Source organism: Kogia breviceps, chromosome 5, assembly GCF_026419965.1.
Source record: "Kogia breviceps isolate mKogBre1 chromosome 5, mKogBre1 haplotype 1, whole genome shotgun sequence".
In the NCBI taxonomy this organism is placed as follows: domain Eukaryota; kingdom Metazoa; phylum Chordata; class Mammalia; order Artiodactyla; family Physeteridae; genus Kogia; species Kogia breviceps.
Genome location: NC_081314.1, coordinates 12,957,686 through 13,246,043, shown reverse-complemented (window position 1 = coordinate 13,246,043; position 288,358 = coordinate 12,957,686). Strand labels below are relative to the sequence as shown.

Here is a 288,358-nt window from a genome sequence, read left to right as displayed (position 1 = left end):
GGGAAGCCCCAAGAATCTTAAACTTGGTGGTGCTGGTTTAGAAGTCATACGGTGTGTGCATTCTGTGTGGGTGGGCATTTATGCCATCATGGAAATTGTAGCTGTGCATCTTAGATTATATGCTCCTAGAATTAGGATTAGAGATAAAATGAGAGGAAAGAAATGGTTTCCATGTCCAAAGGCTGGTTGATATGTTTTCTGATTTAAAAAATAAAAGTGTCATTTAATTGGCAATAGTTATTATATTAGCAATAGTTTATGGCTCATTTGAACCTGATCTTAACCCATTAAGAGAACCCTGGCTCAACTGGCCAAGACTATGGCTCCAATTTAATCTGAGTGCCAACAGAGCTGCAGAGGTATACACATATATATTCATATTATACATAGACACATATATTTAACCTAAGGAATGTCCATACTATATATAATGCTATGTACATGTTGCTCGGGTCATGGGCCCATTGGTTTCAGATCCATTCCTTACCTTCCCTTGCTCTGCTCTGTGTCTCAGGGGGACTGGCCACTGCGGCTTTTCCAGGCTGCCAGGTCACCTGTGTTCCAGCTGGGCTCAGCCAATGAGAAGCACTGGGCTGGGGGAAGGGAAAGGCCAGGGTGTTACTCTCCCAGGAAGCCTCTGGCCCTTCTATGACATTTCTGACAGTAACTGTAGCAAGGCTCCAGCTCCTGCCAGGAGGGCTAGCTGTGCTTCCGGCCGACATCAGTGACCCCAGTCGCTGGGCTCTGGTAACAACACCTCCTCTGATTTTCCCTCTGGCCCAAGCTTGGCAGTGACTTCCACAGTCACTAATCTAAACTTCTCAGATTGTCCATCAACTGTGTCACCAATTACCTGCATTAAATTCCCTCTGTTATAAATATGTGTGGTAATTTCTGTTGTTCTGGGTAGACCCTGACTGATAACATATGTCACAGTTAAAAGATATTTTTAACACAACATTGTAAATCAACTATACTTCAATTTAAAAAAAGTATTTTTCTTTAACGTAAGTTAGCCACTAGCAAATTCTTTAAGTAGGGTTGTGGTTACCAATGTATTATTGTCTGTAATTATTTGTTTGAAGAGCAGTTCAGAATCTATTGACGTTATTATTGCCAGTAATAAGCATTTGCCAGTAATAAGCATTTTAAAATGCTTAAATAAATAAATGGTTGTGAATTCTACCCTCTTGAGCTTCAAAGCAGTGGCCTAGTTTTACTCAGTACATTCATAGGATAAATGTAATGGAAATAGTGCATCATGAGCCCACGAATGGTTGTTTTTCAAAATAGAACTACCACTGTTTTGTATTTTGCAAAAAGAGCTCACATTCATTCTTGAGCTAATGTACATACTGACTTCCAGCAATAATATCACAGAGGAATGATCTGGTAGTAGTTACAGTAAAAGAAATACTCATAATAACTACATTGAAACTGGGAAGTAATTTATATCTCCCTCTCTAAGTGATTTACGTTTATCATTACTTCCAATATCTTTCCTGAACCTTTGCCTAAAAACCTCTCTGCTGCTGACTGCAAATTCAGATCGACTGTCTCATTCCAGGAGGGGAACGCATTAGTAGACTATCTTCTAAGAGCCTTCAACTATAGCAAGTGACTTTGGCTACCACTTCCTGTCTTCCCTCCCTTCTGCGCCTTGCCCGAGTGATTTTTGTTTGTTTGGTTTTTATAAATTTATTTATTTATTTATATTCTATTTTTGGCTGTGTTGGATCTTCGTTGCTGTGCACGGGCTTCCTCTAGTTGCAGCGAGCGGGGACTACTCCCCGTTGTAGTGCGTGGGCTTCTCGTTGCAGTGGCTTCTCTTGTTGCGGAGCACGGGCTCTCGGCGCTCAGGCTTCAGCAGTTATGGCACACAGGCTCAGTAGGTGTGGCTCACAGGCTCTAGAGTGCAGGCCCAGTAGTTGTGGCGCACGGGCTTAGTTGCTCGGCGGCGTGTGGGACCTTCCAGGACCAGGGCTTGAGCCCTTGTCCCCTGCATTGGCAGACGGATTCTTAACCACTGCACCACCAGGGAAGTCCCTTGCCCAAGTTTAAAGGACCCTACAAGTGAAAGAAACGCATGTAAAAGAGCCCGGATTTCAAACACAGAAACTGGCACTGTATCTATCAAGAGAGTGTATGGATGTCTGGTTAAAGATGGCAGATGAAGCATGCTTGATTTTTTTTTTTTTGCGGTACGCGGGCCTCTCACTGCTGTGGCCTCTCCCGTTGTGGAGCACAGGCTCTGGATGCGCAGGCTCAGCGGCCATGGCTCACGGGCCCAGCCGCTCCGCGGCACGTGGGATCTTCCCAGACCGGGGCACGAACCCGTGTCCCCTGCATCGGCAGGCGGACTCTCAACCACTGCGCCACCAGGGAAGCCCAGCATGCTTGATTTTATCCTCACCAAAAACCCCACTAAAATGATAATAATGACATTTAAAAAGTGATAAATACTCAGTAATGGCAAAGGGACTCTCAGCAGATAAGAGATTTCAAAGAATTTCTGGAGGGTAGATAGTGGATAGAGGAGTGATGGCAGAAGAAAGAGAATAGAGGAAGCTAAGCTTATATTATGTGAGTGGGAATTTGAAGGCAGATAGAACAGAGAAGGAAATCTTTTGCGAGAGAACTTGGGATACTAGGCAATTCATAAACAGCAGCTGTGAGAGTGATGGGGCTGAAACTATGGTGACTGATAAAATGGCACAAAGGAGCAGTTGGCCTCTCACCCCACTTGGCAGCCAGATAGGCCGCCCCTGACACATTCCCCCTTCCAATAAAAAACAACAACCTTGTTCTTCTCTCTACAAAAATGTAATGGCCCCAAAGGTAAGACCCTGACATGCTGGGATTTAGGAGTTCCCTAGCTGGGTCTTTTCCAGGTAAGTAGAGCAAAAGTAAGAGAAGCAATAAATAGTTATATAACACTGTAATGAATACATTACATATTAATTCATTTAATGTTCACAACAACTCTAGGAGAAACTGAAGAACAGAGTGGTTAGATAACTTGCCTAAGGTCACACAGCAAGTAACTGGCAGAGCTAGATCACCATAATGTAAACGTGCAACTAATAAGCCCCATCCATGTGCAAAAAAAAAAAGTACCAATTAGCATTTTATTGCCTCATTCTGAAGTAAAGACAACTGAGGATGTTGTGAAGAAAGGTCACAACATGAAAGCTAGGTGGAAATAAACACAGGAGTGACCCAGAGGAAAGAGTAAAGAAACGAAACACAAAGGAAGAAAGAAACCTCCAATTAGTGTTCTCAGAGAAATCTGAAAAGATATTTCATCGTAAAAGAACAGGATACAATGAATGAGAAAGAAATAATCAGAGAAGTGTAAATAGCCCCTTCAAATTAAAAACCACATTTATATTTAAAAATTCAACAGAAGCATTAGAATATAAATTCAAAGAAATCTCCCAGAGAAAGGACAAAGGGATGGAAATCATAAGAGAAAAAAGTCTTAGAGGCTAATGCAGGATGTCCTACATCTGACCAACAGAAGTTACAGAAAGAAAAATTAGATAATGTGAAATATAAGATGTTTCCCAGAGGTGAAGGGCATCAGTCTTCTAGACATATAATCATAAATTTTACGCATCGAGGATGTAGAAGAGGTCCTTTATGATGTTTATAATCTGTCCTGAGACCAAAACTAAGTCTTTCATGCTCTCTCAACAGTCTAGAAGTTGAAAATCAGTAACAGGGTCTACATTACTATGACCGTGAAAATATTGTATGCCATTGGGCTAGTAATCACTCTGATTACATGTCTTTTCCTGTATAGCTTTTTGGTTTTTTTCCCTCCCTGGAGTTTGTATTTGGCTTTGTGAGAATCTTTGCCATTATTTAATTCTCAAGTCTACCTACTCTCCTTGTCTGATCAGGCATTCTTTCAAATCCCCTTCTTTGCTCCTGAGACACTCCTATTTGGACAGTTTGCTCTCCAATCTCCTGCACCAGAATCACTTGGTATCTTCCCTGGATTCAATTGCTTCCTGGACCCCACAACTTGTTGCTTATGGTCTTACTCCCTTGGTTTACTGAAGCAGATCCTCAGGTAACTTCTTTAGAAACGATGTGTAGGCAATCAATTTTCTTCCACCTTGTATTCAATTTTCACATTTAATCGATACCTTGGCTAGGAGGAGATTTTTACGTTGAAATCTTTTTTCTGGGAATGTTGAAAAATTGTTCCGGTGTCTTTTAGCATCCAGTGTTGCTAATGACAGGTCAGATATAATTCAAATTTTTGTTCTGTTGGTAAGCTCACTTCTCTCCTCTACTCTCACCCTCTTAAAATGGGTAGGTACATCATGCAATAGTAACATAAGCATATTGTTAAAAGGTATGGAGATGTCTACCAGAAGAAATGTCTTGCAAGGTAAGAAGTGGTTGCCTCTGCAGAGTGGGACTGGGAAAGACAGAAAACCATGGCTTTTATTTTTTTCTTAACAATGTGCATGATTATTTGGACAAAGCTTTAAAAATTATAAGACATGGGTTGCAAAACTATAAAGAAAAGCAGGTGAAAGATGATCACACAAGTCAGAATTGTGTTACCTTTGGGTCAGGGAGAGAGCTGTGCCCAGGACTCAGGAAGGGGATGCTGGGGGCTCCTGCAGAGCTGAACTCACTGCCATTTGACTTGGGGGGCGATTAACCAGTTGTTTGCCTTACACTTACACTTTATACGTATAAAGTCTTTGCTTTATATTACCCTTACATGTTTCATGAATTCTTCTGACAAATGAATCACACTATTTTTTTTTTTTTTTTTTTGTGGTACGCGGGCCTCTCACTGTTGCGGCCTCTCCCGTTGCGGAGCACAGGCTCTGGACGCGCAGGCTCAGCGGCCATGGCTCATGGGCTTACCCGCTCCGCGGCATGTGGGATCCTCCCGGACCGGGGCACGAACCCGCGTCCCCTGCATCGGCAGGCGGACTCTCAACCACTGCGCCACCAGGGAAGCCCTACACTTTTTTAAAAAAAGGCATATGACATACTTTCATTCCAAAGGCCAATTTAAATACACAGTCCAAGTCCAATAACCAAAACAAAACAATTAGAAAAAATTATAAATAACATCCATCTCCCCTTTTTGTTTCTCTCAGATTCAATATCATACACTGAACATATATTAAGTATTAAGTGTAATCGTCATCTCACAATGTAATATTTTTATCTGAGTTAAGCTGATATTTTTTGAGGGTTTTAAAATTCTCCCTGGAAAAGAAAGAGAAGAAGCAGTTTGAACCTCAGGTTGCTCAAGATTTCAACACAAAGTGAAAGCCTCGTTTTATGAGGTTATATTTCAAGTAGACTTCCAATTCTTTAATTCAGTTCCACATTGACTGTGTACCTGAAACTACCAGGAATTCATATACTCATAAGTATTTATGCCAGCCTGATTCTAGGCCTGAGGTACAGATGGGGTCCTTGCCCTCACAGAGCTTACATTCTAGGGGAGCAGGGAAGACAGATATTCAGCAATTTAATCAATCAATGTGTAATATATCAGGTGATAAAGCAAAACAAAGCGGGAAAATGAGCTGGGGAGTGGGCAGGAGGGCTGCTTTCCCCTGTAAGACCGGAAGGCAGAGAGGGAGGAGGCATGGGGTTATCTTGGGGAAGGAGAATCATCCCAGCACCTTGCCTGCTTCTGGGGCCACACAAACGTCTACGTTTCTGTCCTCGAGGTGTGTATAGGCTACGAAAGAACCAGGTGATCTTCTGACCTCTCAGAATCCAACTTTCATGGAATCCTAGGATTCAAAGTATGTTGTAGAGTGAAGAGATATAGATGAGGAGAAGGTCAGTGGAAGGGCTTCAAGTTGAAAGAAAGATGAGGAAGGAAACAGAACTGGTAGAAACATTCATCAAGGGATGGCTGGCTAGACTGAGCGGAGGGAAGGGATTTAAACAAAAAAAAATGGCAGAAACAACAGTCTCGGTGTGTGAGGAGCCTGGGGAAGCACTTCAAGTCGTGCCGTCGTCGTAAAGGTCACATCTGTAATCATTACAGGCCCGCAGGCCAATGGGCTCAGACATCAAACATGCACAGAGAAGGCGGAGGAAGCTGGACCACGTAACTGAAGCAGGAACCCCCCCCCCCAAATAAGACTAAGCTGCCTTCAGTCTTAGTACTGATTTGCAGCCCCCAAAAGTCCCCCAAACAATGGAAAAACCTTCCTCCCCACCCAAGAGCCTTGAAAAGTAGCCCAGTGCAGGCCACGGTGGGAGCGCAACACAGCATAATCAGCAAAGCTTCCTCCAAAGAGACAGCAGGACTACTCAGACCCTCTCTCTCTTCCTCTCCCCACCAAGCTCTCTGTCTCCATCACCCTCACTGTTCCTCTTCCTCCCCCTCTTTTACCCAACCCTAATCCTCTCTTCTTTCACGGAGACCGGACCCCATTCCCCCAAGGGTGATTCCCCCCTTCTCCAGCCTTTCCCATGTTGCATCCCTTACCTCAGCTCAGACAAACCAAAGACCCTTCCTCCAACCCACACCCCTTAGAAGGAACAGAGAAGGAAGGAATTCTAGAAACTTCTCGTTGAATGTCTTCACTTATGTTACTAGACAGAAAGCAAGAGTTGACATTGGAACTCATGGAAGAAAACTGGGAACCCATCACCCACCGATACAAGAGCAATTTCAGTTTTCCAGTGGGTGGGGGTGGTGAGGAAGGGAGAGGAGGAAGAAGGAAAGGGAGAGCAGCAGCTCTGAGCTACCACCACTCCTGTGCATGTCTGTCTCATTCTTGGAGTCTGCACCTTCCATAGCGCCTTAGCGCATATAAATACCTGAACGAAGGAGTGCATTTGAGTGAATGAGCAAAAGGTCACATGGCAAAATCAGACACTGAGTGCAGTGAGGGTGCTCCCAGGTGCCACTTACTCACCTTTAGCTGGGATGGTTTCTCGGAAGCTGTGCTGGACTCCAGCAGTTGTCTCCAGGGACACTGTCTTTATTCCTCCTTCAAGTGTGGTCTTGCAGAACAACACGGTCATGAGCCAACTTCCGCAGTTTCTCGTGACCACCTTATGAAGTTCACACTCGGGCACTTGGTCTTAGGCTAGTCCCCAGGTTTCTCCAGCCCAGACCCTCCTGATTGGACTTGTTGATTTCCTAAATCCACAGTCCCTTTACTCTCCTTTACTAATAGTACGGATTAAGTCACATTAAGTCACATCAAGGAATAAACCTCTTTAGAAGTTCTATGCACAACACACACAATGCTTGCGTCTCAAAGTCAACATTCTTTTTGAATACCATAGGCATCATTACAAAAAAAATCCATATTACTAACCCAGAGAACCTCTAACACTTGGCATCTCTCATGGGAGCTGCCTGCTAATCCACCTTAAACTCTGCTTTCATCATGTAATTCTCGTGCCGGAAACTTAACCACCTTATGTCTGAACTCTGCTGCCCAGCACTGAAAGCCATCCACGATCTGGTCCCACCCTCCAGATCGAACTCCCTGTGTTCCCCTGTTACCCCCAACATCACCATCTATCTCACAACCAAGCAGTGAGCCTTCTCACCTCTGTCCCTTTTTCAAGTCCCTGGAAACTTCTCCTTGCCTTCCACCTCTCTCTTCTCACAGCCAGCTGAAATCAGGAAACTGGATGGGACAAGGGTTTCCTCCCAGGATGCCTCCTCCAGGGAGACTTCCCAGACTATCCAGTCTTTGTGGCTCCCTGGGCTCCCTGTGTTTTACCTATCACCTCGGCCCCGTTCTGCATTTCATGGCCCAGAGTCTTATATCTCCAGTGAGCTGGTGCCTCCTTCCTGGAAGGACCATATCTTTTACTTCTCTGTATCTGCAGAGTGCGTACCACATTGCCTTTTTGTGCAGTGAGTGTTAATTTAAAACTCTGACTCAAAGGAACTCAATCCCTTTGTGTAGGGACTTGCAGTTCATCCAGTTGTGTTACTAGCGTCATCAAGATCTAGGTCTAGGCTGGTGTCCCCAATTCCAGACCCCATTTTCATGATTCTTCTTACTCTCTCTCTCTTTTTTTTTTTGACTGCACCACACAGCATGTGGGATTTTAGTTCCCGACCAGGGATAGCACCCAGGCCCCCTGCATTGGGAGCGTGGAGTCTTACCAAGTGGACCACCAGGGAAGTCCCCTGCATGTTGTTTAGACAAGAGAGAATTTCTAAGAGGTGAAGATTATGATCAGAGGAAGGAGTTAAGGAAGCTCTGGTCAAAATGTAGGCGCCCCTCTCATTCCAAGGGGAAATTCCATAGATTACATTATAGAGAGAAACGCGGGTGAGAGGTAAGAATTGCTCCACCATACCCAGGTGCAAAGGATGCTACATTTTTCTGTTTCTCTAAGATCAAATTAAACTTGGCTTCAAATTTCTTACTCACCAAGGTTGGGGAAGAGTCCAGTATCATGGTTATTGGGTCTCCCTGTCCCTGGCTCCCAGGCTCTCACAGGCCCAGGAGAGAGGGGATATCCTGATTCGCAGGCCATGCGGGGCGCCATGGTTACCACCTCTCCTTCTGCTACCCCATGTGCTGGCCTTTTCTGGCTTGGAGGACCGCGGAGAGGCTTCTTGTTGCTATGTTCCTCTTGCCACTGGCCACAGGTATCCATGGAAACCCCCATCCAGGCTCTCAAAGCAGGAGTGTGTGGTGTCCAGCCCCCACTGGCTTTCAGGTAGCCTCTCACCTGAGTTCCTGCAGGGATGGTGGGACACAGACCCTCCTCACCCTGGAAACCTGCACCCACTACCTCTACACATGCACGCACGCGCGCGCGCGCACACACACACACACACACAGAATTCTCCATCTCAGGGAAGCCACCAATAAGCCTGGGCCAAATATCCCTCCTTTCAAAACAGCAACTGTTGGGCTTTCCTGGTGGCGCAGTGGTTGAGAGTCCGCCTGCCGATGCAGGGCACGCGGGTTCGTGCCCCGGTCCGGGAGGATACCACGTGCCGCGGAGCGGCTGGGCCCGTGAGCCATGGCCGCTGAGCCTGTGCTCCGCAACGGGAGAGGCCACAATAGTGAGAGGCCCGCGTACCACACACACAAAAAAAAAAAAAACAAAAAAAACCCAGCAACTGTTTTTGCCATCCTGAAAAATTCTTCTTAATATGACTGGTTTCCAACTGAAGATCTCAGTGAAGAACCTTCACCTGGGACCTAGAAACGTCTCTGTTTAAGACTCCAAAGCACAAAGGACTATTTCTTTTCCCCTGAGGAAGACAAGCCCAGAACTTAAAACTGAAGGCCAAGATGAAAATTACCTTATCATTCTTTTTCACTGATAAGGGCACAACAGTAAAAAAGGATAAGACACCGATTGATTTCTCTGTCACTCTCTGTTTCGTGGGTGAACACTGAGGCTGTGGGGTGTGTGTTTGCGTGTGTGCTGGGGGGAGCGGTGAAGCGGCTAAAGGCATTAACGCAGGAGATTTGGACCCCTGATGAAATCTCAAAGGGCAGCTTAGCAGGAGCAGCTAGGAAAAAAACCCAAGCCACGTGTCTGCAGCATTAACTGTAGCAGGCGCCACTGTGCCCTGTGACCATTCGAAATGAGGAAACTGCAATTTGCAAAGATTTCCTGTGCAGCCCTTGGTCTAGGGCTGGTGTGAGGAACAGGGCTACTAGTATAGTGGCCCGGGGGTCAGGAGGGCCTGAAGACCCCCTGTGCTCCACTCACAGAGCCCTGCAGCCTGGCAGGGGGCTGTGCCTGAGTGGACACCATTTTCTAACTCATCAAATGTGTTACAGGACTGATACGGCCCTATTTAGGAAGCACAGTGGGATGAAGGAATATACCAGGCTCAGGAAAAGTCTGCGTATTCGGTCGACTGTAAAGATTACAAAACTCTGTACTGAGACCCAACCTTATATTAAAGCAGGGAAACCAACAGCAGGGAAATGAAAAGCATCCGTACAACTGACCCTTGATCAAGGGAAGCCAGGCAGAAGGAAATCGGGACACAGTAGCTACCCCATCCTCTCCTCCCTCTCCTCCCCGGTCCCTCCCCCATCCTTGCCCCTCCCCATAGAGTCAGTCAGTTGGTTGTGTACTATATTAAGCAGAAGCCAGGTAATATGGCTAATATCAGTTCAGGCAAACAAAGGAGAATTTTAAAATTAAATTCTCACTTAAAGAAATAGAGTAGGGCTCTTCAAGACGATGAATCCTGCCAGGGTTCCTTATTCAGTATTGTAAGCAACCTGAAAATTATCTTAAAAAGTGTACTCAGGGGCTTCCCTGGTGGCTCAGTGGTTAAGAATCCACCTGCCAATGCAGGAGACACGGGTTCGGGCCCTGGTCCGGGAAGATCCCACATGCCGCGGAGCAACCAACCCCATGAGCCACAACTACTGAGCCTGCGCTCTAGAGCCTTCGAGCCACAGCTACTGAAGCCCATGCTCTTAGAGCCCGTGCTCTGCAACAAGAGAAGCCACCGCAATGAGAAGCCCGTTCACCACAACGAAGAGTAGCCCCCCCCCCCCCCCGCCGCAACTAGAGAAAGCCTGCACACAGCAACAAAGACCCAACGCAGAAATAAAGAACGAAAGGGAGAAAGAAAAAACCGTACTCAGTATAAGCCTCTTAGAATGGGGAAATTGGGATAGGAAGGATTTGAGATTTCCTTCACTGACCATCAAGAGTGTTTTTTTAAAAGTTGATTTGGGAATTATGAATGTAATACCTGTTCATGGCAGAAAATAATTAGATCCTACGAAATTTCTCTTTAAAAATTATACATATTAAAATATATGTGCAACACTACTATATGTTTGATCTTTTCCCCATATGCTTGACAGTTATGGATAGTCTCAGTCTTTTCCATGGTGGTCCATCTGACAAGCAAAAGACCTTCGTTGCGTTGTCTCCATTTCCCTGATGCTAACGATATTGAGCATCTTTCATACACTATTTGTCATTTCTATTTTTTCTATGAATCACTTGTTCATATGCTTTGCCCTTGTTAATGTGTTGTTTTTTAGTTAGTACTGATATTCATCTTTTAATTATTATAACTCTTGAAAATATCTGTCTGTCATTTGTCCTTTAACTTTGTGTATGTTATCTTTTGCCATCCAGAAGGCAGGTTTTTATGGAGAGAAATCCATCACTGACTTCTTTTTTCAATATTTATTTATTTTTTATTTATTTATTTTATTTTTGACTGCGTCGGGTCTTAGTGGAGGGATCTTCGTGGAGGCGTGCGGGATCTTTCTTTGCGGCATGTGAGCTTCTCTCTAGTTGTGGCCCGCAGGCTCCAGGGCACATGGGTTCTGTAGTTGCGGCGTGCGGGTTCCAGAGTGCGTGAGCTCTGTAGTTTGTGGCACGCGGGCTCTAGTTGAGGCACGCGAGCTCAGTAGTTGTGGCACACGGGCTTAGCTGCCCCATGGCATGTGGGATCTTACTTCCCTGACCGGGGATTGAGCCCTTGTCCCCCACATTGTAAGGTGGATTCTTTACCACTGGACCACCAGGGAAACCCCCATCACTGACTTTCTTCATGGTACCTGGGATTTTGTGATTTATTTAGGAAGGTCTCCTCCATCATAGGATTATAAAAAATATTCCCTTTTATTTTTTTAAAGGCTTTAATAATCTTTAAAAATGTGTGTATAATCAACCTAGCTTTTACTTATGTGGCATATAACACAGGGGTTCATTAACCACCAGACTATTCATTAACACAAACCATTCATTAAAAGCACCTAAGCCCATTTTTCCATGCATCCTGGAGAAAAAGGGAAGTGAAGCTCTTACATCCACCTGAGAGACAGTAGTGAACACTGTGCAAGGGAGGAAAGGATATGTAGCACTAGTCTATGTCTGACAGAGATGGTCCGCTCTCGTGGGAAGACTATTATGGCAAACACATAACTTAAACTCTCTGAAATGGTCTTGATTTGCAATATTCTTTCTTCCTGACCCATTGTTACCACCCAACTTTTGTTTTGTTTTGTTTTTTTGTTTTGTTTTGTTTTTTTGCGGTATGCGGGCCTCTCACTGTTGTGGCCTCTCCCGCTGCGGAGCACAGGCTCCGGACGCTCAGGCTCAGCAGCTATGGCTCACGGGCTTAGTTGCTCCGCGGCATGTGGGGTCTTCCCGGACCCGGGCACGAACCCGTGTCCCCTGCATTGGCAGGCGGACTCTCAACCACTGAGCCACCAGGGAAGCCCACCACCCAACTTTTGATTTGGAAACTGTGGAGCTAATACAGTCAATGAGGTTGTGTGTCCATAAGCCTGTAAAAGGGACAGATAAACATCATGTGAAGTATGTTGAATTCTGTGAATTCAGAGGAGCAAGGGACAATTCTGCCTGGGAAGATGAGGGAGAACATTTGAACTGGACCTTGAAGGCAAGTTAAATTTTGAGAGACCAAGGTGGTGGGAGAGGTTCTAGGCCTCTAGGCCAAGAGAACATAGGAGCAAAGGCAGAGAAGCAGAAAAGCATGGGTTGTATTTCTGGGACCACTCATGATCTGTTTGATTGTCTGCCTTATAGGGAAGTAGAGAAGGATTAAGTTAGATGGTAGTTTGAGGCTGGAGGGTGGTAAGCCTTGAATACCAAGGTAATGAATTCATGCCTTATTCTCTAGGTAATGGATGATCTCCGAAGGTTTTATTTTTTTTAAATAGCTTTACTGAGATATAATTCATATACCATACACTTTACCCACTTAAAGTATACAGTTCAATGTTTTTTAGTGTATTCACAAATATGTACAACCATCATCACAGTCAATTTTAGAACATTTTCATCACCTCAGAAAGAAATCTTATGCCCTTTGTCTGTCGCCCCCTAACCCTCCATTCCCATCCGAGGCCTAAGAAACTACTAATCTATTTTCTGTCCCTATAGATTTCCCTGTTCTGGACATTTCAGATGAAAGGAATAGTATAATATGTGGTCTTCTGTGACTAGCTTCTTTTGCTTGGTATAATATTACCAGTGATGGTGTAAGCAACAGAATTCTCCAATCAAAGTGGCTCTAGAGAGAATGTTCTAGATGCAGGATGGTGGAAGGGGGCTGGAAGGCCAAGGAGAGCCATTATGAGGCCATAAAAGTAAGTAGCTGTTATGAGGTCATGTGAGTGCTCAATAAGGAAGCTTTGGGCTGCAAGTAAGAAGACACTGAACTATAAATGGCTTAAGTAACAGGGGCATATCATCTTGCTCACAGGAAATCTGGAGATGGGAGTCTCTAGATTTGATCCATGGCTTACCAGTGTTGCCAAGGACCCACATTCTTCCATCTTTCTCTCTATCATCTTAGTGTAGTGGCTTTTGTGCTCTGACTTTTCTCCTCATTGTTGCAAGATGCCTTTTTGCTCTTTAAGGTATCACCTCTTCATATAGTTGCTTATAAAATATGAATCTTTGTTTTATTAGAGAGCAAACTTTTTCCCTGTAGCCCACCCAACAGACTTTCCCTCATGGACCACTGGTCAGGACCACAGCATATATCTGTGCCTTAGCTTAGGTAGACCGAAAATGTGCCTATGTGACATTATCATCTTCTGTGATGGGTGGTGGTCTCTGCCAGCAAGAAGGAAGGGAGATGGAGGTGCTCTTGGGTAGGCAAACAGTGATGTTTGCTATAAGGGCCAAAGAAGAGTCTGGATAGACCAGCATCTTTAGTCCAACAAAGGACAGTGAAGATGGATGTGACCAGTAGGGTCAAATGGCACAGTGAGGGCAAGAAGGATTAAGACCAAGAAAAAGGTGATGGAATTGGTTAGTAGTTGGTTACTGGTAACCTTTAATTACTATCTTCCAGTAACAAGAAAGAAGAAGATAGTAAATTAGAGTTTTGAGAAGAGAGGAAATAGATGGCATAAAAGAATGGGACCTTTTAAAGAGAAAGCAGGAGAGAAATCAGCAACAGGATCAAATGAAAAGTGTTTTTTAAGATGGGAAGATTCCTGTGGATAACAAGATAACTTATTGAGACGCTAATTTGTGGTTTTTGTTCTCACTACCATAGGTCATGATCATGGAGATTTAAATAGTGGAGTAAAATAAATAATTAAAAATATATTTCCAGGGCTTCCCTGGTGGCGCAGTGGTTGAGAGTCCACCTGCTGATGCAGGGGACATGGGTTCGTGCCCCGGTCCGGGAGGATCCCACGTGCTGTGGAGCAACGGGAGAGGCCACAGCAGTGAGAGGTCCGCGTACCGCAAAAAAAAAAAAAAAGAAATATATATATATATATATATATATATATATTTCCAAATTAGGAGTACATTTGTTTAACATTAAAAGTAAAAGGGATCTTAGGCAAGACATGAAACACAGAAGCCATAAAGGAAAGTGTTTGACTACATACAGATTTAAATGTGTTGTATATGTAAATATATACAACACACAAAGTCAAAAGACCAATGATAGAGAAAAGTGCATATTTGCAACACACAGCTAATATTTGCCTAAAGATACCTATATTAGGTATCAAAGAGCACCTACAAATTGATAAGAAAATGACAAACAAATCAATCGAAAAATAGGCAAAGGATATGGAAAGGCAATTCACAAAAGAGACATAAAAATGGTCAGTAAACTTACTAAAAGTTATTCAAACTCACTGATAATACTAACCCCTATACAGTGCTCATTATAAGCCAGGCACTTTTCATAGAGCTTTACATATATTTACTCACTTAATCCTCATAGCAACCCTGTAAGGGGGTACTTTATCTCCATTTGACAGATGTGAAAAGTATCTCAAGACTCTTGATTAAGGAAATACAGCCATTAAGTGTCAGTATGTGGGCTTCAGACTCTGTGCTTTTAACCACTATACTTAGAGTCAGGGAAATGCAAATTAAAACAAAAGCAAGATGCCAATTTTTACCCAGCAGATTGGTAAAACTTAAAAGGAGTGATAATACACAGTGATGGCAAAGATGTGAGAGAATGTTCAGTCTCATATATTGCTGGTAGGAGTATGAGTTGCTTCAGCTTTTTTGAAAACCATCTGGAAATATCTATAAAATTTAAAATACACACAAAAAATTGAGTCAACAATCTCACTTTGGACAATCTATTCCACAGGAATAAAATATGAAAGTATAAGTGCAAGGATATTTATTGCAGCATTACTCTAATGGCAAAACAAACAAATGGACAAAAATATCTGGAAAAAAAACCCTCACTTGTCTATCAGAATGATTGAGCAACATATGATTGGCCAGACCAAGGGTTAGATCACCTTTCCCAAACTTGAATCAACCTTAGACCATTAAAACATTCGTATTTGAGTTGGCTTCAGAGTTCTCCAGAGGAACGGAACTAAAAGGAGTTATATTATCAGTATATATATATATATATATATATATATAGAGAGAGAGAGAGAGAGAGAGAGAGAGAGAATTTATTATAAGGAAGTGGTCACAGAATTATGGGGGCTGAGAAGTCCCATGTTCCACCATCTGCAAGGTGTAGCCCCAGGAAAGCCAGTGGTATAGTCCTGAGAATGAGGAAAGCCCATAGCATAGGTCTCAGTCCAAGGGCAGGAGAATGTCGATGACCCAGCTCAAGCAGAAAGGCAGAGAGAGGCCAAATTCCCCCTGCCTCCGCCTTTGTGTACTATTCAGGCCCTCAACAGACTGTCTGAGACTCACCCACACTGGGGAAGGCCATCTGCTTTACTCAGTCTACCAATTCAAATGCTAATGCTAATTTCATCCAGAAACATTCTCACAGACACACCCAGAAATAATGTTTAGCCAGATATCTGGGCACCCTGTGATCCAGTCAAGCCGACACATAAAATTGACCAGTACATGGGAATTTGTTATGAAATGAAGTCTTTATAGCACCATAGTCAATAAAAGCCAATATTACTTGCTGTAACCAGAAAGCATCTATAATAATTAATACGACAGCAACAAAAGGCCATTATTCATTTCTAGTTAGATGGCATGGCCTACAGAAGATCTTAATGCTGAGCCAAGCTCTCTACAAAAGAGTGAACTCTCAAGTGTAAGAAAGATATTAAAGACACACACCACGTGATGCAGTGTCACTTAGTGCCTTGTTATAGGCCATCTAATCTCCTTGGAGCCCACAGTACCAAGTATCCGCAACTTCTGGAAACATACAGGAGATCCTTACCTGAAGGATCTGAAGAGAGAGTCACAATTTAGTAAATTTTAAAAAAAAGCAAGTTGTTGTCAATTCCAGCTTTTGTACAAGCAAAGTAAAAAGAACCCTCCTTATATGGATTGAAGTTTGTCTTGGTAAGCACATGGAGAAGTGGATGAATATCTTTTTTTTAAATACGATTGTTTTACAGATCTTTTATTTATTTATTTATTTTGGCCTCTCAGCATGCGGGATCTTAGTTCCCTGACCAGGGATCGAACCAGCGTCCCCTGCAGTGGAGGCATGGAGTCTTAACCCCTGGACCACCAGGGAAGTCCCATGAATATCTTAAGTATTACCACAGGACATTGCCATTTTTGTAAGTCAAAAATGATCTCAAGTTGGCATTTTAATATAGTCCCACCTAATAAACCACTAAGGATGTTAACATTGATTAGGTGAAAGCGTGGTCCAATATCTTTTATTACATTGCTTTTAATTATAAGCATGTATTGCTTTGGAATTTTTCTCAATTCTAATAAAAACACTTTAAAAGGAATGAATGAGAGCACTTAGCCTGAGCTGTCAAAAGCTGTGAATAAGCTGCCAAGTCTTTGTTTATGTGTCAATTATATCTCAGTAAAGCTGGGGCGAGGGGCGGGGGTGGGGGAGGAAAAAAATGCAAGTTCTTGGGAGGGTCACACCATTTCTCTAATCCACCTCAGCACTGTTGACATTTGGGGCCGGATAAGTCTTTGTTGGGGGTATGGGGGAGCTTTCCTGTGTATTGTAGGGTGTTTAGCAGCATCCCTGGCTTCTACGTATCCCTGACAGTAACATCCCCCCAGCCCCAACCAAAAAACAGCCAATAATGTCTACAGACGTTGCCAAATGTCCCCTGGGGGCAGAATGACCCTGGATGAGAACCACTGCTCTAGTCCTCAATTTCTCATCAGTGACGGGAGACCTTGAACCAAGTGCTCTCCGCGCTCCCTTGAAGCACCAGCATTCCCTGATGGCATCAACATGGATGGAATCTGGAAATGTGCTTTCCAGAAGCTGTTTTCCTCCAGAGCCACTAGGGGGAGCACTCTGCAATACAAAGGCCAAAACAGAGCCCTGGGGGAACTTGTTTGCCCCTCCTCCTTGGACTTTGCCGTTGGTTCCCAACGCCCCAGCCTTTAATAAATAGCCTTTGATGTTGAGAGTGATAACCCTTAACCACGAGGCATGAAGAGCTATTTGTCTTGTGATTTGTGCCATAAAAGTCGTTGTTTTAGATATGGTGGAAGAGTGCAAAATGTTCTTTACTTTTTCAACATTCTTTGTAAGGCAGTTAGATGAATCATACCCCCAAAAAGAAGCTGTGCATCTCCACGAGGAGAGTCTGTGGAACAATGAGGCTAAAAGGTGAAAGATCTAGTTCTCTTCCTGGTCCTGCCACTTCCAGGCTGTGTGATGTTGGCCAAGTCTCTTAACCTTTCTGGTTATGTATAAGAGAGCTGAGGAGATAGGCTGAGAAGTTACTTACTTAAGGTTAAAGACTGAGTTAAATGGTCAAGCATAGATTTGGATCTGACCTGTCGACTTCATGGAATAGTTGTGAGAATCAAATGAGATGGAGTAGGTGAAAGAGTTCTGAAAAATAGAAACCACCACGCAAGTTCAGGGTGTGGATTTGCAGACACTGTGGGAGTGAGAAGAGGTGATAGCTAAGAGGTAGCCTGTCGGGGGTGGAGGATGGGGGGAGGGGACTGGGTGAGGGTAGGTCCAAACAAGGTTACAGAAGATATTCCTCCATCAAAAATGTTATAAATGACAGGAAAATGCCTCAATGTCCCCAAATCTTTTACTACTGACAGGACATAAGGTTTCAATCCCCATCAAAATGAACAGGCCTCTTGGAGGGGTGTTACTTTACGCTCTTATGAGATATTTAAACACCTTAGTGATAGTGAAAAATCTAGTCCAGGGTACTTCCCTGGTGGCACAGTGGTTAAGAATCCGCCTGCCAATGCAGGGGACACGGGTTCGAGCCCTGGTCCGGGAAGATCCCACGTGCCACGGAGCAACTAAGCCCACGTGCCATAGCTACTGAGCCCACGTGCCACAACTACTGAAGCCCGTGCGCCTAGAGCCCCATGCTCCACATCAAGAGAAGCCACCGCAATGAGAAGCCTGCGCGGTGCAGTGAAGAGTGGCCCCTGCTCCCCGCAACTAGGGAAAGCCCGCACGCAGCAACAAAGACCCAATGCAGCCAAAAATTACTGAATTAATTAATTTTAAAAAAATCTACTCCAACACTGATTTTTAAACTTTGTAAAAACCCTGAACCACAGTAAGAAATAGGTTTCACAGAGAGACCCAGCTCACACACGTTATAAAACTGAAACAGAAGTCTTTCATGTACTGCACTTGGAAATTTTCTATTCTGTTTCCTTTTATTCTATCACTGGAAACCAATGCTCGTTTTGACACAATAGACAGTGGGTCTTGACTTCCAGTTTTAAAAGCATTGTACCAGAAGTTTTCATGGGAGAAGAGGAGGAAAGATAGGGTCCTGGTGCTGGCTAAGGGAAGAAACAGAGATACGGCCCCCAAACATGACTCAGGGAGCCTCAAATATGAACTTTTTACATTTTTCTAGGGGCTGATTCTTTGAGGAGGAAGAAAAAAGAGCAAAAATCCCCAATTCACCTAAATGAGTGAGGATGGGCCACTGAGCAGTAGCCTCCAGGCTCGATTCTCAGATGACCTGATCTAAACCCCACACCATTAACGTAAAGTCTGGATGGGCGTGGTGTAATCACCACCACCACAAAAAATAAAACCCCTACCTTTATTGAGCCCTTCTTATACATCAGACATTGCACTAAACACTTTATATGAGTGGTGGGACAAAAATTAAGCTTGAGTGCTCCCTGATTTTCCTTTCTTCCTGCTCAATAAGAATAGTTCTGGCTTCGCCTGTTCAGTTTGTTTTCCTGCCCCATCAGAAGAACTGGACAGAAGTAGAGGGACTGGAAGAACACTGGTTAGGGCTGGAGAAAAAGCTTTGTAGGGAGCTTGGGAGAAAGAAGGGGAGGCTAAAGCTGTGGGGTATAAAGGGCTTGGATATGAGGGGGAAAAGGCTGTTAAGAAGAATTGCAGGGGACTCTGTATGATGTTTGAGAAATGCAAGTATTGAATATAAGTTAACTTGAAGTTACTTTTTGGTGACTGGGCTGGATTTCTCAGACTATAACATCATCCTGACACTGGCCCAGGTGTGTCATGGTCTTAATAGGGTTACATAAGCACTATCTTATTTAATCCACATTACAAACCCATGAGGTGGTGGTGTTTTTTGGTTTTGGGTTTTTTTTTTTTTTTTTCAGACTAGAAAAGGAGGCTGGTATAGGCTAAGTAACATTAAACTCATACAAGTAATAAATTTGGGAAAATACTCCCCGGGTTGATCTATAGGTAGAACACATTCTCCATCAAAATCCCAGCTGGATTTTTTGCAGAAATTGAAAAGATAATCCTGAAAATCGTATGGAAATGCAAGGGATCCAGGATAGCCAAAACAACTGTGAAAAAGAATAAAGTTGGTAGACTCATACTTCTGAATTTCCAAACTTTTTATGAAGCTACAGTAATCAAAACAGTGTGGTGCTTGTGTAAGAACAGACATCTAGATCAGTGGAACAGAATTAAGAGTCCAGAAATAAACTAATATTTGTGGTCAGTTGAGATTTGACAAAGGGGTCAAGACAATTCGTTGGGGGAAAGAATAGACTATATTTAAATAACTTTTAAAATTCTCGATCAGTTTTAGATATACAGAATTCTTGTGAGAATAGTCTTTTCAACAAACGTTTCTGGAACAACTGGATATCCATGTGCAAAGAATGAATTTGGATCCCTACCTTACATGAAAATTAACTTCAAGTGAATCATAGACCTAAACGTAAGAACTAAAACTATAAAACTCTTAGAAAACTCAGATGTAATCTTTTTTTTTTTTTTTTTGCGTTACGCGGGCTTCTCACTGTTGTGGTCTCTCCCGTTGCGGAGCGCAGGCTCCAGACGCGCAGGCGCAGCCGCCGTGGCTCATAGGCTCAGCCGCTCCGCGGCATGTGGGATCTTCCCGGACCGGGGCACGAACCCGTGTCCCCTGCATCGGCAGGCGGGTTCTCAACCACTGCACCATCAGGGAAGCCCAGATGTAAATCTTTATGACCTTGGGTTAGACAACAGTTTCTCAGATGTGACACCAAAAGCACAAATGATAAAAGAGAGGATAGATAAGTTGGATTTCATCAAAGTTAAAATTTTTTTCTCCTTCAAAGACTACCATAAAGAAAATGAAAAACCTACAGACGGGGAGATGTATTTGTAAAACATATAGCTGACAAAGGCTTTGTATCTAGAATATATAAAGAACCCCTACAAGTAAAAAATAAAAAGACAAATAATTTAATTAAAAAATTAATAAAGGATTTGAATTGTCTAATTCTCCAAGGAAGGTATACAAATGGCCAATAAGTTCATGAAAAGATACTCAACATCATTAGTCATTAGGGTAATGCAAATCGAAACCAGAATGAGATACTACATCACACCTAGTAGGATGGCTAGAATCTAAAACACAGACAATAAGATTGTTGGTGAGGATGTGAAGAAATCAGAGCTCTCACACATCACTGATGGGAATGTGAAATGGTACAGCTCTTTGGAAAACAGTTTGACAGTTTTTCAAAATGTTAAACATAGAGTTACCTTATGACCCAGCAATTCCACTCCTTGGTATCCACCCAAGAGACATGAAAACATATGTCCACACAAAAACTTGTACTCAAATGTTCATGGCAACACGATTTGTAACAGCCAAAAATGAAAACAATGTGTTCATCAGCTGATGTACGGGTAAACAAAATGTGGCTATAGCTACACAATGGAATATTATTTAGGCATAAAAAGGAATGAAGTAGTGATATACTCTACCACATGGGCAAACCTTAAGAACATTATGCTGAATGAAAGAAGCCAGACACAAAAGGCCACATATTGCATGATTCCATTTATATGAAGTGTCCAGAAGAGGCAAATCTACAGAGACAGAGAGATTAATGTTTGCCCAGGACTGCAGGGAGGTGGAGGCAAAATGAGGAATGACTGCTAGTGGGCACAAGGTTTCTTTTTGGGGTGATAAAAATGTTTCTAACGTGAGGTTATGGATCACACACTTCTATAAATAGACTAAAATCCATTGACTTGTACACTGTAAGTGGGTTAACTTTAGGGCATATAAATTATACCATAATAATAAATTGTTTTTTAAAAAGTGATTGAGATGAGAAAAATTGGAGGCAGCAAGTACAGACAAGTCTTCTAAGTCTTTTTTGTTGTTTTTTAAATTTCCAGTATATAACTGCATTTGTTGTACCAAAGAGGAGCGTTCTCCAGATGGCGTAGAGGTTAGGGGTGTCACTGTATTTACATCTCTGTGTCCTCATATAGATGTTTTGCCCAGTTCTCTGATTTTACCCTCACTGTTAGAATCAACCCCAGAGCATACAATGCAAGGAGCTGCGTCTCACTTAAGCTTATTCATCATTTCTCCTTCTTTGCTGTATCTTTCTCTTCACATTATCCTGGTCCCACAAGGTAGACTGAAAAAAAAATATCAGCCTCCGTTCCTCTAATTGGAGAAATAAATACCCGTGTATATGAAGCAAGCAAGGCCATGGAGCCTTTGGGGAAACAGCAGGGAGGTGCCCAGGGGCATTTTCTGCAGAGAGAAGAAAAGAATCAACAAGTCTTTGCCAGAAATGCTTGGAACTTAAAGCGCTCTCCTCAGCCCAAGGTCAGGCTCTGTGCGGACACTGACAGTGACCCGGGTTGCTGCTGCCTTGATCCAAAGCATGTGGCTTTCTCTCTTCTGAAACTCACCTCTGCTAATTCCTCCTGCCTGGGGAGTCAGACCCCACAGCACAAGTGTAAGTCCTCAGAGTGGCACCTGGCAGCCGTCCCAGGAGCAAAGTAACAACGTCCCCAACGATCAGAGGGATTGATTTCCTGAGCCCAGGAGAAGGATCCCGTGACCAGACACCCTGCCCCACAGTGGAAAGGAGAGCTGCGGAGTGCCATCATTGAGGAGGCCAGAACCTCTCTGCCCACTGCCACAAGGGGCTGGAAAGTCCTGACTTTTATCTTCCTCTTGGAATTATGGAAAAGTATTATAAACCACAGAATCATGAACCATAGTGGGAGAAGGTACCTCCAAGGTCATTCTTATCCAGGTCCCAGATACCCCCATAAATGGATGTTCTCCTCTTGCCAGCCCTCCTAGCCTTAGCTTGAGTACAGCCACGGACGGGACTCTCACTACGTCCCAGAAAGGCAGCTGATTCTTGGTAGGGCAGCGCTCAGGGCAGTGACTGCCGTTGTCAGGTCCAGCTCCGTTTCCTGTCACTTCCAGCCCCTCCTGGTGCTTTGAAACCACATGGCAGTTCCAGTTCTTTCTCCAAGTCTTGGGGTCTTTGAACAGCTCTCGTGTCATTCTTCCCCATCGTCTCACGTGTGCCGCAGGCTTGTGCCTTTAGCTGCACTCACCCTCCCACCCACACCCCTGAGGCCAGGGGGCAGTAAAGACAAGTCTGAGCCTGGCTCCTCTGAGCTGCCCTGTCCACTGTGCTCTCAGACACTGCAGCCACCACGCACCACCAGACCTCCCTAGCTTTGTCTTCTGGTTCTAGCTCTGCACCGCCACTTGAACCCCACCAGAATTGCCCGCCCCCTGCCCCATCCCCCTGGCCACTTTGAGTACCCAAGCTCAGACGTGGTGTGGACCCATCAAAAGAGCTTGAGGGCTACTACCCTAAACAGATCATCCCTAATTGCTCCACTATTTCCTCATGGGATTTGGTTTCAAGCCCCATCATTACCCTCATTTCCCCTCACCTGGACAGGCTACCCTTGGTCAATATTCATTCATTCGCTCAGCCACTCAGCATCATGGTTGAGAACACAGGATTTGAGATCAGATGATGCAGACTCCGCCGCTAACTAGCTATGAGACTTTAGAGAAGTGTCTTAATCTCTCTGAGCACCTCATCTGTAGAACTAGGAATAATCATAGTACCTACCTCATAGCTTTGCCATGATAAAAATAAACGAAATAATCTCTAAAACACTTAGCACAGAGGCTCCAACATTCACGGCAAGTATTCGCTACATGTTCTTTACTATTTTATTTTAAAATGATCACCCACTCATACATCATGCGTTTACTGTGCCCCGTGGCAGGCACTGAGATATAAATACCCTCTTAAAGAGAGGGGCCCCCTTCAATCCAGGATGTACAAGCTCACACTGGTACCCAGAGAGCAGAGAGCGGAGGCCCAGGGTCATGGTACGAAGGCAGAGACTAGACACTGAGCACTGCTTGCTGCCCAGGGTGGGTGACAAGAGCACTTGCCACCTTTCCAGATCTCTTTGAGTACCACGGCAACTCCCTGGGTAAGGTGGTACCACAGGGAAGCGGGGGGATGCCGGAGGGTAAGGTGAGAAATCCCCAGAGAAATACCCTCCCCTGCTTCTTCCTTGACAGAGAGCGGCCGTGCCTCTGCCATGCAGGAGGGCGATGTCCCTTGGGGAGGCCTTGCTGAATCTGCCTGGGATGGTTCCGGAAGTAGGAAGGGCAGCCGGGGGTGGGGAGGCGGCAGGAATGTTCTGGCCTGCTGCTCGTCCAGGCGAGTGTCCCGAGAGGAGGGCCTCTGGACATCAAAGATTCCTTTTGTCCCCTTCCGAGTGGCAGGGCAGACCGGCCACTGGCGATGACTCAGGCCTGGCCCTGACGTCACCCACGCCCGGCCACTGGCCTCCCTCTGCAGCCAGGAAACTGGCTGGGGAGTGACACTCGCAGGCTGCAGCAAACCTCAAAATAAGGAGGCAACTGCCTCTCTCCTCCTCCTCCTCTCCATCGCCCCACAGCACACCTTTCTTTTCTTTTCTGCTGCTGCTGCTGCTGCTTTTTTTTTTAAGCCTCACGGAAGGTTTTACTTATAGATCAACTTTCAAAATGTAGGAATTCAGAATGGGTGACATCATCAGAAAGATATGTGGAGCTGATCTCGACAAGAAGTGAAGAACCCAGAGCAAGAAGGCGGTTATAACTCCTGAGTCCAGGCAGTTGGCAGCGTCTGGGTTTCAGAGGAGCCAGCGCCTCCGAGTAAGTGAAGGCCACCCCCCAGACCCCCTCACTCAGCACCCTTCACTGTGGGGCGCCATCTTGTTCTCTGACATCTGTGCCTGGCAGGCCCCAGCCCGGAGGGAGGGAATGGGGGCTGCGTCTGGGACACCCTCCGAATACGGCACCAAAGGGATCTCTCTGATCTTTTTCTTTTCCACAGGACCAGACAAGAATGCGTTTCCACTCGGAAAAAAAAAAAAAAATATATATATATCTATCTATCTGTATGTGTGTATCTGTGTATACACACACACACACACACACACACACACACACTAAGGCTGAATTCTAGGGAAAATGGCCCACATCGTGCCTTCCACCCCGTCACTCCTCTTGTTTTGTTTCCTCTTCCTTCTTCTGCCGTAGTGCTCTGTTTTGGACGGCCAGAATGTTTGTTCAGTTCTAAACTATTTGCTTCCTGGATCTTATACTAAGTAATCAGACACAAAAATAAACCCTGTTCTAGGCAAATACGTGCCCTATGCCGTCAAATGGTATTTTCGCAACTAACCTGTTAAAAGATGGCAGCTCTGGTAAGAAAACGACCACAAGCAGCTGCCTTTACCCAGCATGTTTCAGGTTGCCTGTGGTGGTTCTGGTGTGTACACCTCCACTGCCTCACTGCCCTGTTTACAGAGAGCTTATTTTCATTCCTACATGTGCCATCCCATCTGGGATGATGTTAAACACAAAGACAGATTATAATGTATCTTTGGTGTCTGTTTTAATTTCACCTAAAGAAATCTTAAGTTTTTGCATAGCCTATAATTTTACGAGCTCTGGAAGCTTTCTACCCAAGAGAGTTAAATTCCCAAGAGAAAAGTTTTAACGTGTACATAAGAACTGCAGAGCACACAGATACAGAAATCATACCCAGTTCTCCTGGCTTCCAAAGTCATCTCCTGAGTCATTATCTAGTCTTTGTACAGCTTACTTAGCAAAGAATTGTTCTTTATAAATTCAGTTTTATAATGATGGGGTGGGAGGGTATTTAAAAATGTATCTTATGTTATGAATGCAATAGGGAAGCTTGTTGCTTACTGAAAAAGAGTGACGGATTTCTTTATAAACGGAAAACACCCTTTGGAAATTAACCGTGGCACACCAATATATCTGTCTTGTAGGTCTTACATTTTACTTTTTGTTTTATTTTCATATATCAGGCTGTCTTGAAGTGAGGCTCTGCTAAACCACTCTTCTTCTGGCTGTAAGAGCTGAATGCTGTGACCATTAATTTGGTGAGTGTCATTAGTCCCTAATGGCTGCTTAAATTTAGTTTACTAAATCTATTCTTTTGCTTTGCAGTAAGGTTTAAGGAAAGGAGAGAAGGCACAAGGACTTCTGCACACAATGATAACAGCTGTATCAGAGAGGGTAATAGGAATAGTTAAGATAGGCTAATTGCTGTAATAGACTGAAAAATGTATAATGACTCAAACATAATAGAAGTTTCTTTCTTGGTCTTGTAACAGTAGAGGTTGGTGGGGCAACTCTCTTTCATGCATTCATTCAGAGACATGGGTTGAGAGAGGCTCCGCCTTCTGCAGTATGTGGTTTCCAAGGTCACCTGGGATTGTTTCCACTTCCCAGTGGAGGAGGAAAAAAAGAGTGTGAAAATGTGCATGTGGAGACTTTCCTGGCCCCTGCCTGGAAGTGGTGCACAACACTTCTACTCATACTCTATTGGCTAAAATGCTGGTCACATGACCACATCTGACTGCAAAGAGGTCTGGGAAATGTAGTCCCTGGTGTGGGGAGCAGCCACTTGCCAGTGACAGCTCAGGAGAGCTTCTGGAGAAAAGAGGTAGTCCTCTCTGGCACAGCATAATAAGGAACTTAGAGATGCTCAAGGATAGGACAGCAGAATGAAGCAGTGGGAGAAATAAACAGTGATCAGATATTTAGAATTCTCTAACAGACACTCTTAGGTAAAGAGTGGGCAAGGAGCAGTGGGTGAGATTTTTCAAGATGCCTCGGTCCATTCTGACCCTAAGCATTTACACGAGCACCATCAAGCCACCAGTGGCCAGTGAACCACGAAGCACATTCTTCCCCCCCCCCCCCAAGGTCCTCTTAGTCTAGGACCATTCTGGCTAAGTTTCCTGGTCCTGGGTCTAGTCGTGGTTGTTTGGAATTGTCCAACAGAATTCTGTTCCACCAGTGGTCACTAGGAAAGCTCATGGTTTCTTTAACTCATGGTTCTATCTGCTCTTGGGGGTGTTGGGAAGCTACCCTCCTCCAGATCTTGGCATACTTTTTTAATATTGGGAGGTAGTGGAGGGAATTCCTGACAAGATGGGATCTTCAAATCAAGTTATTAGAGAAACATGCAGAAAGCAGACTAAAATGGCTCTGGCTGGGGAGATTAATGCTCCCCAAAGGATTTGATATATAATTCTAGCTTTTTCTTTTCAGGAGAAGTTGCAAAACATTTACTGAAATAATGAGTGGTAAGGTTATAAGCCCTGTCTGAAGAACCCTGAACTAATTTGATATTTTATGTAGCCTTTTCACCATTGTTGGTCTTAGTGCAGTATCCCCCTCACTGGTAAATATCAGAAACCATATGGTGGTGCCTTTATGATGGTCCCAAGGCATCATAAAGACCTCCAATAAAAATGGACTATATGTGCTCACTTCAACAGCACACACTATAAAAATGGACTCCAGTCCTTGCCTGAGCTGCCTGGTACCTACTTCTCTAGTTTTGTTGTCAATATCTGACTACACAGTCTGGTTTCTGATTATATTTTACCCCTGGACTTGACATTTCTGGCACTCACACCCACACCCCGAAGAATATACATTGTCCATTGTGAGGGAAGGCCAGTTACTGGCTGGTTTAACACAGCTCTCAGGCTCTCATGGAGCCTAACGTCTGGCCTCATCTCCTATTACTGCTGCCTCGCCTCTGCCCAGCCCCCTCACATCTGGAGTGGGCTAAGGAGGAGTGGAGTAGAAGAACAAGTTACTTATTGCAAAAGTGCTTCAACCTTTGAAAGTCCATTTTCTTGGTTTGGTGGGTCCCAGAAGTGTCTACTGAGCAGACAGAGCTGGCTGGGCCAACAGAGTAAACTAAAGATAAGACCAGCTTGAACGGGAGAGTACAGTGCCTGTAACAAGGGAGCAGCCAGGAGGAGTAAGTTGAGAACAAGTACCAAGTTTCAAAAGCTGGAGCCAAGTGGGGACGATCTGTTGCTGCATGTACAAGCCTAAAGGAGTCTGCCAGGAAGGGCAGGGCCAAAGGCCATGGTCAAGGAGGAAAAGGAGTCAGGGTCCATTCACTGGGGAGACTTCTTAGTCATAGCTTGTTCATTTCAACTGCCATGTGATAATGACTCCTCAAAGCACTAAGTATGCAGGAATTGACAAATGAGTGTGTGTAGAAGGGGTTAGCTGGGGTCAACCTGCTGATTTTTAATGTCTAGCTGCCTAGCATGGCAGAGAGAGGAGTGCAGCCGCCAAATCAAAATTTCACTGCCGCCAACACCAACCCTCCACAGGGAACTGGTACAGCACATTGGGTGACACCAGGGACCCACCAGCAAGGCAGGGGTAACAAATACACACTTTGTAAATACTTTGATCTTTGACATTTTCAAAAAAGGGTCAAAGTAGACATTATGGGGAAAGTTCGACTTTCTTGAGCTTCCTTAACTTATAATTTTATATTTTATTTTATTAAAATTTTTTTGTTGAAGTATAATTAATTTACAATGTTGGGGTAGTTTCTGGTGTATAGAAAAGTGATTCCGTTTTATATATATATAATTTTTTTTTCCGTTCTTAATTCCCTATGAGGGGTAGATTTCAAATCTGGGGCCTCATAGTCTTTTCAGAGCTTAGGTCATCCCTGTTGATTTGTGATACACAGATGTGGTCTGGGCACAACTGGCAGACATAGGCAGTGCCTGGACCAGTTGGTTATTTTTAACCCCAGAGGTTTTATACTTTTCATGGCACAGAAGTACAAGCTTCCCTCTTGCTCTGGGTCAGCATTATGAATGTCCTGTTACTCCCTTTGGAGGATTTTGCAATCAGGCCATGTCACAGACACCAAAGCTAAGAATTCACAGTAATGGGGCTTTGTAATTTCTCATGCTGAAATCCCCTGACTTCTTGTTAAGGACGCAGTTGGAAAACACCACACTGAAGACTTCAGGGTTTTGTTTTTAACTCAAGCCTCTGGTTTTCATCAGAATTTTACAGCTTCCTCTCGCTTCCAAAATGGTATTTTTAAAAAATGTAAAACTGAGATTCTGTCAGAATATTCTGTCAGAATAAGTAAGGTAATATATGTGAAATGGTTTGGGCCACTTAGGAAAAGTGTGGCAAGTCAAGATGTTGATGAAAACAAATTCCATAGTTATGGTCAGCATTGGCATTTGGCTTTTGACATTGCTACTAATATTGTAAGTAACATCATTTTTTTTAATTTATTTATTTATTTAGTCTCAATTGATTTTCATCTGAAATCCTTAGCACCACTTCCTTTATATATATATATATACATGCATATATATATATGCATATATATATGCATATATATATATGCATGTATATATATATATATATATAAATTATTTATTTATGTTTGGCTGTGTTGGGTCTTCGTTGCTGCGCGCGGGCTTTCTCTAGTTGCGGTGAGCGGGGGCTATTCTTTGTTGCGGTGCATGGGCTTCTCATTGCAGTGGCTTCTCTTGTTGTGGAGCACGGGCTCTAGGCGCGCAGGATTCAGTAGTTGTGGCACGCTGGCTCAGCAACTGTGGCTCACGGGCTCTAGAGCTCAGGCTCAGTAATTGTGGCGCATGGGCTTAGTTGCTCCGCGGCACGTGGGATCTTCCCGGACAGGGGACCAAACCCACGTCCCTGCACTGGCAGGCAGATTCGGATTCTTAACCACTGCGCCACCAGGCAAGTCCCTGTACCACTTCCTAACTAGCCAAAGCATGTTGTGTAAAAATTTCAAGGACATTTGAAAAGCTTTGACTCTAGGATAGGGGTCTAACCGTGAAGCTTCTAATCTTATTCAGAGACATTTGACCTGGGACTCACTACGATCCGTGAGGGAGGGTAGATTTGAGCCATCTCTCTGCCAAAGAAAGATGCTTCCTGGCATTCAGTAGGGCTCCCAGTGCATTGGCCAGAGGAGATTTTGAAAGCACTCCACAGAAGCACTGGCCCTGGGTGGCATCTCCCCGGCCGGAATAGAGCCCATCATCTGTCCAGAAGCCCCTAAGCAGAGTGCAGTCTCTCTGCTTGGTGTTCTGGGTAGGGGCCCGGGGGATTACACACAGAGGCAACAAGCATGAGATCAACCCAAGAGCAGTAAAGATGTTGTGGAAACTCTGAATTCCCTTCCACATTCCAGTTCCTATAGTCTGTTATCTTCACATGCAGCAGGAAAGTAGTATCCAGTGAAAAGGACTTTCTCATTGACCCAAATTCCTTGGCATCGACTATATCAAGATACTTTGCAAGAGAGAATGTAGCTTAAAATTCACCCCAGCACCAGATTCAGTCTATCTGTCTTCCAAGTCCTCTTGTAGCAGCGAGGCCATGGCTGGGCTGGGCTCCTAAGAGGTCTCTCTTCCCTCTCTTTTCACTCTACATGAGGCAAATTCCTTTACTTTACTTTTTAAAAATTTGTAAAAAGAGCCATAACTAGTCACTATACAAAATCTAAATCTGGAAAATACAGAAAAATATCAAGGAGAAACCAACAATCTCTAGTAATCCAACAACCAAGCAACAATTCAATATTAACATGTCAATGTATTTCTTTTCAATTTTTCATATATAGTCTTTTCTTCTTTTAAACATTACTGAAATGGTATTTTATATGCTTTTTTTTACCCCATTTAATGTTATGTTGTAAACATTTTTTCAAGTCACTAAATGATTTTGAAAATTTGATTTTTAATGGCTGTGTTTCCATTGCATGGATATATCTTAATTTATCCATTCTTTTTTTATGTACATTTTTATTGCCTCTAGTGTTCCGCTATTATAAACACAAAAACATTCTTTTTTTTTTTTGGTACGCGGGCCTCTCACTGTTGTGGCCTCTCCCGCCACGGAGCACAAGCTCCGGACGCGCAGGCCCAGCAGCCATGGCTCACGGGCCCAGCCGCTCCGCGGCACGTGGGATCTTCCTGAACCGGGGCACGAACCCGTGTCCCCTGCATTGGCACGCAGACTCTCAACCACTGCACCACCAGGGAAGCCCCCACAAAAACATTCTTGTAGATAAATCTTGGTGGACACCTTAGGCAAAATTCCTAGAATTGAATCAGTAGGTCAAACGACCTATTTTTAAAGTTCCTAATGCATATTGATAAATTAGCCTCTAAAAAATTACCAATGTCTATTTCAAAACCTAAGTCCCTTTCAGTTTCTCATGTTAAAATGCATGCTCCTAGGCCCCAGTGACATCAAAAGCTCTGTGGAGGGGGCCTAGGGATATGCATTTTAATATACTCTCCCAATCTTTATGCACATTAAGGCCTGAGAACTATTGTTAATGCTGCATTCAATTCAATAAACATTCATTTTCAGCAACACTTATTACACAGAAAATAGTTAACCCTAAGCTAATATATTTAAACCAGAATTTAACGTAAAGGCTCTTTTTGGCTTCTGAATTTTAATTTTAATTTCTCCTTAATCATGGTTTGGTATAGTTGAAAGATTATCAGCTAGGGAGTTAGGAAACCTTATTGTAAATATGAGGTAACTGAGCCCCAGAACGGTTAATTGACTCACTTATGGTTGTTACCCAAAGATTTAGTGGCAAAGGTAGAACTAGAACTTGAATAAGCAAAGGGCCTGGATCCACCAAGTCCAAGCTCAGTAGTAGTAGCAGTAGCTCGCCACACAACAGGCCAGTACATCGAGAGATGAGGTGTTGGGACAAAGGGATAGTGACTTTATTCAGAAAGCCAGCAGACTGAGAAGATGGTGGACTAGTGTCCCAAACAACCAGCCTATCAGGGTTAGAACTCAGGCATCTTTTACACTAAAAGGGGAGGAGGTGTGGCTAGTTGTTGCAAACTTCTTGGTGCGGGAATCCTTTGGTCCTGCAGCTGTCCACGTAGGTCTGGTCACAATGTTCCTATAAACCTCCAGCAAGACAAATGTTATTCTCTGTTCTGCAACTTTTTATCTCAATATTCCTATAAACCTCCAGCAAGACAAATGTTATTCTCTGTTCTGCAACTTTTTATCTCTATGTGAATGGAGAAGTATTATACCTTTAAAGGTCAGAGCCTTGGAATGGGCTATCAAGTATATTTCAGGCTATGGCAACATTGTTTTACAAAAGGTGCCGAGCCAGCATGATTAAGCACAGGCCACAGAGCACAAAGGTGAGAGCTAAAGGAATAGATCCACTATGGAGTCAGGTGTGTTCTTCTCTGTTACAATCGTAGAGACGAGGGGCGGAGAGAAGACTGAGTCCTGAAGTGAGCACCTGCTTCCAGCAGGGAATTTTTGTCTGCCTTCTGATAGGCAGAGCATACCCCAGGACGTGTGTGGGCAGCCCAGACCCTGCGAGGGTCACCTCATGAGACCGCTCTGGGCCCTGAACCCCAAGGTGGTAACACTTAGACCAAGGAGGACATAGAATAGCCACACGGATCTAGACCACAAGGGCTGAGTATGAGGTCGGGTCTCGAATCAGAAGCCAAGAGAACAGAGCAGGGGCAGGCAAGGGCAAGACTCATACTGTAGCAAAGGTTAGGGCACAGCAGTGTGAGTTGAAAAGACCAAGCCAGAGCTCGGGGGGAGCTGCCGTGCGTTCAGCCTGGAGGATGGAGTCTCATTACCCAACCTCACAGTCAGGCAAGGTACTGCCCCGGTCTGCACCTGCCTCATTATATCCGAAAGGTGCTGTGGGCTGGGCTGCCTTCTGACAGCAGATAAGTAGGAGCACCTGGCTGAACAAGGACGACGGGCCACAGAAGAGGCGCCCAGGAATGGAAACTTGGAAAATTCTCTGTTACACCAGAGAACGCAGTGAACAAACAACAACCAGATTTGAAAATTCTCACCACCTTCTAAGAGGAAGTGTGACTCTCCATCCTGTCTGTATAAGTCTGCTCAAAGCCGTCAGGCCAAACCCACTGGTCACCTGAGAGTATCTGGCTGCCCTCCCACTCGTTTTATCAATACTGCCTTAACTTCTGGAGGGCCACTATCATATCATCTGACTTTGGGGTTCAGCCTCCGCACACTGCTCACCCCCCAGCAGTCCCCAGTTCACGGTCAGGTTCTGTGTATCACCATCTAGGTTCCTCCATGCCCAAGTTCACGTCCATGTCCCGTGAATGCACCAGGTAAAGCACAAGGGCCAAAAGCCAAAGTCGCCCCTTCGTTCGCTGCACCCATCCTACACACAGAAGCATGAAGGAATTTGCCCAGGATCACAGAGCTTCCCTGCTTCTGTGCATGATCTCCATTACCTCTTGGCTGTCCCCATGCAGGATCACTGCCCTCCTGATTCCTGGCCTCCTGGTCCAAACCTGTGGAGCCAGGGTCATGATGGGTATGGATTCTGGGAAGGTCCACAGCCTCCCTTGAATCAGGGGTACAACAGGTGGAAGGTGACTTTCCAGACATGGCTGGGCCAACTCGAGTCATCACTATGAGGTTGGCCCTTTACAAAGCCCATTTCCCTGGTGTCCTGAACAAGTTCCTTGGCTGAGAGACCTTCTGCTATGCACATGGAATTCTAATTGCTGGCAGGACCTGGATCCCTAGGCTACGAAGATCCATGGGGTGGTGACAGCAGTGCCTCCAGATCTAACTCCCAGGAGGTAGAAGTCAGAGTTCTGTGACATCCAGACAAAGTGTCCACATGCTGCTGGAGAGTCTTGAGTGGTCAACAGAGTAGGAGGTCCAAGGGCAAGAAGTGTTCAGTGTGTCCTGTGACATCTGACAAGTGGCCTGGTGGTCCCATCCTTACCTGTCTGTGCTCACTCCATGCCCCCCCCGCCCCCGCTGGAACAAACACACATCCTGCTAATAAGTCACCGACTTTAGGAATACAAATCACTTATACAGTCTCTGGCCAAAGCTGCAGGAGGACGCCGGCCCAGGCAAAGTCCGTCACTGCCCCTTGACTGTCACATCATGGCCTTCATATTACCCCATGGGAGTGCGTATCACTGGTCTCAAGTCTCCCTGCTGGGCCAAGAGGTACCGCCTCAAAGAGGCCCAACATTCCCAGATGGCAATGTCCCACTACTGCTGTCAAGAGGAACCAGACAAACCTGAAAACCTCACCCCATATCAAGAACCCCATTTTCCATCATGGAAATGCCACACAGCCCACATTGCTGTGTAGACAAGTATTAGGAAAGCTGGAACAGTGAGAGAGATCTGAAGCCATGCCATTCAAGCCCCGAAGGCCCCACACTTGACTGCCATCTTGACTGGGGACCATCAAAAGGAGCCCCTATGCATCTGTCAGGATGGCTAAAATAAAAAATACTGATGCTACCAAATGCTGGCGAGGATGGAGAGAAACCGATTGCTCATACACTGCTGCTGGGAGTATAAACGGTTCAGCCACTCTGGAAAACAGTTTGAGAGTTTTTAATAAAGTTAAACATACACTTACCATACATTCCCACTCCTGGGTATTTACAGACGAGAAATGAAAACTTAGGTTCACACAAAAACCTGTACATGAATATTCATAGCAGTTTTATTTGTTATAGCTTAAAACTGGACACCTACCAAGTGTCCTTCAGTGGATAACGAACTGTGGTACCTCCATACCATGGATTACTATTCAGCAGTAAAAAGGCACATCTTCCCATCCAACATGAGTGGATCATAAGGGCATCCTGCTGGGTGAAAGAAAGCCGGTTCCAAAGGGTTACAGACGGCATGATTGTACTTACATAACATTCTTAAAGGGACAAAATTACAGTGTTGGAGAACAGATCAGTGGCAGGGCTTAGGGCTGGGGGAAGGTGTGACTGTGGTGGGGTAGCATAGGAGTTTCTTTGTGGTGATGGAATCGTTTTGTATCTTGATTGTGTTGATGGCTTCTCTAATCTCCACATGTGATAAAATTTCATAGAGCTCGAGACACACAGACACAGACACACACAGAATGCACGTAAAAACTGGTGAAATCTGAAGTAGTAGTCTGTACCTGAGTTAACTGTGTCGTACCAATATTACTCTCTTGGTTTAGAGAACGTACTACAGTAGCATAAGATAATACCATTCTGGGAAGACAGATGACATCATACAGTTACTGTACTATTTTTGCAACTTCTTGTGAACCTTAAACTCTTTCCCAAAAAATTATTAAAAGTGACTTTTTAAAAGTTTTATTTTAGGTTTAAATAAAGGGGGAGGTTGTTCCTCACCCCAAGGAAAGGGGATTCAGCCTCTCCACTAGCTTCTCTTTTATGAGCAACTCCTATTGTTTATCTTGCCGCTTTCTAATTTATGGTTAGCCTCTATGGTGCATCCTGGTGGCTTTGGCCTCACCCTCTGCTTCTCAGAGTCAATCAGAGTCAGCCCATCTCAGACCCAATAATCACAGCTCATCTTCCAGCACTGAGTGTGAATATTCTCCCCTCCTCCACCCTGAGACTGTAACTTCAAAGACTCAGATCTAAGAAATGGTCTCACGGTGAAAAATCTAGGACAAATCATCCTGCTCACCGCTGCACGGTAATTTCTTTTCTGGAATGGCTCTTTGTCTTCCCTGCTCTTCATACAGATTATTCTCTTCACCTTCACCAAATGGCCCCTCCTCTAATGGAAGGAGATTAACCCTTCTCTGCCCCCTCTCAATCTCATTCCGCTGAGGGCTTTCTCTCACCAGCTCTGCTCTCTCCGGGCCTTGTGCCGCAGCTGAACGCTCCAATGTGAGACGGCTGCCTTCCCTTTGAAGCATTTATGCCTCTGTCAAACACCTTTTTGCCAAACTTGGCCCTGGGAAGACAGTTTTGAAATTCAACTTATCGTGAGCCCCCTGGGTTTGCAGTATGGAATTGCACAAGGCCCTGGGCATTTAGGTCGAGGCGTACCCGCTGTGCTCACTACCTTCAAGGCCTCATCTTAGTGAAATTCTAGCATTACTTATGCCCTTGTTTTGTGGAGGGGTCCCCAGCACCACCTAAGATTGAGGCTGCTGTGCATATGGGGCTGATGTCTAAGTGGCATCCTGTCCGGATATGATAAGACACACACACACAAGCCACTGTCCCCCAGGACTGGCCTCAGTCCCTAACTTCCTGCCATGCCTCATTCATTAGGGGCAGCCATCACAAGAGACCACGGTGAGAGGGACATAGGTGTACGTGTCTTAGGCCAGGTTGTGAGCTGTAATCAGGTTGCTGTGTCAGAAAGGAGACTATTCGAATTGTTGATCTTCAGTGGGCGTTGGTGAATCTCCTGGTTTTGCACCTTCTGGTTTCAAAACCATACTGAACAACAGAAAATGAAACCTGCAACTTATTTTTAGCTGCTCATGCTAACTCATGAGATTTTTTCTTTGCAAACCAAATAGGATAAAAGCCTACTTCAGCTGGCTGAACTTAATCTGATGGACTTAATATAGCAATCAAGCCTATCACCTCTGATACTTCTCAAATAACACTTGGTCCCAGGTGATATTTTGCCTAATATTTACTATTTTGCTAAAAATTATATTTAGTTGAGCTTTAAAAAAATTAAGTATTCTATAACATTTTCTTCTGAGAGGAACTAGGAAAGAAGTTATAAACCCTCTATACTGGAATCTATTCATTAGTTCACTTATTCTGTAACCATTTCTCAGGCACCTATTTAGGTGAAAAGTAGATTTTTTTTTTTTTTTTTGTGGTACGCGGGCCTCTCACTGTTGTGGCCTCTCCCATTGCGGAGCACAGGCTCCGGACGCGCAGGCTCAGCGGCCATGGCTCACGGGCCCAGCCGCTCTGCGGCACGTGGGATCTTCCCGGACCGGGGCACGAACCCGTGTCTCCTGCATCGGCAGGCGGATTCTCAACCACTGCGCCACCAGGGAAGCCCGATTTTTTTTTTTTTTTTAATTGAGCCAGTGTGTTGAATTACAAAGAGCAGAATACTAGTAATTAAGGAATACAGCTTTTATCCTGGTTGCTGAGGTCTTCAGATATCGGACTCTCTTTGAATCTGATTTTCTCCTCCCTCAGAGAAAGGGTTCAGGGGCTTCCCTGGTGGCGCAGTGGTTAAGAATCTGCCTGCCAATTCAGGGGACACGGGTTCGAGCCCTGGTCCGGGAAGAAGATCCCACATGCCGCGGAGCAGCTAAGCCCGTGTGCCACAACTACTGAGCCTGTGCTCTAGAGCCTGCAAGCCACAACTACTGAAGCCCTCGCGCCTAGAGCCCGTGCTCTGCAACAAGAAAAGCCACCGCAATGAGAAGCCCGCGCACCGCAACGAAGAGTAGCCCCCGCTCCCTGTAACTAGAGGAAGCCTGTGCGCAGCAATGAAGACCCAACGCAGCCAAAAATAAATAAATGAAATTTATTTTAAAAAGAAGAAGAGGGCTTCCCTGGTGGTGCAGTGGTTGAGAGTCCGCCTGCGGATGCAGGGGACGCGGGTTCGTGCCCCGGTCCGGGAAGATCCCACGTGCCGCGGAGCGGCTGGGCCCGTGAGCCATGGCCGCTGAGCCTGCGCGTCCGGAGCCTGTGCTCCGCAACGGGAGAGGCCGCAACTGTGAGAGGACCGCGTACCGCAAAAAAAAAAAAAAAAAAAAAGAAGAAGAAGAAAGAAGGGGTTCAGATGACATCATCTGAAGTGCCTTTGCCTATCCTATAATTCTATGAAGTGCGCTATGCCATTGAGAGCCCGAGGAAACGTTGAGGCACATTTTGGAGGCAGTTGTGTGGTCGTCAAGCCACCCTTATTTCTGTGTCCCCTTTCCCTGTTCTAGGAGGGACAGATGTAAACGAAGCCTGTGGTCTGCTTGCCAGACAACTTGTCCCCCCACCCCCCACCCCCTCGACTTGGTAAACAAGTGATTAAGAACTTGAAAGACTTCCATAGGTATTTTTAGTCCTCAGATCAGTTCCTTAACTCATGGAACAAGTTCTCTAGTTTTAGGAAGTGGTTTCAAAGGACAAAGCTGAAGATTCCACTGGTAGTGGTGGGAGCAGAGAAAGGACCCCTAATTCGGTGTTGGTTAATCAAGATCCTACCCATATAAGCCCCTCCATTGCACCTGGCAAGGCTCTAGGTGCTGTGGGAGATACAGAGATCTCACAGGATGCCAGCCAGAGACGTGAGTAAAGGCAGGTAATTCAACACAACAAAAACATATTGTGCTTTTATCTTTAGTCCACAGGAAGTGAAGCTTCACTGAGATTTGTTAGGCTGCTCTGGTGAGAAGAGGTTCATGGTGGTGAGCTTTCCAAACTACAAACTCATTCATCTGAGAGAAGAGAGGGCAAATGAATTTGTTCCCAGGTTGTCTTGGAATATTTGCTGCCCAGGATTCAGACAGATATGAAGAGAGGATTATGTTCTCACGTGGGGTAGATTTGACCCATCTGTAAGAATTCTTCCTTCTCCACTTTCATGTACGTCACCGCCTTCCCTCTTCAACCTAGTTGCCTGCTAATCTCTCTAGAAAGAAGAAACTCAGCCTTCTTGCTGAATATCTTTTGCCAATTCAGGATCTAGAAGAGCCTGCTGTTTCATTTGCTCTCCATCTGGGGAGTGGCAAACAGAGATGGCTGCGGATGAATGTGTGACTAGAGATGCAGGAATGCCCTTGATCTCCATGGGCACGCAAGGTCCTTATTAGTGCCACATTTCCAATGCACTGCACGATGAAAGCAGGCTCTGTTCTGCTGCTAAAGCTGAGGTAGTGACGTCGAAAGTGGTGGTGAGCCATGCTGAGGATATTCCCACCGGAGAGTCTGCGCTGAATTAGCTTGGGGTGCGGTGCTGTCCACCACAGTCTCCCTGGCAACCCTAAGTCACATACCGCTTTTTCTCCGTTGAAAACCACATGGTTCACATTTCCCTTCTCCCTCCAACTCTTTCCTCGAGGGTAACCTCAGTTTGGTCCCCAAGGCTCGCTGCCCGGTCCTTGCCGTCAAGTGTGTACTCCTTGCCCTCATCTTACACAAGTGCTAACGGATGGAAGTGAGAAACCTCATGTCTAAGAATTGGAGCAGGCTTCCTGGAGCTCAGACTCCTCACGCATGTCCATTCACCCAAGCCTTTGTTCTACCGCCTCAGGACCACTGAGAGAGATAATCCTCCTCTCATATTCCGAGCAGGGCGGAGCTTGATGGAGTTGATTTGAAAGCCCCCTTTGCAAGCCATCTGGCTGGCATCTAAAATTACTGCCAATGAGCGAGACAGTCATCTGGTCACCCAGCCAGGAGGCAGGAGGCTTGGAGTCCAGCTCTTGGCCTAACCAACCCAGGAAGCAAGCAAGCGGGGCTGCATTTTTCAGAATCACAAACCTTCAGAGCTGGAAGGGATCTTAAATGGGGGCAGAATGTACAGATGTTCACATAGAGAGGCAATCAGTAAAATGGTGCATTTGAAACACTAAGCTTGGAAAATCTCTTACTCAAAAGTTAGGCTTTTCAAAAGTCCATTTTTTTTTTTTCTTTTTTTTTTTTTTTTCGGTACACGGGCCTCTCACTGTTGTGGCCTCTCCCGTTGTGGGGCACAGGCTCCGGACGCGCAGGCTCAGTGGCCACGGCTCACGGGCCCAGCCGCTCCTCGGCATGTGGGATCTTACCGGACCGGGGCACGAACCCGTGTCCCCTGCATCGGCAGGCGGACTCTCAACCACTGCGCCACCAGGGAAGCCCAAAAGTCCATTTTTTTAAAACATATTTATTGGAGTACAGTTGCTTTACAATGGTGTGTTAGTTTCTGCTTTGCAACAAAGCAAATCAGTTACACATATACATATATCCCCATATCTCTTCCCTCTTGCGTCTCCCTCCCTCCCACCCTCCCTATCCCACCCCTCTAGGTGGTCACAAAGCACGGAGCTGATCTCCCTGTGCTGTGCGGCTGCTTCCCACTAGCTATCTACTTTACGTTTGGTAGTGTATATATGTCCATGCCACTCTCTCACTTCATCCCAGCTTACCCTTCCCCCTCCCCGTGTCCTCAAGTCCATTCTCTACTAGGTCTGCGTCTTTATTCCCGTCCTGCCCCCAGTTTCCTCGTGACCTTTTTTTTTTTTTTTTTTTTTAGATTCCATATATATATATGTTAGCATACGGTACTTGAAACCAGGTCAGTCTTGATCGTTATACTGAGTTTTCTTTGATTATTTATTTATTGGCCGCATGGCATGCAGGATCTTAGTTCCCCGACCAGGTATCAAACCCGTGCCCCCTGAAATAGTAGCTCAGAGTCTTAACCACTGAACCACCACGGAAATCCCTCTTTGATAATATAGATTAGAATAATCTAACAACTGGATAACAAATTTACTCACAAATGCAGGCTTGTAGAAGAATTTTAATACAGCAAATGGATAAACTCACAAAGTGTGTGATCTGGGGCAAATGACCCGATCTCTCATAGTCTCAGTTTCCTCATCTGTACCATGAAAAGACTGGACTTCATTAGGTGAAGTAGTTTGCTCAAATGGATATGTAAGCTTTTCCACTTATTTCACCTGATAAAACATTTCCAAATTATGACAAATCTCTGACCAAAACTGTTATCCTGCTTTCTATCCTTAACTTTCCAACGAGGTCTAGTTAATTCCTCTTCTCTTATTCTTTTCCACCTGCTGGTCCAAACTGTCTCCAGTTGGTACCCACAATTCCCAGGGCTTGGAGAGTTGAGGCTGGTTCATCTAAACAGAGGTAGTCCTGGCCTCCAGGGAGCAGGGGTCCCCTCTACCAGGAGTCTGCACAATCAGAAGATTCCTATCGCTACATCAGGACAGAATGTGGATGGAGGAGGTTTTATCCTTTTAGGATTGGTGGAAAGACCCAGACTTTGGAATCAATTGGACTGGGTTTGAATCCTAGCTCTGCTATGTGTGACTGGTAATCTCAGTTAGTTCCTCACTTAAAGTTGATGATAACTAATACCCACCTTGCAGAATTATTGGGTTAGAATTAAATAATATGATAGAGCTAAAATATTGAGTACGTAGTAGGTTTTCAATAAATGGTAGCTACTATAGCCTTAGCTCTGATCAAAGTAGAAAGCAGAAGTCCCTGCCCAGATATCTAGGCAAAAAGTAGACGTTCAAAGTAGCATTGGACTTTCCTAAAAATTTAGGCTAAAATATCATCCGAAGGCATTTTTAGTCATTGATAAATTAAATCACCATATTGTTTCCATGAATATCCTACAAACAAATGTAATAACCAACCTCATAAAAATGTTTAAACTTTTTAAATTCTAAGAACTTAAACAAAAAAGTTACATCTGGTGAACATTTTATTTTTAAAAATCGAGATTAGGAAAAAAATATCAAGATTAGAGTAGGAGAACCTGATAACAAATTTTACCCACAAATGTTGAATATCTATATTAGGTATAAACGGAAACCAGCTGTACTTTTTAATGCAGTGAATGGAGCAAAGAAATGTACAAACCAATCCAAATGTTTATAAACCAAGGACTCCTCGGGGACCCAGTGCCCTGACTTTATGTTTTTTTTTAAACAGAGAGTCAAGCTTTGTTCATACTTGAATTATGTACTTTGCATAAGTCATGCAATTTAACTTTAACCCACAGGACTGAAAAGAAAATGAGCTCAGACTGCAGAAGGAGACTGTAAAAGCAAGTAAGGGCATTAATCAAAGTGAAAGAGGCAGCCCTTACTGCTAGCTCTGTCCTTCTCCCGCCTGCTCCTGCCGGATTATTTTGGGTTCCTTGTGCTTGACTCATCAAAGAGGCAAAAACAGGTTAAAATTTTCATCACGGAAAAGGGATTTGTCTGTTAAATGAACGTTTGTGCCTATGCCCTGAGGAGGTTGATGAGCACACAATTTTAAAAAAATCGTAAATGAGTGCATACCTTTGCCACTTGTAATCATGACAAAGCTTAAGTAATTCGGACATGAGCATTTTTTTTTTTTTTTTCAGTGCAAAACAGGATTTACTAGTCGACAATGTCTGTCTAAACAAGCTCATCCATCTAAATGCTTTCAACTACAGCTCAAATTTGTTTAATACAAGCAGGTTCGGTAAACAAGCCACATTTGCTCATTGAATGTTTTGGAACATCACAAAATAAACCGATACGTGGCTTTTAGGCTCGATTTGACAGACGGTAGACAGAGAACCCCACTGGGGGGTTTGGAAACCACTTGCCCTGGCATCCGGCTTACAAGCACCAGTAAGGGACCTGACCACATTCACCACCCTGCCCCTGTAAAGCGGACATAACACTATTCACTCATCTTGTGGGAGCCTGATCTGGATTACTGTCCTTGTCACTGTCATTTATTATCTCAGGCAGAGGAGGCAGCGACTTCATTCTATGTGGTCAGAGTAGATTCCGTATCGTGTATGTTTAGCTTGCATGATACTAATTTGTGAGTATTTTAATGTGAGTGTCTAGCTTTCAAGTGTTATTAATGAGGACTATCTGGACAAGACACCAAGGGCATCAAATGTCTAAGTGTTCACCTCAACCTCCTCCAACCCCACTTTAAGGACCCTGCTTTATAGATGACCATATATTAAATGGGTACCTTGCAACTGCGCGTTATAGGCTCACTAATTCTCAACCTCCATGGTGAAGGGGGAATTAGCTTAGGGATACTCCATCCTAATTTTCTGTCGCTGTCAATGCTAACCAGAGCTCATAGAGCAATGACGGTGGGGGCGGGGAAGATGGGTCCACCATCGGGGTTAGACCAGGAGCTACTGTTTCCGTTAAAGCCACGTTTATTTCTGGAATAGTTGTGGGAGAGAGATGTGCTCCACAGCGAAGACGACTCGGAGTGGTTCAGGTATGACCGACCATCTGGACAACCCAGCTCAGAGACTCTGAAGTGTCCGGGATAGAGGTGGGCTGGATACTTTCCACACATTGAGCTAAAAAATCACTTGGGGTTCGGTGGAACGAGACAGAATGAGAGCTAGAAACAAAAGATCCGGCTGTGAAACCTAGCACCTAAGTTCAGATGTTCAAATACATTTTCTCCTTTAAAAAAATTCTGGGCAACTTAAATGTTTTGCTAACCTGATTGTTTGCAGCCAGTTCTTATAGAAGAGAGAGGCAACCCCAGAAAAGATTAATTCATTTTTGCACGTGTTAAAATTAATTAACATTAGCATGTTTAGTGATGCAATAGGCAGTTAAAGACTTTTGGAGAAATAAGAAGAAGAAAAACGTACGTATTATAAATTCAAAATCAGTCTCATAACATTTTCTAAAAATGTTGGCTTATGTCCAGGATCTAAGGCTGGGGGTGGGTATGGTTTCTTTGTAGCTGAAGAAAGAGTAGCAAAGAATCTGTTCCATTTCCTTAAAAATAAAAGACTTCATGTTTTATACAGCATGGTAAATGAAATGCTTTTCTGATTTTTACCTGCCGGCAGGATCTGGAGGAAATTTTGCTAGCAAGCTATTCTGTTTTCCTCTCTTTGGGAACATGGTGACACTGGTTTTGTAGCAAAACAGTCTTTGCTTATTAGGCATTTCTTCAAAATCCTGAATAAGCAGCTCTTTCCACATTTTTTGTTCCCCATGTTAAACATTTCATTGCAATTTGAGCTTCGTCTGTGTGTGTGTGTGTGTGTGCGTGTGCGTGTGTGTGTGTGTTGATAGGAAAGATTGAAAGGGAATGTATAAGAATTCTTGAAGGGTTTTTGTTTAAAAAATTAATTTCTACGATTATGTATTGGAGTCTCTACAGAAGGTGATTCCAATTTATTACATACAGCCAAAGTAAAGCCCATCAATCTTGAGCAGCGGCAGTAAGGAGGGGATATTGAAGAAGACATGAAACTCGGGTGTTTGAGTAGATGAGATTTAATTTTCGGAAAACATTTCACTCATAAAACAGATAGCACCCCAGTGTCAGCCCTGACCTCCATGATGTCAATGTCATCGTGGGAGCGTAGCTAAGCCTCAAAGTAAAACAAAGAAACATTGCATGTCACCTCAACACCATCTCTTCCCTTACAGTATGTACAATATATATACACAAAGCCTTTTGGTATTCCTGTTAATGGCTTGTTACTTTACGTTCTAGCTTTTGGAGGGGGAGGAAGGAGAAAAATCATTTTGCATTTCCTAGGTTCTGAGCAAGTACAGTATGCTGTTGCAAGACTTAACATTATTTAGGTCAGTGTCCTAAGGACAGCTTTCATTTTATCGTTCGTGATGGTCAGCTATACATCGAAAGGAACTCAGCATCAGTTTATTTTTCTGTAAGTGCTTTTATTCTGCTTTTAAGTTTAAGCAAATTCATTCACATTTTAATACCATTCCGACTGGGGAGGTATCTGCCATTCTGTACTGCAGATACATTTAGCAGAATACATTTACACGGCTTGTGGTTAGAGGTTATAGCACGGATACAGACAGCTGATCATGCATTCTTCTACAAGCCTGCCGGCACCATTTAGGATTCTGAAAAATAATCTAGAAATGCTACACCCTTTATAATATTATTCTTTACTTTGCAGTAGCTTAAAAGGTTTGTGTTTGTCATTGTTGCTAGCCATTCTATGAAATTAACAGTCTATAAAATGCATCCCGAACCAGATACATACTGTATTGAAAGCTTTCTTCAAGAAGAAGATGTGACAGTATTCGTTCCAGCTTATTTTCTTCCTTAGCAAAAGGATTGTTTGATTCTCAGAAGCAGAAGGGCACATTCATTGTGCAGCAGCTCTGCTGAAGTGTATGAAATGCCTTCTACTGTCTGGTTGCAGAATTTGGAGTTTGCTAAACAGTGTTTAGTGATTGGGCTCATCTTGCATCACCAGTTGATGACATTTTTCTTTGTTCCCTCCTACCCAGTTGAACCAAGACTCTGAGGCTGATATGCAATGTCACTTACAACATTAATCAGACACTGCATTTAAGGTGAGCTGTCCTTTGCCTCCTCCTTCCCCAGTGCTCGTGTGCTGCCTGCAGTGCGTATCTTGCTCCTGCGAGCCTAAGATGGCAGGCAGGATTAGCCGTGCTTGTGCTGTGTGTGCATGCTGTGTATAGAATTCATTACACGTTGCCTAGTATTTCAGATGTGAGTATGTAAATGCTCGGGATGCCATATCATCTGGTAGCGAAGACTTGTTTTTGCCTCATTACAGCCTTAGCTATTTCAGCATCACCTTTCAGCTCCGATTCATTTGCTTCTGGATGTTTGCTTTTCATCACATTCAAAATAGAATTTTACCTTTTTTTTTTTTAACAAAGCCAAAAAAAAAAAAAAAAAAACCCTAAAAACAAAAACAACAACAAAACTCTGCTACCAGATGGTGTCTCCCCTTTCTTCTTGCATTTGCTGTCTTTTAAATAATGTATGTTGTATTGTTAATTAATGTGAATATCAAATTAAACACTTGAAACTTACATGTTTATTATGCGGGTAGGAGGCAAGGTGGAATCTATTTTTAACTCTTATGCACTCCATGGTGTACAAACAACTTGGTTCTCAAATTTGTATTTTCAGTGCTGGTATCAGTGGTTTGATTTTCAGCAGATGTGACAGTGGCCTTTGCAGTGGTCAGCTCCAGGCTTTGAACTCTCAGAGGAGGAAGGGAAAAAAATTCAACACGCTACTTCCTTGGTTGCAGCCTCAGAGAAACCTTGGATGAGAAACTTCTTTTTTCAAACCTGTTTTCCTGTTGATAAATTCAGTTCTCGTGATCACAGTACATTCAAGCTGTTCTGCGTATGGTTTTGTGTGTGTGTGACAATTGCATCTAAAACTTGAGAGCAAGAAGACGGAGAAATCAGTTGGTCTCCATCGCTTTACATAAAAATGGCTGAATGTCTTGTGATGCTAGCACTGCATTAAGTGATACACACAGGTAGGTTGAAATTTGCATGTTTTATAGATTTTTTTTGAGCCATGTAGCAAGAACATTGAATAGATTAAAATATGACTTTTAAAACAAATTAAATAAGACAGTTGTAATTGGGGGGGGAGGGTATTCAGTTGGATGGCCTTTCCTATTCAGATACTATATAAATATATAGCTTTTATAAACTTATAAAATGATTCTGCTATAAAAGTGAGATGATTCCTCCTAAAAAATCATATATATGATAGGTGTGGCGCCATTAGACCACAAAAGAATTTTTTGAAAAGTCTGTGGATTCAGCTCCATTTTAGCTTGAAACTAAAAATAAATGGGTTTCTGGAGATAATTTTGAACAGCGCAAATAAGCTTAATAAGAAACATTTAAAATATTTAAATTTTAAGAAGCGGTCTTTAAACGTGTTATATGAAAGATGAAAATAAAAACTTAGAGGCTTCCAAAATCAATTGTAGATAACGTACAAGAATAAATGCATTATTTGTTTATCTATTATTTGGGGAGATGAGGAATCACAATTTTAAAGGGGGAAATATTAAATATAGATGGCTCTGTTAGAAGAAAAATAGCCTCACTGAATGAAACAGAGTCCCTAGAATGGTTCATTGCAAACCATACAGCTGTGGTTCTGTAAGCACCAAGTTCTGGCACTTTTCAAAATAAATTCATGGGTTCTTTCCTTTGAGCTTAACTTCTCAAATATATTTTAGTTTCAAATTTACAATGGGCCAGAACCTGTTTCTTTAGTAAACACATCTCATTTTACAATGCAGTAACAGATATGCAAAAGATAGTCTCTAAAAAAAAATATTTCATGAAAATTTTGCAGTTCTTTTTCCTCTCATGTAGAGTCTGAACTGGTTTTAGACGTTTATAAATGCGGTCTTCAAGCCTTAAAAATTAAGCCATATTTCTATACATAGAAACCTTGCACAGTAAGAGCTTTTTCTTTTCCTCTTTGTGCTCAGCACTTTCAAAATTAAGGTTTTCTTTGTCATGTGCTCCAGAATGCTGGTCAAGGCTTGTGTGCAAAGGTGAAGTTTCATTATCACGAGTTCACCAGCGCCACTGAAACAATAGATATCTCAGAAATTCTGAGAATCAGAAAATGCTTATGCTCTTGTTTTGCCTGATCCCTCCACTGGTAACCTCCGAGCTCTCAGTAGAGAAGGACCCAAACCCAAGCCCACCCCAGCCCCAACTATAAGTGCACATGGAGCCTCTGTGCAACCATCTTTGTAGGTGTGTTAGGAGGGAGATGCTGCCAAACCCAAAACCTCCCTGAGGTTTGCTCCAGTATGTAGAACATTGAGCTGCCGAACCGTCTGTGTAGATAGTTGCTTTATCTTAGCAGTTTGTCTAATATTCCAAAGCACTGTCTATAAAATCAAACCTCTAATGGACTAAAGATTTGTTGTTGTTGTATTGTTGTTTTGAGGCCAACTTAAATATTTTGCTTGGGGTTTTTTCTCTGGTTCAATTATATTAGAACGTGATTCATCTCACAGTGATTTTGTTCTCTGGGCTTGCCATGAAATATCCTTCCTGCAATACCTTTTTTTTTTTTTTTTTTTTTGCTGTTTGGGAGCCATTTTCCTTCTTGCCTGTGACTTAAAAAGACTAAGTACATTTTGCACATAGCATCCATCAGAGGATCGTAAACTGAAGGGAAATGTCAGAACCCTGATTCAGCATTGCCTGTTTATTTTAGTATCAGTAGCATTAACAGTTGCAGTGGGATCAAGCTAATTGTCATTCGTTCTTGAGCAAATAATGAGCCCAGCATTTGTAATTAAAACACTATTGCTGTTCGGAAAGATTACAACTCAATGTCTTCTATTTTGATAGGCCGGTACAAATTAATCATTTTGAACCCATTTGAATCTTAATCACAAGATTAGATGGATTCAATGGAATTGTTTTACCCTACAGTTGAATGCCTGAGAGATTCAACAGTGTATTTCTTCTCTGTAAAATGTCGATCCTTTTGTCTTTAACTCAAGCATGGTTGTGTTACCTTGTAGATTTTCATACCTCATGCTTTTTCGTGGCATTATTCGTTTATGTTGCTCTTGGTCTCTCCTAAAAGAATTTTAAACACAAGTCAAAGGAGCTTGAAAGCCAAATAAGACTTGGGAAGCATACTGTACCACTGTCATTGTAATTAATAGACCGGTGAATGGAAGAATAATGATTATTTATTACTTTGTTGTGTTTCCCATTAATGCTTTGCCTTCATATTTCACCAGGCACAAAGATTTTCTAAATTTACCCATTTCCAATTATCATTGGATTTCCTGCCGATTGTAGAGGATGGCACTTATCCCTTCTCATTGTTGAAAAGGCAGTGCTTAAGCCATTTCTACTTTTTGGCTAAGGTGTTTACCCTGGGCAGGCCAGAGCAGGTGCGACAGGAAGAATGTGCAGACAACTGCCTTGTTCTCACCCAAACAAAATGGGCAAATCTGTGGTTTTCTGCCTGAATGATTTGTAGTCTAAAATTCTCAGCTCTTTTTTAGGAGAACAGGAATTGTTTTTCCAAACCTTACCTCAGTGAGATTACCAGGATGGCATCTCTTGCTACTAGAGGGATGTTGATCTACCTCAGCGATTTCCATGGCTCCCCAATAGACGAAATGGGTACCCAGACCACATCTTAGGGCCGGTTGATATGGGGAGATGGATCTAGAAAGACGATCTTCTCTTTAATACGCCAAGCCTTTGAGTTCCTTGGTACCATATGGTTCATTCTAGCAGCTCCCTTCCAAGGGAAATGCTGTTCTTAATGGCTTTCTTGGTAATTAAACATTCAACAAATATATTGAGTACGTACTACATACCAGGCATATTCCAGAGGCTAGAAATATAGTAATGAGCAAGAGAGACCAGGGCCTGCCTCGCATAGACCCACCCCTAGTGTGGTGGAGTGGTAGGGGCCAGGGGCACAAAATGAAGTATGTAAACAATTAATTGGAGAAGACAAGTGCAAAGGAGAAAGAGAAGATAAAATTTAAAAAAAAACAAGGGTGTGTTGTTGGGAGGCGAAGAGCCACTTTAGAGTGGTTGGCCAGGGAACGCCTTCTGGAGGAGTGGTATTGAGGTGGAGACCTGGATGGTGACATGGATCCAGACAGGGGAGGGGCTGATGGAGAGCATTACCAGGAAGAGGGGTGCTCATGTTCAGAGCACAGACTCCTTTCCACGAGTAACTGCCATTATATCAGAGCCAGCTCTGAGGACTTGGTGCGTTGAGCCTGACTTAGGTAAGCTGCCCCCAAAGCGAGACGGTGGGCCAGGCCCGCATGGCTGGTTTCAGTCAAATTCCCAGGACTCAGTGCCAGCAGAGTCATTGCCTTTGACCCAGACCCACCGCAACACGGCCTCAGAAGTCGCAGTGAAGTTCTGGACTTTGCAGTCCTAGGTGGTATGGAAATTTGGGCACAGATTCAGTGCTAGCCCAAGAAATCCACAGAAGAAAGGAATCCCGGAGCAAGGAAATTTCTGGGAAGGCTGTTGCTTTATTTTTCTTAAGAACTCCAGAACTTCAATTCGTGGCAAAACATTGAGAGAGCCACTTCCTTTCATTTTTGTTTTCAAAGGCAAGAGGTGGAAGGGTCTGTCCCATCTTGCCAGTAAATTATCTTTGACCTCTGACACCTCAAACACTTCAGTTTCTGCAGAACTCTTGTCTGTTGGTGGCTTTCTAAAGACCTCACTGCTTGGAGTGTTCTTTCTCTATCTGAACAAATAATACTAAGGAAACTCTTCAGAACCAGAACTCTTTCATACCTTTTAGGTTCGTCTGCTAATGAAGCTCCAAGAACAAAGGGATAGGTTTGCCCTACACCTTAGAAACTATAAGACCCTTCAAAGTCTTCTCAGTGTTAAAGAAGCACCTTCTAACACTGATTCACAATTTAGTGCGCTTTGCTTATCACAAGGTAGAAGTGGTCTGGCTGGCTCCTTACACTTGGCTTGGTCTTGACTAGCCACAAAACATTCCACTGCATGAAGAATGTTCTAGTTCTTTGTAGTAGAATATTGCCCATCAGTGGGGAGGGGCTTCACCCATTCCGTTCACTTCTTCAAATATTTGTTGAGCATCTACTGTGTGACAGGCACCACAGTCACCCAGGCAGCATGGAAATGTGACGCGAGTTCCCTGTGAGGCTCACGTCCGCTTTCACAAGGCTAGGGGCCTGTGTGGACAGGTGCAATTGTATATCCTCTCTGCTCCAGAAAGAAGTGAATGGCATGCTGCTCCCTTAGTGGCCTTTTATACTGTTTCCTGAAGGCTAGCCTTCAGTTTGGGGGCATCTCAACCAAATGGAAAAGACGGTTCTTCCCTGGGACTCTGTGTCTCATCCTCCATCACCTTCCCCAAATGTCTTGGTTTCCTAATAAGCCACCGTATGGCTGGCTGCCCTTCTCCGAGCTGGTCTGCCTGCCCTAGCAGGTGACCTCCATAACAGCTGCCACGCTTTTGCATTCACGAGCAGATGTTGAGTGGAGAAGGCCTTGAATGCAAACATTTGAATGCGTGATGCAGGCAAGACGCTTCTGCTTTTGTACCGTGCTGCTTCTGTGGGAAGCAGGTAAATCAAAGACCAATTGCCAAGCCCTTGTCTTTGTTCGGTGATCCCAGCATGGCACAGCCACGGCCCAAACATCTCATTGACCAGAAGATGGCTCTTTTGATCTTGTAATTCATTTTGCATCGTTTCCTTTAATGACTTTCTTGCTTCTGCAGCTATTCCTGTTCAGGGTTCGAGACTAGCATTCGTGTCTACAGTCACTATATTTGGCCTGCGGAGGAAGTTTGTCCTCTGGTTCGGTTTTGTTTTTAAAGTGCCAGTATAAATATTTTTTCTGCCTTCATAAAATGCTGTGAAGACTTTCATGATTTTTTAAATATGATTAAACAAACCTCTTCCTTACCCCGTGGTCATTGCTGCCAAATAGATATTTTGAAATTCCTTCTTTTTTTTTTTTTGCCTGCTCAAATCTCCTACCCTGTCTGAGGCCTTACTCTCACAGCACTGGCCATCTTCCCCAGCCCTGAGCATGACGTAGAGTCCCTTCCCCGAGGGCCTTACAAGTCAGTGAGATGAGAAAACAAAAGCCACCAGCTGAGAATGTGGTTAAATCCTAGAAGGGCAGTGCCCTTGTAATTTTTTCCCCCTTTTCTCTTGTTTCCTTGAGCTGTGGAAGGGAAGCAGGGGACCTTTAGTAGGGAAACAGAGGGGCATCCCTGAAAGATCAGAAAATGCAGGATATTGGGGAAACACCGTGGAAGGGCCATCTAGGAGGCAAAGTAGGGAGAGGGCAGCAAGGAGGCGGGGAAGGGTGTGTGGAAAATCAGAAAGAGGGAACAAAGCGGGCAGTCAGGAGGCAGGCTGCTGCGCTGCACCCTGAAGCTGGGGGCGTGGGGTACAAGGGAGAAGGAGTGGGAGGGGTTGCAACGAGTGAAAGGGGGCTGGGAGAGCCCCTGAGATGCGGGCTGCGGGCCTGCTGTGTAGGGACTGGGTGCTCTCATGTTCTGTCCGTCTTTGGCCGCAATGTTGGCCTTAGGGCTTAACTGTCCCACGTTGACTGTTATGAAAAGCCCACAGATTGGCATCCTTAAGGGTGATTTATCCCAGCAGCTTAGGAAGTCTCTATCCCAAGGCTCCTATTCTACATGCTGAGGATGCCGGAGACCACCCCCCAGCCCTGCTGCCGTCACTTGACTAGAGCTGGGTTAAACTTTAAATGAGCAAATTTTTTCACGGGTTGTGACCAAATGCTTTCGGTTTTCCACAAAGCTCAGCCTGGAGATAGACCCCAAAATACCCATTTTAAGCAGCAGACTTTAGAAAGTCTTTTGCCCAAAGTCATGTTGCCCTCACAGGTGTGCGGCTCTGCTTTTGGAGCCCCCAAAGCCTGTCTTCCTTGCTCTTCACCCACCTTTCCAGGCCCTGGTCTGAGTGCCCGGTAAACCATCCCCAGTGTATATTCTGATTATTTGAGTCCTTGGTCTCCAGGAACACTGCCCCTGCTGGCACACCAGCACGTAATGCTGCCCTCATCGGGTACTTCTTTTTTTTTTTTTTAACATCTTTATTGGAGTATAACTGCTTTACAATGGTGTGTTAGTTTCTGCTTTATAACAAAGTGAATCAGTTATACATCTACATGTGTCCCCATATCTCTTCCCTTTTGCGTCTCCCTCCCTCCCACCCTCCCTATCCCACCCCTCTATGTGGACACAAAGCACCGAGCTGATCTCCCTGTGCTATGCAGCTGCTTCCCACTAGCTATCTATTTTACATTTGGTAGCGTATATATGTCCATACCACTCTCTCACTTCATCACAACTTACCCTTCCCCCTCCCCATATCCTCAAGTCCATGCTCTAGTAGGTCTGTGTCTTTATTCCCATCTTACCCCTGGGTTCTTCATGACCTTTTTTTCTTTTTTTCTTAGATTCCATTATATATGTGTTAGCATACGGTATTTGTTTTTCTCTCTCTGTATGACAGACTCTAGGTCCATCCACCTCACTACAAATAACTCAATTTCGTTTCTTTTTATGGCTGAGTCACATATATACAATGGAATATTACTCAGCCGGTACTTCTTGGCTTAGCTCTTATGGGGACGTGAAACACAGACTTCAGTTGCTGTGTGAAACTTAGACTCACTTTATTCTGTCATTGCGGGAACTGTGGCCCGGAGAAGTTGTGATTTCTCCAGGTCACTCAGAGAGTTAAGTGGCCACGCCAAACTCCCAGGCCAGTGCACTTTCTGCTAAACCAAGCTGCTTTTAGGTCACATGGGAAGCCCAGTTCTAAGCCAGAGGTTGGCAGACTTTTTCCGTAAAGGGCCAGATAGTAAATATTTTAGGCTCTGTGGATCAAGGCAAAACTGAGGATGATATGTAGGTATTTATATAACAACAAAGAAAACAAATTTCTATGAACTCTTTATTTATGAAATTAAAAACATACTAATATATAATGTGAAGTATAGTAATAATTATATATATTTTATATATATACACACATAGTGCCATAGATACAGACATGATTGGCCGTGCCTGTGTCCCAATAAAATTTCACTTATGGACAATGAAATTTGAATTTCATGTAATTTTCATGTCATGAAATATTATTTTACTACTGATTTATTTTTTCAGTCATTTAAAGATGTCAAAACCATCCTCAGCTTGAAGGTTGTACAAAAACAGGTGGCAGGTGAAACTGGCCTGAAGGACGTAGTTTGTGGACCCATTTTCTAAGTCAAAAGATGCAAACTGGGGGCCCACTGGTCAGTCCAACCCATATATGTACTTTGTTTGACTTCTACCAAGAATTTTAATTGAATCCATTGCCAACTTTCTGTTTTCTATTTTTTACTTCTAATTATAAAAGTAATATATATCTACTTTGAAATAATTTGGAATGTTAACATTTTGGCGTGCATTCCTTCAGTCCTTTATCTATGCCTGGCAATTTTTTTAATAGTTGAGATAATATAGACAGTTTTGTATCTTCTTTTTATTTACTTAATATCATATCATAAGCATTTTATATCATTTTAAAGTCTTTCATTAACATAATCTTTTAAAACTTTATTATGAAAATCTTAAATACACGTACAATATGAAAAAGCTGGTTTAATGAACCCCTGTACAGTCCTCGCCCAGTGTCAACAGTTCTCAATGGCTGGCCAATCTTGTTTCACGTAAATCCTCTCCTGTATTATTTTAAAGCAAATCCCAGATCATATCGTTTTATTGCTAAATATTTTAGTATGATTCTCTAAAAGACAAGGATACTAGGAGAAGACGCTTTTTATTTTTGAGGAAATAAATGCTAAAGTATTTAGGTGTGGAAGAGAAGGTTTGCAACTTACAAATGATTCAAGAAAAAAAATAGCTAAAAAGATATGATTGGAGTGTATATAGTTTTTTGGTCCTATTCTTGCAACTCTTCTATAACTTTGAAATAGTTCTAAATAAAAAGTTTTAAAAATATGGAATCCTAAAAAAATACATTTAAAAAATGTCGATTAGTAAGAAAGAAAAATAACCACATGATATCGCTTTACAAATGAACTTATTGACAAAACAGAAACAGACTCACAGAGAACTTATGGTTACCAGGGAGGAAGGGCTGGGGTAGGGAGAGTTACAGAGTTTGGGATTGACATGTATACACTTGCTATATATTAAAAAAAAAAAAAAAAAAAAAAAAGGAAGAAAAAGAAAAAGAACCACAGCATCATTATCACACCAACAAATAACAATAATTCTTTAATAACTTCAAATATCATAGTCAGCATTCAGATTTGTCCAGTTAGGTCATTTAAAAAAAAAAAAAAAAACTTGTTCAAAGCACAATTCCAAATAAGGTCCATACAGTGCAATTAATATTCCCTTAAATTTCACTTAATCTATAGGTTTCCTTCCCTCTCTTTCTTTCACCCTTGCTATTGTCATAAAAACTTTGTTGAAGAAACAATTTGACTCATAGAGTTTCCCCAAATCGGAAATTTCAGATTACATTCCTTGGTGCTGGTTTTTTTTGTTGTTTTTAAATTTAATTTAATTAATTTATTTTTTATACAGCAGTATTATCTATTTTATACATATTAGTGTATATATGTCGATCCCAATCTCCCAGTTCATCCTGGCCCCCCAACTGCTTTACCTGTTCCTCTGTCTCAGAGACTTTCTGTAAACTGGTCATTACAGCTAGAGACCTGATCAAGATACAGAATATATTTTATATAAAAATCCTGATTTGGGCTTCATTGGAAAATTCTGCAGATCTGGCATTCCCACCTGGCAACAATTGGTCTGGGGCTGGGTAGTGACAACCCCATTCCCCATTTAGGTGGGACGTGAATGATCCTGTAGGCCCCAGTTCCTACTACCTCCTGCCTAGCTCCCGGGGCGGGAAGCTGCCCCCTGCATTCTACACACTGCCTCTGCAAGGCCCTTGGTAGACTTCTCAACGCGACATCACAGGAAGCTTTTCAGGAATGTGGTGGAGATTAGAGAAGATGATTTGGACAGGGACTTTCTTAAAATGCTGACAGGGAAAGAGAGAAGCAGCCATATAAGAGGAAGCCAGGCGACAGAACTTGGTGAGTACCCAGGATGAGGGGAAGAGAGAAGTAAAACAATAAATTAAATTAATAGTGTGTGAAGAATGGGAGGCAGAATGAGTTACAGATTCCTAACCCATGGTGGGAAACAAAGGAAGCAAGTGGGTTTCAAAGGGACACACTTTAGATTTTTTTTCTATATAATGATAACATTGAAACCTTAAGAAAGAGAAAGAAGCGGGGCAGTAAATAAATTGGCCAAGAGTCTTAAATCAGAAAGCTGAAACGGGCAGTTGTAACATAACAGAAATCATGTGGGGATTAAATGAAATGAGGTACAAATCAAGGACAGCTTCCTAGAAAAGGCCGCTAGAAAAAGATCAGGAACCATGCTGTGGAGATGCTGAAGAACTAGCAGAAATTTAAGAGAGGAGAGCATCTTAAAAGTCTTAGGTTATTTTTTTTTCTTATTTGCAAAGGCATCGAAATGAAAAATATTATAAGGATATAAAAATACATCACATTTAGTTTTGAAAGGAATAAATTTTTACAGAAAAGAATAAAATTACGACAAGTTGGGACATTCTTGGAAATTTCCAGATAATTCCCCGTACTAAGAAGAATGATTAAGAGAGAGAATCTGTGACCGGTTATGAGGAAGGGTGGAAAATTTTGAAGGACAGTCTGATTATGTAAGTTTTAGGCTGTGGGGTTTAAAACTGTTGCCGTGATATTTTAGTTATTAATAACAATTTAGGGGAAATCTACTCGCTTTTGGAGGAACATTTGGCCCTAGTGAGAAAGAAATGCCACTGTTTATGAATTCCCAAGTGGATGTAAGGAGCCATTCACTTGCTAAGCCTCTTAGGAAAGCCAGAGCCGATTTCACCCTTAACAAGCTGTTGACAGCGTCTGATCAAGGTACCACCTGAAACATGCTAGCGGCACAGAAAGTGGACTGTGAAGTCAGACCTATATTTAAAATCCCTTTATGTCACTCACCATGTGACCCTGGCAGCCTACCCATGGAAAATTTCCATGGTACAAAAGTTGCTTTACATATGGGAACCACAGTTCTTACTGCTTGGACGGTGGGAACTTAGAACTCTGAATACTTGACCTCGAGCACCGACAGCCGTATGCAGATGCTTCATGCGTGTTATACCATTGAACTGTCAAAAAGCCCTAAGAGGTAAGCGTAATATGAAAATCAGCCCCAGTTTACAGATGAGCAAGCCAAAGGCTCAGGGAGGTCAAGTGACTTGCCTAAAGTCACACAGTGAGTAGCCTTGTCATTGACAAAGCTGGGCTTTAAACCCAGGCAGGCAGAATCCAAAGGCCAAACTGCCTCACTCTACCACCTCCCACCTTCCGATCACTGGGCAGCACAGAGAACAGCACCTCATCCTGGCACTTCCCAACTAGAAGTTCCTAATCCCCACGTCTTAGTTTTCCCCAAAGCCTCAGTGGAAACACATAAACTTGCAATCAGACCACAGATTTGCTTAGTTTGGAATCCATGATTAACAGTGCGTTCCCTCAGGTTTTGTAGCTCTGATCGGCAATTACGTATACAAAACCATTGCAGGATTGTTGTGTTATTTTTAAGTACGAAGATGAATCATTAGTTAATAAATGCAGTTTAGTGGACTAGCTCTTTCTGAACGTGGCCCACGGAGAAAGAATAAAGGGCACTTGGCTTTGAGGAGGTTGCGACCTGCTAGTAGTGTACGTGTGTGTGCAGGTTGCCCAGTCTATCAACCTTCAAAACCCTGTCTCTATTTTAAAATTACATGATGCTTTAATTTGACTTTAAGTCAGTATATTTCTCTGAGATCATTAAAATGTTTTAACCGCTTTGTATACAATATTGGAATCTCCTTGATTCATCAGAATGATCACAATCTTAAAACATGATCAGGAACTAGGATGCAGAGTTGTGTATGCTGTATTCCAAGCTAAAAGGATGTAAGGCGTGCAAAGAACCTACTTCTTATCCTTTATAAACTGTAACCTGGGAATGAATCTTTTCAAAAGAAAATTTTAAAATAAGATTCATACTACCAAAACGCAGGCAACACGGATGGTTTTGTAGAAAACAAGCGAACAAAACCTGTACATTAGAGCACGAGGCTGTTAGCTCCTCCGCAAGGCGAGTTTGTGGCAAGCCTCAGTAAATACTTTCTCAATGAGCAGTCCCTGAATCTTGGACGAGAGATCCTAGCAGGCAGTCAGTGCGCTTTATTTAAGGAAGAGGCCCGGGTCTTTTGCGTGAACTAGCTTTTATAGCACGTTAGGAAAATCAATCTAGGCCTCTCCTGTCAGCCGTGGGAAAGCGCAGGTGACACTCGATTCCCGAGAATTTAAATTAAAACTGCAGTTGACTTCTCTGAAGCCTGCCTCTTTGAAATGTGCAAGGGTTGGATGTTCTCTGGGATCTGGGTGCAGAACCCAGGGACCCCTCTGCGGACTCAGACCTCGTTCTGATAGTGACTAGGCTCTGTGGCCGTAAACCCCCTAACTCGGCTGCTCTCGCGGCAGGTTCTGAATTGTGTTCTCTCCCGGTGAGAGGGAGGCGGAGGCCGCTGCTCCCTTCCTGGCGTCTGGGGCCGTCGTGGGTTCCCCCCACCCCGCCCCCGGTCGCACCCAGGTTGGGCCTGAGGCCTCGCGGGGCCGTGGTGCGTCCCTCCGCCGCGGCCCCGCCGTGTCCTCCCGAGGCCGTGGCCTGGGCGCGTTGATGCTCCGACATTCCGGCCCGCGGCTAAGGCCGGGGAGCCCTCTTCCCGGCCAGGCTGCGTCCCCAACGCCGCGCCGGGGGCGGGCCTGGCCGGCCGAGCCGAGCCGCCGGCGTCCATTTTCTGGGCGGTGCTGCGAGACGCCGCGGCCTGACTCGCGGGTCCGGAAGCTCCATGGACCCCCGGGGAACGCGCTCGCGGGGCAGCGGCCGAGCCGTGTAAGTGCCACCGCAGGGACCGTATGCGGGACGGGTGGGCGAGACGCGGCCGGCCCGACCCCTCTTCTCCCAGGAGGGAGCCTCGAAACCCGGCCGCGGAACGCTGGCGCGGGGCTGGGAGCTCCGCGGACGTCGGAGAGCCGAGCTGCTACGGCGACTCGGCGACCGCAGGTGCCGGGACGCCCGGGCCCGCGCCCTGGGGGAGGGGGTGCAGCCGCAGGGTCGGGCACGTTACGCCGCAGCGAGTGGCCCATCTGCGCGGCTGTGCTGGAAGGCGAGGGACTGGGGACAGATGCGCACCCAAGGGCTGGGGACGTGACGGGCGCCGGTCCAGCAGGCTCGGGAACTGCGCTAACAGCCGCATCTCCCCTCTCCGGGACTGCGACTCGGACCCCGACCCTGACCCATCGGGAACCTGAGCATTTCCTTGGTCGAACACCAGAGCCCCTGGAATTGAAGGGGACGTGCAAAGGCAGGGCCCTGCCCCCAGGGGCTTGCAATCTCAGCCTCCTACTTCGGCAGTAGTTGGGTCTCTTCTATTGGTACAACACGACCGCCCGCTGTTAGCCACTTCTTTGCAGGGTGTATTATAAATCACCTGAGATTTTAGTCTGTCCGCGGTGCCACTTTATAACTCCTCTGCTATAGGTAAGTGACTAATCCCATTCTGGACTTTGGCCCAAATTGAATATCTCTTCTAAGGATCCATTATGGATGATACGTATTACGGTACTTTATACATATTTTAAAGGTTAAAGAATTTTCTCCTAATTATGAAGCTCAACTGCTCGGTCAGGTTCTCATGGTTAAAAAGCATAGGAGGATTAAGTCTGCGGTTTCAGAGAAACTTCTGGTGAGGTACTATCTCTGAGTGTAGTGTTTTTCCAACAAGAGTAGAGACCCATTAGAAAATTGTGAAATCAGTTTATTGGGTTACTACCGGATTTTTATAGAATATATAATGCAATATAAAAATAATAGAATAGAGTAGAAAATATTAGAGTGCATTGCACATAATAAGAGTAAGCATTGTTTTTTAGGCTTTGGGGTTTCAGTTTATATAATATGATTTTTAAAAAAACGGTGGCTCACTGTCAAAAAGTTTCTAAACCCTGACTAACAGGTTAATAACCCAGGATTTGGAATCAGTTGAATCTGCATTTAAGTCCCAGGTCTAACATAAACTAGCTCCGTGACCTAGAACAGATTCCGTGACCTTTCGGAGCCTCTTTATGTAGCTGTAAAAATGGGGGAGTGTCTCCTGTGAGGACTATATGAAGTCGCATGTGTCAATCACTTTGCCTAGTGCTTTACTTACAGTAGGTGTTCAGTACACAGGCTAATTGCAATCACTTTTGTTGCTGATATATTCAGTCCTGGCACCCAGTTATGGGACACTGCTCTTTTTCTTCTTTTTAGATCTCGATGTGGTGGAGATGGAGGACTCAGAACCAAGGATTTCCAAGTGATTTCTTCCAGAGCACGAGAAACTAACTCTGTTAAGCCTGCTCTGTTCTAACTGAGGTAACTGAATTTGCATCTCTCCGTACTCTACATGAAATAGGAAATTTTTTTTCTGAGGGACTGAACCGCTCCCAAGGAGCTTATGGTTTGGTGCCAGCGATCCACTAGGTTTGGAGATTACAAAGTGACAAATGACATTTAGGCGAGCTGTTGTTAAGGAGACATGAAGGGGGAACTGAGGGCTTCTCATTCCATTTCTTGCAGTGACTGGCGTGGGAGCTTCTGTAGGTCTCTTCTTCAGGCCGGAAGGACCCACAGACGTCACTGAGGCCCAGAGAGGTTAAATGACTTTTCAGAGAGACCCAGTGGGCTGGGTGGGGACAGGCCTGGAGCTCACCTCTCGATTGCTCAGTCATACAGTCAGCTTCTGGGCCTGCTGCAGGGTAACCATCGTGCTAGGAGCTGAGGATACAAGCGTGAAGAGCCCGTCCCCGGGACACACACTGTTTGCACAGATGAGTATTGACAGCCCAGAGCACTAAACTTCACCTTTGAGGCATAGAGAGGGCCCCAGATAGTGATAATAACAACTACCATTTGTCAAGCACTCTTGTGTGTGAGTGCAAGGCGGTGTGTTAAGGGCTTTAAGTGCTGTGTTTTTACTCATTCCTCACAATACCCGTGTGAAGTAAGGAGGAAGAGATGTGAAGGACTGAAACGTGAAAATGCAGGCAGGTCCTAGAGGGCTTTGCATCTCAGACCACACTTAGGATGCACATTTGGGATGTAAAGCACAATGCTAGGACCATGAAGTTCAAGGGAAAGTGCTTGCCCTCCAGGAGCTTATAACCTTAACTCCAGAGAGGTGGAGTCAGGTGGGCAGTGCCTGACATTAGCTCCTCTCCCCTTCACCTGCTTCCCTGGCAGTCAGTTGGAGCGGATCCGGAAGAGACCAGAGTAGTTAATACATCATAGTTCTGGCCCTTCAATGCAAGTTTTCATTTTGTTCAAATTTAACATGCATTTCCATCCACCTGTGAATACATAACGCTTTCAATTTATAAACAATAGTAAGGGCTTCTCTGAATTCATTTGTTTATTTGTTCATTCAACAAATGTTTATTGAGCTCCTACAAGGCACTCACTTGGGTATTCAAGACCAAACATGATTGTATTTTTACAGTCATGATAACGGTCATGCGCATTCTCTTAGCAAGGAATTATCGTTCAACTATTAGAATTTTTCTGTTAACGTGCTAAAATATTGGCTGCAAGGATGTTGGAGATTAACCCATAAATAGGATTCCAACTGGATAAGTAGGAAAATCTTTCTTAAAATCTTCAGAAAGGAATTTCTTTTTATTTTTTGATTCTGCTGTTACTGTCACCTTTACATAGAGGCCTTTTCTTTGTCCCCTTAACCTGTCGGCAGAGGAAAAAGCAGTTTGGCAAGGGGGCTTTCTTTGACTTGAAATGCTCTCCTCTTTTAGCTTGTAGGCCACACCAAGACACAGAATGTTCAGAAGTGAAGCAGTTTAAGAGCTACTTTAATTTACAGGGTACAAAGTTAGAGGTAGCTCCAATGATTGCGTTAAGTAACAGAAATCAGGTTGTAAGCCTTGAATGCTACTCGTAATAAACTTAAGCTCCAAATGGAACAAAGGAGATGTTGAGTAGGAATGTGCTTTGCAAACTTCTATAAATGTTGCAGCAAATATTTATCGAGTACCTACTATGAGATCGGAAGGAAAGGCAGGGCAGAAACCAGAGACAGGGAGACCAGTTAAGACTAGTATCACAGTCCACCAAGGAAAAGGCAGGGTTGGGGGGGAACTCAGGGAAGATCGGAAATGGGTGATAGCAGTGAAACAGGAAAGGAACAGACGCGAAGGGAAAAACTGACACAATGTGACGTCTGATTTCCAATCTACTCAATTGGAAATCTGAGTAGAGAAGAAATAGCTAAAGTTGACACTGAGATTTCCAAAGCAGCGGTACCCATGAAGACACTTGGAAGGTGAGGGGCTGCATTTTAGAGGGGCTGAGTTTGAAGTGTTTTAAGTATGATGTCCCCCAGAGGATCAGCGACTTTGTACCCCAGAGGAAGGCCGGGGCTAGTTTGGGAGACACTGGGTGGTGAGAAGAAGTCGAGAGCTGAGAGAAGAGATTTTTCTTGGGGGAGACTGTAGGGCAGCAAAGCTTGAGGCTGGATCCTTATGAGAAAAGAAGGACCCAGGGAGGACCTAGAGAAAAGTCCGGCAAGAGAGTGAGGAAGAACAGGAGAACAGGGCTCCAGAAGCCAGAAGCAGGGTGTTGTTTCCCAGAGGAGGGAGCCTGGAGTGTTAGACGCAGGAGCGGGAGGGATGAGGCCCAGGAGGGCCGTTGGCGTGACACGTGCTAGATCACACATTTGTTGGTGTTCTGCTTTCCTTTGTTGGTGTTCTCCTTGCAGAATGAATATCAAGTTGTTTCATTTGTAAAAAACGTGTAGGTTGCGCAAATTAAGAGTTGCTGTTAAATTTGATCCTCGCAGGCCCCCAAACACACTTCTGGTCACTGACATCCAGGCTATTAAATGTGGTTTGAATGGTAGTCATCCACTTTACTCTGTTGTCAGCAGATCGACCTAAGATGATCCGTTGATAGAAAGCGCTTTAAAAACTACATTTCTGTTGACACAAAGGTTTCTAACAGTAATTAAATTTGTATTTTGCCTTTTACCATATGGCTGTTGTATGACATGAGAGAGAGAGAGAGAGAGAGAGAGAGAGTGTGTGTGTGTGTGTGTGAGTGTGTGAGTGTGTGTGTGTGAGTGTGTGTGTGTGTGTGTGTGTGTGTGTGTTTTCATGGGCATATGAGCTTAGTACAATGGAATGAGAAGGCTGGGGTCAGATAAATCTAGTTTCACAACCTAGCTGGGCCATTTTCCAGGGTTGTGACTTCAGAAAAGTTACTCTCTAAGCCTAACTTTTTCCATCCATAACTCAAATAGGATTATTTTGAAGATTGAGTAATATATAATTTGGTCAGGATCTATACCGTAGTAGGCAATTAATAAATGCTGATTCCCTTCCCCTTACAACTTTTTTTTTTAGGTGCATATATTTTTGCATAATATTCATCTATACCCAAAGCCTTGTCTTTATGATTTATTTTTAGTGTGTTAATTTTGTCATGGAAAGAGCATACCTCCCACGATAGCTAACCTATCCTGTGAGAGTGACGGGCAGTTTAGTACAGATAAGAATCCTCGGGCTTCCCTGGTGGCGCAGTGGTTGAGAGTCCGCCTGCTGTTGCAGGGGACACGGGTTCGTGCCCCGGTCCGGGAGGATCCCACATGCCGCGGAGCGGCTGGGTCTGTGAGCCACAACTAATGAGCCTACGCGTCCGGAGCCTGTGCTCTGCGGCGGGAGAGGCCACAGCGGTGAGACGCCCGCGTACCGCAAAAAAAGAAAAAAAGAAAAAAAAGAATCCTCTTGGGGAATTTATTAAAATGTAGATTCCCAGATCCCTAGAACAGAGATGCGAATTCAGTAAATTTCAGGTGGGACCCCTGAGAATCTTCATTTTAAACAAGCACTGTTGTGATGAAGGTTAACAAATGCGTTTCTAGGAAGCAGAGGAAGGGTGTAAACCTGAGATTTGATAGGCTGATTTCAATTCTGTAAAGATGTGCCTGTGCTCAAAATTCTTATATTTGTGTTATTCATGTTTACGGATTATATTTGCAATGAGACAAAAACACACGGATCCCGGGTGTGAAGGAATGGTGGTCTTATCGCACCCCAGTGTCGCCGTCCGCGGTATATCCACGGCAGTACTGGGTGACATACAGCCCCCAAATCATCTTCTTTTCCCTGCAGAGTAAGTGGTGACACCCTGTCGCTATGCCCAGGGTTTGCAAAACCAGTGTAACTTTAAATGTTGTTACCAATAATATAGTTGATGGCAGTGAAGTGCACAATCACGCCATGAAAATACTTCAATGCATTTGTCTATCTGACTCTGTGTCTTCTGGTTGATAAACATCTGTGTCATTATATACCCTTTGTTCTCCGCATCTTGGAATCATATAATTTTTAATTCACGTTGTTCCCAGCCTCATTTTATAGATGAGAGAATAATTTATCCTTTTTTCCCCTCCTAGTCCCAGCTCTATTCTTTGCTTATTCACAGGAAAAGGATTGAGACATATATACACGCTTGGTGTTAAGCTATGTATGGAGAATATAAAACATATTTGACTTGTGTATATGAAATTGCACTTTACGTTCCTTGTACCTAACTTACAAATCAGATGACTCAGTGGGGATTTGTTTATTAAAAAACTATACTGAGTCATTTTATAACTGTTGTTGGCATTCCGTTGATGGTTTGCTTCTTTTGGAGCAGGATGCCAATGTCCTGGAGCCTTGCCTAGAATCAGGGTTTCTCCGTCTATACCCATAGCCCTTGCAGAGAGAAGTCAGAACTGAATTTCATGAAGTCCATTCTGTACCTTATGAGCATTATCTCAGCCATCTTATTAGAATCTCCAAATAACCTGGTGTGGTAGAAATTGAGGCAAAGAGGTTCAGTAATGCGGCAGATGTTGTAGAGATGAGATTTTCACACCCTGGGCTCTTATCTGGCTCCAAAGTCCAGCCTCCTCTCTCCACACCAGTTTCCCCAGCCACATACCTGAGAGTATGAAATAGATCATTGTTCCTGATTGTGGCTTAGAGACCCTTGTCCCTGGTATTACAGTAACCTCAGAATTTTTGACAAGAAGCAAATGGACAAAGGTAATGTGCAAACTTGAGTTAGTTCAACAAATACGAACTGTGTGCCAGGTATCAGATCAGGACTCCACCCTCGTGGGCCCTCCCTATCTTGGTCACCTATTCTTATCTACCATCCAAGTGCTGCTGCAGGCTTTTCTTTTAGAGTGAAAACACCGATGGATTTCTGCACTGATAAGATCAAGATTTGTGTCTTGCTATAGCTATCCCTGTCCCTGTGTGAGGCCTGTAAGTGTTCCCAGAGTGGCTCTGTCACTTAGAAAGTTTAAAACAGTTCCTTAGGGGATTGCCCGGGGGTATGCAATAAGTGTTTGTTGATTACCCTCTGAGACCCTGAGGAAGTCTACAGGGGGCGAGGGAAGGAGCCCAGAGCCCTGCAGAGGGGGTCTGGGGAGAGGTCAAAAGACTGCCGTGTAGGAGACCGGACTGGAGGCTTGGCAGTTCTTCCCATGACCCACTGTGCAACCTTGGGAAAGAAAGTCATGTAACTTTGCTGGCTTGATTTCCTCAGCTGTAACTGGAGAAGGTTTGGCTCAATGATGGCGAAGGCCCCTAAGCAGAGGTGCTGAAGCGAGCATATGGCAGCTCCATGTCTGAGGCCTGCCAGGGGCCCCAGATTGCACAGCTTCCTCCGACTGTCCACGAAGGGATACTAGTACTGGCCAGACCTCAGGTTCTGCCTTTACCCCATACACCTTTGAGGGAAGTGCATGAATTTAAGAGTGAGAGAGATTGTCTGCTTTGGAGGAAATAAGGATTTTTACTGGCTGGGAATCAATCAAAAGGTGACAAAATGGGAGGTAGGGAAGCACGGTTTGAAATTTTATGGCTAGGAAGAACCTTAGAAATAAACTATCCCAACCTCTTTGCATTCCAGATGAGGGAACGGAAGTGCAGGGAAGTCGAAGTCATAGGATTTGCTCAGGGTCACACCGGTAGTGGCAAACTGTGAACTTAGAAGCCAGTGTCCCTTGCCCGTCCAATAGGCTGTCTGCAGAAACAGGTAGGTCCTGTTCTAAGGCAGATTATCAGGAGAGCAGGAGGTGGCAGTCAGTAGGCAAAGCCTAAGGAGACACTGGCACTCTACAACTATTCTGTTGGGGAGAGCAGCCTATCATGCCTGCTGGGCTTCTCACAGACGTTGCTAAAAGGACGCTACAGTGCACACTTTCCGTCCCATCGAAGCCCTTGGCTTCTTGTCAACTAAGATAATGGAGAACATTTCTTTTTAACATGGGAGAGGCAGAAGGCTGGCTCCAATTTTTTTTTTTTTTTTTTTGCGGTACACCGGCCTCTCACCGCTGTGGCCTCTCCCCTTGCGGGGCACAGGCTCCGGACGTGCAGGCCCAGCGGCCACGGCTCACGGGCCCAGCCGCTCCGCGGCACGTGGGATCCTCCCGGACCGGGGCACGAACCCGTGTCCCTTGCATCGGCAGGCGGGCTCCCAACCACTGTGCCACCAGGGAAGCCCTGTCTCCTATTTTAAAAATCATTTTCCCTCTCGTATTTAAATGAAAATTGCTAAGGTCTACAATAAGGTAGTTTCAAGAGGAATGAAACATTTTCTCGGGGAGTATGAAGAGGAAGACCCAGCTCGCACACCCCACGTTACTGGCCATGCCTGTGTGCGTGTTCGTCGCAGGGTGCCCCGTTGTCATGAGAAATCCAGTGGCTGTACAAATGCTACAGGGACATCCTGGGGTTATTTCAGTAACCCCTGAAGGCTGGCTTTGTGCCAGGTGAGATAGATAGGAGCTGCCACTTCCTGCTTTGTGAGTTGGATGTTGTTTCTAGGTCCCGTTTTGTTTGTGTTATTTTTCCTGTTCGTGTGTTAGAACAACTTCTGGTCATTTGCAGAGTTGATCACCACTAGATAATAAGACCAGCAATTCAGTAAAAACAAAGCTGAATTTATTATCTTACCAGGCAAGAGAGACTGGCGTTCAGAATCAGTCTCCCCAAACATATAAGCATTTTTCATGCAAGCATGGAGATTTCTGGTGAGTTCTGATAGAATGCTGATTCGCTTCTAGACCAAAGTGAGGATTTTCTGTTTTCAAAACCTACTCGGCATTCTGGTCTGTCCCTGCGTAGACCTATTTACTCTGGTCTTGTGGTCCTTGACCCGAACTCGGAGAGCAGGGGTGCCAAGGTCTGGGGTGGCCCTCGGTGCCCGTGGGGTTAGGCAGTAGCCTGTCATAGCTGCATCCCGGGTGCCTGCTGCAGATCCCTCCTGTTGCGTGTCCTGCCCTTTCCTTTGCATTAATGCACGTTCCACCTTTGCTTTAAAACGGGAAGGGGTGGGAGGACCACTTTGAGGAAGCAGAAGGCACTGGGATACATGGAAAAAGGGATGACGTGGCAGTGAAATGAAGCCCCGAATGGGGTTTTACTCAGATGTTAAGAGAACTGGCCTACCCCGGGTGCTGTGCTAAATCGGGTTAAAAAAAAAAAAAAAAAAAGAAAAAAAGCCTGACCTTTAAAGTTTTTCCTGTCAAGGTCTAGCAATTCTGGAGTTTCTTCAGCTCCTGTACCCTGCAAGTTGACTTTTTGCACAGAAAAAGAGTGAAATGTTCTCTCAGAAATTACCTGGGAGAACGTTTTTTTCTCTAAATGAATAATATGCACTACGAAGTGAGCTCTTCCCTTGTTCTCTTGTTTATTTAATATTCTTAATATTCATCTTTGTTTTTTGACTTTCTTCAGGAAATCACTCAGGAGCTTTGTACCACGTTCAAAAGATCTGTGTTAAGACTTTCTTTTCTACTTAATGATAGGCGTTTCCAATAAGATGATTTGCGTGTCTCTCTATTTTAGGAAGTACTTTTCGAGGCCTTTAATTTTTTCTCTTTTATGAAGCTTAAACGGGAGTCTTCACATCCAATCCTAGCAGCTACCTTCCATTAAAAATGACCTATTTTTCCCCCCATGAGGTTTCCTGACTCAGGGAGGAAAATAAAAGTCGGGTGATTAGTCATTGTGGCGTTCAGCAAACAGATACTTCGGAGGCCATGATTTATGTTGCTGGTTGGAAAAAGAGGTTATATCTGTCTCTAGACAATGACTCTTGTGAAAGGTAAGTGCCCTGTGTTCCCAGAAGGTCCCCAGAGTGCGCCCGTTTGTTGCGTTCAGGTTTCTGAAACCGGGTGGCCATTTTCTGTGAGTTTGAATCCCTGTGTTAAACTCCTCCCCCTGTGGAGTCTATGAGCATTTGTTTTCTAAAATGAAAGCACAGGCAGAAACTCGAGCTGTTCTACAGAACAGCCCGTTCTTTAGATGTTTTTTTTTTTTTTTTTTTTTTTAATCAGTGTATCTAAAGCATAATTTTTCTAAACAGTCTATTGTGGGTTTTTATCTACAGTGGGTTTGGGTTTGTTCGGGGAATTTTACTTTTTTAAAATGCTGACAGCATCTTTATTGATGTAATTGCTCCCTGTTTCCCCTCACCCCCACATAACTTCACTCTAAAACAGGTGAGCGGGGGAACTATTTGGATATCTACCGCCAGAAACCTTCATTTGGTTTTAATCAGATTTCTTTGGGGGTAAAATGGGCAAAAGCCCACTGGGACTTAGTTCCTGGCATGCTCTTGCCTTCCCCCCACCCCCCATCCCCGCCCCACAGTTTTCCCCAGTCCGTTTCTTTTGTCTAAACCATCGTGCGTCCATTTGTGTGTCTGGCCAGAGTTTTTGTAGCGTTTCCGCAGTCCAGAAAAGCTGCTTTGCCTCTGGTGGTGCGTCAGACCGGCCCGTGGGCCTGCTCGACAGCCCTGCCACTCACCTGCGTCTCCCGAATCCTAGTGTGAGGTGACTCGCACAATCCCGTGCCGCCTCAGAGATCTGTGCTGTTGCGCCTGGCCTCTTTCCAGAGATTGCGGTATTGCCAGCAGTGGCTTCAAACTGGAGAAATGGGAGGTGGAAGAGAAATGATGGAAAACACGGGAGGAGAGATTGTGGGGGACAGAAGAGAAGGAAATGTGTGTGCAGGGAAGGTACGCACGTGGACTCAACTAAATATCTGAGAGCCCAGGTCTATAGAAATGACCTCTGTGCATTGGCATCTTGTGTCTGGACCCAGGTGGGGAGCCACTGTGAATGTGGGGCTGTCTGTTGATGGTGGGGAAGAGGCATGGCAGAGCCGGGCAAGAGCACCCGCAGCTCGGGACTTCCCTGGCCGGCCGTCCCGTGGTTAGGACTCCTCGCTTCCACCGCAGGGGGCGCGGGTTGGATCTGAATCCTGCGTGCCGCATGGCGTGGCCAAGAAGGAAATAAAATTTAAAAATTAAGTATAGCTTTAAAAAAAAAGAGCATCGGCAGCTCTTCTCCAGGAGGTCCCCGCCCCCCAAGCATGACAGATGCTTAGACCGCTCTCCAGACCAAGTGGGTCGGCTCTGCACCAGCCCCCTCAACGTCTCTAAGAGCGGGATTTGTTTCCTTGGCTTGACCGCCATTGTTCCATTGAATACTTCTCTGAGATTCCCCGAGGACACTTATGATCTTGCTGGATATGCTTTATTGTGTTGACCCCATTATTTGACCTCCAGGCTTCATTTCTGTGATCTAGTTTCTAGAATTGTTGTTGTCTCTGTGACACTGTGATGGAGCATGATATCAATTCAGAATACTCTGACCCACTAAGCAGCTATGCATCCTCAGCAGTTATTGCTTCCCTTATTACATCACCTGCTTATGAATATGGAACCGAACGCTCCATTAAAGTGGAGAGCTGGGTGCCTCTGAGAGTGTGAGTCTGATTGTGTGGAGGGCTGATTAGGAGTTATCATCTCCTTCTCGAAGCTTGAGCCGACTGTATCATTAAAATGATTTTAGGGAGTTCCCTGGTGGTCCAGTGGTTAGGACTCGGTGCTTTTACTGCCAGGGCCCAGGTTCAATCCCCGGTCAGGAAGTAAGATCCTGCAAGCTGTGCGACACAGCCCAAAAAATAAATAAATAAAATTTAAAAAAAAAATTTGACCTTGAAGCAAAGTGGAGAGTTTGATACCTGCCCCTCTGTCTCCCAGGACGCAGTAGGAAATTTCCCACATGGGAGTGAACAAACGGGAGGGATCCTGAAGAAATATTACGTGACCCAAATATATTCCGTGTTAAGGCTTCTCACCACCTCTTCTTCACTAAGATGGAGTACTTTGGTAGTTTTGAAAACTTGAATACTGATATTTCACCATTTAAATTTTAGGAGGACTATGAATCACTGTATGGAGGTTGATATATTACAGGCTTAAGTGATCTATCCTTATGTTACAGATCAGGGTCTAAAATTCAGATACATCCAGGGACAGGAAGGTAATATGAATGTTCAACGTGGGCTGGGTATAGGAAGGTAGAATGGTTAGATCGTGGCAAACTGGAGGGCATTAAAACATTTTAAAATACCGTGGGGTTGAATGAAACGGGTCTGCAGGCCGAATTCAGCTTCTGGACTGCTGCTCTGCACGGCAGCTAGAGAGCTACACCATCTGACTCCATCCACCAGGCTGGGTTTCCTCAGTGGCAGCTTGCCCAGTCTTCCTGCAGAGCGTTGGGCGTGGAGCTCTCCAAGACCCAGCCCAAGAAAAATTCATGGCTGTTGAACCTTCTCCATGTCACAGGAGCTACTCTGGATATGAAGTGTGTCCATGTCATACAGGCAAAGTGATTTGCAGCAGCAGAACACACCTTGTGTGTCAGAGGACATCTGGAGAGGCATCAGACAGAGCAGCCTTGACTTAGGCGCTCAGTGTGCGCATTTCGGGATGGAACAGGAAGGCCCCACCAGCGGAAGCGCCGCCTTACCCGGCCATGTCACTCCCAGGGCAGCTGAATGGAGCCAGGCCTGCAGAGGCTAACCTGGATGGTATTGGGCCATGGGGTGACAGCAGAGGACAGCGGCCGTATCTTGATATACCTGGTCTCTGATATTGAACTGCTTGGCCCAAGGATGCTTTCTGAAATATCAGGCAGTTAGCAACTTCCTAATTCGTCCTAGGCTGGGACAATGTGAGAATTGTCCTCTCTCTCTGTTGACACTCTATTGACCTTCCACACATCCTGGAATTTATAATGTCTTCCCTTTTTTCTAAACATCTTTTAATCACTCTCATTTCCGTCAGCTCTCTTGGTGCTTAGGTGAGTCATAATGTGTGCAAAGCACTTAGTACAGGGCCTGGCATGTAGAACGTGCTCAGTAAATATTAGCTTTTATTGTCACTGGAATCATCATCACCGCCATTATAACCCTTGTCATTTCCCCAGTGGATACGGAAACTTGGTTTCCTTAAACCTTAAACTTGGTTGTGTACCTCTGCCGCCACCACCCTGACATAAAGGAAGATGGACCACACATACGTAACCCACTGTGTCAGAAAATGCGCTTCACACGATCCCCAGCTCACTCCTGCGCGCTCCTGTCTGATGAAGTGATGAAGTACAGAGACAGGCTTGCCTAGAGATTGGTCCTTTTGGACTTGCTAACTAGACGGTACTTGGGGACAGTCTTAGGGGTGGACGCTGGGGAGGGGTGTGCCTTTTACATTATACGGTAGGGATGTATGATGAGGTGGTTTTGGCCACACTAAGAATCTGATTCTCAAGGCTTCAGTCCCCTGGCTGTGTGACCTTAACCTCAACAAAGTACGTTATTCCTCCTCCCCCCCTATTGACCTTCTGGCCACGCAAACCGTGTTGCCAAGAAGGGAGATTCCGATATTAGAGGACAGACAACCTTTGTGCGTCAAGGAGCCGACACAGATAGTAAAAATGTAGAGCTTTAAAGGCAGAACATGTATCGGTGTAAAAATGAGGGGCAAGCCAGTCTCAGTGAAGATTTTGGGTCCCTGGTAGGTGATGAGAAGGGAGGTGTAGCTGAACGTTTCTTAACGTTGGCGACCAAGAGTATTGCCTGCTTCGAAGAAACATTTTGAAAAGTAGAAATAACCGATCCCATGCTGCCATGGTGGCTTACTGTTTGGACTGGAAGCTACTAAGGTGGTGAGGAGAAAAAGGCCACAGTACCTTAGAGATGAAATCCTAGCTTCGTATCAAATTCATTTAGTTTAGAAAGCGAATGAACTAAAAGCCTTTTCAGCCCCTCAAAGCTCTGGCCTGTCTTTTGAGGGTAATGTGGTCTAGCCTTTTGTTAATTTATGATTGTGGCGATTTTTTTCCTTTCTGTACTGTACTTTCAGATGGCCTGAGGCACTGGACACTTAGTGGCCTGGGGTTCTTAGGGCTACATGAGACTCGGAAGTGGAACTGTATACTTAGCAGTTCCTGAAATGGCGCTCTCTCTCTTTTTTTTTTTTTTTGGTGATATGCGGGCCTCTCACTGCTGTGGCCTCTCCCGTTGCGGAGCACAGGCTCCGGACGCGCAGGCTCAGCGGCCACGGCTCACGGGCCCAGCCGCTCCGCGGCACGTGGGATCCTCCCGGACCGGGGCACGAACCCGCGCCCCCCGCATGGGCAGGCGGACTCTCAACCACTGCGCCACCGGGGAAGCCCAGCGCTCTCTTTTTTTCTTCCACCTCTTCCTGCCACTGTTGGGGAACTTAGCTTGGAGATCTGGCCCCCAGTCCCCTCTCCCATCCACCCAGATGAGTTATTGCCGTGGTGTCTGGTAGCCTCCCGGGAGATATGTCTAAATCCCCAAAGCTGTGAATGTGACGTTTTTTGGCAAAAAAGGTCTTTGCAGATGGAAATTTTTTAAGGCTCTTGGGATGAGTTCATCCTGGGTTATCAGGTGGGCCCTGAATCCAATGACAAGTGTCCTTATAAGAGACGCACAGAAGAGGGACACGTAGAGAGGAGAGGGCCATGTGAAGATGAAGGTAGAGATTGCAGTTATGCAGCCACAAGCCAAGGAACCCTGGAACCATCATAAGCTGGAAGAGTGAAGGAGGGACTCTCCTGCCTGGAGCCTCAGAGAGAGCTCAGCCCTGCCAACACCTTGACTTTGGACCTCTGGCCTCCAGAACTGTGAGAGAAGAAATTTCTGTTGTGTTAAGTCCCCAAGTTTGTGGTGGTTTGTTATGGCAGTGTTTGGAGACGGACACAGTGTCAAGCCTAGCCTTGATTCAGAAGTGCCTGGGAACTTGTGAAAAATCAGTTCCTGGGGGTCTTACCCTGTGGCCGTTCTGATGCAGTCAGGCTCGGGTGGCACCAAGAAGCAACTTTCAGTAAGAGCCTCCAGGTGATTCGGATAGACCCGTTTACCCTCTCAGTATTGATAGTCCTCAAGTTCCTTCTTTCGCCCCTTTTCCTTTCTCTCTGCTTTCCTTGGGCATTATCCATGCTCGTGTGTGCGGCTGCCTCCCGTGCGTCAGTGCACCGTGCAGCTGAATCTTCAGCCCAGCTTCCTTTCAGCATCCAAGTCCATCGTGGAGGCCTGTTGCTGGAGAGTGCCAGCTGCGTCTTCCACAGGCTCCTCAGAGGGAACACAGACCTCCTCCTCCTCCTCCCAAACCAGCTCTTTGGTCTGGTCCCCTACCTGTTAATGGCGCACGCAGGCAACAGAACTGGTGTGTCAACCTTCATTCTTCCTCTTTCTTTCTCCTCCAGTGTCCAGCTAGTTGATGCTTCCATCCAAATAGCTTTCACTTCTTTCTCTCCTTGTCATTCCCACCTGTCTCCTCACCTTCCTTCTAGATCCCCTCCAGACATGCTTCTCATCAAACCGTTCCCAGAATGACGTGTCTGCAAATGTGTCAAATGATTCTTGCTTCACTCTCGTGACTGACTCACCATCGTCCAGGCTGCACGTTAGAATCACCTGGAGAGGTTTTTGTTTTTGTTTTTCTTTTTCTTTTTAATCCCAATACCTAGCATCCACCCAAGACCAAACAAATCAGAAGCCCGAGTTGGAGCCCGACTGTTGGTGTGTTTTCAGGTTCCCATAGGTGATTCCAATATGCAGGTAAGGGTTGAGAACTACTGGGCTAGAGGATCAAGTCCAAAGTCGATGCTTTCTTCACGACGGGGTCCCTGCCAGTCTCCCGCCCTCCATCTCCCACCCAGCCCTGCCCACACCCCGTGCCACAGACGTCCCACCTCCTTGCCCTTCCCCAAAGGCATCATCCTGTTTCCTGCTTCTTTGCCTTTGCTTGACCTTTCCCTAAAATAGAATGCCTTTTTCCCTCTTGGATTCCAAAAAAAATGCTCCATATCTCTCAGGGCTCGGTTCCACCTCACCCTCCCTGAACCGCCTTCCGCAAACCCAACTTAAGGCTGCCTGCTCCAAAACCCTGGGCCTGCTCACTAGAGAGCACTGCCATCATCGTGGAGGAGCTGTTTGTCTGCATGTCTTATCTCCTCCATTGGACTGTGGGCTCCAGGAGGCTGCTGAAAAGGGAGAGAAAGAAAGGATTAAACAAGGCCGAGGGGACAAAATCATTTTTCTGTTTCTCTGAATCATCGTATCCACGCTGCCTTATGGTTCATCAGGCACTTTTTAGAAAACAAAATGACTTGGTTTTAACGAACGTAATGAAGTTGTAGCAGTAGTGGTGGTAGTAGTAGTCTGTAATACCATTAAGTGAACACCTGCTAGCTGAGGTCCCTGTAGTCGTTGCCTCGTTTGACCATCACAGTAATCATCTCAGGTATCATTCCCACTTTACAGAATGAATTAAACAAGATGCTGTGTGGTCAGGTAATGCAAAATGGCAGAGAATATGAAGTAGAAGGTGTAGATGACCACTTGGTCAGCAGTATGTCTGGTACATCGACTGATCAGGAAAAACTGGTTTTATTGGTAAAAAAATAGCTAATGTGTAGTTTTTTGAGTGGCAAGTACGCATTCGATGCTGAATTTGGCATAAAAAATACACAACCACTAAACGTATCAATCATAAATGAGATGGTGCTTTCTATTTACTAACATTTGGAACCACATAAATACAGTCTTCCTTTTAAGTGTGCTAGAAGGAAGTTGTGACCCAGAGTCACAAGATCAGGGTTGAAAACCCAACCTTGCCAGTTACAAGCCGTGTGGTGTGGGGACTTTGGCGTAATTTTTCTGAGCTTTAGCATCTTCACCTTTGAAATGGAAATATTATTTCACAGCCCAGAGGGGTGTTATGAGAAAGGAGAGGAGATGGTGTGTATGAAAGTGATCTGTAAATGGCCACAGAGGGTGAACAGGACTCAGGCGAGGAGTTCTTTGTGCTGCGTTTGGGTCCAGAAAGTTGGCGTTTGGGAACAGTCAGGACGGGGAAGGCGGTGTTTGTCTGGGTGAGCGGATATGGGCACTGGAACAGCCGCAGGCTGGCTGAATTCCCCAGTGCGGCAGGGTCTGAGGATGCTGGGATGGGGAAAACACAAGTGGCCCAGGCTAGTGAGGGAGAACGTGGAAGGAGAAGGATGGTTGGAAATTAGAGTCTCGCTGTGCTTATTGATACAGTGGAGCTGAGAGAATGTAATGGTCAGGGTTTTGTGTTGGGTCACCCGTAACCAAGGACCAACCCAGGGACCACAGATCAGCTCCAGGGCCTTGATGTCTTGTTCTTTTACTCGTAGGTTATTCCCAGCAATTCCACCCCCAGCAGCTCTGAGGTTTTCTGGGTCTCAGAGCAAAAGCTCACCTACCCTGAGGTCCTAGCACCTCCACTCCAAACGTATGAATGTATTAAGACGCCAGAGTTTCTCTTCACAGGGTCAAGGTGACTTCGTGACTGTGTGGCTTCAGCCTCCTTCCTCTTTAAAGGTGAAGCCGAGCCTTTATCTTTTTTATTCTAATAGATTGAAGAATATTTTCTGAGTCGTCATCAGTATAACAGTTCTGGTCTTGAATCCCATTCTGCCACTTTCAAGAGGAGAGCATAGGAAACAGCTTTATTGTCACAGATGTCACCACCCTAAACTTACCTGAAAGCTTCTGGAGCAGGAGTCAGCGTATCATTTTTAAGGAATCAGTAGGTATATTTTGAGATGGAATTGTTGTTCTAAAATATTCCAAAAGATTAGAGATAATGGACCAAGTGAACACCATTACATTTGACCAGAATGAGTGAGTTTTTGAGTATCAGTTAAAAAAATTCAGTCTTGGAATTTGGGAAGCCAAAGAGGAAGAAGAACACGAGGGCAGAAAGAAGAACTCCATGCCAAAAAAAAAAAAAAAAAAAAAAAAAAATCAGTTATCACACCCATACTATTTGCTGTGCACTTTCACTGACTGGGTGTTCCTATACGCATTGAATCCCCCCAGCACCCCAGGAGGGGTGTATGATTTGCTCCATTTTGTATGTGAAGAGACTGAGGCTTAAGGAGGTCAGGTACTTTGTAAAGTCCTGCTGTCAGTGAGCGGGTCCCAGCAGCTGCCGGTTGAGGAGTACGGTGCATTGTAAGGTGTGCGTGCAGAGCCAGAAGTGTAGAAACCGGTTTGGGCCACACCATGAGGCCTTAGGCAATGCAATCTACTTCTCTGCCCCTCCATTTTCTCATATCTAAAATGAGAGGGTTGGACTAAACAATCTGAAGTTCCTCGTCTTATAAGATTCTCTTTGCTAGGGCATAGTTGAAGGAATGGGAGATGCTTAGCCCAGGAAAGGGACATGCAAACCTTCCAAGGGCTGTCGCGTGGCAGAGTTTACAGTTGAGGGCCCCCCGTGAGGACTGCTCCCCTAAGGAGGAAATTCCCACACTGGGTGGAGTGGTCCTCACCCCTGGTCTGCAGAATCTCTAGAATCCATCTGTGGCAAATTAAGAAGGAGTTAGAAGGCACGCTCCACTAAGGAGCTTTTTGCTCCCTTTGCTTTTTGTTATTTAGGACACCCAAGGTCAGTCTGTTTTGAAGGGAGGACCCTGCATCTGCCATTCTGAGAAAGGTTTGGGGGACTAGATTCCCAGTTACTCCAGACCCAGGAGCAACTCTCTGTGTGGACTCAGCACCATCTTGTGGACATAGTACTGTGAACTGGGAATGGACTCTGGTCCTCAAATGTGAAGGAACCTCCGGACATAGTCCTGAAGGAGCTGCTGCCTGGGAACGGCTCTGTCTAGGGACCATGTTTTGAAGAGGGGCTGCCTGCGTTCAGAGGCAGGATCTGCCTTGGGGAATTTACTAATATGACTCTATAACCCTATTACTATGCCCATGACACCTGGGAGAGCAGAGCGGACAGGCTCAGTGACACAGTTAAGCCGGACCTTCCCAGAGCTGTGGTACAGTACAGCCAGGGTCCTGTTTGCGGGCCGGGGGACAGGGGGCACCAGTACGGAGGCGTCCTCAGTAGGGAGCCCCGAGCCGCTTCCCCTCTGGCCTCCTTCCCCCTGTATCCTGCATCCGGCCTCACCTCTCCAGGTCTAGGACTCTGCCCTGCCCCCTCTCCTTCTTGCTGGTATTGATCGCCACTCAGAGCATAACTTAACCTTATGGCGCTTAAAGGCCCCCTTCGCCAAGAGGTGAGGATGGAACAGATTGAAGGTGTGAAGGGAACAGGGCACTCGGGCTGAAAAATGCTTCGCCTTCCCCCACCCTGTCTCCTAATACTGGTGAGGCTAGCCACATCCGTGTTCCTGCTATTTCTGTGTGGGAAGAAACTGAGTGATAATCCCAGCCGGGGCTAAGATGACAGTCGAGGGCAGTCTTGCTCAGTGCCTTTACCAGACTGGAAAGAGCAACCTGTGACCCTAGAGAGGCCACTCGAGGGTAGAAGCTCTCTCTGGATGTTCAGAACCCCAGCCTCTTCTTCTCTGCTTATCCTTCACAGGGGGGTTGGTAGGGGGTTGGGGGAATATGTGTAAAGGCATGCAGGGCTCCCCAAAATAAGAGTCACTGATTTTGCATTTGTTAATGCACAGTTATTGGCTCTACTGATATCATATTACATCGTGATGCATGTACCTGTTCTTTAAAAGTGAGTTATTTGTTCTTTCAATTACATTTCTGTCCCCACAGTAACATATTCTCCCGAGACCTTAGTACAGGAATGCTTAATGAATTACCCACGGTCCCTTATTTTGCTAAATATTTATTTTTGCACTTACCTTCCATAATTATGGTCTTCTAACTTCCCTTCTTTTGGGGTCAGCCTGGCCTGAGCCCCAGAGCTCCTGACCGTCCAGCCTGCCCAGAGCTAAGTTGCCCAGGCTCCCTGGAAGCCCTGGAAACTGGGGACTCTCCTCCAGGCCACTCATCTCTCCACTTTAGCCCCAGGGAAATCCCCACTTACAAAATGATCCCTGCTTCCAACACCCTTTCAACCAACAGGCCTTAAATTGGTTGCTATTATCATAATGAGGTGGGCCAGAGAAAAGGGTTGTAGGAATTGTTTTGTTTTCTGGAATTTTCATGGGAAATTATCAGAGTGGAAAAAGAGCAATAGAATGAGATACTACGTTTTATCCGGACTGTCTCTTCTAATCCTGTTAAGAATTAAGTTGCACTATTATATCCATTTTATAGATTAAAAAAAAACAAGTCTTGAGATGCTAATTAACTTGTTGAAATTCATAGAGCTACTAAGTGGCAGAACTGGAGTTTGAACCCAGGAGTATGTAAGCAGGGGCCCTGCTCTACCCTTTGAGGATAAAGATGTCTCTACAGGAGGAGAAAGGACAGCCCCCGGGGAACAGGAAGGGGAAGAAAGCTTGGAACAATTGACTACCTCTGACAATGGTCAAAAATTTTAATCAGGGACTTCAGTGGAAGCTTGAACCAGAATCCAAAATCAGCACATAAATGTGCAAAACCCCAGACTGAACCCAAATTAAAATTTTTTTTTTTTACTGAATAAGCCACAACCTAATGAATCCATTAAACTGAGACATAAACTAAAAAGACTTTTAAATCAAAAGACTGAAACATCAAAACATTCTCTAAAATAAATCATAACCCACTGACATATTATTAAATTTCTAGTTTAAAATAAGAGAGAGGAGGCCTCAAGACTTTATCCCCGCAAAACCTCCTTGGTGTGAGGGCAAAGGAGCAAATGTGGTCTGCCAGGAGTCTACAGAGACGGGAGAGGTGACAAAGCAGATCACAGGGGAGGCTTTCTTACGAAATAAAAGAATATCGCCATCTGAGATAGGAACGTGACCCCATAAACGGCCAGCACCTGGCCGTGTTTATATAGCCAGTGGTCATTTGAGTGACCTTCTGACTTAAAAGGACAAGTGCACAGACTGGAAATGTATAGATGATTTAAGTATTTGTTTTAAACATTATTTTAGTTTCCTTTCTATCAAGCTTTTTACTGGAATGGCTAATAAATTGCAAATAACCAACATGAATAATTTTTATTTAAAATTTTAACGCCTTCTTCCATAGGCTTAGAAGAAATGCTAACAAACGATGCAACTAAAAAAAGAAAATCATTTCAATGATACTTGTAACTAAATGCCCACATATGAAAGGCTCAGATGTAATAACTGCTCTCTGCATTAAAGCAGAATGATTAGTTCATGAGCCCCTCTGGGATATTAAACACTGGGGTGGGGACTAGGGGACCCTGGGTGCCCAGTGAAATAGAACACTTGTCCCTGCCATTAAGGAATTTCACGTTCTCTAGATTTGGGGCCTGGGGGCCAAGACTTGGTAGTATTTGCTCCTGCCGACATTTACCACTAATCATAATTACTTGGTAATAGTAATACTAATAATAGCTGACGTTTATTAAGCTTGATTTCGTGTCAGATATTAAGCCAAGCACTTTATAGGTATTATCATTTAACCCTCACGTTAACCTGGTAGATTCTATTATTAGCTCCATTTTGCAGATGAAGAAGCTGAGGTACAGAGTTGAAGAAACTTGCCCGAGGTCACAGCCAGAATGTGACGAGAGCCACTTGACACCAGAGCTCAGGCCAGGCTGGACGTGGGCGGCCTTGCCCCAGAATATCCTTCGGGAGAGCCCTGTTTCAGGAGTAGACGAACACAGTGCTCTGAGGTCCCTCAGCTCCCTTAGTCCGGCAGCTTTCATCTCCCCCCCTCCGCCCCTTCTGTGCCCACTTCTCGTGGTAGCCCCCACGTTACACTCAATAACTGGTGGGTGGTAAGGCATTCGATAAATATTACCTCGAAATGGAAGTGGATCAGAATGATAATATTTATGAGCGCCAGCAGTTACTTTGAAGTTTACTTTTCTTGAGAAACTAAAAGGAGAAATTTATGGAAAATTCTGAATTTCCCTGAAGTGTTCACCCCAGGGCCATCTGGTGGTCCATATGGATGGAGTCTTTGTGCATGTCGGGGAAATGGCTCCTCCTGGCAGGGGGATGCAGCCCTCACTCACCAGGGTACGTGCCTGGCCAAGCAGAGCGCGGACTGGCTCTCGGCCCCGCCCTTTACCCTCACTATGTACCACAGGGCAGGACCTGTCCCCCTGCACGTGGCAGCCCTGCTCAAGTCCAGGCTACCGATTGCCAGAGCACTCACACACCGGTCGGTAGGCTGGGGTCGTGAGCATAGGAGCCTTTGATACCGAGGAAGAGCTGGAAAAGCTAAGTGCTTGCTTTCCTGGTGCTCCTGAGTCTGCAGTGAAGAGTGTGGTTTGGGGGTCATCCTGCCCCAGCTCTACCGCTCACTGGCTAAATAACCTCGGTCGAGTTACAAGGTCCCTCTGAGTCTCAGTTTTCTCATCTGCAAAATAAGGTTGCTGTGAGGTTTCACCAGGATGGTGTATACGGTGTGTGTAGAACAGTACCAGGCACAGGAATGCTCTCGTCTGGTGTTGGGGGCATGGCACGTGGCTGGCCTATTGAGCTGAACTTCCTCCTTCACAGAATGAGTCGAGTTGGGGACGTTGGCGCATTTGTGGCGGGGTGTTGATGTCACTTTAAAGCAGCCCTCAGGAAGGCTGCCCAGAGGGGCTCCAACACAAGCAGGGGACACAGTGACCTGATTCTTCAAAGTGGACCGGCTCGTGTGCATAACATACCTGGGTCATGTTCAGCAGGAGGCAACAAGCCTGCCAGCCCAGACCCTGTTCCCGAAACTGATTCAGTGTCAACAGTGTCGCCTGGCGCATATTCTTCTCGAGGTTCCACAGGTGAGCCTGAGGTGCAGCTCCACTGAGACCCACCATTATAAGCTCACGTTACAATGTCTTTTCCATCTTAACTGTTGGTTGCCTGATGGGGGAAGAGGGCTTGTGTATGCCTTTGGAGTGGGTCACAGACTGGTGTACCAGGAAGCACAAGCATCCACAGTTTGGGGACCCAGAAGCAGACCACAAGCCCAGCTGTGCTTCACTTAGCCCAGAACCTTCTCCAGATCAGCTCCTCATGAGAGGAGGCTGAGTGAGGGAAGCCTTGGAAGGAGCTGAAAAGTGGTTACAGAGAGTGGATACCTCTGGGAGTGCTTGAAGGGAGGGCAGATACAGAAACAGGGTCCTTACAAACACCCAACACCAGGGCCTTATGCTATACCCACATGTTGACAACTTTAAATTTTTAGGGCTTCCCTGGTGGCGCAGTGGTTGAGAGTCCGCCTGCCGATGCGGGGGACGCGGGTTCGTGCCGCGGTCCGGGAGGATCCCACGTGCCGCGGAGCTGCTGGGCCCGTGAGCCGTGGCCGCTGGGCCTGCGCGTCCGGAGCCTGTGCTCCGCAACGGGAGAGGCCACAACAGTGAGAGGCCCGCGTACCGAAAAAAAAAAAAAAAAAAAAAAAAAACCCAAAAAACTTTCAATTTTTAGTGTTTAAAAAAACAGTTAACTTTTTAAAAGTTTGTTGCTAATTCAGTCCAAGCACTCAGTAGACAAAAGGCCAAATCCCTGGAGCTTAAAGGCGAAAGAACAAAATTCAACTGAGTACATTTTAAAGATCTTACTGGCTTTATTTAGTGATTCATGAGTCAGGCAGCATGCAGTCTAGCAGATAGAATGGAGCTCCAAAGAGCTATACAAGGTGAGAGATTTCATTGGAAGAAGGGAACAGAACAAGGAAATTATACTAGGCAAAAAGGTGAGTTGATGATTGCAAGGTTCCTTTCCTTGTAGGGGATGACAGGGGGTTGTCAGGCAGATTACCTAACTAGTGCTGAGCAGTCTATTCCTGATTTAAGCTGATAGCGAGTTTAGGATTGTTTTGCAGGAAGAGCCAAAACTTAAAGTTAAGTTTCCGTTTGGTGACATGGGGCTTAGCATAAGCAACTCCATTTTGGGCCTGTTGTTTTTGTCTTTAACAGAACAAAGCACATCATTAGCCCTTAAAGGAGTGTTCTTTTCCTGTCTTTGAGCCAAAGCAATATAGTAAGCAATTTCAGTGTTTCAAAGCTATGTTTCATTGTTTTAACTTGTGTGAGCAGTAAATACTTTGTCGCAGTGGATGGCCCTGGCTTGTCTTATCCAGCTCAGCTTTCGGCCAGCAGAGTTGATGTGTGTGCGGGGGTGGTGGGGGTGGTGGTGGTGGTTTTTTTTTTCTTTTTTCCTTTTGCAATGTCAGAACAGCCTTTTTTTGATTTTTTTAATGTTCAACAAAGGTGTTTCTCCCTTTTAGCATAGGTGACAAATGGTAGGGCAGTTCGCATTGACCTAATGCTGGATCCAGAAAGCTTGGTAATAGTGCCAGGTATGGTGGGCTCTAGAGAGCTTACTGTTTGGGTGGTTATTGTTTTTGCATTTATTTCATAAAGGTTTATCAGCACTGTTATGTGCCAAGTGTGGTGCTGGGAGCTAGGGGAGACTGTGGTAAACAGTCTCACAGTCCTCACAGAATTTATACTCTTGTGGTAAAGCACACATTTGTCAAATAATACTTAATTACAATAGTAGTAAGTACTGTGAAAGAAGAGTATGCTGAGAGTATAGGACAGACGAACCTGATTGAGGGGGAAGGGACTGTTGGATAGAGATCAGGATAGGCTGCTGCCTAGGCTGCAAAGGCATTCTTGGCTTCAGAAGCAGCATGTGCAAAGGCCCTGAGTTGGGAAGATCCTCACACATGCAAGGAACAGAAAGGAGGCTGGTGTGGGTTAGAGTGGCAGGAAGTGAGGTCAAATCACAGAGGACATTATATACCTTAGTAAAGATACCGGAATTTGGGCTTAGGGTTTTAATGAGCCTCACTGGCCATGTCTCAGCTCCGTGTCGGCCAGGAGACTCTTTTCTCTGTCATGGAGAAGGCTCGCTCCCAAAGCTGGCCCCACCCTGGAGATTTTCTTCCTCCAGAGCTCCCCTGATGCTTTGTACCCACTGGGCTCATGCTTTATCCTGCCTGACAAGCCCCCAGCATGAGCCTTGTGATCCCTGCGACCGTATCATCCCCAGGCCCACAGTGAAAGGATTAAATCTAAGTCCTCGTGGTGGGTGAGTACCCAAATGAAATGAAAATGAAAACTCATCTTCCTGATGCATTCGCTTCAGATTAGTAAATCCTGGCAGTGCACATCCTTGGCTTTTGTCTCTCCAGTGCTTGGACTGAATTGGCAACAAATTTTTAAAAATCAACTTTCTTTTTAATACTAAAGATTTTAAGTTGGCAACATGTGAGTATAGTGTAAAGGCCTTGGCGTTGGGTGTTTAGCAAATTCTGGTCTGTGGGGCAAACACCGTGACTGACTCCGTGTTCGGCTGGCACCTTGAAAGCGCCTTTTTCCCCGTTACTGTACGCCCGGCCCGCCGTGATCGGCCCCAAGCCCATGGCCCATCGTCTGGCTATGCTCAGGCTGCCCCGGGAACGGCCTCCCGTGGTCAGGGGTCTGCTCGCCTGCACTGTGATCCTCAGCTGCCCTTTTTGGGGGACCCCTCTGGCAGATTCTGCTTCATGTCAGGCCACATTTCCCAGTGACTTCTCGGCATGGGGCCCAGGCAGGCTGCCCCCGATGGCCTCAGCTCTTGAATCTCACCTGGGCCTGTTCCTGGCCGCGGGCTTCTGCAGTGGTGATCCTGTACGACCGGCCTGCAGCTTGAACTTGGTGCAGAGTCATTTTGTGCTGGAGACAGCGAGTCAGCTGTTCTGACTTCCCTCCTGCTATGTGTGTGCGCATGCTCCTGACGCAGCAGAGTGCGGGGGGCAGGGCGCGGTGCCGCCCTCAGAAGTTACAGCTCTGCCGTAAGCGAGGCACATCTCTGGGTTCAGTTTCCACATCTGTACCGTGGGCATGAGAGTAACAGCTTCCATATGGTGAGCACTGACTTTGTTAATTCATTTAACCCTGTGAGTTCGTAGTACTATCTCCATTTTCTGTGCCTTCGTCGCAGGATTACGAAGGGGGTTAAATTAACGTGAAGCGCTTTACAACCTGAAATGTATCAGATGAAAGCAATTATGTTCAAAATTGATTGGGGGCAATTCACACAGATGAAAGTTGCAATTCGCAGTACTCAAGGCGCCTATCCGTCTACAGTGCTGATTCACTAACGTGTATCTGTTAATAGTACAGATCGTTCATCTCGTACGTGAATATTTACTGAGGGCCTGCGATGTTTCAGGCACTGTTCTAGGTGCTTAATATACATCAGTACAGAAAAATCAAAGATTGCTGCCCTCGTCATGCTTAAGTTCTAGCAGGCAGATGGATAATGAATAATGAGCACATTGTGTAGCGTGTGGGGACGTTATGAGTGCTGTGCACGAGAAACCAGCAGAGCAGATAAGGGGGGCCAGGAGTGCAGGTCGCTTTTCTCATCAGGGTGAGTCTCTGTGCTTTCAAATATTTCCCGAGTGCCTGCCGTGCCCTGTGGCCTGGAGACACAGCAGTGAATGGGGCGAATAAGGTCCTTTCCCTCCTGGAGTTTACTTTCTGGCAGGTACAGTGGACAGTTAACAAGCAGGCAGGTACATGTGATAATTGCGGGGTGAGGTGTGTGGCATGAAGGAAATACACCAGGTGATGCGAGGGCAGGTAAAGCCGGGAGCAAAGAGGGAGATGGGATGGGCCTCTGAGTTGACATTTGAGCTGGGCCTGAAGCATGAGTGAGCCGGCCCCGGGGCAGGACCGGAACCAGGGCCAGGAGAGACTCGGAAGGTGGAGTCAGCCCAGGGAGGCCTGAGTGTGAGCACAGAGAGCGGGGCAGAGGGGCCGGTGAGTCTGGGGAGAGTGGCTGGGGCCCGTGGGCAGTGCAGGGCCTCGCGGGCCACAGCGAGGGCTCTGGATTCTACCCTCACTTCCGGGGATGGCCACGGAAGGGCTCTAAGCGGTGGGGGGCCTGACTTGTATCTGCTTTGTGCTGTTAAAAGGCCGCCTTGCGCACACGTGTGCCTCGGCAGTTCTGTCGGTAGTCACAGGGGAGGAGGACACCTCAGTTCTCACGCTGATCCCCGCCCACATACATCGAACCCCTGCCGTGTGCCAGGCACTGTGTGTGGTGCTTTTCACGTGCATTTCTCGGCTCCCAATTTCTGATTTGTCCAGAAAGACTCCATGCAAACTGTGATTCATTGTCTTGCAGGAGTCCCCCAAAAGCTGGGGTGCAGGGGGAGCTGGGGGTGGAGAACAGGGGCACGACGGCAGGTGGATTTAAGGTGGTTTAACACCAAAGCAGCAGTTGGTCTCTGTCCTTTTTTAGGATAACCCGTCTTGTGACTCGCAGGAGGTTCATTGTTGTTCAGCAGCCAGAATGCACAACGGTTCTTCCCTCCACCCTCCCTGACAGGTAGAGGTCCACTGAGAGGAACAGGGCCATTCAATCAGCTGGCCCTTTAAGAAAATGGTATTTGGCTTTTGAAACCCACTCTAGATGATAAGCTCACCCCAACGGTGAGAAGTTCCAGGGGACAAGACCCCTGTCCAGTCATTCTGGTAACTCAGTTTCCACAGCATTCAAATTTAAAATGCCTTTTCACATTAGCATCTCGAAATGTCAGTGGAATTTGGTGGAGACGAGAAATGGACGCAGCACTTCAGGGCTTCAGAGATAGACTCTCTAAGCCGGTTTGCCAGCTTTCTTAAGCAAGCAGGTGTCCAGGCAAGCTTGATGATGAGATGACCCCAAGGGCTACCCTAAACATTGCTGTGTTTCAAAAAGAAAAAAAAAAAAAAAAAGAAACAAAGCACCTTTTCCCCCTCTGATCTTTCCAAACTAGCAACCGGAAATATTTAACTGGGCACTTTGCGTCACCTGTGAATCTGATAATACTTGTTCTCACAGTCTGTATGCACGCAATTGCAAGTCTGGAGACCAAACATTTACCTATTCAAAATAATGTGTTCAGTAAAAGCGTTTCAAGCCAATCCCCCTCTCTGTTGGATGGACTCTAGCAGCTTCCTGATGTTAGTCTTTCCAACCACCTGAATTTCAGGTGAAAAACAAACCTCCTTTGTTATACTACACCTTCTTGAATCTGATAGCTTAAATGCATGAAAGTCTGATAAATGCAGCTCTTCTCTGCTCCTTTTGGGCTGCATTTAGAAGGCAAATCAAGAGGATTTTCCTTTTCTTAGACGTAGCTGAACTCTATAAAGGGCTTCTGTTTTGTAATCTGTTTTCGAGATCAGATGCGTGTGTTTCTAACACCCCATCACGTGAGGAGGTCTGACGTAGCCACCCAACATGACTATGAGAAAATGCACTGCAAAGATGTGTGTGGGATGGTGGAGCCAGATCACTGAAGCAGTGTCCTTTGTCAGAACACTTTCTGCAGAGAATAGCAGATCCATGCAGTAGATTCCACTTCAATATGGGGCCCGCGCTGGCCCAGAATGGACTGTGAGTTTGACTTTTGCAGGATTCCAGGTCAGTATCCTAATACAGCGTGTTCTTTTTTAGTTGGGTTTTATTTCTAAGTGTCTTTTTATAGAAGACTTGTAGTAGAAAGAGGAGAAAGTTGCTCTGTTGATTTAGTTTCGTTATTATGTACGTTAGGAATTGAGCGGCCAAGGTGCTGCAAGAGAGCTCTTGGCTTTTTCTCTGATCAGAAGATACAGAAAAGTGGGAATCAGTCTGGCCCTGGAGAGTGGCCTTACATAAGTGACTTCGAATTCTCATAAGAATGCAGACTGGACAGGGTTACTTCACTTTCCATCTGTCGTGTCTTAAAGATTTGCTAATAAAGGTACACCAGATTTTATTAACAAGGTCTATAAAGTTCTACATAATAATTACACTGGTTAAACAACTTGAGGTTTTTCAATTTTTTTTTTTTTTTGGTTGACATTGTGAGAGTTAACATTTTTATGGAAACTATTGTTTTTAAGTTTTTTGACTTCTCTGTATTTCAGTAAAATTGCCTTGTCAGATTTGGGGAGGGAAGATTTCATTAAGGTGGAAATACTGGAATTTGTTGCTTGGATCATTGCCAAGGATTGTTTCCTTTGATTTCAAGTTCAAACCCAGGATGAGTATCCAGGATATAATGGGGAGGGGCTCATTTAGTAGATGAATGGATAGAATTGTAAGGGCAAACGGAATGCTGTGACCAAGCGAACCTTTGAGACTTGGAAGGCAGGGATTCAAGCAATGATAGGTTGTGCAAACAGAATATAGGCAGCAGCCCTGCAAATCAAGGAACAATTTTCACCTGTGTTGTGTGGAAGGACAAATTTGGAAGGCAAATTGGTCCACCAGTTTTTCAGCCCTGCTCAAACTCAAGTGATAGATTAGCAATCGCTTCAGCTTGCAAAATTAAAGACACCTGTAGAGGGTGTGTGTATGTATGACTGTAGGTGTGTTTGTCTGTGTTTCCCTATCCCTTGGTTTTTTCTTCTGTCTCCTGGGTGTTTCTGCTTTGTATTTTAACACACTTTCATTTATTTTGTCTTTAGTTCCTTTAGGCTTATATATGATTCATTTTATTGAGTAAGATAATTTCTAAATAGTTTCTTTAAAAACGATTTTGAGCATTGTCTTATAGGTTAGAGAAGTGGTTCTCAAACTTTTATTCCCAGGACCCCCTTACACTCTTATAAATCTTTAAGGACCCAAAGAGCTTTTGTTTATCTGAATTATATCTATCAATATTTATCATATTCAAAAATTTAAATGAGAATTTTAAAGCTATTAACTTATGAAAATTAACTATGATAAACCCAGTTACATGATAAAATGATGTATTTTTAAAATAACTATTTTCTAAAGCAAAAAATATAGTGAGAGACTTTCCTGGTGGTCCAGTGGTTAAGACTTCACCTTCCAATGCAGGGGGTGCGGGTTTGATCCCTGGTCAGGGAACTAAGATCCCACATGGCTCTTGGCCAAAAAACCAAAACATAAAAAACAGAAGCAATATTGTAACAAATTCAATAAAGACTTCAAAAAGGGTCCACATGAAAAAAAAAATATATATATATATAGTGAGAAGAATGGTATTGTTTTATGTTTTTGCAAATACAGTTGACCCTTGAACAGCACAGGGGTTAGGGGCACAGACCTTCCATGTGGTCGAAAATTCGCACAGTCTCCCCTCCTCCATATCCTCAGTTCTGCATCTGTGGATTCAGCCAATCACAGATCGTGTAGTACTATAGTAGTACTTAGTGAAAAAAATTAGTGTACAAGTGGATCTGAGTGGTTCAAACCTGTATTGCTCAGGGGTACGCTGTATCTTTAATATCTGACTTCAGAGAAAGACAGTTGGATTTTCAAATCTGCTTCTGGATTCAGCTGCAATGTGTTGTTTTAGTTGAGTTATATGAAGAAAATCCAGCCTCACACAACTAGGTAATTGGAAAAGCGAGAAGTTTTTTTAATAATCTTTTCAGTTAATTGTGGATATTCTTTGATACTACACCAGAACTTACCAGTGGGAATTTCTTAAAGGTTAATTGCAACATGGAATCCATATCAGTGAACTTTCTGTACTTTGTTACATTTAAATCCACTGCTCTCTCTTACACCTTTTAGCCCCTGCATGATTTTTTTGGTAATATGCATTGGTCATTTGGGAAACGTTGGTTCCCTGAGCCATGCATATCTTCCAGATTCATTACTCAGTATCCAGAAACCACTTTCATTACATCACCACTGACATCATCAGAAAAGTCATTATATACTGAGGAGTGTTGAGCTCATTGTGGTAGATGCAGGTTTTCCAAAATTCTGTTTTTGCTTCAAAGTCTTTTGTTACTGCCAACAAAATGGCTACTTCCTTGAAATGACAGACTCGCTTAGTTCATTTTCAAGGAAGTGTTTGCCCAAATACCTGTATTTGAATAGCCATGGTTTGTCTTATCATTTTTTTCAAGTGAAAATGGTGTTCCATGAAAAAAAAAATTGGCTAGTTCAACTCAGAACTCAAAGAAACACCCAAGTGCTTTTTCTCAAGGCAGTATGCACCAGAAGTGTTTTATGTGTAACTCCCATTTTATCACACAACAGTAAGAAGACGTATAGTCAAGGGTCAAGATTTAATAAAATGAATAATTTTTACTCCTTAATCCAAGTGTTACTGGGTTGATGTTTGCTAAGTTGCTGGAAGTTTTCCCCATCTTTGCTTCTGCACCATTAATGCACATGTCAGCATGATAAAAAAGATGAATGACATCTTACTGTTGTCATGAAAATAGTTTTTTTTTTAACGTCTTTATTGGAGTATAATTGCTTTACAATGGTGTGTTAGTTTCTGCTTTATAACACAGTGAATCAGTTATACATATACATATGTTCCCATATCTCTTCCCTCTTGCGTCTCCCTGCCTCCAACCCTCCCTATCCCACCCCTCTAGGTGGTCACAAAGCACGGAGCTGATCTCCCTGTGCTATGCGGCAGCTTCCCACTAGCTATCTATTTTACGTTTGGTAGTGTATATATGTCCCTGCCACTCTCTCACTTCATTCCAGCTTACCCTTCCCCCTCCCCGTGTCTTCAAGTCTATTCTCTACATCTGCGTCTTTTTTTTTTTTTTTTAACATCTTTATTTGGGTATAACTGTTAGTTTCTCCTTTACAACAAAGTGAATCAGTTCTACATATACATATGTTCCCATATCTCTTCCCTCTTGCGTCACCCTCCCTCCCACCCTCCCTATCCTGCCCCTATGAAAATAGTTTTGACCTCAAGAACTTGCCGATAGGGTCTTGGGAGACCCAGAGGCCCATGAAACATACTTTGAGAACCGCCAGGTTAGAAGGAAACTAGCGGGGAAGAAAAGAACAGGAACTTATTTTTATTTTCCCGGTAATTTTGCTTTCTCTAGAGTAGCCTTTGGGTTCGCCTAGGTCTGATTTTTAAAGCTTTAAACCGGGAAGCTTTCTAAGCACAGGATGTTCTTTAAGCCATTTGCTGCTCGGGGCCTGAGGAGCCAGTGCGTTCCTGCTCACTGTCACCATCAACGGTGCGCTGCGCCCGGCCTGCGGGCGCAGAGGGTACCAAGACGAGCTCGGTTGTCCCTGCGCGCAAGGAGCAAACAGGGAAGGATAGAGATGTGGACAGATGCACAACATTACATGCGACTCTAAAGGTAGGAACCCCAAACTAGAAATCCGTGAGGAAGGAGGCTGAGCAGAGGAGGTGTCATCTGAGATGAGTGAATGATAGGGATTGCCCGGCAGCGGAGCGAGGGGCGAGGATAGAAGAACCTCAAGAAGAAATACAGTTTGTCTTCGAAAGCTTCATACAGACAGAGCATAGAAGTCCTCCCAAGTCATGAGGAAGGGACCCATATAGGGAGTCCGTGTGCTGTGGGTGTACTGAGGAGGCTGGCGTGGGGAGGGGGCCTTCTGCCTTGTACCTTAATCCACTTCTGTACTGTTTGCGTATTTTACCATCAGCATAGATTTGTTTTACTTTTCTAAAACTAGTTAATTCTAAAAGTAGGCGAAGAAAAGTCATTTTAATCATCAAAAGCATCTTATTTAAGTGCCCACCTTTGCATGAGATGACTGTGTATTGTATAAGGCTGGAATATGGCAGGAGACAAAAGCAGCAGCAGATTCTAAATATACTAATTGAGTAGAATTTCCCAGTGGCATTTATATGAAGTATAATTATAAAGTATGTTTATGATATATTTATAAAATTCTCAAAAGCATTTACATATTTATAAAGTATACTTTATGTAAATACATATATGTAATTATAACTTTAGAATTTTATATTTAATTTATATAGAGATATACATTTTGTTTATATATTTATGTATATGAAAACAGGATGATCATTTATCCTCATTTCCCAGGGTACAGTCCCAATGTATACCTGTTGCCCTGGCATAGTTATTAGTTGCACCCCCTTTCTCTCTCAAGTATCCTGTTTATTTTAATTTTTTTAAATTTATTTATTTTATTTTTGGCTGCATTGGGTCTTCGTTGCTGCACGCGGGCTTTCTCTAGTTGCGGCGAGCAGGAGCTACTCTTCGTTGTGGTGCACGGGCTTCTCGTTGCGGTGGCTTCTCTTGTTGTGGAGCACAGGCTCTAGGCGCGCGGGCTTCAGTAGTTGTGGCTCGCGGGCTCTAGGCGCGCGGGCTTCAGTAGTTGTGGCTCGCGGGTTTAGTTGCTCCATGGCACGTGGGAGCTTCCCAGACCAGGGCCTGAACCTGTGTCCCCTGCATTGGCAGGCGGATTCTTAACCACTGCGCCACCAGGGAACTCCAAGTATCCTGGTTTTTAGATGCTGAATTAAAAGTTCATCCTGTTTGATGTGCTTATAAAATATATTTACGTACAGCATATGTTCATATAGTTATATAGTCATAGATTTATTGGTATGTGCACGTGGATATATATGTATGTGTATTTATGTGTTTAGAAAGTGTATGTTAAAAGCTATTACAGCTAAAATACCAATTCAGGAAAATAGTAACATAAGTCAGATCACCACAGTTATCTAATTATAAACTAGTTTATTTTATTTTAATATTGGCTTACCAAAATTTTTGCATCTACATCATTTTTGTTAGCCTTTTTCATGCGTATTTATTCCATCTCAGCAGTACTGCTGAAAATAATAAATATACTGCACGAAACTTGCTTTTTTGAACACGTTTTAGAAAATTACGTGTAAATTGAATCTCATCTGCTTTCCAACTTCTCTTTCTTTTTCTGAAGTCTGTTGTGGGCTTTCCACTGGCAGGAACTCCTACGACTTCTGTTTTCATTTACTCTCAATGAAGAAATATAACAGAGGAGAAGATCACTTTAATTTTTCTTAAGTCAAAGAATACTATTTTTGGTGAGAATGACTGCCTCCCCCCACGAGCTCATTTATGTCTTAATTCTAATTTTAGGGATATCGTTAAGTATGTCTGTTCAGAACTGTGGGTGCAAAGTGATTTTGCTTAATGTTCTTATCAGTTGCACAAACCAAACTGCCTAAAGGGGCCAGGATGGGCTTTTTACTGAGAGAAGCCGCTTGGCTGTAAGTACTTGGACAGGTAGCACATGCGTGCAGGTGACAGTGACACAGGGACACAGCCACGCGGTTGCCAGGCAGCCAGCAACCCCTTCTCTGTCCAGTCTTTTATTTTTCAAGAAAAGATACGTTGGGCTTCCCTGGTGGTGCAGTGGTTGGGAGTCTGCCTGCCGATGCAGGGGACGCGGGTTCGTGCCCTGGTCCGGGAGGATCCCACGTGCCGCGGAGCAGCTGGGCCCGTGAGCCACGGCCACTGAGCCTGTGCGTCCAAAAAAAAAAAAAAAAAAGATACGTTGATTCTTATGTTAAATCTTACCGGTTTTCATGGTTCCAAAAACCGTGGGGGTCAAACACAGCCTGAGGGGACCAGCTGTGCTTGTGGCCTACGGTGGGTCCCCTCTGGTCTATAGACTTCTAACTTATTTCTTTGTTGCACTTTGGACAGGCAGGATATGGCTTGAAATTGCATCTTTAACAACTTTCACCGCTTTTTCACTTTGCATTTGCAGATTTGGATTCTTTGTCCTAAACTGTTACACTGGGAATTCCCTGGCGGTCCAGTGGTTAGGACTCCACGCTCTCACTGCTGAGGGCCCGGGTTCGATCCCTGGTCAGGGAACTAAGATCCCACAAGCCGCACGGTGTGGCAAAAAACAAAAAGCAAACAACAACAACAACAAAATAAAAATAAAGTGTTACACTGACTCCTAGATGACAAGCTTCCTGAGGGCATAAAACTCTCAACTGTGCCTTTTTCTGACTGAAATTCCTTTTCCTCAGCTTTGTCCATATCTGCAAGGTTTTGCTGGGCTCACACCCATTCCCAAGCCACTCTCCCCCGACTCCTGAAACCTTCTCCCAGCGCTCTTGATCCTTCACCTTCCCTGGGAATCTTTGTTTTACGGCTTTTCGTGAACACATCTTATTTTCCCTGCTATCCCACAAACCTTTGCGGGCAGTATTTTTGTTCCTCGAGCGGCCCTGGCTTTTAGTGTCAGCCCCCAGGCCTGTTTCTGGCTGGTTGATAAAAAAACCACGTGAAGAGCCTCTGAGACAACGTGGGGAGGAAGCTTGTCAGTGTTTACTTGGTGTGCCTTTCCAATTTGTTATCATATGAATGTATTGCTTATTCACAAAATAAGGTACAAAAGTACATATGGATTCCAGGGTCTTACCCTAGCTGTTCCAAACCAGAATCTCTGCAGGGGCAGAGTAGGGGAAATCTGTAAACCTGTACTAGTTCAAAGCTTCCCAGCTGATTTTGATGCATAGCCAGGTATGGGAACTACTGTCCCAAAGCATGAAGTAGGTATTCAGTAAACATCTGTTCAACAGAGAAATGAACTCTTGTCTTCCTATAGCACTTAGCCTGATGCCTTGTACTTAGCAGTTGCTCAATAAATACTGGTCGAGGGAATTAAAGTAAATTTTGAGTTCAGATACTAACCCCCCCCCCCCCGGCCTCACTTTCTTCAGTGTGGGTGGAGCCATCCACTCCTTCCCAGGTTCCCACTCGTGTCTGGGGTGGAAGGATTAATTCCTACCTGGACCACTAGGCCGGCCTCGCTAGCTGGTTTGCAACCAGCTGGCCTCCCTCTCATCCTTTCCACACTCTGCAGCCTAAGTAATTCTGAGTGATTTTTTTTTTTTTTTTTTTTTTTTTTTTTTTTTTTTTTTTTTTTTTTTGCGGTACGCGGGCCTCTCGCTGTTGTGGCCTCTCCCGTTGCGGAGCACGGGCTCCGGACGCGCAGGCTCAGCAGCCATGGCTCACGGGCCCAGCCGCTCCGCGGCACGTGGGATCTTCCCAGACCGGGGCACGAACCCGTGTCCCCTGCATCGGCAGGCGGACTCTCAACCACTGCGCCACCAGGGAAGCCCATGAGTGATTTTTTTTTAAAACTCAAATCCGAGGATAACTTTTAATGATAACTAGTACTTGCAATATAAAACTTGCTGTGGGGAGTCCTCTAGAGCCCATTATGGGCTGGTCTGACCCTTCCAAACAGGAGAAGGTACGAGTCAGGAGAGAAAGTAGATCCTGCAGGGGCCCAGAACAGAGAGACCTCAAGGAAGGCCAAAGAAGCACCAGCCAAGTATGTTATTGACCCATAAGCCAGTGAAGGTTAGACTCCTGTGATCCATTCAGGGGTGAACCTTTCTCCCTTCAGGGCACAGAGGAAGCCATAAAGAGCCCCCTTTTTTTAAAGTTTACATTCTTTATTTTTTTGGCCGCATTGGGTCTTAGTTGTGGTATGCGAGATCTTCATTGAGCACTTGGGCTTCTCTCTAGTTGTGGCCTGTGGGTTTTCTCTTCTCTGTGTGTTGTGGCACACCGGCTCCAGGGTGGGTGGGCTCCGTAGTTGTGGCGCGTGGACTCCAGAGCGCAGGGGCTCTGTACTCTAATTGAGACGTGTGAGCTCTGTAGTTGTGGCCCTCGGGCTTAGTTGCCCCGTGGCATGTGGGATCTTGGTTCCCTGACCAGGGATCGAACCCAAGTCCCCTGCATTGGAAGTTGGATTCTTTGCCACTGGACCACCGGGGAAGTCCCAAAGATCCCTTTTCATTTAATTTTATTTAAAGATTTACTCCCCCACATCCCTAGAAAAGATTCATGGAAGGTTCCACTTAAAGGCAGGGAAAACAAGAGTAAAAGGGCTATCACTAAATCAAGAAAGTGAGACAGTAGTCACACCAGAAACCCAGGCTCACAGTGGCTACAACAGTCAATGGTAAACATTAGTTCTAAGCATCCTCGTCTTGAGAATTAAGAGAGAATAAAACGTGGTGAGTACATTGTTCTCATTATCTGAATAATGAAGAATTTGTTAGTAGAAATGCTCTTTTTCCAATGGCTGAATGAGATAAAAAGAAGTTATCGAATGGATTCTTGTATAAAGGACACTAAACAACATAGTGGGCAGAGGTTATAATCCTTACAAAGAGGTAAAAAGAGATCCTTTATGTGGCCATCTGGTCTTTTCCAGCTGAATAAATGCCGTGAGCTAAACATTATACTCCAGTGCTAGGAATACATTGCCACTGGGAGTTAAAGAAATAGCAGCAAGATATATGGCTTTCTGGACATCATGTGATTAGAGATAGACTTGATGAACAGCTGGGTAGTATATCCTTTAGACCAGAGGGGGTATTTTGGCGGGGTGGGGTACAGTTTAAGTGCAGGAGTGATCCATTAGTGTGTAGTGGAATTAGTTTGGTGAGTGGCTGTTAGCATTTTTTAAGTGAAAGAGAATAGGACAGAACAGACTGCATCACACATAGTAAGGGTAACTTTTAGTTTCATTTTTGTCTTAAGTCACTGTGTACCATGTATTTTTCACTGTGGGTAGCTACGAAAGCCACTGCTTTGGATTGTCCCTCACTAGAATATTAGTGGGTAGGCTCTGGCCATTCTAGGCTCATTATAGAACATAGAGGAGAACAAGACCCGGGCTCTGGGAACAACGGAGGTGGGATCCTCAGACCAGAACAAGAGCCACAGTGCCTTTAAATTGTGCTAATTTAGGAACCTATTGACTAGACACGGTATTGTAAACTCAGAAATATACTTTCCTTGTTTTGTTTTGTTTCCTTTTTGATTGAACACCCCTGTCTACTTTGGCTGTGATAAAAGCGAAATCAGAAGGAATGGGATGGGTCCCCACAAGGAAGGGCCAGAGGGCAGGGTGCCCCTAGTGGTCAGACTTGGTCATGCAGGCTGAGACTTCACACTGAGAAACCCTTCAGAGCCACAAATCAGGAACGGCTCCTCCAGTTCTTGCTTCTTTCCCGAGCAGCCGATGCCTTTATTCACAGGTACTGCTTACTTAGGGAAAACTTGTTTGTTTGTTTGTTTGTTTTGCGGTACGCGGGCCTCTCACTGTGGCGGCCTCTCCCGTTGCGGAGCACAGGCTCCGGACCCACAGGCTCAGCGGCCGTGGCTCACGCGCCCAAACGCTCCACGGCACGTGGGATCTTCCCGGACCAGAGTACGAACCCGCGTCCCCTGCACCGGCAGGCGGACTCTCAACCACTGCGCCACCAGGGAAGCCCCCTAGGGAAAACTTTTAAAAAACCATTTTCCTGCTTCATGAATTACGTTTGGATCAGATCATCAGGGCGATCTTCTGAAATAGATAAGGAGGCTTGTGGTAGGACCATGGCATTGCCCAACTCTGAGAGTTCAGTGCAGCAGCCCTGCGTGATGATGAGACCTTTAACATTTGGCGGGGGAACCTTTCTCCAAGCTACAACTCTGGAGAAAGAAGGAGAAAAAGTTCTGGGAGGATTTCCAACTATAACAACTATTAGCAATGTTATGAGGAACAGGCTGGGGCAAGATAAAGATTAAGCTTCTAAGGTTGACTCCAAGTCTTGGGAGCAGCGACAGAAAGAGATTTTTTAAAAAGCATTTATTTTCATACAAAAAAAAAAAAAACGTTTTTCAAAGAAATTGAAAACAGCCTACAAATGAAGGAGCTCCTTGTGGAAGGATCCCTGACCCTTTCTCTCCTCTTGTTTCAGATGACAGTCATGTCCCTTTCCAGGGACCTCAAGGACGACTTTCACAGCGACACCGTGCTCTCCATCTTGAATGAGCAGCGCATTCGGGGCATTTTATGTGATGTCACTATCATTGTGGAAGACACCAAATTTAAAGCCCACAGCAATGTCCTGGCTGCTTCAAGCCTTTATTTCAAAAATATCTTTTGGAGCCATACCATCTGTATTTCCAGCCACGTCCTGGAGCTGGATGATCTCAAAGCCGAAGTGTTTACAGAAATCCTTAATTATATCTACAGCTCCACAGTCGTCGTCAAGAGACAAGAAACAGTCACTGATCTCGCAGCTGCAGGAAAGAAGCTGGGAATATCCTTCTTGGAAGATCTCACCGATCGCAACTTTTCAAATTCCCCAGGTCCTTATGTATTCTGCATTACCGAAAAGGGAGTGGTTAAAGAAGAAAAAAATGAAAAAAGGCATGAAGAACCAGCCGTCACTAATGGGCCAAGGATCACAAATGCCTTTTCCATCATCGAAACAGAAAATAGTAATAACATGTTCTCTCCGCTGGACTTGAGGGCAAGTTTCAAAAAGGTCTCCGACTCCATGAGAACCACCAGCCTTTGCCTGGAGAGGACTGACGTCTGCCCCGAGGTGGAGCCCGTGCGCACCCTCGCCGAGCACTCCTACGCCGTGTCTTCCGTGGCTGAGGCTTACAGAAGTCTGCCTGTACGGGAGCGGGACAGCAGTTCACCTGGGAAAACAGGTAAAGAAAACTGCGAAGCTGTTACAGCAAAACCGAAAACGTGCCGAAGGCCAAAGACACTCTCCGTGCCCCAGGATTCGGATTCGCCTCCAGAAAATGTACCCCCCCCTCCGGCAACCAACGTGGAAATGAATCAAGAAGGAAGTCCACAGCCGGCTGCAATTCTTTCCCTTTCAAAATCCCCCAACAACAACGCAGGAGAGGTGCATTTTCCCAGGGCAGATGAAAACAAATCCTCCGATGTCCCCACCCTGCCAGCCACAGAGGTGCCGCCTCTCATTTACAATTGTAGCTGTTGTTCCAAATCCTTCGACAGTAGCACTTTGCTCAGCGCCCACATGCAGCTTCACAAGCCAACCCAGGAGCCCTTGGTGTGCAGGCATTGCAACAAACAGTTCAGCACCCCCAACAGACTGGACCGGCACGAGCAGATCTGCATGAGGTCAAGCCACATGCCCGTTCCTGGAGGGACTCAGCGCTGCTTAGAAAACTATCCCACCATTGGGCGGAATGGAGGTGCATTCACAGCCCCAGAACCTTTGCTGTCTGAGAATAGGATTGGTGACTTTTCCAGTCCCGGAAGTACCTTGCCAGACACGGAACACATGGTTAAATTTGTTAACGGGCAAATGCTCTACAGCTGCGTAGTGTGCAAACGTAGTTACGTGACTTTATCCAGCCTCCGAAGACATGCCAATGTTCACTCGTGGAGAAGAACGTATCCTTGCCATTACTGCAACAAAGTATTTGCGTTGGCTGAGTACAGGACAAGACATGAGATTTGGCACACAGGAGAAAGGCGGTATCAGTGCATTTTCTGCCTGGAAACGTTCATGACCTACTATATACTCAAAAACCACCAGAAGTCTTTCCATGCCATCGACCATAGACTTTCCATCAGTAAGAAAACAGCAAACGGGGGCTTGAAGCCTAGTGTCTATCCGTATAAGCTTTATAGGCTCCTGCCCATGAAATGCAAGAGGGCTCCTTACAAGAGCTACCGACATTCTTCCTATGAAAATACCCGAGAAAACAGTCAGATGAACGAGTCTGCACCTGGCCCCTATGTTATTCAGAATCCACACGGCTCTGAACTGCCTACTCTGAATTTCCCAAACAGTGTAAACACCTTGACCACCAGTCCAGCCATCCCACTGGAAACACCAGCACGTCAGGATGTACCCACTTCCACCAGTGGACAAAACGCAGAGGGCACCAAATGGGGAGAGAGGGCAGAGTTGAAAGTTGATCTGGACAATAACTTTTATTCAGCAGAGGTGTCAGTTTCTTCCGCTGAAAATGCCGTCAGTTCGGGCCTCCTCCGGGCAGGGGACGCGCCCGTTTTGTCTGTGAGTAGCGGCAGTGAGAGCTCCACCTCTGTGATCAGCTACAGTGGCTCAGCCCCCTCGGTCATCGTGCACAGCAGCCAGTTTTCATCGGTGATAATGCACAGCAACGCCGTTGCTGCCACAAGCAGCCATGACCCCAGAGCCCCTTCAGACCCAGCTGGCAGTCAGACCCCTAGAGACGATGGCAAACCCGAGCCAGACAAAGTGGGGAGGCTTGTCAGCAGACCCAAGAGCATGAAGGAGAAAAAGAAAACCATCCTGTGTAACAGGGGAGAAGTGCCGGAGGAGTCCAGATACATTGCTGATCCTGGAGGGTCACTGAGCAAAACCACAAATAGCGTTCAAGAAACTGGTAAAATTGAAACCTATATCGCAAAGCCTGCTCTCCCGGGAACCTCCACAAACAGCAACGTCGCGCCCCTTTGCCAGATAACGGTGAAAATCGGGAACGAAGCCATTGTGAAAAGGCACATCCTAGGATCTAAATTGTTCTATAAAAGAGGGAGGAGGCCCAAGTACCAAGTGCAGGAGGAGGCTCCGCCACGAGAGAGTGAACAGGAGACCAACGGAGACAGCCCGATCGGGCTCTGCCAGTCCGAGTGTGTGGAGATGAGTGAGATGTTTGACGATGCCAGTGACCAGGATTCCACGGACAAACCGTGGCGCCCTTACTACAACTACAAACCCAAAAAGAAATCCCGACAGTTGAGAAAGATGAGGAGAGCCAACTGGAGGAAGGAGCATGAAAACAGGAGCCCGAGCAGCAAATGTAAATACCCGGCCGAACTGGACTGCGCGGTGGGGAAGGCTCCCCAGGAGAAGGCCTTCGAGGAAGAAGAAAATAAAGAGATGCCCAAGTTGCAGTGTGAACTCTGCGACGGAGACAAAGCCTTGGGGGCTGGGAATCAAGGGAGGCCCCACCGGCATCTCACGGCCAGGCCTTATGCGTGTGAGCTCTGCTCCAAGCAGTTCCAGAGCCCCTCCACCCTGAAGATGCACATGAGGTGTCACACGGGAGAGAAGCCGTACCAGTGCAAGACCTGCGGACGGTGCTTCTCGGTGCAAGGCAACCTGCAGAAACACGAGCGCATCCACCTGGGCGTGAAGGAGTTCGTCTGTCAGTATTGCAACAAGGCCTTCACGTTGAACGAGACCCTCAAAATCCACGAAAGGATCCACACTGGCGAAAAGCGATACCACTGTCAGTTCTGCTTTCAGAGTTTTTTGTATCTCTCCACGAAAAGGAATCATGAGCAGAGGCATATCCGAGAGCATGATGGGAAGGGCCATGCCTGCTTCCAGTGCCCCAAGATCTGCAAAACAGCTGCTGCGCTTGGAATGCACCAGAAGAAACACTTATTCAAAAGCCCAGGTCAGAGGGAGAAGACAGAAGGTGACACGGGCCACGAGAACTCAAATCCCCTGGAGAATCCACATTTCATTGATTCAGAAGACAATGACCAAAAGGATAATGGACAAACCGTTGTTGACAATGTCCTTTGAATGGTGATACTTAGAAAAATCTTCGCAACTATAAGTTGGTGGGTTTGGGTTTTTCGGGTTTTCTTTTTTGTTGTTGTTGTTGTTGTTTTTAAGTTAGCCGTTTTCTTTTGTTTCTGTTTAATTTTGTTCACATAACAGTCATGAAGGAGTGAAATGTAACAAAGAAAATCTCAGTTGTGAAAATTCCAGAAAAAGGATCCTAATATCTACTTTGGGTTTTAGCATTAACTTCATGCAAAGTACACAAAAACAAAGTAGCTGAATCTTCCAATATCCCAAGTGACCTGTGAAAGTTTATGAAGTTCTCAGCTATGATATTGCTGCCAGTCGGGGGGAAAGAAAAGAGTTTCATTTTAGCGTAATTTAAAACTTTCTAATAAGTGCTAATAGGAACTGGCTGCTGAACTGTCTTTAGTCACTGGAGAAAATAAGGGTCAGATGTCATGAAAATGTCATCTTCATAAATAAGTTCAAAGGTAAATGAGCTATGACAGTCATTGTTCCCAACCAACTTCTATTAAAATTGTTTAAATTAATGGATACATATGAAATAATATAGTTGAAAATATGTGTGAAATGAGTAACCCGAGTAGGACATTCGTACGTTACCTAGAACTACTTTTCTGCAACACAAACCTTGTAAAATACATATATAAATCACTCTAACTTTTAACTGTCCACGTCCCCTGTAGTGAATTATAATGATGAGCAATAGATCTGCAAATAATGAGGACTGATGTAAAAATCAGTAGAAAGCATTTTGAATATTACTTAAGAGCATGTGTATGCTTTTAGATGGAATGCTGTTCTCTTGAAGTTATGGCTGAGCTGTTATTAGAACTGGTCTACTCAAGTCACAGAAAACATAGGTCATGCCTTATCCATGGGGGAGAGCCTTCCCAGAAGTTACCTGTGGTTACCTGTGCTGTGCTGTATATTACTTTGCAATGGCCTCACTTCAGAAAATGAACAAAGGTCAGATTCTTCTGAAACTCCCTGCAGTCTTCCATCCACCACAAGGCCATGGACATGGAGGTCTTTCCAGATAGATTTAACCAGTCTCAAGGGTTCAAGTAAAACCTGACGCCTTCCATGCCACTGAAGGAGTGTCCAGGAAATTTAGCGCAAAGCATGTGTACGGCGGTGAATTCCCAGGCACTTGAAAGTGACAGAAAGCCCAATCCCTACAATGGTTAGCCTTCTTGGAGATTATGCAGCCCACAAACACATACTATTTAAAATAACAATAATAATAATAAGGACAAGAGAAACACCCCCCCTCCCGCCCCACCCGTTAATGACTTGAGGGCGCAGAGGGAGTGATGACCTTCCTTGCCTCGAACAGAGCTTTGTCTTTGGGGGGTGGGGGGACAGAATGTGGAGTGACAAGGTTCCATCACTTACTTACATGACTCAGAGATACATCCACAAACCAGATGCCTTGCCTTTATGTTTGCAGACATCTAGCCCGCTTGCTACAAACCACTTCCGTTTTCAATGTTCTTTTACGCTGACCCACACCATCAGCACCGCCCTCAAAACCTAACTGCCCTGTAGGATATTCCGTCATGTGGACTAGGTTCCTGGGAGGCTGGAAGTCATGATTCTTACTTTTTAAACTGCCAGAATAGGAGAGAGAGAGAGAAAACACTCTTACCCTTCAATGACCAGTATGGGCAGAATCTGAAACCCGGTTCAAGGATGACCTGCAGCCATATTCATGTTCATGGGATGTGATAGCTGGAAACCCAAGATTACCCAAGGTTGCAAGGTTGCCATTGTGAAGAAGTAGCTCAGAGGACTCCAGATTCTCTCTCCAAGCGTTGTGATATCTCCATGAAGAAGACTTAATAAGGATTGGGGTGGGCAAGAAAGCATCTAAGCACCCAGAAAAGGACATGATCAAAGCTGACCTTTTTATACTGTAGTACTTTGCTGTTAAATAACCCCAATATTGTATTTGCATTTATCTTTTGTTCATCTGCTTTCACTTACAAACAGTATTATGTAATAGAGGAAAATGGAAAAATGCAAACGAGTTCGACTTTATTTTATACATTGTATATATGTATACCTGCACTATCCATTTGGGTTTTGTTAAAAAGATAGTTGCAAAGGGCTTATGAATTTTTGAATTGATAATTAGAAAATTGAACAAGCAATCAATCCTGTGATCTACTAATTTGTTTTATCTCAATTAGGCTTATGAATCGAGGAGAATTACTGTGCGTTTCAGTCACTTTGATTTGAGGTAACTCCAAATATAAAATTATTACATGTACTGATGTCTCCCAGCCCTTCCATGTGGATATTTTTTAAGTGGACTTGTATGCTGATAATTCTAGACCAAAGTAAATATGGCAGAATATTTATACATGAAAAAATAATTTTGCAAATATTTTCTATAATTGTATTATTCGTTTAAAATGTTGATAGCTTGTGTTAGTTTCAGGGAGGGGTGTATATTTTGATAAAAAAAATACTTGACTTTGTAATTCTGTATATTCTATACAATTTATAGCAGAGCCGTTTTAAGACAGCCTCGTCGCATTTTTTGTTAATTGTGAAAATTTTATTCTAAGTGATGTTTATGCCTTGAGTACATAACGACCAACTAGAATTAAAGTAAGTGTGAACAGTGAACATACTGTATGCTGTACAAGATATATTGTAACTTGCTGTTTTAGCATCTGTATTTTGGTTAGAAGATATTATGAAATACAGATGTTAAGGGTTGGAAAAGTCTAATTTTATTTTTAGAACTAATGGATATAAATTTGGTTTTGCTTGATTAAAATAGCTTATTCCTATGTTGTCTCTTTTTAAACGTTTTAGTGTTAATTATTTTGTGCAGCCAAGCAGCTATTTCATCTGTGTGAGTCACAGCATTGTTTCACATATGAGTCATTCAATATATTTCTGTTTCCTTTCTTGTTTACATTCCATGGTACCTGCTTACATGCTTAGGACTCAAATGGAATATGACATTAAAAAAAAAGCAGAATAAAAGAGTCTGAACTCTTGTTATCATTTAGTGCTTTGGATAGGCCTGATTCCTATGATAAATCAGAGTGTTGCAAGTATTCTGCTCCGGACATCCACAGAAAACACATTACACATTAACTACCAGGTATCCGGCAACGTTCTTTCCACGGGCTATTTCGTTCAGTCCTTTCCCGGCAACCTTAGGAAGTAGACCTCATTATCTGCATTTTACAGTGACATTGAGCAGTTCCCACAGCCAGACAGTGCCAGGATCGCAACCCAGGGCTGCCTGACTCCAGAGCCCATGTTTTTGTTCCTTCTCAGCATCTTAGAGGGAGATGCTTAATGTAAACTCAACGGAGAGTGAGGAAAAGAGACAGCTTGTGATGCAGCTTGTGGCGGTGGTTGTCACAATGACAGGTATAAAGAGGCTCAGCCTCCCTGGACTCAACGCTCATTTATTCGGTGAGGCCTCAGTACTTCGGGCATTTGGTTTCTCTTATATTTGAGGATATAACCCTATGAACTCAGTTTGTACACCTTTTTTTTTTTTTTTGAATACAGGGTGAAATTATAATGCTATTATAAACTATTCATTTTTCACATAAAGAAAACAGTCTGTCCCGTCGTCACTTGCAACCTTAGCTAATTATCTGCAAATACAGGCAGTCACAATGGGTGATGTGACAGGAGGGCCAGTGGCTCAGGCAGCACAACCCGTCAGCAGCGCAGGGAAAATAACTCAAATTTCCAGCCCTAATGGCTGCCCCATAGCATCAGTTTTGTTTTTGAAGAGCAACCCAAACTGAATTCTCCAAAAATTCTCTTAACTACTCTCTGGCTAGAAGGAACTAAATTATCTATCAAAACAACAGAATTAATATTGAAAGAATTCGTAACAGTTGGGAAACTAACTGGATTAAAAGCATTAAAACCATGCAAAGCAGTCCTATTTGTACATAATTCTTTTAATGATTTCAGGTCTTTTCGTTCCTATCGCTCACCTTCCTCTTTCTTCATCCCCTATTGACTGATTTGGTTCCACTTCCTGTCTCTTATCAGTTCCTTTTTGCAGGGGCAGCTATTCTTCCATTTCAAGTTCCTCCTGACCTAAGAACTCACTTCCCACCCCCTATCCTGGACATCTATTAATCAAACTCCTTTGACCCCTCCCTCCCTCCCCGGTTTGCATCCTTTGACCCTGATTCTTCAAGCCAGGTGGTCAAGGGAGGCAAGGCAAGTTGACTCGGTGTGCAAGTTTTAAAACTCAACGCTCCAAATTTAGACAACTGGGGCTCCCCTGGTGGCGCAGTGGTTGAGAATCCGCCTGCCGATGCAGGGGACGCGGGTTCGTGCCCCGGTCCGGGAAGATCCCACATGCCGCGGAGCGGCTGGGCCCGTGAGCCATGGCCGCTGAGCCTGCGCGTCCGGAGCCTGTGCTCCGCAAAGGGAGAGGCCACAACAGTGAGAAGCCCGCGTACCACAAAAAAAACAAAAAAACAAAACAAATTTAGACAACTAATGGAAGAACCGGTTATAACAGAAACGTGATTACATTTTTATTATTTCATTCTTGACATCTGAGATATCAAGTAATTCTATTTAGAATATTATACTGAGAAGTCAGAAGCATATTTTTCAATAATCTTTATGTGATGATTTGTGTGTAATTACGAGTATTTTTTTTTCCTGTTCCAAGAAACTTTGGTATGTATATTTAAAAGATGTAACATGCTAACTTACAAAGAATTTTAATTCATTTACTCAAAATGTGCTGAATGTTAAGTGTCGGGCATTTTGTCAAGCCTACAGAGATAGAAGAGGTAGCCTGTGACTTCAAGGAACTTGAGTCCGGGGAAGGAGGCAATAGATGATTACAAGATAAGCCCTGAGCTAATAGGGGCGCAGAACCAAAGCTGCTAGCTGGGGCTGATGGGGCCTGGGCTTCCCAGTCGGGACAGGTCCAGGTAGCTGTGACTAAAACAAAGAAACCACAAGTGAGTGTAGACCCCGCAAGCCTGGGGTGGTGAGTCAGGAGAGGCCTGTTAAGGACACATCAGCAGGGCCTGCTCTCTAGCCTGAGGGTAGAGGGACCATAGCAGGGGTTGGGGGGAGAGCCTGAAGGGCTGAGTGCCAGGAGATGAGGTCAGAGAGGTGTACCACAGGTCCAAGCAAGATGAGGAGCCATTGTAGGGCTTAAGCAGAGAGGAAACCGTCTGATGTGTTTAAAGGGTCACGCCCACTGCAGTGTAGAGACCACAGGACGAGGCAAGGGTGGGTGGGGAGATCAGATGGGAGGCTGGGGCCGTACAGGTGAGAGGTGACAGTGGTTTGGTTACGAGTCGGCATAATGAAAGCAGTATTTATTTATTTACTTATTTATTTATTTTGCGGTACGCGGGCCTCTCACTGCTGTGGCCTCTCCCGTCGCGGAGCACAGGCTCCGGACGCGCAGGCTCAGCGGCCATGGCTCACGGGCCCAGCCGCTCCGCGGCACGTGGGATCCTCCCGGACCGGGGCACGAACCCGCGTCCCCTGCATCGGCAGGCAGACTCTCAACCACTGCGCCACCAGGGAAGCCCCGTATAGATGATTTTTAAGTCTTTAAATAATTTCAAACATGCAAAAGTAGAATAGTACGGTGGACCCCAGTGAACCTGTCATCCAACTTCAACAATCAACCATTCGCAGCCAATTTTGTTTTATCTGTACCCTCACCTGCTTCCCCTCTGTACTGTGTTATTTTGAAGTAGATCTCAGACATCATACCGTTTCATCTGTAAATACGTTCATATTTCAGAATGTACCTTTGTTAAAAAGTAAGCGGTTTCAGTATAACTATACCATTATAACCCCTTACAAATCCTTAATATTATCAAATCCATCCGTTAAAATTTCTGATTGTTGTCATAACTGTCATAATCTTTTTTGCAACTTGAATCAGAATCCAAATAAGGTCCCACACTACAGTTGGTTGATACAGCTGAGTGTCTTTTAATCTTCGGTTCCTCGCATCTCCTTTTTTTTTTTTTCCTCCGTTGCAATTTATTTATTTATTTATTTGTTTGTTTGCGGTACGCGGGCCTCTCACTGCTGTGGCCTCTCCCATTGCGGAGCACAGGCTCCGGACGCTCAGGCTCGGCGGCCATGGCTCACGGGCCCAGCCGCTCCGCGGCACGTGGGATCTTCCCGGACCGGGGCACGAACCCGCGTCCCCTGCATCGGCAGGCGGACTCTCAACCACTGCGCCACCAGGGAAGCCCTGCAATTTATTTGTGAGGAAGTTAGGTCCTGGAGAGTTTCTCACGGTCTGAGAGGTAGCAAGACAACTTGCTAGGCTGGGTTATGTTCACCCGAGATAGCATAGGTACTTTGAAGATAAATCTGATAAGACTTGCAGGTGGTTTAGGTCCCACGGGGTGAGGAAAACAGAAGAGTCAAGGATGACTCCAAGCTTTGGGCCGGAGGGATTGGAAGGATGGAGTCACCCACCAGCAGACAGCTAGATACACAGATCAGAAGTTCAGAAGAGGGTCCAGGCTTCAGGTATGGATCAGAAACTTATATTTCATTCATTCAAAACATATGAGCTAGGTAATGGGAATCCAAGAGTGGGCAAAACAGATAGTCCCTGGAGCTTGTGATCTAGTGGGGAACATAAAAAGCTAAATAATTACAACTGCAATAGATGCTGTGGAGAAGAGTTACATGGTGCTATAAGAACATTTAATGGGGGGACCTAACTGAGTCTGGGAGTCCGAGGGACGTCCTTGAGGAAGTAACTTCTGAGCTGAGATCTAAGGGATGAATGAGAGTTGAAAGGGGAGAGGGTTTCCAGGTGGAGGAAATAGCATGTACAAAAGTCTGCTTCTAGAGGGAATACAGTGCCCTGGAATCAGTGGTGCAAGAGAGTGCAAGAGAGATAGGACTGAGATGCGACTGGAGGACCGGAGCCAGGCTATGCAGGCCTCCCAGGTCATGCTAAGGACTTGGGTCTTTTTTTTTTTTGAATTTTTTTTTAAGAAGATGTTGGGGGTAGGAGTTTATTAATTAATTAATTTATTTTTGCTGTGTTGGGTCTTCGTTTCTGTGCGAGGGCTTTCTCTAGTTGTGGCGAGCGGGGGCCACTCTTCGTCGCGGTGTGCGGGCCTCTCACTATTACGGCCTCTCCCGTTGCAGAGCACAGGCTCCCTACGCGCAGGCTCAGTAGTTGTGGCTCACGGGCCCAGTTGCTCCGCGGCATGTGGGATCCTCCCAGACCAGGGCTCGAACCCGTGTCCCCTGCATTAGCAGGCAGATTCTCAACCACTGCGCCACTAGGGAAACCCAAGGACTTGGATCTTATACTAAGAGCAACAGAAAGCCACTGAATTGTTTCAAGCAGATTAGGACACAAAGAGGTATTTTCATCAGTTCTGTATTGTGAAAAATCACTGTTGCGGAAATGTAGAGAATGAAGTGGAGGACGGTGGTAGCCAGGAGTAGAGCAGTTAGGAAACTACCGCAGGTTGGAGATGATGGTGGTGTGGGCTGCGTACAGGCAGTGAACATAGAGAGAAGGGGGAGGGTTTGAGAGCTATTTTAAAAATCAGCAGGACTTGATGTTGGATTGATATGGGAAGGAGGACTAGGAAGGGTCCAGGATGACCTTTTGGTTTCAGAATTGTTGAAACTATGTAAGATGTCCTCTATGAAGCTTGCATAGGAAAAGAAGATAGAATCCCGGAAAACACCAATTTTTGAAAGATGAGTTAAATAAAAGCCTTTAAAGGCTGAGGCAGAGACGGCGCCGAGAAGTCAGAGGAAAATGGCGGGGCGTGGCAGCCTAGGAAGCCGGAGATGATTTTAAGCCACCAACATGGTGTCAGTAAACATGAAGTTGGGAAGAGAGGCATCCAGTGGGCTCATGAGAGCTGATCGGAGCCTGCTTGTCGTGACTCAGCTGGTGATCTTGGCACAAGTGGCTCCGGCGTGATAGTGCAGGTGGGAACTGAGGGGTGGATGCGAGAGTGGAGGTGGACATAGTGAGGGAGACTCTTCTTTCAAGAAACTTAGCTCTGAAGGGGAGAAGAAAGGCAGACAAAGGCAACCAGGGTTAGAAGGCTGGGATTCCACCTGGCGGAACAGGGCGGAACAGAGGATGAGGTGGCAAGGGAGTTGAGAGTACTAGCGAGAGACTGGTTGTAGCCAAGCATTGTGGAGCCTGGGTTTAATTTAAGGAAGTGCAGACCTCAATATCTGACAGACACAAATGGAGGGTCAGACATGAGGTGTCTCAGGAAAGGCTAAAGAATCTGTGTTCCACATAGTGAAGGCTTAGAATTGCCGCAGTTTCCAGATTCTAATATTTATCTAGGTGTTTCTTCACTGCTGTGTCTCCAGTGCTTAGAACATGGTCTAAGAGAGCAGATCTTAAAGGTTCTCATCACAAGAAAAAAGAAATTATAACTGTGTATGGTGATGGATTGTAACTAGATTTATTGTGGTGATCATTTTGCAATATACACCGTTGGGCTCAGGACGGGCCATCCCAAAGTATGCCACAATGGCATATTGATTATTTTGAATTAAAGTTACTTAAGAAATGACCAGTGCAACCTGTTCTTCTATGGCCTCCCATGCAGTTGTAGGCAGATGCTGGTGGGGTGGAGTCAGCTAAGGGCTTGACTGCACTGGACATCGAAGCGGTCACAGCTAGCCCAGATCCAAGAGGGTGGAGGAATGGAGTCCACTTCTCGATACGGGAGTGGTGGGCACATACGGGGAGGGAAGGGATGGATGGCAGGCATCTTTTAAAAAAAATATCTATTTATTTATTTGGCTGCACTGGGTTTTAGCTGCGGCACTCAGGATCTTTGTTGCGGCACTCAGGATCTTTAGTTGTGGCGTGCATGCTGGATCTAGTTCCCTGACCTGGGATAGAACCCGGGCCCCCTGCATTGGGAGCGCAGAGTTTTAACCACTGGACCACCAGGGGAGTCCCACGGCAGGCATCTTTAGAGACAAGCTACCGCAAGGGATAATTCCCTTGAGAAAACCATGGCACAGAGAAGTTAGATAACTTACCCAAGGTCCTATAGCTTACCCGCTGTGGAGTTAATCCCAGGCCTCGGAGTTCCAGAGCCTGATAGGCGAGGCAAAAGGGTTCTGAAGCCCAAGAGCACAGCACAGCCTCTCATAGCAAAGCTGTGGTGGTTAAGAGAACAGCATCATCCATAGCAGAACCAGAGAGTTCCTGGCGTTATCTATCAGGAGTTTGGGAGGGAGGAAGAAATTCTAAAAATACTATGAATAGAAAGAAATGAGCATAGTACAAATTGGGCCAAATTTCAAGGATGATCTAAACAAAGCTCTTTGTATGTTGGGTAGAAAATACGGCCTTGTGTACGTCAAGGCAAATGGAAGGCTTCATACTTTTGCTTGTCTCTCTCCAATCAGGAAATGGAAGTGTGTGTGTATGTGTGTGTGTGTGTGTGTGTGTGTGTGTGTGTGTGTGTGTTGTTTTTCCTATAAGTAATTAAAATCTAAAACTTTTAGACATCTGCTCAAAAGGGTCAGACTTGGGGGGAGCCTTTAGCTGGACCAGAAGAGGTAGAACTGAGCTGTAAAGCAGCCTCAGAAAGGTTTTTCAAGCTCCTTCAGCGCCCCCTGCTGTACGATGTCATAGCACTGAGAGTGTGGGTCGTCGCTTACTTTAGGCAGGTCCTGGCCCTCTACGGAAGGACAAGGAAAGGCCGCCTCTACTTCAAAAAGCTTATTCACTTCACTGGAGCAACGGGGTGTTGCCAGAGAGAAGCTGATTCGTTCCCAAGTGGCCTGTTTCCCTCACCCTGACAACCTGAGAGAGAATATAGTTTAGGACCTATTCATTTCTAGCTTCTCCGTTTTACTGGGTCAAAAGACCAGGTCCCGCACATTGACTTGGATGTGCCCAGCTCCTGTGTACACGCGGAGACGTGGAAAGAGCCGTGGGCAATTTCCCAGGTATTTTCTGACGTTTCTCCTCCTAACGGGCAAAGGTGAGAATTCGGGGCCACTCTTCGTGTCACCTCCCATCACAGCGAGAAGCAGCCTCCTGGTCTGCTGTGGCTCATGCTGATATGACAACGGTCCAGCCACTGGGAACTGCTCACCGCTCAGCATCATTCTGAGAGCAAGGGAGGGGGCCCTGCCCTGGCCTCCTCCGGAGGTCCGCTCCCCTCGGGACAAAGAGTCTGCAGGGCCAGCAGAGATGGGCCCAGCCAGAGTCTGTGCCGTTCCCCAGACCGCGCTCAGCGTACCCAGGACCCGAGAATTCCCTGTCCCCTTCCGGGGCCTGCCCTGGCCTCTTCTCTGCCGGTGTCACTCTGCCAGGTCCCAGGGATGGCAAGGGGCAGCTGTGTGAAGGGGATTTGGACCGAGTTTGGGATGTCGTTTCCGGGTCCATGTGAGGCCCCCGGCCGTGTGGGGAGGAGCAGAGTTGAGGGTACGAAGGTGAGGGAGGACGGCCAGGGCCCGGCCCTCCTCATTCCAGCCCAGAACGCCGAAGAGATGGGAATTCCAAGTTCAGACCTGGCCTTCCAGATTGTTACGGAAGTATGTTTGTCAAGGGAAGAGAGTAGAGCGTATTTAATTAAGAACCTGTTAGCCCAGGGCTTCCCTGGTGGCGCAGCGGTTGAGAGTCCGCCTGCCGATGCAGGGGACGCGGGTTCGTGACCCGGTCCGGGAGGATCCCACGTGCCGCGGAGCGGCTGTGCCCGTGAGCCGTGGCCGCTGAGCCTGCGCGTCCGGAGCCTGCGCTCCGCAACGGGAGAGGCCACAGCAGTGAGAAGAAGAACTTGTTAGCCTGATTTATAACTTTTACATATTTTGATATATGAAATATACGCCTCCGTCTATGTGCTTTTGCAAACATTTTGCAAATGTTTGGGCACCGTTCCTCAAAATGCCTGGCTTTCCATCACACTGTGTACAAGCTCTGGGCCATATTGAAATGTCCATCCTCACCGCCACCACCCCCCCTTATCCGCAGGCATAGTCATTTCTCAATATCTAGGTCAAAAACCCCAGCCCCTCAGACCTCCGCTGGCCTTCGCCTCAGTCCCACACAGCAATCTGAGATCATTCGTTTTCAATTCCAGCCCTGCTATCAGACAACCTGCCCCTCCAGGCTGAGCCCAGAGCTGGCTCCTTTAGCCCTACGTTTCCAGCATCAGAACGGAGCTCTCAAACGTGAGGATCGCCGGGTCCTCATTCTAGGGTGACCAGCCGTCCCGGCGCATCCAGGAAGGAGGGTTTTCCCAAGATGCAGGACTCGAAGTGCTCAGCCCAGACAGTCTTGGGAGTGACCCTCACGGAGGAGAAGCTGTTCAGAAAGAAACAGGGCATCAGCGGCCAGGACACCAGTAGAACAGAGTGGCAATTTTAGTTTGAAACAATTAATGGGACTGTTGACTTTCCACCGTCCACCCCTCAGCCGTGAGGAAACTTCTAGATCACACAGAAATCTAGCCAGGCTGTGCAGGTCTGGGCTGGGAGAATGGAGGCCCAAGCGTGGTTAAAGATGCTTTCATCTTTATTCCTTGGAAGAACCTGGAAAGAAGGTGTTGTTTTCACCGTTTAATACTTAAATTATTCAATTAAATGATTTAATTTAAAGAATTAAGGGATTTTAGTAGGGGCAACTCCTACTAAAATCCTTTAATTATTTCACAAAGACTCCCTCTAGTCGCGTTTCTCTGAAGAAACATCTGGGGAACCCAACTCATCGTGCAGCTTCCAGATGCCCACACAAGGCATTTCGTGGAGTCCACTCTAAGGGAAGTGATGGCCTGTCTCGGTCTTCCCAGCCCCCCCCCCACCCCGAGTCCCCCATCTGTCCTTCCAAGTGGGGTGGATGGGTTTTCCTGCTGAGTCCCTTTCTATTTTTATCGTTAAAGCACCTGAACTTCCTTTAGAAACCACCCTTCAATCCCTTATTCCTCAACCCTACCTTCAGACCATGTGGGAAGCAGCGGGGGCTGGGTGGGTGGGAAATACAAGACTTCGTTTCTAGTACATTGTATGTCTACGTCTCAACACAAGAACAAAGAAACTGAGTCAGGATCTTCTCAATTGCCATAGACAGAATAGTTGGCTTTAAGCAAAACTGGATCCAAGGGCTCAGGCAAAGTTATATTCTCTCTGTCTCTCTCTCTCTCTCTCTCTCTTCCTTTTCTCTCTGCTCTACTTTCCTCTGGCTTCAGTCTCAGGCTGCTTCTCTGCAATTGATGGTAAAGATGTCCATGCTGAATGGTATAAAGTTTTCCTCCCCCCAGAAAAGTCTTCAGAAAGAGCAAAGACGTTTCTCATAATATCCTCCCCCAACCATCAGGGTCTGGATTCAAACCCAGGACATCCAACATCATGGTTGACACTCATAATCTCTACTAGTAGCACACGGTGATGTAAAGTCAGTCATAAGGACTGCAAAACACACAGCATTCAGCTAAAACTGAGCTAGGCACTGTGCCAGATGCTTTCACCTCTATTCCTCAGAAGAACCTGAAAAGAAAGTACTGTTTACACCGTTTAATAGATGCAAAGGTCCAAGTCCAAGGCCTTCAGCACTCTGAGCAATGAGAATCGACATAGGAAATGAGAACTCAGTTTCCCGGCAGTTCCTCGACCTTGGATGAAAATTGGAATCAGGAAGCAGAAGCCTTCTGTCTCTCCCCGTCACCTCATCTCTGCGTCCCCTTCGTGTTCACATTTACTCAGTTCTCTCTGTGCTGGCTGGCCTTCTCTGCCTCTCCCTGCCCGCAGCGGAAGATGCTGGCCATCTCTACAGGACAAGCAAAGTCTCTATCAGAGACTGACTGCCATGCCTGTGTGCTAATTGCCAATTTCTGGAAAAGGAAATCTGATTCCCACCCTCCCCAACTCCCCACTGAAGGGATTGGTTCCCCTCAGTCAGTTTACTCCTGGTCCAATGAACTCTGGTTAAAGGGACAGAGCCCTTTTAGAAGATGGCCGCAGAGACCCGACCTTGAGGGCAAACCATGATCCATAATCAGAGGTGGCAGGTGGGCTGGGAGAGGTCCTCAAGTGCCCATCACGTGGTCCCATGGGGACGAGAGCTGCTTAGTAACTGCATCAGTGTGACCCCCAAAACCTGTCATGGTGGCCTCGACTTTGCTGCCCAGCTTCCTGCGCCAGTCTCCCACTGCAGTTGTACTCAGGCAGTTATAAAAAAGTCTCCTGGGACTTCCCTGGAGGCGAAGTGGTTAAGAATCCTCCTGCCAATGCAGGGGACACGGGTTCGAGCCCTGGTCTGGGAAGATCCCACGTGCAGCGGAGCAACTAAGCCTGTGCGCCACAACTACTGAGCTCTAGAGCCCGCGAGCCACAACTACTGAGCCCGTGTGCCACAACTACTGAAGCCTGCGTGCCTAGAGCCCGTGCTCCGCAGCAAGAGAAGCCACCACAACGAGAAGCCCGCGCACCGCAACGAAGACTCAACGCAGCCAAAAAATTAAAAAAACAAAAACAAAAACAAAAGTCTCCTGGCATGGAGGTGGGCTCAGGCCTTACCAGCTGCAGGTTTTCCAGGTCTTTGTGGGTGAGAGGACGCATGACAATGTGAAGTGTGGGATTTGGTAGAGGTATTTGTAAAGGACGCCTCATCCTTTACATAAAAAAGTGAACTTATTCTGACAGAGTGTCTTCACCTCACTTTGTCAAACTGAAAACATGTTATTCTTAAGAAATTTTACACACTTGTTTATGTGAAACCTGTGTTTTTAATGTGTTCTTTTTGAGAAAAGTATTCCTTAAAAAAAAAAAGAAAGAAAACATGTTTATATCTGGAAAATGAGTCTTGTAAACAAGCCATTCACATTTGAGAGAAAGCCAATGGAGGCAGGTTAGGATTTAGGCTTAAATTCCTGACTGCTGCGACCTCCAACCCCCTGGTAAAAGTTTTAGCATGAAAACCCAGTCCGCCCTACCCTCTCTGAGATCAATCTTGCGACATCTCTCTGAATACTGAACCAGACACACAGGCCTGAAGGACACGCTCACCCTGTGTGGACCAGAGAGGAAAATCCTGCCAGCAGAGGTCACTGATGCTCCAGCAGGGACTCAGCAGGACAGCCCATTCCAGTAACGTGCCTGCCCCTCTTCCCTCTCTAGTAACTTGCTCCCGATTTCACTCATTGAGGGAAATAAATGTCGTTGTTGCACTGACCCAGTGCGTGCATGCTATCAGCAACTTTCTCGGTAGTACCTGCCTTTTGATATCCCGAACTTAAGGGTTTTTAGATTAACACTAATACTCAGAACGGGACAGACCGTAACAGGACATCAGGTTCTGCTTCAAACTTGGGTTGCACCTGACCACCCTTCCAGAAACTAGTTACACCTGCTTCTTACCTGGATGACTGGGAGGTGACCCCACTGCTCATACAGACACACGTGCACACACACACACAGCTGAGGGTATGTGCAAACACCCCTAGAGTAAGGCTGGGCGCCATGCTATGGCATGGCGTGGTACACCCAGAAGGGTGAAAAGAGAAGGTGCTCACAGAGAATGAGGAGCCTCTATGAGCCCCTTGTGGGCCAAAGACGAGCCATGGACAATAGCTGCAGACCACGGACCAACTTGCGAGTGCTCTCAAGTGGCCACCAATACAGCAAAGAGATGCCACCACGGGCCATCTACCCATTAAGGGTGGAAAGGAAGAAACTACATTTGTAGGATTGGGGAGGGCATAATAAAGTACCTGAAAACCACTGAATTGCCAAATGGTAGTACCTGTCTCATATAGTGGCCAAGGCTAGGATGCTGCCAGTCTCAGAGGCCAGGTGAGAAGACCACCGTTGTAAGCCATTAGGATATGTGGACTGTTCCCGCACGCAGGCAGCCAGGTAATTGCACCTCACAGCCACTGGCCAATCGACGTGCGATCGTCCCGTGAAAGCAGAGGAAATATAGAGGCATTGTGGCAGCAGGAAACCATCTGGGAAGGGGAGGTAGCTGTCCATTTGGGAAGAGTTCTGAGGAAGAAGCATGTGATCTAGGCCTAAGCTAATCAATGCGTTGCATTTCCATGATCACAGTGATTGGCTCAGCAGTGTGCATGTGACCCACTCAGAGCCAATGAGACTTAGCGACTCCTGGAAATGCTGTAAGAGAGAAGGCATGATTCTCTCCTGGCTGGACTCGGAGCTAGGGAGATACAGAGTCTGGAGGTTCTGCTTCCTCCTTGCCTGGAGCTGAGTGGAGCCACTTTGGAGGTCCTGAGATCATGACTATCTCAGTGGAGGAACCTCAAGACAGAGGGAAATGGAGTCCTGATGACACTGTTTGAGCCCTGAATCCAGCCACACCTGAAGTCAATGCTACTCCTGGGTTTCCAGCAAGGCAATGGACTCCCCTTGTGCCCATTAGAACTGCACTCCTGTGTCTCCTGAGGTGGGAAAGACGAGGAAGGTGTTCTCTGAGCAGGTTCTGACGTCTGATACCCTTAGGATTCCTGATATGCCGGTAGATCTGAGATAAAGCCAGTCAGCCGGGGCAAGCTGCTCAGGCTCAAAAGGTCACCGGAGGTTGTTCTCTTACAAACATCCAGACCATTCTGAATCTTGGCGACCATTCCTCACCCCAGAGTGGGAGCCGACAACTCCAAGGTATGAATTCGAACTCTAAGAGCGACACCAAGAGACCAGCATTTCTACGGCACCTCACCTGTAGAAAACAACACACAGTGAGAAGCATCTCCTTGAAATGAAAGTTGAAACTTCAACTTAAGTTTTAGAAGGGCTTCCAGCTGGAGAAGGATGGTAAATTAATTGGCTTATTCCCATGATTACTAATTTAAATATGTGAAGTATCACTGATTTTCCTTTATTCAAAGTTCTGCCTTTCTGTGTGTGTGTGTGTGTGTGTGTGTGTGTGTGTGTGTGTGTGTGTGTGTGTGGTGGTAAAAAAAATATCTAGGGTCATTTAGTTCTTTTCTGTCTTTTCTTTTTGAAAATCTCACGTGTGCAGCTTGATGGATTTAACATATGTAGACCAAGTGACTCATCTTCTCTGGGTGTGTGTCCTCACCTATCAAGTAAGTGAGGCAGCATTTCTAAACTCTCTCCTCAGATACCTCTTCCAAGCCAGTGACACCCATTCTGCATGTCTTTTTTAATAAAGTGGTTTTTTTAATTTTAATTTTATTTTATGGCCACTCGGCATGTGGGATCTTAGTTTCCCAACCAGGGATCGAACCCGTGGCCCCTGCATTGAAAGCATGGAGTCTTAACCACTGGACCATCAGGGAGGTCCCCGTTATGCATGTTTTGATGTAATAGCACCTGTATCACGATTGCAGTATGACTTTTACCCCACACCTGACACAGGGGCCCTGTATGATTGAAACGGGATAAATCTTCGTTAGGCTGAGTTCCCCCAAGGGCCGCCTTGACACTGCCTCCAGAAGAGCCCAGCTTTGGGAGCAGGATGCTGTTAACCAAAAAGCCCATGGCCTACCGGACTGCCACACTTGTCACAGTGCACACAGCCCGTGGCTAAGGGAAACCAGGGGACCCCATCATAGCCACGCTGGCAAATGCTCACACAAAGGGAATTTAATATTTACTGGATGGATGGATGGTTGGATGGATGCATGGTTGGATGGATGCATAGTTGGATGGATGGATGGATGGATGGATGGATGGTTGGCTGGCTGGCTGGCTGGCTGGCTGGATGGATGGATGGTTGGCTGGATGGTTGGATGGATGCATAGTTGGATGGATGGATGGATGGATGGATGGATGGATGGATGGCTGGCTGGCTGGCTGGCTGGATGGATGGTTGGATGGATGCATAGTTGGATGGATGGATGGATGAATGGATGGATGGATGGATGATTGGATGGATGGATGGATGGATGGTTGGATCTCTGTTCCAAATCCTTCAGGGAGAGGAAAAGGACTAAACAAAGAAGAAAGCCCATTCTGAGGTAAGCAGGCTGTTGTCTTGACAGGAAAGGGGATTCCCTGGCCATCCAACCTGATGCTTATTGTTCAGATCAATTTCCAGTTCCTCTGCAGTGTAACTGCACAATCAAACTCCCTGGAAATCCTCTGGAGTCCAGCATCTTGCTCTAAGCCATAATGAAACCAGAGTACTTATAAATTGTTTGCTGAAGGGTTGGCTTTATGCCTAATGATGTTAGATCCCCTGGGTGGGGGGAAAGGCATATAGATCTGTTAAGAGGCTTTGGATTGCAATCCACAGAAAAACCAACTTAACAAGAAGTCTCAAAGTAGGCAATTCTGAAGTTCAGTTGTGTTAACAAGGACTCAGGCCTTTATTTACATCTGTCAATGCTGTCCGTAATATCTACCCTCACAGACAGAAGATGGCCAAAGTCAGTCCAAGCATCGGACTCTTACACAAGTCCGAGAGCAAAAAGAAAGGGCAGCCTGGCAGGGCTTTTCTCCCTTCCTCAAAGGTCCTCAGCGGCCCACAGTTTAGACTAATACTTGGCAAAGAGGAAACAGGTGTTCGCAGTAAGTGTTATCCCCTGAACTGGGCTCATGGTCACCAAATGGCTGCATAAAACCTGAGCTCTCTGAGCACAGCAGGAGAAGAGATGAGTTATGAGTGAGCAACGAACATGGTTGTCATAGCACGGCCACACGGGCAGACACTGGAGATCATCCAGGCGAATCCAAATGGAACTAAATAAATTATTTTTTAAGTTTAAATAATCCACTTCCATAGTAAAATTGGATGACAGCCATGGACCGGGCAACCAAGGGCTCTGTGTAAAAAGCTCTGGTGGCTTCTGGAAGCTCTCAGTGACAATGAGGGCCTTCTTGCTCTATCACAGCTCCTCTGAGGCAAATGCAGAGACTTGATAAGTGTGCTTGGCCTCTTCCTGGGTAAAGGTCACGGCTCTCGGAGAAAGAGGCTCATTGTATGGCCTTGCAGAACAGTCATCATTTGTTCCTTCTCAGTGAAACTCAGCAGCCTGGGAACAGAACTGAGCACCCTTCAACTTCCCTGGCCAGCTCTGACTCAAGAGCACACCCACGGGAGCCTGGATAAATGGCCCCGTGAGGGAGGCATTGGGGGGCGGGTGGGCAATGACCCTGGGAGGGCCAGAGGTTGAGGGCAAGGGGTGATTTCCCAGGAAGTACCAAAAATGCCACCTAAGAGGCTCATGTACTAACAATTCGCCTTTTATTTCCACCCTTTCTCAGAAGTTATGGACGCAGGACCAAGGCTACCCTTGGTGCAGGGTGTGTGTGTGTGTGTGTGTGTGTGTGTGTGTGTGTGTGTGTGTGTGTGTGTGTGTTAGAGAGAGGCCAGGAGTTGGGTATGTGTGTGAGTGGGAGGGAAGTGGGCAGGGCCAGAGATCGAGTGACACCTGCTGTAATTAACCCACCCCCGGGGGGCACCCTGGCTAGAGTGCCACTGCTTTTTCCTCCCCCGCAGGGTTGGGAGGAGCCCATGAGACAAAGTGGGTACAAGAATAGGTATACATCGTGTCCTCTCTGGGCCTCTCTTCTACTTTCATCCATGCTCGGCTTCTACTCTTATCCTTTCCTCTTGTCTTGACATGTTCCATGTCAAGACAAGACCTGTCAAGACAAGACGAGACATGACTGCGGGAGTCAAGAGCCCACTGTCCCAAGAACAGGCTACGTGTGCCACTAGAGGCACCCAAGATTACTTCAGGATAGATGAATATTTTCTAGTTTAATAGGTTTGCATTTGTTTACTTTTCATTACCAAAAAAAATTGTAAGTTGTATGGTGGTCGTGAGAATTCCATTGGTTCTTGAGCTCTTCCTCCAGGAAAAGAATGTTGAACTCCCCCTAGTGCTGGAGGAAAGCGAGACCCAGATGGAGGGAATTTGAACGAATGGCACCTTGGAGTGTAAAAGCAGAGATTTCAGTATTAAAAAATCAAGTCTTTGGGCTCCTCCACATCATACTTCTGTTAAATATATGTCTCATCTGGAGCGCTTTCTATTTTTACATTAACAAAAATCTTTAAATTACTCAATGGAAATAGCTGCTTTCTAGGGGATCATATAGGGAGCTGGTAATTTCTGGATTGTACCCTGATTGCTAATTCCACTTTCAGCTAAGTCTTTTAATAAATCTCTAAATGTCTTTCTTTTTATCTCCTCATACAGGAATTTGCAGGACATTACTGACATTTCGATGAGTTTTTAGTTAAGAATTTTAAAGGTAATAACCATAGCCTTTCAAAGAAAGTTTCACTGAAATTAAATTTCAGTACCCCAGGGACTTCCCTGGTGGTCCAGTGGTTAAGACTCCACGCTTCCACTGCAGTGGGCTCGGGTTTGAGCCCTTGACGGGGAACTAAGATCCCTCATTGCCACGTGGCCAAAAAAAAAAAAAAAAAAAAATTCAGTACCCCAAATAAAAAGCTACATCATATACAAGATTACATAGCTCACGTTTCTGTACCAATCTTTTAAATAAATTCTTCTTTTTCATTGCAGACTCAAGGTAACTGAGACATCTAGTGACCAGTCCTAAGAAAAACAAATTTCTACTGATAACTGCGTTTAAAGAATTCACCAAATCCGTTTTATGATAACTGTGAGTAAAACTATTATTCCGCCCCCTGCCCCCAATCTTGGAAAACCTCTTCATGGTGCTTCCTGGACTTAATACTTTTCCAGGTAAAAAACATTTTCATGTCACAGAAGCTCAAGAAATGTTTCCCACATTTAGTGTTCTTGTTATAACAAGTATTCCCATTCCCTCAGTCCTACCGCATCCTCTTCCAACTTTTAAAGCAATTGTCTCAGATAGAAAATGCCTCTCAGGAATTCCCTGGTGGTCCAATACTTAGGACTTGGAGCTCTCACTGCTGTGGCCTGGGTTTAATCCCTGGCAGGGGAACTAAGATCCCAGAAGCTGCACGGTGCAGCCTTAAAAAAAAAAGAGAAAGAAAGAAAATGCCTCTCTTCTTCAGTGGAATTTGAGTTTAGGGTCATATCTTGTTTTCTGGACCTCCAGTCACTAAGAATGTACATATAAGTTTAAGGTATTTAAATTACTATACACACAACACACACACACACACAGGTAACATCTATTTTCACATCATGATAACTTTTTAAAGTGAATTCTTTCTTGAATATGAGAACAAAAGCAACAAAAGAAGAAATAGATAAGTTGGACATCATCAAAATTAAAAACTTTTTGCTTCAAAGGACATCATTGGAAAATGAAAGAAAGACACCCCTCAAACTGGTACAAAACATTTGAAAATCATATATCTGATAATGGACTTATATCTAGAATATATAGAGTACAATTACAACTCAATAATAAAATGACAAATAACCCAATTTAAAAATAGGCAAATGAGACTTCCCTGGTGGCGCAGTGGTTAAGAATCCGCCTGCCAATGCAGGGGACGCAGGTTCGAGCCCGAGTCCGGGAAGATCCCACATGCCCTACGGCAACTAAGCCCGTGCGCCACAACTACTGAGCCTGCACTCTAGAGCCCGCGAGCCACAACTACTGAGCCCGTGTGCCACAGCTACTGAAGCCTGCGCACCTAGAGTCTGTGCTCCACAACAAGAGAAGCCACTGCAATGAGAAGCCCACGCACTGCAGCAAAGAGTAGCCCCAGCTCACCGCAACTAGAGAAACCCTGCGCGCAGCAACAAAGACTCAACACAGCCAAAAATAAATAAATAAAATAAATAAATTTATGAAAAAATATAGGCAAATGATCTAAATAGACATTTTTTTCAAAGAAGATACACAAATGGGTAGTAAGTACATGAAAACGTGCTCAACACCATTAATCATCAGGGAAATGCAAATCAAAACCCCAATGCGGTACCACTTCACACCCAATAGAGGGGCTACAATAAAAAAGAAAGATAATAGCAAGTGTTAGGAAGCAGGTAGAGAAATTGGAACCCCCATGCACTGCTGGTGGCAGCGTGAAATGTTTCAGCCTCTTTGAAAACAGTCTGGCAGTTCCTCAAAAGATTAAACATAGAGTTACTATATAACCCAGTAATTCCACTCCAAGGTATATACCCAAGAGAAATGAAACTATATGTCTACACAGACTTGTACATGAGCATTCATAGCAGCATTTGGCTATTCATAATACCCACAAAGTATAAACAACCTAAATGCCCATCAACTGATGAAAGGATAAATAAAATGTGGTATATCCACACTGTGGAATAATATTTGGCCATAACGAGGAATGAAGTACTAATACATACTACAATATGGATGAACCTGAACAACGTAATAATAAGAAAAATCCAGACTCAGAAGATCCCATATTACCTGACTCCATTTATATGAAATTTCCAGAATAGGCAAATTGATAGAGATATCAAGTATCCGCGACTGCCAAGGGCTAGCTGGAGGGAAGTGGGGAGTGCCTCCTGATAGGCATGGAGTTTCTTCTTGGGGTGAGGAAAATATTGTAAAACTGATTGTGATGATAGTTGTAGAATTCTGTGAATATACTAAAAACTGTTGAAGTATACAACTTTCAATGAGTGAATTGTATGGTGTGTGAATTTCGCTGTTACTAAAAAGTGAATCATAAGTGGTAACACATTTGAAATAATCAGTGAAAAGATTTTCACCTCTTTACAGGGCCTTAATTGTCTTGTGTTCAAGTATTCTGAAACACCTTGATGAACAATATTAAAGGAGATACCCTTTAAAATATTTAAAGTGTCTTACAAATATAAGGAAGTACACACAAATGTTGATGCCATTATTATCTGGTCAATGTTTATTAGCTCCTTCATATAAATTCTTAATAAATACTTGTTGAATAGGATGTAAAGGGGTGAATCGAAGTTCTAATAGATGTATTTTGGGAAATAGTGAGATGATTCTAATAGTTCATTTGGAAGAAAAAACAAGAATAGGTAATAAAAATTCCAAGGGGAATAATAATAAGGAAGACTTAGATACTGAAAGTTATTAAATAATTATTGGAGTTAAATATGTATGGTATTGGCACAATAATTGACAAGCTGCTGGAACAGAAATAAAAGTCATGAAATTGATTTTTTATGTATAAGATTATGAAGTTTATAATAAAAGAAGGAACAGAAACCAATGAAAAGAAAGTGGTCTATTAAACACATGGTGTTGAGATTACTTCCTGTTTAGGGGATATATGTGAAGCTTGGTTCAAACAGTACACTCAATTTCAAATGACTTGAAGAGCACAGTGGAAAATATAAAAATCAGAAAAACAAAATAAAACCGAGTGCACATATATTGGGTCTCTGGAAAGAAAAGATATTCTGAGCAAAAAAGTGGTGATAAAAATGATCACAAAGGAAAAGATTGAATCTGGATCTATAAAAATGGACAATTTCTATGAAAATATTACAAACAAGGCTACACACACCACACAGACTATGAGAAAATAGCAGCACATCACATATACATACAAATGGTTCTAATCTGATGTATGTAAATATTTCCAAGAAACCAACAAGGAGAAAATATGCTTCTCCTCCTACCTCCCCAAATAAAAAGGATCAGAAAGAGGTTCCACTTCTGATATGGAACCTGGAGCCAGGAAAGCAAATAAAAGATAAAATATCAAATACCAAAACACAGGACTTTTAAAAAGAGTTTGGAAATCTGTCCAGACTAGCAAGCCAACATTTCCTCTTTGACATTGACACGAGAAAACCACTGACAGGAGACCCTGGGAACTCAGCATCCTTTAAGTCAATATGCATTTCTCCTAAAACGGACAAATAGGCCAAGGTGTGCATATGTGTTTGACATACAATGTTTGAAAATATATGTGTTCCTGTAAAGTATAAGTAGTAACATCTTTGGCCAGGATTCCATTAGCTGCTATGTTTGCACTTTTCCAGTATAATAACAGGTGTTTACAATAATGACTGAGGAACTGCATGTTCTTGAAGTTCCCTTTCAATAATCTTTTATTGTGCTGTCCCACCATGGCTAGAGAGTGTATTTCTAGCACAGATATCTGTGTCTTCAAGTCACTCATGCATACATGGCACATAAGGGTCATTGTCCCACTACCTGACTCCTTTTGTGTAACAGAAATTTTACTACAATTTAATATAGAAGATTCCTTTATCTGAAACATGGAGAATGGAATTAAAGCTACTATTTAATAGAAAAAGAGTAAGAAAACGGTACATTTTGGTGAGGAAATGAAGTCAAATTTTTATTTTACTATTATTGATTTTTAAAATAGATCTTTATTGGAGTATAATTGCTTCGCAATACCGTGTTAGTTTCTGTGGCACAACAAAGCGAATCAGCCATATGCATACACACGTCCCCATATCCCCTCCCTCCATTTATTTTTATTTTCATTTTTTGGCCTTGCCTCAGGGCATGCAGGGTCTTAGTTCCCCCACCAGGAATCAAACCCGTGCCCCCTGCAGTGGAAGCGCGGAGCTTAACCACTGGACCGCCAGGGAAGTCTCGAAGCCAAAGTTTTAAAATGTAAAAAGTTTCAAATGCCAGAAAAGATCCTCAATCGGCAAAAACTAGATCGGACTACAACGTGTTTATTTGTAAACAGATATGCGACGGAGCAAAAAGCTGGATTTTCTGTTTTCTCCAATAGGTGGCGCTACACTAGCACCCTGCCTCATAAACACAGGCAGGGCACAGGCCACGGGGAGCCACGAAGCCCACTTCCTGTAGCAGTGATCATGGGATCTATTATTTATCTTTGATTGTGGCCCTCGAGGACCTCCCTCCAGCACAAGACGTAACCTAGCACAGGCCCACACACAGAGAGGCACTCGGTGAAGTGTGTTTGAGGGTGACTCCAATCATTCTTCCTAAATTCATTTATTCGTTCACTCATTTACACAGTCAGTAAATATTTATTGAGTGCCTATCAAATATCGGGTGGGCCCCATGCTTGGGGCTGGAGATATAATCGTGAAGAAAATACATGGAGCCTGTCCCTGTGGTTTAGTGGAGGAAACAGACATTACTGAAATGCTCACATTAATGAAATAATCCCAAAGTGTGGTAAGTGATCCAAAGGAAACATACAAGCCATATAACAGTACCGACACCAGGATAAGGTGAATCAAGGCAGAAAGGCGGCATAAATATGGACGAACTTCTGTGCAGAATGAAAGAGCAATTGTCGAAAATGTTAAAGTCTACCCTGTGACTATGTATTAAGTTATTAGGAATATAGGTAGCACTCTTTAAAATCACCCACCACCCTTGCCATGGTCACCAATAGACACAATAACCAACAGGACACAGAAAAATTGCCCCATTCATCTCCCACTAAAGATTACACTTCAGCCAAAGTCTGCGATGCTTCCATAATTTTCTCTCCTAAATGGCTTTCCTTCCTCTAGCCTCCCTCCCTCAAAATGTAGTAAATCCAGCAGAGGCTGCACATAACCTACAACTTAAATTTCCCCAACATGGTTTTCTTCGTGTCAATTCCCTTCTCATGAAAAAGTCAGAAGGTCTGACTCTCTCAAAGCTGACATTCCAGTTCCTCACACTGTTACTGAAGGATCTCCGTGACATGCTCTAACTTCCTTTCAGTCTGCTTCCCATAGGCCCCTATACAAATCCTGTAGGCATTTCTTAGTATACCTACCACCCTGGAATAGACATTGCCTATCTCCCTTCCCTGACTCTGTTCCATACCTTTGCTCCATGCCATTCCAGGCATCTGTGTAGCTTTCTTTCTTACCGATAACGATGCCTTCCTTAAAACAAAACCACCAGCTTTTCAGGTGTTAAAGTCCTTTTTTTTAAAAAAAAAACAAAACAAAACATTGATGATAGGAATAGGGGTTTGTTTTAAACATACTTGCTTGGCGAAATAAAAAAATTGATAGCTCACATGTGGAATCTAAAATAAGACACAAATGAACATACCTACAAAACAGACAGACACACAGACTTACAGAACAGACTTGTGGTTGCCACGAGGGGGTGAGGGGAGGGATGGAGTGGGAGTTTGGGGTTAGCAAATGCAAACTATTATGTACAGAATGGATAAGCAACAGGGTCCTACTGTATAGCACAGGGAACTGTATTCAATATCCTGGGATAAACCATAATGGAAAAGGATGTGAAAAAGAATGTGTATATATGTATAACTGAGTCACTTTGCTGTACAGCAGAAATTAACACAACACTGTAAATCAACTAAACTGCAAGAAAATAATTTTTCTTTTAAATTGATAACCCTATGTTAGTCTTCCCGTTAAAAACATTTTATTACATTGATCTTTTGAACTGTAGAATCAGGGAAGCACAGTGCTACAAAGAAGTCTCTCGTGGCAGGCTCTGGCCTGACTTCATTTGGGAGAGAAGATTAGCCCACACCTGGGAGGGCTGTCCTAGTCCTGACGCTCTGTGATTCCAGGTCAACAGACCTCAAGGATGGTAAACAGTTCTCCCGTCTGTTAAGATTTGCCCTCAGAGTTCTGGTTTCCTGTCTGAGGATCTACATCGTCTTCCGTCCATTCGCTGGACAGATACAGTCTGCCCACAGGCTGCGGTCTTGGCCTTGCAAGCCTCTATGGAACTACCACATTAGAACATGACATGTGATAGGAAAAATGATCAATCTATATAATGGTGATCATTTCATTGTGAAATACCCAAATACGCTGCTTTCTTTTTTATTTCCTTACACTGTCCTTCCCCTGCCTCGTATTTCCAGTGGTTTCCACTTGCCTCAGGGAGGTTTAGTGTCGTTACAGAGGAACACAAAGGAAAAGAAAAAAAAAATTAAGTATCAGCTTCCAAATAGGATTTTAGTATTTTTCCGCCAGATGATCTTAAAAGCTAGGTTTCATAAGGGAGAGAAACGATGTTCTAGATTCCTTTATTTCTCTTGTTGGCATATCAAAAGTCACTTTGATCATAGAGTTTACACAGGGAAGTAGACAAGGAAAAGAAAGAATGCCCACCCCATCCCTGCCACCCTACTAGTCCTAGGTTGTCAGAGGTGGTGCTGATCTCCCTTCTCCTGATTCCACCCAAAGTGGGCAGGTTTGTTAAGCAGGTGGGGGAAAGATTGAGGGCTTCTGAAGCCTTCATCTTTGGGACTCTGGGAGGGGCTTACCTTGCAGGTTAGCTGGCACCCCACCCCCAGGAGTGGCTACATCCCGATTTAACACAGTAGCACAGCAGCACGATTCTGCAGGGAGAGAGGCAGAGTCTAATTTCCTGGGCTGCCCCTAGAACCAGCGTGGAATAAATTGGATGAAGGAGTTTCCACCTAGTCCATAGAAGAGGCCTGGAAAGTAGCTGAGTTGAGAGCCAAGAGACGGCCACACCTCGGCCATCATGAGGGAAAGGTGAGTCGGCAGCAAGATCCAGGGTGAACATTCTAGGCAAGAGCCCGATGGAGGATAAGGGGTCTGCAGCAGCAGCCAGAGCCGCGGCAGAGTCATCCATGAGCTTCCAAGCCAGGAGGAACCAGACCATGGGTACTGGAAATGTAGCCTCAACGGCAGGTCCTCACTGAGCTCCCAGGGATGGGTTAGATACGACCCAGGAGTGCCCAGACCACTCCCGCAGCAGAAAGCAGCAAGGAAGCAGAAGAGGTTGCACGCATCTGAGGGTTCGATCTTCTGCCCTCTGTCTCCCCAGGGTTTGTTAGCCCCAGCAGTTGCCTGAGAGACGTAGCATTTTTTACCTAAAGAGATGGACCATTTACCTAAAATGTCTATTTAAATTGTGCCAGAATAGTTCCCCTTCTCTTTAGTGGTTGGAAGCTGGTAAGGAAGATGAGAACAATTTTGGAGAAATGAAATGCTACATCTTCTTTGCACATTTGTGAGTAGGGTGAAAAAATCTGCAACTCTTCACACATATGAGTGTTGCCAGCTTTCCCCATCCTCCTCCCCACCTGCTAAATTTGGTGCTGCTTGAGCTGCCTCAGTTCCTCCCATCCACCCACACCCAACTGTGGAGAAGAGCTTGGAAGGTCCAGATCGGATCTCTGGAGAATCAGGGGAAAGGAAGAGAGATAGAGTTGGTGTAAGCCACACGGGTAGATTCTAAGGGAAAAAGTGGAGAGTAGGGAGCATGAATGTTGTTTAGAGGCATCAAGTGGGAATGGGAGGAGGCCACAGAGAGATGTAGGGAGAGAACGGGTGGGTGAGAGCTGCTATTCTGGGGAAAGAGGGTGAGAAATGGAGGGTTGGATATTAGAGAGAAGGAAAGGTATTTTGATAAGAGCTGCACTAGATTACATACTGACCCTTATTTATATTCCTTGAGATGCAAAGTAGAAATCTTGTCAGGACTTGGCTTCTTTGAACCCCACTCCCTCAGGGACTGGACCATGTGGATCTCAGGTTTGACAGGTCTCTGACTTACACACACAGTGACCCTGCTGCTATATAAGAGATGTGCTAATGTAGAGCAGGGGGTGATTTTGCCTCCCTAAGGACGTTTGGCAATGTCTGCAGACATTTTTGATCGTCACAATGGGGAAGGTGCTAGTGGCATCTAGTGGCTTAGAGGCCAGAATGCTGCTACACATCCTACAATGTGCAGGACAGATCCTATAGCAAAGAATTATCTCAGCCAAGATGTCAACAAGGCCGCAGTTGAAAAACTCATACAGAAAAATGGAGGAAACAGGCTGTTGTTTCCTTACATCGTCTCTTCCCAAAGACCAAATGAAAGACGGCTTTTTTTTTTTTTCCATTTTAAACATTTCAAGTTTGTGATATTAATTCTTAAACAGCACTACATACATACAGTGATATCAGCCAAATCATAGAATTCAGTTTCCTAAAAACATTTAAGGTAGGAGAGTTTCTATTGAAGAATTCCACACCCTGTGAAAAAATAGAGTTGAATATGAAGGTTTCTAGAAAATTCATGAAAAGCCCTTATACATATTTTTATTCTTAATATAAGAATATAAACCTAGCACACCAAATTAAATAACTATCACATTTAAGACATGATCATATACCCAGAGAAAACCACAATTCAAAAGAACTCATGCACCCCAGTGTTCACTGCAGCACTATTTACAATAGCCAGGACATGGAAGCAACCTAAGTGCCCATCAACAGAGGAATGGATAGAGAAGATGTGGTCCATATATACAACGGAATATTACTCAGCCATAAAAAGGAATGAAACTGGGTCATTTGTAGAGACGTGGATGGACCTAGAGAGTGTCATACAGAGTGAAGTAAGTCAGAAGGAGAAAAACAAATATCGTATAATAATGCATACATGCGGAACCTTGAAAAAAGGTATAGATGATCTTATTTACAAAGCAGAAAGAGAGACATAGACATAGAGAACAAATGTACGGATACCAAGGGGGAAAGGGGTGGGGAGGGAGGAATTGGGAGACTGGGATTGACACATATACATTATTGGTACGATGTATAAAACAGACAACTGATGGGAACATACCGTATAGCACAGGGGACTCTACCTAATGCACTGTGGTAACCTAAATGGGAGGGAAGTCCAAAAGGGAAGGGATATCTGTAGGTGTATGGCCGATTCATTCTGTTGTGCAGTGGAGGCTAACACAACATCGTAAAGCAACTATACGCCAATAAAAATTATTTTAAAATCAAAAGATGTGATCAATATGAGCGGTCATGGTTACTCTCCATCTTTTTCTCACTACTAGAGAATCCTCAGAATCTAGCTCTCCTCCCATCCCACCGCTCAGCACACTTTCACTGAGATCCTAACAAATTTCTTTTGTGTTGTTCCAGATAAGACATCTACTAAAATGGATTACTGGGAGTAAGGATGTAGCCACAAGCTGATAAAGCTCCCTGGAGATCTGACCATAGTAACAAGCATGAAAACAACTTGCAGCTCTGACATCAATTTTCCAGCTTCTACAGCAACCCACAAAGAAATGGAAGATGGTTAGATCTAGCCCACTACTAGACAACGGTTCACGACCCATGAGATTCTGCTCTCTTCAGCTACCTCTGCCCCAAATGAGCTGCTTGTGACATACACAGGTCCAGCCCAGGGGAAGGATTGCAAACCCCAGACCCTGCCTCCTTCCCTTCCACCTTCTTCCTCTGACTTCTGAGACGTTGCCTTTTCTTTGCATCTAAGCTTTCTGCAAAGCTCAGGCTCAGCCCAGCATGATTATGTGGTCTGCTCTGGTTTCCTTTGTGGGTTTTAAATTCAGAATCCTGAGCTCATCTATTAGCAGCTTCTCTGAACAGACCATCTCATTCATTTGCTCGTTCATTCATTCATTTATTCATTCATCATTCAGCAATCATTTAATGAGTGCCTTCTGTGTTCTTCCATATTTTCTAGGCACAAGAGAGGCAAAGACAAAGAAAATATTGTCCAGTTGTAATAGGGAAAAACAAATCTGACTCCATATTGGATGGTTTCTTTTACTTTAAACTTCGTATTCTGTTGCTTTTGCTACAAGTGAAGCGTGTTGCCTATAGTCTGAAATATACAGGATAACCCATTCTCAAGGCTCTGACCTTTAAAGGTATAATACTTTTCCATTCACATAGAGATAAACAGTTGTAGAACAGAGAATAATATTTGTGTTGTTGGATGTTTACAGGAACATCGTGACCTAATCTACCTGGACAGCTGCAGGAACAAAGGATCCTGACACCAAGGAGTTTGGAACAACTAGCCACACCTCCTCCCCTTTTAGTATAAAATAAGCCTGAATGCTAACTCAGGGAAGATGTTTCTTTGGGACACTAGTCCACCATCTTCTCAGTCTGCTGGCTTTCGGAATAGAGTCGCTATTCCTTGCCCCAACACCTCATCTCTCAATTTATGGGCCTGTTGTGCAGCGAGCAGCAGTATGAACTTGGACTTGGTAACACAATCTTTGAGAATCTTACATAGAGGTGAACAAATGGAAGGGTAAATGTGCTTTGGGCATTACAGTGAATGTACACACAGGGTACTATACTGACACCAAGAAAGAAGAGGCCAGCTCTACAGAGCAAACCAGATGAATCTCCGGTGTTAGGCGTTATTGAAATATTTTCAGTTGAACTTATTATTGAAAGATAAGTAGGTATGTTGGTGTGGTGTACAGAATTGGTTGTCTACTCTGAGGCTATTGTTCACTTTTCTTTCTCACAACATTGGTTTAGTTCAGATCTCAGGCAGAAAAGCACTTTGGGAAGGAGAGTCCATCTCCAGATTGAGGGGTATTGATGTTGATCAGGCTAAGACAATTAGACATTCATCATGATTGCAAATGTGATGTTAAGGAGAAGACACCTGGTCCGGGTTGGAGGGAGTGTAATGGTGGGGGTGACTTCCAAAAAAACTGTCTGGGAAGGGTTTTCCCCTCTAATAAAAAAAAAGAGAAAGAGAGATACTTTAGGAGAAAATGCTCATTCCTGTCATTGGATGTTGAGATGTTTAGAGCTGCAGCAGTCATCTTGTGCTCATGAGGTCAAAGGCAGGAGAATGGCAAAGAAGCTAACTCAGAAGCTTCATATTGTTGAGTGGATGAATTAATCATCCTGGGGCTGTGTACCTAAGGACTTCCCCCCCAGAAAAAAAATTTATTGTGGTAAAATATACATAACATAAAATTTACCATCTTAGCCATTTTTACACGTACAATTCAGTGGTACTAAGTATAGTCATATTGTGCAACCGTCACCTCTGTCCTTCTCCAGAACACCATTCATCTTGCAAAACTGAAACTCTGTACCCTTCAAACAATAACTCTCCCTTCCTCTCCCTCCTCAGCCCTTGGCAACCACCATTCTACTTTCTGTCTCTAGGATTTTGACTACTCTAGGTACCACATAAAAGTGGAATTTTTCAGTATGTGTCTTTTGATGACCAGCTTATTTCACTTAGCATAATAGCCTCAAGTTTCAGCCATGTTGTAACACATCAGAATTACCTTATTTTTAAGGCTGAATAATATGCTATTATATGTATATACCACTTTTTGCTTATCCATTCATCTGTCAATGAACATTTGGGTTGCTTCCAACTTTTCTCTATTGTGAATAGTGCTGCCATGAACATAGGTGTACAAATCCCTTTGAGAATCTGCTTTCAGTTCTTTGGGGTATGTACCCAGAAGTGGAATTGCTGGATCATAGAGTAATTCTATTTTTAATTTTTTTGAGGACCCATAAGGACTTTTTTATGGACAAAATAAACTGTAACCGTTTAAGCCATTTTCTGACAGTTTTTCTGATACTTGCAGCCAAAAGCCTCCTACCTAGTATGGTGAGGGGTTGGGGTAGGGAGGATATCTTGGACAAAGGGCGCAGGTGGAGTGCAGCAAACCTGCACAGGACCACCTGGCACATTTAGGAAGCTGCAAAGAGCTCCACATATCAGCCCATAAAGTGCAGGACTATATCATTTGTATCTGTTGTTGTAACAACAGAACCCATCCTAGTTAGGTTAAGCAGGAAACAAATGCATTAAAGGTTCTGGGTAACTAAGAATCTCTTGGAGGGTCAAAGAGTCAAGTGGAAAGCTTTTCATCTAAGAACAATACCCAAGTCACACATCTGGTCAACACACACAGGCACTGTGGTTTGCACAGGATATAGTAACACAGGCCTCTACCTTTACTGCCTGAGGTCTTTCTGCTATACTTTACTGCCTTCACCAACAGTGTCTTCTTCTTCCTCTGAATTAAAGTCTCTCATGGCTAAACCTCCCTGGGGGAAACTGAGTCACATGCATGCGTCCCAGCTTCAAGAGAGACTTGACCTTGAGAAGGTGGGACACAATGTTCTGAGGCTCATTCAAATTCAGTAGGAAAGAGTGCTGCGTTTGATTAACAGTGTGTGCCATGGGTATGAGAAAGGGAGATGTGGGAGCGTATTATGGACTGAACATCTGTGTTTCCCTGAAATTCATGTTGAAGCCCTAAAATATGTATTGTGGAGTGTGGCTGTGTTTAGAGATGGGGTCTTTAAGGAAGTAATTAAGGTCAAATGAGGTCATAAGAGAGGGGCCCTGATCCAATAGGATTAGTGTCTCCTTACACGAAGAGACGCCATATAGCTTGTTCTCTTTCTCCATGTGCAGGCATCAAAGAAAGGCTATGTGAGGGCAGAGCAAGAAGGCACCTTCTGAAAGCCATGGAGAGAGCTCTTACCAGAAATAGAATTGACCACAACCTTGATCTTGGACTTTCTGGCCTCCAGAACTGTGAGTAAAGAAATTTGTGTTGTTAAAGCCACACAGTCTGTGGTATTCTGTTATGGTACGGAGTTGTAGTACATGTGTCATATGGTTCCCGTCACTGCCTGAAAACCTCCAGTTTGCAACTACTTCATTAAAGATTTTTAAGTAGGAAAATGCAGATTGGCTTTTTTGAAAGACAGCTCTGGTGGCAAAAGTGGGTAGGGTGGGGGAGAGAGAGAGAGACAGCAAGTAGAGAGCCTACTTAGGGGTGTCTCAGTAACTCAAGGGAAAGATGATGAGAAGCTGAGCTAAGCAGTGGTAGTAGAAATGGGGAAGAAGACCAGTTTGAAAGGCATTAAAGGGGCAGAATCTATAGGATTTGGTTTTTGAACACAAAAGACAAGGAACAAGAAACAGTGATGACTGCCTAGTTTCTAGCTTAGGCAGTTGGCCAAGTGAAGATGTAATTCATCCAAGCAGAATATGGAAGGAGGAAAATTTATGGGGAGACAAAGAAATTTGCTTTTATTAAATACCCGGTATCAGCCCACGAGATACTTAATCATGACATGGAAACACAGTGACCTCACAGGGCAGATCTGGCAGACACCATCTTAACTCAGAGATCAAAGTTAACATCATCAGTAATGGGATAGATGGTCACCAGGAGCTTCCTGAAAAGATGTACTGAGAAGAACTCAGCATTGCTTACGTAGTATTCCTACCAAAAATGCACAACACACACTGGGGGATAGTCTGCAAAATAACCGGCCTGTGCTGATCAAAAACGTCAAGCTTGTGAAAGACAAGGAAAAACTGAAGACCTGTCCCAGGTTAAAGATGTATAACAGCTGACTGCAACTCATGATCTGGGATTTTCTTTTTGTGTAAAGCTCGTTATTGGGACAGTTGGTGACATTTGGATAAAGCCTGTAGATTACCTACTATATGGTATCACTGTTAATTTCCTGATTTTTTTTTAAGTGTTTTTTTGTTTTTTTGTTTTAAATTTATTTATTTATTAATTTTTGCTGTGTTGGGTCTTCGTTTCCGTGCGAGGGCTTTCTCTAGTTGTGGCAAGCGAGGGCCACTCTTCATCGCGGTGCGCGGGCCTCTCACTGTCGCGGCCTCTCTTGTTGCGGAGCACAGGCTCCAGACGCGCAGGCTCAGTAGTTGTGGCTCACGGGCCTAGTTGCTCCGCGGCATGTGGGATCCTCCCAGACCAGGGCTCGAACCCATGTCCTGTGCATTAGCAGGCAGATTCTCAACCACTGCGCCACCAGGGAAGCCCAATTTCCTGATTTTGATCATTGCTCTAGGTCACATAAGAGAACTCTTTTTTCTTTAGGGTATATACATGGAAGGATTTATGGTAGAGGTACCACATACTCTGGAATGGTTTCAGGAATGGGTGGAGGGAGGGGGGGAGAGAGAGAGAGAGAGAGAGAAATGGCAAGACCACAAAGTAAATATTTTAAAATGTTAACATTTAGAGAATTAGGTAAAGGGTATATATAAGCCTAAAATGATATCTAAAGAAAAAGTGTTTTGAAAGAATAGGTGTTTTTTTACTTGACAAGTTAGATATAGATGCTTGTAGTTATCAAGGTTCAGTGCTTTTTTTGACTGAGTAAGCATTCCTCCTCCAGTCCTGGAGAGTGAGCCCTCGGCAAATTCATCTCCTGGGTTCAGGTCATCTAACCTTCACTCTCCCTTCATGCAGCTTTGTAGGCCTCTCCGGTCTCCCTGGAAGATATACACTAGCAGGCCATCACTCTACTTTCCCCAGGAGCAGCCAGTTATTCAGATTCAGACACTCTATGTGCCCTGGGGCTGAGAGTCCCCTGGACCCAGGGCCCCCTGAAGGGAGCATCCTTCCCCTGCTGTGTGCAGTTTGCAGGAGCAGGCTGGGGTATGATGCCTTCCTGGGTCCATCTCAGGATTCTAGTGCCCTCAAGCTCATCACCCCTTGTGCCTCACCCTTTTGGACTATCCTCCTCTCAGGAAGTCAGAGAGGGTCTCCGGACCATTCCCTCCCAACAGCTGGGAGGCCTTCCCCAGCCAGTCTCCTTTACGGTCCATCATTTTCTTCTGTGGTCTGGGTGTGATGGGTGCCATGATTCGCCTTTCCCGTCTCACTTTCCTGGTGTGACAGGACGGTACTCACATCGTAATATGAGAGGCCAGACCTCCTATGCAGGATCTGCAGGAGTCGCGGGGAGCCATGCCATGGGCCGGCTTTAGCCATCTTTCACTCGGGCCTATAACAGGAAGAGGGTGGAAAAGTCTTCCAGAAAGAGCTGTCACTGTGCTATGGCACTTCTCCATGCCCGTCTTGTGGGCAAAGGCAAAGAGGGCGTTTCTTATCAAGACAAGTGAAAGTGACCTCCAAGGGACTCCTCGTTGCACCTGGGGTGTCCCTGGAGTGTGACAGACCTGAGAAATCTAAAGGCAAGAAGCTGAGGCTACTGCCCTAAGGTAGCAGAACAGCAGAGCAAAAGCGAGAGAGAAGGAGGGAGCAGGAACAAGGTAGAGTGGGAGGCAGCTTCCCGTCCACTGAGAGGGCGCAGGATTCCCGGGAGGGATTGACTGGAGACATCACTTAAAGAGCTTCATCCAAAGTGGAAGGTGCCAGACGGAGGAGTGACCCAGCAGAGGGGTGGGCTGAGGAAATCTAGGGGCCAAATGTTTGGAGTTATCAGCTGCTGGCTGGAGGTGACATGGCTGGAGTTGAGATTCAGAACAGAGAATCTCCAGGAAACCCACCTATGTGATCCATGAAAGAAAGGCAGCCGCGAGCTTCCTCAGACTCAGAGAGCAGCGATGCCACGTCGTGCCCGGAAGGTCGTCTAAGACGGTATCATTCCCCACGTGAGGTGTCAGCAACCTCACTGGGTGCAGAAGAAGCCCAGAAAAGAAAGGCAAGAAGTCGACGTCATCCTGCCCTCCTCCTGTAAACCCTCCAGCCGGGGACAGGTCTAAATCTGGACAGAGGAGAAGGCTTATCTTTGAAGTGAGAAGTTTTGATGATTAGTCTGGACTAGACAGTTAAATTACTGTCATGAGACATTTTCGGTAACTAACAGTGACGGGACAAGCGGCGTAACCTGTATGAGACTTCACCGAGGGCTGGGACAGAAGTAGTCGCAGAGCAGGGAGAAAAGGACATGGAGCCAGAAATAAAACCGTTTTGTACCCACAGAATCCTGCTTATGTAACCAAACGGCGAGTGCGGGAATTGCTGGCTCCGACCTCCCAGTCAGGCCCCCTCTTTCTGGAGTCCTTTTTGTCTCTAGGAGCAACCTGTTCCCTTCTTTGTTCAAATAAGATTCTCCTATGGTTCTTTTCTGGAGCCGGTGTTGCTGCATTGGGGGGCTAAGCACCCAAACAGCTTTTGCACCTCCAGAATACCAGGCAAGCTGCTCAGAAGTTCCTCTCACCATCAGGAACGACTGACTGCCTTTCAGAACTGGGCTCTCCCATCCTTTTACGGCTGGGAAAACTGCCCGGTGGTAGGCAGATCCTCCTGGGATGGCACTGGAGTGGCGAGATTGGGAGTGTGCACTGTAGTCAGAATTGCATCCGTTCCCCATCCCAGGTAGCCTATTTACTAGCTGTCTGACCTGGGGGACTTTTTAAACCTTTCTGTGCTCAGAGACATAGAATAACTACAACAAAAAAAGCAACAATATACAACCATAGTATCAACGCGTATGGGTCCGTGTGAAGAGACTGGTACAAGTAAGTGCTCAATACAGGGCCCTATTCGTTTCTGTGTTTCGCCAGAAGATAGTGATACTTTTCAGAGAGGTTGCTCTTGGGCTTGTGTTATAGAATCTCTCTCCTTATGGATGTTTTCCCCACCACTGACTTTTGCTGCTGAGGAGGTTCTGGGCCACTCTGTAGCCAACTCCTTTCTAGTTCCATCCAAGTCTCCTTTTCTCCTCCTTCAGAGCCTGGAAAAACTCAAGGGCGTCATCTATCCAAGCACCACTCCATTATTCTCCCTTGGCCCTGGGGAGGGAACGGGGTGGGGGATGACATTTATCTCCAACCTGCCATGAGTACAGCCAGGTGGGTCTCTAGCCCCATCCTCTCTTGATGACCGCTGAAGGTACAAACTCAAATGTGTACCAACCAGGCAAGTGATGGGGTTCTTGGCCTCAGAAGACCTTAGCTATGCCTTCAGAGCATGAAAATCAGGTGGGCCCTGGTCTGGTTCTTGCCAGCTGGATGGAGCATGTCTCCAGGGTTCATGACGAATGGACAACTCTGACCAGAAAAATACAGAAATTTCTTGAGTACAGAGTAGAAGTTGAAACAAGTGCATGGCTGTCCAACTTGCCAGTTTTCTTTTCAGACCGATTAGTGCATCAGTCTAAAATAACAAGAAGAGTGCGGTGGTGGCGTAGAGGACATCCCATCGCAGTGCAAAAGGAGGGAGGCTGAGAAACAACTGAAGTCAGGCAGGCCTAAGGGCAGAGACCGTCCCATGCTCCAACATTCAGGCTTTCAATGTCCTGTTCCAGGAATTGAGCAAATTTGAAAATATTTTTAATGGAGGAGCTGGAGGCTTTAGGATAAAAACGTATGAGTATTTTTGAAGACATCCCTGTTATGGCTCTGTTTGATCTTGAGGTGAACAGTTAAAAGTACCTTTTGAGGGATTTCCCAGGTGGCGCAGTGGTTAGGAATCCACCTGCCAATGCAGAGGACGTGGGTTCGAGCCCTGGTCCGGGAAGATCCCACATGCCGCGGAGCAACTAAGCCTGCGAGCCACAACTACTGAGCCTGCGCTCTAGAGCCCTCGTGCCGCCACTACTGAGGCCTGCGCACCTGGAGCCTGTGCTCCGCAGCAGGAGAAGCCCTCGCACTGCAACGAAGAGTAGCCCCCGCTCTCTGCAACTAGAGGAAGCACGAGTGCAGCAACGAAGACCCAACACAGCCAAAAAAAAAAAAAAAGTACATTTTGAATATTCTGCAAAGGATTCTGAATATCTAAGGTCTTACCTCATCTTCCACCACCCTAACTTATCAAAAAGAAAAATGGTGATTGGATGTAGAGGCTACCTGTACAATGTAACTGAGTGTGTAATGCTCGAGATATGAACAGTACTCTAATAAGATGAGTGGGAAACCAAGTCATCAATGACCGAAGGAACTTGCCTCCCCATCAGTTCTGCTTCATGTGTGTAAAGCCCTATGGAGATGATCTACATTTAAATATTGAAAAGCAAGCACATTTCTCTTCCCCTGACTCACCAGGAAGAAGGCGAATAAATAACTCAGGGCCAGGAGATAGTCCTTTACAGTGCCAAGTTATAGGTTGGTGTGTGCTATTGTTGATTCAAAACAACGCTGTATAACTGACACATTCTGGGATTAGTTTCTAGCTGCGGGACATATTTTTATTAAGAGTTTCCCTACCTTGGCCACCATGAAGCCAGCCAAGTTATGGTGAAAGACTGAACAACTGGTGAAGAAATAGGAAAAGACAAAGTAGTGAATGGAGGGGGTAGAGATAGGAGTGAGGGCCTTTAAACACATTCATTAATAATTTGAGGAAGGAAGTGAAGGGCAAGTTTGTGTATGATGCAATATTGTTCCAGTTACTAAACATCATGAAGAAATGAGAGGAACTCTAGTTGAATTTAAAACACAATGCAAGGGCGATTAAGGGAGGGGGATGCAACAGCCTTTTTGTCATAGTGAGTAAATCTTTTCGGTCTTTACAAAACCTTATTTCCCAAATATCTTACATTAAGGAAACATTGACTCTGCTAAAAATCTCTGCAAAGCAGATCAGAATATTAATGTCCTTAACCATTTATTCAGAATTAGAGTAATTAGGAATGATTTTGGATGAAGAAAAAATGAAGTTTCTGAGTTTTAGTGAAAGAGTATGGTAATTCTGAAATCTGCAACAGGAAGGCTGCCTGGGAGGAAAAATGTGTAATTTTACACTTCATGTAAAACTGTTTTCAAACAATTTAGTGATAGAGTTATGGACCTGGGGTTAAGCTAGTGAAAAGAAAGGAAATTAGGAGAATCTGTACAGATGTTAATTTAAAGAAAGGAAGAAACCTTTAAAAACTAGCTTTTAGTTTTAAATTATAGGTTGTTATTAAGGTTTCCCGTTCCTGTTTTAACCATTTGGACAGGTATGAAAATGAATAATAAATACAAATCAGAATTTCCCAAACAGGAAAATTTCAAGTCTGCAGAGGAGAGGAAGTGAGCTAATAGGATTCAAATCATTCATTCAACAGATATTTATTGGAAGAGTTTTAAAAAAATGAATCTAGATGAAGAGATAAACGAGTACACAGGTAACATAACACCAGGCAGAAAGTGATCAATGCCATAAACAAGTACAGATCAGAACCTCTGTCTGTGAGAAAAAAGAGAGATGGATGGGGCAGCATTTGGTCCGGGAGGAGGAAGGGCCCTCCTAACAGAATCCGGCTGGTGGGAAAAGTGGCTCAGTGTGGCCAGAGATAAGAGGAGTCAGGTAGGCTGGGTCCAGGACCAGCCCTGAAAGCTCACCCGAGGAATGTGAACTTTACTCTTTGTCATTTCTAGTACTGTTCATGACCTGTACTGTGTAGCTTGCTGCGGGCTTAAGGGATGAATGAAGCCATTGATGCTTTTTTGAGCAGACAAGTGACAAACCCCAGTTTTTGCTTTTGAAAGCTTAAGTGATGTGTAGGAGGAAGGAGAGGGACGGGAGACCTGTTCTAAGAGTTCCAGTCAAGAGCAGGAGGTGATCTTTACTGAGTTAATCCTGCTACCTGCCCCGCATTCCACTAGATGCTTCACACACACTCTCAAGAATGATTTAATCCTGAGAATCACCCTTTGAGGAAGGAAGAGTAAGTACAGAATTCCCATTTTACGGTTTAAAACCAGGTTCAGAAAGACTGCACAACTTGCCCAAACATCACACATATAAAAGTGATAGCATTAGGCTCTGACCCAAGTCAGTCTCATAAGCTCCTTCTTTTTGAAAACAAAACACACACAAAACACTATGACATGTTGACACTACTCAGGTGAGGATGGTTTTAATAAGGACAATGACAGGGAATGGAAAGGAAGGAAGAGAGAGGAGAGATTTCGGCAGAGTCAGAAGGATGTGGCAACTGAAAACTGTATGGGGACAAAGGATTCAAAAAAGAGTCAAAGTTTCTAGCCCAGATAACAGAATATGGCTGTGAACTCAGATTTGGAAACGAAGGTAGGGAATTAAGCTTCGGACCTATTTTTGAAACGACAGCAAACCATTCATACAGGAGGAGGTAGGTTCACTTTCTCCAACATGTGTAAAAATCACATAGGGGTCACTGGCAACGCACGCAGAATTGGTAGCGTCACTCCTTGGCCACAGACACATACCAAGGCCATTCTCTCTGGCTGTCCAGCCTTTGCCCAAGCGGCTTCGCTCCTTGGCCCCTTTCTGCCTCTCCCACTTTGTCTTCAGCTCCTACTGCAGTACGTTTCCCAGGAAGGCCTTCCCTGACTCCTCAGTTTAATCATGTTAGTTCTTTTCTCCCAGTGCCTCTCCTCTTCTCTGTGTCCCCTCCCAGACTGAGCTGCTGGAGAGCTGGGGCTGTCTTCACCTTGACGTTGTGCAGTCTCTGAAGCTATCATTTGTTAAGTCTGACCCTCAAAAAATATTTGTTGACAGACTGATTCCTATTGTTTCCCTAGAAAACAACTACGCTGCCCTATTAAGTCACAGTTTCTTCCTTCTTAGGGCATTGCAGTTAACCTCAAGACTAGGAAATCATCTTCCTCCTTACATACCAGGGTATTATTCATGCAGTTTACTCACTGCAAAAAGTTCCCTTGAAAAAAAAGCTAACGAACTAGTCAAAGATTTACGAATTTCCTAGTGTCAATCAACTTTTCAACAAGCTCACTTATGGGCGGGGGGTGGGGTGGGGTGGGATGGATGGGAGATGCGACCCGACCCTTCTTTGCTCTGTTTCCCAAGTACCCAAGCGGTGGTAGAGGCTTCAACATTTCTCTATGGGAGGGTCTCCCGGCGCTGCACTCAGGTTGAGATTGGGGGGAGGGACCTTTTTTTGAACCAGCTTTTTGGGAACGAACAGTGTTCTGACTTAAAAGTAAGAATCTGTGTGTGTGTGGCGTCTGGCTTGAGGGTGAGGGCATGTGGACATTACTGGGGGAGTCTCTAAGGCACCTAGGCTCCTTCTGAATAAGGTAGTTTGGAGGTCCACGCCACTGTCAAATTCCATTCTCTTTTCTTCCCACAGGGAGTTCCCTTGAGCTTTAGATGTGGAAATCCGCGGACGGCGGGTGGGGGGAGTAATTCCCAGGAGGATTTGGGCAATCTAGGGAGGGCCGGTGTTTTCTCAGTGGGGTTTTGAGGCTGCTCATAGCCACGACTCGGAGCCACACTTGGCCAGAGCCTGGGCTTTGACGGGGCCAAGAGGAGGAAAGCCAAGAGGGGGGTTCGCGCCTGGCTGCCCGGGTTCGGGGGAGCGGGGGCGGCGACTGCGGGGCCCCTGGTGGGGCGGGGGCAGGTCGGAGCGGGGCGGGGCGAGCCCGGCCACGGTCCTGGGGGCGGGGCCAGGCGTGCGGCTCGCCCTAGCGGAGGCCGCGGCTGGGCTCCGCCTCGCCCCGCTACGCAGGCGGCGAGGCTCCGGTACAGGCTGGGCGGCACCATGGCGGCGGCGGCGCCTGCTGCTGCGGCTTCTTCCGATGCGGCGACTGCGACGGCAGAGCCGGAGGCCGGGGACGAGGACAGTCGCGAGGTCCGAGTGCTGCAGAGCCTGCGGGGCAAAATCTGTAAGCGGGGGCCGGGGTGAGGGAACCCACCCGGCGGCGGCGGCGGCGGCGCCGCCGGCGGCCGCGGAACGGAGGGGGCGGCGGGCGCGTGGGGGTGGCGGCGCCGAGCTGTGCTGGGACCCCGGGGCCGAGAGGGGCCTGGGCGGGGGCCGGGCGAGGCGCGCGGGGAGGGCCGGCCCGGGGAGGCTGGAAGAGGGGTGTGTTGAGGGAGGCGTCTCCCGGACGGGGCGGCGTGGGCTGAGGCTGCCCCAGTCTGGAGCGAGTGGAGAGCCAGGAATTTGCCGGGACGGGGAGGGGGAGTGCGGGGGCAGCGCCGGCGTGAGGGGCTCGGCTTTGAGGCGCGGCCTGGACGCGGCCCGGGCTGCGGCCGGGGGCGTGAGCCGGGGGCGTGAGGAGCTTCCGGCTGCCCTCCTACGCAGGCCTGCGGGCGGCTGCTGGCGTCTGGAGTGGCCCCGCGGTGGGAGCCGGGCGGTAATTACTGGGAGGCGCGGCCGGAGGAGGAGGAGGAGGAGGAGGAGGAGGGAGGGGAACTGGGGCTGGCCCGAGGGGAGGGGGCTGCCTGTTTTCTGGGTTCACGAGCCGAGGCGAGGGTGGAAAAGGCGCCCAGGGCTGGGGAAACGGGCCGCCCTGGGACTCGAGTGGCCGCCACACGGGTGCTCGCGAGTGACGCTCCGGGAGGGGCTGGGGCCGGACACCTGTACTTGCCCCACCTCGCTGCGGCGGGGACTTGAATCGAGAGACAGCGTGACTGACAGGGACTTCAGGCAGGATGTAGTGGCTTCCTGTGAGCAGGTCTCAAAACAGTCATCCAGCCCGCACTTAACCCACTTAATTCCTTTCTTTCTTATGCCTTTAATTGTTACTTTCGTGAGTGAGCCAGCCATCCTAGTTGCCTTTACCTTTTTGCTCAGAGGCCCTGAGCATTACTGTAGACAGACCATTTGAATTCAGTCATTTGGACATTTATTTTTTTTAAAAAATGACCCTTTGGCGTCAGATTGCCAGTTTTTTCACAGCACTGTAGTTTATTCAGAGGAAACACTTTTTTTTTTTGGCTGTTTGTAGGATATGTCAATACAGTTTATTTTTGCTCTGGTTGAAAATTAGCTTTGCTTTCTTGATTCAGTATCCTCAGATTGGAAACATGTTACATACTTCATGTTTCATGTAAATAGCCCTTAGTCATGAGGAGTACTTTTTACTTTGTATGAAGAAAATCGAATTGCATTAAAATAGTTAACAATGCTCGTTCTTGCACAGGATGTAAAATTTTCCTCTTTTTGAATAGTGATATTATTAAGTGAGGTTGGATTTCCCTACTTGCTTTTTCAAGTTGATCCCACTTTCAAGTATTCGGGATTTTATTAAACCTCAGAAGCAGACATGTTAAATTCTCTCACCTTTTTATTTCCAGAAGTAGTGCTGGGGTTCTTAAGAGAGTACAGTTCTAAAAACCTGGAAAAATGACACCAGAGAAGGAGATCTTGTCTATATCTAAGATCCCAACACAACCTACTAGGGTATAAAATCTTTTCAGTATTCACATTAAATCTTATGCTTAATATTTGCATATATCTAATTTAATATTTGGGAGAACTATAAATGAATGGGCCAGAGCACCCCCCACTGATCTGATTTTTCATATTTTCACTGCTTTATATTTTAGTGTCACTTGATGCTAGGCAGTGTCTATTGGAGCCTCGCTGATTTACAAAGCTGTGGATTGTACCATGGAACTACATATACACATATCTTGGAATCGAGAGTTAGGGTTGGGCTGTTTCCAGAAGGAATTAGCTGCCCTGCACTTTCACCTGCTCCATGGCAAAGATAGCATAGTAAGTGATACCACTGTTGAGTGAAACTTGGGCCTACAAATAAAAAAACTCAACTTTGTTTCTATGGGAGAGCAACCCCACTACCCAGACTTGGAGATTGAACATCCAGTTGCTGGGAATGATATTACCTCTTTAACCATAGTCGAAGTATTACATCTGTTATCGCAGTCAGCTTCTGGCTTTTTGAATTGCTCAGCTTATAGCTCAGGTCATGGAGTGTCTGTTTCATAGAAAAAACGTATTAGGAAACTTATATACGAAGCTTCTCCCCATCTCCCTCTCCGTTTCTTTGCCCTTCTTTTAGCTGGTGTAATCTAGAGTTGGTTGACCTTCAGAACTCTGTGAAGAGATGCTGTTTTCTGTTTCCCTGAAACTGACATGTGGGTTTTGCAGGTTGGGGGCTGGTGGGCTGGAAGTGTCATTATTAGCAGGTGCTAAAGTTACAGAAATGGGATGATAGCGGTTCTGACTGTGCAGATATTAAGCAGCTTGGGGGTGTGGGTAACTGTGTCAGCTTTCTTTTTCACCATGCTGGGAGAGAGACCTCAGAGGAAAGCCTGATGTGCCCACCAGCCTGGAGATGTGCTGGCAGATTCCAACTGCTGATTGAGAGCCTTTGACTTGGGGAATTATAGATTCATAGGTCTGAAAGTGAGCCTGTATACTTCACAAGGTGAAATGACATTTTGTGGTCACTTTCAAACAATCAACTGACATTAGCTAATCCAGTGTTGCTACAGTATTTGAGCTTATGTGCGGACCCCTAATTCCTTGAGGTCATATCAGTGCAGTAGGAAACCATGGCAGCTCCAAATATTAATATGCAAGAGCCAGGTTTAGTTTTTGGATGTCTTAGAGTTGTATGAACCTTTGATCAAGGAAAGCAAGGTTGTACTCCAGACTGCATCCTTTGGTCTGAACTCCTGTGCAGTGAGTGGCCGGTATGTTAGTCCTCTTGAAGCACTTTGACATTGGCCCCATCCCCCTAAAAAACCCATACACAAGTGAAAGATGGGGGTTGGGGCTTTCTCCTTTATACTTTCAGGCTTCATGCTGTTATTTTGTCATGTCCTCCTTTTTGGTTACTGCTTTTTGTTAAGTTTGCTCTCATCCAGTTAAATCATGTTGTAAAAATGTTGCTCAAAGAGCCCAGACCACCTTATGCATGGGTTGACCTGCTCAAGGGAGACCAGATTGATAAGGGAGCCAATGAGGATTTGTGTGAATGTTGAGATGTGTGCTACAGTACGAGATCTGTGGGACCACGCTATGTCCCAGAAGTCATGTGGTCTCCCTGTGTAGGATCCGTGGGATATGGTTAAGTGCTTGAGTTTAGAGGCTTGGTCAGGTTAGTCACCTGTGTTTGATTCTTCACTTAATTTCTGACTTTTGTTAACCTCTATGTGTCTCTCTGTTCTTGTGTGTAAAATGGGGGTAGTTAAAACACCTCTATCTCACAGCCTTGATTTGAGGATTAAATAAATCTCCTCCCCGATCATTCTCTTCATCCCCCCAGGAACTGAATCAGATATGGGCCATCTCTTAGGAAGGTGTAATAAAGTAGTAGCTAAAAACTTTATTTTATGTTCTGGTCCAACATGTGCTGGCATCTCCTGGTGTACAAAGCTGATTAAAATCAGGAGACTTGAATTCTGTTTCATACATTGTTAATTATGATTCATGTGCCTTTAAGCAGCTCACTTACCTTTGAGCTTATCTTCCTCACCTTTGAAATGGGAATAACGCCTCATCACTAGCCATTTTGTACATGTTGTTCCCTCTGCTTGGGAGTGTCTTCTCCTTTCTTCCACCCCATATTTATGTCAGGGAACTCCTAATCATCCTTCAAAAGCCTGCTCCCTGTGATCTCCTGACCAAAGCCTTTTTTGTGGGACACTGCTAGTCTTATTCCTGGAGAGAATGTGTTAGGCCTTTGTACTGCTGGGGAATCACAAATTGTTGTTGATTTCCTTGTAACACATTGTATAGAAATCATTTATTTCCCCCATTAGACTGTGAGTTCTCCCAAGGTAGAATTCATTCTTGTTTTTTTTTTTTTTTTTTTTTTTTAATGTCCAGGTGTCAGCATGGTGCCTAGAATAAAATAGGCCTTTAGAAAATGTCTTACCTCTCACTATGTTATCCTGAGGAGGATTTGAGATACGTACTATATGTGAAAGTGTTCTGTAAATTTTATAGCTAAACAAGCTAGAAGATGGTAGTATTATTAAAAAAAAACTACGTGGGTCTGTGGCAGGAAGTTCATCCCTTTCAAAATCACAGTTCCAGCTGAGCTTAGGTTTGAATTGATGCCAAAGTTGCCTTATTAGGAAAAGGATTAAATTTATCTAAATGCTCTGATTGCTTATTATTAGGGGATTGAATATTACTACCTGACTGTATTCCATGAATATTGTTACTAATTGGTCCTGAGCCTGTAAAAGAAAAATCTAATAATCCCACTTTACACATTAAATATTTTTATTTGTCATGGGAGGTTTCAATTTTTTGGTAATAAAATATAAATCAAAACATTTTATTGACCAATGCAATCGAATTGAGAGGGAGAGATTAAAAAGAGTTTATTCATGCTGAGAATTCATTATTATCAGACATTTGAAATGAGATGTTATTTAATAAATTAATAGAGATTAAAAAAGGGTTTGTTCATGCTAAGAACTCATTATTGTCAGAAATTTGAAATGAGATGTTTAGTTATTTAAGATGGAGGAAGAATCCATCTTTCAGATGGATTGAAATGAGAGAAAAGGGTTCTTTGTAAAAGTTCACAGAGCAGTCTGCTAATCATTTGCTCTGAGGAAGACAGGAGGTAAACCTCAATGAGTTCATAGAATTTTTCTTTTTTAACTTAGAACTCTTTGAATAGACTCTTAAGAGACTGTGGAACTAACGTAGCTGAAATAAAACTATCGTTTTATCCTTTAATCATAGATGCTAATTCTATTTCTTGCTAATGTGCTTTGTGAAATTATTTGACAATAATAGCAGATTATGTTTTATCGACTAATGAAATTCTGTTTGCTTTTGAGTGCTGCTATCAGTTTTGTTGTATAGTAATCAATTAATGTAAATTAAGAAACTTTTTATGTATATTAAGAAATTTCTACAATACATCTTTAGTTTTGTATGTCATTATTTTCACCAAAATCCCTAGCTAAAATAATATACTTTATAAGGCTATACCAATAGACATGCAAACATGAATGAACAGTACTTGACAAATTTGTTACAGTGAGCTTACTTCTAAGAATATCATTAATGACAGAATGACTTTGGGCACATTCTTTAACTTTGCTGAGCTTCTGTTTTCTTACTTGTAAAATGAAGTGTTTGGTTGTGGTCTTTAACCTCCCATCCAGCACTGAGTCTTTGAGTGTTGCCTTTTAACTTGAAACATTTATTAATACTTTAAGACAGTCCATTGGATGCTTTTATTTTAATACTTAAATGTGTTTAGTATACTTATTGTGTGTAATATGCACTAAGATTTATTAGATAAGATTGTTTGAATCCTAACAAGTTTTTTTTTTTTTTTTTTTTTTTTTTTTGTGACCATTACTTTATTCAGCAGTACACAATGCATATCTGAATGTGTGTCAGGGCACCAACCTACTGGACTGTGAAATGGGCCTAAGCAGTGAATGAGATGAAAAAGGTTCTTACTAGTTTATCCTAAAGCAATAGTTGCTTTTAGACACCTGTGTTCTTAGAGAATTATAAAAGTTTAGAGCTGGAAGGTAGAGAACATATCTTTTTCAGTCCCCTCATTTTACAAATGAAGAAGTTGACACTCAGAGACTCCACTGTCACACAGTGAATGGCCTTTTGGGCACTAGTCCACTACTGTCAAAGTTTTTGCTAAAATGCTTCATAGGATGAACTCATTAGTATGAGTGTTGCAAAAGTACTGTGTTTAATATATGAAGATTACACTGCCTATCTAATGATAATATCCAGAAGTAGTAATAGATTTTCACTGTGCCAGCTACATACTCTCAGCTGTTCCGTTTTAAGAACTTTGTGAAGTAGTTAGGGTTAATGATGAAACTGTGGTTGTAATCTAGGTGGAGACTGAGCCTGGATGTTTACCTTTTTTTGTTAGGCTCTAACTCAGCTGTTTTCACTGCTCATCAGTGTCACCTGTGAACTTAAAAAATTCTGATGCCCAGGCTTTACTCCAGACCTACTAAATCAGAATTTCTGGGGTGGTACCTGGCCACCTGTAGGTTTGAAACATTCCACAGGGTTTGTTAATGGGTAGCTAGGATGGTGAGCCTCTGCTTCTGCCCATTGAACAGACTAGCCACCAACCAACTGAATGTTAGCAACCTGCTGTGCATGACCATTTAAAGGGTACCAGCGACTTCCCTGGCGGTCCAGTGGTTAAGACTCTGCGCTCCCAATGTAGGGGGCGCGGGTTCGATCCCTGATCGGAGAAGATCCTGCATGCCGCGTGGCATGGCAAAAACAAAAACCAAAAAAAAACAAAAAAAGAATAAAGGGTACCAGTAGAAAGTTTGGTGTGATCACAGGGAGGTTTTCATTTGATTATTATTATTATTATTATTATTTTGTGGTATGCAGGCCTCTCACTGTTGTGGCCTCTCCCGTTGCGGAGCACGGACGCGCAGGCTCAGCGGCCGCGGCTCACGGGCCCAGCCGCTCTGCGGCACATGGGATCTTCCCGGACCGGGGCACGAACCAGTGTCCCCTGCATCGGCAGGCGGATTCTCAACCGCTGCGCCACCAGGGAAGCCCCATTTGATTATTTTTAAAGGTTTATTTGTTCATTTGATTAGATAGTACACATACTTGGTACAAAATTCAAAAGGTACATAAGGGTATACATTAAAAAGTTAATTTTTCTCACTTCTTTTATTCCCCTAGCCAGTCCCTCTTCAGAAGCAAGCATTACCAATTAATTTCTTTTGTATCCATACAGAGATTATTTAAGCATTTATACTTAAATGTATGAGTATTAATATCTGTCTCACCAATATACATATCACAACAAAATATACACAGTTTGCATCTTGCCTTTTTACACTTAATAGTAGCTTGATGATTTTTCATAAATAAATGTGTGTATATATATATGGCGGGAAGGGAGGGAGGTAGGGGGAACTGCCTCACTTTTTTAACAGCTGCATAAAATTTCATCATCTCTATATACCACAGTTTATTTAGCCAGTCCCCTGGACTGGACATTTAGATTATTTCTAGTCTTTGCTATCACAAACATTACTGCAATAAATAATTTTGTAGGTATTTTATTTTTCATATGAATGCATGTGTCTGTAGGATAAATTCCTAGATGTTAAATTGATGAATTGAGTGGTATGTGCATTTTTATGTTCAAAGGACAGTGGCAAATTGCTTTTCATAGAAACTGTAACAGTTTATGCTCCCAGCAGTAATATATGAATGCCTGTTTCTTTACACCCCCATAGTGTGTATTTTAAAACTTCTTGATCTTTACTGGTCTGTAAGTTGAAAAGGAACACCTAATATTTAGTTTTAATTTGCACTTCTAAATGAGGTTGAGGATTTCTTCATATTTTTTAAAATAAATTTATTTATTTTTATTTTTGGCTGTGTTGGGTCTTTGTTGCTGTGAGCGGGCTTTCTCTAGTTGCGGCGAGCGGGGGCTACTCTTCGTTGCAGTGCGTGGGCTGCTTATACTGGTGTCTTCTCTTGTTGGGGAGCACGGGCTCTAGGTGCGCGGGCTTCAGTAGTTGTGGCTCACGGGCTCTAGAGCACAGGCTCAGTAGTTGTGGCGCAGGGGCTTAGTTGCTCCACGGCATGTGGGATCTTCCCGGACCAGGGCTCGAACACTGTCCCCTGCATTGGCAGGCGGATTCTTAACCATTGCACCACCAGGGAAGCCCCTTTCTTCATATTTTTAAGAGCCATTTTTTTCCCCCATTTTTTGATGTTTATTCGGTTTGCCTTTTTCCCTGCTGGATTATCAGTCGTCTTACTGATTTGTGGGAATGCTTTATGCAGTAAAGAAGTTAGCTATCTTTTTAGCGGAAAGATTTTTTTAAAATTTAGATGCTTTGGCTGATGTCTCTGTTTATTCTTGAGGAGAAGTTGTCTATGAGATCCAGTGAGAGCAGTCTTTTGTTTGTTTCATCTACGTATATAATTTCTGATATTAGAATAGAGATGGAAGAAGAATTGTTTGAGGAAAAGTAAATGAAGACTTAACTATAAACAGGAGTTAAAAGATAAACAATAGATTGGGAGAAGATACTTGCAGCAAATCCTACAGGAAAAAGAAAACACTTATATAACACTTACACTGTGCCAGGCACTGTTTTAAAGCACTTAAAGTCCAATAAGGATGTTAAAAAAAAAAAAGCACTTTAAGTATATTAACTAACTTAATCCTCACAGTGACTCTATAAGTACAGTTATTATCCGCCTTTTTACAGATGAGGAAACTGAAGCGCAGAGGCCTTAGTTTACCTGAGCCTTAGTTTAACTGAGGCTAAACTAAGTAACTTGTCAAGATCAGACAGCGAGTGAGCCGTGGGCAGACTGGCTCTCTTACTCTTAACCTGTTATCTATACTCCTTATTTGTTAGTGTCCAGAGTATATAAAAAGTTCATCCAAATTTTAAAAAGGAAAAGGCCATTAGAAAAATAAAGGATATGAATAGGCATTCCACAAAAAAGAAGATACAAAAGGCCAGTAAACATAAGAAAATACTGGAAAGGTTTAACAAAAATTAATCAAGGAAATAAAGATTTTTTTTTTTTTTTTTTTTTTTTTTTTTTTTTGCGGTACGCGGGCTTCTCACTGTTGTGGCCTCTCTCGTTGAGGAGCACAGGCTCCGGACGCGCAGGCTCAGCGGTCTTGGCTCACGGACCCAGCTGCTCCGCGGCATGTGGGATCCTCCTGGACCGGGCCACGGACCCGTGTCCCCTGCATCGGCAGGCGGACTCTCAACCACTGCACCACCAGGGAAGCCCGGATATACAGATTTTAAAAAGTCATCAGTTTGTGAAAAAAGAAGAGCTCATTGACTTCAGTATTTGCTGAGGGTTTAGGGAAACAGGTACTTTCTTCACTGTTGCTTGAATTTAAACTGGAAAGCAGTGTTGGAGAGCATTTTGGCAATATCTGTTAAAAATTTAAGTGTGTATACCCTGTGCATTTCTACTTCTACATATCTGCCCTACAGAAACACACGGTTGCAGAAGAGGTGTATACAAACATGTTTAATGTTACCTTGTTGGTAAAACAAAACAGGCAATGTAAGTATCCATCAATAGGATGATGGCTAAGTAGTATGTTCATATACATATGTTATAACAGCTAAAAAGAATGAGATGTATCTATAGTATGAAAGGAAAGAACTTCAAGAGGTATCGTTGAATAAGAAAGAAGCCGGTTGTTAGGGTGGTATGTATAGTTTTATGTGACTTTTGTATATGTATATGGAAAAATGCACAGAAAGGTGTTTGAAAAGATAAACAGCATTGGTTATGTCAGTGGTGGACAAAGGGAATTGGCCTTCTAAAGGTTTACTTCTCTGGAGAGTGTATTTATGTATGAGGTATGTTATCAAAAAATGACTATTTGTATAAGTGAATTTGATACAATATTTGTCTTATTCTGTGAGGGCCTCTCTTTCTCTAATTGTTGAAGACTATCCTGTCTGCAAAAATAAGGGCAACCAAACGTTAGGTTGGGTAACATTTTGAGTGCACATGGAAATAAAGTCAATTTTTCTGTCAATTTTTTGGGTAACTTTTAATTTTGATATAACTTCACACACACAAAACTGTGTGTAAAAGTAATACAGTGATTACTGAAAACAGTAATACAGTGAATTCCCATATGCTCTGCCTGTTTTCACCAATTGTTTGTATTCAGAAAATTGACTTTAAAAAAATTCAGTGTTTTGTTTCAGAGGAATATAGTAAAAAGAATAATTTTGATCCCTTAATATATTGTTAACATTTGTGTGAGTGGTACAGAACGTCTTCATTTTGAATTTGGGCAGTTTTATTTTTTTATTTTATTAAATGTTTATTTATTTGGTTGTGCTGGGTCTTAGCTGTGGCTCACGGGCTCCTTAATTGCAGCACACGGGCTTCTTAGTTGTGGCGTGCCAACTCTTAGTTGCGGCATGCATGTGGGATCTAGTTCCCTGGCCAGGGGTCGAACCCAGGGCCCCTGCATTGGGAGCTTGAAGTCTTAACCACTGTGCCACCAGGGAAGTCCCTGGACAGTTTTATTTTATAAAAAAATTTTCTTGGTAGATGGGGGAAGTGAACTAACATTTATTGAGTATTTACTCTTTTCCAGGTACTCTGTTAGGATACTTTGTAAATTATTTCATTTAATCCAATTTCATGAAGAAGTTTGTTATTAATTCCTATTTTAGCAAAGAAGCAGATGGAAAGGTTATTTGCTCAGGATTCAAAGGGGCAGGGGCAGGTATTCAGAAGGTCTTTAAGATGCCAAGGTCTATGTTCTTTTCTCTACCAAGTTGCCTGTGAGTTGGTGTATTGGGAAGAACTGATGAGTACATTTCTGTTGTCAAGAAGTTAATAATTATCCCTAAATTGGTTATGGTCTAATGTCAATAAAATTAGAATGTTGGAATGCTATAAAAATTTATCTTTAGTACTGTTTGGGGGTTTCATAAAAAATGTTATTCTTCTGTCTGCTTGGCTGTGCTCATGTGGGTTTGTGCATGTTAACGGTTCTCTTAGAATAAAACACACACGTGCACACACACACTCCTCATATACATGCACCTGTGTGGGTGCGACTTCTTTATATCTAGGTGCCACTTTTTTTTTTTTTTTTTTTTTAAACTCTGGATCATGATTGAGTCCCATTTTGGCTTCCTGGATACTGTTATCAGAAATAGTAGCCTTATCCCATATATGGCCGGTCCATGTAGCCCTTAGTTCTGTCACCACCTGGCTTTGGGCCTTTCATTTGCTTGCCATACTAGTCTCTCTTGGTCTGCTTAGGAGCCTTTAAGTTTCTTGTAGCTGTAGGGACCATTGGCCTATCCTAGGAGAGATTTCTGCCGTATGTGCTTCAGAGTTTGGTTTGCTACTTGAGAAGGGGGCTGTAGGGAGCTTAGGGATCAGCACACGTTCAAAACTGAAACCAGAAGTGGGCAAGGCAAACCACAGGAAGATCCTGCCTGCAACTTGGTGACGTCTCTCTATAACCCATGGAGGTTTCCTGGCAATACCTTGCGAAACTTGCCTTTTCATGTACAGTAGTTTCCTAACTTCTTGTTCCGGCCTAAGCTTCAGTCGGAGGTGATTAATATGATAGCAATATAGATAACTGTATGATAATTATTATGCACATGACTTGTGTGAAACAGTTGGCCCCTAACTATGTTCTGTAGACTTTCACACTGAGGAGCTGCATCTTACCTAGTAGGGCATTTTTGAGGAGTTGCCGTGGAATTCATGCTTTAACCTTGACTTTATGCCGTGTCAAGGGTTGTACTTTATGTTGCTCAGGTTTTATACCCACAAGACAGTTCTTGGCTCACTGAGTTTAGGCTAACCACCTAAACTATACTGGATTCCTGGAGTCCTTTGCCCACTCCGGTGCTGTCTCGTTTATGTTTTACTGGTGACTGCACAGGACCTTATTTCCATGATGGAGTAGGAGTGCAGTGTTAGTGAAACTTTATTATTCCCTGTTTCTTTAACCTCCAGATCCCAGGTTGATATCATAGTGCCTGTTCTTCGGTAGAACCAGATTTCTGCTAGGAATTATGTAATGTGTTGATTTTTTTTTAAGATTACCAGTTGAGTGGGATTATAGAAGCTCAGATTATATTTTTTAAAGGTAATTTATCATTTATTGGGAGTGAGAAAAGTTGCTTGACAATCTAGTTATCTGATTATGTTAATTTATGCATTGGAAAACCCTACTTACTAGTAGATATATTCCAGCAGTCATCATATGCCTATTGGTGTCTCATTCTCTGCCTCAATAGTATCACAAATATAAATGTATAACTTTCCAGTGGTGCTTTCGAGGTGACAACTAGAGAGCGAAATAACAGCTATGCAACTTTCTTCTCTTCAGTGGTTCTTAGGTACCCCCCCTCTTTTTGTTACTGTACACCTGGGGCAATCTGACATACTCTGAAGAGGGTGAATAGGAAACCTTTTGGAAGGTCATGTGTGATTACGGCAGTTTTTCTCTTCCTTTCTCCATTGAGAACTGTAAAGATAAATGAACAAGAGAGGTCTTGTGTAAGATTTCTTTATAAGAAGTATTTATTAGGTATCTAGAAATTGATTGAATGATAAATGAAAATGTAGCACGTTGAAAACCTGATTTTCTGCTACTTTTCTAGTAATCACCTAACCTCTCTGAGCCTCAGCTTCCTTTTGTATAAACTTGTAATGGTAGTTATTCTAATCTTGCAGAGTGGTTGTGGAAAGATTGGATGACTTGCTATGTAGTGCCTGGCATGTTGTAACGTAAGCAGTAGTGATAATCGGTAAAGTATATATTCATAGTTTTCTTGATGAACAGCTATTTAATATAAATGTATATCCAGTTCTTATGGTGTTTATGAGATTAAACTGGCCACAGGTAGCAATATCCAAAAACATTTGAAATCAGTGTTGCCATGTGCATTTTAAAACATTTCAGGTGTTATCTCTTAGGATCTTAAAGCTACGGGAACCTAGAAGATTAACTAGTTAATAGGATTAACTAGTTATAGGATTGTCTAGTTAAGGCAAACTCCAGTCTACAGAGACCAGGCATAGTGAAGTTAAAGCCAGGTGGGGATTGTTAGGATTTCGAAAGAGGCTGTCTGTCTACAGTTTCTACTCAGAACCACGTTGCCAGTTTTCTGATTATTAAAAGAGAAACCAGAAATATGGATTTATTTATTACTAACTCTCCCAGTTTCTAGATGTTGGCTACATTTTTCCTAACACTATGTAAGACAGACAAAATAAATCTCTGGTTAGCTGAACCCCAAATTGTGCCCCTCCCCCATTTGAAATAGTTCAAACCCCTCATTTTAGAGATGTGCAGCCCGAGGTATAGAAAGGTCAGGTGTTTGTGCATCTATTTCCTCTAGTAGAAATGTATTATTTCTTTAATAAAAGTCTCATTAAAAAAACGTGAGCTTCTCTGGTGTATCTAGTTGTTAAATTACAGATTATCTTTGGTCAGTACCTAATGGCTTGAGTGAAGGGAATTGTGTACAGATGCTAATTTTTAGGAATTTCTAACCAAGGAAGGGCACTACTAGTTACTATTTACTGAGTGCTTACTCTGTTCTAGGCATCGTGGTAAGTGCTTGACCTCAGCTAATGGTCACAGTAGTCCTTGAAGCATTATAATTACCTCTTTTTATGCAGGAGGTTGAGACTAGGGACATGCAGATCATTAAGTACGGAACTCACGTTGAAACTCATGTGTCTCCAAAATGAATTTGTTTAACTTGCACCAGTACTGTATGTTTTCAGAATTTTGTGCAACTTTCAACTTACTGCAAAAATTAAACCTTATATGAAAATTTGAAAGACCTTATATGTTAACATTACATAGGATTGTCTTGGGACTCCCCTGGCGGTCCAGTGGTTAAGACTTGGCACTTTTACTGCAGGGGACACGGGTTTGAGTCCGGGTCAGGGAAGTAAGATCCCACATGCCTCACAGTGCAGCCAAAAAAAAAGAGGAACACATATAGGATTGTCTTTTTATCTATAATTAGATGGCATAACAGCATTTTACTTTTATTCTAAGCTTGTCAATACTGAAACTGTTATATTTTTAAGCGTATGTTTGATTCATTCTCCTTCACTCCATTTTTTTGTTGTGTATGTAAATGATAATGTTTGCATAGTTTAATATCTTCCCCCCCATCTAAAGGTCTAATCCTCTGTTTAGTTTGCTATTCCAGTTATTAGAACATCATATCCTGAGTCACTCACGCCAAATTCTGTGAATTTTCGCTCTGTAGTACCTCTTCCATTTTTCTTTTCCTCCCATCTCCCTTTTTTTTTTTTTTTTTTTTTTTTTTTTGCGGTACGCGGACCTCTCACTGTTGTGGCCTCTCCCGTTGCGGAGCACAGGCTCCAGACACGCAGGCTCAGCGGCCATGGTGGCATGTTGGATCCTCCCGGACCTGGGCACAAGCCCGTGTCCCCTGCATCGGCAGGCAGACTCTCAACCACTGCGCCGCCAGAGAAGCCCCCATCTCCCCTTTATTCCCTTAGTTTAGGCCCGGTAACTATTAGTAATTTTCCTGAAGCATAGTTTTTTTTAAAAAATTAATTAATTAATTTATTTATTTTTGTCTGTGTTGGGTCTTCGTTTCTGTGCAAGGGCTTTCTCTAGTTGTGGCAAGCAAGGGCCACTCTTCATTGCGGTGCGCAGGCCTCTCACTATCGCGGCCTCTTGTTGCGGAGCACAGGCTCAGTAGTTGTGGCTCACGGGCCCAGTTGCTCCGCGGCATGTGGGATCTTCCCGGACCAGGGCTCGAACCTGTGTCCCCTGCATTGGCAGGCAGATTCTCAACCACTGCGCCACTAGGGAAGCCCCTGAAGCATAGTTTTGATCACACAGAAACTTTTAGTGACCCTTGTTGCTTCCTGAATATAAAGTTAAAACTCCTTAGCTTGGCATTCCAGGTTCTGTTTCATGCCACCTTTCCTTTACAGTCTCATCTTTTCTTATAACCCTTTCATCTCTCTTTACGCTTTGGCCAATTTGTACTATTCACTGCTTCCTTGAAGGTGCTCCTCCTGTTTCCATCTTCTGAACTTGTTCATGTTGTGCCTGCCTTACTCCTGGAATGTTATCCCTCCATTCCCAGTTTCTGTATTTAAAAAAGTTACTTGGAAGAAGTTACTATGAAGATTAAGTGAAATAATATATATGAAGTCCCTAAAAAAATCTATGTGTAATGTATTATTTATTTGATAAATGAATATAGTGAACTATTATTATGATTTAGCTTTCCTCCCACTCCAAATAATCTTTATCTTCGGAATCTTGTCCGGGACCCTGGCCCTTTGCAGTTTCTCTTGGGAGTTAATCACGCTGGCGGGTCTGTATTGGCTTTTATTTTTGTGCTTAAGGTATCCTTTGAAATAGATTGGAGATTCTACAAGATCTCTTAGGATAGTTTCAGAAAAGAATAGCTGTCTGTTCCTCTCAACACTGCTGTGTTCAGAAAGACATTAATAGGAATGGAAAGACTAGGCTTTGGAATTTGATTTCTGTCATTTCACTGTGCCAGCTGTGTAAGTGTGAATTTTTTTTTTTTTAGTTTATAAAAGAGAACAGTAATGCTTATGTCACAAGGTTGTTGTACCAACCAAAATGAGGTATTTGAGAAAATATTTAGCACTGTCTCGGAGCATGCAACTGCGTGATAAATGTTTATCTTCTTTTCTTACTTATCCCAGTAGTGTTCCCCTCTAGGACACACAGAAACATGCATACAAACCTATAGGTATAAATGCATGCACACAGTCCCCCCAAAACATACACATAAACACATATATGCATACTCACATCCATGCCCAGAAGCGTAACACTGGAATCTCTACCCACTACCCTGATATTTGGAATTCTAGTCCTGGGTAAAATTTATATGGTAGGCTCTGGACCTGTGACCTTTGCACAGAATCATTGATCTTGTTCACAGAGAGTTGGCCGTCTTTCTATTTCTGTTAATCTAGGTTATTGGTTTTGATTCCCAGTGGTGTTTGTTTTCTTGATTTAGATTGTTTACTTTTTGCCAATGACTAAAAGCTATTTTCTATAAAATAGTTACTTGTCTCCCCTCTTTCTTCAGGTATTTATGCAGAAGTTGCCTTCTAGGTGGAGCCTTCCTTGGCTCCCCTCCTGCTGCCATTTCCTGTGGTGCCCATTCCTGCTTCATACTAACATGCCATTTTAATTTATTTATCTTATTTATTATCTGTCCATCTGTGTTAGTTCAATGAGGACACAGTTTTCTCTGTTCTTCTCATTAATGTATCCCTGGCATCTGAGTAGGCACTCAGTTAATGTTTGAATGTGTGCATTTCTGGACTGGTTTGTTTGTTTTCAATATGATATCTCTGTATTAACACTATAAACATTCTGAAATTTAGTGCTTTTGGTAACTATATACAGGAGACATTTTCTTTTTAAAACTTTGGAGCAGTTGACATGGATAAACTTACATCAAACTTATAAAAAGAAGTTTATATTCAATTTTATAATTCGTGATGTGATATTAGAACCTCTTTTTTTAACCCATGCTAAAGTTATAAACATACACATACTTATACTTATTCAGTAGATATTTCATTATCTATTATAAGCTAAGCATGATGCTAAGCATTGGTCCTGTCCCTTAAGTTTATATTCAGCGAAGAGACATGTAGCAGTCTCCTTTGCTGGTTCCTTCTTAACACTACTAATGCAAAATGATGGAGAGCTCTGAGGCTCAGTATTCAAATCTCTTTTCTTTTCTCCACATTTACCTTCCTTGTGATCCTGTATAGTCTTAAGCTTTGAGATATATTATGTACTTGCTAATGATTCTCAAATTTTATCTCTAGCCAGCACTTCTTTGCCCACTTGCATTTGCACTTGGATATCTAATAGGCATCTCAGACTTAACATACTCAATACAAACTCTTGATCCCTGTTTTCCAACAAGAGACTCTTTCCTCTGGAAGTGGCATCTCTGTTCATCCAGCTGCTCTGGCTGAAACCCTTTAAGAAGTGATCCTTGACCCCTTTTCCTCTCACACCCACATGCAAACTATCAAAAATCCTGTTGGCTCTATCTTCAAAATATATGCCCAGCTGACCACTTCTTTCCATGCCAGGACTGCCCCCCTAGTCTCAGTTATCTCTAATCAAAATTATTACAATAGCCTCCTATCTAGTTTCCTGCTTCCACCCTTTTCCTTCTGCAGTGATTCTTTAGAACAAAAGTTAGATCATGCCATTCTTCTGCCCATAATCCTTCAATAGCTTCCCATCTCATTCAGAAAAGCCTAAGACTTTCCATTGACCTAAAAGACCCTATTTAACCTGTTTCCTTCCCCAATCCTACCTCATCTCTTACTGTTTCCTCCCTCTTCCTACTTTGTTTACTGTTTTACAGCCATACTGGCCTCCTTGCTATTCCTTCAGTGTGCCAAACTGTCCTGTCTCAGGGCCTTTGCATATTTTATTGTTTCTGCTAGTCCATCTCTTTCCCCAGGTGTCTGCGTGACGCATTCCCTCATTGACCTCCTTCAAGTATCCCCTCAAATATCTTCACAGAAAGGCCTTCCTTGATTCCCTGTATAAAGTAACATTGCTCTCCTCCCTCTCTCCCCTCTGGGCCTGGCACTCCCTAACTGTCTTACCTTACTTTATTTTCTTCCATGGCAATAAATATTATATACTTACTTATTTAAGAGTTTATGATGCTTGTTCCCACTGTCTCAATTGTATAAAAGTTCCATGTGGGCAGAGACCTAGTTTTGTTCATTGTTATATTCCCAGCATTTAGAAAGGTGTCTGGTATGCTGTAGGCACTTAATAAATATTTGTTGAATGAAATACAAGTGCAATACAATACGATCCTTAGAGTAGAAGTGCATATAAGATGCAGTAGGGAATAGAGGAAAGGGTGACATGCCTACCTAGGAGTTGAGGGAAGACTTTACAAAGATGGTCTTAACCGGAGCTTTCGGGAGAAAAAAATCAGGTGAGAGCATCCCATGCAATGAAGATAGTGTTGAAAATGTACAGAGGCATGAGAGAACACAGTGTTTTCAAGGAACTAAAAGTACAGTACTGCTGGAGCATAATTTGTGGGGTAAAGATTAAGTAGTAGGTGGTGCCAGATTATGAAGGGTTTTTATGCCAGGCGAGGGAATTTTAGATTTTATCCTGCAAGGTGGGCAGTGGTAGATATGGAGGAGCCATTGAAGGTTTTTGAGCAAGGAGTGATATATATGTTTACATATTAAAAAAGTAACTGGCAACAGTGTGAAGGAAGGGGATCAAAGCTAAATATAGCATTTTGTTATATACTCTGTATATGAAGTTGCAAGATATGTATGATGCAGAGAAACAATTACTGTCACGTGAGTGGGCAGGCGGCTATTTCATTTTATGGTTGACAAAACCAGTGATGTGTAGAGTGAAGGTGTTCTTGGCCTACTTGCAGTACATCTGTGAGGGAGAAGAAATGCCCACTGGAGGATTGGTTCACCTCTAAAAAATCCATGCTTTAGGAGAGAAGATTCTTTTTAAAAAATTTGGTTAACGATTATGTTGTAAGTCATGTAGACTGAAAAGTTCTTAAAGAGTACCAGTTATGAATTCAACAAGAAATGGTGTGTTACAGAGTTAAAAGATGTTGTGCTTGAAGGCCAGCCTCCTTTCTTCATAGAGGAATGGTTGTTTTGTCAATAATATGCCTCTTGCTCTTGATTCATTGTTGAAGGAAATAGCAACAGTTGTAGTCAGAGCTATACTATTTGCTGTAGGGCCAATAATACATCTGTCTTTGTAGAAGTATCTACCTTTGCATATTGAAGTACCCTGGCATGCACAGAATTTTTAAAATCAAGAATAAGCTAAAAACATTTTTTGCTTTCATTCAAATGCAAGTAAATACTATTTCCATTATTTCAGCTGTCTTGCTCAAGTGTCATATCTTAGCAATATATTGAATGTCTTGAACACATTTTAATCTTTTTACTTTAGAGTTAAAATAGGATGTGTAAATTTAAGGATAAGATGGAGGTACTCAAATGGTGCACATGGTTTGGATGTTGAGAATTTGGCACTCCCAAATTCATGGAAACATGATATTGTATTATTGAGCATGTTTTCAAAACCATATCCAAATGCTGCAGTAGGAAATGAAGAAATGTTTTCCAAAGGCAGGTACAACCATGCAGAGAGTTAGGATCCATTTGTCTCCACTTACCAAGTTGAAGCATTCACCTTTTGAGTGTGCTCTGCTATTCAACTCATTGTCTAATGGAACACAAAAAGTGGTTGTCAGTGAGATACCACTTTATAATTTCTGAGTCCATGTTTGATCCAGATAGCCACATCTAGTTGAAAGACTTACCAAACTCTGGTGACCAGTAATGTGAGATGGGACTTTCAGATTTGTTAGAAAAGGTAGAAAGGATAAGACAAGAATCTAGTCAGGATTAGGTTACAGAATCAACTCTAGCTAGTGTAAGCAGAAAGAGATTTAATAAAAGATTTTTTTTAAATAAAAGATTTTAAGTGGCTTACAGAATTATTAGAAAGACTGAAGAAATAGACTCTAGTCCAACTTTCATGAATGACATTAAAAAGCCACATTGCTTCTGGGTCATGAAGGGATTTACTACCTCATTTTGGATCAGAAAGGTGCCTGCAAAATTAGCAAGTTGTAACTTTTAGCTGCTCGTCTTAGAACCTTGCCACCTCTACCATGATCAGGAATCTTCCACAATTAGGAAACAGCCAATGACAAGCAACCATCTTCATTGGTAAACTGTTGTCACTGCTGCTAGCTCTAGAAGTAGGTTTTATTATTATTATTATTGTTGTTATTATTATTTTTTTGCCATACCGTGCAGCTTGTGGGATCTTAGTTCCCTGACCAGAGATCGAACCTGTGCCCCCTGCACTGCAAGCATGGAGGCCTAACCACTGGACTGCCAGGGAATTCCCCTGCTGCTGCTGGCCCTAGAGCTAAGCCACACTGGCCACAACCTGTGTGACAGAATGGATGCCTGGTACCCTTCTTCTTGATATCTGTGAAACCTGTGAGTGGATACAAGGACTGTAGCCAGTGCTACTGCGGGAAACTTGGACATCTCCATGACAGTACTTGCTAGTAGAAGCAACATAAATGCAACCTCCCTTCTCTTTTGTCCTCCAAATTTCCAGCGAGTGCATCTAATTAACGGAATTTAAATCACATCCACAACCCTAACTACAAAATAGGCTGGGAAATGTAGTTTTTAGCTTTCTAGTCTCTGCAGTACAGGAAATCATACGCCAAAGGACATTGTAACAGATGATGAACACTGACCCACCATATCTGCCACAGATATAGACCCTGATTCTCTTGAAGGCTAGCCATCATCAAATACGCTATAGATAAATTGAGAAAGATGGCACATAATACCATCAAATAATGTTGAGAAGCTTACAAGTATTTGTATTTTAGTATATATTTTAAATTGTTTTATAATGACATATTTTAAAAAATGCCTGAAATTGGTTCTCCACCTATATGATGAATTTAGTGGTCTGTGGATGTCCAGAGTTACCTGACATTTAGAGTGTGGGTAGTGGATGAAAAGCCTGAAAGAGGGAGTTCAAAAAAAAAAATTAGAATGGGTTACCTAAGCTGAGGAAAGGTCAGTGTTATCAAACACTGAAGTGTGATTAAATAAGGTGGGACCAGAAAAACAGAATCTTGATTTGTTAGCACTTAATATTATTAGTGTTCTTGAAAGTTTTAGTAAAGAAATAGGGTCAGAAGCCAAATTGTAGGTTTAGGCTGTGAGTAGGAGGGGAAGGATTGAAGCAGAGATTGTAGATTAAGTTTTCCAGAAGCTTGCCTTTTAAGGAGTAGTAGTTTATTGTTTGTTTGGTTTTTGTCCAATGCACTTGCTTATTTATATACAATAATTAACTAGAACTAGTGAGGCCCTATGAAAATATCACACACAGGAGAGGTATAAACTTCTAAAGTTCCTCACTTCTTTGTGTAGCTTAATATAAAGTGTCTGCTATTAAATTAATCTTTCTGCTTACAGATATATTGAGTACAACGTTATTTTTGTTAATTCTCTAACCATTAGTTACTTTACTTTCGATTTTTAAAAATAAAGTGACATTTAATTATTTTGATTTATGTTTTTTATAAAGTGCCAGTTAATTACCACTGTATTTTGGAGTTACAGTTTATAAAGTCTTGATAGCTGACTTAATTAACATATTAGCTTGATTGATTCGTGATCTGGCATTGATTAGATGAATTTACTTTTCAGTGTAGTTTATTTTGAACAGTAGTGACAGATATTCAAAGATTATGACAACTGCTTTTCTAGGAAGTGATGTTGAGTGCATTTTATATATTACGTAGAACTTGAATTTTAATTATTCTGAGTAAATATCTGATAATGTCAAGTTCATTGGATTCTGCAGACAAAATAACCCCCACTGTCTCCCTCTTAGAAAGGTGGGCGGTGGAATGTGTGTACATTTATATAGTGTAGTTTTCTCAAATTGCACTAGTGTGAATGAAATAGCAACATGTTCAAGGGCAGTGATTTAGTATTTAAGATTCCCTTATTAGATATGGAGCATGTTTATTATGATTTAATTCCAAATTTGTTTATATTCCAGGCCCCATATGGTGACCTAGGTGGATTTTTAGTTAAAAAAAAAAAACAACCCAGACCCTCTGGATTACAGAGAGGGGAGACGGCAAAGAAGGAGAGACTAAAGGAGAAGGTTGAAAGTAAGGAAAACAGAATTGCTCGGCAGTGTCCTGGAGTGAGAGGGAGGGAATGGAGTAGAGAGAGCACAGGTAGATGGATGAGCTATAGATAATAGGGAGGGACGTGTAGTCTTTTGAGGAGGAGAAGATGGATGGATACAAATTCAAATGTATATTATTTTTCCTGTTAGGAAACGTGAATTTGTAAAGGCCAACCCATGTTATGCAAGTTGTGGGTCATTTAAAAGATTAGATTCCTTTATTTTGACTTGAGATGCTTATTCTATGACGTGGTAACTTGATTTCTTTCCCCTAATCTCTCAATGACAAACTTAATAACAGTGAGTATCTTACTGGTGCCTTTCCACTGATTTTTCTAATTTTATTTTATTCTACTTTTAGTTTTTGAGAATTCTGTTTTATTCGGTGGACTTACTCAGGACTTAAGCCAGAGAGACAGCCTCTCAGATAGCTCTGAGGCACTGTTCCCTGATTTTTCTAATTTTAATTAAAAAAAATCATTTGTTTGTTGAGTTTTTCATAGGTGCTTCTTAAGTTTCTGCTAGACTTCTTTAAAAGATATTGGTTTAAATGGCCTTTAGTTTTATTTATTTATTTATTATTTTAAAAATATTTATTTATTTATTTATTTGGCTGTGCCAAGTCTTAGTTGCGGCATGTGGATTCTCTAGTTGCAGCATGTGGGATCTTTAGTTGTGGCATGAGAGATCTAACCCGGGCCCCCTGCATTGGGAGTACGGAGTCGTAACCACTGGGCCACTAGGGAAGTCCCTGGCCTTTAGTTTTAAAGTTGGTAAGCAGAAAGAGACTTGAGTTTATCTAGCCCAGACTTTCGTTAGGAACACTGTTCTTCAGAGATTTGTCTGAAGTCATTTGTCTACTTAGTAGCAGAGGTAATACAGGAACGTTGGTTTCATGATTCTCAGGGAAATGCTCTTTCCCTTATGCCAACTACATTGCTTTCCTAATTTAGGACACTGGTGTCTGATTTCAGCACCCACAGTTTTGTGTGTCCTTTTAGCCAATGAGCATCTCACAAGAACTTCGAAAATAGACTTACTTGATTCTTTAATAGTCATTCAGCAAATATTTCTCAGTATTTAACAGTCACTATTTTAGATCTTGGGGCTCAGTAAGTTCTCAGGCATTGAATGAGGGAACCAAGAACTCCCAAAGAATGAGGGAACCAGAAATAAGCACTTAGGTAAAAATTAAGAGTTCCAGATAGTTGTAAAGGCTCTAAATAAAACAGAGACATAGAATATGGTAGCAGGATTATTTACTTTAAAGAGAATAGTCAAGAAGGGTTTCTGAGGAAGTGACATTTGAGCTGAGACTTGAATGACAGGAAGAGGCAGCCATATGAAGATGTAGGGTTAGAGCATTTCAGGCAGAGGCCCTAAGCTTGAACAAGCTTGACATGGTTGATGAATGGAAAGAAGGTGAACGCTGGGGAGAATGGGAAGAGAAGAGGTCAGAGAGGAGAGGACAGTTCATAGGGCTGTGTAGACCATGAAAATGGTCATTTAAAAATGGAATTGTATTCTAAGTGAAATGGAATGGCATTGGAGTAGGGGGGTAATTGACTTGAAAAATATGTTTAAAAGATCATACTCCTTGATAGAGAGTGGATTGTAGGGTGATACTAATGAAGGCAAGGAGAAGTGGTTGCATTTGGGATTTATTTTGGAGTTCTGCTGGATTTACTGATGGACTGGACATGGGGGTGGGAGGTTTGGGGAGCATGGTGAGAAAAAGAGAGGAAGATGGTGGTAGACTAGGGGGAGAGTGGGTTTTAGGGGAGGAAATCAGATGGTTTGTCTGGGACTTGTTAAATTTGAGAAACCTACTGGATATCCAGGGAGGCAGTTGAGTATTCATATCTAATGTTGAGGAGGAGAAATCAGGCCTGGAAATGCATGTCTGGGAGGCATCGGCATGAACATCATATACTGAAGGAATTTGCATAGAGAAAGAAGAGAAGGTGGTCCAGAACTGAGCCCTGAAGCATTGCAACATTTAGAGGTGAGGAGGGAAAGAAGTCAGCAGAGGTCCATGAGGTAGGAGGAAAGCCAAAACTACTGTGTTGTGGAAGCCAAGAAAAGAGTGAGTTTTAAGGAGGGATGTTAGCATTCACTCATATTAAATAAATAGTGCTGTCAGATCACGTATGATGAGGACAGAGAAATGCCATTGGGTTTGGCAATGTGGAAGGCATTGGTGACCCTAGATAGAGCAGTTTCACTGTTGTCATGGGGTTAAAAGCTGATTGGAGAGGGTCAAAGAATGAATGGAAGGTGAGGAATTAGAGACAGTGGCTAGAGATGATTGTTTTTGAGAAGTTTTGCTGTGAACGGGAGTTTAGAAATGGAATGATATCATGAGGGAGGAGACGGAGTCAAGGGAGTATTTTTTTTTCTTTTTGTGCTTTTTTAAACATTGGGAAATATCAAAGTTTGTTTATGAGCTGACAGGAATGATCCAGTAGAGAGGAAAATTAATGATACAGGAAAGCGGGATTAATTGTGGAGACATATCTTTAGGGTGGTGGGATGGGATGATGACGTAAGTGGGGACATTGCTCTTTTCTAGGATCAGGGATACGGTGGTATAACATGACCTCACATGCCCCTTTACACACAGCTCCTCCCTTCCGTCTCACCAGATTACTTTAGACCAAGTTGATTATCTTTCTTAATCACTAATTTTTTCTCTGTGCTATATCTTATATGTTCTTTTGGATTTAATGTGTCCCATATAAGGCTTAGCATGAGGCAGCTGGTGATATTTAACACGAGTTTTAATTTTTGTGCCAACAGGTGAAGCGAAGAATTTATTGCCATATCTTGGACCCAACAAAATGAGAGATTGTTTCTGCACCATAAATTTGGACCAGGAAGAAGTTTATCGTACCCAAGTTGTTGAAAAATCTTTAAGGTTTGTAAAAAATTGGTAAATTATCATTCATATGATATATACTGAATAAAACATTTTACACATTTACCTGACTGTAATCATCAAGAAGACTTTCTTCATCTGAAACTTTTATTTTCCTTTTAGATTCTGAGTTCATTTTTAGAGTTACAGAATCTCAGAGTTTGAAGGAACCTTAATGTTCATTAAGCTGGACTAAATACCTATGCTTAGTTCCTCCCGACAATTATTATTATTATTTTTTTTTTTTGCGGTACGCGGGCCTCTCACTGCTGTGGCCTCTCCTGTTGCGGAGCACAGGCTCCGGATGCACAGGCTCAGCGGCCATAGCTCACGGGCCCAGCCACTCCGCAGCATGCGGGATCTTCCCGGACCGGGGCACGAACCCGTGTCCCCTGCATCGGCAGGCGGACTCTCAACCACTGCGCCACCAGGGAAGCCCCCGACAATTATTTTTGACAAGTAGTCATATGGCATTTGCTTAATAATGTTCCAGTGACCAAGGAGTTCACTGCCTCCTAAAAGCAGCCTGTTAGGTTTTAGAACTTTTCTGACTCTTGAAAAGCTCTTACATTTAATTGATTAATGTCTGTCAAAAGGAGAACCTACCATATGCCAAGAACTTGCTGGGTGCTATTTGTTCATACATCCACAAGAACAAGATAACCACAGTGCTTGCTTTCATGTGGCTTTTCATTGCCTCCAAACGTATCTTCCTCTTAATTATTCCTAATTCTGTCCCTTGGATTTCTGGAGAACAAGTTTAATCCATCATTCACATGACACTCAAGTTTTTGAAAACAACTACCATATACCTCAGTTTTTTCTCTAAGCTAAATTTTGCCCACTCATTTGAACTTTTCTCAAAGTACATAATTATTTTATTTCTCTTGAGAATAAATTACCCCTTAATGTTTATAAAAGTCACTTAACTAAGTAGGGCATTGTAAGGGAATGAACTCTTAGGTAGATTTGTCATTTTTTGGAAGTGTAATAGCACTGCGAGAGTATCATAGTAAATTATAATTCATAAAATTGATTTTTTTACCATCTTTATTGGAGTATAATTGCTTTACAATGGTGTGTTAGTTTCTGCTTTACAACAAAGTGAATCAGTTATACATCTACATATGTCCCCATATCTCTTCCCTCTTGCTTCTCCCTCCCTCCCACCCTCCCCACCCCTCTAGGTGGTCACAAACCACCTAGCTGATCTCCCTGTGCCACCTCTTCCCTGTAATAGTGTTTGTGGGTATAATTCTAGTGCAGAGCTGTACTGGAAGGACGCAGTCTTGTTCAGAGACAAGAGTTAAGATAACGGAATGAAGAGTTGTTGGAATGAACGTGTGGTGGATGAAATATTTAGTAACCCAAGGAGATTTGAAGTAATATACTTCACATCTTTAATTGTAAATCACCTATCCCTGTTGTATTAGAATTTGTTATTATTTATATAAATGATGAAACTGAGTTACCAAAAGCCTGAATGATTTGTGCATGTAATAAAGGAAGTTAGAAGCAAAACTGGGATAGGGACCTGAAACTATTTAAATCTCAATTTGTTATTTAATGTATGTTGATTCCATACCACACAAAAATCAGTTATATACAAAACTAGTAATTTTCAATAAATTGAATATTTGTGGTAGTTTCTAGTATGTAATATAGCTTTGTAAATGAGTAACTAAAATAAGCTTACTTTTTTCCCAGAATTCTTGCCTGCCTTTCCAGATGTTTGTGTGGGGGAAATGATAAAACCAAGTATTTTTATCCATCTTAAATTATTATGCTAGATGCATAGCAACTTGGAAGATATTTTAAGGCTAGCAATGGTGACCTTAGGTCATTTCAATATAATTAGACTACATGTTTCTTGGATTCTAGGTGCCTCCTAGCATTCTTCCTTGTGGAATAGGGTGAAAGAATTTGTAGTATAAACCCTTGCTCACCTTGCTTTCATTTCAGTGTTTTCTACCCTTGTGAATGTTTTGATAAGCTGTTAAGTCAAAAGTCAGTAGATATCATTTAGATATTTTATGGGTTCTGAATATTATAGTTTTTATTTGTAGTCTGGATATAGAATTTTTTATGGCAGGTAAGTAGGAGTCACATATGGAATCCATAGCTCCTAAATCTCTACCTCAAATCCTTTTAAGAAGTAGGTGGTCTATAAACAAATTGAGTAGCAACACTTCTTGTACCTAGTGCTTCTCTTCCCCACTCCAGGAATCTCCTTAGGAGTGATATGCAGGATTATAGGTCAGTGATAACAGTAGAGTATTGCTTTATAAAAACTGTATGTCTAGTTATTGCTTCTTCTTTTTTTTTTTTTTGTGGTACGCGGGCCTCTCACTGTTGTGGCCTCTCCCATTGCGGAGCACAGGCTCCGGACGCGCAGGCTCAGCGGCCATGGCTCAGGGGCCCAGCTGCTCCGCGGCATGTGGGATCTTCCCGGACTGGGGCACGAACCCGTGTCCCCTGCATCGGCAGGCGGTCTCCCAACCACTGCACCACCAGGGAAGCCCTAGTTATTGCTTCTAACCAACGTTGTTGAAAACTTTTTTTCAAATGGATTGATTAATTTATTTATAAAATAAAGATGTGGGAGCCCAGATGTGGGGATTAGATTGTTGAGATTGTGATGATACAGTGATACAGATGACTTAGTGAATAATTCTCATCTTGTTCTTATTTGGCTTTAGAATATGTTTCAAAAATAATATTTGAGTGTGGATGTGTAATATATAAAGGAAATTCTCAATTGTATATAAAATGATGCAAAGGAGAAAAATACCTAAACCTGTCTTTGCCTAATAGTTGTTTTTGTGTTGATTGCTATATTGAGACTACTTAGAAAGACTATTTTGACAGATCACCTTTTAAGTTTATTTTGGTTACATTTGAAGTGAAAAATATATTGACAAAAGTTGACCCGGTATTATAACAACTAAAAAGCTAAGTCAGCTGTTTTCTGGACAGGGTCAGAAATGACTTCTTTAAGAGTCATTTAATTTGCATTTTAGCTTCTCTTTAAGTTGTGACATCCTGAAGAGATTGCATTTTATGGTGACTTTTTTTTTTTTTTTTTTTTTTTGTGGTACGCGGGCCTCTCACTGTTGTGGCCTCTCCCATTGCGGAGCACAGGCTCCGGACACGCAGGCTCAGCGGCCATGGCTCATGGGCCCAGCCGCTCCGCGGCATGTGGGATCTTCCCAGACAGGGGCACAAACCCGTGTCCCCTGCATTGGCAGGCGGACTCTCAACCACTGCGCCACCAGGGAAGCCCCCTATGGTGACATTTTTAAAGTACCTTTTGTTCTGTAAACATTCTCAGGAAAGAGGTACTCTTGACAAAAGATGTTAACTAGAATTTCAGAAATTCATGTCTTCATAGGAGAATTTAAATATCAAAAGAGCATTCTTAAAATGAACTTAGAAAAATAAGCTGTTTTGTAGGAGAAACTCTTAGCAACTCTGGGGTAGACAAAGATTTCTTTACTTAGGATGCCAAAAGCACCAATCATAAAAGAGGAAAACTGATCAACTGGACTTTATCAAAATCAGAGCCTTCTGCTCTTTGACACTGTCAAGAAAATGAAATGGCAATTTCATTTCTAGAAGAAAATATTCTGACAAATGACTTGCATCCAGAGTTTATTAAAACACAAACAAACAGACCAAAAACCCAATAAGAAGACAGACAAACCTTTTAAAATATGTGGAGGAAACTCAAACAAATAGTTCCTAAAATAAGATATACAAATGGGCAACAAGCACAGGAGAAGATATTCAGCATCGTTAGCCATCAGGGAAATGCAGTTTAAAACCGTATCTGTCACTACACATTCTTGAGCATGATGTGTCACAACAGAAATCAGATCACTGGTTCCTGTGACAGTATGGAGTGAGTCATTGCACAAGGGAACTTTGTTCTTTATCTTGATTGGGGTAGAGATTACACAGGTATATACATTTATCATGTCACATTCACTAGAATAGCTAATTTTTTTTTTCAAAACAACTTTTAATTGAAGTATAGTTGATTTATAATGTTGTAGAGTAGCTAATTTTAAAAAAGACTTTCAGTAGCAAAAGTTAACAATGATGTGGAGCAGCTGGAGCTCTCATACGTGGCTGGTAGGAGTGCAGAATAGTACAGCCACGTTGGAAGCAGTTTGACAGTTTCTCATACATTAAAAGTTAACCTGCCTTTTGACTCAGCAATTCTATTTTTAGTTACCTGTCCAAAAGAACTGAACACATAAAAGAGCTTTGTATAAAAATCTTCATAGCTGCCTTATTTTTTTTTTTTTTTTTTTTTTTTTTTGCGATACGCGGGCCTCTCACTGTTGTGGCCTCTCCCGTGGCGGAGCACAGGCTCCGGATGCGCAGGCTCAGCGGCCATGGCTCACGGGCCCAGCCGCTCCGCGGCATGTGGGATCTTCCCGGACCAGGGCACGAACCCGTGTCTCCTGCATCGGCAGGCGGACTCTCAACCACTGCGCCACCAGGGAAGCCCAAGCTGCCTTATTTTTAATAGCCCAAACTGGAAACAACTCAAATGACATCACTAGGAGAATGGATTGTGGAATATTCATAAATGGAATATTACCCAGCACTTAAAACACATGAACTAATGATATACACAGCAAGATGGAACAAATATCGTAGAGGTTAAGCTGAGTGCAAGAAGCTGGACACAAGTGTACATACTATTTGATTCCATTTATATGAAATCCTACACCAGATCTTTAGTGCTAGAAATCAGATCACTGGTTGCCTGTGACAGGTATACTGGAGTAACTGCAGAGAAACAAGAGGGAACTTTGTGGGGAGTCACAATGTTACTATATCTTGATTGGGATGGACACTATACAGGTTTATAAATTAATCAAAAGTCATTAAGCTCTGTACTTTAAATTAGATTTTATTTTATGTAGTTTATAACCTATTTTAATTTTTTAAAGTATGTTTTAAAATGACATTTTATGTAGCACTATTCATTTTAGGTGTTATGTATTATTGTGATTTACATATTTTTGAGATGATGATGGTGTGAATGACACTGTCCTCAGCTCTCATTTGTGTCCACTTTAGGTGAGCATGACCCCAGGCAGTTACTGGATCTTCTGTCCGCAGGACTCCAGAAAATCAGTTTGTTCAGATCCCAGCCTGGCAATCGAGGTTCTTTCAGAGTTCAGCTTGATTTGTACAGGGTTTAGTTGAAACTTAGCATAGAGAAGTATTTTGGAACTCTTGAAGCTTTTCTTTATGGTGTTTAATCTGTAATTTTAATGTATTTTATTGAAAGCATTATAGGAGGACACTGTTGAATTTAAATTTAATGAGCTTTCCCTCTTTTCTCTCTAGCCCGTTTTTCAGTGAAGAATTTTACTTTGAGATTCCAAGAACTTTCCAGTATTTGTCTTTCTATGTTTATGATAAGAATGTTTTACAAAGAGACCTTCGTATAGGTATGTACTATTCATAATTGTCTTTTAATCACAACACTGGTGTTTATATTCATTCTTTCTCTAAGTATAAAGTGTTGAAAACAACAGAATAATATATTCTCAACTTCCTAGTCCTTTCCTGTAGACTTCATGTTCATTTGTGGATCTGATTTTCAATTTGAATGCTCCGCTTGGGTGACATTTCCTCAGGGAAGTGACATAACCGATCTCCCCCTAGTCATGGTTCTATATGTTTCCATAGTACCTGGTGGGTCCCTTTCTGTAGTATTCATTATAGTTGTTCATCAGTTTCTTTGTTTTTCAGGTGTATCAGAGTCTATTTGTCTACTTCTTTTATGTTATTAGTAAAGCTTGATCCTGGGTAGAACTCTGATTTATATGAATCTGATTTGACAAATCAGTTTGTTGTTTAATGTCTAGGTGCTCTGGTTGAATATATATGATATTTGTGAAGGCAGAGACTGTCACTGCCAGAGTGCCTTATATTTAGTAAATGCTCTGTAAATATTGTTGAATGGTTCAAAGAATGCTTTTTACAAAGATCACAGTATTTGATCTCCACCAAAGAACATCTGTTTTTGAAGTTTTTCTAATAGAAGTAATAATTTGGTTTAATCTAGTCATATTCTTCTCTCTGGCTATATTGGTGACCGGTAACTGTTTCTTAAGTAATTGTCTGAGGTATGATCTGTAGGCATCGACTAGGACAAAATTAACTGGCCACATATTGTCACGTTCATGGTCTTTGCACCACTATCTTTAAATAACAGATAGAGGTCTGTAATTTACATGCATTAGTCTCCCTTTTTCATGTCCTAAATTTCATCATCCCCATCTCTCCTTTCCCATTTGAAACATGCTCATCTCCTACAGTTTAAGTGATTATGCTTTATTTGGCTTTGACCTCTTAACTACCGTCTAATTTGTTTCTGCTTTTGCTATTGAATTCCTTAACAAATGATCTATATCCTTCTGCTTACTACTTATTTCTTTTTAAATCGCTGTAATCTGACTTCATTTTTCTGACAACCTTGTTTTTGAAGTTTGCCAAAAATCATTTTAGAGCAGATAAAATAACCTTTTAAAAACAATAATACTTTCTCTTAATTGTAAAATTATTACATGTTCTAAGGGATTGGTAATGACTCTGCATAAGAACAGTTACAGTTAATAATTTGTGTATTTCTTCCCATTCTTTATTTCACACATTTATATTATTACATTGTACTGTTTATTCAAGTTTTTTTCCTTTTTCATTCAATATCGTCTAATGATCCTTTTCCCATGTTATTAAATATTTTTCACAAGTAATTTTTAAAATATCCTTTCTATAGGAATGTATTATCTTAACCACTCTTTTCGTGGTAGAGATTTATGTTTCCAGATTTTTGTTACTCTAAATGGTGTTGCTATGAACATCCTTCTGCATAAATTTTTGCATGTCTTTTTTTCTAGGATAAATTCCTAGAGGTGAAAATACTGAGCCAAAGCGTTTGAATATTTTAAAGTTTTTTTCTATATATATTTTTCCATTGGCTCCAAGAAATATTGTACTAATTTACATTCCCCCAAACATGACATGGGCGTAATCATTTCACTATAACCTGGTCATTCTTGGATATTATCATTGAAAAATTTTTTTCCCGATTTGATAGGTGAAAGAAATATTTCATTTTAACTTGTATTTTCTGATTATTATAGAACTTGAGGAATTTTTTCATATGTTTATTGGTCTTTTACGTTTTTCTTCTATGAATTAGTTGTTAATTCTTTTGCTTCTTTTTCTTTTGGATGGAATTTTATCTTTTATTCTTATGCATCCATATTTGATAAATATGTTAACTTCTGTCAGCTATATACATAACAAATACTTTGTCACAAAAGGCATTTTCATAGTTTTCAATCCTCCTCTGCCTCTGTGTCACATTAGACTCTTTGGATTGCTTATTCAACTTGTTGAAAGTCCAGGAAAAAGCAGTTTAATGACATTGTATTTTCCTAGTTGTCTTCCTTCTGACTTCTTTACTTATATGTAGACTTTTCTCTGTGTAGCAAACCCTTAATTAGGGATCACCCCTGAGGCTCCGTCCTTAATTCAATTAAACAAACATTTACAGACACTTGTCTATGTGGCATACAGAAGATGGGGATATTAAGGTGAATAAGATTCAAGTTGCTTCCAGGTTTTCAGGCTGATTTATACTCTAATACTAATATTTAATAGGGTCTGTGCTGGAGGTAGGAACAAAGTACTTGGGAGCATAGAGTAAAGAAGAGTTAATTTTGTTTGGTGGAGGATTAACAGAGACTACCTAGGCAGGGAAAGGAAGAAGTTTCAAGATAATAGGGATTAGCAGAGGCAGAGAAGAAAAAGTGAATCATGTTTGTGGTGTATCTGCTGGAAAATGTAAATTACTTAGGCCAAGGGTGGTAGAAGATGAATCTGGGAATATGAATTGGACCAAGTTGTGGTGGACCCTCAAAGCTGTGTTAAGGAATTTGGACTTTATCCTGTAGACAGTAGGTAGTGTTGAGCCTTTTAAGAATGAGGAACCTTTTAAAAATCATATATAACTGCATATACGAATATAGTTTTGTAGTTTAACAACTTCCTGTGGTGTAAACAATAACTTTCAGACTACAAACTCAGAGTCTATACGTATTTAAAGTGTGTATACATATATATAACTATATATACACATATTTTTAAAGTATATGAACATCTGCTTTAAATATGTCATCTGTAGCAGAGGTCCTCAACCTTTGTGGCACCAGGGACCAGTTTCATGGAAGACAGTTTTTCCATGGACTGGGGGAGGGGTGTGGTTTGGGGATGATTCAAGCACATTACATTTATTGTGCACTTTATTTCTATTATTATTATGTTGTAATATATAATGAAATAATTACACAACTCACCATAATGCAGAATCAGTGGGAGCCCTGAACTTGTTTTCACTTGCCACTCACTGACAGGGTTTTGATACGAGTCTGCAAGCAGTTGATTTATTATGGTCTCTGGGCAGTCAGACCTCTCTGCTAATGATGACCTGTATTTGCAGCCGCTCCCCAGCGCTAGCATCACTGCCTCAGCAGCACCACCTCAGACCATCAGGCATTAGATTCTCATAAGGAGCGTGCAACCTACATCCATCGCATGTGCAGTTCACAGTCGGGTTCATGCTCCTACGAGAATCTAATGCCGCTGATCTGACAGGAGGCGGAGCTCAGGCAGTAATGTGAGTGATGGGGAGCGGCCGTAAATACAAATGAAGCTTTGCTCACTTGCCTGCCCCTTACCTCCTGCTGTGCGGCCCAGTTCCTAACAGTATGGGTCCGTGGCCTGGGGGTTGGGGACCCCTGATCTATAGTTTATGCTTTAGAATGGAGAGAGGTTAAAGGCAGGGAGGCCATCAAGGAGTCTATTATCAAATGAGATGAGTAGGGTAGTGGCAGTGGAAATGCAAATGAGGGAATGTACTTCACAGGAGTAGCTTTAAATAGGATTTAGGTACTAAGAAGATAAAGAGGATATAAGAAGGGAAAGAGTTAAAAATGGTCTTGTTTCTATGGTTGTCATTACCTGAGATAAGGAGCATTCAGGATGAGAAAGGGAGAGGATGACTTTGATTTCAAACAAGCTAAATTTCAAACAAGTTAAACTTGCATTACCTGGTGAGTATCTTGGTGGACACGTTGGTCAACTGTTGGAAATACAGATCTGAAGCTCAGAGAAGAAATCTGGATTTGATGTGGAGGTATGGATTTGAGAGTCATTAGCCCTGAGTGATACTTGAAGCCTCTGCTGGAATGAATGAAATTGCCCTGGGAGCATTTAAGGAGGGTTGCAGGGAAAATGAGGCTTTAGTGAAGATTGATAAAATGTATCAGGAAGCTGGAAGAGAGATAGAAGAGATGAATATCTCAGAAGGCAAGGAGATCTTTTAATGGCAAGACTAGAGAGAGGTAGAGTAGGATAAAGATTGGATAGAGGCTGTTGGTGATTATTAACAACCCTTGTGAGAGTGTGTATCTCATTGACTAAACATTTTAAGAAAACGTTTTGTAATTTTCATTACCTATTTACAAGTAGTCATTATATTGTATTTCTTGGAGAGGCCTTTAGTTGAGGTTTATAATTATGATTTCCAAAAGTTGCCCTTGTTTTGTTTTTTTTATTTGTTTTTAAAGTAAAAATCAGTCCTTTGAGGAGTGGTATCAGAAGGCCATAACTTGGTATGGGAACTGTTAAAAAAAAAAGTTTATTCTTACTAAGAAATAAAATTTCTACATTTAGTAGAAATTGTTTTTCCTTTTACAGAAAGAAATTATTATTATTAAAGTAAACACAGTTCGTACATAGCCTTTAATTTAAAGTTGGAAAATAATCTTGATATTTTCACTTATAAATTTTTACGTTTTTTTACTTTAATGTATTTTTCTTTTGTCATTAACTCATAAAGTTAGGTGGCACTTTGTTTTTTTTAATTTTGAGCTACTGGAAATTGAGTTCCCTCAATTATTTTATAACTGAGTTGCCCAGTTGTAGGCTAAACAGTGCCATAGCATTTTCTGGGAATGAAATTTGAGCTAGCGTTGAGAGAGCCACCTTCTAAACTTAAGAAGGTCTAATAATGTGTACTTGTTGAATAGCTTTAAAAGCCTGTTTGTTTTTTATTTTTAATTGTATAATAATATGTGGATATTATCCTTTATGTAAAAAAATTTTTAATTATAGTATTACAGACAATTAATTTTGGCCACTGACCCCCCTCCCAGTCCTCTTCCTGGAAGTAATAACTGTTATAAATATGGGGCATAGTTTTTCATATTAGGAATCCTTATATGGCAGGAACAGTTAGTATGAAAACTTAGGCCTTCTTAGGCCTTGTTCACCTATAAAATAAGGTTGGGTTTAAAATAGCGAAGGTATTTCTTAAACCCTTTGAATTGTAATTTCTCCTGGCATTTAGCTCTTAAGTCAGACCTACTGTTTAAAAATTGCTTATGACTACACTTTTGTGTCTGTTTGCATAGGGACTGTATCAGTTATCTATTGCTACATAACAGATCACACCCCAGTACTCAGCGGCTTAATTTAGCAATCATACATTTGCTCATGATTCTGCAGGTTGTCAGTTTGGGCCGAGCTTAACTGGGTGGTTCTGCTGCTGCTCTCACCTGGGGTCACTAATGTGCAGTTACCTGAAAAATTGACTGGGCCGAATGATCTGACCCATACGTCTGATGGCTGGTGCTGTCCATTATCTGGGCCTTCCACTCCACATGGTATTGAGGTTGCAAGAGGGTAAGCCCTACTGCAGGTGCTTACTAAGGCTACTTGCATTACATCTGCTGATGTCCCATTGGCAAAAGTAAGTGGCATGGCCAAACCCAGAGTCAGTGCTGGAGGGGACCACACAGTGGCATAGAACAAGGAAGTATGATTTATTGGAAGCCGTTAATATACCAGTCTACCACAGAGACCAAAAGGTATCAATCTAAACCCTGTACACGAAGGCATCTAAGTGTTGCCATGGATTGAGTTGCTGTTATTGATACTGCCAGAATTTGTTCAGTCCTCTGGTTCTTTTTCATCTTGTATAGGCAGTCACGCTTATCGCTACTTTTATCTACCCTTTCAGCCATTTCTATTAGTAGCCAAGTAGGAACAAGGCCATCAGGATTTTGCCAGTTGGTGATCTGTATCAGGATGAAATTTCTAAGAATATGTTGTGCCTAAAAATGGGGGCCTAGTATAACATGATATTTACAGATGGTAAGAAAATGCTGCTTAGAAGTGGTAATGGAAAGCTAAGAATACTTTTCTTTTTACTTAGAGACCAACAGAAATGGTTTCTGTTTCCACAGTTCCTTCATTTCTTTTTGTGTTTCCTCTCCTTGTCTGATTTTAAGGAACTAATATAGCATCTGGTATATATGTGTGTATATATGTGGTCTAAGCTCTTTCTGTCTATGGGTTTGTCAGTACAGTGGGGAAATGAAATGGCACCTTTAAATAATGTGTTGGGTATTTGGTTCCTGGGGTGGTTGCTTGATTATTTATATATTTGTTTATTTTCAATGTTGGTGATCTCACAGCTAGTGAAATAATGAGTTAACTTGGTTTAAAATAGTAAAATTAAACTAAAACACTTTGGAGACTGTTGGAGGCATGGAATAGGTTTCATTAGAGCTGAAAGTTGTTTCAAATACAGAGGAGGTAAATGAGATGTAGAATTTAAATAAATTGCCCAAGATCACACAGCTTAATAAGTAACAGAATTAGTGTCTGTAGTGTCTGTAGTGTAGACACTACAGAGTTAGTGTCTGTGTTGGAAGGAACATGAACAGGCAGGCGTACCTTGGTTTTGAAAGCTGGCTTTAGTACTTGTTAGTGGGCAGATTTTTGATATCATTCAGCTTTCCTCATCTGTAATATATCCTCTTCCCCCAAGATTGTTATGAAGATTAAACAAAATGTGTAAGAATGTTTACTACCTGGTAGCTGTTCAGTTAATGCTGGCTTTTCTTTCAGTTCAGTGCTCTTTCCACTGTATCAGGCCGCCTACCTTTAATATTTAATAGCTGTCATCTAACCTGTTTAACTAAGGCTAGCTCACAACGAATAAGAATGATGAACGATTTTTTTGGTCTTATTTGTATTTCAGACCCTTGTTCCTCCCCTCCTTCTCCAAATTCCTTTCCCCTTTACCCTCCCACCTTTCTCATTCATTCTTTTTTCTTTTTCTTTTTTTTTTTTTTTTTTTGCGGTACGTGGGCCTCTCACCCCTGTGGCCTCTCCCGCTGCGGAGCACAGGATTCGGACACGCAGGCTCAGCGGCCACGGCTCACGGGCCCAGCCGCTCCGCAGCATGTGGGATCTTCCCGGACCGGGGCACGAACCCGTGTCCCCTGCATCGGCAGGCGGACTCCCAACCACTGCGCCACCAGGGAAGCCCCCCATTCATTCTTTTATTCATTTTCCCTCCCACCCTCCCCTCCTAACCCTTCTCTACCCTGTTTGATTCCCTGAGGCTGATGACATATATTTCTTTTTCATATGTTATATTGCCTATTGAAGTGCTGAACATGTTGCAGGTATCCTAATACCTAATGACTTCAAATATTTTTCTTTATTTTTCTCTGTTGTTCTTTGTCAGTTTCTCTGACTTCTTGAGATCATGTGTTCTTCCCTGCTTCTTCAGGCTGACTAAATGTTTACATTTTAGAAACTGACATCTTAAAAGGAACTTGGGGCTTCCCTGGTGGCGCAGTGGTTGAGAGTCTGCCTGCCGATGCAGGGGACACAGGTTCGTGCCCCAGTCCAGGAGGATCCCACATGCCACGGAGTGGCTGGGCCTGTGAGCCGTGGCCGCTGAGCCTGCGCGTCCGGAGCCTGTGCTCCGCAATGGGAGAGGCCACAGCAGTGAGAGGCCCGCATACCACAAAAAAAAAAAGAAAAAAAAAAAGGAACTTGAATAAGAATAAGAGCTGGCAATAAAATTGCAGGTTTTTCTCAGCTTACAAACGGCTTATTTATACGGCTAGTCAGAAAAGAGTTTCCCTCTCAAAAGACAAGAACCATTCAATTCTTTTGTGACAGTGAGTACCATGTATACATGAGACATGAAATAGGAGGAAGAGGGTCCTTGCCTTAGGATTTTTTTATTTTTTTACCTGTGAACTAAGAGAGGATTCTCTTTTGGGAAGGCACTTGTGACAAGGAAGATGTGTTTCCAGTGATCTGAGTTGTGAGTTATAAATAGAACAGGTAGATTCCTACTCTAGCTTTTAGAAGCATTATTGGTTAAATAGACTTTGGTTAAGGAAGTCTGGAAATCAACTCACCATTTAAAATACAAAGCCACTGTGATTATTTGTTGAATTAGTAAATGAATCAAACCAGAAAACTTCTGAATAAACTTTTTTAAAAGCCCTTTTTTTAAGTTGGGGGCTTGCTTTAGTGATGTTTGTATGCATTATACATGCACATGTATGTACATCTACATACACATTCATAAATTATTTATAAAACTAAAAATCCTGGAAATTGTAGAATAAGGGTCTTATAATATTAAATTTTTAAATAATAGCTTTATTGATGTGTTATTTACATGCCATAAAACTTACCCTTTTAAAGTGTGCAGTGCAGTGGTTTTAAGTATATTCAGAGTTGTGCAACCATTACCACTGTCTAATTCTAGAATAAAATTTTAAAGACAGTTTTTCTGTGTTTGTTTTCCTGTTACGCCTTTTCTTTCCACTTGATACACAAAAATTGATATATCGCGACATAAATTTTTTTTTTACTGTTTTCTAAAAGTTTTCAAATGTTGAACTAAGAGACCAAGATGGTCATAAGTGAAAATGGTATGAAGTATAATTAGGGTACTTAAAATGAAAATTCTTGTTTGATAAAATAAAAGAAAGTGAACTGTTTTTTACTTTAGCATTTATCCTTTGTTGAAGCTTTTGTGTTGAATGTTGGAATAAATTGTCGGTCATATGCAAAACTATGTCTACTTCTTAAAACTTGAATTGAGGAAGGAAATGCTTTGTACCAACATGGCAAATACTTCATTATAATAAGAACATTTCTGTTTCCTCCTCTCATACTACTTTGTTCATTGTACTGTATCTGTCTCTGAGACGTAGAAACTCTTTAGGGAACTGCTTTGATTTTTTTTTTGTGTGTGTATGCATTGAAGCAACATAAGCAGTGTTTACAGTGTTTTGATAAAGCAAATTTTTAATAAAATTGTTTTAATCTCATAATTTCAAGTCAGTTTTCAAAATTATTAGTGACCATATGATACTGTTTTTCTTTTCTCTTAACTGGAGCTTATAAACTCTTATTAAATGCAGCTATGTCTGCTCAGAAAGAACATATGGTTTATTCATAGTGTTAAAGAGTTGAGAGGATTAGTTTGCACTATCACTGTACATTGAAAACGCAGTTGCATATAGATACAACTGAGTTTTGGTCTAAACCCCTAATTCAAAATGGCCCAGAGAAGGGTCTGCCAATGGGTAGAGGGAAATGAGGCACCTCTTCATTTTTTAAGATATAGAAAAATGCTTTATAAAAATGGATTTTTTGATATCAACAGATACAAATTATTTTTAAATGTTTTCTACAAAGTATTATATGTAATAGTGCTAATGATTATATATAATATGTTTCCTCATTGTTTTACTTATTTCCTACAGGAAAAGTAGCCATCAAAAAAGAAGACTTGTGTAACTACAGTGGCAGAGAAACTTGGTTTTCACTACAGCCCATTGATTCCAATTCAGAGGTTCAGGTAAATATTAAGGATTAAGTGATGGAAGAGATTGTCACACACAGAAAATAAGTGAAAAATGAACTAATTATACTAGTTCATTTAGAGAGAGCTTATCATACCTTATTTAAATTCTGGCACCAAATATTATAGACCTCTGAGTAACATATAACTGGAAGGAAATGACTCGCCACATGAAATCAAGAATAATGTACGTGTATGTGCACGCGTATGTGTTTGGGGGGGTTATATTAGGAGGACATTTTTTTTCCTTCCATAATTCTTTTATTTGGGTCACAGTAGCAAATTAATAATTTTTTAAGATGGGGAAATGGTTTTAATGGAAAAGATATGTTTTATTAACTCTGAGGAGAATGCTTAGAAGTCTGTGATTTATTTCATCTGTTCTGACCAGGATGCTCTCTTTACTCTCTAATACACTAGACTTGGGAAAATGTTATTCATTCAAACCATGCCTGAGCCCACCATGCAGAGCTTTCATTCCCATACCCACCCTTCATTTTGTTCATCTTTCTTTTTTTTTTTTGAAAGGGTATCATTACTTATTTTAAAGCTCTTCTTTCCTCTTGCCAAAATAAGAGATCTTAAAGATTCTATGTGTAAATAAAGATGTATGTTTAGCCATGTAGCTTAACTTTTGTATTTGTCTCTGAAAAGTCTGAGTTACTCTTAGAAATTATTTCTATCTAAAGGGAATCCTTTCTTTGTAACCCTATTTATTTATAAAATATGATAAGGATTGTGAAACCATTTCCCAAGGGCATAACTGCCAGCAGAATTATTCTTCTCTAAAAGAAGTTGTAATTTGTCACTGTGACTGAAACAGAAGTTTAAGGAAAGAAAAAAGTACTGCACACACACCCACAGGTATTTGCAAATAAAGTGCCTGTGTCTGTTTCCTCATAACCTCTCAAGCATTCTGTTTGATTAAATTCTCAAAAAATTAAGTATTTGTTTGCTAAAACCCCTTCTTAAGTACAAAATATAATTGAAACTTCTCCTGTTTTTCCACCCTACCCCATTTTAATGTTCTTTTCTTTCCATTTGACAATAACTTTTATTCTTATCCCAGTTATACTGTATGGTAAATGATCCAGGTGAGAGGCAATGTGATGAAGTGGAAAGGGTTTTAAAGTAGAAGTCTAAAAATTGAGGTCCTAATTTTCATATGTGGTTATTTTACTGACCTTGAATTTTATTTCTATAAAATGGGAATGAAAGTTGCCATGTTGACTCATATGATTATGAGAATTAAATGAAATACCTTTAAGAGTATTTTGAAAGCTGTTAATAGTTACACAAATGTGAAATGTCTGTTTACCACCAGTCAGTCAGGTGTCCAGTTCCCTAATATGCCTTTACCAAAAGGCAGACATGAAAGTTTTGAAGTGCTAGTTTTTCTTTTTAATAGTTTTAACAAAAAAGAAAGATAAGAAAAGGCTTTGAGAATTCGGTGTAAAATGAAGTTTGAGGATTATTTTAAGATGTAGTTTATTAAAGTCCATTCTTTTTCTTGTGGCCAGTGTTACTTGCTAAAGGATTTAAGGGACCCAGCTCTCCAAAGTTAGAAATTTCTATAGAATACTCTTTATATAATTATTGAAGATGGTATTAGAGATCAGTACTGGATAACAGGCTTTTTATTTGATTGTATGTATATAACTCATGCCTGAAACACAAAAATCTGCAAACAGCATTTAACCATTAGATATCATGAGATTTTTTATTTGCTACGAATTATTTTCATAACCATGAGTTTTTAACCTTTACAGTTCATTTGTCTTAAATGATAGTTGATTTGTAAGATCTACTCAGTATTTAAAATAAATTTTAGAAGGAAGAGTACTTTAGGGGATGGGAGGGGGTGCATGACACTTACCACATTAATCTGGTACATTGGGAATATAGTTTCGCTCCAGAGCTGATCTAGGAATATTAAATCAACCTCGTGAGTCTAAAAAAGATAGAAAAGCAGGCTGATTCATACAAATCCTATTTTGTTGCTGAATTTGTTCACTTGCATAAGTTTTATAAAATTTCATAAAAATATCATGGAAATAAGAGCAGTTGGTGGAGCCACAGGAGAAAGCTGTGAGACAGATTGAGTTCAGCAGGAATTTAATCTAATAATTACTATTAGTAATTAGAACAGCATATGTCTAGCACAGTAATAAGGACTTAATACATAGTCTCAATCTTCAGATTAGCATTATGAGGTGTAGGTAGCATTACCTCCATTTTATAGATGTGGAGAATAGATTCATAGAGGTTAAATGACATCTGCCAAGTCACAAAACTGTTAAGTGATGGAACCGTCATTCCCATAAAGAGCATGTCTGATTCTAAAACTCCTAACCACGGTGCTTTACTACCTTTCACTATTCTGTACTGTTGGTCATAAAAAGGCTTCAACATAGATTATCAAGAGAATCACTTAGGAAAATCTGAGTATAAGGCACAGAAGCTTACCCAAATTAGCTCATAGAAAAAGGGAGGGACCTTAGAAAGTTCCTGGGAAGCTCCTTGGGGTATAATTACAAGAATTTCAGTATGGCCAGTGAGAGCTAGAAAGTTGTCAGGCATTTACGTCGGAGCTGCATCCTAAGTGGAGATCAGGTTGCTTACTATAATAGACTAGATACAGTTCGCATAGAATTATTTGTGAAAAGACTTTAATCTCTCATAAAGTAAACTAAAATAATGGGTGTTTTGTTTGTTTTTGGTTGACCAGCACATAAAGTAACTGGCTTGCATTTAGCACCACAGTGAATGAAAAATATATACTGTATCTTTAAAGTGTAGACTTCTCAACAGAGCAGTAGATACTGCAGGAGGCACATAGGATTGAGACCCACTGATTCCTTTCTCCCTACTCGTGTGCTCATTGTGCTCCTTGCATATAAGTGCTCACTGTTTAAATGGTGTTTTTCTTCTTTCCCTTTTATTTTTTAAAGTGAGTAGTTAATGTTTTATTCTCTATTTTTCGCTCTAATTTCTTTTTTTGGCTGCGTTGGGTCCTTGTTGCTGCGCGCAGGCTCCTCTCTGGTTGTGGTGAGCGGAGGCCACTCCTTGCTGCGATGTGCAGGCCCCTCATTGCGGGGGCCTCTCTTGTTGCAGAGCACAGGTTCTAGGCGCGCGGGCTTCAGTAGTTGTGGCACACGGACTCAGTAGTTGTGGCTCGCGGGCTCTAGAGCGCAGACTCAGTAGTTGTGGCACACGGGCCCAGCCGCTCCGCGGCACGTGGGATCTTCCCAGACCGGGGCCCGAACCCGTGTCCCCTGCATCGGCAGGCGGACTCCCAGCCACTGTGCCACCAGGGAAGCCCCTGCTCTAATTTTTTTTTTTTTTTTTTTTTTTTTTTTTTTTTTTTTTTTTTTTTTTTAGCGGTACGCGGGCCTCTCACTGTTGTGGCCTCTCCCGTTGCGGAGCACAGGCTCCAGACGTGCAGGCCCAGTGGCCATGGCTCACGAGCCCAGCCACTCTGCAGCATGTGGGATCTTCCCGGACCGGGGCACAAACCCGTGTCCCCTGCATCGGCAGGCGGACTCCCAACCACTGCGCCACCAGGGAAGCCCCCCTGCTCTAATTTTAATAACTATTCTCTTTGCAAAATGAAGGGGAAAGAAAAAAAAAACATTGTTTAATGATGAGATTCCATGGTATTCTTTTTGTATGTCTGATGAGACTAACATGTCTCTCCCTTCTGCTTCTCTCTATAAATCCACTCTAATTTCTTGTTGACAGCTAAAAAATGCCACATCAGTCTTTGAGCCTACTTGAACATATGGCCCCCTCACCCTCTAAGGTATGACTCAGTTCTCTGCCACAATTTAGAGAGAAAATTTGGCAGACTTGGGTCAGATGCCCACTGCTGTCTAATTTGATATGATTGGGGATTAAAGTTTTGGGGCGTTGTCCCATAAGAAAGTGGTTTAGGTAGAGGAAACGATTGGTATCTCTACTTCAGAGGAGATGTTTGATTTCCTAGCTCTAATTGACATTTGTACCCGAAAGAGTTGCTAAATTATTATTGTCTGAGGATCTTCAACTGTGACATGAGAACTTCAGTATATAGGATTCCCTTCAGTTCTAAAGTTCTAGGGAAGTCACACGTAGAAACATAATTTAGCCCTCAGATGAAAGGATTCCATAGTAGTAAGATGGGTTTTATACTAAAACAGTTCAAAAATTGCTAAGAACACTAACCTCTTACCTTGAATTGTTTCCCAGATGCTTTATTATTGCTGTTAATGTTAATTGTTTTCAGTTTTCTTTTCAAACATTCAAGATAATATTTCATGAGTGTGTTTTGCTACACTTTATTTTTCCTTTTCTTTTTTGTTTTGTTTTGCAGCATTCCCCTGTGGCTTGAACTGTTCTTTTCTCAACCCACTCTAATCTGCCTTCAAACCCCACAGTGGGTTGGAGGGAGAGCGTAGACAGCTCTCACTAATGTTACGCATGACACTGTGTTAAGTCTAGTGGACATTTTTTAGTTCTCCTCTTACATGGTCTTTCAGCAACTTTTGATACTGTTGACTGCTCCCTCTTTTTCAAAGCATTTTCTTCTTTAAGTTTGTGGTCCTGGTTATCATCCTATTTCACTTGGTGTTCTTTCTCTGTATTCTTTGCCATGTAAACGAAGTTAATATGAGTTGTGTCGGTGCCCCTTCCTATAAATCTTCTTTTGGCTTAGGTCATCTGCAGCCATAAGTTATTGATTGTTTTATAGGTTGTTTTTTTTTTGGTGTGTGTGGGATGGTAATATGGCCTCTGCCCTTGTTTAAAACAAGCAAGCATTTAAAAAAATCCAAAGATTATAGCTAATAATGCATAAATCAAGGGTTTTTTTACATGCTCAATTAAGACATAATGAGTATAAAGGTATCTTAAAAACCTCATTTGTAAATTTATAAACAAGAAATAATAAAGGAATGAGCCATTCTAGATCATAATAAATACTTCTTTAAAGAGAAAACAAATCCATCCATAAATAGATGGTATTAAGTAAAACCTTTATTTTTTCATCAGATAGGCAGTCGTGTCCAAAATGATTTATAGAATTAATTACTATATATAAAAACATCCCTCAGAAATCTAGATGTTTCCTTCATATGAAGAAAAATTTTCATCAGTTGAAATATACTTGAGTTCTGTGGAATGGTTGTTAAAATTTAATTTAATGGTCATTTAAATTAATTTATTAATGTTGATAAGACAAAAAAATGTTTAGACTCAAGAAGTTTTTAAGTGCATGCATTGTGTTTTGCCCAAATACCTATATTCATTTGAATTTCCCAAATTATATGCAGAAATTCACATAATATCTTCTAAATGGTATCAAGACTATACATACTATAAAATTAAAATAATCACAGATTTTTCTATGTGAAATTTTTATAACAGTAACTGAAATAAAGTTAGAATATAAACCTTCAGACAGTAATAAGTTTCTAAATATGCTGCCTAATACAAACTAATGTGATATAATTGCTTGTATCAACCTAATATAATTAGTGGTATGAAATATATATAGAATAATACCCTTTAAGTATTTGATTTATTTTTAAATAGAAGTGTAGAATATAGTGTCAGATATTTGATCTTCCGTTATTTTCTGACATATGTGAAAGGTATACTATTTTGTCACTGAACCTCCCCTAGGAGGTTGGATAATAAGAAAGCTGTTGTGAACTGAATCACATTGCATGTTTATCACCAAATATAGTTCCTTGTCAGCATCTTACAGTTACCTCTTTGTAAGTAATGTCCCATTTTTTTTTAGTTGCCTTAGGATTTTCTCTTTATATTTTGTTTTAATCAGTTTTACTCTGCTGCACCTATGTGTGGTTTTCTTTTTATCCTACTTAGGTGTTCCTAGGGGCTCTTGATTACTGTGCCTTGATGTCTTTCTTCAGTTTAGGAAAATTCCAGGCAATTATCTCTTCAGCTTTTATTTTTTCCCCCTGTTCGTTCTTTCTCCTCTCTTCTGGGACTTCAGTTACATGAATAATAGACCATTTTACTATGTCTCATATGTCTCTCATACTCTCTCCCTCTCTGACTAACCTATCTCCTATTTCAACAGTCCTCTTTTCAGCTGTGGCTAATCTGTTAAATACATGTTCATTTTGGTTATTTTATTGTTTAATTCTAAATTTTTCATTTGACATATTTTATACTTTCCAGGTATTTGCTGAGTTTTTCATTTTGTTTTCTATTTCAAAAAAAGAAAAATCTGTCCGTTAACTCCAACATCTGTGTCTCCTGTGAATCTGCTGCTCTTTGTCAGTTTTTGATTTTTTGGTTTTTGTGTTTGCAGGGGGTGGGTTGGTGTGTGGTCTTAGGGCATGCTTTGTAATTTTTAATGGAATGCTGGACATTGAAATATGAAATATTTTAGAGATAACTTGAAACTCTGGATGATATTGTTTTTCTTCCTCCAGGAAAGATTTACTTTAGCTTTTGGCATGTGGTTAGGCTGGAGGCCGAACACTTTAATCCAGTTAGGGATTTGGCTGATTTCCAGGCTAGGTTTTATTCTTTGTAAAGGCTGATCTATGTTGTTCACCCTTTGTACTCAAGCATAGGCCTTCAAAGGTTCCAACAGAAAGCCTGGGTGTTCATGAGAGCCACTCTATCTTGGTGGGCCCTGGGCTCCCATTTTTATCATGCCCAGTGTGAGATTGTGGAAAGTTTTGAGTAAGCTTTCCAGCCTCTCAAGCCACTGCTGAAGTTAGGGAGTCCTTTTCAATAAGCTTCTTTGGATGCTCTACCGGCAACTTCTGTTTATATCTCATTGGCCAGAACTGTATCTTATGGCTATCCTTAGCCACCATCCCTGGCTTCAAGGGAAACTAGGAAATGTTTTGATGAACTCTCCTCCCCACCCCACAAATAAACTTGTTTTGCTACAATCTAAATCTGTAAGTAAAACTGAACTGTCATGTGAACATAGTAAGGAATACTAATTTTTTCTTAAATGTTTTCAAATTTGGGTTTCTAACACTAAAAAGTAGCTTCAAATAATTTTTAAAACTTCTTGTTCATTTTTCTTTATTAGAAAGCAAAACACAATGGTAGTAGAAACTTACAAAATCTAGATGAACAAAAAGAAAAAAGTTTGAAATCCTACCAACCAAAGATAAGTTCTATCAATATTTTGGTAGATAGCCTTGTAGTAATTTTATATAGTAATATATATAGTATGTTTTATTTTTATAAATTAACATTGTATTATACACCCTCTTTTGTGACTTGTTTTTTTAAGTATCATGATATATTTCCATGTTAAAGTATATAATGAGGTAGTGTTTTATAGTTTAGAAATTATAATTTCCTTAATGTAACTCATAGTGCTTTTTAATTTTAGCGTTCCACCCTTATAGTATGTGTCTTGTGTCTGCTTGTTCTCTCCCCACTCTTTTCTTGACCAGGTTAATACGTAATTACGTTATTGTTGACTAATGCCAAAGGAATGTTCTGTTTAACAGCCAGCGGGGAGTAATGAACATATTAGGTAGGCTCTGACTCTGATAATGATTCCTGGTAGAACCCCATTAAATATCTTCTGATTTCTAGTCTTGAGTTGATACAGTGCTGTGACTTTTAGTTGTGAATGAAATTATTATACTTTTTTCCTACTCTATATTAAGTTTGTATTGTTTTAAAAATACATTAGATCCTAGACATTTCCTGAGAAACAGTTGGAGGTGCCTTGTTAGTATACGGTTTCTACCATAAAATACATACATGTTAAAATGGTACAGCTGCTCTGAGATGTAAATGTTGGTGCAGTTGGCTAGGCTCACTCATTTGTCAAGTGACACAGATGCTGGTGTGACAGCAAATATGATTCACAATTCTGGTTGAGTAATATTATAAATTACTACATATCATGAACCTTCTTGAGGTCACTCTTGAATAGTAGGGGTTGTGAATATTAAATGCTGGACTAATGAAAGACCTATTATATAAATTATGTATGGCTTTATAAATACTTGTGTCTAGATTTTTAGTGGAAGGTTGGCTAGATATAGTTCTAGTTCCACCTAACTGCTAATTTTATGACAGCTATTGCCTTTATTTTTTAGAGCTTAGCTTTCTCATGCAGACTTTTGTGTTGAGATCCATCAGTGTTTGTTTATTGCTCATCTGTCTAACCCTGAGATTTGTAGTTAGTGGACCTCAGACTCACTCTTGTATAAAATATGCCCATTAAAAAATAGGCTGATTCAGGTTAGATTTCTGTGTATGTCTGAAAGGGGTTGTTCCAAAGAGGAACAGTGACTAGATAATAAACTTTCCTATCTCTGATGAAATAACTTATGTTAGTAGTCCCTGGATATCACACCCCTGAAATCTCCACTTAGCAATGTGGCAATTTGTCTTGTGAGCTGGGTGGAGGTAATCCAACACTGATTCTTAACCAGTTCAGAATTGCTCATGACCAGTTTAGAGTTGCTCATCACCAGTGATAGGGTAGAAATAGCAAGCTCTAGATTATATTATTCCTAAGGCTTTGTTTCTTGAGAAGTTGATAGTTTGCTTTAAACTTATACTACTGAATTTTTTAAAAGTCCATTTATTAATGGCTATTTAAGAAAGTAGTCCTTTATTTTCATTTTCAGTATCCCATTTTTTCATCAGTGCTCTTGGCCATATATTGTTATCTTTTATTTATTGTCTGCCCAACTAGATTGCGAGTTCTTATAAGCAGTGACTGTTTTATACTTCTTTGGATTCCTACCCACTCCCACAGTGCCTCCTAAAATGTAGTAGATATTCCATAAATCTTAATTATTTGAGAAAAGTAAGTGTTGGCAAATTGAATCTTACTAGCTTTAACTTAGTTTTATTGTTTTAGAATTGTATGATTTCTCGGTCTTTTAATGTTACTATCTCTATACTTATTATCTTCTCTGGAAAAAACATTCTACATCTTATAATTTGCTATATTCAAAATTTCCTAAAATGTAAGTTTTATCTTTTTTTTTTTTTTTTTTGCGGTACGCGGGCCTCTCACTGTTGTGGCCTCTCCCGTTGCGGAGCACAGGCTCCGGACACGCAGGCTCAGCGGCCATGGCTCACGGGCCCAGCCACTCTGCCGCATGCGGGATCTTCCCGGACCGGGACCCGAACCCATGTCCCCTGCATCGGCAGGCGGACTCTCAACCACTGCGCCACCAGGGGAGCCCTAATACCACGTTTGATATAACGTCAAATAACATTTGACTGCTTATTTTTCAGATTTTGATCTACATTGTTGGTTATTAGTCATTTAACAAGTACTTAATGGAGACAAAGCCATGTGCTAAGGATCACTAGTATTTAGTTAGTGAATAACTAAATATTATGGCTACCATTTGAAAAAGTACATACCTTTAATTAATATTTTATCAGTAAAATAGACTTCTCAGTTTGTAATTTTTTTTTCATTATAGGGTAAAGTTCACCTTGAATTAAAACTGAATGAACTGATAACAGAAAATGGAACTGTGTGCCAGCAGCTTGTTGTACAGTAAGCATATTTCTTTTACCAAAGTCAACTAGATATAATTCTCCATTTTGTATTCTTTGAATTTTAAGCCAACTCCTTATTTTAAATACTTTAGAAACTTTTTGCAGAAATGAACTCTGCTATGCCATTCCTTTATTAATTTGTTTTCCACTTCATTTTCTCACATCTGGTCTACTCAGATTACTATGATGAGTCATTAATTCATTCAACCAGTATTTATTTAATGTGTGTTACATGATAGATACAGGATTACAGATAAACGTGTCTAACCACCTAGCAGCAACGAGTTGGAAAAGCTTCCCAGTAGAGGACCTCTAGAAACTCTAGGTATAACACAGCAGAGCATTAGGGACCTTGGGGCTAAAACTAAATGTGTACCTTGAGATTACCAGTATTGATTCTCACCTACTTTGATTTCCTTTTTTCCTCTGTTCTCTCAACTTATTTTTATCACCCCGACTCTAATCTTCTAACTGATCTGGAAATCTGTTTCAGCCCAATCCTCCACCTTTTCCCTCTCACCCAAACCCTTCCTCTGTGTTGTCAGCAAACAATGGGATATCCCTGACTTCTGAATGTTTTCTCTCTTTGTCTTAACTGATACATGAATATCCCCTGAAGTACTGTTTCCTCTACTGCCTTCTCAGTCTGAGGCTATGTATTCTACCATACCCATATACCTTAGAGCCAGGGAGTATGGTCAATGTTACTCTTCTACTGCTGCTCCAGACTATAATTTATTCTCTTAATTATGAACACCCCAGATCCTTTGAGGTATTCTCTCTATATATAAATATACATATTGATATTTATGTGCTTTTATAGACATAAAATACTATATATAATATTACTCAGGTAATTTTTTCTGAACTCTTTTAAAGAAGGTTGCACATATTATGATCCTTAATATATCTGTGTGTATTTCCTAAGAAAAAGGATATTCTCTTAAATATAATATTTAATTGTACTTTAGTACAGTTATCAAATTCAGGAAATTTAACATTGTTACAATAAAAGTATAATCTGTAGTTTTTATATTTCAGTACTTTAATCTACAGTTACAGTATTTCATTTTTGTCAACTGTTCCAATAATGTCCTTTAAGACATTTTTTTTCTCTCCAAGAAAGGATTCAGTTCAAGATTATGTGTTACATTCAGTTGTCACGTCTCTAATCTCCTTAACCTGTACTTTTAGCTATTCTTTGTCTTTCATGGTAGTGAGATTTTTGAAGAATACAGGCCAGTTGTTTTTTCACATGTTCCTCAGTTTGGATTTACCTACGAAAAACAGGATTTGTTTACCGTTTTTCCCTCTAGACTGAGAGCATATAGTGAAAGTATTTGGATTACTCTCTGCCCTGCTCAGTTCAGTTATGCGTTGTACATTTGAAATACAGTTAATTGGATTGATTTGGTTTGCATTTAGTTTAATGTTGTTTTCCCCCATCCTTTTTGGTTTACTTTTATTTTACTGAATATGTAGAATATCAGGATGACTTCAAAAGTCAGAACTATACCAAAAGGCATTAATCAGAGATGTGTTCAGTCCCCTCTCTTTATATCCAGCTCTAGGCAACCATGATCTGATTTCTCTCCTTATAGTTTTTGTCTTTTCCAAAATGTCATATGAACAGATCTATATAATATATAGTCTCTTGTATCTTTCACTTAGCATGCTTTTGAGATTCATCCACATTATGTATCAGGAGTTCATCCTTTTTTAGGTATTATTTTCTTTGTTTCTTGCCATAACTTGGTAGATACTGTTGTCCTTGTTTTACAGATGACAAAACGATGCACAGATTGGTTAAATAAGCCCAGGTTTGTACAGGGAGAGTAGAGCCCGGATTTGAACTCTGGCAGTTTGATTTTTTTTTTTAATTTTGAGATACTCATAGATTTGCAAGAAATTGCAAAGTGCAGAGAGGTCCTGTGTACTCTTCACTTAGTTTCCTTCAGTGGTTACATCTTACATAACTATAAATACAGTATAAATACCAGAAAATTGACATTGTATAGTGTACAGGGTATCATTTTATCATGTGTAGATTTGTGTAACCACCACCACAATCAAGATACAAAACTATTTTATCACTGTAAATATTTCCCTCATGCTACCCCTTTATAGTCACACCCACTCCTTCCCCACCCCCATCCCTAATCTTTTGCAACCTCTAATCTGTCTCCGTATCTAAAACTTTGTCATTTCAAAAATCTTATGTAAATGGACTCTAAATAGTTTGTGACCTTTTGAGATTGGCTTTTTTCCACTCAGATCCAGCCAGTTGTGCACAAGTTTCTTTTTTCTTTTTTTTTTTTTTTCCCTTTTTTTTTTTTTCCGGTATGCGGGCCTCACACTGTTGTGGCCTCTCCCATTGCGGAGCACAGCCGCTCCGCAGCATGTGGGATCTTCCCGGACCAGGGCACGAACCCATGTCCCCTGCATTGGCAGGCAGATTCTCAACCACTGAGCCACCAGGGACGCCCCAAGTTTCTTAAAGATTGAATATAGTTGCGTCACTTTTTAAAATCTGTTTTGCCAATTTCTGTCTTTTATTTAGTGAATTTATACATTTACTTATAATATAATTATGGATATGTTAGGCTTAAATCCGCCATTTTGTTTTCTGTCCCCTCTATTTTCTTTTTCCTGTGGGTTACTTGAACATTGTTTAGAATTACATTTTGATTTATCTATAGTGTTTTTTTAATCTATAGTGTATCTCTTTGTATAGTTTTTTAGTGGTTGCTTTAGGTATTACATTGTACATGTGTAACTTATAGTCTACTGTTGTTGACATTTTAGCAGTTAGAATAAAATGAAGAAACCTTACCTTTTAATCCTCCACCATTTGTAATATAATTTTGTTAAGTATTTCCTGTGCAACAGGGAAAACCACATCAAAGTGTTATAATTTTTCTTTCAGTTATTAACACAATTTAGAAAAGAAGAGAATTCTAGGTCTATTGTATTTACTCATATTTTTGCTCTTTCCATATTCTCTCCTTCCTGTCATTTCAGGATAGGTCTACTGGTGACACATTCTTTTAGTTTTTCTTCATCTGAGAATGTCTTGATTTTTTTCTTGATTCCTGAAAGATATTTTCACTGGATATAGAATTCTTGGTTGATAGTTCTTTTTTATTTTTCCAGCACATGAAAAATGTACCACTTCCTCTGGCCTCCATGATTTTTGATGAGAAATCCACTATCATTCAAAGTGTTTTTCCTATGCAGGTTTTCCTATGTTTCTCTCTGGATGCTTTCAGGATTTTTTTCTTTGTCTTTAGTTTTCTAAGTGTTTTAGTTTGACTACAGATTTGTTTGGGTTTATCGTGTTTGTTGTTGGCTCAGCTTGAATCTATATGCTTATGTCTTTTGCCATACTGGGAAACTTTTAGCCATTATTTCTTGTTAAATTTATCAGCCTTGCCAGCTTTCTCTCCTCTTCTTTTGAGACTCCAGTGGCATGAATGTTAGATCTGTTATTGTCCCACACATCCCTGAGGCTCTGCCCTTTTTTTTTTCTGGTCTATTTTCCCTCCATTGTTCATATTGGGTTATTTTTGTTGTTCTCTCTTTAAAAGCTCACTGTTTTTTTCCTCTGTCCTCTCCATTCTACTGTTAAACTCAACTATTGAATTATTTTAATTTTGGTTATTGTATTTTTAAGTCCTAAAATTTTCATTTGGTTCTTCTTTATATCTTTATTTCCTTGGTGAGACTTACTATTTTTTTCATGTATTTCAAACGTGTTCATAATTGCTCATTGAATCATTTTTATGGTGGCTGCTTTCACATTTTTGTCAGATAAGTCCAACATCCATGTTATTTCAGTCTTGTCATCTGCCAGTTGTCTTTTCTCATTTAAGTTGTAGATTGTCTGGTTTTTCATATGTTGAATGGTTTTCAGTTCTACCCTGGACATTTTGGATATTATATAATGAGACTCTAGATCTTGTTTAAATCTTCTCTTTTAGCCAGGCTCCTCTGACCCTCTGCTGGTGGGGGAAGAGGAGTCCCAGTTTCATTACTGTCAGGTAGAGGTAGAAGTCCAGGTTCCTGACTCAACCGCTCCTGATAGCCCTGGGGGAAGAGTGAGAAGTGTTCCTTGTTACTGCTGAACGAAAGTCGTAGTTCACGCTCCCCTTAATTCCTTCCTGTTACCACTTTGGTGGGATAGGGAGGAGTACCTTACTACTGCTCCACGTGGCCTCCACTGACACCCTGGTTGGGAGGAGTTAGTTACCCCTAGAAAGCGGTGAAAGTCTTGCCTTCCCACTCAGCATTCTCTGACACCACCCTGGCATGGAGGGAGAGGAGTGCCTCATTGATGCTGGCTGGTGATGGAAATCCAGGCTCCTCATGTGGTCTCTACTGACTCCATGGGAAGAAGGGGCTCATTACAACCTGTCAGAGGTAGAAGTCTAGGCTCTCCCCTCAACTTTGGGCCTTTGTTGATGGGGGTGAGGGTGGATCCACAGTGTTTCTCATGGTGTTTGATTGGAGTAGATGGTTATTGTCTAAAAATGGTTTCTGTCCTGCTAAGCTGCCCAGTTCCTGGTCCTTTGGCTAGAGAAAGCTGGCTTTTCTTAGGGCATTTTGTTGTCTGCTCCCATTGGTGGGTGTTTCTGGGTTGGTGGCTTCTCCAGCACTCAGTCTGGGATGTATAAAGTGTAAGAAAGCCCAGGGAATTCCCTGCTGGGTTCCAATTTCCTTGGGTCCCAAGATGTCTAATTTGCTTGCCTTCTTCGCTTCACCTTTCAGTTTTCTTATGTTTGTTTAACATCTAGGGTTTTTAGCAATGCTTAATGGGAAGAAGAAGGAGGTGTGCATGTCCTCCATCTTGTCCTAGAACTGGAAACTGGTCCATTTCTTTTTACTTACAAATAGTGTTCCTTTGTATGGAATTTGTTTACCCATTCATCAGTTGATGGATATTTGAATTGTTTCCTATTTGAGGCTGTTATAAAGAAAACTGCTGTAAATGTTCACAAACAGGTCTGTACGTGGACATATGCTGATCTGCATTCTTTTCTTCCTTCTCTTTCTCACTTAAGCCTCCACTGTCCATATTCACTGTCCATACAGCAACAGAACGCCAGTAGTAGTTTCGTGGAACTTATTGCTGATTTCTCAACTTTAGAGGTATTTGAAGTTTGTGGTATTTTCATTTTTTTCAGTAATGCTCAAGGCATGGTTTTATGTATTGTTTTCTTTGTGCTCCTTGCTGAACTACAGTTTTGGGGAGTAGTGTGTGGAAAGGTTCATATCCCAGCAGTTGCTATTATTCTCCAGACCTGGAAGCTCCCCACTGTAGCATTTTCTGAACTTCAGTAAGACCTCCATCTGCTAATCTCTACCACATTCTTACCTGCTCCTATTTTTACTTTCTTCTAAGTCTTTTTCTATGATCTGTCACTATAGTCATTTTCTTACAGTTTCCCTAAACTCCCCTGATCTTCTCTTCCTTTTATATTTATATTCCCTTTATATGAATGAACTCAACTTCTTTTGTGTTCAGTCTGCACCTGAATATTGCTGGAGAAAAATCACACAGAAAGACTAATTTTACTTTAAATTCATGATCACAAACCTTACATGGATACTTACAACTATCACGGAGTTTTACTGTGCTTCTCTGACACACCTATGAGATTCTCCATCACTACAGACTGCAAATTGGTCACATCTTCCTGAATCCAAATCTGCAAACGTGTATTGGCCTCCATCTTTTTGTCCTTATTTTTTAGTCGATGAGGTGCTCCTTTTCTTGTTGGGAGTGAATTCTTCCATCTGAGCTCTGGATTCTTTCTCTTTCCCCTACAAAGGACTTTGCTCCTTCAGTTATCCCTTCTTCTGTTTCATCAGCTTTACCTGCTCTTTTAGATTGTTCTCACCAGCATGTAAACATGTTCTAGGATCTTCCATTCTAAAAGACATGCCCTCCCAGACCTCATCTCCAGCCCCCTCTCCCAGCTACCATCCCATTTCTCTGCTCTCCTTTGAATGCAGACTTCTCAAAGTAAGATTGTCTAATAGATATGGGTGTGTGTGTGTGTGTGTGTGTGTGTGTGTGTGTGTGTGTACACTAGCTCTGAGTGTTCACTTAGAAGGCCTGCAAACAGTGTCATCCCAGTAGCAATGAGCATACTTAGCACCCATATCTTGATTTCTAAATACCATTCTCTAGTCAACGCTATGCACTAGATCTTTCTGTGATGATGAAAATGTTTATGTCTTAACTGGCCAATATGGTGGCCAGTAGCTTTGTGTGGCTTATTGAAAACTTGAAATATGACTAGTGCAACTAAAGAGCTAAATTTTAAATTGTCTAATTTTAATTAATTATAATTTAAATAGCTAAATGTGGCCAATGGCTACAGTATTAGAACTGCTCCAATAAAAAGAACGTGGAGGGGTTTCGTTTTGTTTTGTCTTTTTAGCAGTGACTAGTTTCTGGGTTTGGGCAGAGAAAAATACAAGATGAGCCCAGAGCATCTATGGAATCAGAAAGTAAGGAATTGCTCAAAAAATAATGAGGACATGTGGAAAGGATGTTGAGGTCAACTTGAAAGAGCTCCAAATAACCAAATCTGGGACAATTTGATCATCAAAATAAATAATGATAATAATGGATTAAAACCTGTAGAATAAAATAAATATCTATGAGCCAATGCTGATGTAACAATTAAGTAAATACATGGGAGAGAAAGGACTGCTTTTCCTTATTGATGAATATAGGACAAGTGATGGAAATAGAAACATCACTATTAGCAAACACTACAATAATAATTAGTGCAGGGATGAATCATCTAGAGATGCTAAATAAGTGAGCATAAGTGTAATGACAAACAGCATATATGCATAGTCTCAAAGAATAACCCAATAAGATGTCTGATAGGTACCATCTTAACTGAGTGATCAAAGTTAATGTCACTGATAATGAGACATTCAGTACCTCCTGTTAATATACATTGAGAAGGATACCAAGACACATAACCTCAATCTAATCATGAACAGACATCAGACAAGTTCAATTTAAGGAATATTCTACAAAATAACTGGCCAGTACTGGCAAGATCATGGGGCAAAGCAGGAAAAATAAGGAACTGTTTTAGGATGGATGGGACTAAGGAGACATGACAGCTAAATACAACTTGTTATTTATTATTAACTAACATCGTATCAATCTTAGATTCCTGCTTCTATACGTCGACTCTGATTACACAAAATGTTAACATTGGGTGATGGGTGTACAGGAACTCTGCATATTATTTAACAACTTTTTGGAAGTCAGAAATTATTTCAAAGTAAAAAGTTTTTAAAAAATTGTCTACACCTTATGCATTCAACCCAGATCTCTTTTCTAGCTCCAGACTTACATGTCTACCTACCTTCGATGTCTCACAGCATTGCAAATATAACACATTTAAAACTGCAATATTGATTCTTGTATCTATCCAGCTCCTCCCCACAGCTCAAGCCAGAAATATGGGAGTCACTTAAAATCTTTTCTCCTCTCTCTCCCCCAAGATTGGATCTGTTTCTTACTGATTCTATAAAAATTTTTCTTGAATTTTCTAATTTTTAATAATACTTACTGACATCTCCTTATTTCAAACCACCAATCATTTCTTACCTTGACTATTTCAGTAATCTTTTAGCTGGTCTTCCAGTCTGCAATCCATTCTCTTTATAAGCAGCCCAGAGCAGTCTTCTGAAACATAAACTAGATCATGGCAGTCCCCTGCTTAAACACTTAGTGCTTTTTGCAGTGCTTTTAGAATAAAATCCAATCTCCTTACCGTGGCCCATAAGAACCAGTGACCCGGCCTGCCTCTTTGATTTCATTTTGTGGCATGCTTCCTCTTCATATGCTTGCTGGTCTTCTCTCACTTCTTCAGATGTGACATTACTCTTCCAGCTCAGAGATGTACATTTTTGCCTTTCCTTTTGCCTGGAATGCCATTATGCCCACTCTTCTTCTAGCTGGTTCATTCTTGTCCTTTACGTTTCAACTTAAATATCACTCTAAAATAGGGTACCTATTCTTCTTCTTCCATAGCATTTGCCAGTATTTCTAATTATTATTATTTTTCATTTATTGCTTGTTATCTCTTTCTTCAGGTAGACTCTGTGCTGCATGAGGGCAGGGGCTGTGTTTGTCTTATTCACCTCATGGCCCCAGCATCTGGCACTTATAGGCACTAAATAAATTTTAAAATAACTAAATGACAGAAGGTGACACTGTCTTCTTAAAGGATGAAGATAAAGTAGCTTGCCTAGAAAAAGTGAGGGTTTTTTTTCCCCAGAAGGAAAGACTAGTATAGGCAAAAATATGGAGGCAAGAAACAGCATGGTGTTTGTGTGTGTGTATAATTAAAAGCAGTTTGATGTTGCCTAATATACGAACCTTGAGTCAAAGATTGGTCAGAAATTGGTAAATAGGCTGGAGCTAGATCTTAATAGGTGCTTTTGTACCATGTGACCTTATAAAACTTATATGAGCTTATGGAACTATTGGAAGATTGTAGACAATAGAGTATGGACAAATTTGCATTTTAGAAAGATCAGATTGGTGGCAGCAGTTAAGTATAGAAAGGTGAATCTGAAGGGTGTTCGGGTGATTCAAGTCAGAGGCGATGGCTTCTGTGCCAGAGCAACAGTTGCAGATGTGAGAAAAGAGGCCAGATGAAGTAATATTTAAAGAGTTGAATCACTGAAACTTACTGATTGATTAGGTATAGAAAGTGAGGAGGAAGGAGAATTTAAGTGTGGCTCTAGATTTCTAGATTGTGTTGCTTGGTGGTGGTGGTATACACAATGAAGAGAAGCTGCTTTAATAAGAGATGTTAACGAGTTGAGTTTTAGCTGCTCTTGAACATCTAGGTAGGGATTTCCATCAGGCATTTAGATGTAAAAATCTTTAACTCTGCGGTGAGATCTCATATAGAAATGTATGGTTGATGATGGTTGTGGCCGTAAGAATAGATGTGATAGAAGTAGGCTTAAGGGAGGTTAGGTAGCATAGAGAGAGCAGTTGACTGAGAGCAAATCCAGCAGTAGACGTAGAAAAACGTGAGGAAAACATGAAGGAGACAGATAGGTGATATGAGGGAAGTTAGGAGAGTGAGGTTCAAGGAAACCAAGAGAGAAGAGGGTTTCGAGGAGAGAGAGTGATCAGGAATATTGCATGCAGCTAAGAAGTCCAGTGAAAGGAACCCTGAAAAATATGGATAGCATTTGACATTCAGGGGACCTTAATGAGGAGACTTTCTATAGAATGACAAATGCAGAAAAAAACTGGGTTTCAGTAGGGTGAGGAGTGAGTGGGGAGGTCAAGAAATTTGGAGAGAAAAACAGAAAAATTAGATAGGTACAGAGTGACTTGAAGTCCAGGCAGTGATCTTTATGTTAGAGAAACAGGCTGAGGGAAAGAGCCTGAGGAGAGAAACTTGAGACAAATTGAATATATGGTTGTTGCTACTATATGGAAATTTAAAAAATTATTTTGTATCCTGTAACCTTTTTATATTCACTTATTCTACTAGCTTTTTAAAAACAGATTCCATTTAATTTTGTACATAGACAATTGTGTCCTCTATGAATAGAGTTTTACTTCTTCCTTTTCAGTCTGGTTACCTTTTATTTCTGCTTCTTACCTTATTTTACTGGCCAGAACCTCCAGTATGATGTTGAATAGAAGTTGTGAGAGCAGGCATCCTGTCTTATTCCTTATCTTAGGGGGAAAACCTTCAGTTTTTTTACGAGTAAGTACAATGTTAGCCATCCTTCATCAGGTTGAGAAAGTTCCCTTTTGTTCCTAGTTTGCTGAGAATTTTTATCAGGGATGGATATTCAAACGATCTTATGCTTTTTTTCGTTTTCATCTGTTAATATAGTGAATCTTGTTGATTTATTTTTTAATGTTAAGCCAACGTCCACTTGATCATGTTGTGTTAATATTGTCATGTCTTGCTGGCTTTGATTTGCTGAAATTTTGGTAAGGATTTTTGCATCTCTGTTCATGAAGGATATTGGTCTGTACTTTTCTTGTTATGTCTTTGATTTTGGAATCAGGATATTAATGGTCTCTTTGAATGAATTGGGAAGTATTTTCTTCTCTTCGATTTTCTGAGTTTCTATAGAATTGATGTAATTTATTTTTTATATGATTAATATATGAATTCACAAGTGAAGCCATCTGGGCCTGGAATGTTTTTGTTTTGTTTTTTGTTGGAAAGGTTTTTAACCAGGAATTCAATTTCTTTAATAGGTACATAATTATTCAAAAACAATTTTTTTTAGTAATTTTGGTAGTTTGTATCTTTCAAGGAATTTGACCATTTAATCTGAGTTGTACAATCTTTGTATAAAGTTGTTCAGTTATTCCTTTTTATCTCTTTAATATGTGTAGACTTCATGGTGATGTCCTAATGTTGGTAATTTGTGTCTTCACTCTTTTTTTCCTAATCAGTGTAGCTAGAGGTTTATCAATTTTAATGACCTTCTTAAAGAAATGGCTTTTGATTTTATTGTTTTTATATATTTTCTGTTTTCTCTTTTATTGATTTTCACTTTTATTATTTCTGTTTATTTTGGGTTTAATTTGCTCTTCTTTTTAAAGTTTCTTTTGATTGATGCTGAGGTCAGTGATTGGAAATCTTTCTTCTTTCCTTAGTGCTATCTATTTTCATCTAAGTACTACTTTAGCTGGATCCCACAAATTTTGATATACTGAGTTTTCATTTTCATTCATTTAAAAATACTTTATAATTTTTCTTTTATTTTTTGACCCATGGGATTATTTAGAGGTAAGTTAATTTTGTTTCCAAATATTTGAGGATTTTCCAGGTACCTTTTTGTTGATGATTTCTAATTTAATTCCACTGTTGTCAACATATTTTGTATGATCTGAATACCTTAAAGTTTACCAAAACTCATTTTTTGTCCCCAAAATATAGTTTATATTGGTACATGTTTTGTGTGCATTTTAAGAGTGTTCTCTGCTTTTGGTGGATATACTTTTTTATAAATGTTAATTATGTTAGGTTGGTTGACAGTATTGTTTAAACTTTCATTCTTAATTGCTTTATTGGGTATCGAAATTGCCAACTATTTGTGGATTTGTCAGTTTCTCCCTGCAGTTCTATCAGTTTCTGCATCATTTGTTTTACAGCTATAATAGAAACTTAACATTTAGGATTTTTATGTCTGCTTGATAAATTGAACTCATTATTATAAAATAACCCTCTTTATTCTAATATTGGTAATATTCTTTGTTGCAAAATCTACTTTGATATTAATATAGCCCCTCTGGCTGCCTGGCTGGCTAGTTTACTTGCCTTCTTCCTTTTTTTCATGTTTCTGAATTTAATATTATAAGATTTTTAATCTAACATTGATTTTATACTGGTATCTCTTTCCTCTAACGTTGAAAATCTTAATCCCTAACTTTACATAGATACTTAACATAATTATTTATTTACATTATCTTCGAACATATAGACAATAGATTCAAAATAATAATACCAGTATCACCACTGATAATTAGGTTACTGAATGAAGTTTTAGAGGTCTTACTGCTGTTTGTTCTAAGAATATAGAATATATCACTAAGGATATAGAATCAAATACTATGCTCTAGTCCTTGAACTAATTCCCTTTTTTTTTTTTAGTGGTTTCTCAGGTTTGTTTTTGTTTTTTGTTTACTCTTTAAGGGTTATTTCTTAAGTTTAATCTTACTTTTGAAATGTAAAAGTTTTCTATGTTGCCAAACTCAAAACTATATAAAGATATCTTTGAACAAGTCCATTCCCAGTCCTCTACCCTACTAACTCCTATATTTAAAAGTTTTGGCCTTTCTTTGCAGTATTTTTACAAGTATAAGCAAATAAATATATGCACATGTATAAATAAAAATTAAAATATATTCTTGTTTCTCACCCCATTCTTACAGAGTATAGAGTTCTGTAACTTCCTCTTTTTTCAGTTAAGAATATATCCTGAAGATCACTCCATATCAGAGTAATTAGAGAATAGAGATTTACCTCATTCTTTTTGACAACTACATAGAATTCCATCCTATAGATTCTATAATTCATTCAGCTAGACCCTTGCTAATGGACATTTGGGTTGTCATTACCCATTAAATCAGCTTTCTTTTAATTAGTATTAGTATGGTATATATTTTTCCACTTTTTTTACCTTTAACTTAATTTTATCTTATATTTAAAGGAGTCTTAAAGGCAGTGTATAATTTTTTTTGTCCAATCTGAAAATCTCTGCTTTTTAATTGGCATGCTTAGGCCATTTACATATCTATGTAATGTGTCTGTTACTCTGTCTTCATGTTTACTAATCTTTTCTTCTGCCATATCTAATCTTCTGTTAATGCCACTCAGTGTGTTTTTCATGTCAAACCTTGTAGACAAAATTTAATGTCTTCTGTGTCTCTACCAAACATATGAAATATAGTTACAATAACTTTTTTAATGTCCTTGTCTACTAATTCTATCAACTGTGTCATTTCTGGATCTGTTACTATTGATTTGTTTTTCTTTTTCATCATGGGTTGTATTTTCTTGATTCTTTGTGTTCCTGGTTATTTTCTATTGGATGCTAGATATTGTGAAGTTGCTGGATATTTTTATATTCCTATGAATATACTTGAAGACTTAGTTACTTGGAAACAGTTTGATTCATTTGTGGTTTGTTTATAAGCTTCGTTAGATGGAACAAGGGTGGCCTTTAGTCTGGGACTAATATTTTCCCACTACTGAGGCAGCACCCATAATTACCAGCTTTTTACTGTGGCCCATGGGATCTCTTGCTAGTCATTTGTGGGCTTCTGGAATTGTTCCCTCTTCTCTTTTCTAATGGTTCTTTCCCCAGCCTCAGATATTTTCCTCACATGTATATGTTTTATCAGCACTCAGCTGGAGACTCCGGGTATGAGGTGGGTCGGGGGGCCAGTACTTTTGTAGCTCTCTGGAGGTTTCTTTCTCTCTGTGCAGCTTTTTTTCCTTCAGTACTCTGCCCTGGGAACTCTAGTCACTTTGGCCTTCCCCAGCTGACAACCCTTTCTTTCTTCTAACAGTAGGCTGGGACACTTAGAGGGCTCACTTTGTTTATTCCCCCAATCAGAGATCACTGTCCTGAGCTGCTGATACTACCCTTTTTTTTTTTTTTTTTTAAGTGTTTGAGGTGGGAGGATAAATCTCTTCCCTGTTACTCCCTGTACTACGTACTCCTGGATGTAGAAGTTAATATTTGTCTTTTAGTTAAAAAAAAAAAATCCAAGGAAAACAATCAAATCATTCTGTATTATAAACAAGTTTGAACTAAACTTATTTTCCTTTGTAATTCCTAAGAGATGTGTCAATATCAAATACGTTATGTGTCATATATAAATAAAATACAAGATAATTTAGCATACTAAGTTTATTTTACCATTCATTTTCAGCATATCCATGGTTTATGACGTGAAATTGCTTGATTTACCAATTAGAAGAATAGTTGTATCCTAGGTAATTAGGAAAATATTTCATAACATACATAGCAGATAAAATAATCTGTATTTAATAATACTACTTGTGTGTCGGAAAACCCAATTTTTATACTTAGATTTAAAAATTAAGAGTACTTCTGATTATTTTTATAGACTCATACTTTTGGATTATGGGTATTGTTTTTTTTTTGGTTTGTGGGTATTCTTATAGAAGTGTTTGTACACAGAACAGCATTTTTCTCATTTTTTAAAATAAATTTATTTATTTTATTTATTTATTATTTTTCGCTGCATTGGGTCTTCATTGCTGTTCATGGGCTTTCTCTAGTTGCAGCGAGCGGGGGCTACTCTTCATTGCGGTGAGTGGGCTTCTCATTGCAGTGGCTTCTCTTGTTGAAGAGCATGGGCTCTAGGCGCGTGGGCTTCAGTAGTTGCAGCACGCAGGCTCAGTAGTTGTGGCGTGCGGGCTTAGTTGCTCCGCAGCATGTGGGATCTTCCCGGAACAGGGCTCAAACTCACATCCCCTGCATTGGCAGGCAGGTTCTTAATCACTGTGCCACCAGGGAAGTCCCCATTATTCTCATTTAAAAAAAATTTTTATTTAAAAAAATATATTTATTTATTTATTTGTTTGTTTATTTTTGGCTGTGTTGTGTCTTTGTTGCTGCGCTCAGGCTTTCTCTAGTTGCGGCGAGTGGGGGCTACTCTTTGTTGCAGTGCACGGGCTTCTCATTGCGGTGGCTTCTCTTGTTGCAGAGCACAGGCTCTAGGTGCGTGGGCTTGAACAGTTGTGGCACGCGGGCTTGAGCAGTTGTGGCACGCGGGCTCAGGAGTTGTGGCTCGTGGGCTCTAGAGCGCAGGCTCAGTAGTTGTGGTGCACAGGCTTAGTTGCTCTGTGGCATCTTCCCGGACCAGGGCTCAAACCCATATCCCATGCGCTGGCAGGCGGATTCTTAACCACTGTGCAACCAGGGAAGTCCTCTCAGTGTTTTTATACCTCATAAAATTATAGTGAATTTTTATGATTAAGATTTTACATAAGTAGTGTATACGTGAGATAAATTTGGTATTAGAAGGAAAGTAATACGGTATATTCAGGCACAGTGGGACTGTAGGAGGACTTAAATTTTAGAAATAGGGTTAAGAAAGTAGAAGTTGAGTCTCGGCCCACTTCTTACAAGTTGTATTACCTCTCTAGCCTTATTTTGTTACTTTCTCATGTAAGCTCTTTGAGCCTTACTTTCTTTTAGAATGTCATGATGATACCCTTCTTAAAGGCAGTTGTGAGAGTTTGATGCATTTTGTGAAAATAAATAGTAAACTGGAAATATTATATCAAAATCAGGTATCATTTTGAGGTTTAGCCTGAGAAGTGTAAATTTCAAGCAGTATGTACAGTGGGAAAATTTGACTGTACCCAGGCCTGACATTAATAATCAGAATTGTTATCTTGGCCTGTACTTTCTTTGGTTAGTTTCAGAAATTTTTTAAGTTTGATTTTTGATACCCAATTTAATAGAAATGAGTCATATTATCATTTCTTTCTTTACTCAGCAGCACACCATTTGCACCTCACCCACATATATGATCTGTGGGTTGTGGAGAGAAATTAGGATGTTGCTCAGTAGCCCACATCTTTCAACAAAGAATACTTTTCACTAACACTCATGAGTTTCTTGTAGGCACTGGGAAATGCACACCCTTAGATGCCAAACTAAATTCGTGAACTCAATAAAGAGAGAATTTGAGGAGCAGGTCATTAAGTCAGATTTTGTGTTCTCTGTAAATACTAATGACTGTTGTCATGGAGTGGATGAGATGACCTTGGTTTTTATGGTCTAATAACTTTTTCTACAGAATGATGCAGGAGCTGTTACTGAGAGTCAGAATAAGAGGCTGCAGAACTGTATGTGGCTTGCCCTTTATTTATGAATCAGATTTTAAGTGGAAACCACAGTTGTTTCATTTCTCATTCATGCTTTAGCAGAGGATATGATGCCACAGATTTGACTTGGTTTGTAGTGTCTCCTTTAAGGTTCACACAGCTTTCTTTTCCTTTTTAGAAGCCACAGTAGTTTTAATGTTATTATCAAACCACAGCGTGTACCTTGTTGGATAGACCTTGTGTATATCCAAATGTTTTGGTAGTCTGAGTACTGACTGTGGTGGTCTAGTGCTATTTGGAAATACAGCAAAAGTAAATAAATGCGTATGTACGTATGTTTGGATAGGTGGTATATAGGCATACAACTTCAGACGTGGAAAACAATTTTAACCCTTTGAATGTATTAATTCGTATTTAAAGATAATGTTTTAGGTTGTTTAACTTGAATATAAATGTTTTATGTTTAACTTGAATATAATAACGTTAATTTTTCTTTATTCTTCCTTAGTGTCAAGGCATGCCATGGGTTGCCTCTCATAAATGGACAAAGCTGTGACCCTTATGCAACAGTTTCTCTTGTGGGCCCTTCTAGGTAATGTTTATTGAATTAGTATTAGATTAAGTTTTAAAGTTTAACAATTAGAAAATTAAAGTTCTAAGAGAACTTGCTAAATAGCTATTTGTGACACAAAGCAACAAATGCTTTGAAAGAAAAATCTTCAGTTAGTTCTGTTATTCACTTGCAAACAACCAACTCCTATTTTTATAAAAGAAAATGAGTGCCATTTCAAATCTGCCAGACTCTTAGGCTATGGGGAGCAACCTGTGTTTTATAGTAGTTAAAATGTACTTTAAAACATAAACCTGAACTTCATTCATCATCAGCCTTCCTAGTTTCAAATGTCTTAGATTTTATTGCAGGTAGAATCCTGTTTTAATAAATGCTAGCTCAGAATAGCAAAGGAATTTCTATATTTTTATCTGGAAAACAACTCAGGACTAAAAATACCTTTTTTGCTCATGGCATCTGTGCTGTACAGAGAGAATTCCAAGCTGTAGACAAACTGCTGAAGTACCAGAACATGGTGAAGTGCACTGTATCATTGATTTTAATTACTTATGATAATTTATGGAAAATCTATCACACTCTGTAGTATTTTCTGTTTTTTGGGTTTTTTTTTTTCTGTGGTACACGGGCCTCTCAGTGTTGTGGCCTCTCCTGTTGCGGAGCACAGGCTCCGGACGCGCAGGCCCAGCGGCCATGGCTCACGGGCCCAGCCGCTCCGCGGCATGTGGGATCTTCCCGGACCGGGGCACGAACCTGTGTCCCCTGCATTGGCAGGCGGACTCTCAACCACTGCGTCACCAGGGAAGCCCTATTTTCTTTTCATTATGGTTTCTTTCAGAGCCTTACTAGTCTGAAATTTGTCTAAAACTTGAAGGTTTAGAATCAGGAAACAAAGAGCATACTATTCCCTCTACACAAACACATGTATATACACATAGACATGCACTGCTTCTTCCTAACCCCAAGCTACGTATTCTTATTTTTTAGAAAATCACCAGTAAGTCACTTTGAAAAATGTATTTGTCCCTATGTACGTAAAGCACCATGCCTGGTACTTACTGGGTTCTCAAACAATAGTATCCTATTATTATTATAGATGGTTTTATATTTAAAAATATAAACCTGACCTGTTTGCTGAAAGCAGATACTCAATCCTATAACATTCATACTATCAGAGGGATTGAGTTTTGTGTGTTAAAAATGTTTAATCTAGTGGAGCTGTTTTTGGTTTTTGTTTTTGTTTATAATCAATACCTGGTAGATTCTTTAGTGTAATTGCTTAGTAATGTAAAGATAGAAATTATTTGGCTTGTGAATTTGTTTTAGAAAGTCACTGTTGGTTTTGATATTGTACTGTCATTTGGAGGATGTTACCATTGGCGGAGGCTGGGGAAAGGTTACATGGGACTTCCCTGTACATTTATTTGCAACCTCCTCTGAATCTGTAATTATTTCAAAATAAAAAGTTTTTTTAAAAAAGCCACATTGTAGCTGAAGCCCAAGGAGTAAACTAAGAATGCTTTTCGTGTTCCTCTGGTATTTTTCAACATAGATAAAGGTACTCTGAATCCCATTGTCTTCCTTCTACCATTTATTTCGAGTTGCTTGTATAGTAGAACGTGTTCTTAAAAACCCCTGAAGTAAGCGTGGCAGTCAACCTAGTATAGCCATAGAATAATAAAATCTTGGCATATATCAATTATACAAAATTTGTGTATTCTTTGATTTGAGCTTTTAGAGACACCTCAGTTTTTTTCCCCCAAGTAATATTTAAAGCTGCTGCCTTCCCCGAGTCATCTTAACAGTTAAACAGAGAGGTCAGGCTCCCTGGTTGGAAATAGCATGTTTTATAATTGTGTACTATTAAGTTCTACAAGGTAAAACTCTACCACATTGGAACAGGAATGACCAAAAGAAGACAAAAGTAAAGAAGAAAACAAGCAATCCGCAGTTTAATGAAATCTTTTATTTTGAGGTAACATTTTGTTTTATTTAAATGTTAACATTGAATGCTGATTTACTTCTTTTTTCAAATTCTGGCCATAGTCATAATTTTATTAACTAATGCAACTAAGCATTTCTAAGCAGTAGAACCACAATGTAACACAGTAGAGGCCCAGTGCATAAAACAAATAAAGGCAGAGCTCTGATTGATTTGAGGATGGGGAGGTCTAGGACCACATCTACTCTTCAGTCATCCTCAATATCACAACCCCCTTCACACAGAACCCTAACCTTATCCAGCCCCTGACCTAAAATGCAGTGGCCCCAGGACTCTTCTGCAGAATATTATTTGAAAACCACTAGTTAAATAAGTACGATATCGCTTGGTAGATCTGGGTTCTGGTCCCAGTTGAGTTTGAACAAATCACTACATGGGAGACTCAAATTTCTTATCTTGTGAAAGGATAATTTTGTAAGAGAAAACAGTAGCATCCCTACCTAACTCAGAGTTTTTAGGAGGTTCAAATGTGAAAATGCTTTGAGACTATAAAGTATTATATGATTAAGGCCTTATTATTAAGTTCTTTTTAGCTAAATCACTCTATGGACACATGCTTATTTTCATAGAGAACTTCAGTTGCCTTGAAGTTGCTCAAAATACAGTGCTTTGGAGTTCTTTACTGTGGAGCATTTGTTAAATAAATCCTTTTTCATATTATTAGAAAACTGTAGGAAAAAAACAAAAATAATCAAAACTCTATTCTAAAAGATTGTGTTCTACCCATAGAATATGTTGCAGTTGAGATTACCATGTAGGGAAGATTTGAAAAAAGAGTTACATTTTGTGCTTTTCCTTCTTTTTGTGTGTGTTTTTCTTGATGTTTCGAAGTGAAAAGAGTGAGGGCACATCTAGCCATGCCTGATTACTGTACTTTAATAAGGGAACACAGTTGAAGAAATGCCAAGATTGAAGTAGGAGGAATTGTGGGGGGTGGAGGCAAGGAAGAAAGAAAACAAAAGAAAGTGCACCAGTGTGAGACGCCCCATTTCCTGGCTCAGGACTTGCTCAGTTCAGTTGTTCTGTACTTACAAATGGCTGTTACATCTAGCCTGGAGAAAACCAAGATGGGGCGACTTGCAGCAGCAAGCAGATGGTCCTTTGACGGTCAAGACCTGACCTGTTTGCTATATGCAAGCATACATATTAGGCCTTGAACCGTTCATTCAAAGGGCGCTTTGTTGAGTTGATTATAAAGATAAAAGTCCAATCTCTGTCCTCTAGTGAGAGCAGGAGACCCAAAGCGTACACATGCGTGCATACACGCAGCAGTAAAATGCAGTAGTAGATACTGGGTAGCTCTGCTCTACGTGAGTTAAGCCAGAGGAAAGAGTATTAGAGAAGGAACGTTTTGAGCAGAGACATAGAGACAGAAAAGCAGAAAGTTATGTCCGAAGAGTAGCAAGGTGTGATTTGACTAAAAGGGAATAATGGGAACTAATCTTAAAAAGATAAGAGTAGGACCAACTAATGAAAGGCCTTGAGAGCCTGGCTGAAGTGCTGTGTTAGCCATTGAATGTTTTTGAACCTGGAAGTAATGAGTAATGCACTATTTTGGGAAGAATTAACCATGATCTGTGGGCCAGATGGCTGAGAGAGAGAACAGAGATCAAGAGACTGTTGTAGCTTAGGTGTTTTTTTAAAAAAGGAAAAAGCAGAAAGGGGGGGCTCCGATTCAAGAGAGTAATATGGAAATGAGAGGAAGAGATGGATGAGAAAGAAACTGCAGATGGCAAGATAACAAATTTGTTATAGAAGAAGAGAGAAAATGAGGAGTCAAATGTTGTCTTCATGATTTCAAATCTGGAAAAATAGAAAAGTTAAGAAGGAAAACATAAGTGGTTCAGTTTGGGGCATAATGAGCTTGCACTCAGATATGTAAAATCCTCCCATAGGAAGTTCATGACTGAGATGGGTGATGGTTGTAGATAAAGAATCAAGAATTGCTTACAGCAAGTCAGGAAAGAAAGCCAAGGGAGTAGAGGTATACAATAAAGGAAAAAAGTGAAGAAGGTTAGTTCTGTCACATATTAAGTATTCGACTTTGAGTATGTCTCTTAATTTCTGTACTTTAGCTTCCTCATTTTCAAGATGAGGATAATAAATCTAGCCCTGCCTGCTTCAGAGCATGATGAATAAAAGAGGTAATGGATGTGAAAGCACTTTGTACAGCACTGTGCAGCGCTTAGAGCAAAATAAAATATAAAACCCTGGAGAAAACCCATATTTATAGGTTCTGAGGAAGAAGTACCAGAGGAAGAAGCAAAGAGAACAGAAGGTAGCCAGGATAGTGCTGGGTAAACTCAAAGACCAGAGTAGCTCTGGGAAAAGGGAGTATGGTTGTATGGTCACTTGTCCAGATAAAGGGGTCAAGGAAGGTGAGAGCTAAGAATTTCATCATCAGACTTGATGATTAAGAGAGGGGTTTGGGGAGGGTGATCTGTGAGGAAGCCAGATTATAAGGAGTTACTGCAGTGAGTGGGTGGTGAGGAAGTGGAGGCTGTAAGGATGGGTAACAGTTTCAAGATATTTGTCTGTGAAAGGAAAGAGATAGGAAGACCATAATTTAAGGGGGGAATTTTTCTTAGACTTGAATGAGGTGAACAGTCTGGTCAAGAAAGCTGTAATTAAAATAGATCGAATGCTTGCTGTGTGTTTACTGCGTGCTTATTACTGCATACTGTGTGGGGACGGAGCAGTCTTAGAAAAGAGGAGCATCAGCTCATCGTCTTGTTTGGAAGAGGATGAGAACACTCATCAAGTAAACAGGCCTGTGTGGGAACGGACATGTTCAGGTGGACAGTAGTTGAGGAAGTTCTTGCCAACGGCCTTGATGTTTTTGGTAAAAATGTGAGAAGGAAGTGTACGGGTGGCATTGGTATCTTGAGAAATGTGGGAAGGTCTTCAGACAGTTCCTAGCCTATGCAGCTTCCCTGAAATAGAACACTTTTACTCTGAGTCACCAAGAGATTACATATGAGCCAGAGAACCCAGTGTTGCCATAGATTGAGTTGATAAGGAAGGGTATGGAGGTAAGGTTGATTTTGATACTTTTTTGCCACCTTATTCTTGCCACTCTGCTACTTCCATAGCTGTTTTCGTATTTATCTTTTGGGTAAAATATTACTTAGGCATTTTCCTCTGTTTATGTTATACACAATTGAACATTTTAGGGATGATAGTTTTTTAAAGTTCATGTAAGAAAAAGATACTTAAAAATTTTTTTTACTAAAATATTTTGTTTATAGGTAACCAGATCCAGTAGTTACACCAGAAAGTCCCAGTTTCAAGTAGAAGAGGAGGACATTGAAAAGCTGGAAATTAGGTATGTGTCTTGGGGTTTTACAGAATTGCTATGTTCTGTGCCAAAAGAAAATCCTAAATTTAACTGAAAAAGGTGACTCAAGCTTAACAGAATTCTCTTTAGCAACTTAATCGATGAAACTTAGAGGAATGTGCATCTAATTTAAATCCAAATAATCTTTTCAAAATCCGATTTCTTTGCACTAATAGTTAAGGTGTATTTATTTTAAAAATAAAATGAGCTAATTTTCACCTATTTTATTATATTTTTAGATTTTCCCAAATTTAATTGCTCCTTAAATTTCTAAATCATAGCATAATGGATGCAAAGAATATATAGAAAAGTAATTATATATTAGCCAATTTAGAAATAATTTTTTTATTCTTCTTAACATATCTGCTGTCTAACAGAAATTTCAGTGAGGTAAGAAGTCTTGTAAGATGATTCAACAGGTGCATGTGTTTGAAGTTTGTGCTATTTCCTAGGTCTTAAATATCTATGCTGTTTGGGAGGGGAAAGTTTTGTAAATGCATGTATAGGTGTGGTGTTAACAGTGTGTTCATCTGAAGGGTGTATTAATCACATGTTTGGAATGATCAGGTAATGTATTTTTCTAAATCACCTATCTTTACATATTAACTGGTTTTAATTGAGAAAGAAACTGTAGTCTTGCGTTGGTTTCTTTTCTCAATAACAAAAAAGGAACTCTGTAGTCCTTATTTTTACAGGTTAAAATAAAGCGTAGACTTTGAAACTAAGAAACTTAAGTGCTTTCTTTTACATTATTTAAGATAGTCACTTTCTATGCTTTTAAGTAAAAGCTACTGCAGTATTCTGCTTTCTTAGTTTAGATAGTGAGGTATAAGACAATGCTAACATCTCTTGTTTCTAAGCATGTAAAATTATGTCTGGTACTTTCGCCATAAGCATCTTTCCCGTAGCATTTTTGCCGCAGACGTTTTTGCCACATGACTAATTGGCCATGAGTCAGCTTTGCTGTGAAAAATAAAATAACTGGTTGACAGTTTGGTTTCAACTGGTTGAAATGTGTTAGCGTTTCTCCTGGTTATCAACGTTATTGATAGCTTCATTGAGTGGGCAGGTGACAGTGATTTGCCCCAAGAGTTGGTTTCTTATTTTGAAACACACCACATTGGAGGAGAAAGAGTCTGAGGGCCTGAAAGGCACAGAGTCAAAGCCACATTTCGCGTAGAACTTCGAAGCATCCATCAGCAGACATGTGACACTATGGCAAGAACAAACAACTGTGTGGAGGCTTAAGTACAAAAGTCAGAAACCAATACGCATCCTAGTGTTTGGAAACTCATACGTCTCTTAACGAAGGAAGAAATTTTAGGAAAAAAGTGCAATGCTGAATGAGACAAATCAAGAAGCAAAAACAAAAACAACGTGTGAAATACTGTGAACAAAAGACTTGGAAGATAGCGTTTAGGTACAGCCCACAAAATAGAATCAGTATTTGTACAGCATTGCCATAAATTTACACACATTTTGAATGTATTCAAATAAATTTTGTATTTTGCAATAGTCTTTTTAATTTTGTTGTTTATTTTTTGTTTGTGTCTTTGAAAATGTCTCTTATTTTTTTATTTTATCTTTTATCACAGAATTGCCTTTTGACCAATTAGTTATGTGGTGAAAATGTTTGTGGCAAAAAGTGCTTGAGGCAAAGATGTCTGTGGCAAAGATGCTTATGGCAGAAGTACCCAGAACCGTAAATTAATGCTATAATACGAATCATAGTAATTTGAAGCTTTTTGGTCATGTGCGTTCTCTTACACATTGTTTGCAAAAAATAAAGCCAGTTTTAAAATTTTCAGGATCGACTTGTGGAACAATGGAAACCTGGTCCAAGATGTTTTCCTCGGTGAGATTAAGGTTCCTGTGAACGTATTAAGAAATGATGCTTCTCATCAAGCCTGGTAAGAAGACAAACATTGTAGTGAACTACATAGTAGGTCCTCCCCTTTCATGCACTGTATATGCGAATAAATGCTTACTTTGAGCATATTTTAAGTTTTTAATGGTTAAGCCCAAAGTCATTAACGTTAACTGATTTGGCCATTAATTCATAGTTGCAGAAATATAAGTACAATTATATTAGTTTTATGACTTGTCCTCTGGTACTGAGATAAAAGAATGAATTACCTAGGAATATTTTCCTGTTCAAAAACTTAATCTTAACTCTAAAGAAAAAATATAAAACATTTCGAACATTACGTAAGAGTATCCCATGTGAGAAGATGCTTGATCACAAATTAGCATGTATAGTTCAGAAGCTTTATTAATGGGCATGGGAACTGTGGATGTTTGAAAGCAAAAGGTTTATTGTAGGGATTCAGCTGTTTACGGGATCTCACCAGTGATTTTCCTACCCCAAATCCCATTGAAATGCACCATGGATGGCTCTGATGTTATTTTCTAAATGCCTAGGATCTAGATGTTCTTGAGCTGATCCAGTTAATACACTTTTCAGGAGCTCTAGTGGCTCAATAATTGGCTACAATATTACCTTTTCGTGACTTCTAATAGTGACATTAAACTCATGTTAATGTTCGGACATTAAACTGATGTTAGTTTCCTTAGTAGAATCAGTGTGAAACTACTGTTTTTTTTTCCTGTCTACAGCACTTAAAAGCGTGTATATCCTTTCCCTTCCAGTAGATTGCCCAGTAGCCCTCATGCTAGACTTGGGTTTCAACTGAGTATAAACACAGCATGCCTTTCTCATTTGCCTCTTAAGGCCCCCTTTTTAGGGCTCAGTTTCAGTTGCCTGGAAGAGGAGTTGAAACTGAGTGTTCAGATGTTTCTTACTGTGGACGGCAGTCTCATTTGCCTTTAGGATTTTGCTTCTCCTCAGTGCCGCCAGGCATTCTTCACTTTGGACTCTGTTGTCCTCAAACAGTTCTCCCTAGTATACTGATCTTTCTATCTATCTACCTATCTATCCATCCATCCATCCATCCATCCTAGGTCTTAGTTGCAGCATACGGGATCTTTAATTGTGGCATGAAGAATCTTTTAGTTGCGGCATGTGGGATCTAGTTCCCCTGACCAGGGATTGAACCTGGGTCCCCTGCATTGGGAGACGAAGTCTTAGCCTCTGGACCACCAGGGAGGTCCCTAGACTGATATTTAGGGTCTCAAAAATTTTATTTTATTTTTACCTCTTGCTAATGCAGATCTAAAATTTATTAATCTTTATGGTGGCATTTTATATGCTGTAATTTCCAAAATGTATCCATAGATGGAAACTTGGTCACTGTGAAAAACTGATGAACATTTGAGGCTTGTCATTCACCCCTGCCAATCTTCTTCCACCTTCTATAAAATTAGCATACTGTTGAAAAAATATTTATTCATTTATTTATTTGGCTGCATCAGGTCTTAGTTGTGGCATGTAGGATCTTCGTTGCGGTGCGCGGGCTCTTCGTTGCACCGCACAGGCTTCTCTCTAGTTGTGGTGTGTGGGCTCCAGAGCATGCGGGCTTGGTAGTTGAGGCATGTGGGCTCTCCAGTTGTGGTGCCTGGGCTTAGTTGTCCCGCTGCATGTGGGATCTTAGTTCCTCGACTAGGGATCGAACCCGCATCCGCTGCATTGGAAGGTGGATTCTTAACCACTGGACCAACAGGGAAGTCCCTAGCATACATTTTAAAATGAAAATTTCTGAACTCAGTTCATTAAGTCTTTAAAATGATATACCATGCTACTTGGTACAAAATAAAATGTGAGTCACTGTGCCTCCCAAGGCCCCTCAAAGTGAACTTGAAATGTGCCATTATAGCCTTATTTTAAGTAAGAGGTCTCCAAATTTGGAGGCCCTCCAAATTTGGCAAAATTTGTAGAACTACCTAGGCAGGATGTAAGAACACTAACAAGCAGAAATTAATTTTACTCCCATAGATTTTTTTTTTTTTGCTAATAATATTTTAAAAGTAACCTACCCAAAAGTATGTGTTAAAATTTATACAGCATGAAATAGAAACATCTGCTAATTCATTTATACTTCCCTGCATGTAAGGAAATATAAAAATGTGAATGCAGTTTTCTAAGTCAAATTAAAACTCAGCCTCCTTTGTCAGTTGTAGAGCTGCAGCATCCCCTTGTGGGGTTGATGGTAACTACATGAAAACTCAGGAAAAGCTTTATTTACCTTCAGGATTTCAGGCATATTCGTTCATTCATTCATTCATTCATTTATGCATGCTGTGTTGGGTCTTCGTTTCTGCGCAAGGACTTTCTCTAGTTGCGGTGAGCGGGGGCCACTCTTCATCGTGGTGCGCGGGCCTCTCGCTGTCGTGGCCTCTCTTGTTGCAGAGCACAGACTCCAGAAGCGCAGGCTCAGTAGTTGTGGCTCACGGGCTCTAGAGCGCAGGCTCTGTAGTTGTGGCTCATGGGCCTAGTCGCTCCGCGGCATGTGGGATCTTCCCAGACCAGGGCTCGAACCCGTGTCCCCTGCATTGGCAGGCAGATTCTCAACCACTGCGCCACCAGGGAAGCCCAGGCATATTCTTTCTAATCTTAATAGTCTAGCTCATTAGTGTTGATAATATCTAGTTTTAACTTTATCATATGTAGATCACAGAATTTGATTAGACTTTTTGAATAGGTAGTAATAGTCACATGGTTCACAGTTCAGAATGTAAAAGTCTGTCTCCTGTCCCTGTCCCCCAGCTAACCATTTTTGCTCTTCTGAGGCAGCCACTAGTTTGAGATTGTGGAAATATTTTATGTAATTATAGGCAGACATGGATATATCCTTCTTTCCTATTCGTTACACAAATGTACACATTTAAAAAAATTTTTATTTATGTTGGAGTATAGTTGATTAACAATATTGTGTTAGTTTCAGGTGTACAGCAAAGTGATTCAGTTATATATATATATACACACACATATATATATATATATATATATATATATATATATATATATATACACACACACACACATATCTATTCTTTTTCAAATTCTTTTCCCATTTAGATTATTACAGAATATTGAGCAGAGTTCCCTGTGCTATATAGTAGGTCCTTGTTGGTTATCTATTTTATTTTATTATTATTTTTTTTAACATCTTTATTTGAGTATAACTGTTTTACAATAGTGTGTTATTTTCTCTTTTACAACAAAGTGAATCAGTTATACATATACATATGTTCCCATAACTCTTCCCTCTTTTGTCACCCTCCCTCCCACCCTCCCTATCCCACCCCTCTAGGTGGTCACTAAATACAGAGGTGAACTCCCTGTGCTATGCTGTAGCTTCCCACTAGCTATCTAATTTACATTTGGTAGTGTGTATATGTCCCTGCCACTCTCTCACATCGTCACAGCTTACCCTTCCCCCTCCCCATATCCCCAAGTCCATGCTCTAGTAGGTCTGTGTTTTATTCCCATCCTACCACTAATCTCTTCATGACATTTTTTTTTTTTTTTTTTTAGATTCCATATATATGTGTTAGCATACGGTATTTGTTTTTGTCCTTTTGACTTACTTCACTCTGTATGACAGATTCCAGGTCTATCCACCTCATTACAAATAACTCAGTTTCATTTCTTTTTATGGCTGAGTAATATTCCATTGTATATATGTGCCACATCTTCCTTATCCATTCATCTGTTGATGGACACTTAGGTTGCTTCCATGTCCTGGCTATCGTAAATAGAGGTGCAATAAACATTTTGGTACATGACTCTTTTTGAATTATGGTTTTCTCAGGGTATATGCCCAGTAGTGGGATTGCTGGGTCATATGGTAGTTCTATTTGTAGTTTTTTAAGGAACCTCCATACTGTTCTCCATAGTGGCTGTATCAGTTTACATTCCCACCAGCAGTGCAAGAGTGTTCCCTTTTCTCCACACCCTCTCCAGCATTTATTGTTTCTAGAGTTTTTGATGATGGCCAATCTGGCCGGTGTGAGATGATATCTCATTGTAGTTTTGATTTGCATTTCTCTAATGATTAATGATGCTGAGCATTCTTTCATGTGTTTGTTGGCTATCTGTATATCTTCTTTGGAGAAATGTCTATTTAGTTCTTCTGCCCATTTTTGGATTGGGCTGTTTGTTTTTTTGTTATTGAGCTGCATGAGTTGCTTATAAATTTTGGATATTAATCCTTTGTCAGTTGCTTCATTTGCAAATATTTTCTCCCATTCTGAGGGTTGTCTCTTGGTCTTGTTTATGGTATCCTTTGCTGTGCAAAAGCTTTTAAGTTTCATTAGATCCCATTTGTTTATTTTTGTTTTTATTTCCATTTCTCTAGGAGATGGGTCAAAAAGGATCTTGCTGTGATTGATGTCATAGAGTGTTCTGCCTATGTTTTCCTCTAAGAGTTTGATAGTGTCTGGCCTTACATTTAGGTCTTTAACCCATTTTGAGTTTATTTTTGTGTATGGTGTTAGGGAGTGTTCTAATTTCATACTTCTACAGGTAGCTGTCCAGTTTTCCCAGCACCACTTATTGAAGAGGCTGTCTTTTCTCCACTGTGTTTCCTTCCCTCCTTTATCAAAGATGAGGTGACCATATGTGTGTGGGTTTATCTCTGGGCTTTCTATCCTGTTCCATTGATCTATATTTCTGTTTTTGTGCCAGTACCATACTGTCTTGATTACTGTGGCCTTGTAGTATAGTCTGAAGTCAGGGAGCCTGATTCCTCCAGCTCCATTTTTCGTTCTCAAGATTGCTTTGGCTATTCGGGGTCTTTTGTGTTTCCATACAAATTGTGAAATTCTTTTTTCTAGTTCTGTAAAAAATGCCAGTGGCAATTTGATAGGGATTGCATTGAATCTGTATATTGCTTTGGGTAATACAGTCATTTTCACTATGTTGATTCTTCCAATCCAAGAACATGGTATATTTCTCCACCTATTTGTATCATCTTTAATTTCTTTCATCAGTGTCTTATAGTTTTCTGCATACAAGTCTTTTGTCTCCTTAGGTAGGTTTATTCCTAGATATTTTATTCTTTTTGTTGCAATGGTAAATGGGAGTGTTTTCTTAATTTCATTCTCAGATTTTTCATCATTAGTGTATAAGAATGCCAGAGATTTCTGTGCATTAACTTTGTATCCTGCTACTTTACCAAATTCATTGATTAGTTCTAGTAGTTTTCTGGTAGCATCCTTAGGATTCTCTATGTATAGTATCATGTCATCTGCAAACAGTGACAGCTTTACTTCTTCTTTTCCTATTTGGATTCCTTTTATTTCTTTATTTTCTCTAATTGCTGTGGCTAGAACTTCCAAAACTAGGTTGAATAAGAGTGGTGAGAGTGGGCAACCTTGTCTTGTTCCTGATCTTAGTGGAAATGGTTTCAGTTTTTCACCATTGAGAACAATGCTGGCTGTGGGTTTGTCATATATTGCCTTTATTATATTGAGGAAAGTTCTCTCTGTGCCTACTTTCTGCAGGGTTTTTATCATAAATGGGTGTTGAATTTTGTCAAAAGCTTTCTCTGCATCTATTGAGATGATCATATGGTTTTTCTCCTTCAGTTTGTGGATATGGTGTATCACGTTGATTGATTTGCGTATATTGAAGAATCCTTGCATTCCTGGAATAAACCCCACTTGATCATGGTGTATGATCCTTTTAATGTGCTGTTGGATTCTGTTTGCTAGTATTTTGTTGAGGATTTTTGCATCTATGTTCATCAGTGATATTGGCCTATAGTTTTCTTTCTTTGTGACGTCTTTGTCTGGTTTTGGTATCAGGGTGATGGTGGCCTCGTAGAATGAGTTTGGGAGTGTTCCTACCTCTGCTATCTTTTGGAAGAGTTTCAGAAGGATAGATGTTAGCTCTTCTCTAAATGTTTGATAGAATTCACCTGTGAAGCCATCTGGTCCTGGGCTTTTGTTTGTTGGAAGATTTTTAATCACAGTTTCAATTTCAGTGCTTGTGATTGGTCTGTTCATGTTTTCTATTTCTTCCTGGTTCAGTCTTGGCAGGTTGTGCATTTCTAAGAATTTGTCCATTTCTTCCAGGTTGTCCATTTTATTGCCATAGAGTTGCTTGTAGTAATCTCTAATAATCTTTTGTATTTCTGCAGAGTCAGTTGTTACATCTCCTTTTTCATTTCTAATTCTATTGATTTGAGTCTTCTCCCTTTTTTTCTTGATGAGTCTGGCTAATGGTTTATCAATTTTATTTATCTTCTCAAAGAACCAGCTTTTACTTTTATTGATCTTTGCTATTGTTTCCTTCATTTCTTTTTCATTAATTTCTGATCTGATCTTTATGATTTCTTTCCTTCTGCTAAATTTGGGGTTTTTTTATTCTTCCTTCTCTAATTGCTTTAGGTGCAAAGTTAAGTTGTTTATTCGAGATGCTTCCTGTTTCTTAAGGTATGATTGTATTGCTATAAACTTCCCTCTTAGAACTACTTTTGCTGTATCCCATAGGTTTTGGGTCGTCGTGTCTCCATTGTCATTTGTTTCTAAGTACTTTTTGATTTCCTCTTTGATTTCTTCAGTGATCACTTCGTTATTAAGTAGTGTATTGTTTAGCCTCCATGTGCTTGTATTTTTTACAGATCTTTTCCTGTAATTGATATCTAGTCTCATAGCGTTGTGGTCAGAAAAGATACTTGATACGATTTCAATTTTCTTAAATTTGCCAAGGCTAGATTTGTGACCCAAGATATGATCTATCCTGGAGAATGTTCCATGGGCACTTGAGAAAAATGTGTATTCTGTTGTTTTTGGATGGAATGTCCTATAAATATCAAGTAAATCCATCTTGTATAATGTATCATTTAAAGCTTGTGTTTCTTTATTTATTTTCATTTTGGATGATCTGTCCATTGGTGACAGGGGGGTGTTAAAGTCCCCTACTATGATTGTGTTACTGTCGATTTCCCCTTTTATGGCTGTTAGTATTTGCCTTATGTATTGAGGTGTGCCTATGTTGGGTGCATAAATAGTTACAATTGTTATATCTTCTTCATGGATCGATCCCTTGATCATTATATAGTGTCCTTCTTTGTCTCTTGTAATAGTTTTTATTTTAAAGTCTATTTTGTCTGATATGAGAATTGCTACTCCAGCTTTCTTCTGATTTCCATTTGCATGGAATATCTTTTTCCATCCCCTCACTTTCAGCCTGTAAGTGTCCCTAGGTCTGAAGTGGGTCTCTTGTAGACAGCATATATATGGGTCTTGTTTTTGTATCCATTCAGCCAGTCTGTGTCTTTTGGTGGGAGCATTTTTTTTTTTTTTTTTTGCGGTATGCGGGCCTCTCACTGTTGTGGCCTCTCCCGTTGCGGAGCACAGGCTCCGGACGCACAGGCTCTGCGGCCATGGCTCACGGGCCCAGCCGCTCCGCGGCACGTGGGATCCTCCCGGACCAGGGCACGAACCCGTGTCTCCTGCATCGGCAGGCGGATTCTCAACCACTGCGCCACCAGGGAAGCCCTTGGTGGGAGCATTTAATCCATTTACATTTAAGGTAATTATTGATATGTGCGTTCCTATTACCATTTACTTAATTGTTTCAGGTTGTTCTTGTAGGTCTTTTCCTTCTCTTATGTTTCTTGCTTAGAGAAGTTCCTTTAGCATTTGTTGTAAAGCTGGTTTGGTGGTGCTGTACTCTCTCAGCTTTTGCTTGTCTGTAAAGGTTTTAATTTCTCCATCAAATCTGAATGAGATCCTTGCTGGGTAGAGTAGTCTTGGTTGTAGGTTTCTTTCCTTCATCACTTTAAATATGTCCTGCCACTCCCTTCTGGCTTGTAGAGTTTCTGCTGAAAGATCAGATGTTAGCCTTATGGGGATTCCCTTGTGTGTTATTTGTTGTTTTTCCCTTGCTGCTTTTAATATATTTTCTTTGTATTTAATTTTTGACAGTTTGATTATTATGTGTCTCGGCGTGTTTCTCTTTGGGTTTATCCTGTATGGGACTCTCTGTGCTTCCTGGACTTGGTTGACTATTTCCTTTCCTATATTAGGGAAGTTTTCAACTATAATCTCTTCAAATATTTTCTCAGTCCCTTTCTTTTTCTCTTCTTCTTCTGGGACCCCTGTGATTCGAATGTTGGTGCGTTTAATGTTGTCCCAGAGATCTCTGAGACTGTCCTCAGTTCTTTTCATTCTTTTTTCTTTCTTCTGCTCTGCAGTAGTTATTTCCACTATTTTATCTTCCAGGTCACTTATCCGTCCTTCTGCCTCAGTTATTCTGCTACTGATCCCGTCTAGAGTATTTTTCATTTCATTTATTGTGTTGCTCATCGTTGCTTGCTTCCTCTTTATTTCTTCTAGGTCCTTGTTAACTGATTCTTGCAATTTGTCTATTCTATTTCCAAGATTTTGCATCATCTTCACCATCATTATTCTAAATTCTCTTTCAGGTAGATTGGCTATTACCTCTTCATCTGTTAGGTCTGGTGTGTTTTTATCTTGTTCCTTCATCTGCTGTGTGTTTTTCTGTCTTCTCATTTTGCTTATCTTACTGTGTTTGGGGTCTCCCTTTTGCAGCTGCAGGTTCGAATTTCTATCTATTTTTGGTGGCTGTCCCCAGTGGCTGAGGTTGGTTCAGTGGGTTGAGCAGGTTTCCTGGTTGGGGGGACCAGTTCCCCTGTTCTGGTGGATGAGGCTGGATCCCGTCTCCCTGGTGGGTAGGTCCACGTCTGGGGGCGTGTATGGGGATGTCGGTAGCCTTACTGTGATTCTAGGCAGCCTCTCTGCTAATGGATGGGGCTGTAGACCTGTCTCGCTCTTTGTTGGGGATAGGGTGTCCAGCACTGTTCGTTGCTGGTCCTTGAGTGAATCTGGGTCTTGGTGTTGAGATGGAGATCTCTGGGAGATTTTCGCCGTTTGATATTACATGGAGCTGAGAGGTCTCTTTTGGACCAGTGTCCTGAGGTTAGTTCTCCCACCTCAGAGACACAGCCTTGACACCTGGCTGGAGTGCCAAGAGCCTTTAATCCACACGGCTCAAAACAAAAGGGAGAAAAAAGTAGAAAGTCAAGAAAGGAAGGAAGAAAGGAGGAAGGGAGGGAAGGAAGGAAGAAAGGAAGGGAGGGATGAAGAAAGGAAGGGAGGAAGGAAGGAGGGAATAAAGAAAGGAAGGGAGGGAGGAAGAAAGGAAGGGAGGAAGGAAGGAGGGAATAAAAGGAAGGGAGGGAGGAAGAAAGGAAGGGAGGAGGGAAGGAGGGAATAAAGAAAGGAAGGGAGGGAGGAAGAAAGGAAGGGAGGAAGGAAGGAGGGAATAAAAGGAAGGGAGGGAGGAAGAAAGGAAGGGAGGAGGGAAGGAGGGAATAAAAGGAAGGGAGGGAGGAAGAAAGGAAGGGAGGAGGGAAGGAGGGAATAAAGAAAGGAAGGGAGGGAGGAAGAAAGGAAGGGAGGAAGGAAGGAGGGAATAAAGAAAGGAAGGGAGGGAGGAAGAAAGGAAGGGAGGGAGGAAGGAAGGAGGGAATAAAGGAAGGAAGAGAGGGAGGAAGAAAGTAAGGGAGGAAGGAAGGAGGGAATAAAGAAAGGAAGGGAGGGAGGAAGAAAGGAAGGGAAGAAGGAAGGAGGGAATAAAGAAAGGAAGGGAGGGAGGAAGAAAGGAAGGGAGGAAGGAAGGAGGGAATAAAGAAAGGAAGGGAGGAAGGAAGGAGGGAATAAAGGAAGGAAGGGAGGAAGGAAGGAAGGAAGGGAGGAAGGAAGGAAGGAGGGAAATAGGAAAAGGAGGGAAGAAAGGAAGAAAGAAAGGGGAGAAGACAAAATAAAGTAGGGTAAAATACAGTTATTAAAATAACAAAATAATTATTAAGAAGAAAAATTTCTATTAAAGAGAAAAAAAAGAAAAAAATGGTCGGTCTAACCCCAGGACAAATGGTGAAAACAAAGCTACACAGACAAAATCTCACACAGCAGCACCCACATACACACTCACAAAAAGAAAAAAGGGGGAAATAATAGTATATCTTGCTCCCAAAGTCCACTTCCTCAACCTGGGATATTTCGCTGTCTATTCAGGTTTTCCACAGATGCAGGGCACTTCAAGCTGACTGTGGAGCTTTAACCCGCTGTTTCTGAGGCTGCTGGGAGGGACCACCCCCTCTCTTTGTTCGCACAGCTCCTGGGGCTCAGCCCTGGACCTGGCCCCGCCTCTGCACGCAGGTCGTCCGAGGGCGTCTGCCCTTCGCTCAGACAGGGCGGGGTCAAAGGAGCAGCGTTAACGGAGCAGCTGAGTCGTGGTCTCTGGCTCACTCAGGCGGTGGAGGGGGGGGGGCACGGATGTGGGGCGAGTCCGCGGCGGCAGAGGCCGGCGTGACGCTGCACCGGCCCGAGGCACGCCGCGCGTTTTCCCGGGGAAGCAGTCCCAGGATCCCGGGACCCCGGCGCTGGCGGGCTGCACAGGCTCCCGGGAGGGGCGGTGTGGAGAGTGACCTGCGCTCGCACACAGGCCTCTTGGTGGCGGCAGCAGCAACCGTAGCGCCCCACACCCGTCTCTGTTGTCCGCGCCGACAGCCGCAGCTCGCGCCCGTTTCTGGAGCTCCTTTATGTGGTGCCCTTAATTCCCTTTCCTCGCGCCCCAGGAAGCGAAGAGGCAAGAAAAAGTCTCTTGTCTCTTCGGCAGCTCCGCGCCCGTTTCTGGAGCTCCTTTAAGCGGCGCGCTTAAACCCCTCTCCTCGCGCAGCAGGAGGTAAAGAGGGAAGAAAAGGTCTCTTGCCTCTTCGGCAGCTCCAGACTTCTCCCGAACTCCCTCCCGGCCAGCCGTGGTGCGCTAACCCCTTCAGGCTGTTTTCGCTCTGCCAACTCCAGACCTTTCCCTGGGATCCGCCCGAGGCTCAGTTCCCAGCCCCGCCCGCCGCGGCGGATGAGCAGACAAGCCTCTCGGGCTGGTGAGTGCTGATCGGCACCGATCCTCCGTGCGGGAATCTCTCCGCTTTGCCCTCCGCACCCTGTTGGCTGTGGTCTCCTCCGCGGCTCTGAAGCTTCCCACTCCGCCACCCGCAGTCTCCGCCCGCGAAGGGGCTTCTAGTGTGCGGGAACCTTTCCTCCCTCTCGGCTCCCTCCCACTGGTGCAGGTCCCGTCCCTATTCTTTTGTCTCTGTTTATTCTTTTTTCTTTTGCCCTAACAAGGTACGTGGGGGGGTTTCTTGCCTGAGGTCTGAGGTCTGAGGTCTTCTGCCAGCGTTCGGTGGGTGTTCTATAGGAGAAGTTCCACGTGTAGATGTATTTCTGATGTATCTGTGAGGAGGAAGAGTGATCCCCGCGTCTTACTCTTCCGCCATCTTCTCGCTCCCCCCGGTTATCTATTTTAAATATAGCAGTGTGTATACTTTTCAGTCCCAAACTCCCTAACTCTCCCTCCCCCCCACCCTTCACCCCTGGTAACCATAGGTTCATTCTCTAAGTCTGTGAGTCTGTTTCTGTTTTGTAAATGAGTTCATTTGTGTCTTTTTTTAAGATTCCGCATATAAGCAATATCATAATGATATTTGTCTTTCTCTGTCTGACTTAACTTCACTTAGTATGATAATCTCCAGGTCCATCTTCGTTGCTGCAAATGACATTATTTCATTCTTTTTTAATGGCTGAGTACTATTCCATTGTATATATATGTACCACATCTTCTTTATCCATTCATCTGTCAATGGACATTTAGGTTGCTTCCATGTCTTGACTATTGTAAACAGTGCTGCAGTGAACATTGGGATGCACAGATCCTTTTGAACCATGTTTTTCTCTGGATATATGCCCAGGAGTAGGATTGCTGGATCATCTGGTAGCTCTATTTTTAGTTTTTTAAGGAACCTCCATACTCTTCTCCATAGTGGCTGTACCAATTTACATTCCTACCAGCAGTGTAGGAGGGTTCCCTTTTCTCCGCGCTCTCCAGCATTTATTGTTTGTAGATTTTTTGATGATGGCCATTCTCACTGATGTGAGGTGATATCTCGTAGTTTCGATTTGGATTTCTCTAAGAATTAGTGATGTTGAGCATCTTTTCATGTGCCTCTTGGCCATCCATATGTCTTCTTCGGAGAAATGTCTGGTTAGGTCTTCTGCCCATTTTTTTTTTTTCTGCCTATTTTTTGATTGGGTTATTTTTTTTGATATTGAGCTGCATGAGCTGTTTGTAAATTTCAGAGACTAATCCTTTGTCAGTCCCATCGTTTGCAAATACTTTCTCCCATTCTGTGGGTTGTCTTTTCATTTTGTTTATGGTTTCCTCGGCTGTGCAAAAGCTTTTGAGTTTAATTAGGTCCTTAATGGACACATACTGTATCATATTCTGTACCTTACTTTTTTTCATTTTCAATTTAGTTGAACTTCAGTAAGTATTTGTTGACTTTTTATGGTGGTTAAGAGTATGGACTCCAGAACGAAACTGTCTTGGTTCAAATCCCAACTCTGTCATTAACTACCGGGGTGACCTTGGACAAGTTGTTCCACCTGCATGCCTTTGCTTTCTTTGGCTATCAAATGGGGATAGTACAAGCAGTACCTGCCTCCCAAAGTTGTTAGAGGATGAATTGGTTTCATGTAAAGTAAGTTAAAAGTGGGTTATACCATGGGTATAACTCAGGCTCTCATCATTATAGTTATTACTGCTGTCATCACCATTATTCCACATCAGTACATACAGAATTTCTGCATCTTTTTTTTTTTTTTTTTTTGGTACCAGTATTCCATTGGTTTGTAATGGTATAAAGAGAACCTTAGTGATCATCTAGTTCAGTCTCATTTCACCAGTTACATCAGTGTCAGAACTTAACATGTGCAAAGCCTTTGTGTGATTGTACACATTGGTACAGTAATTTCCTCCTAAATGATCCAAAATGAACATTAAGAAAATAGATGCAAACATCCTTGCATGTTATAATTTAAAATTTTGAAAGTAAGATTCAAATAGTAAATAAAACACGTGGTTGGAGTTTTTTTCAACATAAGCAACTTTATACAAATTTAAAACTAGATTAATATTTACTTTAAGATGAGTTGGTTTTCTGGTTTGATCATTTTGGCACCTATCTTTAATCTCCTATCTTTAGTAAAAATCTGTTGTGGGGCTTCCCTGGTGGCGCAGTGGTTGAGAGTCCTCCTGCTGATGCAGGGGACACGGGTTCATGCCCTGGTCCGGGAAGATCCCACATGCCGCGGAGCGGCTAGGCCCGTGAGCCATGGCCGCTGAGCCTGCGCGTCTGGAGCCTGTGCTCCGCAATGGGAGAGGCCACAACAGTGAGAGGCCCGCAAAAAGAAAAAAAAAAAAATCTGTTGATAATGATTATCTTTCTGAAACCAGAAATTACATTTAAGTATTAGTAAAGGTGCCTCTGAACAGTTATTTTCCAGATTAGGCAGCATTATACACAAATAATTGTAGTTTTTGCCTGCCTACCTCAATTTTAATTATACAGACCTTGTTAAAATTTTTCAAATGCTGATTTTTTTTTCTGTTAAGGGGCTGTCAAAACTGCTGACTCTTGAGAACATTAGGATTGCTTTTTTTGTCTAACTATGAATGAAAAAAATACATGTGAGCATCTGAGTGCCACTTTCAGTTGATAACTTCTTTGTTTCCGGTTCCTTATTCTTTCAAACTGAAACACTTCATTTAAAAACTGAAGAAAATATACTTGAGGATTTTTTTGTTTTTTGTGTGTTTTTTTTTGTATCCCTAGACCTCAGACACACCAGATATCCTCTACTTAACAAATTTTGAGGTTTTTCTTTTTAGCTCTGATTCATACAAGATTGCTTAATTCACCAGGGCTCCTTTAGATTGTTTAAATTGAGATTTTTGTTAACAGTGTTTTAAAATAATAAATTACATGTACATAATTATATAAATAATGACGTTATATATAGTTATTTTACATATATATGTTTTTTAACTTTTACTTGCATTTATTTTTTTGCAGCATTTATTCCCGGGCCATATGTTTCTGTTTCTTCAGTTTCTTCTGGGATATCTTTTTCTTCTGGGCAACCTCCTCTTCTGGTTTAGGAACAGTCTGTTCTTTTTCTGTGAGGATCATCTCAGTGTGGCAGGGAGAGCTCATGTATGGGTTGATCCGACCATGAGCTCTGTAAGTCCTGTGCCGTATCTTGGGGGCTTTGGTTCACCTGGATGTGCTCAGTGACCAGAGAATCTACCTCTAAGCCCTTAAGTTCAGTATTACTCTCTGCATTTTTGAGCATTTGTAGTAAAAATTCAGCACTCTTTATGGGCCTCCGACCCTGTGTCCAGCCCCACCTTTTTGGCCTGGGGCACACCTACCAACTCCACCACTGTAACGACGGAATGGCACACATTGCTTCCTTAAAGGGACACCCTTCAGATACTTGGTGGCTTTTCGGATATGCATACAGTTAATGGCCTGGGCAGTTTCACGAGTGTTCTTAAAGTGAACACGAAGATTTGAACCTCTTGATTTGCCTAATTTTTTGTGGTTTTCTGGGTCAAGTGAATAACGAACCGTATTTAGAGGTCACCTCAGGCCGTTTACCGGAAAAGCTATTTAATATATTTTAAGTGGTAACAGTTATATGTATATAAATGTTTTATAAATAACATTAACTGGGTACAAGGCAATATTCTAAATGCTTTACTTATATATCCTCCTTAGGGATTAAATCAGTTAGATACTATTATTACCCCTTATTTAAGAGGTAAGGAAACCACAGAGAGATTGAGCAGTTTTCCCAAGGTCATACAGCTGTGATTTGGACCAAACTCTTTTTTTTGTGTGTGTGTGGTACACAGGCCTCTCACTGCTGTGGCCTCTCCCGTTGCGGAGCACAGGCTCCGGACGCACAGGCGCAGCGGCCATGGCTCACGGGCCCAGCCGCTCCGTGGCATGTGGGATCTTCCCGGACCGGGGCACGAACTTGTGTCCCCTGACCGGCAGGCGGACTCTCAACCATTGCGCCACCAGGGAAGCCCTGGACCAAACTCTTTGACTCCAAAGTTTGTGCTCTTAACCAGTGTACCATAATAAATTTGTACTGGGCTTCCCTGGGTTCGCAGTGGTTGAGAATCCGCCTGCCGATGCAGGGGACACGGGTTCGTGCCCCGGTCCGGGAAGATCCCACATGCCGCGGAGCGGTTGGGCCCATGAGCCATGGCCGCTGCGCCTGTGCGTCCGGAGCCTGTGCTCCGCAACGGGAGAGGCCACAGCTGTGAGAGGCCCGCGTACCACCAATAAATAAATAAATAAATAAATTTGTACTTTGGCATAAATATTTTTGAATATGTTTAAAACTCAAAAATATTCTCTGTTTTAAGCTGTCAGCAAAGGTTTGAGTGTCCCTCGCTTATAAAATATTATTAAAAAGAAAATTGAGTGAGTGGTCCCTTCTCATTTAAAAAAATGATCTTTTCAAGGAATGGGTAAGACAATTTTGAAATTCTGTATTTTGTTCACGTAGACATGGGTGAAGTATTTTGTCCATAGGAATTTCTTATCCTGCCAAAGAAACCCAAGGAGACAAGTTTAAAAAGAGTGGCAGGAGCAAGCCCTTCTGGAGTTCCTGAGCATCCTAAAACAGTGTATGCATAAAAATGAATAACTGGCATAACACTGCCCTCATCCCTCTGCAAAGAACGTGCCACGTTAGGACTATAGACCTATTTCGCGGGTGTTTTGTAGTTTTATGAGAGTACCAGAGGGATAAAGCGTATTCCTTCCCCCAGTAATTTGGAGATGAGGGAATTAGGGATGCCCTCTGAGTATAATTTCTATAGAACAAACCAAAACAGAGTCTGTAACCTGACTAGAGTATGAGGACACTGTTCAGGATGGGTAGGTGCAGTCCCTGGGAGGCAGAGCTGGGTTTTAACTGTAACACAAGTAATTTTATCCTTCCATAGACGGAAAACATGAGTTAAAATAGAAGGGGCAGAATAAAAATGTATCCCAAAGAGGCCAACATGGGTGGCTACTGCCCATTCAAGCACAGTCACGCGGTAAGGGGATTCTGCTCTGGAAGTATTGTTCTTTCCTTGGCAAAATTGTCTTAGCTGAGAGATTCTTAAGATTTCCTTAGATCTCTGTGTTGTGTCTCTGTACTCACCACAGCACCTTCTGATAAATAATTTGGCTTTCCAAATAGGTTACCAATAGGTAAAAAATGTATTGATCAAACATAAACAATTGTATTAACGGGTAAAAAAGGTATTAAAGTAGGAAATGTAGATGAAACACTATGGGAAGTGGTGATAATTGTTGAAGCCAAGTGATAAGCGCATGGGGGTGATGGTGAGGGTGTTGCTTACTAATATTATCACTCTTCTCCCTACTTGGGTGAATTAACATTTCCATAATAAAATGTATTAGTCACAAAAAAGTGTGGGTCTCTGCCATTTGACTGTTGTACAGTCTTTTCTCGCCTGTCCATGGGGGATTACTTCCAGGAACCATGAAGTTCAAACCCATGTTGTTCAAGGGTCAACAGTATTTCTTTTCATAAATTTAGTAATTGGCCTTCTGTTTTAAATATATTAGTCTCTGTGCTCAATCATTGCAATCCAGGTTTACTTTGAGATGTGCCGTTAAAACTAGGTATCTGAGTCTGCAGAGCTACAGAACATACACTGCATTGTTGGAAAATTGACCAAAGTAATGCCCACATCAGGATGCTTGGGGGTCAGCCAGCTAGACTTCCCTTAGAGGCACTTCAGAGTCATCTTTGCTAATAGGCTTATTTCCAATTATTTCCATAGGCAAATTCTTTAAATCATTATTTCTCAAATCAGAGACTAGAAGTTCTGAAGGTTGGTCTTCTGAGACAAGAATTCTTGTTTTGTGGGTAGTGATATAATTTCTGTATAATTTCTTCTCCTTATATTACCATTCCTTCATCTTTTAAATTTTTCTTGGTTAATTCTCTAGTTCTCTTTTATATCTTTATCATATCCTTCTGAAAGCTAGAATTCTATTAAAACCCCCCTCTTCTTTTTTTTTTTTTTTTTTTTTTTTTTTGCGGTATGCGGGCCTCTCACTGTTGTGGCCTCTCCCGTTGCGGAGCACAGGCTCCGGACGCGCAGGCTCAGCGGCCATGGCCCACGGGCTCAGCCGCTCCGCGGCACGTGGGATCCTCCCGGACCGGGGCACGAACCCGCATCTCCCGCATCGGCAGGCGGACTCCCAACCACTGCGCCACCAGGGAAGCCCCCCTCTCTTCTATTTTTAAACAAGTTAGTCTATTAGGGGAAAACATCAAAAGTAAATATCAAAACTACTGACTCCTTTATAAAAAGCATTCTAGCTAATGAGTGAAGGAGGGATGATAGAATTATAGTTATCATTTTGCAACCTGTGCAGGTTAATGACTCTCGGCAATGGCCATCAGTAATTGCTAATATCACAAAAAGAGAAAACAGACATTAGTGCCTCTTGGTGGGACTACACAACACTCTAAATGAAATGTTCTTGCCAGAATATGAAATCTGAATCTAACCAAGCCCCTAGATCTATCTACAATACTACAGGAAATACAGAGGAGACAAAAGAACATGTTAAATGACATCATAGAGATAGAGTTAACACAGTCCCAAGTCTGGAAAATTGTATAGATAAATTACCTGATTTCTTAGTGGTTAGAGGGAATCTGTAGGTTAAAAGAAACTTAAGCTATCAACCAATTACAATCTATAAAACTTGGATTTGGATAGAATACAGAAAACTGTTTAAGTTTGGGAGAATTTGCATACTGACTGGATAGTAATGATTTTTAGAAGTTTATATATATATTTATAGTTACAAAGTTATATATACTTAAATATAGATGAAATTATAAAACACCTGGAAATTGTTTTAAAATAATGCAGGAGTGGGATGAGAGGAGTGAGTAGAGAGATGGCTAAAACAAGAATAGCCTTGAGTTGATAATTATTGAAGTTAGGTGATGGTACATGGGAGTTTAGTATGCTACTCTTTTTACTTTTGTATGTATTTTTAAATTTCCATGACAGAAAGTCTTTAAAAATAACTTAGATTTCTGGTTTTGGTCCTACAAACTTCTCTTGATTTTTAAACACTTCTCTTTCCTTGGAATATTTAAAGCTGCCTCTATGTTTTACATACATATTTTTTGCCTTTTACTTACCTGAAAAAAATTCATGTAAATCTGATTTTTGCAAATAAAAACATTTTCAATAAATTTGCACTGTTAATCCTTTAATAATATAAAAATCATTTATAAACCTTCAATCACTAACTTTTAAAAAATAAGTTCAAATGTTTACAATGTAGGATTTACTTTAAAATGAGATCACTTATACCTTCTTGTAGTATGTCTTATCTATTTCAACCAAATGTGTCTTTCTTAAATTTAGTTGGTAAAGAGTTATTTTTGATAATATGTTGGATTTTGTGTTTTATTTTTAATTATTTTTTTCTTACCCTGCAAGCTAATCAGACTCTTATTCAGTCCTTTTGAGATCTTGATTTTTTTTATTATCTATACTTTTTTTCCTGGATTAAAATCTATTGTTAGCTTTCTCGTTCAATAGACAGCCACTATTAAGCCTCTGAAAATTAATACTCTGCTATTTAATGAATTATCCTAACATTAAATATTAAGTTGACTTTTTTGATTTAGTTTTTTGATAGCTCACCAACTTTGATGCCCATTACCATTGCATAGAATTGATTTTGTTTTTACTTTAGGTACTTGCTACAACCAAGAGACAACGGAAACAAGTCATCTAAAACTGATGACCTGGGATCCCTTCGATTAAATATATGTTATACAGAAGACTATGTGCTTCCTTCAGAGTACTATGGTCCTTTGAAAACTTTGCTGCTAAAATCACCAGATGTTCAGGTACTTTAAAAATCTTGTGTGTTACTTAATATGGAAAGGCTAAAATAATTCTGTAAATGATGAGGAAAAGATTTCAGAGTATCAAGTTTTATTAAAACTATATATACATGTGTGTATATATATATATATATATATACACACACACACACACACACAATGTATGTATGTATGTATATATATATATATATATTCTGAACCAGAGTACTGTATACCAATATCCGCTCCAAATTTCATCTCTGATAAAAATCTAGAAAATTAAACATTATTCTATACAACAGTTATCATTAATGAACATATTTGAATTACTTTTCAAAGGCTAATGATTGAGTATTTAATCATGCTTCTTTGATTTTGTGCTTGTTTTCTACCTTTCTGTATTCTAGCCGATATCTGCCTCAGCTGCTTACATTTTGGGTGAAATATGTCGAGATAAAAATGATGCTGTTTTGCCCCTTGTACGACTGCTGCTCCACCATGATAAACTTGTTCCTTTTGCCACTGCAGTAGCTGAATTAGACTTGAAGGATACACAGTAAGAGTTATATTTTATTAAATGTTAATTATGTGCTGTAGAAATTGGACCTTAATTTGCCAAATTGTTTTTGTAATCTCAGTTCTTTTGTATTGACCAGGCTTTCTGTATAGAGGTCTTAAAAGAACTGCTTAGCAAGTAATAAAAGGCAGTTCTTTAAGTTAGCAAGCAGTATCCACCAACAGTAAAGTTAACAATTAAAAGATTTTTTTTCACTCATTGTTAAAATTTCCTGTTACTAATCTTTGCTTCTTTATTGTAATGAGTCACATGTCACAAATAAAACACCAGGACAGACGGGGTTTTTTTCCCCCTTATCCATTATGTAGCACCCTTATATGCCCATGTGTGACATTAAAAGCAATCAGATGGCTTCCTATTCCTGTCATAGTCTAACACTTGTTTTAGACACACACTACTTTTGTAGTTCAAATATAGGTTACTCTTTTTTGCTAACTTATTTTTTTATGTTTTTGGTAAGTTTGAAAATCCTAATTGTAGCAGGTTGGTAAAAAATTACTAAAAGTGTATACATGACCAAAGTCAAATACCTCATTATTGATTTTACAGCCTTTATTACACTTGGTTTCACCTTATTTCTGTTTGTATTTCAGAGATGCAAACACAATTTTTAGAGGAAATTCCTTGGCTACCCGATGTCTAGATGAGATGATGAAAATAGTGGGAAGGCACTACCTGAAAGTAACATTAAAACCTATTCTAGATGAGGTACAGAATATAACCTCTGATACTAATAGTTTGTCCTTATTATAGCATCTCTTTCACCAAGTTATCTACTGATGGGGATGATATATCCATTCACACATTACTGAAAGAACACAGGTGAACACTTTAGAAGTAAAATGAATGATTTACTTTTCCATCAATGGATTTTTACTTGAAGGGCACATTGTAGTATACTCTACATAATTATTTCGTTGTTATAGGGTTTATTTTAGCTGGAGTTTCAAATATATGAGAAATGTTTTTTGATATAGTTCTTTAGGCATATTGTATACATTATCTCTGGATAGGGGTTTTAAACTTTGTTAGTTTTAATTTTTATAATTGTATGATAAGAAAAATAATAGTTATTTTCATTTTGCCAAATTATTTAGAAAAGAGCATTAGATGAAAAATTAATCTATTTTCCAGATATGTGAATCCTCAAAATCCTGTGAAATTGATCCTATTAAATTGAAAGAGGGAGATAATGTAGAAAATAATAAGGTAAGTCTTTGCTGTCTTTATAACTGCATTAAAATTGGTCTTAATGGTATACCTATCTCCCACTTATGTTGTAGTAATGTTATTTGGAGGGAAGCAGTGCTTTTTATTTGCATAATGCCCATACTATTAGCGGAATTTCCTATGTCTAGTTTTTAGAATGTTATTTCCCTCATTTCTCTTTGGATCATTTTATTCTCTGCTGCTTCTTATGAATTTTATTCCATACATTCACCTCTTATATCTAACTAGTCTAAATCTCATTCATTAAATGAGTTCAGGATGCAATTGTCCTTTAGCTAAATGTGTTTAGAGAAGGGTAGCAAAGCTTTAGAATACTAGATGGTGACTGCCTAATATATCTCATTTTTGCTGCATTTTTTTCCATAAAGGCTATTGAAGATGTATAAAAGTCAAAATCTTAATGTTTACCTTTTTAAATCCTACAGGAGAATCTGCGCTACTATGTAGACAAGTTATTCAGTACAATTGTAAAATCAAGTATGAGTTGCCCCACTGTAATGTGTGATATCTTTTATTCTCTAAGGCAAATGGCCACTCAAAGATTTCCTAGTAAGTGCCTTGTTTTACTAAAATATGCCATTTTTTTTTTCTATACTTGATTTTTCTGTAGATTTATTATCTATTTGGTTTATGTGAATGTGTTTATGGTTTAAGTATAGTCTTCTTTCATTTTTCAAAATAGTTCTAGCTTTTTAATGAAACATCTGATTTAATTTTCTTGTAATCTCAAAACAGAACACTCTTGTTTATTTCAGTATAATAGCAACTTTATACAAGCAAATCAAAATCAACACTAATTTTAAGAAAGGCAGAAATTTAGAACCATAACAGTATATAAGTAAATATTTATTTATACTAGCTGCTTACGAGACTGTTAAATATGATAAACAAAAACAGCTTTGTTATTTGTACCAACTATCTTTTTCACTCTCATACATTCAAAATCGTGAGAATTTTTAAGTTCTGTACAACTGACTAGATTTGACAGTTTGAGAATGCTAAGGTCTTAGTGATGAGAGGTTTTTGCAAAAATGGTTTTAGACATTAGAAACATCTCTGTTGCAATATACATAGAATTTTGAGGTAACATATATCAACAGCTGGCATGCTTTAATTTTACAAGAACACCTGTGTCAAGGCTTTGCCTAGAAACATTTCAATTAAATTAACAGTTGCTATCTCTCATTGTCAATACTTGGAATTATTCTAATTATATGCATCTCTGATAAGTAAATAAACTTACTATGGCTGTCTTTCCAGATCTGCCTGTAATGGGGGGGGGAGGGTAAGGAGGTAAGGCAGCTGCTTAAATTATCAGTCTTATACAGCCGTGTGAAACTGTAAGTTTATTTCTGTAACCATCTGAAGAGATTTTGCTATTTTATCATATTTTAAGTGTATTATGTGCACATAGGTGTGTGCAGTTATCTGCTGCTCCACTAAATTACCCAAAGCTAAAGTGGGGTTGAGTTGTCTAACATGTAGATAAATTCAGCCCTAGATGTCTTTGCTAATTATAGTAAGAATATAAACAGTCAACTTGAAATAGCATACTAAATCTAGACTTTGTAACGAAAATAAGGGGAGCAGAGACATTAAAGTATGGAAAGGTGAAATGCTGACTGAAATTATATTTTTAAACAGTGTGTTAGATCATCATAACCACGCTGAGGACTTAGTGAGCAGGCACAGTGCCGGCCTGAGTTATCTCCTCTCTCTCACCTACACAACACCACATGAGATAGGCGCTGCTCCCCTTCAGCAGTTAATGAAACTGAGCTTTAGGGAAGTCAAGTAATTTGCCCAAGGTCTGTGACATGGCCAGCAGGCAAGCAGGGTCTCACACCTGGGCCTGGCCCACTCCAAAGCATGCTACTAATCACCGTACTCTACACTACCCAGTGAATTTGGCCTTCAGTATGCATTAGCTGTTTAACTCTTGTTTATGTGAATAATCTAAAACACATCCTATGATTTTTTAATAAACGCAAACATATTTCCTTAACTGTCTTTTTGTTGGCCTTAGATATTCTCAGTAGACTCCAGATATTCTCAGTAGCGATAGTTCTGTTCTCATAAAGTATTTTCATTATTTCCTCATTTGTTCTTACTGCCCTGGGAAGATGGGTGGGGAGTGGGGAGGCAGTCATGGGAAGCAAGTGTTATTAAAGAAGTACACATTAAATGACTTGTGGGTGACCACCTGCTGAGTGACTTAGAAGAGTTAAAACTCAGACCAAATGCAGACATTGTTTCCCTCACCTGCTTCTCTACCATCTGATGGATTGTTGCTTAAGCGTTGACTCCAGTCAACAACAAAAGCTATAGCTGAATGATCAAAGCCACAAGTTGTCTTCAGTTCATCTGTATTTTTATAGGGAATATTGGTAGCTTTTTTAAAGTACAGATTTCTGCATAATTGCTTTTATTACATAACCTGTGATATTGTCAAGATTTTTGAGGGGAAAATTGAAACAGTATCCTAAAACTGAAGACAATCTCCTATCTTAGTCTTAGGGGATTCAGTATTACCACTAGGGAGTGCTAGATACTACTTTGTTTTTGTTGTTGTAATTTCAGGAGTCTCTTCTTGCAGATGAGGAAAGAGGTATTTTTCCAAATTAAAATATTTCTGACAACCTAGCAGCTTTGTCTTTCACTTTATTTATTATTTCTTTCAGATTTTTTTTAGTCATAGGATTTTTTTCCTTTAATTTAGTCATAACCATTACTATCATTTCATCAACTCAGTTCTTACTATACAAATTATATTTATCTCCTATTTAATTTACATGTTTTTCCAATATTTTTTTACCTTGTCATCTTCATTTTTTAATTCAGTGTTTTTGTGCATGACATTTCACCATTTTTTTCCTGCAGATGACCCTCATGTTCAGTATTCTGCAGTGAGCAGCTTTGTGTTTCTTCGTTTCTTTGCTGTAGCGGTAGTATCACCTCATACTTTTCATTTGCGACCTCATCATCCAGTAAGTGTTGTTCTTCTCAAAGCTTTATTCCATTTTAATTTATTTTTATTAAAATAAGAAAAGATAAAATAACAGGCAAATTTCACTTGGCTATGTTTTCTTATAACGGATACTTAAATTTACTGTCTTAGCCATTTCATTCTTTCAGAGAAGGCGGAAAATTCTACTTTTTTGTTATTGTTAAAAGATATGCACATGAATAATAATACTTTGTTAGTAATAGCTGCAGCTTGGTGATGGGTACAAAGAAGATTCATCATCTTTTCCCTCTGCTGTTCTGTATGTTTGTAAATTTCCATAATACAGGGATGTCTTTTTTTTTCTTTCATTAGTTATAGGTTTAGTTTGATCTTGCAGATATCTTTAAATCTCACAGAAATTTGAAGAGGCTCATTTCTGAAAGGTGTAGAAACTTTCATTGGAATGTAATTTGTTTGGTATCTCCATATTTTTACTTTTTATTCACCTGAGATGATGATATAAATATATGAGATTTAAAACCTAAGGCATATAGTCTTTCTGTTCTGAAGTCGTATTTAGTTACTTAAATCTGAATCTGCACTGCGTAGATTTACATGTTTCTTAACATTTTAAAATTCCTTATTTTTGCTGTTTCTGTTTCCTTCTCCTACAGTGTATTATTGCTAATTCTTTAACCTTTTATGTTCCAAACATTTTATAATCTTATCTAATTGTTTTTGTTGCTAATTTTTATAACAAATAATAATAAAAGCCAACATTTATTTAGTCCTTGCTTTGTACTAGGCCTTCTTCTAAGTACTTTATATGGTCTAACTTACTTAGTCCTCCCAGTAACCCTGTGAGGTAAATTTTATTCTCATCTTTATTTATAGATAAGAAAACCACAACTCAAGAACTTCTCCAAGGTCACACAACTATTAAATTATGATTTGATCTCACTCAATTTGAACTGGATTAAGAAAGTTCACTGACTGACCCACTCAGTCTTCCCAGGCTGTAAGCTTACCCCTGTTCCTTCCTGCCTCTTAGGCAGTCAGGTGTTTGAGCACCTACAGTGTATCAGATGCTGTGCTCAGCACTGGAGATGCAGTGATGAGGAAGAGACACTCCCTGCCCTTAGGAAACTCGCTAATACAGTGTAGGGAAGACACACAGGTTTTGGAGTTAAACTGGGCTCTGCGGCCACTGCTTCTCTGGACAGCTACACATCGGCCACTTATTTAACTTTGAGAACTGAGTAAAACCATGCTGCTGTGGCCGCAACACACACTTTATTGTCAAAGAACAAATGGTCTCTGAGTAGCTACAGCGGAGGATTGGGCCCCAGCGCCTTTTGTTCACAGGGCTGTCCTTTCTGTGGCTATGTTACTGAAGCTGTACAGAACTGTGGGGCAGCAAAAGCTTGATGACATTCTGGACATAAACAGAACTCCTACCTCTGAGCTTGTGACCCTGCCTTATATTCAGACTTGAATTTGCATATAGATGTTACAATAAAGTCCTTCTAACCATAGACTCTGTATTTCAAGTCACCTTTCCAATCAGTAAGTATGTCAGAAGGATTGCTTCAAACTGTCATATAACTTTACTGTTTGATTTTAAGTGAGCCTTTCATTCTAATTGGGGAAATAAGGCAAATATATAAGATACATAATCTAAAACGACATACATAAATCTAAAACTAGCACCTGATTAGTACCAAGTAAGGAGTATAGACAATCCATACTATAGAAGTTGAGAGCAAGGGATGACCCCAGTGACCTGAGGGTGATGACTTTGTCAAGACTAGTATTGAAAGTTAGAGTGGTTGAGGAGGAGAACCAATTAAAGGTTGTTAGATTTTACATTTATAAGTTCTTTGAATTTTGAGAATATTAGTAGAGTAGAAAAGAAGAAAATCCAATTGCAGAAGATTAAGGAATAAGTAGGTGAACGCAGTTTTACCTAGGAAGTATATCAAAAGTGAGCTTGCCCTGCTGCTAAAAGACATGGGCAAATTCAAGCATGTACGTGTGTGTGCATATGCACATGAATAAATACTTCTTTTGAAAAACACTAATTTTAAAATATGGGCTATAGTAACATTGACATGGTAGACCATTCTTTTGAGAAGTTTCATAGTGAAGAAGAAAGATGGAACTTTCCTTCTCATCCTATCCCCTAGTCTCTCATTGATAGCTCCTTCCAAGACTCAGCCAAGGCAGACTTCTCTAACCTTTCAGTCTGGGTTAGGCTCCTCTCTTATATGTGCCTGTAGCACCCTGGGGCTTTCTCTGTCATGGCACTTGTCATACTGTTCTGTAATCATCTATTTATTGTCTCTGCATGTGGACTGTCAGTACCTTAACAGAAAGGGCTGGATCTTTTTCAAATTTGTGTATCCCAAGCACATGGCACAATTTCTACGACAAATAGGTGCTCAGTAAATGTTTGATAGGTGAAAGATGGTAGCTCAGAGAGAGAGCTCATCAAATGATGTCTTTTCCAAAAATGGCAAAAGGTTTGTATGGTTTAAATAGAGGAGAAGAGACCAACAGAAAGGGAGAAATTAAAGACAGAAGGGGACTTACTAATATATCAATATACTGGATGATTCAGAAAGAGCGTCTTTAAAAGAAAAAGTGATAGGATAAACTTGCGGGGGAAAGAACAGTTTCTCCTTTGAAGTATTATGGTGAATCCTATGAATTTGTTTTGTTTTGTTTTTTTTTGTAGATCAAAAATAGTCAACCACAATTTCACATGGTTCAACTTAATATAGGAAAAAAGGATAGGATATGTTGTTTTAGGGTGATAGAGTCAACGTTTCAGTTCAATTTAATAAATGTAATATAGCATCTACTATATGCTAGTGCTTGTCTGTGTACTAGGTGCCAGATGCCTAAGGTCCTGGGCATCTATGAAAAATCATGATGGCAGATAGTAGCAGGGTGAAAATTTAGAACAGCTTCTTTGTAGAGTACACTAGGGAATCAGCAGTAGCTAAATGACATGATTGTCAAATAGTAGTGAGGGCCATATTGGTGTAAACAAACCTCTGACATGCAGAAATTATGTAAAATATAGTTTGCTCACTTCTTCCAGTTCAGGAAAATAATGAGCTAAAACATTGATTTCAAAACCAAATTTCAACAGGGAAGTCTTGATGAAATTCAGTTCAAATTCAGGTTGTTAGCACATTGTTAAGAATTTTATATTCTTCAAAGGCAGAGAATTGGAGGGACCTTTTATAGATATTGTAGCTAAAATATTTTCTGGATGTTGTAGCTAAAATATTTCTGAATAACTTTAATAAAGGTGTGTAAGTGTTTCACAAGTATATCGTAATGATCATATCTCAGATATTCCTTCTTTTCGAGAATTGCCTTACATCCTGGTCATCTCTTCACCTTCATAGTCACTGCCTATTTTCAGTGTGAGGATACTAAAATATTAAGGAATGTCAACCAAACACTAAACTAAAGCATTTCTGTATCTAAATTTTCTTGAACATGTCTTTTTCTTTTTAAATTTTAATTTAATTTTATTTTGATTCTTTTTAATCTCTTTTTTAAAAATTTTATTTATTTATTTATTTGGGGCTGCATTGGGTCTTCATTGCTGTGCGTGGACTTTCTCTAGTTGTGGCGAGCGGGGGCTACTCTTTGTTGCGGTGCGCAGGCTTCTCATTGCGGTGGCTTCTCCTGTTGTTGAGCACAGGCTCTAGGCACGCGGGCTTCAGTAGTTGTGGCTCGTGGGCTCTAGAGCACAGGCTCAGTAGTTGTGGCGCACAGGCTTAGTTGCTCCATGGCATGGGGAATCTTCCCGGACCAGGGCTCGAACCCGTGTCTCCTACATTGGCAGGCGGATTCTTAACCACTGTGCCACCAGGGAAGCCCTTGAACATGTCTTTTGATGGCAGATTATGGGTATTTGAATCTCCACAACAAAAAAGATGTTTTATATAGTGGTAAGGGAATTGGTTATACAAATGGATGGACTGATGGAAACTCATCAGACTATATACATTTAAAATCTGTTCATTTTATTGTATGTAAATTATACCTCAATTTTAAAAAAAGGAAGCAGCAAGGATTCATTAGGGAGCACTGTTTAGTCAACTTTATTTATATTTACTTTTTTCTGGTAGATAGGCCTGGATAATAGACTCAAATAGTTACCTTCTGCTAAGATCCTACATGAACTAAGTGACTTCTCATTTCCTAAGTTGAATTTAGGTCTTTGCTTCCATGGTGAAAAGAATTGATTGCAGAAGTATTGTAAAAGTATTATATTAGTATTGTAAAAGTATTGAATATGCTTACAAGTGGGTTGAATATAGAAAATTTGGAAACTGCCATTTTAAGTCATATGGTAGAAAAAAGTAGATGCCATTGACATTCCAAAAGTGAATACAATTTTTTAGGTAATCCCATCTGCCATAGTGTACCCCCCCCAAAATTAATATTGATTAAATTATGGCTTTCAAAAGAAAGTATAACATGTCATTAGATATAATCACTTTGAGAGGAACTGTCAATTACCTGTGGCTTCTTTAGTCTCCTAATTCCTTAGTTCAGTGAACTGTGCCAATCCTTAGCTAGATTTTAGCTGGTTTGAATGAACATTTTTGAGTCACTGTTTTAGACCAAAGTAGCCCGTTCACTCTATTCTACTTTTTACACAAATTCTATTTCTTGAAAACCTAACAAGACTTTTTGTGTCTTTTCTACATTCTTTAGGATCCACAGACAGTTAGAACATTAACTCTCATCTCAAAAACCATTCAAACTTTGGGAAGCTGGGGGAGTCTGTCCAAAAGCAAGGTAAGTCTTTACATCTTTTGCTCTGTATTCACACTTCTAAATGTTGTTGTACCCTGTGATCCCTTCTCCCTCACTTCACTCCCTTTCAAATTAAAAACAAAGCAGAACCAAAAACATATATATGTATAGATGGCAATAATTGTCTTTTAGACATTGTGTCTTAGTCAACTGTTACAGAAGACAGTTTCATTTAAACTAATGTGTCTAAGATGGAAGAGAGAGTCTAGTTAACAGATGCAAAAGCCTTTTGTTTATCTTTTTGTGCCATAATCATCCAGCAGCTGTTGAGAGAAATCTTCAGCTCCAAGCCCCAAAACTCTCTTGAAATATATGATTGAATCCCTTTAGGCCCTAATCCTAAGTTTAAAAATATGGTCAATTATATTCTTAGTTCTCTACTTAACATATATAAATTCCATGTGTTTTTTTCTTAGTCAAGTTTCAAAGAAACATTCATGTGTGAATTTTTCAAAATGTTTCAAGAAGAAGGATATATTATGGCAGTTAAAAAGGTATGATTGTTTTACTCTGGAAATATTAACTTCTTATCATATAGCATTAGGCAAATAACATTTTATATTGTTCCTAGGAATCAATCCCCAGTTTAAAAAAAATGTTTAACCGGTCCATCAAACATGAAAAGGCTGTCTTTTACTATATTTCTCCTCCCATACAGAACTATGGGTTTTTCAGCTGTGAAAATACCTAAATGAATTTTAGCAACAGCTACTATTGCCAGTGTCTTAGTAACACAAATTACAAATATCTAGAGTTAATATTTCTTAACAGCAGTGCTGTTGACAATTTGGTTGGGCAATTCTTGACTATGAGGGGCATTTTTGTCCATTGTAAAATGTACAGCAGCCCTGGCCTCTACTATTAGATGCCAGAAGCATGTTCCCAGTTTTTACAACTAAAAAGGTCTCTAAACATTGCCAAAAGTCCCCTGAGGAACAAATTGCCTCTGATTAAGAACCTCTGGTCTAGGGGGAAAGACTTAATGGTACCTGATGTATAGTGGGCACTTAATTGCCATTGGAGAAAATATATGAATTATTGAATATCTTATAAACAATATAGGCTTGTGGTTCGTAACCTGAGGAAAGTGACTTAAATTTAAAATGTACAAAAGTCTGTAGTATATAAGGTCATGACCAAAGAGCTGCAACAAACAAAAGTTGCTATACTTAGAAGTTGAGACTGTTTGGGGAAGATTTTTAATTTCTTGAATCTTTAGTTCTGAATCACCCCAAACAAAATGTAGCATTGTTACAAAACCCTAAAAATTTGTAAAGAAAAGTTATTTTGAAGTACCTCTAAGCTTAGCTTAAAGAAAGTACTCTATCTTATTTATTACAATTCTAACTTAATGAATCTAAATTAACATGATTAGATTTTAAAGATTGCATTCAATTTCTGTAGCATGGTTCACAGGTGACTGCCAGGAGTATCTTTTGTTTGTATTTTTTTATGTGTACTTTTAAATTTCTTACAGGGACTCGTAAATGAAAGTGATAATTTAAAAAATTAAAGCCAGTTGGGTTTTTTCCATCTTGAATAATAGCGCAAGTTCAACCAAAAAAAAATTTTTTTTTAAGCAACCATTGAATGTTTTTGAGGAGAAAGTCTCTCAAAAGAATAGGCAAAGAAAAAGCTGCCCTTTTATTCTCAGGACACTGTTGAAACAGTTTGTGGGACAGTGTAGACAGACTTTTGTTGGCAAGATTATGATGTTCTGTCTTTTGTTTTGGGGTTGCTTTTCCATTTTTTAATGACCTAGGCTATGGCAGCATCTGATTTCTTTTTCCTGATACAGTCGGAATGTGTACAGTTGGTAATGTCCGTGGAGAAAGTATTTAAGGGCGCCAGGAGTTTAGTCTGTTCCTGATCTGCTCTGAGTCACCCACTCACATTCTCATGCACTATCATTGTAGTACATCTCCTGTCTCACATTTACATAGGATGTTTTGCCCTAATATATGAATTTTCTTTATTATTTAACTAGTCTAGATATGTGCAGTGCTAGAAAGTACAAAAGCTTATGAAACCCAATTTCTCAATTAGTGGTGTGCTCACTAGTGACATTGATCACTGCTCCAGAAGAAAATAGTTTATAATTCTGAATCCTATACTATTTCCACAAAGTTTAGGAAGCATAACCTGAATAGGTCTGTAAACAGGCTGACCATATAATTTAGTGTCCAAAACTACAAAGTTTTCAAGAGTGAAAAGGAGTACTTTGATTATGAGGGGACCAACGTTGTAGACAGGGATGGCCCTGAGCAAATTGAGGCCTATATTTACCCTGCCTATAGTCCACCCTGATTATTATGTTTTCTTTCACCTTACATAAGTGATTTACCTCATATTCCTTAACAATATAACAAATACATAATACATTTAATAATTACCATAAATAAATAATAAATATTTATCAAATAATAAAATTAGTGCCCGCAGGCAAATATCAAGAAATGAAATATTCAGATAACTCTTTCATGCTCCATTAGTGGATGGTTGATCTGTGAGAACTGAAGATACAATAGGATTTCTTTAGTTTCCTTGGATACTTGTTCTGTGTCACCCATATATAATTCAAAAGAAACTCTGTTCTTGTTCTTTCAGTTACCAAGATTTCTTCCAGCAAACTAGAAGTAAACATTCCACTGGAAAGTCCCACAAGTGGAGGTTCTGGTGGGCAGTCTACAGCCAGTCTTAGGAGAAAATGACTGTGCCCACAAACTCTACTTTAGATTATTCACTGGTGCCTCAATGTCATCCTTATTGGAATATACTTTGTTTTTGTTTTAAACCCTAAGCGGGACAACATAGAAAAGTTTAAAGGAAAAAACAAGGACTAAACAAATAAATAGTTCATTTATGGGGCAAAATAGGATTCCTCTCTTAAGAACAGGAATTGTTCCTGAACTACTAATTTCTCTCTCCCATGAAGAGAAGGCCACATGTCAGGAATCTCTTGACCAGTTGAGGTAGCATATTCTTGAAGCTTAAATGCTTTTCACTGGGTAGTTTGCCATTGCTAGATTTGGGTACTTCAAATTTTCTTAAGCTACCACATTCCCACATTTTCCATGGGAAGTTTCTAAATGGTTATTAGATTTTCAGGGCATTCCAAAGAACCCAATTACACTTTAGTCATAACTGAAATACTAGCTCTCGGGGCTAAAGTCAATTATATATGATGAAAGTCAGCAGACTCTTCTGTAAAGGGCCAGTGAGTAAATACTTTAGGCTTTGATGGCTGCATAAGGGGACTGCCACATATTTTTCTTTGTTTTTGTTTTTACAACCCTTTAAAAATTAAAAAACTGTTCTTGTGGGCCTTACAAAAACGGGTTGAATTTGGCCTGCTGAGCTATAGTTTTGACAATTCCTGACCCACAGTATAGGTTCACAATCCTGTATCTGAAATCTTTGGGAATGGAAGTATTTCAGAATTCAGTTTTTCAAAGTTTTGAAAGATAATAGGTACATGCTATATATTATATAATACCCCCGGTGTGCCACACAGTAATGTTTACTGTGTGGCAATGTTCACATTAGTGAATATTCACACTAAGTAGGATAAATAACAGGCTATAAGTAGCCTTTCACCATTCAGGTTAAGTTACTGTAAATGAGTTTACTGTAAATCAAAAGCAAACCAAAAAAATCTTTGTACTCAGAGCTTTTTATTTTTTTATTTTTTTTTTTTTTTTTATTTTTTTTTTTTTTGTGGTACGCGGGCCTCTCACTGCTGTGGCCTCTCCCATTGCGGAGCACAGGCTCCGGACGCGCAGGCTCAGCGGCCATGGCTCACGGGCCCAGCCGCTCCGCGGCACGTGGGATCTTCCCGGACCGGGGCACGAACCCGTGTCCCCTGCATCGGCAGGCGGACTCTCAACCACGGCGCCACCAGGGAAGCCCACTCAGAGCTTTTTAGATTTCAGAGTTGCAGTTAAGGAATTGTGGGTTGAATTATTTCTACAGGGACATATATGCTGGGTTTTAAGTAACTTAATGATAAACTTTTAGAATACCTGTCATATGTAAATTAGGGACTTCCTCTACAATTAAATATGTATTTTGCTTTATTCCCTAATAATGAAGAACTTCACGATATTATCTGTCAGCGACATTGATAACTGAATTTATGATGTACCTCATCACAGAGTGTAATATTTGCCCCTTTCCCCATTTAGTTCTTGGATGAAATTTCATCTACTGAAACTAAAGTGTCCAGTGGTACCAGTGAGCCTGTGCACCTGAAAGAAGGGTAATTTAATGAAATTAGATTTTTAAAGTCATATTTCAGTATAGACATTAAGTAAGTACAAAGATCATGGGGTCCAGGAGTGAGAAAATCTGGGCTTTATTCTGTGCTAAAACTGCCTAAGTAACATCAGTCAGGTAAGTCACCCTCACTATCCTATAAACTTTATGCCAGATGGGCATAACTTCTTGTCCATACAGTGCTATAGTTGTTTTGCAAATATAATGAGATTATGGGTGGTAGAGTAAGTTATAAATATATTGATACACTATAAATATAAGTAAGTTATAAATATATTGATAACACTATAAGTTTGAAAAAAGTAACAGCATTATTCAGTCTTAAAGTAGTGTTTTCATTGGAAGTTCAAGGGGAAAATTATTCACTTGGCCTTTTTAGTTGTGGATAGTACAGTTGTAAATAACAAATTATTTAAGGACTTTATTCCCTTAGTATGGCCAAAATAAATGCAGGAGTTATAGATGGCAAAGACATTTTCATAACCTTAATACAGTCTTTGACAGCTCTTCATGTCATTTAAAATTAAAAGATAATTCTTTGTTTTGGATTAATTATTTTAATATTTGTAGCTAAATGTTCACATCTGTTGTTTTGGCAGTGAGATGTATAAAAGAGCTCAGGGAAGAACTCGGATTGGAAAAAAGAATTTCAAGAAACGGTGGTTCTGCTTAACAAGCAGAGAGCTCACCTACCACAAGCAGCCAGGTAGTTGTGTTTATTATGCTCTATTGTGGGGCTTTTCCTGATTCCCACTGAAGATTTCTTTTTCTGCTGCTTAATGTGACTCGTGAACCATTTTACTAATGTTACTGTAGTTCATGGTTTCTCACAGTGATGTACACACACTAAAAATGTTATAAATATTTGACAAGTAACACCATGTAAATTACACTTTTCTCTCACTTTGAATGTCTTGTGTTACTAAAAATGGTGTTCCTACAGTATGCTCTGTTTTCTAAAAATCCCTTGTAAATCCGTTTTTGTAATCAATCTATAAGGAACAACAGTTAGATATTTTAAAACTCAGAATTTTAACTTCCAGAGTCAAATTGGTAAGAATCAGTTTCTAGTAAATGAGTGTTTCAGTGGTTTGCCAAAAGTTCCCACAGTCATACCATAGGCTGTGATTCCTATTCAGTTAAAAGATTCATTCTAGACTACTGCCAAGCTAACTCCAAGATGAAAATTCTAGTAATTTGCCCCCTGAAAAGGCACAAATTGGCTGTCTGTTTGGGTACAGAGAGCCATCTTCCTACAGTGTGATTTGAGGGCTTCGGAGAGGCAAAGTTTGTCCCTCAGTGGACTGACATAAGGCTTAAAATCTCTACCTTTTAAGTTTATTCCTTTGGGGGTAAAGCATTATCCATCGAAGGCCACTAGTTTCTGATACCTTAGCAAGAACTTAGCATCCAGATCATAGATCACATACAGTAGAATTCCTTCTGTTCAAAGTGATCAGGATCCAAAGTTGTTCACTTAACCAGAAAGGTCAGTTAAAGCAAGAATCACTCAAAAACAAACAAAAAGATGCATTCATACCTTAAATATTTATATGTTTGTTTAGCAGTCTTATGATAGCCAAGATCTTTTCTTTGAATATGGATCTATAGATTAGATTTCCCCTCTGTCTTTCTTGTGCAAACATAACCCTAATGCATCAGTTTTCAGGTTGATTTCTCTAAAGTGAAGCTAGAACTTAAATACTTGAAAAGTAGTCCAATTATAGAATCCTTTTAGAGTGTCATGATAGTCACCCTAAGTTTTTGCAGCTGTCTCACCCCCATATAAATCAACTTTATTTGTGTGGGTGTTGGTCTCCTTTTGCGGTACGGCCTCTCACTGTTGTGGCCTCTCCCGTTGCGGAGCACAGGCTCCGGACGCGCAGGCTCAGCAGCCATGGCTCACGGGCTTAGTTGCTTCGCGGCATGTGGGATCTTTCCACGGGCACGAACCCGTGTCTCCTGCATCGGCAGGCGGACTCTCAACCACTGCGCCACCAGGGAAGCCCATGTTGGTCTCCTTTCTTGAAAAGCTTTTCAGGGTGTTTGCCTGATTTTCAAATAAGTATATGCCTCTTGGTAGGCGGCACTTGTTTTGTCACTTTACATAATAATGTTTAAGTAAATTATAATTACACCATGAAAAAACGGCATAAATAGGTCTGGGAACAAACCCAATGGACTTGGTAATCAAAACAGCCTAACCAATGGAAACAGAAGGGTACAAGCTTAACAGTTAGTACCCTAGCAGCCACAAGCATTCAGCGTCCCATGAGCATCATTCAGTAAGTTCTACAGAGGAAATGGAGAGTCTTGGTTAATCTGACAAATCTGTTAGGTAAAGATCTGTTAAGAGAACTTCTGGTATAAATTCTGAAATGATAAAACAAACACCAGACGTAAGATACTTTCAAGAGAATGTAGACGCAATTAAACAGAGTACTTCAGTGGAGACTCTTATGAAGTGAAAAGAAATTTTTTTGTTTCATAATTCCTGAGGATCCTTAGCCAGAATGACTACATATGTCCAAATATATTAGTAAGACATAAGAGGCCAAATGCACTATATTTTTAAGCACCCAGATAATTTGTTGTGGAATATAAATATTCCAATGACTAAGGATCAATCAGCTACATACTTGCCCTTCCAGACAGCATTCTTTAAGCTAAGCATATTTTTAATGTTTTAGAAGTTACAGTTTATGTTGAGTACTATATAAATGCTCTCACATATATAGCACCATTTTTAAAATAGCTGGCATAATATGCTAATTATGTTTACATCAGCAGTACACTGAAATAAAATTTAAGGTAAATTAGTCATTCTCTGTGAATAAGTTGGCTATTTTCTCCTCATTTAAAGTATTTTCTAATCTAAACCAACATTCTGAAGTCTTCTTTGGCTTAAGACTTTAGGAATCAGATGATAGCTTTGGACCCTTTTCCTCTAGAAAAATTCGTGAACAAATATAGACACAAAATCTTGCATATAATTTCAGGGAGTTCATAGTCCCAGAGTCCATGCACAGTTCTCAAGAACTTCTGTTCTATCCAGTGATCTTATGAGGGTAAAATTCTCTAGAATGATAAGTCTGCTCTAAGGTATAAAATAGACACATTAGAAGTTACATTATTTTCAGGCCTTAAGAAATTTAACATGTTGGAATGGCATTGGAGGAATGAGCTCTATTATATGAAGTTTCAAGATTATTTACCAAAGCCTACAGTTTAAGCATCCATGCTTTTTTTTAAAAACTATTTTGTTGGATTTTTCCAAAATGTATTACATGCTGCCCTGCCTTCTAAAAAAGAGTTCATTGAACGTAAGTTAACATTTTCTAGATGGCTTGGGGCTGTCATTGATAATATTAATTATTATATAGTACTCTGATTTAGTGATGTTTTCTGGGCTGCTAATGGGTGTGTGCAGCTGTTTGCTTCCCAGCTACATGCCTTGGACTGCTGTGCTTTTTTGTATTCCTGTGTTTGCTTTATACAGTTTTTCATTATCCCCTCTGTGTTCAGGCTGTCACCTTAAATTTCTTGTGCTGTCAGTGAACAATAATGTAACATCTCACTCCCACCTCTTATCCCCTACTTCCATTTTTTGCTGCTAATATACTGTGAGTGAGGATGTAGGTACTGAGTTTGTTAAAATTATGCATAAGATTAAAAGGCCTTGATTGACGATTTCAGGACTTTCCTCTGTGAATAAAATACATAGGCTTTGGATTCTCTCTTTGGTTGTTCAGCAAATGTTTTGCTTACTTCCTGTTTCCTTGCAGTTTTTTGCATAGCTAAGACTGCTAGGTAATTAGTCTCTTATTACACTTTATGACTTTGGTGTCCGAAAGAGAGCCTCCCAAATATTTTGTAACATAGCTTTAAATCATTGAGTCTTTCACTCTTTCCTCCTACTGAACACTAGTATTCTGAATCAAGTATTTCTACCACTCAGAATCAAATAATAGTTTTCCAGTTTACTGGAAAAGTAATTAATAGAATTTTCTCAATTTTAAGGGTTTTTCTCAAATAAGTTATTAAATTTTGATGCCCACTTAGTATTGGTAAGCAGTTAATCTTCAATATCACTAAATTAACATGTGGCAAATGAATATCATAGGACATTCAGTCAGCTGTCAGTCATGATTACCTTGACAGTTTCTTATGGATCTGAGTGTGATTATAATTTTATATTGATACACTATAACGTGTTCATCTTCTACAAGTAAAAGTTCTCCTAGTTGTATGCTGGAATCAAATGAGTTATTGATGTTCCAGCCTTTTCCTATGTCATCCAGCCTCATCTTTGCATTCTCCATATGTCACTTTGCCAGACTAACTCTTGATGCTCCTTTCAGTTGTGCTCTTTTACATTCATGCTTTTGCATTTGCTCTATCTAGAAATCCCTTTCTTTCCTTCTTTACCTGTGTAATCTGTTGTCCTTTAACTCTCAGAACAAGTGTCAGCTCTTTATGGAAGTTGTTTTCGTAAAGCTTCTGGCCACCTCAGTTGAGTTTTCTCTTACTATGTTTCTTTAGCACATTAGTGATAACTTATGTCACACTGTGTGGTCATTACTTTTATCTATCTCTTGCCCTAGTTTTTTAAGATCCTCAGTGGTGAGGACCATGTTTTTACTACCTTCATTAAGGCATTTATTAATTTTTAATAAATGGTTTTCTTCAGAGGACACCATGTTTTCCAGATATGCTGTTATCTGAATACATTAAGAACCACTGCTCTGGGTTTCTAAAATTTCTGCCAAGCTTACTACTAATAGGTTATTTTTAAAAATAACAGGTTATTAACAAATTCATCTCTGAAATTCCATTTGTGTTCTCCAAACTTGATTAGATATTGTTTACTTTTGGATGACCTGTTATACACAGATACATACATATAGTCTACACAACTTCCATATGATATCAGTGTTCTAGCTCATATAACCTATGGACAATATTAAAAAAGTTTCCATGATGTTTTAAACATGCATCTCAATACATTTAGGTTGACTTGGTTTTTACCTGCTCATATTTTCATACACGGGGCTCTGCAGTATTTTTTTTCTTTAATAACTAAAGAATACCATTGATTTGTCTGTGCATCATATTCAACAGATATTTTATTGGGTGCCTGCTGTGTGCCAGATGTTGTTTCAAGCTCTGGAGAAAACAGTAGTGAACAAAACATACCAAAATCCTTACCCCCATGGATCTTATAGTTTAGTAATGATTGACAGTAAACAAACAAAAGAATTTTATACTATATGGGATGATTATAAATGAGATGGACAAAAATAAATCAGGGAAGGGGAATAGAGAACTCAGGAGAGTTGCAATATTAAAAAGTCTAGTCAGGGAAGGCTTCACTGAGAAAGTGACATTTGAGCACAGACCTAAGGAGGGTGAGGGAGTGAGCTATGTGGATAAATTTGAGGTAGTAGTGACGCAGACATAGCTAACAGCAGGTGATAACAGAGGCCCTGAAACAGAAGTACACCTGGAGTATTCAGGAGACAAGAGAACGCTTTTGTGACTATAAAAAAAAAATGAATAAGGGGGTAATCACAGGAACTGAGATCAAAAAGACCATGGAGTAGGGCTTCCCTGGTGGTGCAGTGGTTGAGAGTCTGCCTGCTGATGCAGGGGACATGGGTTCGTGCCCTGGTCCGGGAAGATCCCACAGGCCGTCAAGCGGCTAGGCCCATGAGCCATGGCTGCTGAGCCTGCGCGTCCGGAGCCTGTGCTCCGCAACGGGAGAGGCCTTAACAGTGAGAGGCCCGCATACTGCAAAAAAAAAAAAAAAGACCATGGAGGAGCTAGATATTATAGGGCTTGTGGATCATTGAAAGAGTTTGAATAAGATGGCAGGGCACTGGAGAGTGTTAAGCAAATGAATGATATCATTTGGATTATGTTTTGATAGGATTGATCTCCCTTGCCATGTGGAGTGCTGTGTGGAGATTAGACTGAAGGGGGCAAGGAGACCAAGTAAGATGCTACTGCACTAATTCAGGGGAGACAAGATAATGGCTTGGACCTGTTAGTAGCAATGGAGGTTGTAAAAATAGATCACATCTTGGATCTATTTTAAAGATAGTATTCACAAGATTTGCTATAGGGTCGGATATCAAGAGTAAGAGAAAGTCAAGGATAACTCCAGGGATTTGGGCTTATACAAGTAGACTGATGAAGTTGCCTTTTTGAAAATAGACATGGGAGTTCTGGTAATAGTAAAGGAGCTTGTACTAGACTAACTCTCTCATAGATAACAACTAAAAACTTTGGCCAGAATATAAAACAACTCTGAAGAATTTGACCCTTGGAAGATGAGAACTATGCTGGGTGAGATTTATGTTTATTTGGCTTTTCCCCCTGAGAGCATCCCCAGTCTGTGTAGCATGAGGTGCCTAGAATTTAAACAAAGTCATAGTTTGCTTTTGCTTTTTTTTTTGTTTGTTTTTGGCCGCACCACATGGCATGTGGGATCCTAGTTCCCCAACCAGGGATCAAACCCATGCGCCCTGCAGTGGAAGCATGGAATCCTAACCAGTGGACCACCAGGGAATTCCTAGAAAGTCATAGTTTCATTGCCTTGAAATAGCAAAGGACAGAGTTCAAGGCTGCCAGAGAAGGCAGAAATTGAGGAGATTAAAAGGAGCAGCCTTCCAATCTGCTTTGAACTCCCCTGAAATCCTCAGCTGACGTGAACTGCTCATGCTACGGGGAACTTCAGAGAGGCTAGTGAAAAGCAGTAACTGAAAGATTAAACAAGATGAGCAGAGATCTCAGCTTCTTTCCTCCTCAGAGACAGTTTGGAATTTTAGAAGGTGGTGGTTCAGAAGTAAAGACTATGCCCTAGGATTAAGAATAAACAAAGTATCGTATGAAGAAAGTATAAAGCCAAGCCTCAGAGTGATCAGCTAATGATGTAACTTTTCGAGGGAAGATAACTGAATCCACAGTCTCTACAATGTATTATTCTTACTGTCCAGTATACAGTGAAATATTAACAAGTTTGAGAAGAAACAGGAAAATACAACACTAGTCAAGAGAAAAAGCACTTAACAGACACAGACCCCTATATGGTCTACATGTTGGAATTAGCAGATATGAACTTTAAAGCTGTTACAAATATTTCAGGGGTTTAATGGAAAAGATAGTCACCGTGATTAAAGAGATGGGGAATTCCAGCAAAAGAAAAAAATAGAAACTATAAAAAGGAATCAAATGGAAATCTGGAATTGAAAAGTACAGCATCGTAAATGAAAAGTTCATTGGATGGGTTTAACAACAGTTTGGAGATGTCAGAAGAAAGATTCAGTGAACTTGAAGACAGATCAATGAGAATTATCCACTCAAAGAATACAGAGAAAAAATATTGAGAAAAATGAACAGAACCTTAGTGAGTTGTGGGACAGTATCGGGCAGTCTAACATATGGATGATTGGTATCCTAGAAGCAGAATAGAGAAAGAGAGAGGCAGAAAAAAATACTAGAAAAAATAATGGCCTAAAATTTCCCAGATTTGGTGAAAAACATATTATAGATCTAAGAAGATCAGTGAACACCAAGCATAGTAAATAACAAAGAAAACTACACTTAGACATATAATAATCAAACCAAAGATAAAGAGAGAAATCTCAAAAGCAGAGGAACAAAAGACAGATTACATACAGGAGAACAATACAAGTGACAGCTAACGTCTTATAAAAAGCAACCAAAGCCAAAAGACAGTGGAATGATGTCTTTCAAGTGCTGAAGGGAAAAAGCTCTCTACTTAGAATTCTAGTGAAAATTTCCTTCAAAAATGAAAATAATCCTTCAGATAAATTTTTAAGTAGACTTGCACTATATGAAATGCTAAAGGAAATTCTTCAGGCTGAAGTGATATAACACCAGATGGAAACTTAGATCTACAGGAAGGAATGAAGAGCACTGAAAATGGTCAATATGTACATAAATGTAATAATGTCTGTCTTAATTTTTCTAAAAACAGCTGTTGAATGCAGAATTTATAACATTGAATTATAGCATTTATAACAAATTTAGATGTAGAATATATGACAGTAGTAGCACAAAGGAAAGGGATGGAGTAAATTATTGCAAGGATCATCTATTTTATGTGAAGTGACACAAGAATAATTTTAAGTAGATTGTAATGAGTTAGGTTTGTATATATTAATCTCTAGAAGAAAACTTTAAAGAAAAAAAGTATAACCCATCTCCTCTCCCCTGCACAAAAAATAAATTAGGCAGGAGGGGAAGAATAGAGGAGCAAAAATCGGATGGGACAAATAGAAAACAAATAACAAAATGATAGGTTAAGCCCAACTAAAACAAGTAATTAGAATAAATGTAACATCATATCTAAGATCTGGAGCAAAGCAAGGATTATGCACTTTAATCAGTTCTCTTCAGCATTATATTGGAGGTTGTAAACAATGCAATAAGACCCCTCCCCCCCCAAAGAAGAAAAGGACATACAAAGTTATGTAAAAAATCCTAAGGAATCTTCACAACAACTGTTTGAACTGATAAGTGAATTTAGCAAGATCTTGGGATACATGATTTGTATATACAGATCAGTTGTATTTGTATAAACTGGCATCAAAATGTTAGAAGATGAAATTTTAAAAATAATACCATTTACAGTAGCAGCCCCCCTTCAAAAACACCCACCTAAAATACTTAGGATCATTTTTTAAAAAATAAGTATAAGACTTTAAGGAAAATTATAAAACATTGCTGAGATAAAATAAAGGAGATGTAAATAAAAGGAGACATACATCATGTTCGTGGATTTTAAGGTTCAATATTTTTTAAGAAGTCACTTCTCAAATTCATCTTGATTTTAACACAATCCCACTCCAAATCCCAAGTTTTTTTGGTTAAAAATTGACAAGTTGATTCTAAAATTGTTGTCAATGGGAAAACAGAGGACTTAACGTGGCTGAGCCAATGTTGAAAAAGTAGAACAAAGTTGGAGGACTAAGACTTACGAAGACTACTAATTACTAAGTAATTCAAGTCTGAAATTTTGGCATAAGAGCTAGAGAGATCAGTGAACAGACAAAAGTCCAGAAAGACACACACACACACACACATATATGGTCAATTCAGTTTTGACAAAAGTGTCAAGACAATTCAATTGGGAAAGGAAAGTCTTTTCAACAGATGGTGCTGGAACAACTGGATAAACGAAGAGAAAATGAACTTCACCTTACCTCATACTACACACAAAATTTAATTCAAGATAAGAGGATCATAGGCCTCAGTGAAAATACAAGAGAATATCTTTGCAACTGTAGAGTATGCAGGGATTTCTTAGGATATCAAATGCACTAAACATCTTTTTAAGATAAATTGAACTTCATTATAGTAAGACTTTCCCATTCTTTATATCATCACTCCTTTTTCTTTCTTTTTTGTTATGATAATGGGCATAAAATGTGTTGCTTGGCAGTTGAAATTTTTCAAGAGGTTGTTGGGATTTGAGTTTCTTTAAACCATAAGCTAATGTTTTTCACGAAATTTGGGAAATTAAAAAGTCTAGTCAGGGAAGGCTTCACTGAGAAAGTGACATTACTTCTTCAAATATTGTTTTTTCTGTCCATTTTCTCTGCTTCTTAGGACTCCAGATATATCTATTCAGGCATGCTTGATATTGTCTCACAGGTCTCTGAGACTCAGTTTGTCTTCATTCCTTTTTATCTTTTTTTTTTTTTTTTTTTTTTTTTTTTTTTTTGCGGTACGCGGGCCTCTCACTGCTGTGGCCTCTCTCGTTGCGGAGCACAGGCTCCGGACGCGCAGGCGCAGCGGCCACGGCTCACGGGCCCAGCCGCTCTGCAGCACGTGGGATCCTCCCGCACCGGGGCACGAACCCGTGTCCCCTGCATCGGCAGGCGGACTCTCAACCACTGTGCCACCAGGGAAGCCCTATCTTTGTTCTTTAGATTGGATAGTTTCTGTTTACGTTCATTGATTCGTTTACCATCTCAAATCTTCTCTTCAGCTCATGTAGTGAATTTGTCATTCCATTAATTGTGCTTTTCAGCTCTAAAATTTCTGTTTGATTCTTTTTATAGTTTCACTTTTCCTGTTTAGAGTCCATATTTGTTCAGTCATTATTAGCATATTTTCCTTGAATTATTTGAACATATTTATAATAGTGGATTTGCTCACTAATAGAATAAATTCAACGTCTAAGTCCACTTAGAGTCAGTTTCAGTTGGCTGGTTTCTTTCCCAAGTATGGGTCACACTTTTCCTGTTTCTTTCCACATCTTATTTTTTAGTTAAAAACTGGGCTTTGTAGGTAATACATTATAGTGTGTCTGGATTCTGTTTGTTCTTCTGTAGAACTCAGACTGCAACGTCTGTTCTGTGTGTGTGTGTGTCTGTCTGTCTCTCTTTATCTTTCTCTCTGTCAGTGTATAGCTGCTGTTGTCTTTGCTCAGATTTTTTTTTTTTCCCTAATCCTAACTACCTCCCTAGGGCTCTCACCTGAGCTTGCTTAGTTTAGTGGTCAGCCAGTGATTTGAGCATAGTTCTCAAATACCTGAAGCCAGTAAGTCTTCCACCCTTTATCACCTGAGCTGTTTGTGAATCGGAACACATACAAAGGCACAGCAAATTCACTTGTCTCCCCAGGCTTTCCACTTTTGCCAGACTCTCTGGGATGGTCCACATAAATGCATCTTTAGCAGTCAGCCAAGGATGTGGCAGGTTTATCATCTCAGCCTTTCTATAGCTCTCGTTTCCAAAATCTCACCCTTAAACTGAATTTGTAACCTCCAGCCAGTAAAGCTGTGAGTTTTCACTGATCTGGGGAATTATGGAAACACCCTCAGGGAGGAAAGCTGTAAACGCACAGTTCTTATCCTATGCAGTAGCAGTTGTTCATTGAGTAAACACGTCTCAGATTTTTACTTGTCTTTGGTTATTTTCCAGTGCTCTGAAGTGGTTGTTTTTAATAATTTGCCCAGTTTTATACTTACTTTCTAAGGAATGGAATTACTCAGCTTCCTTACACTACTATCAAAAGATAGATTCACAGTTATTTCATCTGTGTTCCTTGGGACCGATATATAGCTGGAATTCTGTTTTTCTTGGGGGTGGTAATGGTTTTTTAATGGAGATATAATTCACATAACCATAAAATTCACCCATTTAAAGTGTACAATCCATTTTTAGTATATTCACAAAGTTGTGCGATCACCACTAGTTGCAGAACATTTTCATCCCCCCAAAGAAGAAAACCTAAACCCATTAACAGTCACTGCTCACTCCTCCCTTCTCCCAGCCCCTGGCAAACACAAATCTGCTTTCTGTCTCTGTGGATTTGCCTATTCTGGACATTTCATGTAAATGGACTTAAACAATGTGTATGTAACCTTGTAAGACTGGGTTCTTTCACTTCACATAATGTTTTCAAAGTTCATGTATGATATGGTGTGAATCAGTACTTTATTCCTTTTATGGCTAAATAATATTTTGTTTGGATATATTCCAAATTTTATTTATCAGTTCATCAGTTGATGTACATTTAGATTGTATCTACTTTTTTAGTACTGTGAATAATGCTGCTGTGAACATTCACATATATATGTTTTTGTGTGGACATATGTCTTCAGTTCTCTTGGCTATGTACTTAGGAGTGGAATCGGTGAGTCATATGGTAACTAACTTCATGTTTAACTTTTCGAGGAGGTAATGATGATTTGAACCTAAACTGGATTTTAGTTATTTAATAAGGAAATTTAATACACTCATATTTATTGTGATTACTGTAATTACTACTTTGTTTTATGTTTTTTGTTTATTAGGCTTTTCTGTTTATTGAGGGTTTTTCTCCTGCCTTTTTAATTGGAATAATCAGTCCCATTCATGTTCATTCTGTCCTACCTAGTGAGAGAATTTGGGCATCCTATTTCTACTTTTAAATTGTTAACAGACAGGTTTAAACTTACATGTTTACCTTGTTGTCTGCAGTTAATCACAGTCTCTGTTCAAGCTGAGAAAGAACATGAGCATGCTTTCAATTTATTTTTCCCTAGCGTCTACCTAATGCAGTCATCTGAAATTTTAGTACTAGGTTCTTGTTTCTTTTTTTTTTTAACATGTTTATTGGAGTATAATTGCTTTACAGTGGTGTGTTAGTTTCTGCTGTATAACAAAGTGAATCAGCTATATGTATACATATATCCCCATATCTCCTCCCTCTTGCGTCTCCCTTCCACCCTCTCTAATTGCACCCCTCTCGGTGGTCACAGAGCACCAAGCTGATCTCCTAGTGCTGTGTGGCTGCTTCCCACTAACTATTTTACATTTGGTAGTGTATATATGTCAATGCCACTCTCTCACTTCGTCCCAGCTTACCTAACTTCCCCCTCCCCGTGTCCTCAAGTCCATTCTCTGTGTCTGTGTCTTTATTCCTATTCTGCCCCTAGGTTCTTCAGAACCTTTTTTTTTTTTTTTAGATTCCATATATATGTGTTAGCATACAGTATTTGTTTTTCTCTTTCTGACTCACTGCACTGTAGGTCCAACCACCTCACTACAAATAACTCAATTTCGTTTCTTTTTCTTCTTTATCCATTCATCTGTCGATGGACACTTAGGTTGCTTCCATGTCCTGGCTATTGTAAATAGAGCTGCAGTGAACACTGTGGTACATGACTGTTTTTGAATTATGGTTTTCTCAGGGTATATGCCCAGTAGTGGGATTTCTAGGTCGTATGGTAGTTCTGTTTTTAGTTTTTTAAGGAACCTCCATACTGTTCTCCGTAGTGGCTGTATCAATTTACATTCCCACCAACAGTGCAAGAGGGTTCCCTTTTCTCCACACCCTCTCCAGCATTTATTGTTTGTAGATTTTTTGATGATGGCCATTCTTACCAGTGTGAGGTGACAACCCTCAGAATGGGAGAAAATATTTGCAAACGAAGCAACTGACAAAGGATTAATCTCCAGAATATACAAGCGCTCATGCAGCTCAACATCAAAAAACAAACAACCCAATCCAAAAATGGGCAGAAGACCCAAATAGACATTTCTCCAGAGAAGATATACAGATTGCCAACAAACACATGAGAGGATGCTCAACATCACTAATCATTAGAGGTTCTCTTGTTTCTTTTACCTTTTTATGTTTTAATGATTTTTCTAACCATGCTTATCAATTTTTCTGATTTCTTTGCCCAGCACTATTTTTTACGTAACGTACTTGTCTTTTTCCTGACTTCTTATTTTGCAGGAGTATGCCCTCAAGGAATTATTTCAGATAGGCATTAGGGCTGATAAATTTTCTGAGTCCTTGCATATTAAAAAAAAGTCTATTTTACCCTTACACTTGAATAAGTTAGATTGGATTTAAAATCATTTCCCACAGAACTTTTAAGATACTTCTCCATGGTTTGCTAGTTTCCTTTGTTGCTGGTGAGAATTTGATGTCATTCTGATTATTAGCCTTGATTCTTCTCCCTAGAAACTCTTAGGACTTTTCTTTAATCTTCACGCTCTAATATTTTACTGCCCAGTGTCTAAGTATTACCTTTCTTCCATCCTGCTTAGCACTTGATGGAGCCTTTCAATCTGAAGATTTATACCTTTATCTCTGGGACATTTTCATTGGTAATTTTATTCTGAACACTCTATTCTGTTTCTGGAATGCTTATTAGACAGATATCAAAACTTCTAAATTCATCCATCATGGCTCTTAACATTTTTACTTTGTTTCTTTGTCCTTTTGTACTATATATTTAAAGAGTCCTCAGTGAAATCTTCCATTTTACTAATTTACCTTGCAATTCATTCCAGTTAACATTATCAACTGAAATTAACTCTAATAACATCATATGTGCCTGGAGCAGTGTACTTTCTGTACATATGCTGTATTGTCCAGAAATGAACAAATACAGCAGTTCTAGGATACCTGCATGCTTTTGTGTATTCAACAAATCTAAAGATAGAAACTTCCTGCAAAATTTTTAAATTCTCTGGAATCTCTGTGGTGCCCCATGTAGATTAGTACCGAAAGACATGTCTCCTTTGCCCCCTCATTTATTATACCCCTGATTTCCTCAGATGTTATTCTCTTTGTTGTATGTGTGTCTCCTCCAGAGTGCTGATTTTCGTCATGTTTGATTTTTTTGGCGATTTGCTCATCTTTGTGTTACAGTCCATTCACCTGCTTGAGTGTTCAGTAGCTTACAGCCAGTGCTTTCGAGGGAGGGACAGGACGAGCTGCTGAGGGGCAGGGGTGCTAATGCTTGTCTTCTGGTGTGGATGCTTTCAACAACCTGTGGCAGCCCTGCTTTACAGCCCAGTACGCATCCTTACTGCTTTAGCCTGGGGCTATGCCTCTGTTGACTGCTGGTTTGCACAAGGTGGCAGGGCGGGGGGGGGGGGGGGGGGGGGGCGGTGAGGACCTAATTGACCCAGCTGTTCCAGATGCAGCGTACCAGTCAGTCATCCTCATATGTGTCTGAGTGTGTTCCCCCTCGCCCAGCTAACTGTCTGTGTCCATTGACTCTGGCTTGAAGCTTTTCTAAACCAGTCCTCCTTTTACAGATGTCTTTTCCTACGTGTGGTTTGGGCTGTGGCTTCTTCCAGTTTACTCCCTTCCCACCTCCCCACACCTCCCCATAAATTTGATCTTGTAGCTAGCTCCCAGGAGACTGCCAATAGTCTTATTTTCCCATGTATATGTAATTTGTATTTGTTGAATTTAAATGTCGTTTCCACAGAAAAGTTTTCCCTACCTGCCCAATTTAAAGTAACTTCCCAACTACTTTCTATCATATCACCTTGGGTTGTTGTCATTATAGCGTTCATCTCTACCTAATATTTGTCTTTCGTCAGTCTTTCCAGACCTAAATGCAAACTTCATTAGGGGCCTTATGCGTTCTGTTTACTCCTGTATCCCAAGTGGTTACAGGACAGTGTCTGGTATATAGTAAACATTCAGTGTATGATAGTTGAATTAAGTGACTTTATCTTTTTTAAAAAATTGTATATCACATCTTCTTGAATTACACAAATTTTAGATTTTACATCAGGAACCAGGCTTAGCAAATATTCTGTTAACCTCTCTGTTCAAGAAAGAAAACCTTTATTAATCAAATTAGTGTCTTTGGCCAAAAAGCTATACATTAATCCATGGATAATATAAAATATAAAGGTCTTAGCCTCCAGCACTTCAACCCACATGTCATTAAAGCAAAGTTTGGTGCAAGGGGAAGCAAAGCTTTGATTTTCTAAGAACATTACAAAATGACCAGGAAAAGTCATGATTATATTTGCTTATAGTTTCTATGACTATATGAATGTAGCTTATTCTCAAGTAAATTGTAAGTTGAAATGCTTCGTATCCTCATGCCACCTTACTATGAAGCTCTTTTAGAAAACTCAAATTTCCAAATTCTTTTTTAAAAAAATATTATTTTTGGCTGTGTTGGGTCTTAGTTGTGGCACACAGGATCTCCAGTTGTGGCATACAGGCTCAGTAGTTGTGGTGCTCAGGCTTAGTTGCCCCGTGGCATGTGGGATCTTAGTTCCCTGACCAGGGATTGAACCCACATCCCCTGTGTTGGAAGGTGGATTCTTAACCACAGGACCACCAGGGAAGTCCCCAAATTCTTAAATTAGGTTAATGATTCACTCTACCGAATAAAATTTTACTTTTATTTCCTGTATCTCTTAGAGTAAACTTGGTAGCTCTAGTCAGCTGACCAGCCATTATGTGATAGTAATGAACAATTTTTCAATTTCAAATCATTGTTTTGAGGGTTAATTCCTTAACTAAATATTTGATTGGAAAAGCAGAAGAATCCACTTAGATACAGTCAGATTCATTGTTTATTTAATAACTCCATGAAAGAAAATTCCATGTCTCTGCAAGTTTTGAGTAGACCTTTATTGCCAAGTATATTTTCAGTCCCCACATAATTAATGTTACAAATATAATAACATTTTTACTTTCTGCATGGAGATCAGATTTATTCCCTCATTTTTCCTTGAAAATGTTTTAATTTTATTTAAAAAAAAATAAAGAGGGAGTCACGTTATAGAAAACAATCAAAATTCATTTGTTCCATAAAACAAAGGATACTTATATATGCACCATTTGGAAATCTGTAAGTTTCTTATACACCTACCATCAAGAGAATGATCTTAAATCTTATAGAGTTAACCTCTCACCTCTATAATTCTGATGGAAATTATTTTAATTTTATCCTATTTCTTTTATAATTTAGGCAAAGATGCAATTTACACGATTCCAGTGAAAAACATTCTTGCTGTGGAAAAACTGGAAGAGAGCTCTTTCAACAAGAAAAATGTAAGTTACATAATTTAAAGCTTTTTAAACTGCATATATTACTTAGCTGGAAATTTAAAAAGGTTTATTTTAGTATTTGTTATTAATCATTAATATCTTAGAATCGGTGGCTAGAAATCTGTCTTAAAATTGTCCATTATTGTTGATGCTTTATATAGTCGCCTCCCCTGTTAAGTTAAAGGTACTTTTCTCAATATTTGCATATTCTCAAACTTCTCAGCTTGACATTCAAGTCTTTAAGAATATAGTCCCAACCAGTCTGTACAACCGTCTCTCTGCTACCCTTCAGTACATACCAATACACTCAAGTCAACCAAGATGATTTCCTTGTTTCTGTTTTCCCACTGCTTCGTCTTTACTCATACTTTTTTCCTCCATCTGAAATTCTGTCCCTTTATTCCTGATTATATGATAGTTCCTTCCTTTGGATTTGTGTGATTTCTAAAAATTTTACTCCGTTGTACCGTTTAATACCATGTGACTCAGACAGTCCCAGGAGCTAACTTGCTTGAAACATAATAGTTTAAGATACCTGAGCAACAGTTACCTTGCCAAGCAAACTAGATTTCTCTTATGTGCCTTTTTGTGTTTTGTACTGTGTTTGGTTTTTAGACTCTGTCACTAACTTTTTGTCTTAATTGCCTATGAAGATGTTCCAAGTGATACACACAGAGAAACCACTCTATGTCCAGGCAAATAATTGTGTGGAAGCTAATGAATGGATAGATGTACTCTGCAGGGTGAGCCGATGCAATCAGAACAGGCTCAGCTCTTATCATCCCTCTGCATATCTAAACGGAAACTGGCTCTGCTGTCTGGAGACCAGTGAAAACGCTCTCGGCTGCAAGCCATGTACTGCGTAAGTTTCTTTTTGATTAAAGAAGCAATGTTTTAAATGTATTATATTCATACAGTGGAATATTATTCAGCCATAAAATGGATTGAAGTCCTGATACATGCACGGATGAACCTGGAAAAGATGCTGAGTGAAAGAAGCCAGACACAAAGGCCATATACTGTATGATAACATTTACATAAAGTATCCAGAATAGGTAAATTTATAGAGACAGAAAGTAGATTAGTGGTTGTGAGGGACTAGAGGGAGGGAGGAATGGGGAGTACTAATGAATACAGGTTTCTTTTGGGGGCAATGAAAATGTTCTCAAATAAATATGGTTGCACAGGTCAAAAAAAAAAAAAGGGACAATGTTTAAATAGATGTGCAAGCTTGAGCAAGATACCGAGGAAGAAGGGCTTAGCCCTATATAGACTTAAAAAGTAAGGGGATGAAGCATAGGTAATGAAAGTGATTTCACTTTAAAATTCCCTTCCTTTTGATTAGAGTCGCATAATGACCAAACCTCTCTTAGCCCCATTTTATTTAATTATCAAATTAGACTAGATTCCTAAGGTTCCTTCTGCAAAATTCTGTGGTTCTATTTTCAGTCTCAAACCATCAAAAGTCTTTAGCATGTTAACAAAGTGATATTTTTCCAATGTCTTTAATTTCATTTTTACCATAGAGGTGTCCCTGCAGACATCCAAATAGATATTGATGAAGACAGAGAAACAGAAAGAATTTATTCCCTTTTTACCCTCAGTTTACTTAAGCTGCAGAAAATGGAAGGTAACTATACAATTAAAATACTTTTATATAACCATGATCCTTCATTACCAATGCCTGAAGTGTTGCTTTGGCATTTTCTTAAAGTCAAAGATACCTCATAGATTTACCAAAATGTTACTTATATGACAGTTGACAAACTCCCGAAGGGAGCCTTTTTCATAGATACTCATCAGGTAAAACTACTGTTTTTGAATAAATGTGATTATCATAATTAATAAAATATATGTATTTTGGTTATCTATGCATTTCCAGGGGAGATCTTCCCAGCTTGAGCCCCTTGAAAAGTTTTTTTTTTTAAATAAATTTATTTATTAATTTTTATTTTTGGCTGCATTGTGTCTTTGTTGCTGTGCGCAGGCTCTCTCTAGTTGTGGTGAGCGGGGGCTACTCTTGGTTGTGGTGCGCGGGCTTCTCATTGCAGTGGCTTCTCTTGTTGCGGAGCACAGGCTCTAGGCGCACGGGCTTCAGAAGTTGTGGCTCACGGGCTCTAGAGCGCAGGCTCAGTAGTTGTGGCGCACGGGCTTAGTTGCTCCGCGGCATGTGGGATCTTCCCAGACCAGGTCCTGAAACCGTGTCCCCTGCATTGGCAGGCGGATTCTTAACCACTGCACCACCAAGGAAGCCTGAAAAGTTCTTTTTTATACTGTCAATACAAATTACATTTAATAAATTTAGTTGTCTGATCAGGGATTTTATTGCTTCTTGTAGAGGCTTGTGGAACTATAGCAGTCTATCAAGGACCACAGAAAGAGCCTGATGACTATTCTAACTTTGTAATCGAGGATTCTGTAACAACCTTTAAGACAATTCAACAAATAAAAAGCGTCGTAGAGAAGCTAGATGAACCTCATGAAAAGTATAGGAAGAAAAGATCAAGTAGTGCAAAATATGGGAGCAAGTAAGTATTTTTAAGATACTTTCAACATTTTCCAACATAGTTTGAGATTGCCTCTGCTACCCTGTACTCACACCTGAAGTGCAGGCCTCCTGCTTACCTTCATCTTTCAAAACCAGCTCAGAACCTTTCTCTTGTGCAAGAATCTCCCTGGCCACTCATACAGGGAGCTTTGTCTTTTTCAATTCTGGTATCATTTCATTATATTGGTGCAGTACTTTGTCATCACTTTTTAATGTTATATGTCAATGTAATCTTTGAATTGAATACTTAGTAGTTTTCTGTTTTTGTTTTGTTTTGCTGATCCTCTTCCTGCTTTATGTCTTACAGTACCTTTATACATTCTAAGTACCAGAAAAAAAGAATCAGCTACATAGTGCTGGAAGTAGTTTATAGTTGATGCTTTGGATCCATCTCAGATGCAGATGGACACTGGTGGAAACAGCAGCAAGAGTTAATATTTACTAAGGATATCTTACTCCTTACCACTGGGCACTGTGCCTAGTACTTTACATTGCATCAGGCAGTTAGACAGTTTTTAGCAGCAAGTAACAGAAAATCCCAATTGAAGTGGCTTAAATGGGAAATTTTTTAACCTCACAAACTAAGTCCTGATGTCTGTAGTTGGTTAGCTCAGCTCAAAAGTGTCATCAAGGACGGCCCAGCCACTCAGCCATCTTCAACACGATGATTTCTGTCTTCCTCAAACTTGTCCCCTCGTGGTCACAGCTGGGCTGCAATAGTTCAGAGCCCCACGTTTTTAATAATAGCAGCCAGGGGCAGAAAAAGCTATTTCCTCCTCGAGAGGAAGGAATCCTTGTCCAGAGTTACCCCTAGCTTCCCCTGAAACACAGGGCTGCCCAGTACTAGCGCTAGAGTCAGGTTTCGATTTGCACAGAGGTCGATAGGGAGAGAGGGTTCTTGGACCAGCAACTGTTTGCCACAGTGCACACCCTCTCATTGATCCTCACATCAGCCTGGCGGGGTTATACTCCCGTTTCACAGCTAGAGAAACCGAAGCTCAGGGAAGCTAAGTGTCTTGCGCAAGGTCATACAGCTGATTGAGGAGGGGCTTTGAATCTTGGCCCCGCCATTTTAACTTTTTTTTTTTTTTTTTACCTATGTGGATTGATAATTAGATATGTTTTATAAACAATAAAAATCAGTTTGACAGGTATAAATATTTGTGTTCTCCCTAGATGGAAGGCTCAGTACATTAGGAAGATTAGTGTAAGCATCCTAATACTGTCTTTTCTACATTAGTATACTTTGTTCTCTTCCAACAGTAATAATCCAGTTTTCTTGGAGCCCCGGCAGGTTTCCATATGAGGCCCTAGTCAATGCTTGACCATCCTTCTTAAATAGCATTCTCCCCCTGTAGCCACACCCCCTTTCCCAGCTGTATTTTCCTCTGTTAAAAATACCAATCTTTCTTGTACTAAATATTTTATTTGTTCATCTTATTTTCTCTATTTTTCTCTAGGGAAAATCCAATTATTGGGAAAACATTTTAGAGTTTGACCAATTGACTCAGAAGAACTGGAAAATATTTTTGTTGGAGTTTTTCAATTCATCATTATTTTGTTCATAGTATTTAAGAATGAACATTGGCTTCACTGTCACCTGCATTCACCTTGTATTTAATATTTAATAATTGAAGTTAACTGTTTGGGAATCCTGGTATTGATGTGTTCCTAGAGAATTTAAAACCCAAGATTCCCTTCATATCTTACGTGTCAAAAGCCATGTTTCTGCAACTTCTTTTTAATAGAAAGAGTCTTCCTAAAGAAGCTTTGTAACAAAGGAGAACTCCTCCATAGCAAGAAACCATTTCTTCTTGTAACACTCTGTTCTGTGGACTTTTCACTACCATTAGTGCCTGCTCTATACTGCCAACATTGTGTTTTACTGGAATATTTCAATCCATGACTATTCAGAGCTTTCCATTTAGTTCATCTAGACCCTCCCTCTTCAAAAAAAAAAAATATATATCTCCACAGATTACATTAGGAACAGTGACAGAAATGTTAGAAAACTGCCAGAGTATCCTTGAAAGCTGGTAGATCTTTTGTCTATTTAGAGATGATGCAAACAGAACTCAGGAGAAATCAGGGAACATGTACTGTTGTCTGCATCTTGTTTACATTTAGGATGAGTGACGGCAGATGAAATAAAATGAGACCACTAAAATTTTTTCATTGTTTAAACATCAGGTACTCATTTTCTTGATTTGAGAGTTCAGGTTAATGTGACTTCTAAGGACTTCACTTTTGAAAAAGAAGAGAAAGTAAACAATGGGAAAAGGTGGTGGTAAACTCACTCGACTTCACTCATTACTCCATTATTATAAGGGCCACCACCATAGGACGCCCTCCTCCCAGCGTGAGGCTGAGATCTAACTCGAGAACAGTCACTCAGCGCACTTTACTCATCTGGGCCACCCCAGATTATACTTTAGATACTCCGTGGTATCTAATCTTTATGATCAGTTGAATGATCAGTGTTTAAGTCTAGAAATAGTGCTTTCCTGAAAATGTTTATATTTCACTGCTGTTTTCTTATTGCCTGCTAGCCAAATGGAATTTGGGCAAGCAACTTTGAATCCTATTTTCCCTAATTTACTTTTATCCTAAAAATCATAACTGTAAATAAGCAATCGAAGCAAGTTGCCACCTTGAAGTTAAGAGGTACGTACTTTGCTTCATCAGTATTAAAAACCATGGTACTCTTATTTTGTCTTTTAAAATTCAAAACATTTTCTAAATGTGGTACTTTGAACCTTGGAGTATTTTACATGTTTCTGTTTAAAACTGTGACTACTTATTAATGTAAATCTAGCTAGTAGTGCTTTTTTTGTTTCCCTGAGCATAAGCTATATTTCAAGATACACTTTGCCAATTATGTTATTGGTAATTGTTTTTAAATTATAATGTTACTAGGTAATTATTCTTAAAGACCGTTCGCACACAATCATCAAAGTCGTTCCATAAATGATTATAACGGAGCAGTGTCTCTAATGTACAAGTCTCTAAAGGACTTGTAAAAATCAGTTGGTTTTATTTAAGAATCAGTCATAGTCTGCATTATGGTAGGTCATTCCTGGCCCATTTTAAAGACAGGTTTGAAAAGTCTTTTAAATTTTATGAGCTTGTAGATTCCATAAACTACACTGATTCATCAGTGTGAAAGAATTTTAACATTTAATAAATTTCTCACTTTTGAATTTCATTCAGATTGAAATTTCATTTTAAGAGTCTCTGAATGTCTGCCTGGAAAGGCCATGTGAGCATTGCCAGGTACCACTCATTACTCTCTAGTGGCTTCTTTAGTTATATTCTTCTCATATTTCTAACGTAAAGCCTTCAGTTATGACGGTTTTTAAAGATCACAGCGTTCTCAAAGGGACCAAGGCTGTGTGAATACGTAACTCAGAATTTGAAGAGTTCAGTTACTAGTTATTTTCTTCACATGACACTTTTTAAACAGCCAGTTTGACTGGAATTAACCACCTTGGCATAGCCTAAAAACAAGTAATATGACATGCAATTTTCTTTGAAAGTCTTCTGAAATAAGAGACCATGTCAGTGGGACCCCAAAATAACCAAGGTACTTACTTGCTTCCAAGGGCCTCCTCATTCCTCTGCTGTTACTTATGAGTACTTTGATTTTTACTACCTGATCTGCTTTCTCTGCCTTTTCTAAACTTGAAAAAAATACATGGCAGCTCACTTTACCCTAAAACCCTGAAAACCCCAAGAAGGAAAGAAAAGGATGATATGGAGAAACTCTTGCCATAAATGCCAATTCTGGTTCTTAGTTTAGCCATTTCTGTCATTTGAAATTATGCTGGTATGTTGCTTGTTTTGTTGTTATTATCGTTTGTTTTCTTTATTTAGCTTTGTTTTTTTAATATTCATTTAGTATGATAATGGGCAATAGCAACATTTTTTTACTCCCAGGAATATAACTTATCAAATTGAACTATTTTCTTTGCCAAAGAAAAGAAATATGTTTGTTTAAGTGTCAAAACAAGGCTTTCCTTATTGTACAAAAAAAGATGACGAATGATATGGCTTTTGTTTTTGTTTCTGAAGCCTAATTTCATTCATTTATCAGAAAGGCTCATTCATGCCAGGTTTTAGAAGACAGATTTTTTTTTTTTTTTAAGTAAAAGCACCTTTAATTTGTTCTAATGGTACATCCTGTAAAGACAAAATGCTACAAAGCCTTTTAGGTGTCCTTACAGTATGTGAAAAAATACAGGACTCATTCTAGAGTTAAATTGCCAGTCTTGATTGATATTATCTGCTTCCATTTTTATTAACTTTTGGAAATTAATGTTGCTAGTAAATATTGGTTTTTACAGTGTCCAGTTTGAAAATGTAAGTTATCAAAACTTAATGTAGTGAATTTGTGTAACCATGTTGTATTGTTGAGAATGTATTTTTATTTAAATTTTATTTTCTTATCAAGAGTATTATAAAAATTAAGAACTTTTGTAGCTGTCGCTTGGTAATAACTCAAATAAATTACAAGAAGCCTGTCCACTCTTTGTGTGACTTTACTTTCTCACTGATGTGACAGTTTCTTCTCATTTAAAATTCTTGTACCTCACCTATTAGGAAGGGAATAGCAGAAGTGAGGAGTCCTCAGTAACATAAAACAAACCGTCTGGAAAGGGTGCAGTAGTCTTCTGCATTTATCTAGGCTGATTTTTGATGGATTGAGGTCCTTATTTATTCATTCAGCCAGACTTGTTTTGAAGACCTATGGTGTGCAGGTGCTGTGAAGGATCCCATCATTCACGAGAGCCGTGCACATCTGGTGTGTGGGAATATATTCCCCTTTTCTGAGTAAATAGTTTAGAGCTGACTTGCACCCCCAACGAGAGAAGCCAGAATCTTCCCCATTAGTGCCTCAGCAGCCTCTTAGTATCCTCAAATAAACCTCCATGAAACCTAGTCCCTGCAACTCCAGAGGAACTGAAGGTTAACAAAGAGAAAGGAATAGGGTTCTGAATCTCTAAGCATCTTGTTTTTGTTGAAATACCAGAATCCCGCTCATACTAGCCCATGTATTAGAACAGACCTTAGAAAAATCAGTAAAGGACATAGTTGAACTCAACAACATCAATCAACGGGATACAATGCACATCTATAGACTAGTTCCTTCAAAAGAAAACAAAAGGAAAGAATAGACCTTAGAATAGAAACATCAAAGGGTTCTGTGTGGGTTCTATTCTATGACATAACAAACCAGTTCTTTACAGAGAGAGGGGGCAATACCTCTGTTGGGTTCCTCTTTAAGTTTCATGACTCCAAAACAAGAGACACCTAAGGCCAAGCAGAGTCCCTTTATATTCCATTCGCTGGTGTAAGTTTCTCTACTGCCCCAAGTCTCAATGACCAGTGTGGCCCTTCAGGGAATACCTGCCTTGGATAGACATGACATACTTCAAAAAATAAACTGATCCATGTCCAGAGACCTTGGGTCATCACTCCTCATATGTATCCTCACCTGAGGTTTAGTCTTTTGTGGCCAAAAGTCTCATTCATTGGCTTGTCATTTTGCCATTTGACTTCTCAGTTTGGTGAACCATTTGCCATCATATTTTAAGCTTATACCTAGATTTTATATTAACAGCAGAGAAGGTAACCTGTTTAAAGTCCTATTAAGATTCATTCAGTTTTCTGCCTTGTATGTTAAATCCTTTTCATTTCATACTATCAAAGCCTTTGCTTTCTTTGCATTTATCTACTTTTGACATGGTCTTAGATACATGAAGTTTTTGCTCATCAAGGAAAATTCTATCTGGAGTGAACAATATTGTTTTCCAAATTTAACGTATTTCTCAACTCCACCCAGAACTGAGAAGGCCACACTGCACTGTTACAGAAGCACCCATCATTTTGGTCAGACTCAATGCAGTGTGGGGTAAGTGACCCCTGAAGAGGCCTATCAGAATCTCCCTGAGGAGATAAGAGGACTCAGGTGTAGTTTGAAAAGGCATGAGTCAACATAATTTTTATACTTGAAAATGCAAAAAACACCTATTTTTGTAATTCATAGAACAGAAAAATCAACAAAATATTGACCGGTACAAATAGCATAGGTGAGACCATGGTTCTCACCTGAAGGCCCTTTGCAGTATGGAGGCTGAGGCTGAGATATTTGTGTTAATGTGGGACATTTGTTTTTAAAGTTTGGGAAACACTGGAATATGGGCTGAATTCCAAATCCTGATCCCAGGTCTCTTAAACTGTGCAGCAGAAGTCGTTGTCAGGAGTAAAACTACAACCAAAATCACTGCCTCCTTGGAGTTTGCATTCTGGGGCGAGACGGAAGATGAAACAAACAGGTAAAATATGTCAGATGGTGATAAGTATTATGGAGCAAAGTAAAGCGGGGAAGGGAGATGGAGTGCTGCATGTGGGACCGGGAGGGCTGGGATACAATTTAGAATTAGGTGGTCAGGCAAGCCCTCACAAGGTAGGTGACATTTGAACAAAGATCTGAAGAGGGTGAGGAAAGGGAATCTTAAGGATATGAGGGGAAAGATCCTCCCAGGCAGAAGAAAGAAAATGTGCGGTGTGCTCAAAACATCAAGGAGATTAGTGTGGCCAGAGCGAAATGAGTGAGAGGGCCTGGGTTGCCTGGGATGAGAGGCCATTTTGAACAGTGGGGTAACATGATGGACTTGGCTTTTTTTGGTTTGCTCTGGCTGCTGGGTTGAGAAAAGTCTCGCAGGCATAGGAGGCAGCAGGAGACTGGGTAGACTAGCATCCTATTCGTGTGAGATGCTTATGGAACCATAGAGGACCCCGAACAGCCAAGGGGATCCTGACAAAGCAAACCAGCAGTTAGAGTAAACAAGAGAGGCACACGGGCCAGAGGAATAGGATAGAGCCCAGGAGTAAACCCACAAGTACGTGGTCAGTTAATTTATGACAAAGCTGCCATACAAAGGACATGCAGTAGCCCAAGGACATGTTCCCCAATAAACTGCTTGGAAAATGGAACATCACAAAAGCAGAAGGGACACCGGACATCGTCGGCTTCGCACACAAAGCTAACTGAAACGCAGTTTTTCACATCAAGCCCTTCCTTTGCTGGGTCCTCTGATGACAGGCAGTCAGCCATGCGCAAAAGATCATCCTCAATTTTTCATCACTTTTCCTCCCATGGCGGCACCTTGCAGCAAGTCCTAAAGAAACCGAGACCCACTCAACATGGATGCACACCTGCACGGTCCTGAAACCAAATCCCTGGTACGTCCTAAGGAGACCCAGCTCCTGTCAGCTGTGCACAGAGCCGGGTCTGCGGGCAGGTCAGGCAGGCCCTGCACTCTGGTAAGAGAGACGGGCTTGTCGCCCTCTGCTGGCAAGCTAGGAAATGCGGGCCGCACCCGCTCAGTTTAGTGGAGGCTGAGTCCGCTGCTGGCAGTCCTGCCGAATCCACTGATGTTTGGGAATAAAGATAGACGGAGGCAATGTCCCGTGAATTCTCAAAAAGTTACAGAACAGTTAGAAACCCTATGCAATGAAATGAATGTAGATACAAACTTTACACCTTACACCCCAAATCACTCAAAATTGTCCACAGACACACTTAGAAATTAAACTATACAAATTATAGACTAAAACAAATAAGAAAATTGACATGGCCATGGATTTGGTCACGTAGATCATGAGCTTCGAATTTTATCACACACAACACGTAAAGCCCCCACACAATGTGTGAATATTCATATGTGTTCTAGAAAATTAAAAATTTCTACTCAGCAAAATGCCTTATTCAGAAAGCCAAAAGACAAGCAACAAGCTGGGAGAAAAATATTTGCAAAATGCATATCTGATAAAGAATTTGTACCCACATTATACAGAGAACTATAAAACAAACAACTGCATTAAAAATGGGTAAAGAGCTGAACAAACACCTGGCCAAAGAAGATTACAAAGTGGACAAAAATATGATCCACGTCGTATACCATTAGGGAATTACACATGAAAACAATAAGACAGCACTACACACACATTACAACTGCTAACCTCCTCCCAAAAGGACAACGCCAATGACTGGAGGATGGGGCAAAAACAGCAACTCTCCTCCATTGCTGACGGCACACAAATATGGCCGCTTGAGATACAGTTCGGCAGTATTTTCCAAAGCCAAACAAGTCTCACACCTTGAGATCCATCTTTATGCCTCCAGTATTCACAGAACTGCTTTGAAAAACTATATCCAGATGAAAAAAGAACAATATTATGCACAGAAGCTCTACTCATAGCATCTAAACCAGGAATCAGGGTTTCTTCAGAAGATAAATGCATAAGGAAATTGGGGTACATATATGTGAAGGGGAGAATCAGACACCCCAAACTATGGAATTTCAATAGACCCCAAACAGCTAAAACAATTTCGACAAAGAAAATCAAAGTTGGAGGCTCACATTTCCCACTTTCAAATGTTAGTACACAGCAACAGGAAATAAAACCCTGTGATACTGGCATGAGCTATGCATAGAGAGGAATGGAATTGAATGGAGATCCCAGAAATAAAGCCATCTGTACAGGATGAGCTGATTTTAGACAAGAGTAAACAGCATGAAACTGGGGGGAAATGAGGTTTTCAACAAATGGTGCTAGGCAATTGGCTATCCATAGGCAGGGGAAGGAAATTGGATCTTTTATACCACATATGAAGAGTATCTCAAAATACATAAAAGGCTTAAATGTAAAAAATAAAATTTCACTCAGCCCCATGTATTCACGTGTTCTACATCCATGTTTTCAACCAACTCCAGATCAGAAATATTAGGAAAAAAATTCCAAAAACTTTCAAAAGGAAAAACTTGAATTTCCAAATGCCCACAACTATTTACACAGAATTTACATTGTATTTTAAATATTTATATAACATTTCTATTGTATTAGTTCTTATAAATAATCTAGGGATAATTTAAAGTATACCGGAAGATGTGCCTAGGTTATTTGCAAATACTATATACCATTTTATAAAAACGACATGTACATCCATGGATTTTGGTAACCTCTGGGAGTCCTGGAACCAATCCCACACAAATACCAGGGAAGACTGTAAAATCTCGAAGAAAACATGAGAATAAACCTTCATGTACTTGGATTTCGCAATGGTTTCTTAGATCTGACCGCAAAGCACAAGCAACAACAACAAAGAAACAGATTGGATTTCCTCAAAATGGAAAACTTCGTACATCAAACTTTTGTGCCTCAAAAGATCCAGTCCAGAAAGTGAAAAGACAGCCCACAGGATGGAAGAAAATAATTCCACATTATATATCTGATGGGTCTTTATCCAGTATATATCAAAAACTTTTATTTTACGATTCATCAACAAACGAGCTGTTTTAAATATGAAAAAAAGACTTAGGCAGACCCGTCTCTATACAAGACATGCAAATTGGTCAACAAGCAGATGAAAAGATAGGATGGAAATGCAAATTAAATCCACAATGCAATAACTACTTCACATACACTAAAATAGTTATAATCAAGAAAATTAACAATAACTAATATTGGCAAAAATGCGGAGACATTGGAACCATTAATCATTATTGTGGACATGGAAAAGAGTGCAACCTATGTTTTCAATGTGAATATACAATTAGCAGATGGAACAACTCCACTCCTAGAATAACATAAAGTATTAAACACTGGTGTACACATCTATTGATTGCAGCGCTCTTCACAATATTCAAAAGGAAGAAACAATGCAAATGTCCACCAATGGGTAAATGCATAAACAAAATGCAGTTGGTCCATAAATCGCCGTATTATTATTCTGCCATAAAAGGGATCAAGAGAGATGGTACAGTGGAAACTAGTATGGCAGTTCCTCAAAAACTTCATTAGAGAAGTAATGTACGATCCATTGATTTCACATCAGGGTATATACCCAAGATTTTGAAAGTAAAGACTGGAACGGATATGGGTACAACCATCTTCCCAGCAGCATTAACCGGAGTAGCAAAAGGTGGAAATGAACCAAGTGTCCATCCATTGACGGATCAATGGATAAACTGAACGTGGTGTACACACAAAGCAATGTCATTTAGCCTTAAAAATTCAGAAAATTCTGACATGTGCTACAATATACATGAATCTTGAAGTCATTAGGAGAAGTGAAATAGCTTTTTTTGTCACAAAAGGACAAAAACGATATGATTCCACTTAGAGGAGGTATCCAGAGAAGTCAAATTCAAAGGAAATATTTAAAATGCGGTTGCCAGGGGCTAAAGGGAATTAGTGTCAAAAGGCTACAGAGGGCTCCCCTGGTGGCGCAGTGGTTGAGAGTCCGCCTGCCGATGCAGGGGACACGGGTTCGTGCCCCGGTCCGGGAAGATCCCACATGCCGCGGAGCGGCTGGGCCCGTGAGCCATGGCCGCTGCGCCTGCGCGTCCGGAGCCTGTGCTCCGTAACGGGAGAGGCCGCGACAGTGAGAGGCCCGCGTACCGCAAAAAAAAAAAAAAAAAATTGAAAAACACAACCCTGTCTTTAGCTTCAATGTAGAAAACATAGCAGGCGCGTTTGCCCTGTTCTTCCTAGCAGAATATGTCAATATCATTATAATAAATATTTTCACAACAGCCCTATTTTTAGGAGCATTTAACAACCCCCATATGCCAGGATTCTATACAGCCACTGTCATCCTTAAAACACTCCTGTCTCCTTTCTATGAATTCAAGCATCCTACCCAGAAATTTGTTTATTGGATTATAGTAGCTTTACAATGTTGTGTTAGTTTCTGCTGTATAGCAAAGTGAATCAGCCACACGCATATATGATCAGCATATATATCTCTTACGAAAAGATTTTACCACTAACATTAGCCCTGTGTATACGAGAAGTTTCACTACCTGTCATCACATCAGGCATCCTACCACAAACATATTATGTCTGAAGAAAGAGTTACTTTGACAGAGTAAATAATAGAGGTTTAAACCCTCTTATTTCTAGAATCATAGAAATTAAACCTACCCTTAATTTTAAATTCTTCGTGCTATCAGTTTGTACTACATTCTAGAGTAAAGTCAGCTAACTGAGCTACTGGGCCCATACCCCAAGAATGTTGGTTTGTATCCTTTCAGAACTAAGAAACCCTATTATTTTCACTATCATTCGACCGACCATTATCTCAGGAATTATCATTGTAATAACGAGGTCGCACAGGTTACTATTATCCCCATTCTAATAAAATAAATATTTAACCCGTAAGTGTGAGGACTGGAAAATCTAAGGCAACCCAATTATCTAAGTCTAATTGGGCTAAGGAATTTAGGGGTGTCTGTTGTGCTGCAGTGCAGTCTTTTCAGCTATTTGACCAATGGTGGCTGATAAATTTCTGATCATCTCTTTGTGTACATACACTCCTGCATTAGGAACCAAGATGCCGCAAAGATCTTGCCACCAGTGCCTTGCTATCTTGCTAACACAGATTGCTTGACTCTGTAAAGAAGAGACAAAGGAGGTTCATCTCTTTCCGGATGTATAGACAATGGGGTAGCATAATGTTCTAATAAACATAAACCTTCTATTTTTCAGCTATTAAAACATTTTTCAATGAAGTAAGGGAGAAAGGGAGGGCGTTCGGGAGAAGCTGCGCTCAGTCTCTAAGAACTGCAGATAGTATCAGATAAGGAATAGACATATTAATATGTTGAAGAATTTAAACTTGAAAGATTAGGTCAGAGGGAAGTTGGTCTGGGTGAGTGGGAAACCTGAGGAACATTTGAAAAGTCAGGGATAGGTATTGTATTATGAAGGGCCTATCCCAGTATATACGCTTTGTGACAGCTTTACGAAAAAATTTTCTTCCCATCCTGAATACTGGGGCAAAAGTATAGCGAGAAGTAGAAGAGTAACTTTCGATTTCGATAGGGAGACAAACATTTGAATAACTTCAGTTGAACCAGTAGGATGGGTCTCACAGGCCTGGCCTGGATTCTTGGGTCAGCTGTCGATCACTGTTGTCGCCAGCTTCTACGTCCTGGCCTGATGGTTGTTTTGTTTGCCGTACGCGGGCCTCTCACTGTTGTGGCCTCTCCCGTTGCGGGAGCACAGGCTCCGGACGCGCAGGCGCAGCGGCCACGGCTCATGGGCCCAGCCGCTCCGCGGCATGTGGGATCCTCCCGGACCGGGGCACGAACCCATATCCCCTGCATCGGCAGGCGGACTCGCAACCACTGCGCCACCAGGGAAGCCCTACCTGACGGCTGTTTTAAGGTGAGTTTGAGGTTAGCAGTCCCCTCTATAAACCAGTCCGATGCAGAGGCCCCTTTTCAGTGGGAAATATGAATTCAAGAGTTCATTCCCTTCACTTTCACTGTGTACGATCTAGTTAAGAGTACCTGATAAGAATCCTTCCCTTTAGGTTGGAGACAGTCCTTTAAATGATATCTTTTCCAGCATGCACAGTCTCCTAGGTGCAGGTCATGGAGCCCCTGATCTTCATCCAAAGATAGATCATCGTGATCAGATTCAGAAATAAGCTTCGAATATCCTTTTAATAATTCAATTAAACTTTACAATAACGTGACATAACAAAGTGGTTTCTTGGATGTAGGTAGTAAATACATCGCCTCAGTACATATAAAACCTCAATATCCACAAAGGTGTATTACTGAAACAATTTTTCTCTCTAAATTATCTTCATTTTGACCATAGTCAATTACGATTTTTTTTTTTTTTTTTTTTTTGCAAAATAAGTCTGGTTTCTATACACTTGGCCTGATTATTTACATAAGTGTAATTGATGATATAGGCTCTGTTAAATTTGCCTTTATTGGAACTTTTCATAAGGGATCTCAAATTGAAGTTTTAAAAGGCCTCTCAAGGCCAGGAAAGCCATACCATTAGATTCTACCAGCAATACCTACAGATTTAGGTGCATTCCTCCCTTCTCAAGTTCCAAAATGTCTTGAGGTTCTCATTTTTGCCAGGAAGTGGCCTTCCTTTTTCATTAGGAAGCCTACTAAGACCTGAAGAGATTCTAAGCTCAGGGGGAATCAGGTAGAGAGAAAAGATAAATGCTTCCATTCTGGTTACACACGTATGTATTACCAAACTGTGATAAGTCATAATTAGCTTAAAGGGAAAGGTTTTCTTCTATCTGGAAAACAGAGTTTAAAAGCCAGTAATAGTTCAGACAAAAAGTCATAAATTATAATCTATTTATCAGTTCATTCAGTCCCATGTAATTAACTTTTGTTCTGCTTGAGTCCAGTTTTTCTATTAGTTTTGTTGACCTTGCCTGATGATTAAGGATAAAGTTAAGAAGTTGATGAGGTTTTTGTTAAGGCTTGTATGATTTGTCCAGTGAAGTGGGTGCCGCCTTGTTCACTGGAGATTGTGGAAAGTATACCAAGTGGAAAACACATTTTCTAACACTTCTTTATCATTATGAGTGCATCAGCCTTGTAGCCAGCGAAGGCTTTAACACATCAAATATAATGGGGTTTTCCAGGGAGCCAGGAAGAGCCAAGAGGCTGTTTTAAATTTCCCACAGCCCTGTTTAATTAACAGCATTGCTTACCCATCTTAATTTCTGATTTAGGAGCAGACTGGCGCCATGTTACAAGGACATCAGGATGGCAAAAGTCTGTCAATGAGGGTTAATTTTTTTGTAGACACAGAATGGACTTTACCAACAGGAGCTATAATCTTGACGTTCTGTTGTTGCCTTTGCATGAAAGGGCATTTCCCTAATACTCGGGTTCAGTCCCTTTAGCATGAACCTCAATTTTGATGACAGAGAACATTCTATGTCAGGATGTATAAAATTTCCAGGAATTTCATATAACTTCTGGAACACTGATAATACATACTTTAGACATAATATAAAGAAAGCTTTTTTGTAGACCTTTTTATGATGGTCATTCTGACTGGTGCGAGGTGATACCTCACTGTAGTTTTAATTTGAATTTCTCTAATAATTAGCGATGTTAAGCTGCTTTTCATGTGCCTTTTGGCAACTCTTGTGTCGTCTTTGGAGAAATGGCTATTGAGATCTTCTGTTCATTTTCTGATTGGGTTGTTTTTTTGATATTGAGCTGCATGAGCTGTTTGTATATTTTGGAGATTAACCCCTTGCCAGTCGCACCATTTGCAAATGGGTGTGTAGAAAAAGGAACCCTCCTACATTGTTGGTGGGAATGTAATTGGTGCAGCCACTGTGGAAAACAGTACGGAGGCTCCTTACAAAACAAAAAACAGGGCTTCCCTGGTGGCGCAGTGGTTGAGAGTCCGCCTGCCGATGCAGGGGACACGGGCTCGTGCCCCGGTCCGGGAAGATCCCACATGCCGCGGAGCGGCTGGGCCGGTGAGCCGTGGCCGCTGAGCCTGCGCGTCCGGAGCCTGTGCTCCGCAAGGGGAGAGGCCACAGCAGTGAGAGGCCCGCATAGCGGGAAAAAAAAAAATAGAGCTACCATATGATCCTGCAATCCCATTCCTGGGCATATATCCAGAGAAAACCATAATTCAAAAAGATACATGCACTCCGCCTTCCGGGTACCTGGAAACATCGGGCCCTGGAGCCAATTCTTGCCGGGGATGCAGGCCCAGGCGGCCATGGGAAGCCAAGGCTCCTCTTGGCTGTGACAATTTCTCATACTTTCCTTATTTTTGATGACCTCGACAATGCTGAGGAGTACTGCCCTGTTCTAAAGCCTCAGAGTCTTCTGCTTCAGTTGGCAGAAAGGGAAAGAGACAGTGGAGGAGCCACTACAGATTCATAAAAACCCCAGCTTAGAGGTGGTTCTAATGCTTCCCAAGCTGTCTCTATTACTGGTGGTGGCAGGGGCAGTGCCCTGAAATTTTCCCTAGAAGAACAGAATTTAACTTTGCATCATGGATAAGAAGATCAAGATTCTCCATATGCATAGCCAATTATTTCTCCTGTATTTGTTGAAAAGACTTTCCTTCCCCCCCCCCATTGAATTGATTTTTCGCCATTGTCAGAAGTCTTTAGAACATATAAGGGAGTTGTCCATCCTTTTTTATTTCTGGTATGAAGTGATGGAGATCTCCTCTAGCACCCAGTGCTAAGGCAACATTTCCACCTTGAATATTCCATTGGTCAGGCTGCTGCAGGTGGCCCGGCTTTAGGAAGACCAGCCGTGTGGCTGACAGAGTCTTGGCGCTCCAGCCGGGTGTCAGGCCTGAGCCTCTGAGGTGGGAGAGCCGAGTTCAGGACATTGGTCTACCAGGGACCTCCTGGCCCCACATAATATCAAACAGTGAAAGCTCTCCCAGACATCTCAATCTCAATGCTAAGACCCAGCTACCCTCAATGACCAGCAATCTACAGTGCTGGACACCCTATGCCAAACAACTGGCAAGACAGGAGCACAACACCACCCATTGGCAGAGAGGCTGCCTAAAATCATAATAAGGTCACAGACCCCAAAACACACCACCGGACTCAGACCTGCCCACCAGAAAGACAAGATCCAGCCTCATCCAGCAGAACACAGGCACCAGTTCCCTCTACCAGGAAGCCTATAAAACCCACTGAACCAATCTTACCCACTGGAGGTAGATACCAAAAACAAGGAGAACTACGAACCTGCAGCCTGCGAAAAGGAGACCCCAAACACAGTAAGTTAAGCAAAATGAGAAGACAGAGAAACACAGCAGTTGAAGAAGCAAGATAAAAACCCACCAGACCAAACAAATGAAGAGGAAATAGGCAATCTACCTGAAAAAGAATTCAGAGTAATGATAGTAAAGATGATCCAAAATCTTGGAAATAGAATGGAAAAAATACAAGAAACATTTAACAAGGACCTAGAAGATCTAAAGAGCAAACAATGATAAACAGCACAATAAATGAAATTTAAAATTCTCTAGAAGGAATCAATAGCACAGTAACTGAGGCAGAAGAACGCATAAGTGACCTGGAAGATAAAACAGTGGAAATAACTACTGCAGAGCATAATAAAGAAAAAAGAATGAAAAGAATTGAGGGCAGTCTCAGACACCTCTGGGACAAAATTAAATGCACCAACATTCAAATTATAGGGGTCCCAGAAGAAGAAGAGAAAAAGAAAGGGACTGAGAAAATATTTGAATAGGTAATAGATGAAAACTTCCCTAATATGGGAAAGGAAATAGTTAATCAAGTCCAGGAAGAGCAGAGAGTCCCATACAGGATAAATCCAAGGAGAAACATGCCGAGACACATATTAATCAAACTATCAAAAATTAAATACAAAGAACAAATATTAAAAGCAGCAAGGGAAAAACAACAAATAACACACAAGGGAATCCCCATAAGGTTAACAGCTGATCTTTCAGCAGAAACTCTACAAGCCAGAAGGGAGTGGCAGGACATATTTAAAGTGATGAAGGACAAAAACCTACAACCAAGATTACTCTACCCAGCAAGGATCTCATTCAGATTTGACAGAGAAATTAAAAGCTTTATAGACAAGCAAAAGTTAAGAGAATTCAGCACCACCAATCCAGCTTTACAACAAATGCTAAAGGAACTTCTCTAGGCAGGAAACACAAGAGAAGGAAAACACCTATAGTAAAAAACCCAAAACAATTAAGGAAATGGTAATAGGAATATACATATCAATAATTACCTTAAATGTAAATAGATTAAATGCTCCAACCAAAAGACACAGACTGGCTGAATGGATACAAAAACAAGACCCATATATATGCTGTCTACAAGAGACCCACTTCAAACCTAGGGACACATACAGGCTGAAAGTGAGGGGATGGAAAAAGATATTCCATGCAAATGGAAATCAGAAGAAAGCTGGAGTAGCAATTCTCATATCAGACAAAATAGACTTTAAAATAAAAACTATTACAAGAGACAAAGAAGGACACTACATAATGATCAAGGGATCGATCCATGAAGAAGATATAACAAGTGTAAATATTTATGCACCCAACATAGGCGCACCTCAATACATAAGGCAAATACTAACAGCCATAAAAGGGGAAATCGACAGTAACACAATCATAGTAGGGGACTTTAACACCCCACTGTCACCAATGGACAGATCATCCAAAATGAAAATAAATAAGGAAACACAAGCTTTAAATGATACATTAACCAAGATGGAATTAACTGATATTTATAGGACATTCCATCCAAAAACAACAGAATACACATTCTTCTCAAGTGCTCATGGAACATTCTCCAGGATAGATCATAACTTGGGTCACAAATCAAGCCTTGGTAAATTTAAGAAAATTGAAATTGTATCAAGTATCTTTTCCGACCACAACGCTATGAGACTAGATATCAATTACAGGAAAAACTCTGTAAAAAATACAAACACATGGAGGCTAAACAACACACTACTTAAAAACCAAGAGATCACTGAAGAAATCAAAGAAGAAATTTAAAAATACCTAGAAACAAATGACAATGAAAACACGACCCAAAACCTATGGGATGCACCAAAAGCAGTTCTAAGAGGGAAGTTTATAGCAATACAATCCTACCTTAAGAAACAAGACACATCTCAAATAAACAACCTAAACTTACACCTGAAGCAATTAGAGAAAGAAGAACAAAAAAACCCAAAGTTAGCAGAAGGAAAGAAATCATAAAGATCAGATCAGAAATAAATGAAAATGAAATGAAGGAAATGGTAGCAAAGATCAATAAAAATAAAAGCTGGTTCTTCGAGAAGATAAACAAAATTGTTAAACCATTAGCCAGACTTATCAAGAAAAAAGGGAGAAGACTCAAATCAATAGTATTAGAAATGAAAAAGGAGAAGTAACAACTGACACTGCAGAAATACAAAGGATCATGAGAGGTTACTACAAGCTACTATATGCCAATAAAATGGACAACCTGGAAGAAATGGACAAATTCTTAGAAATGCATGACCTTCTGAGACTGAACCAGGTAGAAATAGAAAATATGAACAGACCAATAACAAGCACTGCAATTGAAACTGTGATTAAAAATCTTCCAACAAACAAAAGCCCAGGACCAGACGGCTTCACAGGCGAATTCTAACAAACATTTAGAGAAGAGCTAACACCTATCCTTCTCAAACTCTTCCAAAATATAGCAGAGGGAGGAACACTCCCAAACTCATTCTATAAGGCCACCAACACCCTGATACCAAAACCAGACAAAGATGTCACAAAGAAAGAAAACTACAGGCCAATATCACTGATGAACATAGATGCAAAAATCCTCAACAAAATACTAACAAACAGAATCCAACAGCACATTAAAAGGATCATACACTATGTTCAAGTGGGGTTTATCCCAGGAATGCAAGGATTCTTCAATATATGCAAATCAACTTGATACACCATATTAACAAATTGAAGGAGAAAAACCATATGATCATCTCAATAGATGCAGAGAAAGCTTTCGACAAAAATTCAACACCAATTTATGATAAAAACCCTCTAGAAAGTAGGCATAGAGGGAACTTTCCTCAATGTAATAAAGGCAATATATGACAAACCCACAGCCAACATCACCCTCAATTGTGAAAAATTGAAACCATTTCCACTAAGATCAGGAACAAGACAAGGTTGCCCACTCTCACCACTATTATTCAACATAGTTTTGGAAGTTTTATCCAGCGCAATCAGAGAAGAAAAAGAAATAAAAGGAATCCAAATAGGAAAAGAAGAAGTAAAGCTGTCACTGTTTGCAGATAACATGATACTATACATAGAGAATCCTAAAGATGCTACCAGAAAACTACTAGAGCTAATCAATGAATTTGGTTAAGTAGCAGGACACAAAATTAATGCACAGAAATCTCTTGTATTCCTATACACTAATGATGATAAATCTAAAAGTGAAATTAAGAAAACACTCCTATTTACGATTGCAACAAAAAGAATAAAATAGCTAGGAATAAACCTACCTAAGGAGTAGGTGAGAAGATGGCAGAAGAGTAAGACGCGGGGATCACCTTCCTCCTCACAGATACATCAGAAATACATCTACACGTGGAACTTCTCCTATAGAACACCCACCGAACGCTGGCAGAAGACTTCAGACCTCCCAAAAGCCGTGTGGATTAAAGGCTCTTGGCACTCCAGCCAGGTGTCAAGGCTGTGTCTCTGAAGTGGGAGAACTAACCTCAGGACACTGGTCCACAAGAGACCTCTCAGCTCCACGTAATATCAAACGGCGAAAATCTCCCAGAGATCTCCATCTCAACACCAAGACCCAGCTTCACTCAAGGACCAGCAACGAACAGTGCTGGACACCCTATACCCAACAAAGAGTGAGACAGGTCTACAGCCCCATCCATTAGCAGAGAGGCGGCCTAGAATCACAGTAAGGCTACCGACATCCCCATACACGCCACCAGACGTGGACCTGCCCACCAGGGAGACGGGATCCAGCCTCATCCACCAGAACAGGGGCACTGGTCCCCCCAACCAGGAAACCTGCTCAACCCACTGAACCAACCTCAGCCACTGGGGACAGCCACCAAAAATAGATAGAAATACGAACCTGCAGCCTGCAAAAGGGAGACCCCAAACACAGTAAGATAAGCAAAATGAGAAGACAGAAAAACACACAGCAGATGAAGGAACAAGATAAAAACACTCCAGACCTAACAAATGAAGACGTAATAGCCAATCTACCTGAAAGAGAATTTAGAATAATGATGGTGAAGATGATGCAAAATCTTGGAAATAGAATAGACAAATTGCAAGAAACAGTTAACAAGGACCTAGAAGAAATAAAGAGGAAGCAAGTAACGATGAGCAACACAATAAATGAAATGAAAAATACTCTAGACGGGATCAGTAGCAGAATAACTGAGGCAGAAGGACGGATAAGTGACCTGGAAGATAAAATAGTGGAAATACGTACTGCAGAGCAGAAGAAAGAAAAAAGAATGAAAAGAACTGAGGACAGTCTCAGAGATCTCTGGGACAACATTAAACGCACCAACATTCGAATCATAGGGGTCCCAGAAGAAGAAGAGAAAAAGAAAGGGACTGAGAAAATATTTGAATAGGTAATAGATGAAAACTTCCCTAATATGGGAAAGGAAATAGTCAATCAAGTCCAGGAAGCGCAGAGAGTCCCATACAGGATAAACCCAAGGATAAACACACCAAGACACATAATAATCAAACTGTCAAAAATTAAATACAAAGAAAATATATTAAAAGCAGCAAGGGAAAAACAACAAATAACACACAAGGGAATCCCCATAAGGCTAACATCTGATCTTTCAGCAGAAACTCTACAAGCCAGAAGGGAGTGGCAGGACATATTTAAAGTGATGAAGGAAAAAAACCTACAACCAAGATTACTCTACCCAGCAAGGATCTCATTCAGATTTGATGGAGAAATTAAAACCTTTACAGACAAGCAAAAGCTGAGGGAGTTCAGCACCACCAAATCAGCTTTACAACAAATGCTAAAGGAACTTCTCTAAGCAAGAAACATAAGAGAAGGAAAAGACCTACAAGAACAACCCAAATAAATTAAGTAAATGGTAATAGTAATAGGAACACACATATCAATAATTACCTTAAATGTAAATGGATTAAATGCTCCCACCAAAAGACACAGACTGGCTGAATGGATACAAAAACAAGACCCATATATATGCTGTCTACAAGAGACCCACTTCAAACCTAGGGACACATACAGGCTGAAAGTGAGGGGATGGAAAAAGATATTCCATGCAAATGGAAATCAGAAGAAAGCTGGAGTAGCAATTCTCATATCAGACAAAATAGACTTTAAAATAAAAACTATTACAAGAGACAAAGGAAGACACTACATAATGATCAAGGGATCGATCCATGAAGAAGATATAACAAGTGTAAATATTTATGCACCCAACATAGGCGCACCTCAATACATAAGGCAAATACTAACAGCCATAAAAGGGGAAATCGACAGTAACACAATCATAGTAGGGGACTTTAACACCCCACTGTCACCAATGGACAGATCATCCAAAATGAAAATAAATAAGGAAACACAAGCTTTAAATGATACATTAACCAAGATGGAATTAACTGATATTTATAGGACATTCCATCCAAAAACAACAGAATACACATTTTTCTCAAGTGCCCATGGAACATTCTCCAGGATAGATCATATCTTGGGTCACAAATCTAGCCTTTGCAAATTTAAGAAAATTGAAATCATATCAAGTATCTTTTCTGACCACAACGCTATGAGACTAGATATCAATTACAGGAAAAGATATGTAAAAAATACAAACACATGGAGGCTAAACAATACACTACTTAATAACGAAGTGATCACTGAAGAAATCAAAGAGGAAATCAAAAAGTACTTAGAAATAAATGACAATGGAGACACGACGACCCAAAACCTATGGGATGCACCAAAAGCAGTTCTAAGAGGGAAGTTTATAGCAATACAATCATACCTTAAGAAACAGGAAGCATCTCGAATAAACAACTTAACTATGCACCTAAAGCAATTAGAGAAGGAAGAACAAAAAAACCCAAATTTAGCAGAAGGAAAGAAATCATAAAGATCAGATCAGAAATAAATGAAAAAGTAATGAAGGAAACAATAGCAAAGATCAATAAAAGTAAAAGCTGGTTCTTTGAGAAGATAAATAAAATTGATAAACCATTAGCCAGACTCATCAACAAAAAAAGGGAGAAGACTCAAATCAATAGAATTAGAAATGAAAAAGGAGATGTAACAACTGACTCTGCAGAAATACAAAAGATTATTAGAGATTACTACAAGCAACTCTATGCCAATAAAATGGACAACCTGGAAAAAATGGACAAATTCTTAGAAATGCACAACCTGCCAAGACTGAACCAGGAAGAAATAGAAAATATGAACAGACCAATCACAAGCACTGAAATTGAAACTGTGATTAAAAATCTTCCAACAATCAAAAGCCCAGGACCAGATGGCTTCACAGGCGAATTCTATCAAACATTTAGAGAAGAGCTAACACCTATCCTTCTCAAACTCTTCCAAAAGATAGCAGAGGGAGGAACACTCCCAAACTCATTCTATGAGGCCACCATCACCCTGATACCAAAACCAGACAAAGACGTCACAAAGAAAGAAAACTACAGGCCAATATCACTGATGAACATAGATGCAAAAATCCTCAACAAAATACTAACAAACAGAATCCAACAGCACATTAAAAGAATCATACACCATGATCAAGTGGGGTTTATTCCAGGAATGCAAGGATTCTTCAATATACGCAAATCAATCAACGTGATACACCATATCAACAAACTGAAGGAGAAAAACTGAATGATCATCTCAATAGACACAGAAAAAGCTTTTGACAAAATTCAACACCCATTTATGATAAAAACCCTGCAGAAAGTAGGCACAGAGGGAACTTTCCTCAATATAATAAAGGCCATATATGACAAACCCACAGCCAGCATTGTTCTCAATGGTGAAAAACTGAAACCATTTCCACTAAGATCAGGAATAAGACAAGGTTGCCCACTCTCACCACTCTTATTCAACCTAGTTTTGGAAGTTCTAGCCACAGCAATTAGAGAAAATAAAGAAATAAAAGGAATCCAAATAGGAAAAGAAGAAATAAAGCTGTCACTGTTTGCAGATAACATGATACTATACATAGAGAATCCTAAAGATGCTACCAGAAAACTACTAGAACTAATCAATGAATTTGGTAAAGTAGCAGGATACAAAATTAATGCACAGAAATCTCTGGCATTCTTATACACTAATGATGAAAAATCTGAGAATGAAATTAAGAAAACACTCCCATTTACCACTGCAACAAAAAGAATAAAATATCTAGGAATAAACCTACCTAAGGAGACAAAAGACTTGTATGCAGAAAACTATAAGACACTGATGAAAGAAATTAAAGATGATACAAATAGGTGGAGAAATATACCATGTTCTTGGATTGGAAGAATCAACATAGTGAAAATGACTCTATTACCCAAAGCAATCTACCGATTCAATGCAATCCCTATCAAATTACCACTGGCATTTTTTACAGAACTAGAACAAAGAATTTCACAATTTGTATGGAAACACAAAAGACCCCGAATAGCCAAAGCAATCTTGAGAACGAAAAATGGAGCTGGAGGAATCAGGCTCCCTGACTTCAGACTATACTACAAGGCCACAGTAATCAAGACAGTATGGTACTGGCACAAAAACAGAAATATAGATCAATGGAACAGGATAGAAAGCCCAGAGATAAACCCACACACATATGGTCACCTTATCTTTGATAAAGGAGGGAAGGAAACACAGTGGAGAAAAGACAGCCTTTTCAATAAGTGGTGCTGGGAAAACTGGACAGCTACCTGTAGAAGTATGAAATTAGAACACTCCCTAACACCATACACAAAAATAAACTCAAAATGGGTTAAAGACCTAAATGTAAGGCCAGACACTATCAAACTCTTAGAGGAAAACATAGGCAGAACACTCTATGACATCAATCACAGCAAGATCCTTTTTGACCCATCTCCTAGAGAAATGGAAATTTAAAAAAAAAATAAACAAATGGGATCTAATGAAACTTAAAAGCTTTTGCACAGCAAAGGATACCATAAACAAGACCAAAAGACAACCCTCAGAATGGGAGAAAATATTTGCAAATGAAGCAACTTACAAAGGATTAATCTCCAAAATTTATAAGCAACTCATGCAGCTCAATAACAAAAACCAAACAACCCAATCCAAAAATGGGCAGAAGAACTAAATAGACATTTCTCCAAAGAAGATATACAGATAGCCAACAAACACATGAAAGAATGCTCAACATCATTAATCATTACAGAAATGCAAATCAAAACTACAATGAGATATCATCTCACACCGGTCAGACTGGCCATCATCAAAAACTCTAGAAACAATAAATGCTGGAGAGGGTGTGGAGAAAAGGGAACACTCTTGCACTGTTGGTGGGAATGTAAAATGATACAGCCACTATGGAGAACAGTATGGAGGTTCCTTAAAAAACTACAAATAGAACTACCATATGACCCCGCAATCCCACTATTAGGCATATACCCTGAGAAAACCATAATTCAAAAAGAGTCATGTACCAAAATGTTTATTGCAGCTCTATTTACGATAGCCAGGACATGGAAGCAACCTAAGTGTCCATCAACAGATGAATGGATAAGGAAGATGTGGCACATATATACAATGGAATATTACTCAGCCATAAAAGGAAACGAAACTGAGTTTTTTGTAATGAGGTGGATAGACCTGGAGTCTGTCATACAGAGTGAAGTAAGTCAGAAGGAGAAAAACAAATACCGTATGCTAACACATATATATGGAATCTAAGGAAAAAAAATGTCATGAAGAGATTAGTGGTAGGACTGGAATAAAACACGGACCTACTAGAGCATGGACTTGAGGATATGGGGAGGGGGAAGGGTAAGCTGTGACGATGTGAGAGAGTGGCAGGGACATATACACACTACCAAAAGTAAATTAGATAGCTAGTGGGAAGCTGCCGCATAGCACAGGGAGTTCACCTCTGTGCTTTGTGACCACCTAGAGGGGTGGGAGAGGGAGGGTGGGAGGGAGGGTGACACAAGAGGGAAGAGATAATGGGAACATATGTATATGTATAACTGATTCACTTTGTTGTAAAGGAGAAACTAACACACTATTGTAAAATAGTTATACTCAAATAAAGATGTTAAAAAAAAAAAAAACCTACCTAAGGAGAAAAAAGATCTGTATGCAGAAAATTATAAGACACTGATGAAAGAAATTAAAGATGATACAAATAGATGGAGAGATATACCATGTTTTTGGATTGGAAGAATCAACATTGTGAAGATGACTCTACTACCCAAAGCAATCTACAGATTCTATGCAATCCCCATCAAATTACCACTGGCATTTTTCACAGAACTAGAACAAAAAATTTCACAATTTGTATGGAAACACAAAGACCCCGAAGAGAAAGAAAAACGGAGCTGGAGGAATCAGGCTCCCTGACTTCAAACTATACTACAAAGCTACAGTAATCAAGACAGTATGGTACTGGCACAAAAATGGAAATATAGATCAATGGAACAGGATAGAAAGCCCAGAGGTAAACCCACACACATATG

General features: G+C 41.3%; 2 protein-coding genes and 1 long non-coding RNA gene across 19 annotated transcripts in view; 2 read left to right on the top strand and 1 right to left on the bottom strand.

Moving 5' to 3' along the window:
* The window catches only part of LOC136794222 (uncharacterized), a 44,298-nt gene extending 75 nt beyond the window's left edge, over positions 1–44,223 (bottom strand). The window contains exons 1-3 of the long non-coding RNA XR_010840620.1: positions 44,079–44,223; positions 488–2,067; positions 1–125 (exon numbers count right to left, since the gene is read on the bottom strand). The exon at positions 1–125 is cut by the window's left edge and continues 75 nt beyond it. This is a non-coding gene — a long non-coding RNA (uncharacterized lncRNA). The remainder of the gene's footprint in view (positions 126–487; positions 2,068–44,078) is intronic.
* On the top strand, positions 23,984–128,761 carry ZBTB38 (zinc finger and BTB domain containing 38). Of its 14 annotated transcripts, XR_010840617.1 has the most exons (7): positions 24,007–24,335; positions 25,520–25,594; positions 44,329–44,394; positions 44,984–45,344; positions 58,820–58,924; positions 118,404–118,503; positions 128,495–128,733. XR_010840617.1 is itself a non-coding variant. In XM_059064928.2 (6 exons), the coding sequence occupies exon 6, from the start codon at positions 95,326–95,328 to the stop codon at positions 98,920–98,922; it is 3,597 nt and encodes a 1,198-aa protein (XP_058920911.1). In that variant the 5' UTR covers positions 24,016–24,335; positions 25,520–25,594; positions 44,329–44,394; positions 44,984–45,344; positions 58,820–58,924; the 3' UTR covers positions 98,923–101,949. The 14 variants fall into 14 exon arrangements, 11 of the variants coding, with proteins under 11 accessions (XP_058920910.1, XP_058920911.1, XP_058920913.1 ...); XM_059064928.2 differs by lacking the exons at positions 118,404–118,503; positions 128,495–128,733 and adding an exon at positions 95,326–101,949 and having other exon boundaries at positions 24,016–24,335; XM_059064927.2 differs by lacking the exons at positions 44,984–45,344; positions 118,404–118,503; positions 128,495–128,733 and adding an exon at positions 95,326–101,949 and having other exon boundaries at positions 23,984–24,335.
* A 10,895-nt stretch (positions 128,762–139,656) lies between these two features.
* Positions 139,657–267,800, top strand: RASA2 (RAS p21 protein activator 2). 4 transcript variants are annotated; one of them, XM_059064945.2, is made up of 24 exons: positions 139,657–139,878; positions 164,065–164,182; positions 169,550–169,653; positions 178,867–178,961; positions 188,405–188,481; positions 204,390–204,473; positions 206,352–206,424; positions 209,700–209,776; positions 211,597–211,698; positions 230,383–230,539; positions 230,923–231,071; positions 231,686–231,800; positions 232,227–232,301; positions 232,748–232,871; positions 235,203–235,309; positions 240,013–240,096; positions 240,531–240,608; positions 244,299–244,372; positions 244,989–245,095; positions 260,651–260,733; positions 261,384–261,592; positions 262,257–262,360; positions 263,069–263,258; positions 264,739–267,800. In XM_059064945.2, exons 1-24 carry the CDS (start codon positions 139,755–139,757, stop codon positions 264,767–264,769), a joined length of 2,541 nt encoding a protein of 846 aa, XP_058920928.1. In that variant the 5' UTR covers positions 139,657–139,754; the 3' UTR covers positions 264,770–267,800. The 4 variants fall into 4 exon arrangements, 2 of the variants coding, with proteins under 2 accessions (XP_058920928.1, XP_058920927.1); XM_059064944.2 differs by having other exon boundaries at positions 244,989–245,098; XR_010840616.1 differs by lacking the exon at positions 262,257–262,360 and having other exon boundaries at positions 264,739–265,228.
* The last annotated feature ends 20,558 nt before the right edge of the window (positions 267,801–288,358 follow it).

Bases quoted from the DNA above. Each gene is read 5' to 3' on its own strand.
- ZBTB38 (XM_059064927.2), top strand. From the start codon at position 95,326: ATGACAGTCATGTCCCTTTCCAGGGACCTCAAGGACGACTTTCACAGC.
- RASA2 (XM_059064944.2), top strand. From the start codon at position 139,755: ATGGCGGCGGCGGCGCCTGCTGCTGCGGCTTCTTCCGATGCGGCGACT. The intron at 139,879-164,064 runs GTAAGCGGGGGC...TTGTGCCAACAG, and splicing joins GAGCCTGCGGGGCAAAATCT to GTGAAGCGAAGAATTTATTG. The intron at 188,482-204,389 runs GTAAGCATATTT...ATTCTTCCTTAG, and splicing joins TGCCAGCAGCTTGTTGTACA to TGTCAAGGCATGCCATGGGT.